This window comes from Mesoplodon densirostris, chromosome 7 (assembly GCF_025265405.1).
Source record: "Mesoplodon densirostris isolate mMesDen1 chromosome 7, mMesDen1 primary haplotype, whole genome shotgun sequence".
Classification (NCBI taxonomy): Eukaryota; Metazoa; Chordata; class Mammalia; order Artiodactyla; family Ziphiidae; genus Mesoplodon; species Mesoplodon densirostris.
The window spans coordinates 9,573,654-9,789,405 of record NC_082667.1 but is presented as its reverse complement, the minus strand read 5'-3'; the positions used below and the strand labels follow the sequence as shown (position 1 = coordinate 9,789,405).

The 215,752-nt window shown below is 48.7% G+C and overlaps 16 protein-coding genes and 11 non-coding genes across 48 annotated transcripts; 8 read left to right on the top strand and 19 right to left on the bottom strand.

Moving 5' to 3' along the window:
• Positions 1 to 1,175: 1,175 nt before the first annotated feature.
• LRRN4CL (LRRN4 C-terminal like) lies at positions 1,176 to 3,209 on the bottom strand. Its single transcript, XM_060103425.1, has 2 exons — positions 3,126 to 3,209; positions 1,176 to 2,589 (listed from the first exon to the last, which is right to left on the bottom strand). The coding sequence occupies exon 2, from the start codon at positions 2,582 to 2,584 to the stop codon at positions 1,892 to 1,894; it is 693 nt and encodes a 230-aa protein (XP_059959408.1). The 5' UTR covers positions 2,585 to 2,589; positions 3,126 to 3,209; the 3' UTR covers positions 1,176 to 1,891.
• Positions 3,210 to 3,680: 471 nt separating this feature from the next.
• Positions 3,681 to 16,054, bottom strand: BSCL2 (BSCL2 lipid droplet biogenesis associated, seipin). Of its 9 annotated transcripts, XM_060103419.1 has the most exons (14): positions 15,964 to 16,054; positions 15,626 to 15,789; positions 13,962 to 14,019; positions 13,556 to 13,778; positions 11,750 to 12,066; positions 9,837 to 9,918; positions 6,755 to 6,898; positions 5,816 to 5,950; positions 5,531 to 5,628; positions 4,957 to 5,098; positions 4,750 to 4,815; positions 4,489 to 4,579; positions 4,313 to 4,393; positions 3,681 to 4,174 (listed from the first exon to the last, which is right to left on the bottom strand). In XM_060103419.1, the coding sequence occupies exons 4-14, from the start codon at positions 13,646 to 13,648 to the stop codon at positions 4,032 to 4,034; spliced, it is 1,392 nt and encodes a 463-aa protein (XP_059959402.1). In that variant the 5' UTR covers positions 13,649 to 13,778; positions 13,962 to 14,019; positions 15,626 to 15,789; positions 15,964 to 16,054; the 3' UTR covers positions 3,681 to 4,031. The 9 variants fall into 9 exon arrangements, with proteins under 9 accessions (XP_059959402.1, XP_059959401.1, XP_059959400.1 ...); XM_060103418.1 differs by lacking the exon at positions 13,962 to 14,019; XM_060103417.1 differs by lacking the exons at positions 13,962 to 14,019; positions 15,626 to 15,789 and having other exon boundaries at positions 15,964 to 16,047.
• On the top strand, positions 13,038 to 15,669 carry GNG3 (G protein subunit gamma 3). The gene is made up of 4 exons (XM_060103426.1): positions 13,038 to 13,177; positions 14,166 to 14,379; positions 14,782 to 14,881; positions 15,157 to 15,669. The coding sequence occupies exons 3-4, from the start codon at positions 14,783 to 14,785 to the stop codon at positions 15,283 to 15,285; spliced, it is 228 nt and encodes a 75-aa protein (XP_059959409.1). The 5' UTR covers positions 13,038 to 13,177; positions 14,166 to 14,379; position 14,782; the 3' UTR covers positions 15,286 to 15,669.
• A 5,023-nt stretch (positions 16,055 to 21,077) lies between the features above and the next one.
• Positions 21,078 to 31,204, bottom strand: HNRNPUL2 (heterogeneous nuclear ribonucleoprotein U like 2). Of its 2 annotated transcripts, XM_060103299.1 has the most exons (14): positions 30,165 to 31,202; positions 27,892 to 28,027; positions 27,523 to 27,599; positions 27,193 to 27,332; positions 26,793 to 26,883; positions 26,593 to 26,705; positions 26,109 to 26,372; positions 25,812 to 25,934; positions 25,309 to 25,437; positions 24,443 to 24,611; positions 22,896 to 23,096; positions 21,763 to 21,836; positions 21,391 to 21,498; positions 21,078 to 21,271 (listed from the first exon to the last, which is right to left on the bottom strand). In XM_060103299.1, the coding sequence occupies exons 1-14, from the start codon at positions 30,703 to 30,705 to the stop codon at positions 21,191 to 21,193; spliced, it is 2,247 nt and encodes a 748-aa protein (XP_059959282.1). In that variant the 5' UTR covers positions 30,706 to 31,202; the 3' UTR covers positions 21,078 to 21,190. The 2 variants fall into 2 exon arrangements, with proteins under 2 accessions (XP_059959282.1, XP_059959283.1); XM_060103300.1 differs by lacking the exons at positions 21,078 to 21,271; positions 21,763 to 21,836 and having other exon boundaries at positions 21,405 to 21,498; positions 30,165 to 31,204.
• A 506-nt stretch (positions 31,205 to 31,710) lies between these two features.
• Positions 31,711 to 39,219, top strand: TTC9C (tetratricopeptide repeat domain 9C). Of its 3 annotated transcripts, none has more exons than XM_060103301.1 (4): positions 31,711 to 31,802; positions 32,416 to 32,708; positions 36,190 to 36,372; positions 37,315 to 39,218. In XM_060103301.1, exons 2-4 carry the CDS (start codon positions 32,471 to 32,473, stop codon positions 37,407 to 37,409), a joined length of 516 nt encoding a protein of 171 aa, XP_059959284.1. In that variant the 5' UTR covers positions 31,711 to 31,802; positions 32,416 to 32,470; the 3' UTR covers positions 37,410 to 39,218. The 3 variants fall into 3 exon arrangements, with proteins under 3 accessions (XP_059959284.1, XP_059959286.1, XP_059959285.1); XM_060103302.1 differs by lacking the exon at positions 31,711 to 31,802 and adding an exon at positions 35,791 to 35,901 and having other exon boundaries at positions 32,630 to 32,708; positions 37,315 to 39,219; XM_060103303.1 differs by lacking the exon at positions 31,711 to 31,802 and having other exon boundaries at positions 32,621 to 32,708; positions 36,204 to 36,372; positions 37,315 to 39,219.
• Positions 39,220 to 40,260: 1,041 nt separating this feature from the next.
• ZBTB3 (zinc finger and BTB domain containing 3) lies at positions 40,261 to 45,194 on the bottom strand. 2 transcript variants are annotated; one of them, XM_060105323.1, is made up of 2 exons: positions 45,115 to 45,194; positions 40,261 to 44,774 (listed from the first exon to the last, which is right to left on the bottom strand). In XM_060105323.1, exons 1-2 carry the CDS (start codon positions 45,154 to 45,156, stop codon positions 43,167 to 43,169), a joined length of 1,650 nt encoding a protein of 549 aa, XP_059961306.1. In that variant the 5' UTR covers positions 45,157 to 45,194; the 3' UTR covers positions 40,261 to 43,166. The 2 variants fall into 2 exon arrangements, with proteins under 2 accessions (XP_059961306.1, XP_059961307.1); XM_060105324.1 differs by lacking the exon at positions 45,115 to 45,194 and adding an exon at positions 44,909 to 44,919.
• Positions 45,195 to 53,073: 7,879 nt separating this feature from the next.
• POLR2G (RNA polymerase II subunit G) lies at positions 53,074 to 56,156 on the top strand. The gene is made up of 8 exons (XM_060104264.1): positions 53,074 to 53,182; positions 53,313 to 53,422; positions 54,378 to 54,537; positions 55,119 to 55,169; positions 55,272 to 55,337; positions 55,442 to 55,513; positions 55,697 to 55,730; positions 55,936 to 56,156. Exons 1-8 carry the CDS (start codon positions 53,171 to 53,173, stop codon positions 55,947 to 55,949), a joined length of 519 nt encoding a protein of 172 aa, XP_059960247.1. The 5' UTR covers positions 53,074 to 53,170; the 3' UTR covers positions 55,950 to 56,156.
• A 4,055-nt stretch (positions 56,157 to 60,211) lies between these two features.
• TAF6L (TATA-box binding protein associated factor 6 like) lies at positions 60,212 to 71,417 on the top strand. 5 transcript variants are annotated; one of them, XM_060103192.1, is made up of 12 exons: positions 60,212 to 60,330; positions 61,068 to 61,127; positions 62,666 to 62,825; positions 63,132 to 63,218; positions 63,887 to 64,037; positions 64,193 to 64,243; positions 64,809 to 64,903; positions 66,349 to 66,423; positions 66,791 to 67,011; positions 67,364 to 67,496; positions 70,329 to 70,457; positions 70,576 to 71,417. In XM_060103192.1, the coding sequence occupies exons 2-12, from the start codon at positions 61,120 to 61,122 to the stop codon at positions 71,344 to 71,346; spliced, it is 1,881 nt and encodes a 626-aa protein (XP_059959175.1). In that variant the 5' UTR covers positions 60,212 to 60,330; positions 61,068 to 61,119; the 3' UTR covers positions 71,347 to 71,417. The 5 variants fall into 5 exon arrangements, with proteins under 5 accessions (XP_059959175.1, XP_059959177.1, XP_059959176.1 ...); XM_060103194.1 differs by having other exon boundaries at positions 61,068 to 61,184; XM_060103193.1 differs by lacking the exon at positions 60,212 to 60,330 and adding an exon at positions 60,466 to 60,534.
• On the top strand, positions 71,416 to 73,678 carry TMEM179B (transmembrane protein 179B). Its single transcript, XM_060103198.1, has 5 exons — positions 71,416 to 71,571; positions 72,439 to 72,626; positions 72,710 to 72,841; positions 73,010 to 73,088; positions 73,334 to 73,678. The coding sequence occupies exons 1-5, from the start codon at positions 71,476 to 71,478 to the stop codon at positions 73,493 to 73,495; spliced, it is 657 nt and encodes a 218-aa protein (XP_059959181.1). The 5' UTR covers positions 71,416 to 71,475; the 3' UTR covers positions 73,496 to 73,678.
• Positions 73,679 to 73,781: 103 nt separating this feature from the next.
• TMEM223 (transmembrane protein 223) lies at positions 73,782 to 74,962 on the bottom strand. The gene is made up of 2 exons (XM_060103199.1): positions 74,629 to 74,962; positions 73,782 to 74,213 (listed from the first exon to the last, which is right to left on the bottom strand). The coding sequence occupies exons 1-2, from the start codon at positions 74,942 to 74,944 to the stop codon at positions 73,921 to 73,923; spliced, it is 609 nt and encodes a 202-aa protein (XP_059959182.1). The 5' UTR covers positions 74,945 to 74,962; the 3' UTR covers positions 73,782 to 73,920.
• Positions 74,963 to 75,156: 194 nt separating this feature from the next.
• On the bottom strand, positions 75,157 to 87,639 carry NXF1 (nuclear RNA export factor 1). The gene is made up of 21 exons (XM_060102956.1): positions 87,521 to 87,639; positions 84,070 to 84,253; positions 83,691 to 83,850; positions 82,797 to 82,880; positions 82,583 to 82,687; positions 82,379 to 82,459; positions 82,196 to 82,265; positions 81,742 to 81,830; positions 81,502 to 81,609; positions 81,209 to 81,318; positions 79,348 to 79,384; positions 78,821 to 78,889; positions 78,670 to 78,725; positions 78,431 to 78,538; positions 78,256 to 78,314; positions 78,035 to 78,150; positions 77,869 to 77,911; positions 76,991 to 77,063; positions 76,331 to 76,513; positions 75,775 to 75,835; positions 75,157 to 75,655 (listed from the first exon to the last, which is right to left on the bottom strand). Exons 1-21 carry the CDS (start codon positions 87,546 to 87,548, stop codon positions 75,617 to 75,619), a joined length of 1,863 nt encoding a protein of 620 aa, XP_059958939.1. The 5' UTR covers positions 87,549 to 87,639; the 3' UTR covers positions 75,157 to 75,616.
• A 1,401-nt stretch (positions 87,640 to 89,040) lies between these two features.
• Positions 89,041 to 118,230, bottom strand: STX5 (syntaxin 5). 4 transcript variants are annotated; one of them, XM_060102957.1, is made up of 11 exons: positions 118,095 to 118,230; positions 117,164 to 117,407; positions 115,863 to 115,933; positions 115,642 to 115,697; positions 115,453 to 115,523; positions 111,576 to 111,692; positions 111,441 to 111,497; positions 111,191 to 111,272; positions 110,613 to 110,719; positions 110,322 to 110,443; positions 89,041 to 89,789 (listed from the first exon to the last, which is right to left on the bottom strand). In XM_060102957.1, exons 2-11 carry the CDS (start codon positions 117,386 to 117,388, stop codon positions 89,630 to 89,632), a joined length of 1,068 nt encoding a protein of 355 aa, XP_059958940.1. In that variant the 5' UTR covers positions 117,389 to 117,407; positions 118,095 to 118,230; the 3' UTR covers positions 89,041 to 89,629. The 4 variants fall into 4 exon arrangements, with proteins under 4 accessions (XP_059958940.1, XP_059958941.1, XP_059958942.1 ...); XM_060102958.1 differs by having other exon boundaries at positions 117,164 to 117,322; XM_060102959.1 differs by having other exon boundaries at positions 117,164 to 117,255.
• A 289-nt stretch (positions 118,231 to 118,519) lies between these two features.
• TEX54 (testis expressed 54) lies at positions 118,520 to 118,967 on the bottom strand. The gene is given in 2 exon segments (XM_060104416.1): positions 118,520 to 118,783; positions 118,786 to 118,967. Coding segments are annotated over 2 exon segments (399 nt in total). The 5' UTR covers positions 118,958 to 118,967; the 3' UTR covers positions 118,520 to 118,556.
• Positions 118,968 to 119,111: 144 nt separating this feature from the next.
• WDR74 (WD repeat domain 74) lies at positions 119,112 to 126,645 on the bottom strand. 3 transcript variants are annotated; one of them, XM_060104414.1, is made up of 12 exons: positions 126,418 to 126,645; positions 124,393 to 124,544; positions 124,202 to 124,308; positions 123,994 to 124,115; positions 122,129 to 122,204; positions 121,845 to 121,991; positions 121,542 to 121,643; positions 120,364 to 120,464; positions 120,226 to 120,281; positions 119,739 to 119,884; positions 119,598 to 119,654; positions 119,112 to 119,332 (listed from the first exon to the last, which is right to left on the bottom strand). In XM_060104414.1, exons 2-12 carry the CDS (start codon positions 124,454 to 124,456, stop codon positions 119,153 to 119,155), a joined length of 1,158 nt encoding a protein of 385 aa, XP_059960397.1. In that variant the 5' UTR covers positions 124,457 to 124,544; positions 126,418 to 126,645; the 3' UTR covers positions 119,112 to 119,152. The 3 variants fall into 3 exon arrangements, with proteins under 3 accessions (XP_059960397.1, XP_059960396.1, XP_059960398.1); XM_060104413.1 differs by lacking the exon at positions 126,418 to 126,645 and adding an exon at positions 125,706 to 125,767; XM_060104415.1 differs by lacking the exons at positions 124,393 to 124,544; positions 126,418 to 126,645 and adding an exon at positions 125,675 to 125,813.
• On the bottom strand, positions 126,488 to 126,678 carry LOC132494573 (U2 spliceosomal RNA). The gene has a single exon (XR_009533146.1). It is a non-coding gene; the product is annotated as a U2 spliceosomal RNA (small nuclear RNA).
• Positions 126,679 to 132,541: 5,863 nt separating this feature from the next.
• Positions 132,542 to 132,667, bottom strand: LOC132494494 (small nucleolar RNA SNORD22). Its single transcript, XR_009533075.1, has one exon. It is a non-coding gene; the product is annotated as a small nucleolar RNA SNORD22 (small nucleolar RNA).
• Positions 132,668 to 132,930: 263 nt separating this feature from the next.
• On the bottom strand, positions 132,931 to 132,999 carry LOC132494578 (small nucleolar RNA SNORD31). The gene has a single exon (XR_009533151.1). It is a non-coding gene; the product is annotated as a small nucleolar RNA SNORD31 (small nucleolar RNA).
• Positions 133,000 to 133,249: 250 nt separating this feature from the next.
• LOC132494577 (small nucleolar RNA SNORD30) lies at positions 133,250 to 133,319 on the bottom strand. The gene has a single exon (XR_009533150.1). It is a non-coding gene; the product is annotated as a small nucleolar RNA SNORD30 (small nucleolar RNA).
• A 170-nt stretch (positions 133,320 to 133,489) lies between these two features.
• LOC132494572 (small nucleolar RNA SNORD29) lies at positions 133,490 to 133,556 on the bottom strand. Its single transcript, XR_009533145.1, has one exon. It is a non-coding gene; the product is annotated as a small nucleolar RNA SNORD29 (small nucleolar RNA).
• Positions 133,557 to 133,750: 194 nt separating this feature from the next.
• On the bottom strand, positions 133,751 to 133,877 carry LOC132494495 (small nucleolar RNA SNORD22). Its single transcript, XR_009533076.1, has one exon. It is a non-coding gene; the product is annotated as a small nucleolar RNA SNORD22 (small nucleolar RNA).
• A 553-nt stretch (positions 133,878 to 134,430) lies between these two features.
• LOC132494574 (small nucleolar RNA SNORD28) lies at positions 134,431 to 134,505 on the bottom strand. Its single transcript, XR_009533147.1, has one exon. It is a non-coding gene; the product is annotated as a small nucleolar RNA SNORD28 (small nucleolar RNA).
• Positions 134,506 to 134,835: 330 nt separating this feature from the next.
• On the bottom strand, positions 134,836 to 134,907 carry LOC132494575 (small nucleolar RNA SNORD27). Its single transcript, XR_009533148.1, has one exon. It is a non-coding gene; the product is annotated as a small nucleolar RNA SNORD27 (small nucleolar RNA).
• Positions 134,908 to 135,201: 294 nt separating this feature from the next.
• Positions 135,202 to 135,275, bottom strand: LOC132494576 (small nucleolar RNA SNORD26). The gene has a single exon (XR_009533149.1). It is a non-coding gene; the product is annotated as a small nucleolar RNA SNORD26 (small nucleolar RNA).
• A 7,221-nt stretch (positions 135,276 to 142,496) lies between these two features.
• Positions 142,497 to 142,684, top strand: LOC132494499 (U2 spliceosomal RNA). Its single transcript, XR_009533079.1, has one exon. It is a non-coding gene; the product is annotated as a U2 spliceosomal RNA (small nuclear RNA).
• An 11,706-nt stretch (positions 142,685 to 154,390) lies between these two features.
• Positions 154,391 to 154,588, top strand: LOC132494523 (U2 spliceosomal RNA). The gene has a single exon (XR_009533100.1). It is a non-coding gene; the product is annotated as a U2 spliceosomal RNA (small nuclear RNA).
• A 14,107-nt stretch (positions 154,589 to 168,695) lies between these two features.
• SLC3A2 (solute carrier family 3 member 2) lies at positions 168,696 to 174,824 on the top strand. Its single transcript, XM_060104461.1, has 9 exons — positions 168,696 to 169,266; positions 169,662 to 169,835; positions 170,422 to 170,516; positions 172,135 to 172,203; positions 172,309 to 172,367; positions 172,520 to 172,700; positions 172,813 to 172,956; positions 174,101 to 174,184; positions 174,310 to 174,824. Exons 1-9 carry the CDS (start codon positions 168,834 to 168,836, stop codon positions 174,670 to 174,672), a joined length of 1,602 nt encoding a protein of 533 aa, XP_059960444.1. The 5' UTR covers positions 168,696 to 168,833; the 3' UTR covers positions 174,673 to 174,824.
• A 17,871-nt stretch (positions 174,825 to 192,695) lies between these two features.
• On the bottom strand, positions 192,696 to 194,078 carry CHRM1 (cholinergic receptor muscarinic 1). Its single transcript, XM_060104432.1, has one exon. The coding sequence runs from the start codon at positions 194,076 to 194,078 to the stop codon at positions 192,696 to 192,698; it is 1,383 nt and encodes a 460-aa protein (XP_059960415.1).
• Between the last annotated feature and the right edge of the window lie 21,674 nt (positions 194,079 to 215,752).

Below are 215,752 nucleotides of genomic sequence, written 5' to 3'. Positions count from 1 at the left end.
GTTGGGCAACTTGTGTCGAGAAATCCTAATTCACCTCCTTACTTGTACTGAATAGCTTCAAACCATTTACAACCTCAAACTTCTCATCTGTGAAAAGGTGACACCATCTCTTAGAACGATTGTGATAGAGATTAAGTACGAATGCATGTAAAGCGCGTCTTTAATATTAAGACCGTAGGGAAGAAAAAGTACGGAAACAAAAAACAGAACAAAAAAGTGAGATAGTAGGCCCTCACTATTTGTAAATGAATAAATGCTGAGGAAATACAGAAATCAGATTAAAAAGACAAAGTATTCACGGCAATGTGGTGAGTGTATTCTCAATAACAAATGTGTTCTAAATTTATTCTAGAGTTCCAATAATAGAATAATAATTAAATTGTAGAGTACTGCCTCTCTCACCTACTTCCAGGTAAGTACCCTATGGAAATACACAAACATGTGAGGATACACAAACAAACAAGGATGTCCATAGCAGACGCTGAAGACAAATGTTCTAACAAAGAGCCAAGGCTATTGTCAGTTAAGGAGCATCCTCCAATGGGAAGTTATGCCTTTCACATAACTAAGAAGGCTGTGATTTACCAACATGGAACATTATCCATAATATATTGAATGAGGGCTTCCCTGGTGGCACAGTGGTTGAGAGTCCACCTGCCGATGCAGGGGACACTGGTTCGTGCCCCGGTCCGGGAGGATCCCTCATGCCGCGGAGCGGCTGGGCCCGTGAGCCATGGCCGCTGAGCCTGCGCGTCCGGAGCCTGTGCTCCGCAACGGGAGAGCCCACAGCAGTGAGAGGCCCGCGTACCGCAAAATAAAATAAAATAAAATAAAAATAATAATATATATATACATATATATATATATATGTATAGAGAGAGAGAATGAAAAAAAATATTTGCATTGCTTAGAGAAAAATTTGCTCTGCTACAGGCAATCACCTCTTGAGGAGGAGGGAACTTTCATTTTATCCTCTTCAGTACTGAAATTTGTATGTTACTTTTATAATTTAAAAAAAGGTTATAAGATCAGTAAAAGTGAGGAATAAACTGTGTAGCAACTTCGACTTTTCTACATCCAGTTAATTTTAAAATAAACTCGAAAGTATGTATACTACTCCAAAACATCGGTGTGTGGACAGGGAATTGAAAAGGATCATGAAAATGGAAAATGTCTTCCTTTTACATCTCCTTTAATGTTGTTACAGTGAATATACAATAAACACAAATGGGGGAGGGGGAATCCTTTGTTATTATTGTATTATTATTATTATATTTTTACTAGCAAAACCGCAAGCTTGTCCCAGACAGCAGCTTGGTCAGTCCTTCTCTTCTCCACCCCATGTCAGTCATTTATTTCCAGCCGCCTCAGACACAGGTGGATTCTAACTCGGTGCGCATCCTCACTATCTAAACAAGAAGGCAGAAGGAGAAGGAGTGGTCTCTAGCCCCAAACTCCCATCCCGCAGCAGCTTATTCTCAAAACCCCATGGAAGCCACCCATAGTGGCAGGGCCCTTTTGAGGCTGTACGACAGAAGTAGACTAACCGTAGTCAACGGGCCGAATCTGGCCAGGGCCTGACTTGTAAGGCCCAAGAGCTAAGAATGATTTTTACATTTTTAAATGGTTACATGGTTGTGTAAGAACTACATGATATCTTCGATTTTATCCCCTGGAACCACAAAGCCTAAATTATTCTGGTCCTTTAAGAAAAAATCTGCCGACCTTCTCTATTCCTAAACCTAAGTTCGGGGCAGAGTGGGAAGTCTGGAGCCTGAACCGACTCAGTGGGGGCCCAGCGCCCGGCCTTCCATCCCTCCGTCCGCCGGGGCCGCCACCTCCCCCGGAGCGGCGCCGGGCTTAGTTTGGCCGGAGAGGCCCCTGGGCGGCCTCAGAGTCCCGCACCGCTCGGGCGGCCTCGGCGGGGGCAGCCCCAGCGCTCGCGCAGGCAGAAGTGCCAGACCAGGGCGGAGCAGCTGAGCAGGGCCAGCGCCGAGCCCACGCCCACGGCCCCGTGCAGCAGCGTGAGCGGCCTTGGCAGCACGGTCAGCCGGCCGCAGGGCCCGAAGGCGGGGCCGCCCGCGCCGTCGAGGCCCTCGGCCCCGGGCGCGCTGCTCTCCCCGGCCGCGTTGGCGGCCACCACGCAGACGACGTATGCGCCCCCGGGCTTCAGGCCCTTCAGCTCCGCTCGGCGGACCGTCGAGTTGAGGGGGGGCCCCTTCTGCGGAGCCCCGGCGCCTTCCCAAAGCAGCAGCCAGTACTGGTGGACCGGGGAGAAGGGGGCGCACCAGTGCACCACGGCGCGGCCCGCCTCGGCCTCCATGCGCACTTCCCCCAGGCGTGGCGGGTCGGGCGGCTGCGCGGCGCTGGAGAGGCCGGGGCACAGGCACGTCGTCGGGCCGGCCCTCTGCAGCTCCTGGCAGGGCACCTGCAGGTGGCGGCAGCGGTCGTAGTCACAGGGGACAGCCGGCAAAGGTGTCTCATCTTGCTCTTCTTCTTCCGAGTCTCCCGCCAAGGGCTGCGCTCTGGGAACCAAGGAGAAGGTGACAGCCAGGAGCCACAGCAGGCGGGGAGAGCCCGGCATGGGGTCTGGAAGGGAAGGAGGGGGAAGGGTGAAGGCCGGCCAGCCGTCACACCTTGCAGGCTCCCCTCCCTCAACAAAAGCTCTAGAGACAGGGAAACACGAGCGGGAACTAAGAGGAGAACAGGAAGGAGGTGGAAATGAGACCATACACCCCTTTGTCATCCAACTTCTGAACAGCCTATGTGCCTGGTTTTGGGCGAAAAAGAATAACATGTCTGACCCGACAGAGAGAAGTGTGCGACCAGCAATGCGTGAAGCACGAGAAACAGTTAATGAATAAACTGAGTGCTGAGGGGAGGAGTAAATGATTTACGCAGCCTGGGGAAGGGAGGTGAAATAGTTCCCAGCTGCCACCCAGAGACACCATCTAAGTAAAATAAGTATCAATCAGTCAACGACACATGCAGAAACCCAGAAAGGAGATGGAAGTGAGAAAGGAGAAGAGATGGGACACAGAGGCCCTGGAACCCTCCCTCCCCACCTATCAAAGTCCTGGTCCCTGCCTGCCCCCCACCTCCCTGATTCACAAGCAGCACCTTACCAGTGGGTAGGCCTTGATGCAGTGAGTAGCAGGCCGAGGGTCCTAAGAGGTCCCCAGGAGCACAGGCTGTGCAGTCAGGTTTTCTCAGTGTCTTCAATTTCAATTCTGCTTTGGCTCAAGGTTTTTATACCCCTCAACTGTGATGTCACCACCTGGCCCCCCTTCCCCTGCCCCCCTCCCCGGTGAGTGCCAAGAAGAGGGCTGGTCCCTTCAGAGGGCCTGAGTCACGGGGCCAGGGGTGGGCGAAGCCACATGCAGCGGTTTCAGCTGGAGGCCAGGATGCCTGGGTTCTGAAAGAGCAGTGGAATGTGGAAAGCAGCCAGGAGCTGAGAATCCAAAGGCTGAAGTCATGTGAGGGGGTGAGGAGGGGAACACAAAGGACAGGGCCACCTGGCTGGTATCAGAGAGAAAAACAGCTGTGGACAGCATGGGGCCTGGGCTACAAAATGCTGTTTCAGTAAAAAATCATACCACATCCATGGCAGTCATTTCCTGTCTTCTGCCTCCCAATGGACTGAGAAAGGGAGGGGTACAGAGGCCAGAATGATGTATCCCAGCTTTCCAGACCCGCCCTATGCTATCCCCCTCCCCAGAGGGAGATGAGAGTCACATGGATGGAGTGGGCAGGTTTTCGCTCCTTGGACGGCCTAGGCTGATGAATGGAAACAGCTGTGCCTGAAACAGTCCAGGGTCTGGAGGTCTTCCCCATCGGTAGCCCCTGACAAGACAACCTCCTCCAATCGGGGTGGGGGATGCCTGGGGAACATCACGTTTTCAAATGGCCCTGAATCCACTTCAGAGTCAGGGAGGCAGCTGGCATGAAAAGAGTTTATTGGGGGAGCCCCGGAAAGGGAAAGGGATCGGGGGTGGGGAGGGCTGGAGTGGGGGGACTCTGCCCTATTCTCTTCAGGAACTAGAGCAAATGGGGCGCTGTCGGACAGTGCCTGTGGAGGGTTCAGAGCTGCCCACGGTCTCCGGGGCAAGGGCAGGGGCAGACACAGGCAGGTTGGCCTCCGTCAGCAGAGCTGCATCTTCCCAGGAGCCTGAACCTGGGCCAGGGGAAGGGGAAACAAAATCCCACATGGGAAATTCCAGAGCAGGGGCTCCTGCCCCCACCCAACGTGGTCTTCTCCCTAGCCACAGGCCAACCCCAGTCCACCCAGGTCCCGCTGCAGAGTGCCCCTCACCGTCACTGGCCTCGGGCTCTAGCTCCTCCTCGCCACTCAGGGGCTGTTGATCTGGTTTCTCCTCCTCAGACAGCTGGCCTTCTGCAGCCCCAGGGGGAGGGCAGAGGTCAGTCTGGAGGAGGCTGAAGGGGAGGGCTGAGAGGAGTCAGGAAGGAGGTCGGGCTGCTGCACCTTACCTGGCTCCGAGGGACCCGCACGGCTCTCACTATCCTCTGTAATGGGTGACAGCTGAGCGGACTCCTCCTGGCCTTGGGGCCCTGTGCCTCCAAAGGGGGTAGAGGACAGGGCAGGGCTAGGGCAGGTGAGCCTGGATGGCAGTGCCAACTTCACCCCATTCAGCCTTTCCCTTGACCTTCAGCTTGGTATATGAGCACCTAAAGCCTCAAACTGGATGGCGCAGGAGCCTCCTCACCCAGCCCCCAGCCATCACCTTTACCTGGCTGATGGGCAGGGATCCTCCGCTGGACTTCCTTGCGGGACCTGTCTCTGTTTCGGATGTTTACCTGTAGGGGGGAAACTCCTGAGCAGCAAGGACTGCCTTCCCTCACCGGTGATCAGGGCCCTTCAGCCCCAGCCCCCAACATGCTCCTGCCCACTCCCCAAAGAAGGATCGTGAGGGGGAGAGGAAAGGGGTCCTTTGCGACCTGCAGAGAGAGGCGGTGTCGGGGCCAGATGCCCCGCCACACCCACTGCATGTAGCTGAAGAGCACGATGACGCTGAGGAAGGTGAAGTTGCTGGCGACACCAACGAAGGCGCAGGTCATCGGGAAGTTGTACAGCAGGTACCTGAAGCAGGAAGCAGAGACAGGAGGGAAGTAGCAGCTGCCAGGGAGTACCAGCCTTCTCATTTCCCAGAAATAACTTCTAGGGTGATTCACCAGTTTGGCTAGAGCTGGGCTGCATCCCCTGCCTCCCACCCACTGAGCCGATGTGCTCAAGAGAGCAGTTCTCAACACTGACTGCACATGACCTTTCCCTGGGGTGCTTTCAAAAAGTCTGACAGCCTGTTATGACCCTAACAAATCCTGGTCTTGGGGTGGGGCTCAGGCATCAGTATTTTTTTAAAGTTCCCCAGGGACCTGATATGCTGATGTGCAGCCAGGGTTGAGAATCTGTGGCCTAAGTAAAACCCGTAAAACCCGTTGCCCCTGCTTAGGACCCTCTTCACTTAAGGACAGCCCCACGAGAGCTGCCCAGGCCGCGTCGGCGCTTCCTCACCTGAGCCCAGTGAAGTGGGCGTGGATGCGGAGGTAGGCTCCGTACAGCTGGACGCGCTTGCTGTGGATCTCGATAATGGCTCCGGTGGTCGGCACATACTGCAGGCGGGTGGGCAGTGGTGGTACCCCATCAGGCCAGGATCCTGCCGCTGTCACTCTTACCAGGCCAATGTGAGGCCCGCTTCCAGCCTCCACTGCTGTCCCTCCTGACCGAGCCCAGAAGCTCCTCAGGTAAAATCCTGGGCTCGTGGGGCGGGCTGTGTCCTAGTCCTCCTTCCCCCCTTACCGAGTTCTCCCTGTATTCTGGGTACAGCTCCACCTCCAGGACCTGCTTCTGCTCTGCAAAGCCAAACAGCAGGAGGCTAGAGAAGACCAGGGTGTCAAGCATCTGGAGCAGGTTTGAGCGGTAATGCAGCATCACCTGCCAGGGCCAGGAGGGAGAGGCTGGGGACAGGTGCCCACCCCTCCACCACCCCTGAGCAGGCTAGGAAGGCTGCTTCTTCCCCGGTCCCTGCTCCCTCACTTTCACTTCCTACCACGCCCCCAAAGCCCAAGTCTTGACCCAACCGATGCAAACACTTGAATGACATCCCTGCCCCACCCTAGCCGGCCGCGTGTCTCTATCCCCATACAACAAAGCCCACTTTTCTAAGAAACCCTCCTAGGTGAAGCCCCACACTGTCTCTGATCTACCTTCCCCCCAAATGGCTCTATAATCCAGAACAGACTGTATGTTCCAGTGTACCATCTGAAGCCTTTTCCCCCATGTGGACATTCGGGGATCTGCTTCATGATATGGTTCTGTTGATAATTAAGAATGGAGTCTAACATTTATTGAACACCATTTCCTCATTGGATCCAAACTAGTCTTGTTATGAGGGAGTTACTACTATATTCACTTATAGGACTTCATAACTAAGGGCTTAAGTAAATTGCCCCTCAGCTGGCATGTTTCTGAGCAAGGATTCGAGGCCAGGCTTGCCTGGCTCCAAAGAAGCCCCTGTTTGCAGGGTGGCTCCACTCTTCAGACTTTACCCCAAAGCTGGACATGCTCATCAGATGTTAGCGGGTGTTTGTCTGGTGTGGTAAACGGACACCGCTTGCCTATCCTGATGTGTCTGTGACTTCAGAGCTGGGATGTTTTCTCCTGAAGCCCCACCCAGATACTCTGACATGTGTCATCATTCTCCACACCCTCCTAGACAGGCCAGGAATGAACACTCACGGAGCGTGAAGAGGTGGAGATGATTCGGCCGCCTCTGGTGTAGCATGAAATGGTGACCAAGAACATGCCCAAATCTTGATTCACAGGAGACTCTGGCAGCTCAAGCTCTAAGGTAACGCGGTACGGCTGTCCATACATCAGCACCTGCCCAAGGTAGCCCCATCTCTTTAAAAGAAATTTTTTTAAATTGCGCTGCCCCTGTACCACCTCCCCCCTTCCCCTCCAAACACTCTGCCACAACCCTCCGCTCTCAAAACAGGTCTCTCAGTCTCTCTGGTCCCAAGAAAGTGCTGCCCCCTTCTGGTGGCTGGATCCCTCCCACTTCTGAGATCTTCAGTATCCTGTCTGCTCTACTGAATCAGTCTATTCGAGAAAGGCTGTGTCACATTTCTTTTCCAAAAGTGAACCGTCATGTTGCCAACTGGGCCATCTGTGACTCAGGTCTCTCTGTCCCCGTGAGGCCATCCCCCCGGACCCAGCCTACCTTCACTTACATTATTAATTAACCGAGTGCCAGAAGTGCTCACCATCTCCCTAGCCAGCTGTCACACAGTCACTGTCACTCAAGACCATCTTATGTCATTTTGGGTCCTTTATCTTGGATCTGTTGGTAGAACCCTGAGACTCACAGCAGGAAGGCTTCTTCACTGGGATTAACCTCAAAAGGTTAAAGATGTGCCACCAAACATACCCTAGTTTTTCCTGACTGTTCCTATATTCCTCTAATCCTATATTCAGCTATGCTTGTCCTATGCATGACCCCCTCAGGGTGATACATAAGGATCACAGGGGTGATGGTAAAGCTTCTCGTTTTACCCAAAGAGGGAGTGGATTAAAAAAAAAAGAAGTTGAAAAAAACTTTCCCCTAACCCTAATAGTGTACTAGCTCCAAAATCTAGATATGGCTATGAGGGTACTTTGAGCATTTTATCCATAGGGTAATAGGTGAAAAAAACACTGATCGAAGTCTTTCTTTATACAGATTCTTATTTTCGGTCTGAATTACGCCTTGACAAAAATGGATTCCATGAGATTCCTACCCCCCTGTAGAGGCCAGATGAATCTAAGCCAGTTGCTTCACTGAATTCCTTGAAACATTAAAATATGTAGTTCTCTGGGTGGGCAGGAGGGAAATTGGGAGTGACTGCTAGGTAGTGGGTATGGGCTTCTTTCTGGGGTGATGAAAATGTTCTAAAATTGATTATGGTGATGGTTGCTCAACTCTGAATATACTAAAAACGACTGAACTGTACATTTTGAATGGTGACTTGTACACTATGTGAATTATACCTCAATAAAGATTTTTATATATATATTTTTTCTTTTTAAACCAATAATTATGTAATCTTCTCCAAGGGCATCCACAAAATCTAATACCAGAATCTTGTGAATGAGTCCTGCCTTTGTTCACATCTGTCTGCCTGATGGGCAGGTTCTCCCTCTCCTCCATTCCCACACAGTATTCACCCTTCCTTAAAAGGCCCACTTTGAGCCTCACCATCTCCATAGTCTCACACCTGTCTAATTCTTCACAAATTCTTTTGAAATGCAGAATCTGCATCTTTGCTACTTAATGCAATGTATAGATTTCTGTCAATCCTGTGAGCTCCTTGAAAGCAGGACCACATCTTCTATTTCTAAACAAGGTGTTACACACAGAGTAGACCCATTATTTCATGCATTCATTCAAAAATGTTCACTAGAAGTGAATGAAATGATCAATCTGCTTTAATTATCAGGGACTTGGGCCTCACCCTTCATCCTTCCATTCCTTTCCTCATCCAGCAGCCTGGTACCCGATTGTTTCAGGCTCCTTGCAGCACCAACCATTATGATCTATAATGGGCAGCCACATAAATGCATGCAGCATCCCAGGTGCAAATGTACTGTGGCTTTGTTTCTATTCCCCTCAATATATTCCATTTATTATTATTATTATTATTAAGCTACAAAAACACATTGAACCAATGTTTTCGCAGAACATTCTATAATAATCTCCAAGTTACTTTCCTGAGTAGCAGAACTAAAATGATAATCCTCTGTCTTGCAATGCCCAACATTCCACTTCACCACTTTTTTTTTTTTGGCCACACTGTGAAGCTTGCAGGATCTTAGTCCCCCCCCCCCCCACCAGCAATTGAACCTGGACCCTCGGCAGTGAAAGTGTGGAGTCCTAACGACTGGACCGCCAGGGAATTCCCTTCCCCACTTCACCACTTTGAAATCTCCATTTGGGATCCACTCATCCCACCTGGTAAGCTTTCTGGATAGTGTTACCCTGGCAGTAAACTGGAAGATTTCACAGGATACAGGATACACGGTCTCCCAGGTTATTTGTATTGTCAACCCCAGGGGGCCCCAGACTCTACAGCTTGCACTCCTCCCTTCAGAGTGACCATTTATTTCTATCCTGTGTTTTTTATCTTTAGGTCAGTATCCTCCCAAGTATAATTTTTGAAAAATCATTTTCAAATGGTATTTAAACTCTTAATTAGTCTGATTTCTGATGACTTCTCATTACATTGCTGACAACTCAAAGAACTCTGGTGATCAGAAATGCTCTTGATCCTCCAAGGTCCTTCTGAAGTGTTCTGGGATCCTACCCTTTTTCAGAGCCTCCAGCAGCTTGCCTAATAGAGAAGGATGCATTCCCATTCTGCATTCCCCAGGGTTTCCAGGTTTGTTGAAGGCATACTGGCATTTGGCCAGTCCTCTGGCACAGTACCCTTTGTAATGGCAGGTTACACATATCTGCCAACGGTTTCATAATTTAACATACTTTCAAAACTCTTGGGTGGATTCCATCCTAGTTCTGTGAGATAGCTGATCTGTTCATTTAGGTTCACTTAGATCTAAACTACATCTTATCTAGTAGATATGGCCTGGCTGAAACAATTTAAGAAGGAGGAAAGAATAATCCACACAATTCATTTGGACTTTCATTTTTCTTTAACCTCCCTTTCCTTGAAAGCCTTCCTTTTAGTCTCTATTACTCGGTCCCTGACATCCAGGTCTTTCTCAAGCCTTCCTGTTTCAAGTCATCAAAGCTCTAATGAAACCTCTCTTCAGCTCCCATACTCACCCGATCACGTCCAGCCTTAGCCAGTGAGACATTGGCAACAGGGAAGGAGCAGAGTACGGAGGCGGAGGAATCACAGTCGGTCCTAAATGAGAATGGGGATGATACTCTGCCAAGTTATAGAGTCTGCCTGACTTGTCCACACACCTCCTTGGCCCCTAGGGCTCCCTTTCCTATCCCCCATCCCTTCTCCCAGAATGGGCACGCTTCTCTGTTATAGACAGAGATGGAGAGGAAATGCAGCCAGGAGATTCAAGACAACAGAATGAGTCTTTAGTTCTCTTCCTGCTACTTCCATTTATTTCCTTGCATTAGGGCAGACATTCTTAAATGGGAACCTATGGACACTTAGTTGAATAGTTTCGGACTTAAGTGTTTCTAAAGACTCACCTGGGGAGCTGCTAAAAATGCAAATCCCTGGGTCCCACTCCTCCAGATTCTGATTTAGGAGTTCTGGTCTGGGGTCTAGTTTGAGAAAACTCTTCCAAAGGGATCCACAGATGATCTTTAGGAGGCTCACGAACCCTTTGAATTGTAGGCAAAACTGCACATGGCCATACATATAGGTTTTTATGGCAGGAAGGGCCATAGCTTTCATAAGCTGAACCTGGGCCAGGGGCCAGGCCATCGTGCCTCTTCAAAGTTTAAGCAGGGCTTCCCTGGTGGCGCAGTGGTTAGGAGTCCGCCTGCTAATGCAGGGGACACGGGTTCGAGCCCTGGTCCGGGAGGATCCCACATGCCGCGGAGCAACTGAGCCCGTGTGCCACAACTGCTGAGCCTGCGCTCTTGAGCCCGTGAGCCACAACTACTGAAGTCCGTGTGCCACAACTACTGAGGCTTGCGTGCCTAGATCCTGTACTCCACAACAAGAGAAGCCACTGCAGTGAGAAGCCCTCGCACCGCAACGAAGAGTGGCCCCCTGCTGGCTACTAGAGAAAGCCAGCGCACAGCAACGGAAGACCCAACACAGCCAATAAATAAATAAATAAAATAAAATAAATAAGTAAAACTTTGCCTTAGAAATTACAGCTCATGACCACGGACTCAGGACAGGGGAAAAAAAAAAACAACTTTGGACCATTGATAATAGTGCCTTTGTCAGCACCTCTTGATTGGTCCTGTAGTCACTGTTAAAAGAAGGGGAGATGGGCTTCCCTGGTGGCGCAGTGGTTGAGAGTCCGCCTGCCGATGCAGGGAACACGGGTTCGTGCCCTGGTCCGGGAAGATCCCACATGCAGCGGAGCGGCTAGGCCCGTGAGCCATGGCCGCTGAGCCTGCGCGTCCGGAGCCTGTGCTCCGCAACGGGAGAGGCCGCAACAGTGAGAGGCCCGCGTACAGCAAAAAAAAAAAAAAAAAAAAGAAGAAGGGGCGAGAATTTGGCAGGGTCTGTAAAATGGGAAGGAATTGAGGCCCCAAGGCAAGAAGTAGGACTCTGGGAGTTTATGTACCCAGACACCCTGTGTTTCCATAAATTCTCTTGCAGCAGACTATCCGGGAGTGGGAAGAAGTAATGTAAAAGGCAAACTACTGCTTTCCTAATAATACCTCCTCTACTGAAGGCCAGATTAGTTCTGAGATGACCCAAGCGGCTGGGTTGGCTCAAAAGTCTACAGTGGCCCTGAGAGAGGTCTGATCCAGCCTAAATTGAACTGACCCTCATAATGACAATCTTGGAGAGGGATTTTTTTTTTTTCTTCTTTTTAACCAGGTTCCAGTAACCAGAGACAGGACTAGGACCCTAGAGCCCTACAAGCCCAGACCTGCCCCAACCTTGGGCTGTAAAAGAAATCAGTATAAGCACACTGGGCTCAAGTGTCCTCCTCCGTAAATAAGGGGGTTGACCTGAATAAGCTCCAAGGGTCCTTGCAGCAATTCTCTCACTGAATTCCTCTACTTTGATAGAAGACCCCTCTCACCTGTAGTAGAAATGCACGGGGCTGAGGTGGCTGACTGTCGGCATGTAGGAATAGTAGAAGGAGCCATAGAGGAAGACAGACACCCAGAGCAGGAGGAGGATGGTACAGAAGAGCACCCCAAACTGCAGTAGCAGCTTGCGGGCACGGCCTGCCAGGACGTGGCCCATCTCCTGGGCCCACAGTAAGGCAGGTACTGGTGGGTCATTGACCATGATGGGGAGTGCAGGGGGTCTGGCCCCGGGTTCAGGCCTTGAGTTCCTAGGTGCTCTGCCACCTGGACGCCACCCCTGGCCATGGGATGAAGCAGCTGGTCGTTCCTGGAAAAAGACAGAGAAGGGGAAAGAATAGCTCTTTTCACGGGGGAGGTGGGGACAAAAAGGACAAGCTCACCGGACTGGCTTTGAGGAACCAGAGATAGCAAGACATAGCAAAGTCTTTGTTTCATATGGCCTTTCTCCAATTGATTGCGTTTCTCAGCCAATTATCCCTTCCTTTTCTCCACTGTGCTCTCTCCACCACCTGTGCTAGAATTCCTCAGCTGAACGCATCCTCGGGTCACCTGATTCTGGGACAGCCGCCTTGACAGTCATTCATAGTAATACGTAACATACAGAGGATGAGCACCTTAAAATTCTTCCAAGGCGGTTTTACACACACGATGACACGATTCCACACTGCGAGGTGGCTGCACGGAGAGCACGCGCGACTTGCCTAAGGTCGCACAGCCGGACTCAAAGCCAGCAACCTCAGCGCAGCCACAATTCCCTACCGAGCTTCTCTCCTCCTGGAGCTGCAGTCGCTCTCAGACAAGGCCGCGCCCCACTCCGGGCAGGGCGTCCTACAGCCAACGGCCGCTCCCCGCCAGCCCCCTCTGGCTCGGCGGTGGCCGCGGCGCCCGGAGCCCCCACCCAACCGCAGCAACATGGAAACCAGCCAGCGGGCCGCCACAGAGGTGCAGACTCACCAGCCGCGAGCTGCCTGGGCAACCGCGAGAAGGCACTTCCGCCTCCCGGGGAAGTCCCTCCCCCTTTCGCCGGCCCCCTTTGTAGCACTGGGGGCGGGGCTCGTCCGGGGCGGGGCCCGGTGCAGGGGGCAGGGCCTTCCGGGCCGCCAAGTTCCTACCTCCTCGCGCCCGGCACTGTCCGTTCCTGCGGTCCGTTACCCTCCGGATACCAAAACCAAAGGGGACAGGCGCCTCCCTCCAGGCCCCAAGATATGCTCCAGATATGAGTCAGCAGGATCCCTCAGCCCGCCCCTCGAGGCCGCAATCACGGCCCTCCGCCCACACCTTCACTCTCCGCCATTTAACCCCTGAAGAGGGGGAGAGGCGGGCATCCAGCTGGCGCTGATTTTCATTGCCCACAGCTCCTTGGATCTGTGGGCTTCCAAGGCAGAGAGCATTCACCCCGAGAGCGTTGCAGTCTGCGGGTACCTGTGCATCTTGCGCGTTGCGCCAGCGGGCTGGCTGTCCCCTATTCACAAGAGCGGTAGCATTTCAGGCCCGTGTTTTGTCTCCAGCTTTTACGATGCTTGATCGACCTCCTCCGACCCTAACTAGACTTTCCCTCAGAGTCCCCACAGCGCATTATCTAGACTAGGTTTTGGCGGGTGGCACTTTCTCTCTTGTATATGTCTATCCACCCCAAATAAGATTCCTCAGAAGGATCAGTGTTGCGTACATCTTTGCGTCCATCTCACAGCACCAAGCACAACACACTGCAGACGTGGGAGGCAATCTCAAACCAATACACACACACACCCAGGAAGCCCATCTATTTCCAGAAACACCCGCCGACTCTCCCCTACCTCGTCTTTGTCCGATTCTTTGACCTGATCTCTGCATGCCTCTCTTTCCCCAGCTGCTCCTTCTTCTCTTTGGTCTGCCATTTCTTTAGACATCTTCCTGATGGACCTCGCTGTCCCTGGATCTTCCACTCGAGTCACTTGTAGCTAGAACGTTAAAGTGGTGATCTAGAAGCTGATACCTGTAGCTCATCACATTTTCCTGGATATGGGGAACGGAGGGTCCCTGGGAGAGAAATGAAGATTCAGGTGTTAAATGCTGTGTCAGAGTAGAGGGAGGAGGGATGGAGGGGGCGACTGCCCAGCTGATGTCAGATTTTCAAATGAGCAGGGTCTCACGCAGTCAGTACTGACTCCACTGCAGGGGCTGTCACAGGTCCAGACCACCCCATTTGAGGGGGGAATCTACCTGGGACTCAGCTACTTCCGGCTCCTTTGGGGAGGTCTCTAGCACAGACTCTGGATGCCTGCAATGGGGGAGGGGCGGGTAGTGAGACAGTAACATTGGGGGCGTGCACAGGGGCTGCAGGCAGCAGCCAGGCTCCCCCACTGGCCAGACAGTTGGTATGTGCCAGGATCTGAGCAGCTCCTTCTAGCATCCTTCATCTTTCAGGTAACAGCCAGTGCTGGAGCTGCAGAAACTGGGACCAGCCCTCCACTGGCCTCTGACCTGACCCTCCCCAGTGGCCTTGTATTAGCTGCTTCTGCTGCTGCGTCAGATATTCTCAGCTGCAACTCCCTGCAAGGTGGGGCACCCATCTCAGGCAGAAGGTTTTGGTGCACCCCACGATCCTTCTCCCCAGGACTGTCGCTGCCCGTGGCCTCGGGTGAGTAGCGAGCATCCTGCTTTTCTCCCTTTGGGGCTCAAGGGGGCAGGTGGGGGTTCTGTACTCTCCTCATTAGGGCGGGCCTCTTTCTAGTTGTGGTTTTCAGAGCTGGAAACACACATAACTTGAGGGCTCGGAAGCCTTAAATCATTTATATGTTTAATGATGTGTGGCCCAGGCCATGTAGGAGTTTGGGGAGCATCTCATCCCACTTCTCCATTCCCTTAGCTGAGGAAGACAGGAATGGGAAAGACCACGGAGGTTGGGGATAAGAGGGGAGTAAAATATTGGGGCATATGACCCGGCCTTGTAAAGGTTGATGAGGAGTAAGCACAGAGCGGGGCCTTCAGCTGAGATTGTGCAGGGCCCCCTATCATGCTCTGAGCTCTCTCTTTTCTCCAGGATGAAAGGGGAGACCCCTGTGAACAGCACTATGAGTATTGGGCAAGCCCGCAAGATGGTGGAACAGCTTAAGATTGAAGCCAGCTTGTGCCGGATAAAGGTGGGTGGGGCCCTGGATCCCATTAGTTGGCAGCCTGTACCGTAGGTTCCCAAACCTCAGGATAAGAGATGCTTTCTTTCATTGACTCCCTGAGATCACAGGAGTCGTCTTGGGATCTGTAAGGAGAGCTGGCCCCAGGTCTCTGTGGGTGATGAGGGAAGAGAAGACTGTCTTAAGGAGCCCTAGAGATGGCAGAAGATTATCCATTTGGGGAGGGAGGCTGCAGTCCATTTCAGGGTTTCTGGCTAACAGCTCCCCTCCTGGCTGTGCCCCAGGTGTCCAAGGCAGCAGCAGACCTGATGACTTATTGTGATGCCCACGCCTGTGAGGATCCCCTCATCACCCCTGTGCCCACTTCGGAGAACCCTTTCCGGGAGAAGAAATTCTTCTGTGCCCTCCTCTGAGCTGCCTTGTCCCTCCTCACAACTCTTCACCTTTCCCTCTCCCGGGCCCTTCCTCATTTATGTCAGGAACTGTGGTGAGCCCCCTAGGGTCCCTGCATCCCATCCGTAGCCCTTTCCCAAACCTGTGAGGTTAGCTGAAGCACAAGGCCCTCCCTCACCTATCTGCCGACCCCATTTCCTCGCCCACTGAGGCGGACCCAAAGCACCCCGTGACTCGGGGCACCCTTAGCTCCACCCACAGAAGGGCTGTCAGACTCTGCCAGCGTCCTGCCCGCTTCCCTCTGTGACCCGCTCAGACAATGGAGAGAGGGATGGGCTGGGTGCTTGCTCTCAGTCTCACCTGGAACTATTGGAAGTGTAAAGCCATTTGAAGAATAAAGTCATCCAGAGTCTCAGAGGACAGGTCCTGTGTTACCGTTCTTGGGGGATAGGGAGTGGGTGCGGCAGGTGGAAAAGCTTGCCATAACCAGGGAACAGGGCCAGTCAAAGCGGGTTCGACATTGTCTAGGATCAGAGATCCACCGGGTTAGGGTGGATGGCGGGCATGAGAGAACGTCTCAAGTGGAAGAATTAAGTTACAGACAGACACTTAGAGGCTACGGAGAGCATTCACACACACACACACACACACACACACACAAACGAGAGCAATGAAGACAAGTGAAAATGAAAACAGACCGAACGGGGTGGACTTAGGGAGGCATTCCGATGGGCAGTCGCAGACAGGAGGTACCCAGTGAGAGGGGAAGAGCTTGGTTCCAGTTCCTGGGAAGGGGCCGTTTTACTTCTAAGATGGCGACGCCCACAGCAGGTCTCCGTTCAAGATGGCCGCCGCCAGGGGGATCCGCACAAATATGGCGGCCGCATGTCACCGCGTTTCACCGTACAGGGCTTCTCAGCCGGGCCCATACTTAAAATGGCGGCCCCAGGCATCCAGAGTTCTCAATATGGTCTCTTCCGTGCTCATCAGTCTCAAAATGGCTGCTCCTTCCCTCGTCAAGTCGATACCCACTCCTACCCATCCCTACCCAACCCGGAGGCCGGAAGCCGACGTCCACCCGATCCAGGTGAAGGCACACTGGCGGCTATAGCCAAGGATCATGGGACAAGGGGGTCCCAGCAAGCACGCCAGCAGTAGGCGCCGGTCGCGTGGATCTTATGAGAGAATCTAGGTCTCTGTTATCTTGCCTAGTAGAGACTCCTTTGGAGCGGAAACAGAAGTGTGAGGACTATGCCCGGCGCCGTTCGGCTCGGGGCGCTGTTCCTTGGTCGCTTCCTCTTCTCCCTAGGAGTTGGATAAGCCCGAAGTTGCTCAGTTTGGGCTTCCTGTTAGAACTGGGGTTTGCTATTCTCCCACTTCCCATTCAGGCCCCTTCTGTCACATCCGCCAGGAGCAGTGTCCCCGCCCCTGGTGCGCCTACCACCCCTCTAGTGGTCCAGCAAGCTGCCCGGCCAGAGGTTTGTCTCATGAGCGCCTCCCGGACTCAAACTTGGCGGAGGTTTATAAAGCCCCAGAATACCTTTCCAGAAGCCGTTACCTTCCAAGGGAAAGAAAGACACATACGGAGGTGGGACCAGGGCCAAGGCAGAGAAAGTAAGTCTCAGGATGTCTGCTCCTCATGGGTTGTCAAGATTCCCCACCCCCTACCCAGTGATACATGCTTCCCGGGGCAAGCCTGGGTCATGCTTCGTCCTGGGATACACTTGCGGGTAGGGTCGGCTGCCAGAGGCTGCCTTGCAGAAGGGGGTGACCTATATTAGAGACAGCACATCGCCCCCAGCTTCCCCACACCTTCACACAGGAAGACAGCAGGGGAGGGGAACAGAGAGGAAACCGAAGGAATAAAGGGGGTTCTACCAGGAACTGAACTTAAGTTTCCTATGGACGTCTCCACGGGCTCCAGGAGTACCCAGTGAACTTGAGGCACCTTCAGGAATAGCAGCTTCCCGGCTGTCGATGAATTCCTGAGCCCTAATAGGTCCTGGAGATATTTAATTCCCTCATCCTAGAGAGGAAGAAACCAAGGAAAGTAACCTGGCTGCCCTCCTGAAGTAGGGACCTACCCCCATTGTGTTCAGGAGCCTGCTTAGTTCTTTCTTAATGCCCGTTGAAAACTCCTCTAAGGATCAAGTCTGTTTAATCACTGCATCCTGTCAGTGTCTGGCATATGGCAGGCATTCTGATATCCAACGATTGTACTAAACATGCGTAAATGGCAAGCAGGGCTTAGAAGGCACTAAAAGAATCTTTCTCTTTTCCTAAGGTATTACAGTGTTGGGCAAATTCCAGAGGGGCAACTGAAAATGCCCACATCAGCTCAGACTTGGTAAGAAGTCAGAAGTGCTCAATAAATGTAATCTTGATATTAGGTTATTTAAAAAAAAAAAAAAAGCAACCTCTGCTCAGTTTTTCTACACATTCAATTTTCATACTCATCAGATTAGGGATGAATGGCTGCAGCCCTAGCTGGGGGCAAAGGGGGGGTCTAGAGGTTACTAGAGACAAGGCATGAGCTATAAATAACCATTTAAAATGATTAGCTATAACACTGAGTAACTTTAAATATCCTAGAGAATGGGCAGACACTGAAATCAAGGATAGCCTTTGGGCCCAAAGCTGTAAGCCCCTGGGGTGGGAATCTCTATCATGTACAGAGGGAGGAGTTAGAGCAATAACTATACCTGTATCACCACTACTTCAAAACACTAGATGTCATAAGCCTGTGGGAGCCCAGCCTTAATAAGTCCTTGACCATTTATTAGAAGTTACAATCAGTATCAGTTCAGTGCTAGTAATGCAGGAGTGCTTTTGTCAATTAAAGTTACCTTCTCATTCTACATAGCCACTAGGAAAGAATCCCCATCAAACATCTTCTGTTGAATAAGTAGGCTTTTCCTCTTAAGTGGTAATTACGAATAAACTTAATCTGGCTCCTAAATGGAACCCTACATTTAACTTCAAGCATCCAACTGGTTTTAGTATAGGCCAAATACACAGAGGTCATGAGTTATAATTTATTTTCTTGTACTCCAATGGCTCAAGCTCTTAGTAAAAAATCAAGCACTTAAGTAAGCCAACAAACCCTGAGTGAAGGTATGGCTGGTTCCCAAGTGAAAGCATGGCAGAATAGGAAGGGAGAAAAGCCATCAAAGAGGAAAGCCAACCTTGGTTGGAACCCAGTACAACTTGAGGAGCAGCATCAGAAATAAATAAAGCCCCCAATGACACACTCTACCCAGTCAGTGCGGCGACAGGAGAGAGGGTGAATTCAATCCAAATGGTTATTTATTCTAAAACTGGAAGCTACGGTGCCTACATTTTTGCCATAATGTTGTAATGAGAACAGGGGAGGAAAAAGTTACAGATGTAAACAATGACACAGTTACATTTTTTTTAAATGGTAAAACCCTTTTTTACTGGCCACTTCCAAGAATGCTTTACAGGTTGTGCAATAACATTTACAGGCTCCATGTGGTGTTTGTTTTTCTCACAAGCTTTTCCATCTATAACTACAACAGACGTCTGATAAAACACTAAACAAGTCTTCTAAGGAAAACAAGGGTAGGGATCCCACCTGCTAATCCATATCTTCCCCCTTAACATTGTTTTTTCATAATAAAAAAACAGACAGAAACAAAACCCAGACATCTACTGTTGTTGCGAGTGATCTCTTGGACTAAACCGACAAGGACGTGGCAGTTTCACTCTCCACCCACCTAGAAAAAGTTTTTTAAAAAAAATGACTTTCTAGTGTCAAAAATTAACAGCAAGTACCTCCCCTCCCCCCAAAAAAACCTAAAGCGGCTAAAGCTTTGTCCCCCTGGTCCTGAGGGCCTAGCATCCCCGAACCGTGTTGTAGACTATAAAAAGATGCTATTTGCTGGAGAACTAAACGTTTGAATAGGGGTGGCAGGTTCTGCCTCAGAGTCAATTTTCTGTTATAACATAATCTTGCCCTAAGGGAATTTCTTTGGGCTCCAGTTTCTACCTCCTCCTTTTTACCTCCCTGACACTATGAGCAAAGCTTTCTCAAAAACTCCCCTTAATAATAAAAAGTTAGTGGGTTACAGAAAAATTCATGCAATCACTTCACCCACTGCCACACACAAATCCATTTGATGGCACCACAGAAAAAGCAGGTGCCCAGAGAAAGGACATCATTTTGAGCAAGCAAACGTATTGCCTACCAGCCCCCCGTTCCAGCCTCCGGGTCAGAGGTCCTCGTGGAGCAGAAGGGCGACTAGAGGGCCAGAACGAGGGCCTGTGCACCCTCCTGGGCACGGCAGTAACCGTGGGAGAGGGAGAGAGGGGTCAAATCTCAGCACAAAATTTTCAAGAGGGCTGCCCAGGTAAGGAAATGGAAGTGAAGTACCTTCTAGTAGCACAACCCAGGGCTCCCCTCGCCATGTAGTGCAGCGATGTGTGGTGGTCGCTGAGTAAGTTCTTGGCTGACACAATGCTGAGCAGAAAGGTGAACGAAAACTGAAGCTCAGTATTGAAAGAGCATTCCCATAACCCACCCATATTCTTGAACCCGCAACCTGAAGCCATCTGTCAAGAACTGGGAGGGTGCTGGTAAAGTTACAAACAATTAAGTCTCCCGACTGAAGTCTCTTGGCTAGAGGCCTCTCTGGGACACACAGGGAAGGCAGCCCAGGAGGAATCCTGTTTCAACAAGCCAGGAAGGGGTGCTCTCTTTCATGCACACGCTGCACACGCTCGCATTCATGCTCTTCCCAAGTTCCAGCAGCCCCACGGAGCTGCCTCCCACCCCCCACCCTCCCCTTTCCTATTCACTCTCTAGCTGTGTATCAAAAAAGCCAGCAGGGCCCCGGCCCTCCACACTGTAGAAAATAGCTGCTATTCTCAGCGCCTGGGCCTGGTAGCCCACACCACAGGATTCACCTATATACATATCCTGCTGCAGTGAAAAGAATCCTGCTTCGTTTCTGTGTGAGCTGAAACCCTGAGAAACGTTCCTTCTCTTGAACTATAAGAGGACAGATTCTCTAACAGAGATGATTTCAGAGACTTCCCACCTGTCTCAACCTTGGAAGACAGAGAGTAGAGACTGGCAAATCACAGTCTTCAGGCTGAGGGCTGCGACCCCAACTCTTCCCCCGGATTTTATGGAAATCCATTAACAGATAGAGAGGCTGCAAGCTGTTCTGCCCTGCAATCAGGAACAGTCCCCATGCCTCCTTGGCGTGGGGATCCTATATAACAGAACCGCCCAACTGGTAGTCTCCATGCCTCAGCCAAACAGCACAAAGGCACAGGAACGTGGAGATAGGGACACTATGGCCTCCCAGCCCACCGGACCAGATATCCCAAGAGGGAAAGGTCGGTAAAGAAAATACAAACGGTTAGTTGGTGCAAGTGATTGATAAGAGCTGATCGTTTATTTTCACTGCCCCAGTCACAAGCTCTCCCTCTGTCCCTGCTCCTGCCTGTACGGAGTGTGCCCTCACACGCCTCCCCACCCTCTGCGCACTACCTCGCCTTCACTCTCCCTTTACTCGGCTGCCAGTCCAGCTGCCTCAGAATGTCAGAAGGGTGACATTTTCAGTTCTTTTCCTGTCTGACTGCAGGGTAGAGGACAGGCAGCCCTAAGTGCTGCTTTCTGAGCAAATGTTTTTTTGATTACAAATATCTAACTAGGTTTGAAATGTTTTATAGAATAAGACAATATTCTTTTCAACAAACTTTAAAAAAAAATGTACAGTTTTGTTGTTTGTTTCCACCCCCCTCCCCACCCCTGCTTGCGCACCCTCCCCCCACCGCCCCTCCCCGGCAGCTCAGCCCCACCCCGGCAGCCCCTGTTTTCCTTGGTTGTGTTTTGGGGGGTGCTTGGCACCCCCCGAGATTCAGCTTCATGGCTGACAGGCGACCACGGCAGGGGCTTCACCGATACCCTTGGTAACCGTAGTAGTTCCTGTAGTATCGGTCTCTGTCCTGGGGATGGTGGTAGTAGTAATTCTGCCACTAGAAGAAAGGGGGAAACTCCATCACTTGGAGCCACAGCTGGCTGAGGACGGAGAGGCATGGCACTCATCCCGCTGGTCCTGCCCCCCTTCATCTCTCTATCCCCAGATGATACTTACATCCCGACTGTATTGTCTGTAATAGTCTCTGTATCTGTTGTACTCATAATCTCGCCCATAGAACCGATCGTAGTCTCCCCTGTATCGATCGTAGAAATTACGGTAACCCTGAGAAAGGAGAAAGAGAAAGAGTGGAGATGTATGGGCTTTCAGCATCACAATCCACTGCTATCCCCCGTCTTAAAGGAGACACATCTTCACTTGATATTATAAACAAGCTTAACCTTCCCAGGATAAAGTCTTCCAGAGGAACAAATTAAATGGGCAAAACCCTAAGCCCTGAGAAAACAGCCCAAACCACTCTGCTCCCCCAAGCCAATAGGAATGGCTGTCACGGCCCAGAGGGAGGAGCAGAAGGAGAGCTGCACTCACCCCTCTGTTTCCAGACTGCCCCCAGTACTGCTGCCCGTAGGCCCGGTTGTCGTAGCCTCGGCGCTGCCCGCCCACTGGAAGAGAAATGGAGAGCGCGCTCAGACAGCTGGCATGGGGTCCTGGCTCCACATCTGAGTGGAAATCAAAAAGTCGGAGCCAAAGGCAATTCTGGGGGAATAGGAGGCCTGCTTCTGCCAGGCTCACACAATGTTAATTAAAGCACCAGCCAGGATCTTTTAAAAAGTCTGAGGTGGGGGAGGGCAGAGGAATAGAGACACAAGAAAACCAAGCCACCTTGGTTTCACCTTTTGAAGTTCCCCAATTCCTGCAAAACATTTAAGATGCCAAAAGGATACATGGCAGAGTTAGAAACATGAGTAAAAACTGCCATTAGTAGAGTCACAGACTTTCAGCCCTGGAAGGGATCCTGGATATCATATAACCCAGACCCATCATTTTATACAAATGAACAAAGTCTAAATGATAAGCTCTTCCAGGGTAGGAACTGTTGGTATTCCCACTGCCCAGCACGTAGCAGGCACTCAAAAATTTTGTTGACTTACACTTATAATTACACACACACACATACACACACACGCATTTTTAATGCACAGTGAGTGCACACTGTGGCGGGGGGTGTTAACTGACAAACTAGACATTCAGGAGGGAAATTAATTTCACTAATAAGCTAACTTACTGTCTAACACCCCCCCCCCCCGATTACTGAATAATGCATTCACTTTCTGCTCTATACAGTTGGGTTGATCCAATAGACAAAGTAGCAAGGAAAAAGATAAGAATCTGATTTCACTGCACGAATTCTTCAAATAAACTACAATAGTGAATGGGGAATCCATATGTAAAAATGAAAACTAGATAAATGAACAGGCTCAAGCATTGCTTTTCAAGGAAACAAATATTTTTGTTGAAAAATAACTACCTTTTATTGAAGGATTATGGAAAAAGCACAAGAAGCTGGGAGTAAAGAACACAGGAAGAAATAAGCTCCATAAGAAGGGACTTCCTTATTGTTGGTGATCTGACTTGGTTTGCCTGCCCTTTCCCTGTGGGTCCTGCTGCACTCAGCACAGAGAACAGACTGAGGCTCGGGCTGGCAGGTCCCCAGGACTCACCGTAGCCTTGGCCTCTGCTTCGGTTCTGCCGGTTTCGCTTGTTTCGATTGTTCCGGCGGTTTGTCCGCTTCTCCGAGGGGGGCAGCAGCTTCCTTGCCTCCTCCTTGTACTTAGTGACAATGGGCTGAGCTTCCTCCTTCTCCAGCTCCCCGTATGTCACCTCATCCATATAGTCGCATTTTTCAGGCAGAGAGAAGTTGGCTGTAAGAGTAAGAGAGAAGCTTGTGGGCCTCCAAGTACGTAGACGGGTAAGATCTCATAATGAAAACCCCACTACAAGAATAGGATTTTCTAAGCCTCGTCTATTAATGCACAGAAGCGTGCTGGGTTCACTCTACGGGTTTTCCCTAAACTGTAACAGCCCCAGGCAAAGGGCTATCTGCAAACTGTAGATTTACAAGTTCTCAAATGATCCATAATAAATTAAGAGTGAACTGGGTTAAGGTTTCTTATCAGGACAGAAGCAGGCAGCCAGAGGCTAAAAGTAACTGAGAAAGTTTTGGTGTTGGTTAGATAAGAAATACACTTTTAAAGAGACTCAAGAAGAAACTGACCCCAGCCTAAAGGCACTTACTCATCTATACAAGGAAACCAGTTAACAAGAGCAGGGGTCCTCATGAAAACCCCCTGTGTGTGATGGGCCAGCACACTCGCCAGTCTCTAGACATCAAGTTCAGAGGCTGAGTCCCAGCAGAATTCCGTTCAATGAGGCTCTCCTGATTCTTAGATGAATCCAGTTAGCCCTCCGTTTTATAAAACTGAACTAAATTCCTCCAAGTGCTTGAGTACCGGTTATGGACTGGCCTAGTTCATTCTAAGTAAACTTGGAGAATCCAGCTCTTAAATGTGTAACCAGCTCCCATGCCTGGGCATTATCAGAATTCCAAGAGCCATTAGTTGACAGCTCAGGTGGGATGCCAGGCGCTGAAGGCAGCACGGGGGAAAAACCAAACTCTGAGGTGAACAGCAAAAAACTAGATCAATCAAGATAGTTAATTTTGCCTTCTAGGGAACCTTGCTGAAAGGCTTTGTAACACACATATCAAAAACCAAAACAAACAAACAACAAAAATAAAAAACAGGCCTAATGTGATACTAGAAATCAAAATATACTGATGAGATCATTCACTCCAACCACTACCATTTTAATCTGAACCACAAGCATGTCCCATCTCTAGAATATAAATTCGGTGAAGGTAGAGCTTCATTTCATTCATTCTTTCCCTATGTCTAGAACAGTACTGGACAGATAGTAGACACTCTTTAAGTATTTACTAAATGAATAACTGACTCATTGAAGCCTCTGCCTTAAGGCTATCGTCCTGTGGTCTATCACCATTTCTCTTTTTGTATTTTATCAGAATGCATCAAGGGGTTACTGCTTCACCATTCACTCTGCTCATTCATTAATCTTCAAGTGATCACACCCATTAATTTATTCCACAGATTTACACTTTACATGTGGAGAATCCTCCAGGTGCTAAGAGGCTCTAGTGAGGTGTGCATGGACCAAGGACAGGACCCCTAACTTGTAGAGTTTAGCCCACCTTTCATCTCCAGCATTATAGACTCAGGCACATCATCTCCCTCCACTTCCTTCCTCAGCTCCAGCCTCTTCTTCCAGTCCTCCTCATTAGGGACGACCACCACCACTTTCCGAGAGAAAGTCTTAAACAGCAATAGCTTCCGCCGTTGCCCAGAGTTGTACACGTTACACTAGGGACAAGAGAAGTAACAGACGTTTTAGGAATAAAAATTAAACACTAATTCAACCAACAATTACTGAGCATCTTTCACAAGTGAGGCACTAGATTAGGGGTCTGATTTACACAATCTCTTTGAATTCTTCAAAAGCTACATGATGTTATCCTGTTTTACACAACATGAAAATTGAGACTCAGAGAGGCCAGGACTTGTCCAAGGTCACAAACCTAGTAAGTGGTGGAGCCATGAATCCAAAGCTCCAACGCTCCTTCCATTGCCTCTACAATGTGTTTTACAGTCTGGGTCCATACACTCTCTGGTAAAAACACTAAGAGTTGTATCTCTGAGTTCAAAACACATTACAACCGTAACACAACCACTCAGTCATAATCAGGTAACCTGATGCTGTTACTTAATTCAGTCTTTCTCTATATATGCACCCTATTTTGACTCTGAGCAATTTTTTTTTAAGGGATTTAAAAAAAAATTATTTATTTTGGCTGTGCCGGGTCTTAGTTGCAGCATGCATGCGGGATCTAGTTCCCTGACTAGGGATTGAACCCAGGCCCCCTTCATTGGGAGCATGGAGTCTTACCCACTGGACCACCAGTGAAGTCCCTGAGCAATTTTATCAGATTAAATGGATACCAAATCTTTTATCTTTGGACCTACTGTTAAATTAGATTTCTTTTGAATGTTTGAACAATACCTGATCAAGAATGAAGTTCCTCTTTGTCCGGGAAGCAATCTGGACCAGCTTACTAAGGCACTGGGAGGCTTGCTGAACTAAAAGGTCTCGGCTTTTGGGGTCCATCTGTGGCTCCTCGAGCCCCTTCATCTAACGAGTTTGAGAGGAAGAGAAACACAAAGAGTTACACAGTAAGTCAAAGCCCAGAGTCCCTGTAAACGCCGCACCACCACGTCAGTTCACTGACATCCCTCAGTGCTGTGAATGTCGTCCACTTCCTACAGAACTCATTTCCAGTCTCAATCGGGATATACGCCAGACTTTACCAGCTTTCAGATCTGACAACACAGCAAAGGAAAAGAAAAAAATCTACCATGAACACATACTGAGAACTCATTTCTTTATTTGCGGGACCCTTGTTCTCAGACACCTGAAAGACCAACTCCACTGGGAGAAGATTATATAAGTTTCTTGGTACCTCAAGAGCTAATATCACAGCTGACTAACCCCTCCCAGCAACTCACCCTCATTTGATTGAGCACAGTCTCAGCTCCCAGGACATTGTATCTTTTCTCAGGGTTTTCTTTTGCGTATTTCAGTGCCCACTGGGTCTTTCCAGATCCAGGCAGTCCCACCATCAGAATCACCTGCAAGTACACAGAACCAGGAATGCTATAAAAAATAAGTTAGGGTCATGTTTACAAAAGCCCAGTTTAAGAACATCCTCCCCTTCCCCAAGTTGGGTAAAGTTTTCAGAAGAAAGGCGACCCACCCACCATTCCAAGCATGAGCACCAAGGTTCTGCACACTCTCCGACATACCTCACACTCCTCTATGGTCTTGGGAGGGACCGCAGTGCGCACGCGCTCCTCCACAGGCACGGCATGGATGAACACAAACTCTTCTGGCGGTGGGAAGAAGGGCTCCTCCTTCTGACCAAAATTTAATTCTACAACACAATTTTTGCAGAGGACATGGGGTAGGAGGGCCCGGTCAGCCAGGGATTCCTTGTTGATACGGAATGCCACACCAAGGTCTTCTCCATTCTTGGAAAAGGAAAGTTCTACTTCTTCAGCCTCAAAATTCTACAATGACGAAAGACAAGAGCATTTATGGGCACACAGAGCTTGAGGTTGATTAATCTTACAATTTAATCTTTTTTTCTCTACTCCAACTGCTGTACTAAACAACTATGTGAGCAATGCATCAAACGCAGAAAAGACAGCAGCTGACGGGAAGCAAATTGATCCCTAGTGCCCTCTGTTTACTCCTTGCTACAAACCTACAACTTTCAGGAGCACTTACAGCAAAGCAGCCAATGACATCATTCTCCCCAAAAGTCTGGCCAAATTCCTCAAACTGCCCATTCTCTGCCTTGAGTCCTCGTCCATCGAAACCGTAAGAGAATTCATCCTCACCTAGAATAATCAGCAAATTAGTTATCTACACTCAAACCTCCCACAGAGCAGCAAACACGAAAATGATTAAGTTTAAAATAACTTTACCAAGCTGTGGATGGGAAAAATCAACAGACCATCCAACTCGAAGGAGAGAAACCTCTGTGCAGCCTTCTTTCATTGGGAGATTCTGGGTTACCTGGCCAAGTCAGGAAAGGAAATTTCAGACACTCGAGCAAAGTCTGAGTTAGACAAGATTTTGATACAAACCGAAAACGACAACTATCACAACTCAACAACAGAAAAACAACTGTCAATGAACTTAAACCAAAGCCATGAGGGTCAATTTCTCAGTTACTGGAGCTACGGTTGTCATTCAAGTGTGGTACCTTCTTTTGCACTAATAAAATACTGGTGGGCAGTAAACTACTATGTACTGGGGCCCACTACATAGTAGTTTAACGACTAATTTAATAAATGAGTGGTCCTAATGAGCTGTACACACTACCTTGGCCTCAAAGCAGACTTTCCCCTTTGTCACTCCATAAGTACTTCTTGCCCCAGACCAAAGAGTGGGGAACTTCTCTGAGAAAAGTGGCTGCCCTCCATAGCGGTCTTTGCTCACTTGAAAATGGAGATCCGAGGTATCTGTTAAGAAAGAAGCAATCTGTTTACTCCAATGCCCAACACTTGAAGCCACCAACAGAACACAAATATACCCAGTTCTCAAGAATGGATACAAAGTTTAAATCTCTTCAAAGCTGCAGGCCATGAAGTTTTAATCTCCAAAATCACTTTTGATTGGTTTAAAACCTCAACCTGTCTGCCTTATACATACACGTGTCCAGGTTCACGAGAGTCTGATCCTCTTCCTCATCTTTTGCCTCTTCTTCCGGGGGTGGTGGAGACTTTGAACTATACATATGAGAGAAAAGCAAATACGGTGTAACCAAAGTCCTCTAATTTGAGAGGTGTCTGCATGACATCAGGTCTGTTTATCAGCAAATATAAAATTCCAGCAGACAGCTTCTTTCAACAAATGTGAAAAGGGCAACAGGAGCTTTCAGGGTAGATTTAATCTAAAACTTAGGCCTGTAAAAACCTATTCCATTTTTAATCCACCCCTCTTTCCAGACTCTCCAGTCAACATCACGTATACCAAAATCAGAGCAGACACTCCCTTCAATGAAGGGACTATTTCCCTCACCGGCTGTGGTAAGCCTCCTCTCGGAATTCATAGTAAGCTCGGCCATGTTCATCCTTCTCATCCCGCTGTCTCTTTACCCCCCGCCGCTCACCATCTGAGCCTGCTGGTTTTGACTTTTCACTATCTTGGTCATCTCCTACAAAAAGGAGGGAAAGAAAATCAGCAGTTTTCATACTGGAGTGTAGAATAAGCTCAGAACCAACAGAAACTAAAGGAGGACCTGCATATCTGTCTAGTCAGAAGAGCCAGGTTTTTCCCATTGCATGCACAGAATGTTTTATTTCCAAAGATGATCATCTTCCTGTCATTGGCTGGGATTTTATTTTATTTTATTTTTTTTTCCTTTTTTTTGCGTTATGTGGGCCTCTCACTGTTGTGGCCTCTCCCGCCGCGGAGCACAGGCTCCGGATGCGCAGGCCCAGCGGCCATGGCTCACGGGCCCAGCCGCTCCGTGGCATATGGGATCCTCCCAGACCAGGGCACGAACCCGTATCCCCTGCATCGGCAGGCGGACTCTCAACCACTGCGCCACCAGGGAGGCCCTGGGATTTTATTTTTTAAAAAAAGGGGGACATTATGGGCTAATTACAGTCAAGCAGTAGATTAAAAATTCGGCAATTTTTGCATTCTAAATTTATCTGCTTAAATCAGGTCAAACTTGCAGACTTTCCCACCAATATGACATAAAAGAAACATCCCATAAGTTTTTTAAAAACTTCATAGCTTAACTTCGATTCCTGACTATCAGATTTGGATTTAAGCTGGACACTTAATATATGTATTCCAACACTTTTCCACAGCTTCATGCTACAGAAGCCTCATTTTTTTTTTTTTTTAAAGAGTTTGCCTTTCCAGCTTTGAAACGCACAGCCATCCACAGCTTTACTTACATAGCTAATGGACTGTGGTGTATATACAGAGCTGTATTTTTATCACAGATTTTTACTGAAACTTGCAGGAGCAAACCATTAATTCACAAGAGACCCATAAATAATACTGCATCTTTACTGCACATAATTTGGGGCAGAAAAGTGTTGTCATACATTTAGCAACATTCTTCACAAGAGGAGAAAGAAACCAATTTTTCCTTGGACTGTTTTTGATTTGTAACCCTAAAGTTTTTAATAATAACTTCTTTAAAGAAGTCCTTTATCCTTTAACCTTTTTTTATCTGCTATCTGGCGGTACACGTTAAGTCAAAGGTTATGTAATGGGATTTTTGTTCCAGAACATAGGACAATCTGCAAGTTGCATGTGGCTGTTGTAGAATGGGTTCCAATTATACCATCATACCAAGCAGCAGCCTAAAAAATGTATTATAAAAGGAACTAAAGCAAGCCACTTCATACTAAGAATGGGAAGCAGCTCTAGTTTTCCCCCCTACTCTGACAAGACAGTTATGGACCAGCTCCAACCATCCAATTACTTCAAAGAGAGAAAGGTCACTAACTCCCTAGGGCAACTGTATACAGTCTCTTCCACAAGGTTACTCAATGGACCCACCAACACCCCAATCATTTCAATTCAGGAAGTCAAGGGCCCGAAATGTAAAAAGCTAGCTAAGTGTACAGCAAATATACAAATTTGCCCATCCATCCACTCAGATGAAAGATCAAAATTTAGTCCTAAGAATTCAGGCAAGGTTAAGCCTCTAGCCAAATAATGTTGATTAACATTCTAAATGCTGTAGATTAAAATTTTTTCTTCCGTAGTTAACGATTAAACTTGACACCCTCACACCACAGGCTGCTGAAGCAGGAGCTGCTGCTAAAGCAGGAGCAATGTTAGATTTCCAGATTTTCGGTGTGGCTCAAACTCTAATATTGAGCTTTCGATGGAGCGAACTTTGACGAACTGAGCTTATTGCTTAATTTTATGGCGAAAAAGTCAACAGTCGGGCCGAAGCCTCCAACAGTCGGTCTGGCTGTCCGTGTAATCAACAATTCCTCAGTGCATTCTCGGTTTAGGAAAAGATAACCAGCACCGCGGGAGGCTGCTCCAACAGGTAGCACATAAGCAGTTCGCAAGCAACATCGCTTACTTCCATCCACTACCACCAAGCAACCAAGTTAGGCAGGAACCTCCCGCCTGCAGAGAGTGGGGCCACCAGAGGTAGTCAAACCCCCCAAAAAGGTGGGTAGAGGACGAAAGCCACCTCCCCTGGGGAGTCCCACCGAATGGCGATGGGAATCGAACCCCGCGATGCAGGGCTTGGTGCTGGGTCAGGGGCGCACCCGGCAGGTTGGAGCCGGGCTCCGCTGCCAGCTCCTCACCCTGTTCCTCTGCGGCCTTGTCACCCGGCGCCTCGGATCCCGGCGTCTCGTCTCCGCTCCGATCCTCCGGCTCATCTTCCTCCCCCCTGCCGGTGCCCTGCTCTTCGCCACCGTTCACCCCACCTGACTCGGCTGTGGCCTCCTCCGCCGGTTTCTCGGAAGCATCGGGCTCGGCCGCGGCCTCCACGGCTGCCGCCTCCGGGGGCTCCGGCGGCGGCTGTGCGGCCTGGCCCGAGGCCTGGGCAGGGGGTGGCTCTTCGTCTTCGTCCTCAAGCAGCGCCTCCTCGTCCTCCTCCTCCTCCTCTTCGTCCTCCTCCTCGTCCCCGCCCGGGCCGCCGCCCGACGCGGCCACAGGCCGAGGCTCCGCCTTGCAGGCCCCGCCGGGCCCGGCCCCGCCACCGCCGGCCTCGTCCTCGAGCATCTCGGCGTCCAGCGCCTCCTGCAGCCGCTGCGCCAGATCCACCTTGAGGCCGCGCGAGTCCAGGCCGCGCCGCTGCAGCTCCGACCGCAGCTCGGTCACTTTCAGCCGCTTCACCTCCATCGCCGCCGCCGCCTCCTCCGCCTCCCGCCGCCTCCTCCCCTGCGAACAGTCGACCGAGCCCGACCGCGCAGGCGCCGCCGCCGCCCGCCTCCGCCTCACGCGCCAGCACTGAGCCCGCGCGAGCGAGCGCACGCACGTAGGCACGCAGGCAGAGGGCCGCGCGCAGCCTCCGCTACGTAGTGTTTGTTTCTCGCCCTTCCTTCCTCCCCCTTTCGGCCCTCGGAGCCCAATACAACGCAGCGGGGAGCTGCTTCCTCTCCAGCCCCCTTGGTTCCCCTGCCGCGAGCGGGCGGGCGGGTGGGCGCGCGCCGAGGACGAGGGACTTCCCTCTCTCTACCTCCCGCCCCCTCTCACCCCCTGGGCCAATCGCCGCCAGCGGCTTCACGGCGCAGTCGCACCGGAGCCGGAGACGGGAAAGGCTGGCTTCGGCTCAAGTGCCTCGTAGTACCGAGGCGTATGCGCACCCGTCTCTCCGTACTTCCAGCCGGGGCTCCGCGCAGCCGCCCGGAGCTCCCTCGCCACACGCCCCGCCCACCCCGTCACCACCCTTACTTCCGTCTGACCCGATCGCACTGTTGTCGTAGGGCTTGCTCGCTAATCTCTGTTCCCTAGTGTCTATTCGTGCAGCCACTTCTTGAGAGAGAAAAAAGCCAGAAGGAAAGCAGGGAAGCTCTTGCAACGTGAACGCCTACTGGCAATTGTCTTTCTGGTTAGTCAACGAAAGGGCTCTCTAAAACCTTGCAAGGATTGCAGTAACTAACCCTGTCCCTCTTTTTTCCGCCCCCCCTCATCCTTCAACTTCTACCCAGCAACAGACACCCTGACCTCGCCGTATTGGCCAACTTGAATCGTCATCTGCAATTCTGATTGGTCCCTCAAGATCTTTCGGATTTTTTTTTTTTCAATTGGCGAAGCTGCCAGAGGATTTCCGCCCACCCCACGGTTGGTCCACTGGGGAGGCTGGAGAGGCGGGGTCGTTTCTGCGGGATTACTTTTCCGGGGCCGCTTCTGATTGGGCGGCGTGGAGCAATGCGCGCCACCCTTTAGACACCAAGCTGTCGGGAGGCCTGACCCTGCCCTCTCCGTACTCTCCGCCGGTAAATCGAAGCCCAGTGGGGAGACTTCGGGTTCGGCCACTTGCTGGGGGCGAGGGGCTGGGCGCGGGGCATGCGAGGCTTGCAAGAGCGGCGCTGCGGCCGCGTCACCTTCGGCCTGTGTTTGGGGTGCACGGACCGCATTCACCTTGGTTCCCCAGCTCCTGGCCCGGAGGTCAACAAATGGTGGTTGAATAAGTGCGAACAAAGAGCTGGGATGGAGGCAAGCCCTCTACACCTCTTTTAGCAGTTGTCCCCGCCTACTCCCCTCCACTTCCAGGTCAGGGAGGTGTGTCCGAAGGAAAGGAGGAAGGAAATTCCTCTGGCGTTTGCACGCCGGCCACAATTTTATAGTACGGCCTTCGCTTTTTCGTGCAGTCTCCTCACCCCGGAGTCGCCGCTTTAGGAAATCAATTAATCTCTGGCTTTACTCTTCCCACGTCCTCTCCCCGATCAATCCCCTGCACTTCTAGAGATTGAAAAATAACTGCAGAGAAGAAAGGAAGGGGCTGTAGTAGAATCAAGGAAACATTCCCTGAGAGGCCTTCTGGAGAAGGAGAATTTCCTGCTTTTTTAAGTCGGCTACCAAAATCGGTTATTTCGCTCCTATCCCCAGAGCTTCGGTTGCTCTTTCACTTCCCAATTCCTCAAGAGCACTGGGCGACAAAGTTATGGAGAAGCGCCTGCAGGAGGCCCAGCTGTACAAGGAGAAAGGGAACCAATGTTACCGGGAGGGGAAGTACCGAGATGCTGTGAGTGGGTACCATCGAGCTCTGCTGCAGCTGCGGGGTCTGGATCCAAGTCTGCCCTCCCCGATACCTAATCTGGGACCCCAGGGCCCGGCCCTCACACCTGAACAAGAAAACGTACTGCGCACCACCCAGACAGACTGCTACAACAACCTAGCTGGTAAGAACAGGGCTGAAGGGTGGGTAGAGTGTCAAAGGCCGGGACATGAAAGTCTGAGAACATTGGGAAAAACACTGACGTGCTTCTCTGCCGTCATCTAGTTATTCTGCCATGAATTAAGATTTATTTTCAATCTGTAGGGTCTAATAGAGTTTCTGTAGAGCAGTGCTTCTCAGACTTGACTTGGAGAGTTTGTTAAACACAACTTCTGGAGCCCTGTCCCCACGATTCCGATTTAATGGGTCGGAGGTTTGTGTGTTGGGCGATGTGTATACCAATTTGCATTTCTAACAAACTCCCGGGTGATGCTGATAGGTTTAGGGAATTTCGCACGCTATAGAGAAAATACTGAACCTACGTCTAGAGTGTTGTTTCTTTAATATTTAAAATATAGGAAAGAAGGCACTTGCTTTAACTGGTGGTGTAAGTTATCCACCTTAGATATTTTGATTAGCTTTTCCTCATTTTCCTTCTTCTTATAAATCAGCTAGATGGTAACCTGGGTAACCAGTATCTTCCTTATCCAGCTGGCCTTGAATGAAGAGGTGGATTCCAGAGTTAGTATCGCTAGGATTAATCTGCTAAAAGAAGGGAGACTTCTTAGGTCTGTTTTATGGCAGGCAAAATAACCATAGAGCTAATTAAGTTATTTTGAAGTATATTAAGATATTCGAATGGTCCCCAGTTGAGGCCATAGAAATCATTAGGAGTAGTTTGGTTTTTTGTTTTGTTTTGTTTTTGTTTTTGTTTTTGTTTTGCGGCACGCGGGCCTCACTGTTGTGGCCTCTCCCGTTGCGGAGCACAGGCTCCGGACGCGCAGGCTCAGCGGCCATGGCTCACGGGCCCAGCCGCTCTGCGGCATGTGGGATCTTATCGGACCGGGGCACGAACCCGTGTCCCCTGCATCGGCAGGCGGACTCGCAACCACTGCGCCACCAGGGAAGCCGAGGAGTAGTTTTTATACTTTGTAATAGTTGCTTAAATGACTTTTATCTTTTTGCTTCCTACAACACTCATCAGCTGTGATTTGGTGAAAATCTAGCTTTTTTACAGTGTGTGTCCAGAGCTCCTCTTAGACTCAAGTAACAGTAATTAGAGTAGCTAATATTTCAGTTCATTCAACAATTATTTATTGGGTACTGAGGATACTGCAGTATTATTAAACAGATAAAGATCCCTGCTCTCATGGGGAGATGGACAATTAACAGAAGAGGTAACATATATTAGAAGATGATAAGTAATGCGGAAAAGAATAAAGCAGAAAATGGGGATAGGGACTGCCCTGGCGGTCCAGTGGTTAAGACTCCATGCTTCCAATGCAGGGGGTGCAGTTTCCATCCCCGGTCAGGGAACTAAGATCACACATACCGCGTGGAGTGGCCCCCCCAAAAAAAAGAAAAGAAAAGAAAATGAGGATAGTGAGTGCCATAGGCATGGAAGTGTTAGGTAGTGGTCAGGGAAGGCTCACTAAGGTGACATTTATGAAATGCCGTGTTTAAGCCCTTTATACACATATACATGTAAACCTATTTAAGTGTCACAGCAATCCTTTGAGGTAGCTTTAAGGAAACATCTAATAAGTGGTGGAGCTAAAATTAAACCTGGGAAGAGTCTTAATTGCAGAGCTTAAGCTCTTATTGCAGAATACTGTACATTATTAGAGAATAGAATACACATTGGGGAATTGACCAGAAATCAAGGAAATGAGATAGGTACTTGTAAATATCATGACTCTCCAGGTAGACTTGAAGGCAGAGACTATGGCTTATCCATCTATAGACCCTCTGCTTGGGGGTGCTTGGTAGATGCTCCATAAAGACTCACTAAAATTAAATTTCACTTATATGTGAGTGAAATTTACATGTTGGGCAGTTTATTTATAGTATCTCTCATCTTTATAAAAATTCTGTGAGGTAGTTATGATTTTCCCCATTTTACAGATAAGGAAATCAGACCATGTCACTGCCTAAAACCGTCCAATGGCATCGCATTACACTTAGGAAAATACTCAAACTCTGACCTTCCCCGGCACGGCCTGACTTGATCTGGCTCCTCCATAGACCGAATTCACAAAGCATGCGTCCACCTTCCAGCTTTGTAGGATCTCTTCTGTCAGCTAGAATGCCCTGTCCCTTGAATGACCCTTGTCATTCAGATCTTGGCCCAAAAGTCACTTTCTCAGGGAGGCCTTCTGTAATCAAACATCACTCAGACCTCATTCACTCTCTGTCCCAGCACAGTTCTGTTTTCCTCAAAGCACTAATAAATAAGTGAATTTCTTAGTGCATTCCTCCTACCTGGGAACTGGGATACAAGCTCTATTTACTCCTCAAGGTGTCTGTCTTGTTCCTCTCCTCTCCTGCTCCTAACTCCGCCTAGCACGTGGTCACTGCTCCATAACTAGTTGTCGAATGAATGAATGAAGCTACAGTGATGGGTTAGCTGACCGCTTGGAAGTACCTAAGTATTGATATAAACCATATGGCCACTTGGTGGGGATGTTGTAGAAGGGTTGGAGACATCAGCCCTGATTCTCCTTCCTTCTCAGCACCGTGATTCAATAATGCTATGTTTAATTCCTACAGTTATGAAACAGGGAATGCATTTCCCTTCTTACTTACAGAAAGGCAGAACACTGACCTGAACATTGCCTCCTAAACAGATTTGTGGTTTGAGGTCCCATTCTTTCATCCAAGGGAATAGTGAAGTAATATATTAGCATTGAGAATGGTGGTAATTTTTGAGTTAGAGAGTCCTTGGTTCAGATTTCTTACTCATTCCACCTAGAAGCTGTGGGATCTTGGACAACTTACTTGACCTTTGTGAGCCTTGATTTCTTCATCCATTAAATGGAGATGGTAACACATAGTGACTTCAGAGGGTGGATGAGAAGATTAAACAAGCACATAGCACAGCGCTTACTATTTCCTCACACAATTAATGGCAACGGTTGTTGTTAACAGAGCTTCAGTACAAGCATTGTGGTGAAATGGGAGATTCAAGACAGAGAGCCCTGGGTAGAAGAGATACAATGAAGAGTTTTAAATAATTTTTTTTTTTTTTTTTTGGCTGTGCCACGCAGCATGCAACATCCCAGTTCCCCGACCAGGAATCGAACCCGCACCCCCTGCAGTGGACATGCGAAGTCCCAACCACTGGACCACCAGGGAAGTCCCCATAAATAAATTTTAAAGTATGTTCTTATCAACTTTTATAGCTGGGCCTGACCCACACTAGGTACATGCTAGGCATTTGGTAGATAGTGAAGTAAACTGTGAGATATGTAAGGCTTATATTCACTGCTGTAACCCCAATGGCTAGAAGAACGTCTGGCATGTGGTGGACACTCAAATGTATTTGTTGGATGAGTAAATGTTGTTGACATCATCCTAGGTTTGGTACTGCCTTGAGTTGGGCAGTGGTACTTAGTGTAATAAGGTCCTCCTCCCTCTTCTCCCTTCCTTCCATTTGGCCCCATTAGCCTGTCTTCTTCAGATGGAGCCAGTAAACTACGAACGGGTGAAAGAATACAGTCAGAAAGTCCTGGAGCGACAGCCTGATAATGCCAAGGCCTTGTATCGGGCTGGAGTGGCCTTTTTCCACCTGCAGGACTATGACCAGGCTCGGCATTACCTCATGGCTGCTGTCAATAGGCAACCAAAAGGTGAGAGAAGGAGATTGAAGTAGTGAGTACAAAAAATTGTTCCACTGAGGTAGTATCTGTGGGAGAGTGTTTTATTTTATCTTTCAATTTATTGAATTTTGAAAATAGGTAATAATACATTCACATGTTCAAAATTCAAAAAGTGTAAAAAGATACATGACAAACAGGCTTTCTACTCCTGTATTCTTGCCTCCGCAGGAAAGCAATATTATATATGCTCCAGAAATCATCTTAAAATGTTGTTTTTCAAGTTTCAGTTCCGAGATGGGGACAAAAATAGGATCTGGATTCCAATGAATAAACATGATAATCCTCATTTCTACCAGTTCTCCAGCTGGGGTCTATCCTTTGCTTAACTATCCATTTATCCTTTAGCTCAGCTAACCCCAGGTATGACCTTCTTAGAAGGACAGGCCTCCTGAGAGAAAATTTGAGGCTTATTTCCAAGGGAAAAAGAATATTGTGAAGAGAATGACAGACTCATTCCTGTGTTGGTGGTTCAGCACTGAAAACTGTCTCCCATTTTGCATTCTGGCTTAGAGCGGCTACTGAAGTAAGAGGGTCCCCAAACTTAGAATAATTCAGCAAAATTTCTCTAATTGAACGGGAAAGCCATTATGAATTAATAAAGATATATGAGCTGTTGTTCACATTTCTTACCTTCAAGTACATAGATTAACTGCCAGCCATGTATAGTAGCTTTAGAGACTTGCTCTGACAAAAACTATTTCTTCAAGCTCCTTTTCATTATTAAGTTAGCATCCCTGTACAAGATTTTTTGATAATGCACATAATTAATGAATGAGATTTACTATTGCATAGAATTGTTGTGATATATGCAAATGGAAAGATTTTAGGAAATGGAAGTGTGTTCATAATCCTCTTCTGCCCAGAGGTACGATTATGGCCTGTCTCTAATTGCCTTCTTTGCCCTGTTCTAAGACGCCAGTGTCCGGCGGTACCTTCAGCTAACGCAGTCGGAACTCAGCAGCTACCATCGGAAAGAGAAGCAGCTCTACCTGGGCATGTTTGGTTAACAAAGAAGAAAGATACCCCTCCACTAGAACTTCGGTGAAGTTTAAAGACCCATCAAGGGGAAACCTGAGCCTCAGCAAGAGAAATTAACCCCATACCTCTGACCGAGGTGAACTTCTATTTTGTTTCTAGTTCTGCACGAACTCTTTATTGCTTACATGGTCTGTGTCTGTTTTTGTTTCTCCATCTGTGTATTTATACGGCTTTTAATATGTGGTATTATTAGAGATATTTGCCTTGAGAAATACAGCCAGAAAACATTCATCAGTTATGGGTGGAATTAATCATATCTTTGGCACAAATTTTAATGATAGATGTTGGTAGATGTAGTCATATACAAAGGAGAAGGCTAGCAGAGGATGAAGTAACAAGGAAGGCAGAAAGGAGTTTCTTCCTTCGTTTCCTCAGATGCCCAAAGCCAAACTTACACAGGCCACAAACTGGCAAATATATATACTGTGAAACTAGACAATTATAAATTGTCACGGCTCAGAATGAAAGATTTGAAATTAACCATCTTGATTAAAATAATTCCTTTGTCTTAATGTTCCACATACATTCAGATTCTTTTTCCCCCACAAAAGTATCTAGTTCCTCTTGTTTCTCTTGGTAATTTCTTTTTTTTTTTTTTGCGGTATGCGGGCCTCTCCCATTGCGGAGCACAGGCTCTGGACACGCAAGCTCAGCGGCCATGGCTCACAGGCCCAGCCGCTCTGCGGCATGTGGGATCTTCCCGGACCGGGTCACGAACCCGGTGTCCCCAGCATCAGCAGGCGGACTCTCAACCACTGCGCCACCAGGGAAGCCCTCTCTTGGTAATTTCTAGTCCTTGCTATTGTTCACACTCAGATCATTAATATAGTATACTTATTTATTTTCTTTATTAAACCCTTCTGTCTTAAAACTTCTGGAGTCAAGCATTTAAGTGTGTATTTTGTAATCTTTTAAAAGCTCTCATGCCAAAAAAACACTCGTAAACATTTTAATTTTTAATAGGTGCGTATCTATAGTATGCTCATTTCTCTAAAAAAACATAGGAAAGACAGTTTACCAAGTCTTCTAGAAACAATACCATAAAAGAACAGGATAAAAACATAGATCTGTTTTTACTTGTTACCGCCCCCTTGTATTTTGCAGGAGCTCACTTCCTTAAAGAGGAGGGAAACAGTGAGGAAAGGTTCTCTTCCCTTAGGGCCTTTTAAGCACCAAGGAACTTTCTGGAAGATGTTTTGGGCATGGGTGCAGGTGCAGATCTGGTGCAGTCATGGCTCAGTAGGAGGCTTCATCAACTGGGAGCTCCTTTGTCATTCTGCTAATGTCCACAATGTATGAGTTGTACAGAGTAGATAAGACCATAATAGCACTGCTTCTACCTTTATGAGTGAAGGTAATAAGCATGTGTCATTAGCCATCATACACAGACAGATTTCAGACAAAAACCCCTTAGTCTTGCCAAGTGTACACAAGCTCTTCTCCCTTTATCAGTAATGCCTCTCTCAATGAGCTAGGCTCCTCTTTGAGTCTCCCTGTACCCTTAAATAATACAGCCATCAACTTACAAACAAAAAGTTTTCATACCAAATAATCTTTTAAGTCCAAGGACAGAACTAACAAAAGTTGAATATTTTATTCCTCTTCCAAGCTTCTTAAATTTCTAAGCCTAGACTGTTGCCAAATTATGTCATCGTTGTGTGTTATGTTTGTTTGGGGTTGGTTTTGCTTTCTGATTTTCTTTTTTTCCCCTAAGACTTGATGTTACAGTAAGCTATGTTCTGCATCAATGAGGAAAAAATAAAACTGATATTTAAAAATGTATTGTAGAAATTTATTGCACTAACCCTTTTCAGCACTACTAAGAGACAAAGTGGTCAGACTTACATTTCGGTCTTTAATTTGAAGGCCAGCTCCTAACAGAGATGTTAACAAACGGGAAAGTGGACAAAGGTAGGCAGTCAGATGTGGGTCTGGAGGAGGTCTGGCCAGCCCACATCCTGAAGGAATCAGCCAGAGGTACCTCAATCTCTGTACTCAGGAGTTTGTGGAGGGGGGAGGCTGCTCACCTTACCAATCCTTAATGGTTTCCACACAGGATTTGAGGGTTTGATTGAAGAGAAAGCATTCATGGTGATGTGAGGATTCATACTGCACATAAGGGACAGTTTAGAACAGTGTTTCCCTCCAAACCAATACCCACCATCTTTACAGTTTTGCCAGAATCACATACTACCTATACTACTTTTTAGTCAATATTTTATTTAAATATGAATTTTTGGACAGAGGAATATGTTAAGTGATACCATGGGGATGTAATCAGCAAACCCCAGGCTAAAACCATAAGATGAATAAACCAATTTCTTCTATAAATTGCAAAGAAAAAGAGAGGGGAACCTATAAATTAAAAGAAGTTTAAGAGCCACCAACCAAATAAATGTGACTCTACTTTGGATTCTGATTAGAAGAAAACAACTAAAAGTTTTTATGAGACTGTGTGTGAAATAAGAAAAAATATATATATTGGTCTCTTCCCAGGTCCTGGCACAGATCTCCTAAAACCCTTGGAATTTGGATTCTGATTTGAAAAAACAACTAAAAGTTTATGAGACAATCAGGGAAATTTGAACAAGAATTATTATCAGTTTTGCTGAGTGTGATCATGGTATTTGGTCTTTTTTTAAGAGTTCTTTTAGAGGTACATGCTGAAATTGCTTACTGATGAAATTGGGGCAGGGACTTTAGAGCACTTCATATCATTTGCCAAAAAACACACAAAGAAACCCCAAAACAAAACAACCAACCAATCAACCATAAAAATAAATGTATTTTACAGTAAAAAAAAAAAAAAAAAGTATTAGTATATATTGAAGTAAACCATCTTTGGAAACACTGGCTTTGGAGAAAGTGAAATCCAATGTGAAGGGCTAAAATGGTGAGTCTTGTGAAGCTAAGAGCAAGTGAAGGCATACAATTATAAAATACCAATTAAGAAATGAAATCCTAAACTAGGAATAGGTCTCTAAAACTGGAGAGCAAAGGGTGGTTGTCTGAAAACTAAATCAGCTTGTAGCTCAAAAGCAAATAACTTCTCAGGGTTAAACTCTTAATAGCCTGGGACCTGGCCCATCCCACCATAAAAAGAGGCCGATTCTGGCTTAGTAGAAGGAATAATTATCCAACAATTAGGGTTGTCCAACAGTAGAATATGTTTCCTTTGGGAATAGTGAGTTCTCTTCCAACACTTGGCAAAAGGAGGACCCAGCGTTGGACTAGAGGTTCATGAGCTGGCCTATGGTTCGTTGAATCCATGGATGGGACTGTCAAGAGTAGTGGAAACCAGAGGAAGTTCTCTTGATCACACCTCTACAGACAGGCCTAAACTGTTCTTGGTGTCCAGCAGATAGGTAAAGTGAGGTAACTGTGACCGTAATTGTGTTGGCTGCTGCTTTAAACATCTTGCAAATTCTTGGCTGCCACCTCCAATGAAGAAAGCATTCCGTGCTGGGAACTAAAGGCAAATGCTTGCTCTTCAGGAGAATCTCACCAAGTAACACATCCTCTTTAGTTAAGTATTGCACTTGGCCGAGACAGTAACAAGGTTCCTGTGTTCCCCAGATGGTCCAGAGAAATTATATACATTATATATACATGTACACATATTTATTACGCCTTGCTTTTAGGAACTGATGTTCTGAGGCAACCGATTTCTTTGTTCCCCCCTCCTTTTTTAAAAAATTGATAGATAATTCACATACCATAAATTTCACTCTTTTCAAGGCAACTGATTCTTATAGGCATTTTGATGTGATACTCCAGGAAAAGGTGCTCCAGTCAGCTAAAATAGCTCTTACTGTATGTATGTATATCTTGCCTTGTTTCACCAAGGAGTTAAGGCAGTAATATATTTGCATAAATAAAATTAGCCATTTGAAAAATAAAAGATTATTCCAACACAAGGGAAATGAAAAGCGCAGAATTCAGTCTCAGCCATGGAAATGTTAAGCGTCAACTTTTGCTTCCTATCATACCCCAAGTAAGGAGCTTTCTTTGGCCAAATCTTTGATGCTCAGCTCTGTCTCCTTCCTATGACTCAAAAACGGCTTGCTAGTGCGAGTTCACAGGGCTGAATGTGACAAATACAAAAAGAGAGAGAAGAAATACAGAAAATTCACTCATATTTTCATCTTTTTCTAAATACCCCTTCCTGCTTTTTTTGCATTCAGTTCCTTATGTGCCAAAGAGAGAGAGTTTGTGGGGAGCCCTCTGGTCCATCCTACAAACACCACTCTTCACCACAGGCAGGGGCAGACCCTTCTCTTACATTCCTAGAATGCTTTTTCCCCCCATGCCACATCAACACCCCAAATTCCCATTTCTTTGCTATCTCTACCGTCAGTAATCACATGTGTGACCGTACCTGAGTAATTTGACCTGTCTAGGCTGTCATCACACCTTTTAAGTGAGGGAGTTAGACCAGATGAACTCTAAGATTGTCTCATCTAGAGTTTGTTGCTTTAGTTTTCCCAAGCGCCCATCATTTCCATTTCACAAGTCCTCAACCTGCCCCCACACGCCTACCACCGTGGAGCTTGGTGTTTTCTGCCTTCCAGTTTGTCATCTTCAGAGACCTCAATGCACATTTAAGACATGCAGGCAGGGCTTCCCTGGTGGCGCAGTGGTTGAGAGTCCGCCTGCCGATGCAGGGGACACGGGTTCGTGCCCCGGTCCGGGAGGATCCCACATGCGGAGCAGCTGGGCCCGTGAGCCATGGCCGCTGAGCCTGCGCGTCCGGAGCCTGTGCTCCGCAACGGGAGAGGCCACAACAGTGAGAGGCCCGCGTACCTCAAAAAAAAAAAAAAAAGACATGCAGGCAAAAATTTCAAGTCATCAATACGGTATCTGTTGTTGAAACAGTCAATCAAAGGTCTTTCTACATGGAAAGCAGAGGGAAAGGGGTAAGGCAACAAAACCAAACACTCAAAAGATCAAAAAAGAAAACAACTTCTAGTTCAAAGTTAACCATTTTCAACAGTGTTTTAAACCAGCATGGTATCTGAAGTCATAAGCCAGGGTTCAAATTCTGGCTTGCCCCTTAACTAGCTCTGTGACCCAGAACAAGTTAATGTTGATTGTTCAGTCTCAAGTTTCCTTGTCTGTGGGGAAAAAAGCGGGGAGAGGGATAATACCTCATAAAGTTGTTGAGGATTAAATGAGTATTTATGTATTTATGTCCCCAGTACAGCCCAGGACACAGGAGGAGCTCAACTACAACAATAAACCATAATTGTGTGAAATTCCCTAATTTGTACACTTTTCCTAAATAAAGTCTACACTGCCCTCTGCCTCTCTCACTTTTTTCTTCATAAACAACCTGACCCCCACCCCTACCCCAAGTACAGGTATCAGATTCCTAGGTCTGGAGGAGAGCTGTGAAAGAATCAGCAGGCGTGCAGGTTTGTGGAAGAAACCAGCCAAGACCAGTTCAGAGAGATACTTTTCACTGCTAGCTTTATGGGTCCAAATGCAGAGTGAGAAGCGATTACACCGCAGGAAAATTCCCAGTGCCCTTGGTGAGCAGTTGACTGAGATGCGATGCCCCATAAAGTCCTGCTATCTGGCTGGGAAAAGAAAAGGGTAGGAACCTACAGCCTGGGCAGAATCTTCATTCTGTCCCCAGCAGGGGAAATGAGATGCTTCCCACCTTCCGTGCTGCCCCCTAATGGTGGCAAGAGCAGGCCTAGCATCAGGGCGTGCTCTCACAGATGTTAGTTTTTGGGGCCAAGTACAAAATCTTTGGGTGGCCCTCCAGCACTGCTGTTCTGTCTGTCTGCTGTCGGGGAGCCAGGGATGGGCTGCACTCCCAGGAGGGGGCCAGCCTCTGGATCCGGTTTGCTGCGTTTGGCCAGGTCCTCATTGTGAGCCTTGCGGATGTGGCGGTACAGGTCCCCTGACTGCGTGTAGCTGCGCAGGCAGTAGCGGCACTCGTAGGGTCGCTCACGCGTGTGCACTGTGGCATGGCGCCGTAGTGTGTAAGAACATGAGAAGGTCTTCCCACATGTCTTGCAAGTGGGAACATCCTCAGTAAAAACCCCAAAGCTTCCTGGGGCTGCTTCATACTCAGGAGGCAGGTAGAGTGGCTCGTGCAGGGCGGGTGGAGCAGGCAGGGGTGAGGTCACCAGTCCTCGATGATACTGCCCTGGACCTGGCAGCAAATGGTAGGGTAGGTGAGGATCTGGCGGCAGGAAGTGGTCACTGGCCCCCACCTCCTCCAGTCCTGCTGCCCTTGGCTCTTCAAAGGCCTCTGGCTGGGGGGGCTGTTCACCATACACTGCTCCTCCAGGTGGGAACAGTCCCTCAGGACCCCGAGGCTGTTCCTCCGAGGCATCGGGCTCCTCATCGGAAATCACAATAGCTTCTACTTTCACCTGGACCAGCTCCGCTTCTGCTGGGGCTGGAGCCTGGGATGGAACTGGGGCTGGGACTGGGACTGCAGCCGAAGCTGGGGGATAGAAGCCTTGCAGTGGTCCTCCAGTTCCCCTTGGTTCCACCACCCTCAGATTCTCAGAAACCACATCAAGGGGAGCCAGTGGCTCCACTGAAACCATTGGGAGGCCCGAAGAGAAGTAGTTTGCAGGGGTGGTCTCCGTGGAGCTACTGGGGCTGGCAAGAGAGACATCAGCCACTGGTGGAGGAGGTGCCCGCAGATGCGGTGAGTCAACCTCCACGCCAGGTTGTGTAGTATCAGCCCCAGCCGGCATCGGTGGCTCATCTGGAGGACAGACGGTAGGTGAGGGAGCTGCTGAGCCTTTCCATTCCCCTTTGCCCCAGTGGCCTGATGTCTCTGCAGATGCCAACGAAGGTTGGGGGCCACGGGAAGTGCTGGACAAAAACTCCAAATTAGGGTGCTGTGAGTTGGTTTCTTCCTCCTTCTTGGTACTATCCGCCTCTGCCAGGGCCCGGGCTTGCAGCCGCCGCTTACACACCTTGACAATATCATTCATGTGCAAGTAGCTGGCAGCTGCCAGCACATCCTCCACAGGGGTATCCCCCCTCAGGACCAGCTGGCCAGCATACATGAAGTCCAGAAGCAGCCCAAAGGCTGGAGCTGTGACAATCTCGTTGTGGATACACACCAGATCCCTCTTGTCCAGTTCCCGCTCTTTGTAGAAAAGCTGGAAAAATGGGCTGCAGGAGGCCAGCACAGCCCGATGGGCCAAGAACTGGGTGCTACCCACCATCACCGTGCAGTCACAAAGGAAACCCTGGGACCGCTGCTCTCGGAGGCTCTGCAGCAGCTGCTGGCTGTGTTCTGGGAACTCCATAGCACCCCACGAAGGGAAAGGGACCCTAGGAAGGTCGCCACCAGTGGCTCCCTGGGAAAAGAGGACAGGGGGTTAAGGCAGGTGACCCTCCCATAAACCTTAACGTCACCTCTGAGCTATTACTTGCCACCCCAAAGCCTCTGGCAGCACCGTCCTGACCCCAAGACGCTCGCTTAAATTATTACCCTTCTTTCTCCCAGGTCACACCCAGTGGTCTACTTTTAGCCCCGCCCCTTCGGCCTAACCTTAGAAGCAGGCCCCGCCCCGTCGACAAAGCCCCTCCCCGGAAGTCCCGCCTCCTAAGCAGCCTCCGCTTCCTCGATGCCCACCCGGTAGCTTCCAGCACCTCCTCCAACTAGAAGTCTCGCTCCCAGGCCTTTGCGGGCGATACCTCTACGCCCCACTCCGGGAACTCCCTGAGCCTCTCTCGCATTCCAGGGGCTAAGAAGTCCGAGGGTGGGAACTAGCAGAGAAAGCTGATCTCTTCACTCACCACCGATCAGCCGCCGGGCGAGCTCCGCCCCTTCCCACCTTCTCAGTTATCATTGGCTCAAATTTGCCATCCCTCGTCACGGATTGGTTCACTCTCCACTAACGATCCCCCCAGCTCGGGGCGGCGTCTCCAAGTGGGTGCTGGTGGCCATCACTCAGGCAAGTAGGCGCCCGATTGGTTAGCGCTCCTGTCCTAAACTTTTCCTTTTCTAACCGCCTTCTTTGCCTCAGAGCCCTCTGGATTGGCTGAGCTTTTCCAGCTACCTGAGGCAGTGGGAGTGCGACGTCCTCCAGGCGGGCCGCGAGGCCCGCTACGGCGCAGAGTGTTGTGTCTTAACGGACAGCACGTCACCCTCGCTGCTGGGTGACCGGGAAAATGAGAACCTACAAGCTGGTGTGGTACCCAGGAGGCCCGAGTCTTAGACGCGGCTCTGCTGTAACCGTGGGCGATAGCTGCACCTCTCTGAACTGCGGTTGTTTCTTGTAGGTCCCTTACTCTCAAAAACTCCAAGATGCCCTGATGCCTCACTCCCTCCAGTCTGATGGTTCTGGGCTCCTGGCTCAGCAGTGGTGGTGTCAGAGAACTAGCAGCTGCGCGAATGCCGTCGTAGCGTCCCTAGCCTAAACTCTATAGCCAACTTACAATAAAGAGATGAGTGTCCTTCTCTGTCTGGAGCGTAGTGGGCAGTAGCTGGTAGGAAAGGAGGGAGTGGGCCAAGGCCCTAAAATGTCCCTGGGTGGAAGAATAAAGAGTGTGATTACTTCTGAAGAGATCTTCCAGAGTTCCTAGACAGCAGCTAGTTGTCTAGCGACAACTACTGAGCCCGCGTGCTGCAACTCCTGAGGCCGGCATGCGTAGAGCCCGTGCTCTGCAACAAGAGAAGCCACTGCAATGAGAAGCCCGTGCACCGCAACGAAGACCCAGTGCAGCCAAAAATAATTAATTAATTTTAAAAATAATTAATTAATTTAAAAAAACCCGACATAAGTAACATTTTCATTTTCTAGGAAAAATAACTCTATTTTCCCAAGTCAAAAAAATATGTAGTGAAAATAGTGGCATTGTTTTACATTTTTCCAAATTTCTTTAATGTCTGGCTTAATATAAGACAGATGGATTCTCACATCTGTTTCTGTTTTCAAACTATTATGAGATATTGTTTTGATTATATGAAAATTAAAATCTGACCTCACACAAATGAGTGGGCATGGAATTTCATTGGCCATGGTGAAGAGTTTGTATTCTATTCTGAGTATAATCGGGAGCCATTGGTGGGTTTTAAGCAGGGGAGTGTTCTGATATGATTCTTGCTTTTAAAAGCTTATCCTGCCTAGTCTGGAGAAAGGAGCATAGGGGATCAAAGTGGGAGCAGGGAGAGAGCTGTGGAAATTGTTCTGCAAGTGATGATGGTGGCTAGACAAGGGTAGTGATGGTGGAGCTGGGGAGAAGTGCTGGGTCAACAGAATCTGCTAAAATCAGGATAGGAGATGAGAGTCAAGAGCAAAAAGGAGTCAAGGATGGCTAAAATCTTTGCATGAGCAATGGTGTGGCTGACAGCCATTTTCTGAGATGGGGACAATGGGATAGGAAAATGGAGAGTTCTGCTTGGACGCTTTAGGTAGAGCTTCCCCTCAGCCAGTTAGACTTGTGAGCTTGAAGATCAGGGGAAACACTGCGGCTGGAGATACACATTGGGAGTGTCATCAGCATATGGATGGTATTTAAAGCCAGGGGACTGGAGGGAAAACCCTTGTAGGAGAGAGGGCTGTGGAGCTGCTAAGCAGTGAGGAGCATAGGCTGTTCAGGAAGCTTAAGCGATCATGTTTCTATAGGTTCAGAAGTGATCAGAATGAAGATGAACCTGAGACTGGGCACAAAGACTGTGCTTGACACACTCTGGGGTTGCCAAACATACTGGACCCAGGTTTTAAGAATTATAGTTATTGGACTTTCCTGGTGGCGCAGTGGTTGGGAGTCCAGGAAGACCCCACATGCCGCGGAGCGGCTGGGCCCGTGAGCCATGGCCACTGGGCCTGCGCGTCCGGAGCCTGTGCTCCACAACGGGAGAGGCCACAACAGTGAGAGGCCCGCGTACCGCAAAAAAAAAAAAAAAAAAAATTATAGTTATTTTGGGAATTCCCTGGCAGTCCAGTGGTTAGGACTCCACGCTTCCACTACAGGGGACACAGGTTCCATCCCTGGTCGGGGAGCTAAGATCCTATATGCCATGTGGCGCAGCCAAAAAAAAAAAAAGATTACATTTATTTTAACCTCTGTATAAATCCCTTTGGTCAACACAGGCTAGTGGCCACCGCGGCTTAATAAGCCTAGTGTGTGCTAGATTTCAGCCTCTCTCACACCCAGGCGCACCATTAAGCAGGGCACAACTTGTTGGTTTTGCTTCTCAAAACTGGAATATATAGGGCTTCCCTGGTGGCGCAGTGGTTGAGAATCTGCCTGCCAATGCAGGGGACACAGGTTTGAGCCCTGGTCTGGGAAGATTCCACATGCCGCGGAGCAACTGGGTCCGTGAGCCACAATTACTGAGCCTGCGCGTCTGGAGCCTGTGCTCCGCAACAAGAGAGGCTGCGATAGTGAGAGGCCCGCGCACCACAATGAAGAGTGGCCCCCGCTTGCCACAACTAGAGAAAGCCCTCGCACAGAAACGAAGACCCAACACAGCCATAAAAAAAAAAAAAAAAAAAAAAAAGTGTCTTCAATTTAGACAAGTCTTCTCATTAAAAAAAAAAAAAAAAAAAAAAAAAAAAAAAAACTGGAATATACATACCCCGACCCTGGGGTACACAGAGCTACAGGATGCCAGGAAACATCTTTCTAGAGCACCGTTCAGTCAGATTTTTTGATAAAAGTTTCTATCTGGGGAATAGGCATATTAAACTGGCATAGATAGACTATATGGCACATGAAAAAAAAGTATGTAAATTTTAAAGCTAAAACAGAAGAAATTTCATACTTATTGCCGTAACTTTCCCCCAAGGAAAAAGGTTGAAAAGCTTTCTTCTATGCGTTTTTGTATTAGTAGAAATTAGAAAAATACCTACCATATATTTAGTAGTTGTTAACTGCTAGCAATGTGCTAAACATATGATCTCTAATTCCATTATAGCCTTTCTTATCCCCATTAGACAGAAGAAGAGACTGAGGTTCTTGTGAGACTTGGTTAAGTAACTTGGCCAAGGTCACAAAGCTAATAAAAGGCAGAGCTGAAATTGAATCTAGGTCTATCTATCTTCAAAGTCACACCCTTAACCACTTTGTAGATTTGTCTTCCTGGAGTGTCCCCCAGGTGGTCCTCAGGGTTGTTGCACCCATGGCCAGAGGATTCAGACTCAGCTGGGGGCAGGATTATCCTAGCTGTTGGATGAACTGGTGGCACAGAAGCAGGAACCTAGAACCAGCGTGAGGGGCAGCTAGGATGGGTGATCCTTGCTCAGAGGTTGCCCTCCAGGGGCTGGACCTGCTGCTTGTGTATAAATCTTTGGGAGACAGGTGACAGACATCATCACAAGGGCTCCTCTCTACTACTCTGTAGGTTGGTAAGACCTATCCTTGCAGCAGATTGTGTTCTCCAAGGTGGCCTTAACAAGATCTTCCCTCCCACATGCTCCTTTTACAATATGACATTGATGCTCCTTCCATCCGGTAAGGTCTCTCACCTTGAGTCCGGGAGAGATTATGACCCTCAGAGAGATGTGATGCTGTGTGACTTCTGAGGCTAAGTCATAAAAAGGGATAGAGCTTCCACCTGGTCCTCTTGGGATGCTTTCTCTTAGAACCCAGCGACAGTGCTGTGAGGAACCCAGGCCACACGAAGAGGGCACCTGTAAGTGTTTCAGCCATAGCCACAACCAGGCTTCCAGCTAACAGCCAGCTTCAGTTTGCCAGCCATGTGATTGAGCCAGCTCCAAAGTGGATCCTCCAGGGCTTCCCTGGTGGTGCAGTGGTTGAGAGTCCGCCTGCCGATGCAGGGGACACGGGTTCGTGCCCCAGTCCGGGAAGATCCCACATGCCGCGGAGTGGCTGGGCCTGTGTGCCATGGCCGCTGAGCCTGCACATCCGGAGCCTGTGCTCCGCAACGGGAGAGGCTGCAACAGTGAGAGGCCCGCGTACCGCAAAAAATAAAAAAAATTTAAAAAAAGAAGTGGACCCTCCAGTGCCCAGCTGAGCTGCCCAGCTGACATTGCCTGGAGCAGGAGCACACCTTCCCCACTGAGTCTTTTGCTCCAACTGTAGATTATGAGATAAATAAATTTCTGTGGTTTTAAGCCACAAAGTTTTGGGGTGGATTATTGTGCAACAAAAGTTAAATAAAACAATCCTTCAGTAGACTTTCTTTGTACTCCGAATCTCAATACAGCTCATTGTTTTCCATTGCTATTTTCTTTCTGTTCTAGCTTGTCTCTGATTCTGAAGCTTTGGAGGCAAAGAGATCAGGGCTTGGGGAGGATTTATCAGGGCCAAACCATGCCTGGGGAGCTTGAAGAGATCATAATAGATTCAATATGAGAATGAGGTTCAGTCAACTCATATTTGTTAAACTCCATTATTTGCTAGAGATTCAATCACTGATGCAAATAGATCCCAAGCACCTGTTGTGTGCCAGGGGCTCTTCTAGGCATCAGGGATCTAGAGGAACACAACACACAGGAATCCCTGCCCTTCTTGAGGGGAAACAGGCAATATGCACATACATGAATTAATAAGATGATGCTAAATAGGGCTAAGTTCTATGAAGAAAATAAAACAAAGCAATACAATAGGAGAGTGATTGGGGTGTGGCTACTTGAGTCAGGGTAGTCATGGAAGGCCTCTTGGAAGTGGTGATATTGAGCTTATAACTGAAAAATGAGAAGGAGCTCCCCCATCCCCATCAGGTGAAAATCACAGCCAATAGCATTGTAGGCGTAGGAAATAGCAAGTGCATTGGTCTCAAGGTGGGAGAGGAGGCCAATGTGGCTGGAGTGGAGAAAGCAAGAGGAGGAGAGGCAGAAAATAGAGTTGGTTGAATCTGGCCCCTGCCTGGTTGGTCAGAGTGATGGTTTTATTCTAGTGCCCTGGGAAGCCATCGGGCCCTAAGTAGGGGATTGACATGATTTGACGTGAGTTTTGAAAAGATCACTCTTGGCAAATAAGTACATGAAAAGATGTTCAACATCCTTAGTCATTAGGGGAATGAAAATTAAAACCACAATGAGATACTATCACACTTATTAGAGTAGCAAACAAATAAATATACCCTGCCGACAATACCAAGTGCTGGTGAGGATATCAGAGCAATTGGAACTCTTATACCTACATAGACAATTATATAACATTTACACCACACAGACACAGTAGGTGTAAATAACCTCAAGAGCATTGATAATAGTAAACTATGTTAAATAGGAAGTGATGAGTTGTAAGTATTTATTGCTAATGATTCTGACTCTAATTACAATGTGTGGTTTTTTTCCCCCACACTTCCAAGCAATTCTCAAACACCAGCTGAGTGTCCTACGGTTCAACTCAATTCTGACACCATCCACACGGAGTTAGCATCAGATTCCACAGGTTAAGGGCTCAGTCCTACAAGACTGCCCTCCACTTCAGATGGCAATAGTAAGTCCCGGTTGTCATCTGTCCATCTGACTGGCTATAGATTGAAGGTTCCAAAGACCACTCCCCGCCCACCTCCTTGGGTTCAATTAATTTGCTAGAGTGGCTCACAGAACTCAAAGAAACATTTCACTTGCTAGATTACCACTTTATTATAAAAGACCCTAACTCAGGAAGAGCCACATAGAAAAGATGCCTAGGGTGTGGGATGGGGAAAGGGCGTGGAGTTTCCGTGCTCTCTCTGAGCTCACCACTCTCCCCAGTTCTCCAGGTCTTCACCAACGCCAAGCTCTCTGAACCCCATCCTTTTGGGTTTTTATGGAGATTTTCACTACAAAGGCAGGGTTGATTAATTCATTAGCCAGGTCAGGGAGTTGAGACTGAAAGTTCCAACCCACCCGTCACTTGGTTGTTTCCCCTGGTTTAGGTGCTTTCCAAAAGTCACCTCGTTAACATAAACTCGGGTGTGGTTGAAAGGGGTTTGTTATGAATATCAAGACACATTCATCATCTTATCACTTAGACAATTCCAAGGGTTTATGAGCTCTGTGACAGAAACGGGGGGGGGGGAAGACCAAATATATATACATATTTACTGTAAATCACAGTATCACACTTTTGTTTTTTTCTAACTTTTTATTATGAACAATTTCAAACACACAAAAGTAGTGGGAAAAGTGTAAGAAACCACCGTTATCCATCATCTGGCTTCAACGATTATCAATATATTGCCAAACTTGTTTCATCTACACCTCTGCCTTTGTTTTTTAGTATAATTCATTTAATTGTAAGTTGACAATTAAATTATTGTTAACATTTAAAAAATATCTAGTTATTTATTTTGGCTGTGCTGGGTCTTAGTTGCGGCATGCAGGATTTTTATTTGCAGCACGCAGACTTAGTTGAGGCATGCGGGATCTAGTTCCCCTACCAGGGATCGAACCTGGACCCCCAGCATTGGGAACGTGGAGTCTTACCCACTGGGCCACCAGGGGAGTCCCAAGACAATTAACTTTTTAATAATGGTTGTGTTTACCCACTGGCTTGCAAAATTCCTGAAATATTAACAACTGGCTTTTGTAGGGGGCTCCAGCACACCACTGTCAGCAGGTAAGGTTGCTTTTGCGGGGAGGCTGGCTTCGAATAGAGGAAAAGAGGGAGTCGGGGCTGTTGAGGCCCTGCCCTCCGTCCCACCATCTGCTTCCTTATGTGGTTGCAGGTGCAGGGGATCCCCAAGGAGTCTGAGCAGCTGACTGGTGACCTCAATCATTCTAGGAAATGGGCAGCGTCAATGGAAACTGGTGTGTGACAGCTCTAAGAAAGCATGAGGTCTCTGTTCTTGCAGGAGGGAAGGTCAGGCTTTCTTACAACATACAAAAACTTAGGCAACAGGGAGTTTGCTCAAGGTCCCAGAGACTGTCTGGGCTTTAGAAACAGCGGCTCTTGCTGAACCTTTATCATAGGTCCGCGTCTCATGGTGTTTCTGCCTTTCTTCCCATGGCCCTTTTATCAGTCAGGGCCCCAGCAGGGCACAGACTGCATGCTCACTCTGGTTAACTGAGGTGAGTTTAATAAAGGGACTATCTACAAAACTGCGAGCAGAGCTGAAGGAACAGACAAGGCTCACCAGTTCTCTAGGTCCGTGGGTGTAAGGGGGCGGGCGAGGGGGCGAGAGGGGGTTGAGAGGAGCGCAGTGACTTGAGGTTCTCTTCACACCTGGAGGGGGCGCTGCCTTCTGGGCTCTGACTTTGCGGGTTTCATCTCTAAACTACCAGAGCCAGGCAATGAATGCCTGAGTATACAAGAGTCTTGGAGTCAGGCATCCTGAATTTGAATCCCGACCCTGAGTGACCTCAACCTTCTGAGCCTGGGACCTTCTTTGTAAATGGAAGTAATAACAAAGCCTGCCTGGTGGGGTTGCTGTATGGATTAAATGAGATAAGAACAGCTACTTACTATGCTTAATATGTGAAAGCAGTCTTCAACTATTTGCTGAATGAATAGCTTCTGCTAAAGCGCTTTATTTATGCCATCTCTCATTAATTAATTAATTCCTTTTAAAAGGATTTACTGAGCATCTAGTCTACGCCGTACACTGATAATTTGTGGGACTCTGGCATTTCGACCGCTGTTGGGCTGGACAGAGGGGAGGAGCTTCACGGATTCCCCGCCCACGACAGAGAGGCTCAATGGGGTCCGTGGAGGAGGCGAGTCCCTCCCACTTCTCCGGGGCAGTCCCGGAAGCGGGCTTGGGGCAGTTGCTGTATTTCCGGTGGGTCTGGAGGCTCGCTCCCGCTGCTGCTGAAGGCCCGGCTGCTGTCCAGCCTCCTCCGGGAAGATGTTCTACCACGTGAGCAGGGCACGGGGTGGCGGCGAGGGCAGGGTCGAGAGGAGAGAAGCGGAGGACCGGGACTAGGGGCCGCTTCTTGCCTCACATTCCTGCCGCTCGTAGCCTGGTCTCCATCCCCGTTTCCCTGTAGATCTCCCTGGAGCACGAGATCCTGCTGCACCCACGCTACTTCGGCCCCAACCTGCTCAACACGGTGAAGCAAAAGCTCTTCACCGAGGTGGAGGGGACCTGCACCGGCAAGTGAGTGTCGCGCCCTCCGTGCCGCCTAAGCAGTGAGCACACGTCTCCCTATGCCTGCATCCCCTTCCCAACTCCTACACATCCTGAAAGGTTCTGCTACCTACCTTGGCGAGCCCTCTCACTCTCCCAGGAGCCCCAGGCAGTTAGATGCTTCCTGCTTTGGGTTCCCACGATTCCCTCTGCGAAGCTAGATAACGGAGCTTCCTTCCTTCAGCCAAGATTGGTCATTCATTTACTCTGCAAACATTTCTAAAGCTCCAGCTGTGTGCCAGGCTCTGTGTCAGTGAAAAAGGTAGAATGAGGTCCGCCCTTGTGGAGCTCACAGTCTCTTTTGATTCTGCTGCTTTTCTCTGTCCCAGGGACCTGGCATGGCACATCTTGGGCCTCACTAAAGGTTTGCTGAATGAATGAGTGAGCAGGAAAAAGCAGATTGAGAGTCAGGGGGAGGAAGGAAGAGGACTGAGACTTGACCATCTCTGGGCTCTGCACAGAGGAGCCTCGCACACGGTGATGTAAATGAGTGAGGATGAGCAGGGCTATAGAGTACTTGGGCCTCCAGCATCAGAGTAACTTGGGGTGTTCTTTGAACATACAGGTTCCTGAGCCTCATCTCATCCCTGCAGCATCACGACTCTCTGGGGGAAGGCCCGGGAATATGCATTTTAATAAGTTTCTCCCAGGTGATTCTGAGGCATCTCCAAGATTGATGTCTCTTGGCTCAAGGACTGCAGCCCTTTTGGACATTTATTGTGAAATTATGAGAGCGGCATTTGGCATTTTAGATGCTGATCATTGTCCTGTCTCCTCTCTTGATTATTAAGCTCTGTGGGGCAGGGGTGCCATCTACTTCCCCTTTGTGCCGCCCCTTTACCCCCAGGCTCAGTGTCTCTTGCGGCAGATGGTTTTAGAGGCTTTTCCACACACAGTGCCTTTCTCCCTCTCATCCTCCTTGCAGGTATGGCTTTGTAATTGCTGTCACCACCATCGACAATATCGGTGCTGGTGTGATCCAGCCAGGCCGAGGCTTTGTCCTTTATCCAGTTAAGTACAAGGCCATTGTTTTCCGACCCTTTAAAGGGGAGGTCGTGGATGCCGTTGTCACTCAGGTCAACAAGGTAAGACCATCAGGGGAGGTAGTGGGACGGTCACTCCCTTAGAAGATCTGGGATGGATCCCAACTCCGCTTGTTAATAGCTCTGTGTCTTTGGCCACATCACTTCTTTGTGCTTCAAGCTTCCTCACCTGTCAAATGGTATGGTAATCTTCCTCTGCCTCACTCAGGGGCATGTAAGTCATTATTGATAGTCAAAACAATAGTAGCCTCCATTGATTGAGTAGTTCCTTTGGGCCAGGTAATGTGCAAAGCCTCACAGTGACTCTGAGGTGAGTGCTTTTATCCCTGTGCTTTTTTCTCCAGGCTGAAGCTTGGAGAAGTTGTCTACTGACCAAGGTCATGTGGCCAACAGGTGTTCAAATCCCAAGTTCCGACAAGTTCTAGGCCTCAGCTGTTTACCATTACACTTCCTTAACTTAAAACGAAAGCTTGAAAAAAATAAAGAAATGAAAACAAATGCCAAACTTCAGAGTGGTTTCAAAACATGAAGAATATTATTGATGTTAGGAAGCAGATAAGGACGGGAAGCTTAGAAGACTTTGGGGGACAAAAGAAAAGCAAGGTCACCCATTTCCCTTCTAGGTTGGACTCTTCACAGAAATTGGGCCCATGTCCTGCTTCATCTCTCGACATGTAAGTCTAGGCACACTGGGTGGGTCTAAGGAGGAGACAGGTATGAGCATCTATTGAAGCATCCTTTTAAAGTACTCTTACCCAGTCTCACCTTCCTTTCAGTCCATCCCATCAGAGATGGAGTTTGATCCTAACTCCAACCCACCATGTTACAAGACAATGGATGAGGTAAGTGGGTAGGAAGAAGTCAGTGAGAGGGACAAGAGAATGAGCCACTCCGAGGGAGGGTACTGGCCTGGGGGTGTCTGAGTATACTGTTCCCTCCTCCCCAGGACATTGTGATTCAGCAGGACGATGAGATCCGCTTGAAGATTGTGGGGACCCGTGTGGACAAGAATGACATTGTGAGTCTCTTGCCTGCCTCTACCAGGAAGAGCTGATGATTTCTGCCTACCCAGAGTTCCTGGGGGTTTTGTGCTCTTCTGCTTGGAAGAAGAAATGGGTGGGCAGAAGCCCTGAGGCTGAGGGTTAGAGGATAGCTCTGTGCTTGCTCTGGCTTCATTTCCTTTTTACCTTTCCTTCTGCAGTTTGCTATCGGCTCCCTGATGGATGATTACTTGGGTGAGTGTCAGGGTCATTGCCTGGAGGAGGGGTTTGTGGGTGCAGGGGGTGGATATGGGATTTAATGCCTGAACCACAGATGACAGAAACTCTCCTGTTGTCTGCTTGGAAGACCAAGGACGTGTGCCTCTCGGGATGGGAAGTCGATGTTTAGGGCTGCCCCAAGCTCTGGGTGTAACCAATGTGCTTTTCCTGTTCTCGGCAGGGCTTGTGAGCTGAGCACCATGACCTCCTACCTTGTTTGGTCCTTATCCAGGAGGTGTGACTGTCACACTTCCCGTGTTGTTCAGAGGCCCAGTCTGGCTGCTGTGGAGGAGGCAAGGAAGGTTTCTTGTCCTCAGAAGACATCTGGCTCTTCTTGTGGCTTGGCAGCCACTCCCAGATTTCTGACTGTGTGTTCTAACCATAAAAGGTCCTTGATTCTCATGGAAGTGTCATCTCCTTCTTTCTTTGGTAAGAACAAGTCTGTTTTTTTTTTTCAGCCACACCGTGCGGCGTGTGCGATCTTAGTTGCCCGACCAGGGATTGAACCTCTGCTCCCTGTAGTGGATGCGCAGAGTCTTAACCACTGGACCGCCAGGGAAGACCCGGAACAACTCTTTTTTTAAAAAGGCTGGAGGACCAGTTGCTTGCTAGCCCCTCTTTTCTTGGCCTGATGCCTTAACTAGCTTCACCCACCAGGGGATCTGACTAACCCTTTTGCCAAGGTCTAAAGTTGACCTCACTAAAGGGAAGGCGCTAGTGTTGGGTCTTTGGCTTCCAGCAAATGATACTATCATTAGAGCCACTCTAAGCCCCAATTTATTTATTTATTTATTTATTTATTTATTTATGGCTGCGTTGGGTCTTCATTGCTGCGTGCGGGCTTTCTCTAGTTGCAGAGAACGGGGGCTACTCTTCGTTGCGGTGCGTGGGCTTCTCATTGTGGTGGCTTCTCTTGTGGAGCACGGGCTCTAGGCGCGCGGGCTTCAGTAGTTGTGGTTTGTGGGCTCTAGAGCGCAGGCTCAGTAGTTGTGGGACGCGGGCTTAGTTGCTCTGCAGCATGTGGGATCTTCCCAGACCAGGGCTCGAACCCGTGTCCCCTGCACTGGCAGGCGGATTCGTAACCACTGCGCTACCAGGGAAGTCCTAAGCCCCAGTCTAGTTTCAGAGTATTTGCCCTTTCCCCAGCCTTAAAAATAACCAAGAGTATAGCTGAGGAGAGGGAAGAGGAGACAGCAGGTAGGGAGAGGTGAATAATAGGACAGTAATGATACAGATTGTGGGGTCCCAGCCCTTCTTAGGATGGGCACATAAACTACAGCCTTTATTTGCTTATCAATTATTAAACTAAACTGAACTGAAGATATGAAAGGGCTCATAATCTCCTTAGGGTAACACAACAGAAATACACGAAGTAAGAAGATTAAGCAGACATGCTACCCTCCCTCACACTGTCTTTGCAGTACTATTTGTCTACCTTGGAATGCCTTTTTCCAACCTACCTACTTGCTACCTAGGAATCTATCAAATCTCAGTCAATTTTTTTTTTTTTTAAGCTTTCCTTGACTTCCTTGGGAAACAGCTGTGTCATAGAAAGCACAGTATTTGGGTTGATACAGAGCTGGGTTGCAGTCCTAGCTGGGTGACCTTATGTTTCCTCATTGTAAAATGATCATATAACCCTCTTTGGATGGTTGCTGCTAGTATCAGAGATTGTATGTGCAAGTGGGTGGCACAGAGCCTGGCCCATGATAGGTACTCAGCTGTTAATTATAATTATTGTTATATGGTGCATATAAAGCCGTGATTATCACCTGGGGTGATCTTGGTCCCCAGGGGACATTTGGCAATGACATTTCTTCTTGTCACAACTGGGTGGGGATGCGACTGCCTTCTAGTGAGTAGAGGCCAGGCAGGCTGCTAATATCCTACAACGTATAGGACAGCCACCCGACAACAAAGAATTATCTGGCCCCAAATGTCAACCGTGCCAAGGTCCAGACCTGTTATGAAACATCCAGAATACTGCCTTTAACCTGGTAAGGAAAAGGCATTTGAATGTGTTTCCCTTCCCCTCGCCTCACCACTCCTGGACAGAGGTAGGCCCTTCCATTCATACCTCTCTAGCATGTCATAAAACCCATTATTTCCTTATTGTCTCCCTTTCCATTTTTTTATTACATAAAATTTGTTATTTTATTGAGATAATTATAGATTCATATGCATCCCTTTGATTTTTGTATCTCCAGTTCTCAGCACTGTGCCAGTTTTCCCAAGTGTGTTGAACCCAGGAATGTTTCTGTGCTGGATTTGCAATGAATTTTGCCACGGAAACAATGTTCAAGTTGTGAAACCACTTCCCAACACTGAGTTGATTACAGAGTTGATTACATAGGTTGCAGGGATTTTGCCTAGGCCCTAAACATGTGTCTCACTGAGAGTAGAGTTCTTCCCAAGTTCTCAAATGGAATCATGCATCTGTAAATTGTGTCGGGGATACCCCAGTAGTAAAACCAGGCCAGAAGGAAGAGACTGATGGACAGAGAAGCAGCTCATGGAACTGCTGGTGAGGATGTGGGGTGTGGCACTGAGAAGGCTGGCACTGGATAGGGAAGCGAGTAAGTGGGGATGGCCTGGAGATGGTCCTGGACTCTTCTGATCTTTTAAGGTTTGGTACTAGGGGAGTCTAGAAGTTACAGCCTCTCTTTTTTTGGCCATGCAGCTTTGGGATCTTAGTTCCCTGACCAGGGATTTAACCCAGGCCCTCAGCAGTGAAAGCATAGAGTCTTAACCACTGGACCACCAGGGAATTCCCAGGAAGTTACAGCCTCTTAAAGAGGTCACGGGCTTAATAGTGACAGGAGTATGTGCCTGATAACATGCTAAATCCTTACACACATTATTGAATTTTCACAACAGTTCCATGTAACATTCTGTCACCCCACTTGAAAGATGATAAAACAGGTCGGAGGGATGAACTAAACATGCCTAAGGTCACACACACAACTAATGAATAGTGGAGCTGTTATTTAAAAAATTTTTTTAAATTGTCTAACTCTAAAATCATCATAGCTTTTCTTGCCAGGCATTGGTGGCTGGGGAGTGAGTGGGAGCCACCTTTCTCCCATCTATGGCCATGTGGGTCTTATTACTGCTTTGACTCAAGCTGGATGCAGATCAGCCCCAGACAGCTTGCATGCAGCTTTACTGCATCCTACAGGCCTGCAGGCCATCCTCTCTTCATTGTCTCACGCTGCCAAGGTTGCCAATGGCTGTCCCTACCAATAACACCTTTGCAAGAAGGTCTGCCAGCAGCCAGGAGATCTGAGCTGATCTCAGACTCAGAACCTTAGAGGAGCCCCCCCATCCTTCATGCATAGGTGGGCAGACACTCCAGTGACCAAGCACAGTCCCGAAACTACTCCAAGTATCATTCTGAATATGACTGGAAGAGACTCAGCAGGGTCACAGTCCCCTTAGGTGGTGTTGCTATGGCAACCCCAGTCCCATCCATCTGGCTTTCTCAGCTCTGGTCTCAAGGATCTTCTTTTCTAGAGGCAGCAGCATCTAACCCTGAGGGAGGAAGGGCAAGGATGTATACATTCATGCTCCCCTACAGAAAGCTCCTTTCTATAATAGCCCATTGCAAATGGTCCCATCTTGGATGAACATAAAGGAATTAAATCACTGTCTGCCCCGTGATGTGTGAGTGAAAATTCAACTACCAACTATCAATCTACATTTTTTTTCATTTAATCTACAATAACCCTGTGAGGTGGGTATTATCACTCCATTTTGTAGATGGGGAAATGCGCTTAGGTAATTTGCTCAAAAGCACTATCGGAGTTTGAATCCGTGTCGGTCTGACTCACTAAGCCCACTGCTTTTCAATTGAGAACTGTCCAAGTTCGGGAAAGCGTGTGCGTGTAAAACGGTCAAGGAAGTGTGCGAGGTAGGTGAGGGCTTATATTTGGCTTATTGGACAGAAATGGGGAGGATACGAGGTAGGGTGGCCGAATGGGTAGAGCCCTGGAGTCTAGAGCTTGCACGGGGTGTGTTTGGCCCAGTCAGAAGACCCTTTTGCCGGCAGAGAATACCTACTGAGAGCCCCATCCAACGTTCGGGAAGGGGAAGTGACAGGTGATGTGGGAGAGGTAAGCTGATCCCCACCAAGCGGGCAGCAAAACTAACGCAGACGCCAAAGTCTAAAGCATTAGTGCATTCGTATAAATGCAAGTGCTCGGAAACTCAGGAGTAGGCAAGGGAATGCGGACGCTTTCCTCGAGAACATGGTTATTAAAACGTACACCGAACCATACACACCCCGCAAAGCTCCCAAGAGCTGTTGCTTTAAGAAGCGCGAGTCTTCAGCATCACGTGACCTCTGGCGCCCTGAGCCTTTTACAGCGCCATCACAGTGGCCAATCGGGTAGCGGGAAGTCCTTTGGTGGGCGGGAACTCCTCAAGGCGCTCGTCGATTGGCTCAGGGCGGAGCCTGAGCGCCGAGAGAGGGAATTAGTGCGAGCTGGGTGAGTGGGCGCCAGCGCCGCCGCCACGACCGTCACCGTCACCGCTACCGCCGTCTCGGTAACCGCCTTCGCCGTCCCGGAGCCCTCAGGTGAGCAGGCCCTCGAAGGCCCGTCCTGCTGTGGGCCGCGCGCTCACCGGCCTGGGAGCCAGCTGCGCTGGGGGCCCGCCCCCTTCGCTGACCACGTGACCCAAGTTCGGTAACCTCTGACCTCCTCCCCCGTACCCCACCACCTCTACATCTAGCATGAAGCGAGGCTGGGTGGGAGGATGCGCATCACGGAGACCGGTAGAGGTCAGTTTTGACGCCTCGTTAACAGTATGGCTAGTGGCTGAGGATGTGGAGGAGAGGAGGTTGAAGAGCGGGAGACCTCGGTCGGAGCCCGGACTTTGTGGATTGTAATGTGGGCACGTAACGGGGAAAACTCCTCGGCGCCTTCCGTGTGGGCAGGATTTCGCGCTCCCATTTTACAGGTGGAGAAAGAAGCTTAACAATTATCCATTGGTGGGTTTCCACCGCCAAGTCTCCTGGCTGGGAATCCAGGCCTGGTTCCCCACACAGCCCGCCGCTCCTCATGATTAGAACGATAGTTGAGTTCTTGCTCCCTACCCAGGTAGTGCTCGCTGGATGATCTTGGGAAAGTCATTTAACATTTAACCTCTTTGAGCTTTGACTTCCTTGGCTGTGAAATAGACATATACTTACCTAATACCTATATCATTGTTAATGTGGACAGAATGAGGCGTAAGCCATATAAAGCACTTAGCTCCATGCCTCAGGCATAGCATGTGCTTAGAAAAATCACTGTTCTTTATTCGTTTTTTCAGCAAGTGTTTATTGAGGGCGTGTTATGTGCAGACGCAGTGCCTGACGCTGGGGATGCAAAGGTGAGCAAAAAGCCACGATGATCCTTGCTGGCATGGAGCTTACAATCTAGTGGGGAGGTAGGTGTTAATCGGAATGTTACACGAGTATATAATTACAGACTGTTAACTGCTTTGGGAGGTAAAGTACTGGCGCTCTAGGAGCTCACTGGACAAAGGGGTTGGGGGTAGAGGAGGAGAGTGTTTCAAGTCCTGGAAACAGTGTATGAACGTCCTGAAATAAGGTGTTTTTGAGGAAATGGAAAGAGGCCACGGGTATGCAGAACACGAGAGAGTGGAAAGAGGTGTTTGCAGATGTAGCCACACATGCAGGGCCTTGGAGCCATGGCACAGGTTAGTTTTTTATTCCAAAGGCAATGAGGAGCCATTGGGAGAAATGCTGCAGGGAGACCAGGTAGGGTGCCCATTGGATTTAGGGACCTGGAGGTCACTGGTGACCCACTGAGCCTTGTCAGAGAGGAGTGGTGGGGCAGTGCCTGGGTGGGTCACCGTGAAGCTGGGTGAGCGTCGCTGCCCATGGTGCTGATGCCTTAGTTTGGTCCGTGAGGGCCAACCTTCTAATTTTGGGCTGTGCTGTTGGAGTAGTCAGCAGCCGCTGTTTTCGTGCCTTCTTATCCTGCCATATCCTGTGAACGTAAGAGCAGGTTCCAGCTTTTAGGGCTCATAGCCAAACTGGGGAAGACCAGACACATGGGCAGAAAGCCCAGCTACTAAAAGCCTGACAGGCCCAGATGGCACATGGGGTAGGAAGACCTCAAAGGACAGGCTGCTTCTGCCTTAGGAAAGAAACAGGAGGGTGTGGGGGCTTGGAGTAAGGTGGGGGACAGACCAGCCCAAGCCCTGGCAGTGGGGCGCAAGGCAGGTTGGAAGACATGAGGCGGCCTTACTGGGGGGACGGGTCAGCTTGATCAGCTGTGGGGATTTGGGACCAAACACGGTATGCTGAGCCAGGGAGTTGGGACTTTCCTTTTATGAGTGGTGGAGAAGTATTGAAGACTTGAGCAAGGGACTGTCGGGGTAAAAGTAGTCTTTTCATCAGTGTTTAGTCCGTAGCGGTTCTAGCAAGGATCAGAAGGAAGAAGGCATGAAGTTTTTGTTTATAATTAGTGATTGTAACATTTTCCATTTGTGTAGTGTTCTAGACCCTGAGTTTCTCCCACCTCATTTCCTTTCATCCTCACCTCAACCCTGTGAGTTAGGGAGGGCAGGGATTATTGCCACTGTTTTACCAGGGCTCAGACTGATGAGGGTCTCAGCCAGGTTCACATCGGAGGTGGTAGAGCAGGGCTGGGACCCAGTTCTGTGCAGCCCAAGGCCAAGCAGTTTCCCAGGTTCCCTGTTCTCTGCCCTCTGGTCCAGCTCAAGTCTGTTTCTTGCTCCGAGCCTCAGGTTTCCTCACCTAGACACTCAGAGCCATCGTGACTCCTTGTTCAGGGATTCTGGAGCAAGAGCAGCAAGACTGGTTTCGAGGGCCTTGAGTCAGGTTCACAGGCTCTGAGGGAGCCTGGGCTGGCCTTTCACACCTCCCTCCCCACTCCCAGCTCCATCGGGGCCATGTCTGAGCGAGAAGAGCGGCGGTTCGTGGAGATCCCTCGGGAGTCCGTCCGGCTCATGGCAGAGAGCACAGGCCTGGAGCTGAGCGATGAGGTGGCGGCCCTGCTCGCAGAGGACGTGTGCTACCGTCTCAGAGAGGCCACCCAGGTACACTCCCCCTCTCCTTGTCCCTTCCTTTGACTACCCCCTCCCCCAGGGGTTTATTCAGCAAGTATATGTCAGGCACCTACTCCCTGCTCAGAGGGAATGCAGTGGAGGCAGTCCCCGCCCTCTCCAGAGCCCGCTTCCAGCCAGCTGGGCTTCCAGCGAACAAGGTGCTTGCTGGGCAGACCAGGCAGGTTCATAGTCACATCCTGCACATGAGAAACTGAGTCACAGGGAGGGGATGTGACGTTGGGAGTTGTTTGCCCCCTATTCCCTGTCCCTTGACTGACTCTGTTCCTCCGCTCCCAGAATAGCTCTCAATTCATGAAACACACCAAACGGCGGAAGCTGACTGTCGAGGATTTCAACAGGGCCCTCAGATGGAGCAGTGTGGAGGTGAGTGGGGTGCCGGCTGCGGAAGGCTCGGTTGGCACGAGCCCTCCTGCACGCCCAGCTCGGGGCTGGCAGTGCAGCGAGATGTGAAGACCCAGTGCACACACGAGGGAAGGTCACAGCCACCACAGCACATGTGCCGGGCCCAGCCCCCAAGGGCCAGGAGTTCAGAGAGGGAGAGGCGGCCACGGAGACCAGGAGGTTAGGGAAGGTTTCTTGGAAGAGATGGAACTTGAGCTGAACCTGAAAGGGAGGCTGGGATTAGACTAAGTCACAAGGAAAAGAGGGCATTCTGGGTGAGGGAGGAGCCTGAGCCACAAGTGTAGGGGTTAGAATGTCCTGCATAGTTGTTCCGGGGCAGTGGGTCCAGGGAAGAAGATCATGTTTAGAAGAGAGGAGGGTTTTCAAAGTTGGGCAAGTGTGAGGTGGAGGACCAGCAGCCTGTGGGTGGGGTTCTGAGTCCCTGTGGATCCGTGAGGAAGGACCACATTCTACTCCTTGACTCAGCGAATACCGGATGCTCCAGCCAAGTTCCCAGTGAAGGGCCTGGATCCCCGGGCATCCCCCCTCTTCTCAGGACCTCTGGACTTCCCGCAAACATAGCCTCCGTGCCCTGGTCAGTAGAGCACCTCTTCCCTCCCTGGATTCGGCCCAATCGTCTCTTCACTCAGGCTGTGTGTGGTTATGGGTCCCAGGAGGCACTGCCCCTGCGCCCTGCCAGGGAGGGTGAGCTCTACTTCCCCGAGGACCGAGAGGTGAACCTGGTGGAGCTGGCCCTGGCCACCAACATCCCCAAAGGCTGCGCCGAGACAGCTGTGAGAGGTGACCGCCGGGGTCATGCATGGAGTGGGGACAGGAGTTGGGTTGTCGGAGGAGTGGTGATGGGCTGGCTGGTGGATGGGGCGGAACTCAGAAGGGTGGGTGGTATTACAAGGAGCAGAACCCCAGGCTGACCCATCTCTCTCCTCTGATTCTAGTTCATGTCTCCTACCTAGATGGCAAAGGGAACCTGGCCCCTCAAGGATCAGGTAAGGGGCAGTGTGGGAGATGGGCCCTCTGCCTGGACGTTCCTCCGTTAGGAGCTGAGGGTGGTGCCTCTACACCTCTGAGTCTTCACCTGACAAGAATTTTCCGTGCCTGAGGGGTGCCTGCCCTGAATGGGCACTGCTCCCTGTCCAGAGGCCTCAGAGTTGGAGATAGTGTCCCAGACTTAAGACCGATCGTGATGCCATGTTGGATGCTAGTACAGAAGTCTGGGCAGCTTGCTGGGGTCCCTGAGGTGTCACACTTCCAGGGCCTGCTGAATGGAGCTTCACAGAGCCTGAGGCTTATGACCTTGGAACTCGGGGACTAAGCAGGAGTCTGCCCAGCAGAGGACAGGTGGGAGGCAGCGTACAGAGCTGGGTGTGGAGAGCTTGCAAGGTCAGGGTTGAGCAGGCTGCTCAGAGGGGCTGGCAACTCTGTGCTCCGCGAGTCCTGTCGGAATGGGCTCCTCGTGGGAGTGTGGGAATGGCGGTGGTTGCTGGGGGGAGGCGGGGAGGCTGGGAGAGGGCGGGGCTCCACCCTGACCACCTTCTGCCCACCCTCTGGCAGTGCCCAGCGCTGTGTCTTCACTGACTGACGACCTTCTCAAGTACTACCAGCAAGTGACTCGGGCTGTGCTGGGGGATGATCCACAGCTGATGAAGGTGAGCACGTGGGCCTGACTTGGGGCACGGAGTCCAGCTTTCGCATCCTCCTGGAATTCCTTCCGATGCCGCCTCCTGTCCTCTGAATGCCGAGCGACTGATGGGGGCAGAAGCTGCTCTGCTGGCCCTCCGCCAGCGCTGCCTCCTCCTCCTACTCTCGTAGGAGCCCTTGTTCCTTAGGGAATGGGCAGCTCAGCAGGGCCCTGTGGGGGCTCAGGTGGTCAGCCTCCCCGCACCTTAATCCAGAGCCCACCCTTGGGGGCATCTGTTGACCTGGAGCCACATGGGGCATCCACATGGTAGCTTTCACTTGCCCGGACTTGAGAGGGCAAGGAGAAGAGCAAGTGGAGGAGCCAGGTTAGGGTGCCTGGCCAGACCTTGTGCCAGCCCTGCTGCCTTAGCCTCTTGGGCTCCACAGGGCCCGCTGGACAGTGCCTGTGCCAGGCCTCTTCTGTCCAGAGTCAGACGAGGACTAGGTTGATGGTCTGCTTCACCATGTGGCCTCTCTCTGTTTGAGGGTTTTACATCTTCCACGTCTGGCTGCTGCTGCTATTTCCCTTGCAAAGTTAGGACTGTTGTTACTATACTTCTCTGCCTTAGAAACTTGGCTGCTGGTCCCCAGGCAACAGTGCAGTGGCTGGATGTGGGGCCTGGGAGCTGAGCTCCTTCCTCACTAGCTGCTGTCCGCTTTCACAGAACCTGAACTTAGGGTCTTTATCCAGAGGAGTTGGAAGGGCACAGGTGGTGGAGGTTCAGGCCTAAGATGGTTTTACTCATTTACCTACTCTCTTTTTTCTGCTTATCAAAGTAATACCAGGGGACTTCCCTGGTGGTCCAGTGGTTGAGAATCCACCTTCCAATGCAGGGGACATGGGTTCGATACCTGGTTGGGGAACTAAGGTCCCACATGCCGCGGGGCAGCTAAGCCTATGTGCTGCAACTACTGAGCTCCCACGCCACAACTAGGGAGGAGCAGTTACGCCACAACTAAGACCCAACGCAGCCAAAAAAAAAAAAAAAAGTAATACCAGCATATGTTTATAATAGAAGTACTGTAATATAAAATCATACAAAGTAGAAAGTGAAATTCTGTAGAATCACCCACTCACCTTTTTTTTTTTGTATGTATAAACTATATATAGTTTACCATCAACCAGTGGTATCATACTAAACGTTTGGTTTTAGAATAACTGCTTTACTCAGTTAAAAATATGTTGGACATTTAGGTTGTATTCAGTTTTTTATTATTACGTTACAGACAGTGCTATCTGTATGTGGGTATGTGTGAGTGTGTTTTGTAGCGGGTTAAATTTGTAGAATTGCTGAGTCACAGAGTTTGAACGTTTAAAATTTTACTACATAGGTGCTAAATTGTTCTTTAAAAAAAAAACGTCAGTTTATACTTGGGGCTGGTGGACCGTGCAGTGTGGCCCCTTCCATTTCAGGTTGCTCTCCAGGACTTGCAGACCAACTCGAAGATTGCAGCACTCCTGCCATACTTTGTTTATGTGGTCAGTGGGGTAAGTGACCAGACTGCAGGGGAGGATGTTTTGTGGGGAGGAGATGATGCAGCAGCCTGTAGGGCTCACGGCAGTAGCCATCAGAAGAGCAGGCTCGGGCTTCCCTGGTGGCGCAGTGGTTGAGAGTCCACCTGCCGATGCAGGGGACACGGGTTCGTGCCCCGGTCCGGGAAGATCCCACATGCTGTGGAGTGGCTGGGCCCGTGAGCCATGGCTGCTGAGCCTGCGCGTCCGGAGCCTGTGCTCCGCAACGGGAGAGGCCACAACAGTGAGAGGCCCGCGTACAGCAAAAAAAAAAAAAAAAAAAAAAGAAGAGCAGGCTCTTGTGCGCCCTTGTGTCCCCTAAGCACCCCTCTCCTCCCAACAGGTGAAATCTGTAAGCCACGACCTGGAGCAGCTACACCGGCTCTTGCAAGTGGCACGGAGCCTAGTTCGGAACCCACACCTCTGCCTGGGGCCCTATGTCCGCTCCCTGGTAGGCAGTGTCCTCTACTGTGTCCTGGAGCCACTGGCTGCCTCCATCAACCCGCTGAATGACCACTGGACTCTGCGGGATGGAGCTGCCCTCCTGCTCAGCCACATTTTCTGGTAGCTACTGGGCCTAGTGCTGATCAAAGGGCAGGACTGCTGCAGAGCTGAGTGGGTTGCGGTAGGAGATGGGGTGAAACTTCTGGCTTTGAGGCTCTATGTGGAGAGGTCGGGAGCCTCTTCCCTTCTATCTTCCAAGCTGGTGTGCCGTGAACCTGGGCATTCTACAAATGGGTGACGAACGTGCCAGGGGTTTGGTCCGTCAGCCCTCAGATCCTGGGCCTCTCGGCCCAGACGCCTCTTTCACTCACCCCAGTGTGCCATACAGGTGCTGTTTTCTCTGTGTGCTGGGACTTGAGTGCAGCTGGGCAGTGCTGTGCCTCATTCCCCTGACTGAATGTTGCTCCCACAGGACTCATGGGGACCTTGTAAGTGGCCTCTATCAGCAGATCCTGCTCTCCCTGCAGAAGGTCTTGGCAGATCCTGTGAGGCCTCTCTGCTCTCACTACGGGGCTGTGGTGGGGCTGCACGCCCTTGGCTGGAAGGTGAGGACCCTGGCTTTTCTCGCAGAGGTGTAAGAGCTCCCATTTGTAGTTTGAAAGTCTTTCTTGTCCAAGAACCTGTCATCTCTCTCCATTTTTTCAGGTCTTTCAGGATCCTTTCATAATTTTCCCTGAAGAGAACCTACAAATACTTTATTCCGTTTATTCCTAGATTCTTGCTATTTTTGATACTGTTGTAATGGTGTCTTCTTTTCATGGTATTAATTTCTTACTGGTGTATAGAAACACAATTGACTTGTGTATTGATTCAGCTACTTTATTAAATTATCATTTTTTTTTTTTTTTTTTTTTCCTTTTTGCGGTATGTGGGCCTCTCACTGTTGTGGCCTCTCCCGTTGCGGAGCACAGGCTCCGGATGCGCAGGCCCAGCGGCCATGGCTCACGGGCCCAGCCGCTCCGCGGCATATGGGATCCTCCCAGACCGGGGCACGAACCCATATCCCCTGCATCGGCAGGCGGACTCTTAACCACTTGCGCCACCAGGGAGGCCCTAAATTATCATTTTTAACTGTGGATTATTCTGGGTTTTTAAGGTAGATTATATCGTGCAAATAATGACAGCTTTTCTTTTTTAAACCTTACGCCTTTATTTTTTTGAATTCTCTTTTTTTTGTTGGGGGGCCACACCACACGGCTTGTGGGATCTTAGTTCCCTGACCAGGGATCGAACCTGGGCCCTTGGCAGTGAAAGTGCAGAGTCCTAACCACTGAGCCACCAGGGAATTCCCAAACCTAATGCCTTTAATTTCTTTTTATTATTTTATTGTTAGGATCACTAATATCATTTTACATATGATGATAAAATGGGCATCCTTGTCTCATTTCCAATTTTAAAAAAAGGGTTAACAGTAACCTTTCCTATTTAGGCTGATGTTTACTTTGTGTGTTTATAGATAGATACCTTCCTCAGGTTAAGGAAATTATATTCTTAGTTTTATTATTATTTTATGTTAACTTTTATCAAATGCTCTTTCTGTATCTTTTGAATTGATCCGAAGGTTTTCCTGCTTTTATCTGTTAATGTGATTAATTGTATAGTGTTTTTTTTTTTTTTTTTTGTCTGCATCACACAGCTTGTGGGATCTTAGTTCCCCAACCAGGGAATGAACCCCGGGCCCGGCAGTGAAAGCGCTGAGTCCTAACCACTGGACTGCCAGGGAATTCCCTATATAGATTTTCTAATAGTAAACCATCTTTACATTTCTAGGATAAACTCAATTTAGTCATGGTATAGTCTTTAAAAAAATGCAAAACTTTTATTGGAATATAATACATTTTTTATATACTGTTGGCTTTACTAAATTTTTATTTTATTATTTTTAAAATTATTATTTATTTTTATTTGCATTGGGTCTTTGTTGCTGTGCATGGGCTTTCTCTAGTTGTGGTGAGCAGGGGCTACTCTTTGTTTTGGTGCACGGGCTTCTCATTGAGGTGGCTTCTCTTGTTGTGGAGCACGGGCTCTAGGTGCATGGGCTTCAGTAGTTGTGGCGCACGGGCTCAGTAGTTGTGGCGCACGGGCTTAGTTGCTCCACAGCATGTGGGATCTTCCTGGACTAGGGCTCGAACCCGTGTCCCCTGCATTGGCAGGCGCTTAACCAGGGAAGCCCTTTACCAAAATTTTAAATGATTTATCTCTATTTATGAGTGAAATCAATCATTAAGTTTCTTCATGTACTGTCCTTACATGGTTTTAGTATCAGGGTTATACTGGCTTTATGGGATGAGGTAGGGATATTTTTTATACTTTATATTTTTAAACTAAATTTTATTTTATTTTATTTTATTGAAACACTCTTTTCCTTGAGTGTCCGTAGACTGTAAATTCTGGCATGGTGTTTTGTGGTTATATTTTTAACTACTATGGTTACAGAATTATTTGAGCTTTCATATTTCTTTTTTTTTTAAAAGATCTCTTTATTTCATTTATTTTTGGCTGCATTGGGTCTTAGTTGTGGCAGGTGGGATCTTTCATTGCGGCGCGCGGGCTTCTCTCTAGTTGTGGCACACGGGTTCCAGAGCGCGTGGGCTCTGTAGTTTGCGGCACATGGGCTCTAGTTGAGGCGCGCGAGCTCAGTAGTTGTGGCACAGAGGCTTAGTTGCCCCGCAGCATGTGGGATCTTAGTACCCTGACCAGGGATCAAACCCGCATCCCCTGCATTGTAAGGCGGATTCTGTATCACTGGACCACCAGGGAAGTCCCAAGCTTTCATCTTTCTTGAATCAGCATTAAGTTTTATTTTTCTAGGAACTTGTTAGTTTTATCGACATTTTCAAATTCTCAGTCTGTGGCTAACCAAAGAACTTATCCCTATAAGCCTGTCACAAACGTCACCAGTTCTGTGAAGTCTTAATTGCTTTCCCCTAAATTAAACATAGGATTTAAAATTATATAATCAGAGTCCAGGTCTCTGATCAGTTGTTTGTTTTTGCACAAGTGGTTTGAACTGAGTTCCAGGTTACATCTACGCCAGGACATTACTTGGCTGTATAGGGTAGCAGTTGGCCACTAAATTTCTCTGTTACCAGGGTGCATTACTTATACCCTCTTAGCCTTTGGCACATATGTCAGTGATAGTGGGGTCACTTTGTATTGTTTTTGTATGTCTTTGTACCCGATCTTTGTTCCCAGGGCTTAATTAAGGCTTGGGCATCCAGGAGCTTCCAAACGTTGGCTGAATATGCCAAGCAGGGAATTTAGGATTGAGCCCTAAATTCAGTACCAGAGATAAAAGTAGATCTTTCAGGGGAAATGGTACTTGGGAGACAATAAGCAAAAAAGAGGCACTCACTGCATTCTTCTCTCCCTTCCAGGCAGTAGAGCGAGTCCTGTACCCACACCTGTCCACTTACTGGACAAATTTGCAGGCTGTGCTAGATGATTATTCAGTATCGAATGCCCAGGTTAAAGCAGATGGGCACAAAGTCTATGGAGCCATTCTGGTGAGTGCCAGCCCCTTCCAGCCTCTCCTCCCTGCATGAGCACAGCAGCTGAGCTTGCTTACTTTGGAACACTTGATAGGCCCAGGTTCCTCGTATCCTAGTCCCTCTGCTCTTGCAGGTGGCCGTAGAACGACTGCTGAAGATGAAGGCCCAGGCAGCAGAGCCCAACAAGGGTGGGCCAGGCAGCAGGGGGTGCCGGCGCTCAGACGACCTGCCCTGGGACAGCCTTCTCCTGCAGGAGTCTCCCTCCGGGGGCAGCGCAGAGCCAGGCTTTGGGTCTGGTCTTCTGCTGCCGCCAGGAGGCGTGGGGCCGGAGGCTCCTTCCCCTTCGGTGACCCTGGCGGACATCTACCGGGAGCTCTACGCCTTCTTCGGTGACAGCTTGGCTACCCGCTTTGGCACGGGTCAGCCCGCGCCCACGGCCCCGCGGCCGCCTGGGGACAAGAAGGAGCCGGCGGCCGCCCCCGACTCGGTGCGGAAGATGCCGCAGCTGACCGCCAACGCCATGGTCAGCCCGCAGGGCGACGAGAGCCCCCGGGGCGGAGCCCCCCCATCGGCCTCTGCTCCCACCGCCTCTGAGAGCAGGCCGCTGCCGCGCGTGCACCGGGCGCGGGGGGCGCCCCGGCAGCAGGGCCCGGGCGCCGGCACCCGCGACGTCTTCCAGAAGAGCCGTTTCGCCCCGCGCGGTGCCCCTCACTTCCGTTTCATCATCGCCGGGCGGCAAGCAGGGAGGCGATGCCGCGGGCGCCTCTTCCAGACTGCCTTCCCCGCGCCGTACGGGCCCAGCCCGGCCTCCCGTTACGTGCAGAAGCTGCCCATGATCGGCCGCACCGGCCGCCCGGCCCGCCGCTGGGCGCTCTCGGACTACTCGCTGTACCTGCCGCTTTGAGGCGGCGCTGGCCTCTGTGAATAAATCCCGCGCCCGGAAGTGACGTCTCCGCGCTCGTGGGTCGCGCCGGACGAGGCGGGGCTTGAACGGTTGGCTCCCACGGCGGCGCTTCCTGGTGGCGAGGGAGCCATGGCTCTGCCTTGGCTGCAGCGCGTCGAGCTCGTGTTCTTTGCTACCGCCTTCTTGTGCGGAGCCGTGGCGGCCGCGGCACTGACCCGGACCCAGGTGCGGCTGCGGGACGGGGCCGGCCGTCGGGCCGGGTAAGCGGGGGCGGGCAGGCCGATCCTGACACGGAGAGTCCGCTGCTGTCCGGGCCGGGCGGGTTCTGGCGCGGTGCTTCTCTCAGCCGGTGGGCCGGTTGAGGCTGGTCGGCGGCGGAGTTGCATCGGCGGTAAACGCGCTCTGTCGATCCGTCCGCCCGGGTCATACTCTGGCCAAAGGAACGAGTCCTCAGGAGAGTCTTAACAGCATCAGCTATAGCCCGGCCTGGTGACTCCCTCTGCATAACCTCACCCTGGCTGTGAAACAAGTTGGCCCAGGGCCCCCTAAATCAGACACTATTGTGCTAAGCTATTCCAAGAGATAAAGCTTAGTGTAGTGGAGATGATCAAACTACCAAATGGTTGCAATAGAATGTGTTAAATGGCAAAACAGTGATGTAGCAGAAGCCAAAAGTTCAGGCTGAGTGTTTATCGCAGCCAGGCAATCATGTTAATAAACAGGTTCACTTAATCCCTGTAAGTAGGCGCTCTTACGCCTGTTTTACAGATCAGAAAACATCGGAGATAGCCTAAGGTCAGAGTTCTGGTTCTACTCTAGGATTTCTGCATGAGGGGAGACCAGAACTTGTGAGGCAACTCTGAAGCTCTTTGTATTTCATAACTACCGCCTATTTCCTGATCCTTCTGGCCACTCACTGCAGGTTTGATTTCCCCATTAGACTCATTAATCTACTGGCCCAGAAACAGGAACTGACAATGCACAGATAACTCCCTAGAGCGGCCCTGGTCTAGATTATCCCCAACACCTGCCATGAGCCTGCCTCCAGAGGCACTAGCCTGAAATCTAGGACTCAGCAGCTTCTTTCCACAGGGCTCCTTCAGCGGCAGCTGTCCCCTGTATGGTGTGGCTGCCCTGAATGGCTCCTCCCTGGTCTTGTCCCGACCCTCGGCCCCATCTCTCTGCTACTTTGTGGCTGGGGCCTCTGGCCTGCTGGCCCTCTACTGTCTCCTGCTTCTGCTCTTCTGGGTCTACAGCAGCTGCATCGAGGATTCCCACAGGTGACTGCCCACTCTGAGGGCCGGGGGCTGAGGTGGGAGGAGTCCCACCTCAACCACAAGGTTTATTCTCTCCCTCCTTATAGAGGCCCGATAGGGCTCCGCATTGCACTGGCCATCTCAGCTATAGCCATCTTCCTGGTCTTAGTGTCTGCCTGTATCCTTCGATTTGGCACCAGTTCCCTCTGCAAATCCATCATCTCCCTGAACATAACTAGGTAATGGGAGGGGGAGGGAAGCCTGGCTGGGGCTGACTACCTTCCCTCTGTAGAGGGGATCCTATACACCCCGTTTTATATCCCCATCAGTTCTCAAAGGGGCACTGGAGCACAGGGGTATTTAGGGTATGTCTCCCCTTTCTCACAACAGTCTCTTTGACCTCACAGCTGCTCTGATGCCCAGAAAACTCCATGGATACCCCCTGGAACCACTCTGCAGTTTTACTCGAACCTACACAATGCTGAAGTGAGGTCCTGGGATATGAAAGACTGGGTGGAGATTGAGGGATACACAGATTCACATAATGAATCATATAACACAATCTGTAGTTAAGAGTGCTCACCAGTGTACTCTGAGCTTGGCCCACCAGTGAGGGGCTGAGAGGAGCTGAAGGCTTGACAGCCTGACAGTGAACAGCTAAGAGTGGTGTGTGGGTGGAACTGGATTCGAGATGGGCCCACTCCTTACACTCCTGTTCCTGTCTCCCACAGACCTCTTCTTGGGTGAATCTGGTATTGTGGTGTGTGGTCTTGGTGCTCCAGGTCGTGCAGTGGAAGTCTGAAGCCACCCCATACCGGCCTCTGGAGAGGGGGGACCCTGTGTGGAGCTCTGAGACAGATGCTCTTGTTGGGCCACGCCTTTCCCATTCCTGAAGACTAACCAAAGAGTACTCCTGCCGCCAGACTCCATGCCCAAGTGCCTGCAGTCCTCTTGCCCCCACATGGCCCACACGGCTGGGAGCCTCAGTTTTCCATCCAGGAGGGAAACATGATTAACAGACCCCCTCTTCCTACAGCTGTTTTTGTACCAAAGTATTATATTACTTTCTTTCTTCATTTCAGTACTGAGTTCTTGGTGTAAAGCACTGTAGGTAGGGTGGATGGGAGTAAGGAGTGAAGGCAAAACGGGCATGGATCAAAACTTGGAGGCACTGACAGGTAGCTGCCCTTGGGACGACTGCTCCTTTATTTGCTGTTAATGAATTTTGGGCCTCTTGTGTGACCCTGGTTGTCACCCCATCCCTAAGGTTCAGTTTTAATTCCCCTCTGGGAGGGGTGAGTGACCTGAGGTGGTTTCTTCACAAGCTCCGGTAGGCACCCACAGTGTTATCAAAGAGTTTTGTGTTGGGGAAGTGTCCAGCTTTGTCCAAGAGGAAGTAGAATCGTCGGCCTTTGACCTTCAGAGGCAACATGGCAGGGACTTCACCCCTGTGGGCCATGCAGGATACCTGGTTCAAGGGAACTGTAAAACGGGCACCCCAGCCAAAGGGGGCATGAGTGGTGAGGGTCACTTGCTTCCCTCCAGCGTGTAGCATCACTGAGCGCACATAGCGGAAGGAAAAAAGAAGACCAGCACCAAGTACGAGAGTACCTGCAGGGAGAGCAAAGATTGGGGTTTTCCCTGGAGAGCTAAGAAGCAACCCTTACAGTGTGCCCGCGAATTAAAAAAAATTGTGATGATAGTAACATTTACTGAGCTCCTCTTACACCCCAATCATGTATTAGTCATTCCTCCCAACAGCCTTAATAGATATTCATCCCCATTTTAAAACAGGGTCCAGAGCGTAAGTACCAACTCGCTCAAGGTCAGAGAGTGAGAGGCAGACTTCAGCCTGAACCTGTACGAGGGCTTGGCGCTCGGGGACGTCCAACTCCAGTGTACCACACACCTATGAGGGTGGCCTGCCCATCCTGGAGGGTCGGGAGCCCCTTACTCTTCTTGCCCAAGCGGAGAGGATTGTGCCCGCCCTCCTCGACCCATGCCGGGAAGGCAGCCCACACCTTACCGATGGCGCCGCAGCCGACGGCAAGGCCGTAGCGCCAGAGCGCGGAGCGCAGGTCTAGGCGGCCGCGGCCTGGGGACTCGGCGTCTGGAAGCCGAGTGTAGGCCGGGGGGCGGGCCAAGGCGGCAATGGCTAGGGAAGCCCAGAAGACGCCCTGGCCAGCGCAGAACAGCCCGAGGACGGCGAAGAATTGACCCCGTTCGTGCTCGAAGAGCAGCACGGCCCGTGGCGGGGCCGCGTCATGCAGGGCCCTACGCGCGGGCAGGGACTGCAGCGTTAAATACAGCCGCGCAGGCCACCGCCGCCCGAGAGCCGCCATGGCCCTGAGCGGCGCCGCTTCCGGGGCGGGACTTCCTGCCGCTGGCCCCGCCCCGCCCCCTCGGAGTCCATCTGTCAGCCCCAGGGGAGGCGAGGTGAGCCGAGGCACCCCACCCCCACCCCCACCCCCACCCCCGGCCCCGGCCTCGGTCTCGGCCCCGCCCGCGCTTGCGAAGGGCAAGGCTAAAACAACCCAGCACACTCGACACAAAATACAATATCACTCTTTATCTTAAAAAGTAGGGAGGGGGCTGGGCTTCCCTGGTGGCGCAGTGGTTGAGTCCGTCTGTCGATGGAGAGGACACGGGTTCGTGCCCCAGTCCGGGAGGATCCCACATGCTCAGCGGCTGGGCCCGTGAGCCATGGCCGCTGAGCCTGCGTGTCCGGAGCCTCTGCTCGGCAACGCGAGAGGCCACAACCACGTAACGCAAAAAAAAAAAAAAAAAAAAGTAGGGAGGATCCTGGCGATAAGTACACAAAGCACCTAAGTCTTTCGGGTAGTTTAGTGTCAATTCTACAATAAGCTTTGGCTTCCTGGAACTGGGGAGGCTCAATCTTCCCGGAAGTCTTCCAGAAGGCAGGTAAGGAGAGGAGACATCAGTACATACAAGGGCTATTCACAGCGATCTTCTGGGGCACAGGGATCTTCTGGGGCATGGGGCATGACTGTGGATCACTTCATGAACGCCACTTCTGGGATCTCGCCTTTGGCCTTAGAAAAAAATAAAAGGTCAGTAGAGCCAGGTGGCCCATGCCCGTGTCCCAAGCCTACTTGACCCTCTTTCTTGAAGGCCTGGAAATCTCTTTTAGCCACCTATTCCCAAATCTTACCTTGAGATGAGTGAAGGCCTGGGCAGATGTGGTGTAGTCCCAGTTGTTGTCCTGAAGGCACCTGGAGTAGGACAAGAACAGGCACCTCCATTAGAACCAAAACGCAGTCACCCTGATCACTAAATGCCACTTCAACATCCATTCTATGGAAACACTCACCAACAATTACATACATTCTTTCACTCTTTATACAAATGAAAACTTGGTAAAAATCCATCTATCAATGGTCTTTTGAATACAAAGAAATATTAAATAGCTATCTATTTCTATTAAATAGCTAACAGAAATGAGACTAAGGTGAGTTTTATACTAATAGGGAAAGATGTTCATGGGATAAGTAAAGTAAGTTGCAGAACAGTATAAAAGAGGGACTTCATTTTGACTTTAAATGTTATGCTAATGTATGCATAGAGAAAATTTTTTTACGGACCATCTTTTTTTTTTTTTTCTTTAAGTAATAAAAAAAGTTCTGGCTTTAAAAATTTTAGGGGCACTCGTGATTCACCACCAGCCCTGCCCCATTTTACCCTTATTCCTACACATGCCATGTACTCACCTCTGGGACCACTCAAGGTTCATGCCAGACTGGGTAGAGAATGCCTGCACCATTTCCTGCTGCTCTGGGGAGAGGGTGGGCACTGGGCTGGAAGAAGGTGTGGGTGCAGGCATGGCAAAGGCTCTTTGGATCTCATCAGGACTGGCATTCCGCACAAACAGCTCATCATTTACGATGCATAACCTTGGGGACAAAAAGCACCTGAGACAGCTGGACAGACAGACAGATAACCTCATCCTCCCAACATCATTCCTATTCTCACTTGACACTCAGATCCTTTCAATGCTCACGAGGTCCCTTTATCATTTCCTCCCTCTCCCGGGGACTCCATGTATGGGATTATCTACCAAACACACTAGAATTATACATTCTCCCCCAACCCTCATTTATCTTCACAACACACTTAGGAAGTGAATATTGTTAAACCACTTTTCAAATGAGGAAACTTGCCCTTAGCTAGAAGTGATGGAGCCAGGATGAAAACGCCAGACAGCTGGACCCCAGAGCCAAGCTCATCACCACTATGTGACCCTCCTCTGATCACCCCCTGCATTTCTGAATGTCTGAAGATACCCAGAGGACCGACTCCACCCTCCCCAATTTTCACAGTGGTGGCCATGGATTGGGACTGGGACCCCATATGGTAAGTCAAACACTCACCCTGAACTGCTGCCAGGAACAGCGACGAACGTCCGGGTAAAGGCTCGCAAAGAGTCCCGAGATTTTCCATCCACTGCAATGATAACAATGGTGACAACCTGTCAGAGTCACTCATGTTTATTTATTGATTTATTTATTTTTATTTTATTTTTATTTTTATTTTTATTTATTTATTTTTGCTGTGTTGGGTCTTCGTTTCTGTGCGAGGGCTTTCTCTAGTTGTGGCAAGCGGGGGCCACTCTTCATCGCGGTGCGCGGGCCTCTCACCATCGTGGCCTCTCTTGTTGCGGAGCACAGGCCAGCGTCACTCATGTTTTATGTTTTCAAACAGCTTCTCAAAAATCATGGTCTTAATTGATACAAAGAACCCTAAGTGGGCCAGACAGGGATGATTATGTGTGCACAGGGGAGCACAGCGGGGAGGAGGACCAGAGGTCAGGGAGGACGGTAATAACAACAACACTGCTATCCCACTAGTAGAGTGTGTGTGTGCCAGGCCCTGTGTCAAGCATTTTATACATCACTTCATTTACTCCCCACAACACTGTGAGATGGCTATTACTAACCCCCTTCCTTTCACAAATAAAGACTCAGGCTCAGAAGTAATGTAAATTGCCCACAGACACAGAGGACCAAAGCTGGGATGGAAGCTCAGACCTGCTTGACTCCAAAGTCTGTGTCCTTCTAATCCTCAGGCTTTTCCCATATCCCAGACAGGAAAAGACAGGTGGAGAGGGTAGGCTTGGGGGGCAGAATGACAGAAGGAGGTCAGGGAAGAAGAGAGAAGAGAAGGTAGCTGGGAAGCTAAGAGTGCTGAGAATGACTAGCTGGGAAAAGGACCACTCTGCAAACTTGGGACTCCAGAGATCCCCACCCACCTTCTTTGAAGACTCCATTGACAGAAAAACACAGCAACGTGCTCTGAAAGAGAAGCAGCAGCATCAGGTACCACGTAGGCTCCCAGCCAGAGCCTGAGCCCTCCCCGCCTCTTAACTGCCCCTTCCCCAATTCCACACTTCTGCCAAGGAAGACATAGGTGCTTACTGTCTGGGCGCTTATGTCTACCACGAAGGAACTGACGTCATGCTGAGTTTTGGGCAACTCATTGAGGAAGGCCACGACGTTGAGACGTGTGTGCTTCAGCAGCCGGAACCGCAGGGCTGTGGGAGGGGGCGAAGCCAAGGTGAGCAGCTGCCACACTCAGCCCAGACTGATTCCTTCCCATCCCCTTCTCCCAACCTGTTCTGCTCACATCACACACTTACTAGGGTCTTTAAGCTTCTTCACATTCCTACTATCCTTGAAGTACTCAGCTAAGTTGCTTCTGGGGGGAACAGGAGAAAAAGGAGGCAGTGGTCAGAGCGGTGTGGATGCGCACGTGCTGGCCTGTATATGCCGAGGAACTCTGGTCCTGGGCAGGTTCTGGGATGTGACACTCACCGGGCAGGGTTCTGGGGGGTGAAAGGAATACTCAGGGAGCAGCAGGCCCCATCGTGGTAGGCATCCAGGAGCCGCTGCCGGTCTCCGGAGTCATATATCGCATAGTACCTACGAGGAAAACAAAAGGGAAAGCCTGAGCTCCACAATCTGGGGCCGCACAGGGACCGACAGCTCCCGAGAGCGAGCTGTGCTGGGGCTAGCCCGCCGCTCCCCAGCCTGAGGCGACCTGAGATACTCACTGCTGCAAGAAGTGCAGGACCAGATTCTTCAGGGTCTCTGTTCCAAAGTAGCTTCCCTGGAATCAAACAGATATTAGGACCATGTAACCAGGACACTCCTCCCAACGTGAGCACTAACTCTGTGCCCCCAACCGCGCCCCCCTCCACTCACCTTGCAGGGAGGTAACACTGTGGGGGCTTCAACGTCAAAGGAAATCGGTGGGGGTAACTCATGGCCGTCCTGCAGAAAGGAAGTGACAGCCGACAATATAAACCAGACAGAAAAGGCTGGATGAGCACTCAGATGGGAGAACTAAGAGTGAGGGGTCACAGGTCAAGTGTAAAAGAGAAATGGCAAGGGTCCATGAATCCTGATAGATGCAACTTTTGTCTACAGGTGTTTTTCTGGGAAGAATGATTATATTTTCAGCGACTGTGAAGCTGGGGAGATCCCAGCTGGGAGAAGGATGTCACATCTCATTGTTCTACCAGCCCTTCAACCCTCCCTCAAAGGTCCTCAATAAAATGGCTCGATTCCCCCCACCCCACCAGGGAAAAAAAAAAGGATTAGAGACTTTGTCAGATTCTCAAAGGGCTCCATGTCCCCAAATCAGTGATCATACAAACATGTTAGGCGAGACTTTGAGGGTCCGAGATGCTATGCTTCTCAGAAGGGAATGAAAAAAGTTAGGTACTTACCAGGCGTAATAACTTGGGAAATCGCTCTCGAACGGCGCTGTCAAGAATAGGACAGAAGTGAGTGATGCTTCAGAGCTGCCGTGCCTCCTAGGCTGCTCTAGGGGCAAATACACCAATGCCCGAGGGACAGCCCATCCCATCCTCCTTGTCCTCACTCTTTCCCAGCCTCTGAGCTCCAGGAAAAACGGCCCCAACTCCCCATCTCTCCTGAGGCACCCAGAAATGACTGCCTCGGAGGACGACTCTCTCCTCTCTGCCTGACTTTTGAGCGTGCCACAGGAGCAGCACTCCCAGCCCAGGCTTTAAGCCAGGACCTCCTTTCCCTCCCTGTCCCCCTTACCTTCCACCTACTCACCTGTGCAGCCCCCGGGAGGAGGGAATGGGGTGGGAGCCCAGGGGCTCCGCTGCCTCAACAGGTATCCGTCACTTCTGCCAGGTCTGGCCGTGGCCAAGACCAGAAAACACCACAGAAATGGCACTCGATGTTGGGGCAGGGAGATGAGCAAGGCAGGGCTCAGGAGGAGATGAGGCCAAGGAAGAAGAGAGGGGACGAAAAGGAGAAGAGAGAGAAAAGGTAGGAGAGGAAGGAGCAAAGGAGAGATGGGGGAGGTACTGGAGAGGAGAGAGAAAAAGGAAAGAGAAAGCAAAGAAAAAGCAAAAGCACTACACGGCAAAGAGTCATTTAGAAAGAAGAGGGAGAACAAAGGGAAGAAGGCACCTGACACAGCCCTTTCTTTCAGCTCCCTCTTCCCTGTGATCCAAGGAGGAAGTGGGAGACAAATTCTCGCTGTGGCGAGAGGGCAGCTGCTGTCGGCCAGGTCTCTGTCTGCTACCTGGGTTCCCATCTGAGCTGGGCGTGGGAAGTGAAGCAGCCATGGGGGCAGGAGACCTCCCTCAGAAGGGGTGAGGGCTCAGGCCCCTGCAAAGTTGGGGGGGTGAGGGTCTGTGCCCCACCTCTGTTGGCCCCCAAGTTCTCTCCTGATGGCCCCTCTGCGACTGTGCCTGTCTTAGGTTGTTCCTTCCCTGAGGAATCTTACCCGTCTCTGGCTAACCAGCCATCCTCCGGGGCCAAGCAGGGTGATGTGAGGTGAGCGAGGGGCAGCGCCCCCAGAGAGGGTCGGTTCTCTGTCTCCTTGGTAGCCTATGCCCCCGTGGCCTCCACGCCCAGCACCTGCCTTGGGATTCCCTCGCCTACTGGCGGGGCCCCGGCTCTGGTCACATGTCTTAGGGAACCCAGGTGTCTCCTCCAGGGAGGGCCCAGCTTACAGCATTGGGCGAGAGAGACCGATGGCATGGCACCAGCCACCAGGAGGCCTCAACCTCAGCGTGGGCAGGAAAGCCCAGGCAACAGCTTTGGGCAAGGAGATTGTGAGAAGAGAGCCCCTCTTGGCAACAGGGCAAGAGGGGCCGTTGCAGGACAGAGGAAGGAAGAACTTCCATCAGCAGGAAGTCCCAGGGAGGGAGGGCTTTCTCTGCCCAGGGTTACCAGGCTCTTGGCTCAAAGCAACTCCATGTATGGGGCATAATATACAAGATGTCCCCTAGTCATGGTAAAAAAGGGAGATGCTCTTCTTGAAACAAAAGGGTGGGGGGAGTGTAGAAAAGGCTGTGTTCAGCAAAGGAGGAGAAAGGCCATAGAACCAGCAAACAGGCAGACAGGTGAGAAGAAAGGAAAGGAGGCCTCGGGCAAAGCTGGGTGTCACGGACAGACAAAAGGGAGGAGCACATGATCCTCCCCAAGGACAGGTGGTTCCAGCTCAGGGCTGCACATCTCCTGCAGACGGGCACTGGTCAGGGTGCATCAGCTCAGCCTCCTAGGGGGTGAAGGTCCCCAGGAGGAGAGACAGAGGTTAAAACTGACCTGATGTAGGTGGACTGGTCTCGAAAATTATCACACAGGGTGTTTCCGATAAGCCACAGCTCTTCTAGCTTCAGCCCTTTTATCTTCTCCAAATCCCGCTCAGATTTTAGCTGCAAAGGATGGGGAGAAAAGGCAGGAAAGACATGCTGGTAAAGGGAGCCAGCTAGATTCCTCCCACCCCCAAGTCCCACCTCATCCCTTAAATGCCCTCCCTCACCTCTTGCTGCCACCAGGCAACCTCTCTCCACCCTCTGCCCACCCCATCCAAAACACAAACAGGCTCTCAATCTCACCTCATTTTCAGAAAGATTGAGGATCTTTAGATTGGGTGCTTTCTGCACAATGCTGGACAAGTCATCCAGCCTGTACAGCTTGTTATTGCTCAAGTTTAAGGACAACAGCTGTGGGGAGAGAATAATTTAGAGGAAGCACGAGCAGCAAGGGAATTTGAAACAAACCTGCCTCCCAACCCCATCCTATCTATCTATCTATCCCACCCTGTTTCCTCCCACCTAGTGGGACAAAGGCCTCACCTCAGGGATGTTCTCTTCAATGATTCGTAGGGTGGCTGACATACAGCTTCTACGATTCAGGACAACATCAATGTTCTGGGCCACCAAATCTTCAGGAAGGAAAGGGAAGTCTGAGAGGGCTTGCCCAGGCCAGCGTTCCCACCAAACCAGCCTCAAACATTCCATGCCTGACAGATCCCCCTCTGCCGCCACCCATCTAAAAATTACTGCTATCGGGCTTCCCTGGTGGCGCAGCGGTTGGGAGTCCGCCTGCCGATGCAGGGGACGCGGGTTCATGCCCCGGTCCGGGAAGATCCCACATGCCGCGGAGCGGCTGGGCCCGTGAGCCATGGCCGCTAAGCCTGCGCGTGCGGAGCCTGTGCTCCGCAACGGGAGAGGCCACAACAGTGAGAGGCCCATGTACCGCAAAAAAAAAAAAAAAAAGAAAAAAAAAAATTACTGCTATCAACTGTACCTGGGTCTGAACGGAGGCCCTTGAGGTCAAGTGCTTGTTGGGAGCCATCGTATCGTTTGCTCATGATCAGCTACAGAGGAATACAAAGGATTCAGCGGTCACTGGAGTTGCGTGTGGGCGTGGGGGGGAGGGTGAGAACCGGCAGGACTCGGGTGGAAGCCCCATCCCTTGAGGCTGCCTCACCTTTAGCTGCTCTACTTGTTCTGGCTTCAGTTCGTTCTGCACAGTGTGGGGTGGAGGAGAGGAGTTGATGATGATGGATATCTGCGGGGGAGATACGCAGGGGCACGGTGAACTCCAGGGAGGCCTAAGCCCCAGGACCAAGACCCAGTCCATGCCCTGAGCACCAATCCCCACCCCTAACCAAGGCAGGCCCTTCACACACACCCTGCGGTTCTCCCGATCCAAAATCTTGTAGTTGACAGCCTTCAACGCAGAGGCAGTACTGGCGTCCTCAACAAAAAACTGGGCCCGTGTGTTTTCATAGTGAAACTGCAAGAGGAGAGAACAGCACTGGACCTGAGAGCCCAGAGCACCCCCGTGTAGCTGGTACCTCCACCTGCTCCCTGGTCCCCAGCCACACACTTGGGCCTTGTCGTACCTCAATGGGAGAGAAAGGGATGCTGCACTTGCTCTGAATCATGCTCAGGAGCCACGACTTGTCATATTTCCTGCCATAAGGAATCTAGATGAGAGAAAGAGAAGAGAAGGGAACAAGATATAACTAATACTGAACAGCAGACCCACTCTAGTCCTCCTTTCGTATCATCTGCCAAGCTCTAAAAGACTTTCTGAAGAAACAGTCAATTAAAGGTTTTCTGGGGGGACTTCCCTGGCGGTCCAGTGGTTAAGACTCCTCGCTCCCAATGCTGGGGGGCCCAGGTTCGATCCCTGGTCAGGGAACTAGATCCAGCATGCCACATCTAAGACCCGGTGCAGCCAAATAAATATTAAAAAAAAAGTTTTCTGGGAACTCCCTGGTGGTCCGGGTTCGATCCCTGGTGGAGGAACTAAGAAGATCCCACAAGCTGCGCGGTGTGGCCAGAAAAAAGGGTTTCTACTCAAGCCAAACACGAACTCCTTAACCTCCTTTCTGTCCATTTATGCTTATTATTCCTCAAAAGATTCAAATTGTTTGACTCTAAAAGTTCCAAGACATCATTTATAACCTGCCTGCCCCTGAGAGGACTCAAGGGACCCCCAGCTCCACACTCAGCTTGAGTCAGATGGAGACACGTGGAGGGGTTATTCCACCTCCCAACCGCAGTTACCACATTTCCCTTTAGATGGCCTCCCCATCCTACCTGTCCCCTTCTCCTTTTCTGAACTTGCTCTTAGGTGTTCTAAGATATTGATTCTTAGGAGAAAGAATGGTTACCTGATTGTGGAGTTAACAGCTGAGAACACTGATTTTTTAATGTGAAAAGTAAACACCTTAGCTCTGAACCCAGCCCCCTACAGCTCCCCTGCACCATGTACTTTCCAAGATACTCACTGTAATCTTAAACCAGCTCTTTGAGGTCCCGTCCTGGCTGGTGCCAGCCCCTCCGCTCTCTGGAGGAGCCCGATCTCTCCGCAGAGGCACAGTAACATGAATTCGAGACCGCTCGTGCCAGTTATCACCCCGACGGCTGGGTCGTGCAGCATAGGGGGCGCTGTGGGGAGGGAGAGAATAAAACACTCACAAAGGTTAGGAATGTCTTCTCAAAGACTTCCCTGCACTGTTACCAGGACCACAACTAAGACTGCTCAACCATTAAGCAGGTCCTGGCATTTCTCTCTCTTCCAGGTGGGAAGAGAAATGACACGGACAGTAAGAGGGCTACATAGATGAGGGGGTCGATAAATTCAAACCAGATCAACTGGTTACTTACTATCGTACTCGGGGAACATCCTGGGCATCGCTCATTGCCACATCTCTGTCATCTTCCTCAAGGCGGGAAGACCGAACCACAGAACCTCCTCTTCCAGACCTCCGGTTCCCCTCACCATACTTCCACCGGAAAGGGCCCCGGCCTTTCTTTCTTCTTTGAGGGAAACTAACTCGATCATCGTGCTCTGGGGTTGGGAACAGAACATAAATGAGAAAATACATCACTGGTTCAGCTACCTTGCTTGGCAACCACAGCATCCGGCACCTGGCACTATCAGATGAGATACACAATCACTACAGAGACCACCTCCGTGCAAACTCTTCTGCCTGTCCAGGGAAAGAACCCTCTCCGTGGGATGGCATCATCAGGGGAAAAGGATTGGAAAACTGTGCAAAGTCTTTAGAAGAATGAAGCAGAAACTGGAACTATAGAAAGAAGCAGCAGAATGTGGAAGTGCGAGTGTCCCAAGTTTAACTGGATACAACTCACAGCCCCTGAAAGTCACCTGAAGTCTGCTTTTCTCAGCCTCCCAAATCTACTTAATCCCACTCAAAATTTTTTTTAACTTTTAATTTTATATTGGAGTATAGTTGATTAACAGTGTTGTGTTAGTTTCAGGTGTACAACAAAGTAATTCAGTTATACATATAAATGTTATCTATTCCTTTTCAAATTCTTTTCCCAATTAGGTTGTTAGAGAATACTGAGCAGAGTTCCCTGTGCTATACAGTAGGTCCTTGTTGGTTATCCATTTTAAACAGAGCAGTGTGCACACATCAATCCCAAGCTCCCTAACTATCTCTGCCCCCCCACCCTTCCCCCCTAGTAACCATAAGTTCATTCCCTAAGTCTACACTCACTGAAAATTTGATCAGTGACTTCTCACATCTTGGAAAGCCAATCACAATAATTACATCAGCTCTCAGTAAACAATACTTCCTTTGCCTGTATAGCACAGACATCAGTTACAAATATGACCAATTTAAGGGCTTCTTTTAAGTCTTGCTCTCTCTTCAAAAAACTAAAAATAGAGCTACCATATGATCCAGCAATTCCACTCCTGGTTATATATCTGGAAAAAACAAAAAATACTAACTCAAAAAGATACATGCATAAATTAGGAGGTTGGGATTAACATATACACACTACTATATATAAAACAGATAATCAACAAGGACCTACCATATAGCACAGGAAACTCTACTCAAAACTCTGTAATAACCTATATGGGAAAAGAATCTGAAAAATAGATATATGTATAACTAAATCACTTTGCTGTACACCTGAAACTAACACAACATTGTAAATCAACTATATGCTAATGTAAAATAAAAATTAAAAAAAAAGTAAAACATCAAAACTAAGAAAAAGGGAAGAATACATATAAGCTTCACTTGTTTTTTTTAATCTTTTAATTTTTATTGGAGTTTAATTGCTTTATAATGCTATGTTAGTTTCTACTGTACAGCAAAGTGAATCGGCTATATGTGTACATATATCCCCTCTTTTTTTGCATTTCCTTCCCATTTAGGTAACCACAGAGCACTGAGTAGAGTTCCCTGTGTTATATACCATATGAGCTTCACTTGTGTTCAGGGGGGGAAAATAAAGATACATGCATCCCAAAGTTCATAGCAGCACTATTTACAGTGGCCAAGATATGGAAGCAACCCAAGTGTCCATCTAATGGATAAACAAGATGGGGTATATATACACACAACAGAATACTACTCAGTCATAAAAAAGAAAGAAATCTTGCCACTGCAACACCATATATGGACTTGGAGAGTATTATGCTTAGTGAAATAAGTCAGACAGAAAAAGACAATTATTGTATGATAGCACCTACATGTGGAATCTAAAAATAAAACAAATATATTCAGCAAAACAGAAACAGTCTCACAGATACAGATAACAAACTAGTGGTTACCACTGGGGAGATGGGAGTGGGGAGGGGCAAGATAGGTTATGGGATTAAGAGATACAAACTACTAAATATACAATGGATAAGCAACAAGGATATATTGTACAGCATGGGCAGTGACAGCCATTACTTTGTAATAACTTTTAATGGAATCGAATTTATCAAATACTGAATCACTATGTCATACACCTGAAACTAACATAATATTGTAAATCAACCTTACTAAAAAAAACTAAATAAATAAAATTCTTGTTCTTAAACTGCCACTCTGAAGTGAATGTGGAAGTGTGAGTGACCCAAGTGTAACTGGACACAACTCAGACTCCCTGAAAGTCACCTGAAATCAGCTGTCAGCCCACCCAAATCTACTTAATCCCAAGGTGACCTCTCTCACATCTTGGAAAACCAATCACAATGATTACATTAGCTTTCAGTAAACAATACCTCTTTTGCCTATACAGTACAAACATCAGTTACAAATATGACCAATTTAAGAGCTTCTTTTGAAAGTCTTATTCTCAAACTGCCACTCTGAAGTTTAGGGAGTGGGCTCTTTGTTTCCTTGGTCAGAAATGACTCTTAACTCAGGAGACAACCCCTAAATTCAGGTTCTAGTGGCAGCTAGGGTGTTTCACCAAGGGCCCTCAAATGTTCTCCAGGAATATGATCCTCTGAATCCTGGTGGGTAGGAATGGCTTCTTAAAAAAGACGAATGATTCCCCCAAAAGGTCTGTCTAATGCGTAATACTCTGCAAACAATGAACCTCAAGAAATGACCCTAGGGAAAAAATAATGAATAGAAAGCGCAGCTAACGTTCATTGAGGGCGTTCTCCAATGCCAGGCACCATGCTCCAGGCACTTGCCACGAACAATCTCGTTTTAACGCACACACGGAGACAAACTCAGGAGATAGGTACTGTTTCTATCCTCATTAAAGGGGTGGAAAATCAGGCCTGAGTGTATAACTCACTCAAGATTGGCATAGCCAACTCAGGATTGAAACCTCGGCTGTCGTGTGCTCTTAACCACTACTCTGGACTAAAACCCAATGTAGTGTTCGGACTAGAACATCGAGTTAGTGTGTAGGTCTAAAATATTAAGCCAAAGCCGCGGCGGGGCGGTGGGGGGGGGGCGGGCAAGACCGACTGGACGCGCGGTAGAAAATAGGGCACCGGCAGCCCAAGAGCAGGGCACCGACTCACATTAAAGAGTCTGGCAGCCAAATTGAACTGACAGGTATCAACCACCCACAAAGTTCAAAGGAATCTCGTCACCCCGCTGCCGAGCCACCGGCTTCGAGCCGCAGGTGCTCGCAACGCCAGGATTCCGGAGTTAACAAGCCGGGCACCCACCCTCAAGTTCAGCCAGGCCCCCGGGCTGCCTCGCCCCGGACCCGCGCCGCGCATCGCCGCTCCCCGCGGACGCCGGGCCCCCCGCGGCCTCATGCCCCGGCGCTGCGGCCTAGGCCGGTGCTGCCCAGCTGAGCCCAGACCGTCCCGCTCCCCAACCCAAGGGCCGGCACTGACCGTTGTACGACTTCCCCTCGTCCGCCATAGCACAACGAGAAAGGGAGGGCTCCGTCGCGGGCCGCAACCCAGCCCAACGTCCGAAAGCCCAGGCGCTCCTGGCCGAACTGCTCCTGTGCCGGGTGCCACCGTATTTATAGGGCGAGCACGTCACAGAGCGCCGACGTCGTACAATCATAGGCGGAGCTGCTGGGACATGCGCACACGTAACCGACGAGCAGACGCGCCGGGGGCGGGACTTGGCGCTGCACGCCCCGCCCAGGACCTGAGCTCGCGAAGCCGAGTTACCGCGAGTTCGCCCCGCCCCCTACTTTCATCCGTCCGCCGCTGGGCGTTACAGCCCAGGATTCCAAGAGGAACAGGGAAGAGGAGCCACAAGAAGGGCTGCCGAGGAATGGGAGACCAAGGGCCTTGGAGTGGGAGTGACCCAGCCAGGGCTTAAGTCTCAGCTCAGCCCAGCCCTTTGCCATCTGCATATCTATGCCTCGCTTTCCTCGCCTATAAAAAGAAATAGAAAACTAGAAGGTAAGCTCCAGGAGAGCAGGGACTTGACTAATTCATGGCTTTTTTCTCCAGCACCTGGCTCAGTACCATACCTAGCACGTAGCGGGAACTCAACAAATATTTATGAAATAAGCTTCCTATCTATGTGTTCCCCCAAGAAGAGTTGCAGAGTCAAATGAGAAAAACTGCATTTGTCAGGCTTTGGTCGTCTTCACAGCCCACCCCACCCACCACCGATGTGCTGTGCTAAACCCACATCGTGGGTCAACTGGGCAGTGAAGGTGCAAGCAAGACCACCCCCTGAACACAGGCCAAGGGGAGAGGAAATATTAAAACACCAGGCCTAGGAAAGACCTGGGCTCTCCTAGACAAATCCCCCCCAAAGTGCTATGGCCAGCCCAGTGTATGGTGATTGTCCTCGCTATAGCTTGAGCTTCCTTTGGGCGTGTGAAATGGGGGAACTCCAGTGACCTCATCAGCATGATGTGGTCGTGGGTGCTGCTCAGGACTGACAAGCATATTGACCTCCCTGGAGGGTAGGTGTTCCAGGCAGGTCTCTACTTCATTCTCGTGTGACTAGCTTGGATTTGGTGAGGGGCTTCGAGGGGACCACGAGCCTCAGCTGGAGCTGCGAACAAACACTTCTCTTCACCTTTCACTCCTGGCAGCAGGCAGAACTCCTGCTTCATCCAGCCCAAGGAAAACGTGGGGCCAGCTGGTTGGAGGATCCAGATGAAACAGGTCCAAATACTTCTGGAGACGGTCCTGGAAGTTGCCACCCACCAGAGACCCACTCTGGGATCCTGCTCCCCCCTTTGAAGGGAAGTTTCCATGCTAAGTAAGTGCTGCTGCACTTGGATATCCCCTGCTGGAGACAGCTGTGTGCATGGAGCCCAAAGCCTGGCCCCTTGGGGCCATCAGCCCAACCCTTGCAGTTATAATATTGGGCAGTGGGCTCACTCCACTTGCTGCCTAGGCCTTTTGACGCTCCCACCCAAAAATGACGACATGGCTAGTGAGGCTGACAGTCTTGTTGTAATTGGGAGAAAACAGGCTGCAGCACATTTGGCAGATTGAGAGTCACCTGCAGCCAAAGTTGGGGTTATGCAGGCAGCCGAGGGGCTCAGGGCCCCCTGCCTCAATGGTGAAGAGAGGAAGAAGAGGTCAAATTCTAACCCAGATGGGAAAGTTGGTCCCTGGGCCAGTTTCACTTCCTTTCCTCACTCTCAGGAGGGTGGGGAAGGACATCACCTCCCCTTGCTGCCAAAGTTTCTTTTGCGACAGGCTGGGGAGGGTTTATAAAAAATCTCCTAGTGGAGACAACCTGCGTGATGAGCCCCCCAGTTGGCCTCTGCTCCCTTCCAGCCACTTCACAGCAGAGTCCAAATCCAGAACCGTGTGTTTCATGGGTTGGAGGGTGGTGAGGGGAGGACAGGGTAGCCAGAGGAAAGGAGTGGGGGATTGGGGGCAGTGGCCATTCTTAGCAGTTCGAAGGAAACAGGGCCTTTCTCCCAAGCACCCTGCACAGGCTCAGTGGCAGCTCTGGCCACCTGCCCTCCCAGGAGGATTCCAAACCCCCACGGAGTGCCTCAGAGCGGAGGGGGTTCAGGCAAGGAAGACCACAAAGATGATGAAGAAGACAATGAGGATGAGGAAGATTTTGACCATAAGCCACCGGTTGGAGGTGACCGACTGGAAGTACTTGAGGATCTCCGAGTGGGCGGCCTCAACATCCAGCTGGGCTCCCAGCACGTTCTCGTCAATCCTGGGGATAGGGCCGGGAGGAGGGGAAAGAGAATGACACTGGATTAAAAAGAATGCTGTTGAAGTGTATTTTCTGCATGTTTATATATTTGTATTGATATACAGAAAAAGCTCTGGCAGGGTAATATAAACAAGTCTTGGCTGTGGTTTGAAAATCAACTCTGCAACTTATTAGCTTATGACCCTAAGCCAATCATTTAACCTCAAGTCTCATTTTCCTCAACTGCAAAGGAAGGAAAAATGAGGATAACACAAATCGTAAGTTTGTTGTCAGTCTTAAATGAGTTATATAAAGTGCCCAACCCATACTAAGAGGATCCAAAATGTTAGTTATATTTTTTTGCTCATTGGTATTTATTAATTTTTGTCTACTAAACAGTATTGCATTTGTAATAAGGGGGAAAAGTTCACAGACCATTATGGTAAGGAAACCCTGGTTCTGAGTGAGAAAGGAAGAAAAACTTGATGACGTGGACAGAAAGTCAAGGGATAAGAAAAGCCCTATATTAGGAGAACATGTCTCTCAGGATATAGAGAAGTTCTCAGAAGAATGGCAGTCTCTTGAGACACTGTTGAGTAAAATCAAACATATCCCAGCTAATCTGAATATGCAGTCCTAAAAACCAAATATAAACCCTGGTCTTTGCAAAGGGAGTCGCTGGGAGCAGGCACCTGTGGGAGCTGTGAGGTCATAGAAGTTGGTGGAGCCTGGTAATCAAATAGGTAAGTGAGAGGAAAGGCTGGGCTAGTGGCTGCAAGCCCAAGGTCCTGGTAAGGTGGTCATGAGGACGGCGAGCTAATCTCTGTCCAAATACAGGAGCCTGGATTGTACATGGCTCCCTGTTTATGTCAGGGAGGCTAACTAAAGTATCAGGTTTCCTAGCTTTTGGCTATAACTACATTTTTCAGTGTGGATGCGTTTGTCATCTCATACCCAATTAAGCTCATTCATATTGGCAATTATAATGGCTTTGCTTAACAAAAATGGAAAAACAATGACTGCAATCTGGCATATAAAAGATTTTAAACGGGAGTCTGTGAATGAAATCTAATACAAGGAAAGAAATTACTATTATCCTATAGTAATTTTAAGACAGAAAACTTCTTTAAGGAAGAATGTCAGCTAATAAATATAGAAGGAGTGAGCAAATTAGAAAATTACCATTTTGCAACACACACTCTCACAAACGAATCAGGCAAGGACCATCAGGGGGCTAAGGAACTGGAAATTCACAGGGACTCAAAGCATCACTCCACACATGACTCAGTCTGATGGTCACCACCCTGAACAAGTGGCCAAACTTGGTATCACCAATAAAAGAGATAACCTCATCAAGTGCCTACTGCTATGATCACGTGCATAGCCGGCCAAATGCATGGAACTTAAATTTAATCATAGGGAAAACAGTGGACAAATAAACATGCAGGACCTCGTACAAGACACTGGCCTCTTCAAAAAATAAGTATCACACACACAAAAAAAACAAAAGGCAGGCTAAAGAGACACAACAATTAAATGAAATGTATGAATGTTGCCTGAATCTTGAAGGAAAAAAGCTAAAAACTTTTTTTTTTAGAACAATTGGGGAAATTTGAATATGGACTGAGTACTGGATTGTGTTGGAGAATTGTTCATTTTCTTAGGCTTGATAATGGTATTGTGGCTGCTCAGGGGAATACCTATTTTTGGCAGATGCTTGCTGAAGTATCTGGGGATAAAATGTCATGATGTTTGCACCTACTTTTAAATGATTCAGAAAAAAAAAAGGTGAGAGGAAGCAAATGTGATAAAATGTCAACAGTTGGTGAATCCAGGTGAAAGGAATATAGGTGTTCCTTATGCTATCCTCCCAACTTTTCTATAGTTTGAAAATTTTTAATTTACAAGTTGGAGGGAAAAGGAAAATGACTGAGTGACACTAGATCAGCAGTTTTTCTACCTTAGAAAAAAATAAGAATCACCTATTGAGCAACTCAAAAACGCAGATTCTTCTTCTTTTTCTTTTTTTCTGACAAGCCAAGTGACTTGTGGGATCTTAATTCCCCGACCAGGGATCGAACCTGAGCCCACAGCAGTGAAAGCGTGGAGTCCTAACCACGGGATTGCCAGGGAATTCCCTGGCGGTCCCGTGGTTAAGACTCAGCATTTTCATTGCTGTGAGCTGGGGTTTGATCCCTGGTTGGGGAACTAAGATCCCACATGCCACAAGGAGTGGGCAGAAAAAAAAAAAAAGCAAATTCTTAGGTTTCACATTCAGAGATTCTAGGGTGGGGCCCAGGAAACTACAGACTGAGAACTTTGGACTAAATCAGTGGTTTCTCAAGAGGGTGCTCAAATCCAGATCCACTGGCATTTGCAGGAAGCAAACACAAGAATATCTGGGTCTATTTTAAAAATATCATCCTTTCAAAATTTCAATTTCTTTTTCATATCATTGCCCACAAATTTTCTCTCCTTTGTTATTTCCCTTTTATGTTTCAATCTACTGCCAGATTGCTTCTGAGCCACTCAACTGAAATTGCTGGCACTGATCCAATTAATCCAAGCCCCCCCGATCCAAGTAATGCTTGAGGATCCTTAATTCACACTTCCTTTCTCAGGGGTACCAAGAAATAATGACCCTTTTCTCCCTAAAATCCTCTCCACCTCAGCTTCACATCTCTTTGCTTCTTTCTCTCATCTCCCTAAAACTTCCTCCTCAGTCTCTTGGACAGATTCTTCCCTTCACCACATATGCCTGGAATCCATGGGGAGCTGTCCTGTCCTTATTCTCACTTTACCCCTTGTCCCTGGGTAGTCTCATCTACCTCCATGGTCTCACCAAGAAGCTGCTGACTCCCAGTCCTTATCTCTAGCTTAGCCCTCTCTTCTGAGCATTAAGACCATGCATCTCATGCCTCTCAGCTGTCCCAGAACAAACCTCATTCTCCTCACCCAGCACCCGTCTGCGGCCTCTTGCGTTCTCTCCCTATCCCCAGACCCAGGAGGATTAGCTCACAGGAGCAACGACAAATGTTTGTTAAACCAATGAACAAATGAGTACCAACACCGAAAAATACTTATGACACTTTTTCAAGGAAGACTAGAATGTAAAGTTGTATACATACTATAACTCTAACTTTTTTTAAAAAATAAAAGGCTTTCAGTTTTGTTGGCATGCGGGATTTTAGTTCCCTGTCCAGGGACGGAACCCATGCCCCCTGCAGTGGAAGTGTGGAGTCCTAACCACTGGACCGCCAGGGAATTCCCTAACTCTATTTAAAACACATATGCAGGGGCTTCCCTGGTGGCGCAGTGGTTAAGAATCTACCTGCCAATGCAGGGGACACGGGTTCGAGCCCTGGTCCGGGAAGATCCCACATGCCGCAGAGCAACTAAGCCCATGCGCCACAGCTGCTGAGCCTGTGCTCTAGAGCCTGCGAGCCACAACTACTGAGCCTGTGAGCCACAACTACTGGAGCCTGTGCACCTAGAGCCCGTGTTCCGCAGCAAGAGAAGCCACCGCGATGAGAAGCCTGCACACCACAGCGAAGAGTAGCCCCCACTCGCCACAACTAGAGAAAGCCTGCACGCAGCAACAAAGACCCAACGCAGCCAAAAAAATAAATAGTAATAATAATAATAATAAATAAATTCTTAAAAAAACACATATGCATTGGGGAAAGAACACAAAGCTTTTATTGATACAAATCTGTTTCTTTGAATCTATAATATTCTAATATTCAAAATACACTGTAGGGCTTCCCTGGTGGCACAGTGGTTAAGAACCCGCCTGCCAATACAGGGGACACGAGTTCGAGCCCTGGTCCGGGAAGATCCCACATGCCGCAGAGCAACTAAGCCATGCGCCACAACTACTGAACCTGCGCTCTAGACCCCACAAGCCACAACCACTGAGCCCGCATGCCACAGCTACTGAAGCCCACACATCTACAGCCCGTGCTCCACAACAAGAGAAGCCACCACAATGAGAAGCCCATGAACCACAATGAAGAGTAGCCCCCGCTCGCAGCAACTAGAGCACACACAGCAACAAAGACCCAATGCAACCAAAAAAACAAAAACAAAAACAAAAACATTGTAGCCTGAGGAGCTCCAGTGTTTATGGCCTAACTCAGCAATTCAACTGAATTCCCTAGGTCTCAGCTGAACCAGATAAGAATCAGTCAATTCTCCTGGTTCTAGGATCAAGACTGCTGTCTTCACAGTACCGTTAAATTGCCCAATTAAATATGTGAGGCTGCTTAATGCATTGGTGTTGGGAAATCTGCTTTATACAAATGCAGGTGTTCACGCAGTTTCACTTGATCAACAACCAAGAGTACAAGCGCTCTGCTTGCTCGGTGCTGTGGGGAATAAAGAACATCCAGGCCTGGACATTGCCTGAAGGCATCAGAGCAAGTGGGCGGGAATGTATGAACCTGTGGATTCCTCAAAACTCCCACACCTTGATTCTCCTTGATTCTCTCCACTAATGGCCTTTCTTCTTACCGAACTGAGAACATGGAAGTAGTCTGAAGAATTGGGCAAGGTAAAAAAAACAGGTTCCTGGCCTCACACTTGGAGATTCTGATTCCACAGATGTGAGTGCAGTGGACTGCCAGGAACCTTCATTTTTTTTTTTTTCCAGGAGAAAAAATATTTTTAAATTAGGTATAGCTGATTTAAGATACTATAGTAGGGCTTCCCTGGTGGCGCAGTGGTTGGGAGTCTGCCTGCTAATGCAGGGGACACGGGTTCGAGCCCTGGTCTGGGAGGATCCCACATGCCGCGGAGCGACTAGGCCCGTGAGCCACAACTACTGAGCCTGCGCGTCTGGAGCCTGTGCTCCTGCAACAAGAGAGGCCGCAATAGTGAGAGGCCTGCGCACCGCGATGAAGAGTGGCCCCCACTTGCCACAACTAGAGAAAGCCCTCGCACAGAAATGAAGACCCAACACAGCAAAAATAAATTAATTAATTAATAAATTAATAAACTCCTACCAACAACATCTTCTTAAAAAAAAAAAAAGATACTATAGTAATTTCAAGTATAAAACATGGTGATTCAAAATTTTTATAGATTATACTCCATTTAAAGTTATTATAGGGCTTCCCTGGTGGTGCAGTGGTTGGGAGTCCGCCTGCCAATGCAGGGTACACGAGTTCGTGCCCCGGTCCGGGAGGATCCCGCGTGTTGCGGAGCGGCTGGGCCCGTGAGCCGTGGCCGCTGGGCCTGTGCGTCCGGAGCCTGTGCTCCCCAGTGGGAGAGGCCACGGCGGTGAGAGGCCCGTGGACCGCAAAAAAAAAAAAAAAGTTATTATAAAATGTTGGCTATATCCCCTGTGCTGTAAAATATTTACATTCTTGTAGCTTATTTATTTTATATAAAGTTTTTATCTCTTAAACCCCTCACCCTATCTTGCCCCTCTCCCTTCCCTCTCCCCATCAGTAACCACTAGTTTGTTCCCTATATCTGTGAATTTGTTTCTGTTTTGTTACATTCATTCATTTTTTTCTTTCCATTTTTTTAATTGACATACTGTTGATTTACAATATTGTTTTAGATGTACAACATAGTGATTCACAATTTTTAAAAGTTATACTCCAATTACAGTTATAAAATATTGGCTATATTGTCTGAACTGTACAATATATCCTGGTAGCTTATTTTATACACAGTAGTCTGTACCTCTTAATCCCCCACCCACATGTTGCCCCTCCCCCTTCACTCTCCCCACTGGTAACCAGTAGTTTGTTCTTTATATCTGAGTCTGTCTCTTTTTTGTCATATTCAGTAGTTTGTCTTATTTTTTAGATTCCACATATAAGTGATATTATACAATATTTGTCTTTGACTTATTTCACTAAGCATAATACACTCCAAGCCTATTCACTGTTGCAAGAGTTGCTGCAGATGGCAAGAGTTCATTCTTTTTATGGCTCAGCAGTATTCCATTGTATACATATACGCCATCTTCCTTATCCATTCACCTGTTGATGGACACCTAGGACGTTTCCATATCTTGGCTATTCTACTATTCTAAATAGTGGTGCTGTGAACATTGGGGTGAATGTATCTTTTCAAATTAGTGTTTTCATTTTCTTTGGATATATACCCAGGAGTGAAGTGGAACTGCTGGACCATATGGTCGTTCTAATATTTTTACTTTTTTGAGGAAACTCCATACTGTTTCCCACAGTGGCTGCACCAATTTACATTCCCACCAACAGTGCACAAGGGTTCCCTTTTCTCCATATCCTTACCACCATTTGTTATTTGTGGTCTTTTTGATGATAGCCAGTCTGACAGGTGTGAGATGATATCTTATTGTGGTTTTGACTTGCATGTCTCTAATGATTAACAATGTGGAGCAGCTTTTCATGTGCCTGTTGGCCATCTGTATGTCTTCTTTGGAAAATGTCTATTCAGGTCTTCTGCCTTTTTTTTTTTTTTTTGGCCGTGCTGTTCGGCTTACAGGATCCCAGTTCCCTGACCAGGGATCGAACCTGTGCCTCCTGAATTGCGAGCACAGAGTCTTAACCACTGGACCTCCAGGGAAGTCCCTCTACTCACTTTTTGATCGGGTTGTTTGATTTTTTCATGTTGAGTTGTATGAGCTATTTATACATTTTGTAAATTAACCCATCAGTCATATCATTTGCAAATATCTTCTATTTTGGTAAGCTATCTTTTTGTTTTGTCGATGGTTTCCTTTGCTCTGCAACCTTGATTTGGTCCCATTTGTTTATTTTTGGTTTTGTGTCCTTTGCTTTAGGAGACGGATGCAAGAAATATTGCTATGATTTATGTCAAAGAGTGTTCTGCCTCTGTTTTCTTCTAGGAATTTTATGGTTTCTGGTCTCACATTTAGGGGCTTTAATCCATTTTTACTTTTTTTTTTTTTTTTTTTTTTAATGCACCATGTGGCTTGTGGGATCTTAGTTCCCTGACCCGGGCCCCTGGCAGTGGAAGCGCAGAGTCCTAACCACTGGACCACCAGGGAATTCCCACACTTTGAGTTTACTTTTGTATATGGTGTGAGAAAATGCTCCAAATTCATTCTTTCACATGTAACTGTCTGGTTTTCCCAGCACCACTTACTGAAGAGACTGTCTCTTCCCCATTGCATATTGATGCTTCCTGTGTCATAGATTAATTGACCATAAGTGCGTGGGTTTATTTCTGGGCTTTCTATTCTGTTTCATTGATGTGTCTGTTTCTGTTTCAGTACCATAGTGTTTTGATTACTGTAGCTTTGGTACAGTCTGAAGACAGGGAGCATGACAACTCAAGCTCTGTTCATCTTTCTCAAAATTGTTTTGGATATTGCAAGTCTTTTGTGTCTCCACAAAAGACTAAATGCCATTACTTCACAGGTGAATTATATCAAACATTTAGAGAAGAGCTAACACCCATCCTTCTCAAACTCATCCAAAAAATTGCAGAGGAAGGAACACTCCCAAACTCATTCTATGAGGCCACCATCACCCTGATACCAAAACCAGACAAAGATACTACAAAAAAAGAAAATTACACACCAATATCACTCATGAATATAGATGCAAAAATGCTCAACAAAATACTAGCAAGTAGAATCCAACAACACATTAAAAGGATCATACACCATGATCAAGTGGGATTTATCCCAGGGATGCAAGGATTCTTCAATACACGCAAATCAATCAATGTGATACACCATATTAACAAATTGAAGAATAAAAACCATATGATCATCTCAATAGATGCAGAAAAAGCTTCTGACAAAATTCAACACCCATTTATGATAAAAACTCTCCAGAAAGTGGGCATAGAGGGAACCTACCTCAACATAATAAAGGCCATATACGACAAACCCACAGCAAACATCATTCTCAATGGTGAAAAACTGAAAGCATTTCCTCTAAGATCAGGAACAAGACAAGGATGTCCACTCTCACCACTATTATTCAACATAGTTTTGGAAGCCCTAGCCATGGCAATCAGAGAAGAAAAAGAAATAAAAAGGAACACAAATTGGAAAAGAAGAAATAAAACTGTCACTGTTTGCAGATGACATGATACTATACATAGAGAATCCTAAAGATGCCACCAGAAAACTACTAGAGCTAATCAATGAATTTAGTAAAGTTTCAGGATACAAAGTTAATGCACAGAAATCTCTTGCATTCCTATACACTAATGATGAAAAATCTTAAAGAGAAATTAAGGAAACACTCCCATTTACCATTGCAAGAAAAAGAATAAAATACCTAGGAATAAACCTACCTACGGAGACAAAAGACCTGTAGGCAGAAAACTATAAGACACTGATGAAAGAAATTAAAGATGATACCAACAGATGGAGAGATATGCCATGTTCTTGGATTGGAAGAATCAATATTGTGAAAATGACTATACTACCCAAAGCAACCTACAGATTCAGTGCAATCCCTTTCAAATTACCAATGGCATTTTTTACGGAACTAGAACAAAAAATCTTAAAATTTGTATGGAGACACAAAAGACCCCAGATAGCCAAAGCAGTCTTGAGGGAAAAAAACGGAGCTGGAGGAATCAGACTCCCTGACTTCAGACTATACTACAAAGCTACAGTAATCAAGACAATATGGGGGCTTCCCTGGTGGCACAGTGGTTGAGAGTCCGCCTGCTGATGCAGGGGATACGGGTTCGTGCCCTGGTCTGGGAAGATCCCACATGCCATGGAGCAGCTAGGCCCGTGAGCCATGGCCGCTGAGCCTGCATGTCCGGAGCCTGTGCTCTGCAACGGGAGAGGCCACAACAGTGAGAGGCCCAAGTACCGCAAAAAAAAAAAAAAGGAAAAAAAAGAAAAAAAAAAAGACAATATGGTACTGGCACAAAAACAGAAACATAGATCAATGGAACAAGACAGAAAGCCCAGAGATAAACCCACACACCTATGGTCAACTAATCTATGACAAAGGAGGCACGGATATACAATGGAGAAAAGACAGTCTCTTCAATAAGTGGTGCTGGGAAAACTGGACAGCTACATATAAAAGAATGAAATTAGAACACTCCCTAACACCATACTCAAAATGGATTAGAGAGCTAAATGTAAAACTGGACATTATAAAACTCTTAGAGGAAAACATAGGAAGAACACTCTTTGACATAATGCACAGCAAGATCTTTTTTGATCCACCTCCTAGAATAATGGAAATAAAAACAAAAATAAACAAATGGGACCTAATGAAATTTCAAAGCTTTTGCACAGCAAAGGAAACCATAAACAAGACGAAAAGAGAACACTCAGAATGGGGAAAATATTTGCAAACGAATCAATGGACAAAGGATTATCTCCAAAATGTATCAACAGCTCATGCAGCTCAACATTAAAAAAACAAACAACCCAATCCAAAAATGGGCAGAGGCCTACATAGACATTTCTCCAAAGAAGACATACAGATGGCCAAGAAGCACATGAAAAGCTGCTTAACATCACTAATTATCACAGAAAGGCAAATCAAAACTACAATGAGGTATCACCTCACACCAGTTAGAATGGGCATCATCAGAAAATCTACAAACAACAAATGCTGGAGAGGGTGTGGAGAAAAGGGAACCCTCTTGTACTGTTGGTGGGAATGTAAATTGATACAGCCACTATGGAGAACAGTATGGAGGTTCCTTAAAAAACTAAAAACAGAATTACCATATGATCCAGCAATCCCACTACTGGGCCTATACCCAGAGAAAACCGTAATTCAAAAAGACACATGCACCCCAATGTTCATTGCAGCACTATTTACAATAGCCAGGTCATGGAAGCAACCTAAATGTCCACCGACAGACGAATGGATAAAGAAGATGTGGTACATATATACAGTGGAATATTACTCGGCCATAAAAAGGAACGAAACTGGGTCTTTTGTTGAAACGTGGATGGATCTAGAGACTGTCATACAGAGTGAAGTAAGTCAGAAAGAGAAAAACAAATATCGTATATTAATGCATATATGTGGAACCTAGAAAAATGGTACAGATGAACCAGTTTGCAGGGCAGAAATTGAGACACAGATGTAGAGAACAAATGTATGGACACCAAGGGGGGAAAACGGCGGGGGGGTGGGGGTGTGTGATGAATTGGGAGATTGGGATTGACATGTATACACTGATGTGTATAAAATTGATGACTAATAAGAACATGCTGTATAAAAAAATAAAATTCAAAAAACAAAAGACTAGGGCTTCCCTGGTGGCGCAGTGGTTGAGAGTCCGCCTGCCAATGCAGGGGACACAGGTTCGTGCCCCTGTCTGGGAAGATCCCACACGCTGCAGAGCGGTTGGGCCCGTGAGCCATGGCTGCTGAGCCTGTGCGTCCGGAGCCTGTGCTCCGCAACGGGAGAGGCCACAACAGTGAGAGGCCCGTGTACCACAAAAAAAAAAAGACTAAATGCCATTAGTATTTTGATAGGGATTGCACTGAATCTGTAGATTGCCTTGGGTAGTATGGTCATTTTAATAATATTAATTCTTCAAATCCAAGAACATGGAATATTGTTCCATCTGTTTGTGTCCTCTTCAATTTCTTTCACCAGTGTCTTATAGTTTTCCAAGTACAGGTCTTTTACTGCCTTAGATTTATTCCTTTTCTTTTTGATGCGATTGTAAATGAGTTTCCTTAATTTCTCTTTCTGATAGTTTGTTGTTGGTGTATAGAAATTCAACAGATTTCTGTGTATTAATTTTGTATCCTGCAACTTTACTGAATTTATTGATGAGTTCTAGTAGCTTTTTGGTGGCATCTTCTGGGTTTTCTATGTAACATGTCGTTTGCAGTGACAGTTTTACTTCTTCCTTTACAATCTGGATTCCTTTCTTTTTCTTCTGATTGCTGTGGATACAACTTCCAATACTATGCTGAATAAAAGCGGTGAGAGTGGGTGTCCTTGTTCCTGATCTCGAGGATATGCTTTCAGCTTTCCACTGCTGAGTATGATGTTAGCTGTGGGCTTATCATATATGATTTATTATGTTGAGGCATGTTCCGCCCACTTTGTGAAGAGTTTTTATCATAAATGGATGTTGAATTTTGTCAAAAGCTTTATCTGCACCTATTGAAATGATCTATAATTTTTATTCTTCAATTTGTTAAATGTGGTATATCACACTGATTTGTGGATTGAAACATCCTTGCATCCCTGGAATAAGCTCCCAGTTGATCATGGTGTGTATTTTTAATGTATTGGTGCATTCAGTCTGCTAATATTTTGTTGAGGATTTTTGTATCTATGTTCATCAGTGATACTGGCCTGTAATTTTATTTTTTGTGATATCTTTGGTTTGGTATCAGGGTGATGCTGGCTTCATAGAATGAGTTTATAATCACTCCTTCCTCCGCAATTTTTTTGAATAGTTTGAGAAGAATAGGTGTTAACTCTTCTCTAAACATTTGGTAGAATTCACCTGTGAAGTGATCTGGTCCTGGACTTTTGTTGGAAGTTTTTTTAAATTACTGATTCATTACCAGTAATTGGTCTGTTCATATTTTCTATTTCTTCCTAATTCATCTTGGGAGATTATACGTTTCTAGGAATTTGTTCTCTGCTTCTGGGTTGTCCATTTTATTGGCATATAGTTTTCATAGAAATCTCCTTTGATCCTTTGTATTTCTGTAGTATCATTTGTAACTTCTCCTTTTTCTGATTTTATCGCCTTAGGCCCTCTCTCTTTTCTTCTTCTTTTTTTTTTTTTTTTTGCGGTACGTGGGCCTCTCACTGCTGTGGCCTCTCATGCCGCGGAGGGACGCGCAGGCTCAGCAGCCATGGCTCACGGGCCCAGCCGCTCTGCGGCATGTGGGATCTTCCCGGACTGGGGCACAAACCCGTGTCCCCTGCATCGGCAAACAGACTCTGAAACGCTGCGCCACCAGGGAAGCCCTCTCTTTTCTTCTTGATAAGTTTGGCTAAAGCTTTATCAATCTTGTTTATCTCTTCTTACTTTCATTGATCTTTTCAATTTTTTTTAGTCTCTATTTCATTTATTTCTGCCCTAATCTTTATTACTTCTTTCCTCTACTAACTTTGGGTTTGTTTGTTCTTCGTTTTCTAGTTCCTTTAGGTGTAAGGGTAGGTTGTTTTGAGATTTTTATTTCCTGAGGCAGGCTTCTATTGCTATAAACTTCCCTCTTAGAACTGCCGTTGCTGCATCCACAGATTTTGGATTATTGTTTTCATTTGGTCTCCAGATAATTTTTATTTCTTTTTTCATTTCTTCAGTGATCCATTCGTTGTTTAGCAGCATATTGTTCAGCCTCCACTTGTTAGTTTTTTTTGCAGTTTGCTTCTTGTATTTGATTTCTACTCTCATAGCACTGTGGCTGGAAAAGATGCTTGATATGATTTCAATTTTCTTAAATTTACTAACACTTGGTTTGTGGCCTAGCATGTAATATATCCTGGAGAATGTTCCATATGCACTTGAAAAGAATTTGTATTCTTCTGCTTTTGGAGGAATGTTCTCCATATAAACCCATTTGGCCTTATGTGTCACTTAAGGCCAGTGTTTCCTTATTGACTTCTTGTCTGATGTGTCCATTAATATAAGTGAGATATTAAGGTTCCCTACTATTATTGTGTTAGTGTCAATTTCTTCCTTTATGTCTGTTAATATTTGCTTTATATATTCAGGTGTTCCTATGTCTGGATGCATGTATGTTTACAATTGTTTTATCTTCTTACTGGATTGATCCCTTGATCATTATGTAATGTCCTTCTTTGTCTCTCGTTACAGTCTTTGTTTTAAAGTCTGTTTTGTATGATATAAGTATTGCTACCCAGGTTTCTTTTGATTTCCATCTGCATGGAACACCTTTTTCCATCCCCTCACTTTCAGTCTGTGTGTGTGTCTTTAGATCTGAAGTGAGTCATATATAGGCAGCATATATATGGGTCTTGTTTTTGTATCCATTCAGGCACTCTATGTCTTTTGATTGGGGCACTTAGTCCATTTACATTTAAAGTAATTATTGATAGGTATGTACTTATTGCCATTTCGTTAGTTGTTTGGGGGTTGTTTTTGTAATTCTTTTTGTTCCTTTCTTCTTTTGTTCTCTTCCCTTATGATGTGATAACTATCTTTGGTGTTATGTTTGAATTCTTTTCTCTTTTTTGTATATCTATTATAGATTTTTGGTTTATGGTTACCATGAGGTTTATATATAGCAATCTCTCTATATATATATACGTGGTTATTTTAAGTTGCTGATCTCTTAAGTTCAAATGTATTTTTACTCCCCTCCCCCCCAGTTAGTTTTTGACATCATATTTTACAACTTTTTGTTTTGTGTACCCCTTACTTACTTATTGTAGATATGGGTGATTTTACTGTCTTTTTTTGTGTGTGTGTGGTACGTGGGCCTCTCACTGCTGTGGCTTCTCATGCTGCGGAGCACAGGCTCCAGATGTGCAGGCCCAGTGGCCATGGCCCACGGGCCCAGCCGCTCCGTGGCATGTGGGATCTTCCCGGACCGGGTCACGAACCCGTGTCCCCTGCGTCGGCAGGCGGACCCTCAACCACTGCGCCACCAGGGAAGCCTTTTCTAGTGTATTTTTCATTTCAGTTATTTTCATCCATTTGGTTCTTCCCTACATCTTCTATCTTCTCTCTGTTAATCTTCTCGCTATGTTCATCCATTCTTCTCCCAAGTTCCTTGATCATCTTTATGATCATGACCTTCAACTCTTTTTTTTTTTTTTTTTTTTTTTTTTTGGTACGTGGGCCTCTCACTGTTGTGGCCTCTCCCGTTGTGGAGCACAGGCTCCGGACGCGCAGGCTCAGCAGCCATGGCTCACGGGCCCAGCCACTCCGCGGCATGTGGGATCTTCCCAGAGCGAGGCACGAACCCATGTCCCCTGCATCGGCAGGCGGACTCTCAACCACTGCGCCACCAGGGAAGCCCAGACCTTCAACTCTTTATCAGGTAGTTTGCCTATCTCCACTTCACTTAGTTCTTCTTCTGGGGTCTTAACTTGTTCCTTTGATTGGAACATGCTCCTCTGTTGCTTCATTTTGCCCAATTTGCTGTTTTTATTTCTGTGTACCTGGTAGGTTCGTTATGTTTCCTGACCTTAGAGAAATGGCCTTTCGTAGGAGATGTCCTATGTATCCCAGCAGTTCACTTCCCTCTGGTCACAACAGCTATATGCTCTAGGGCTGCCCCATATTGTGTGGGCCCTTCTGCTGTGGTGGGGCTGACTAGGTGTAGGTGGCCCAGTAGGCGTGGCTGGCCCCTGGTCTGGTTAGTTGCCAGGCTCTGCCTTGTGCAGTGGCTGCCAGCCACTGGTTGGCAAGATCTTCATTTTTTTTTTTTTTTTTTGCTGTACGCGGGCCTCTCACTGCTGTGGCCTCTCCCGTTGCAGAGCACAGGCTCCGGACACACAGGCCCCGCGGCCATGGCTCGCGGGCCCAGCCGCTCCGCGGCACGTGGGATCCTCCGGAATCGGGGCACGAACCCGCGTCCCCTGCATCGGCAGGCGGACTCCCAACCACTGCGCCACCAGGGAGGCCCTTCATTTTTTATAAGCTCTATAGGGGGTTCCTATGAACATCCAGGTTTGGCAACCAATGGTTAAAAGGATGTTTGTTTATTTATTTAACTACTAGGTGCTGAGTCCCAGGCATTTACACAGTGCCATGAGTTCCGCTGTCTTGGTCCCTCCCCCCAGCATCTGCTTTCCCAGCTCTCACCAGCTCGTCTCAAAGCCAAGTCCTCTACTTATCCACTGGATCCCACTTCCTCTCACCTTCTCAAGGACATAACTTTAAGATTCTTCCCCCTGCCTGCTATATTATCAATTTTTATTTCTCTGCTGGATCATTCCCATTAGAATACAAACATATGGGGCTTCCCTGGTGGCACAGTAGTTGAGAATCTGCCTGCCAATGCTGGGGACATGGGTTCAATCCCTAGTCTGGGAAGATTCCACGTGCCGTGGAGCAACTAAGCCCATGTGCCACAACTACTGAGCCGGTGCTCTACAGCCTGTGTGCCACAGCTACTTAGCCGCATATCACAACTACTGAAGCCCATGCGCCTAGAGCCCGTGCTCCGCAACGAGAAGCCACCACAATGAGAAGCCTGCACACCACAACGAAGAGTAGCCTCTGCTCACCGCAACTAGAGAAAGCCCGTGCACAGCAACGAAGACCCAATGCGGCCAAAAATAAATAAATTTATTTTTAAAAAAAAGAATACAAACATACTTTTATTTTCTCCCATTCTTTAAAAAAACAAAACAAAAACCTCTTGTCTTCCACTGGACAAATTGGGAACAATCTGAACATTGAAAATAATCACTATCCTAACTAATTGTAATATAAAACATAAATAAAAACCTTAAGCCCACAATGATACTCAAAAACAAGAAAGAATTAAAACAAAACAAAAAACCTCCTTGGTCACTACTATGGCACCTACTTCATAACTATTTACTCTGGAAATACAGGAAAATAATTAAGGTTTATCCAGCCTGATTAAGATGAACTTCAGCTCATGCAGTTAATAAAGGAAAGCTCTTCTTTACAGAAAAAACACACCCAAATTAGATTAATTGATTCAGACCAGACAAGCATCATAACTGGCTACTAGAAGCATTAGGTTAAAGGTTTTTTGGGAAGAGGGTATCCCATAAATCACTTGCTGACTGCAAAGAAGAAAATGTACTTTTAAAAGGAGAGATTAAAAAATAATAATAATAAAATAAATAAATAAATAAATAAAAGGAGAGATTATCTGTTACCACCTTAATCAAGTGATCAAATTTGTTCTAGATAATACAGGGTCAATCTGACATTAAATGCCTCCTAATGAGATGTAATTTGTTGAGATATATATACATCTCAACAAAATAAATATATAGTTATAGTTGATTTTTTGGGGGCTGTGCCACGTGGCTTGTGGGATTTTAGTTCTCCAACGAGGGATCAAACCCAGGCCCTTGGCAGTGAAAGTGCTGAGTCCTAACCACTGGACCACCAGGGAATTCCTATAGTTGATTATATATATGCATACATATATATTCCTAGAAGAAGAAAACAGAAAGAGGCAGAAAAAAAATCTTGAAGAAATAATGGTCAAATATTCCCTAAACTTCGTGAAAGACATAAATTTACATATTCAAGAAGCTCAGAGAACCCCAAGCAGCATAAATTCAAAGAAGGGGCTTCCCTGGTGGCGCAGTGGTTAAGAATACTCCTGTCAAGCAGGGGACACGGGTTCGAGCCCTGGACCGGGAAGATCCTACATGCCGTGGAACAACTAAGCCCGTGTGCCACAACTACTGAGCCTGAGCTCTAGAGCCCGCAAGCCACAACTACTAAAGCCTGTGCTCATAGAGCCCCTGCTCCACAACAAGAGAAGCCAGGACAATGAGAAGCCTGCACACCGCAACGAAGAGTAGCCTGCACTCGCCACAACTAGAGAAAGCCCGCACATAGCAACAAAGACCCAACACAGCCCCAAATAAGTAAGTAAGTAAATAAATAAATTCAAAGGAGACCACATCTAAGTACATAAACCATCAACTGTGAAAATCCAAATATAAGAAAAGAAGTGTTAAAAAGCAGCCAGGGACTCTCCTGGTGGCTCAGTGGTTAAGAATCCACCTGCCAACGCAGGGGACATGGGTTTGAGCCCTGGTCCAGGAAGATCCCACATGCTGCAGAGCAACTAAGCCTGTGCACCACAACTACTGAGCCTGCACTCTAGAGTCCACGAGCCACAACTACTGAAGCCCGCGTGCCTAGAGCCCATGCTATGCAACAACAGAAGCCACCACAGTGAGAAGCTGGCACACCACAGCGAAGAGCAACCCCTGTTCGCCACAACTAGAGAAAGCCCGCGCGGCAACGAAGACCCAGCGCAGCCAAAAATAAATAAATAAATTTATTTTTTAAAAAAAGAAAAGTAAAAGAGGGCTTCCCAGGTGGCGCAGCAGTAAAGAATCCGCCTGCCAATGCAGGGCACACAGGTTTGAGCCCTGGTCCAGGAAGATCCCACATGCTACGGAGCAACTAAGCCCATGCACCACAACTATTGAGCCTGCGCTCTAGAGCCCGCAAGCCACAACTTATGAAGCCCATGTGCCACAACTACTGAAGCCCACACGCCTAGAGCCCATGCTCCACAACAAGAGAAGCCACTGCAATGAGAAGCCCGTGCACTGCAACAAAGAGTAGCCCCTGCTCTCAGCAACTAGAGAAAACCTGTGTGCAGCAGTGAAGACCCAATGCAGCCAAAAGTTAAATAAATGAATAAATAAATTTATTTTTTAAAAAAGTAAAAGCATTTGTCATCAGCAGAACTGCACTACAAAAAGTACTATGGAAAAATTTCCAGGTTAAAGGGAAGTGATGGATATTCGGGAAGAAATGAAGAGCACTGGAAACAGTAAATATACGAGTAAGTATAAAAGACTATTTTTTCCTCTTAATTTCTGTAAGGTAAAAATTATATGATTATATGTGGAGTTTATAAAGTATGTAGATGCAACAAATATGACAACTATAGCATAAAAGATGGAAGAGAGGGTTGCAAAGTTTTCACATTTTATATGAAGCTGACTGTGAAAAGTTAATGATGCATATTGTAATCCCTAGAGCAACCACTGGAAAAAAAAAAAAAGCAATTACATATAGCTAAAATAACAACAGACAAATTCAAATGGAATTAAAAAATTTTTTTCAACTGTTCAAAAGACAGGAAAGAAGGAAGAGAGGAACAAAAAACAGAAGGGAAAAACAGAAAAAAAAAACTAAAATGGTAGACCTAAATCCAACCTTAGCAAAAATTATTAACTATTAATGAACTAAACACTCCAATTAAATTCTCAGCTCTCATCTTGCTTAGCCTATAAGCAAAATTTGTCACAGCTGATTATTCTTTCCCTGAATCATTTTCTTCTCCTGGCTCCTAGGACACCACATTCATTTATTTTTCTTCCTACCTCACAAGCTGTGCTCCTGTTCAGTGCCCTCCCTCAGAACTGAGAACTGAGTCCAGAAATAGCCCTGGGACTCAGTGCTTGATCCTCCTCTTTCTTAGAACTCCTTTGGCCTAGTTTCAAAGTCCAATTCTGCCCACTCTTGGCCCAGACCTGTCTCCTCAACTCCTTATATCTACTGGCCTGTTCACTATCTCCACCCAGATGTCTAACAAACAACTGTCCACCTCGTCAGACATGTCCAACACAACTTATTTTGCCCCAAATCTACTCTACCCTGAGTAACCAGCCCTATTTCAAGTGAAGAGCATGAATCCCTTTGATTGCTCACATCAAAAGCCTGGAGTTATCATAAACTCCTCTTTTTCTCTCACACCCTGCATTCAGTTCATCAAGTAATTGATCCTATTGGTTCTACCTCCAAAATACACCCAGAGTGCAACTACTACTCATACAACCTTGGTCCCGGCTACCATCACCTCTTGCCTAGATTACTGAACAGGCCTCTGCATCCATCTCCCTGCTTCTACCCTAGGTCTTTACAATCTGTTCTGAGTACAGCAACCAAATGATTCTTTTAAAATAGAAGTCAGAGGGAATTCCCTAGCAGTTCAGTGGTTAGGACTTGGCGCTTTCACTGCGGTGGCCCAGTTCAATCCCTGGTCAAGGAACTAAGATCCCACAAGCCACGCAGTGCGGCCCCAAAAATAAATAAAACCGAAGTCAGATAGTATAACCGTTCATCAAAACCCTGCAGTGGCTCCCCATGTCACTCAGAGTAAACGCTAAATCCTCACACTGGCTTTATTTATATTTTTTTTTAATTTTTTTTTTTTTTTTGCGGTACGCGGGCCTCTCACTGTTGTGGCCTCTCCCGCTGCGGAGCACAGGCTCCGGACGCGCAGGCTCAGCGGCCATGGCGCACGGGCCCAGCCGCTCCGTGGCATGTGGGATCCTCCCGGACCGGGGCACGAACCCGTGTGCCCTGCATTGGCAGGCAGATTCTTAACCACTGCGCCACCAGGGAAGCCCCTCTCACACTGGCTTTAAAAGGCCCCACATGATCTGGTCTCCATTTCCCCTCTAACCTCACCCGGTACTACTCTCCTTCTCACCTGTCCCCAGATGCAGTGGCTTCTTTGCTGTCCTTTAACTCATCATATTCTTGCCTGAAGGCCTTTACACTCGTTCTTCCCTCTGCCTGGTACTCTTCTCCATATATCCACATGGCAAACTCCCTTACCTTCCCCTTGCTTGGATAGACGCCATCTTCTTAATAGGGCCTCTCTTAATAACCATCCTAGAACTCCTGATTAGTTTACCCTACTCTACTTTTATTTATGCATTTATCACTGGGCAAAAACATATACTGGACCACTTACTTATTATGTATATTTTAACTTATCTGTCTCCCCTACTGCAATGTATATTCCACAAGGGGAGGATTCTTTGTCTCTTTCATTCTCGACTGTATCTCCATAACTGAATGAATGAACGCTAAGTGCCAAAGAGGAGGAGATAAAATGCCTCGTGCAGTAGCAGGGGGCACCAGGGGAGCAGAGAGGCCTTCCCGTGCGTGGGCTCTGCCTACCTCCCTCCAGTCTTATCCTGTACCTTTCTCTTCCTGTTCATTGCTTTCCAGCTGCACTGGCCTTCTTGATTCTTTTTTTTTTTAATTTAAAAAAAAATTAATTTATTTATTTGGTTGTGTTGGGTCTTCCTTGCTGCACACAGGCTTTCTCTAGTTGCACTGAGCAGGGGCTATTCTTCGTTGCAGTGCGCAGGATTCTCATTGCAGTGGTTTCTCTTGTTATGGAGCTTGGGCTTTAGGTGCGTGGGCTTCAGTAGTTGTGGCTCGCGGGCTCTAGAGCGCAGGCTCAGTAGTTGTGGTGCAGGTGCTTAATTGCTCCGCGGCCTGTGGGATCTTCCTGGACCAGGGATCGAACCCGTGTCCCCTGCATTGGCAGGCGGATTCTTAACCACTGTGCCACCAGGGAAGTCCCTTGATTCTTTAATACAGCAAGACTGTCCCATCATAGGGCCTTGCTCTAGCTGTCCACACTGCCTAGACAACTCTTACCCTCTCCTTTGAACGGTTGGATCCCTCTTCTTTGCATGGTTGGATCCTTCTTGTAGTTCATGTCTCTGCTTAAATATCAAGTCTTCAGAGCAGGCTTCCCTGCCACCCAATCTGATATACCTCCTCCATGACTTTCTGAACACCTCATCCTACTTTAATTCTCAGTATAGCCCTTATGAGTACCTGAAAATTTCTTCTCAATTCTTTTTAACAGTTGTCCTCACCCACACTATTAAATTCCATACTACAAAGTAAGCTCCACAAAATAGACTTAACTGTGCTATTCATCACCATATCCCCAGCACCGACGACAGTACTTGACAAGGAACAGGTGCTCAATTAACACTTATTGAGTGGATGGAGGCAGGTGAACTTGACCCTATGGGTGGACAGGATTCACTCTTCTCTTCCAAAGGGCATCAAGCTGTCCCTGGGGACCTTTAGGATGCCAATCCACAGGGAAGAGAAGGCTCCTGTTTTTGAAGTTAAGGGGAGAAAGAATCTCACCTCTGAATGGTTTCTTCCTGTTCCTTAACCATGTGTGCCAACTGCTGGAAGATGGAGCCCAGCTCAACAATTGTGGACTCAATATTCTGCATGGTGTCTGCCCGGCTCTGGATGTAGGAATCCTTCAGAGGAGAGACAGCATACATGAGCACTGGGAGCTTCTGCAGGGGAGGGCCTGCCTCTTCAGGACCCTCCAGTTTGCCATTCCACCCATGGCACATTCCAAACACTTGCTTGTGACCACAGAGGAAAACAGAGGAGCAACTCCTCCCAAGCTCAGAGCGTGGATACCTGCTCATCAATGAGCTGCAGTTGCTGGCTGGTCCTAGAGTCCATCATGTCAATGGCCACGTCCCCAGAGGCTCGAGACTCTGCCCCCAAAACCACAGCACCGCCCCCTGGGGGAAGAAAGAAGACATGGCACTTCTTAGTGGTTAAAAGGTTCAAAGCCCACATGCTCTGGATTTGAATCCCAGCTCTGGCACTTACTAGCCTTGTGACCCTGGACAAGTCATTTAACCTCTCTGAGCCTCAGTTTCCTCACCTGTAAAATGGGGGATAATAATAGTTGCTTTCTCAAAAGGTGGTTGTGAAAATTAAATGACAGAATGGGAATACAACGAGTAAGTGCAAAAAAAATTAGAAACTGTCATTCTTCTGAACATGATTGAGTTCACCCCCAACACTGAGAATGCTGGAGACTAGGTGTGGATCATAAATCCCAGCAATCAGGTCTGACCTCTGAGAGACAAAGCCTAGCAACCTCCTTGGCCCTCCATTCTCCTACCCAACCCCTGCCTTTGGAAGATACCAGAACCAGAGTAACTAAGCCTTATCCCTCAGGGCTCCCTGTATTGCCTGTGACTTACCTAGGTGGTTGGGGGCAAGGGGCAGGGCTGACACGGGTGCCCGGGAGAACTGCTCCCGCCGGCTCCTCTGCTGCTTCAGGTTCTAGGGTTGGGGAAGAAATGCAAAGGTCCTGAGGCCGCTGGAAAGTGGGCACATTGAAGAGATTCCTCCTGTGACCCTGTTGCCCTTGCCCTTCCACTTGTCCCCTTCCCACTTCCCTCTGGGGCCCTCACCCCTGATTCCTATCCCTCCTACACAGATTCTTCTCACCTCTGTCCTCACTTCTAAAACTGATTTGAAGTCATTGGACATGGAGGCCAGTTTTGACTGAAAGAAAAGGAGAGAAGGTCAGCCAGAGAAGACAACGCCTTCCTCCCTTCTGCCTCCCCCTCTCCCGGGTCCCACCTGCAGGGAGACCACGATGGTGTTGGAATGGGTTTGCAGGTGCCGGCCGCTCTGGCTGCCCTTGGCTCTCACGAAATCTTGAAGCTGGGCGATTTGTTTGTTAAGGCTATTGATGTCCTGGTGAAAGAGCCAACAGAAAAACTGAGTATCAACCATGGGGTCCTCAGCCAGCATCTCTCCCACATGGACATCTCTGGCAGGGATGGCAGGGTGGACATGACTAGCAGGGGTGATGGTATCTTGGACAGACCAGAAGGGCCTGCTGGGATAGTCCAAGCTCTGGAGTTTGCTCAGGCTCAGTGCCTGCGGGGTAGAGCCAGAAAGAGGTGAAATATGGCCCCGTCCATTCGTAAAGACCTGAGGTGTTTACTCCCCCCACCCTGCTGTCCTACCCCCACTGTGAGGCCATGCTCGTGGCCATAGAACCCTTCAAAAGGCCAAAATCTCAGACCCAGAGCATGCTGAGCAACAAAGCATCTGTGCTGTACTCAGGAGACGGGAAGAGTCAAAGGCACCATGGCTTCCCAGAAGCATCAACGAAATGCTTTTTACATACAGAATTCGTTTTAAAAATTACTATTGCAAAAGAGTGAAAGATGTGACTTGTCTAACATTATACACGATGAATTAGTAGCACAGCCAGGCTTTCTACACCAGGCCAATGGATTATCTGCTTCCCAATCCTGCCTGCCAAGGGGCTCGTGAGACAAGGGAGATGAAGGAGGCGGCTGGGAGTGGCAGAGAAAGCTTGCCACCCCAGGACAGCAAAGTCCAGGGAAGGACCAGAAAAAGAAGAGGAGGAGGAAGAGGTCAAAAATAGTGAGCTCAAGATACAGGCTAGGAAAAAAACTAGATTAGGGACTTCCCTGGTGGCACAGTGGTTAAGAATCCACCTGCCAATGCAGGGGATGCGGGTTCGAGCCCTGGTCCGGAAGAACCCACATGCCGCGGAGCAACTAAGCCCGTGAGCCTCAACTACTGAGCCTGCGCTCTAGAGCCCTCGAGCCACAACTACTGAAGCCCGCGCTCCTAGAGCCCGTGCTCTACAACAAGAGAAGCCACCGCAATGAGAAGCCCACGCACTGCAACGAAGAGTAGCCCCCACTCGCCGCAACTAGAGAAAGCCCGCGCGCAGCAACAAAGACCCAACGCAGCCAAAATATAAATAAATAAATAAAAATCTTTAAAAACCAAAAAAACTAGATTAGGCAACTTCTAGAGTCCCTCCAATAGCACCCCAGTTAGTAGCCCTCCAATCAGTATCCTAGCTCCAAAGATTCTCTCGAGACCCCTGGACGATTTCTGCTGCTCACTGCTCTGTCCCTTTCGAGTTAATGGAGCCTGCTCACAGCCATGTGTCCAAAACTGCATTCCAGGCTTTTCCGCCATAAAATATCCTCCCCCAATAGCTTAGAAAATGGCACCACTCCCCACTTAGTTGCTAGAAGCTAGAAGCTTCTAAGTCACATACTGACATCTCCTTAACCCAACCTATATGCCATAGCACAACCATAACCTACACTGAGCATTTACTACATACTCAGCACTTTATGAACAGAACAGCAGTCTCGGGTTTGATTACTGTGCGCACTTACTGTGCTAAGCAGCTTATGACTTTCTCTTAACATAGAAAACAACTCTTAATTTCCCCCCCAGAGCTATTCCCCCTTCCTTCTTTGCCACTTTGGTAAATGGCACCACCGCTCACCAGGTGCTCAAACAAAAACCTTAAGAAGTCATCCTCAATTCCTCTCTCTTCCCTTAAGCCATAAGGAACCCACAAAGAACCCAGCTGATTCCAACATATACTCTGAATGTGTCCACTCATCTCCTTCTCTAACAAAGCCACCCTAGTCCAAACTGTCCTCTCTCTAAAAATTGCCCAGAGCCTCCTAAGTGATCTTCCTTTTAGAATTTGCCCCCTACAATCCACTTTCTACACAACAACCAGAGTGATCTTCTAAACCAAAAACAGTGCACGTCATTCCCCTGCTTCAAAATCTTCCAAGGGCTTCCCACTAAATTTAGTACACAATCCAAATTCCTTACCTGGCTTACACGGGCCATGTGGTCTCGCCCCCCTCACTCCTCTGACCTCACCCCCCCACAGGCCTCCTTCTCACTGGCTGTGCTGCAGCCATACTGGCCTGTTTCACAACCTTTCCCATCAAGGTTGCCCAGGCCTCGGGGCCTTTCCCTTTGCTATTCCCACTTTCTGGAATGTGCCCCCGTCAGATCTTTGGATGACCAACTTTCTCCTTACCATTCAGGTCTCCATGTCCCTTCCTCAACCAAACCATCCTAGATCACCCCATGTAAAGTAGGCCCCTACCCTGAGGAACTCACTCACATCATTTCTTTAATAGGATGTGCCACTACTTGAAACTGTCTTTTCTGTTTGCTTGTATAGTGTCTAGTTCACCCATTCAGCAAGGAAGTTCCCAAGGGCAGGGACCGCATTTGTCTTGTTCACCACTGAATCCCCAGAACCAGGCAGCCAAAGTCACTCAATAATGTGAGTGATTGAAAAAATAAACTAATAAATCCTCATAACAACCCTGTGAGGTGGGTACTGTTATTATCCCCTTTTTATTTATAAGGGAACTGAAGCTCAGAGTAGTTAGGTAGCTAACCCAAGGTCACACTATAATTGGTGAGCCTGGGATTTGAAGTCTGTCTAAATCCAGTCAGTGGTTCTTAAATGCCTACGCAATAATGCCCCAGTAATTAACGGAACCCTCTCTTTTCTACTCAGCACAGCATCTCCTGAATGTGTCTGCCCTTTGGCCTCTGCCATAATCATCTTCATACTGGAGGACTACACAAGCCTCCCCCCTAGCCTCTCTGACCGTTCATGCTCCAGGGTGTTCCTTTTTCCCCTATGGTCATTCAATTTCTCATTTTATTCTTATTACATTGTTCCAGGAAAGAAACAAATAACACTGCTAGAACTGCTATACTAGGGTCTTGCAGACAGAACTGGAATCCAGGTTCTAATCGTCTTTGCAGCCCACACACTTCAGAGTGATTCCACACTCCTCAGCAAGCCCCCATGGCGATCTTCACAGACAGCTACCAGTCTACCTTTTCAGCCTCATTTGCTGCCAATCACTCATTCGATCAACAAATACTGAGTACCTAATACATGCCAGACACTGTTACAGGCATTTAGGATACATCCACGAACAAACAGAAGGAAAAATCTCTGCTCTTATGGCATTAGCACTTTTTTTTTCTTTTTTTGAGGAAGATGAGGTAAGTGGGAGGAAACAAACAATAAACAGTTAATTATAGAGACCATTAGAATGTAACAAGTGCTATAAAAAAGAAAACAGAGCAAGATAAGGGAGATCAGAGTTGGGTGCTGGGGTATTAAACAGCATGGTGACAGTAGGCTTCCCTGAGCAGGTGATATCTGAGCAAAAACTTGAACTTTCCCTTTTATAAGACATGCCTCTGCACACACTGTTTCCTTTGTCTGGCACGTTCTTCCACTGCTTCTCCACAAGCCTTGAAACCAGCTCAGATGTCACATCCTCAATAAAATCTTTCCCAGTGTCCCCAGACTATCTCATTCAGCTTTTTCATAAGATCTTTTCTGTACCACTTGCCTCCTATTCATTGTTAAGTGTGAGTTTATGGGGCTGGATACCTCTTCTAGACAATAAGCCCTTGAAGGCAGGTATCTTGCCTCGTAATGTTTGTGTGGCAAGTGCCCAGCACAGTGCTTTGTACACAGTAGATGATCACTGACCCAGTGGATGAGTGGGATGTTTGGGGCTGGCTCTAGAAACTTTTCTCTGGGACCCTAGAGCAAGGAAAATGATGGAAGTGATCCAATTGAAATGCTGGGCTCTCCCGATTGCTAGTCACTCACCTGTTTGATAATATAAGTTAGCTCCTCAATTTCCACTGCTTTATCATCAAAGAGGGACTTGCGCTTTGCCACTGCAGAGACAAACAAGAAGCCACGAAAGGTGAGGTCGAAGACCAGGCTCAGGGAGTATGGTTCCTCCGCCCTCCCGGGTTCACTGCCCCAGTTCTGAAAGGCCCCGAGAACACTCACAGATTGTCAGCTTCTCCAGCTTGGCAAATGTGTTGCTGAGGTCTTTCCCAATGCGCCTGCAAACGAGCATTAATGGGAACACTGTGGGAAGGGAAGGAGAGGGCCTTTCCCACATTAGCACCAGCACAACCAATCCCAGTCCTCACGGCCAAGGTCCCCACAGGCAAGGCTACCTCTCCTCAGACACTGGTCATCCCATCACATAACTTCTCTCAACTCACTTGGCCATGAGGGTGAATTCACTGCGCTGCCGGACAGCACGCAGAGTTGGCTTGTTTGTCTGGATTCCATTCTGAAAAGCAACGTCAAGAGGTAAAACTTTAGTTTTCCCTCCCCAGTTCCAGCTTTCACTGTTCCTCAGGTGTGTCTACTAAACCCACCTTCTAACACTAGTGGCATCCTCCACCAGACGGTCCATACAGGTAGACCTGGGTTCAAATCTAGGTGCCACCTCTTACTACATGGGGGGTTTGGGGCAAGTTGCTTAAACCATTCTGAATCTCTACTTCCTCTTCTGTAAAATGAAGACAATCCACACACCTCTTGTTCTTGCTAAGATTAAAAAACCTAAGGGTTGGGGCTTCCCTGGTGGCGCAGTGGTTGAGAGTCCGCCTGCCGATGCAGGGGACACGGGTTCGTGCTCCGGTCCGGGAAGATCCCACATGCCGCGGAGCGGCTGGGCCCATGAACCATGGCCGCTGAGCCTGCGCGTCCGGAGCCTGTGCTCCGCAACGGGAGAGGCCACAACAGTGAGAGGCCTGCGTACCGCAAAAAAAGAAACAAACAAAAAAAACCTAAGGGTTGTAAATTATTTTAGCCAAATACCAGGTCCATTCTAAGCACTAAATAAATGGTAACTAGTATTACCATTCTATTCCTCCAATCCGGGAATCAGAGAGAATAAATGTAAAACTCTTGGAGATTGTACAGAAGAGCAACTAACAAGAGCTGACCAGTAAAAATATTTTAAATTACATTTATTCAGGTTCTACTTGGATTCAGAAAGTCTGGACCAAAACAAATCTAATTTTTAAAAAAGCACTCCAAAGTGCTTTTGATTAAAACTATTTATTTAGAAACCTTCCTTCATTTTACAGATACAAAACCTGAGATCCAACTAGATTAACTTCTGTGTTGTCACAGAGCAAACTTGGTAAAATTATACTGGAACTAGAATTCAAAGTGCTTGTCTCTGAGCTAAAAGCTCTTTCGAGAACCTGTTCCTTGTCCAAACCAAATATACTTGCAGTCACCTCTTGCCCTGAGATGTTCCTTCCAGAATAGCAACGCTACACTCAGGGAACTCCTGGTTTAAAAAAAAAAAAAAAAGCCTAGATCCTTGCCTCTACATTAGCTAGCCCACCTCTTCTCTGTTGCTTGGTAGATCCTACCACCCTCCCCAAGCTGGACCAGTTCTCCATCGGGCTCCCCCCAAGAATTACTTCAGCCAACGGTGCTGGAGCACCGACTCTCCCAGGTCTGAGTATGAGTCACTCTTGCTTTTCCCACTCCAGGTCCTTACCTGACGGCTCTGCAGGGACTTGCAGGCAGACAGGAACTCCTGGGTCCGATCCCGGCAGGACATGGTGTCGGGATGGGGAGGGACCAGGGTCACTGGGGGGGGCAGAGGGGCGATGTCGCTGCTGCTACTGCCAGCAGTTGCAGGGGACAGGACCTGTGTCTTTGAGAGACCCAGGTAGACACCCTGATCCGTGTTCTTAGACCCGTAGCGTTTCCGCGGGATCATTGAGACGCATAACCTTGGACTGTGGTGGAGGGGAGAGTGTCATTCCCCAGGCAGCCTCCTTCCCCACAAATCCCCCCCAACCAGCAGATCCTCGGGGTCCCTTTGCACTTGGCACGGACTTCCGCGCCCGAAGCCACACGCAGATCCTGGGGCCGACCCGCAGCGGGTAGGACCCCGCTTCTTCTCTGTCCCAAGCCGTCCCGTTCCTCAGACTCCTCTTCCAACTTGGTTCTGGCGGCCAGAGCGCGGGCCGGGGCCCTGAAGTAGAGGCAGGGCCAGAGCCAGGTCCTGTGGCTCCGAAGCTCCAGCCCGGCCCGTGCAACTGCCCTAGGCCCTAACTGGGCCCTCTCGTATCCACGGGTTCCTCCGACTCGTCAGGGAGAAACGGTGACGGACCTCCAGAGAGGGACACACTTCGGTGGGCGGAGGGGGAAAATCTCTAGGTGTTTATTTGAAGCAGGAAGTACCACCCTCGCCTCACCTAAGTCCCACCGTCTGGAGGACTGCAACCACTGATTAGCTAAGGCCGACGTCTTTCTCAACAGGGGCTTTCCTGATTGGACGGCGACGTATTCGCTCACTTCGAGCCGGGCCGGCAGGACTTGCCCGCTTGCCCCTGGCTCCCTTCCCCCCAGCCCGCGCCGTCCCCGGAAAGAGCTGCCCAGAGCAGACACTGCGGTCAGACTCCTCTTAGAGCGTGTCCTACCTCCTCTTTGCCGCCTGGCGCCGCCGCCGCTACCGCCACTGCCACAATCTCCCGGGTCGTCACCGCCTTCTCCCCGAGAACCGAAGCCGCCGAAACCCGACCAAAGACTAGAAGCCGCCACGTCACCCACACATAACCCCACCCCCGGTGACGAGCGGGCGGTGCCACGCCTTTTCAAGCCCGGCGACCCGGGAGCCACGCCCCTCCACCCAAACGCTAATGCAACTCCGCTCTCCCATTGGCTAGGCCGCAACCGTGGCCCCGCCCCCAAGGAACGAGAGCCTGGGGCCCAAGGGGCTGGGCCAGCCTCGGGGGAGGAGCCTTAAAGAGCCCGCAGCCCTGGTGGTGCACGCGCCCTGTGCGCGCAAAGCGAGCCTTGGAGGCACAAGCCCTCAGGCAGCTACAAGTTAGAAACTTTATTCTCTGGAGGGAGGCTGGGACGGACTGAGAACAGGGCTGGGGTCACCCCTTCTCGGGCTCCTCCTGGATCCCCTCCCGGTTGCACTCCTGGAACGTACACGCCTGCTTTGGATTCTGGACTGATTGCCTCTTGTTTGACCGCGAGGAGCCCCGACGGTTGAACTGGGAGAGCCGCCGCCACAGCACAGTCATCAGAAGGCTTTCGTGCGTCCTGAGAGTCCGGTTTTTCGCCGAGTCTGCATCGACCCCTTCTTTGCCTGCGAGGATGCGAGGCCGCTGAGCTCTACCCTCCCCAGTCCAACCTCCAGGTGGTCCATCCCGCACTCCCGGCTCCCTGAGCACCCTTGTGTGTCTCCGGTCCCACCTTCCTGAACTTCCTCTGACCCGGCCTCCTTGGCCTGCTCATCCGAAGTCTGAAAGTCCTTGCCTTGGCAGCAGCCCATGGCCCCACGCGCGGCCCCCGCACTCGGTTCCACCCACGCCAGCCCGCCGACTCCCGGCCCTGCTTTTGTGACGTCAGATACCCCCCATCACCCCAGCTCAGGGAGCAGCCGCCACTCTTTCCTTTCTGCCAACACAAAAGGATCAGGGTCGTGGTACGTATTAAGCTGTTTATTTACAACGTGAGCACAAGCTCTTCAGGAGCTGGTGGACCCAGGCCTCTTCTTCTTTCTCTGTCTGGTTTGGAGGGCGCCTTGGGACTGCTCCAAATCGGGGAGTTTCCGCTTGGCAGCTGCCTCCAAGGAAGCCCAGAGTTCATCTGTCTCCGTGTCTTCTGAGGGCACCTTGTTGGGCTCTTGAGGCTCTTGGGGTTCATCCTGGTGAGTGGGAGAAGAGCTTAGGAGTCAGACCCACAGGGAAGGGGAATAATTCCTCCAGGCACCACTCCTTTTATTTCCTGCTCCTGGAAACCATGTCCATCCATGCGCCTATTTCACCCTTGGCAGTAACTCTTTTAGGACTACACTTGGCAGATGGATGGACAGTCCCAGGTCTGAGTTCCAGCTGCTTCCCTTTCCTCTTCACAGGGAAGTCCTCACACCTGTGCCCTTAGCGCCCACATTCCCAGACCCAACTGCTTACCTCCCAGTTATCCCTGCCTGACAGCAGGAGGCAGTTCAGTTGAGATTTAAGATAAACCTGCAAAAGATGAGGGACCTTAAGGGGCCAAGCCTGCAAAAATAGAAACATGAATCCGGGGCACAGGAGGCAGCAGGCTCTCACCTTATGGTCCAGGCCCCGTGGATTCCGGATCCTGTGTACCCTCAAGACTCTGTCCAAGCCACAGGAGGCTAGAAGGGGCTTTGAAGGGTGGCACTGCAAGCCTCGGACGCTGCCCGCCAGCCCCTTCAGACAGACCAGTAGGCGCCCTAGAGAAGGCGGTAGGAATCAGTGCTAGCTGGCCAGCCAACAACCATTTACTGAGTGTTTACTGTTCATATCACTTTATGTTTCAACATTTAATCCTCGTTTAACATAACGCTGAGATGGCAATTACCATTAATATCTCCATTTTTCAGGTGAAGGAACTAAGGCACAGGGAATTCACAAAGTAATCTAAGGTCACACAGCTTTTGGCAGAACCAGGATTTGACCCCGGGCAATCTGGCACCTGAAAGAGGGCTCAGCAGCTCCACTGCACCTTGTCAGAGGGAATCCTGCCCTTCCTCCCCACCCCTTCCCCTCCCGCAAGGCTCCCTAGTCCACTCACCCTGCCGAAGGTCAATTTCTGCCAGCTGCCCATGAGTGTTCCCCACAATCACCGAACTGAGGAGATCAGACGCACATGGGGTGAGCAGGGGCCCCCTGGAGTCCTTCCCAAGCCCCACTTTGCCCTCTAAACACTCACTTGCCCCCAGGAGTGAGGGTCATGGCTGTCAGTGGGTACTCTCCGTAGGTGGCCTCGAGGACCGGCCTGCGCTGGGGGGAGGCTGGATCATAGACACGGACCTGGAGGAAGACAGGCATCACCAACAGTACCCGCACTCCACATACCCCCTCTGGCTCCTCCACATCTTCATCCCCTCCTCATACACTGCTTTGTTTATAACCCACTCTTTCAGAGAAACTCTCATTTGAAATGCACCCCTCTTCTCTGTGTGTTGGGGGGTAGAGGAGAGACAGCTGCTAAGGAGCATGAACATACAGGGCTGAGGAGAGAGGCCCCCCAGCCTGGAGGTGGCAGCATTCCCATGGTCTGCATGAATGAGCGTTCCATCCCCCCGTACTCCCCTCTTGGGATGGAAAAGCAAGTCAGTCCAACTGTCAGAGTTGCTGAATTTCAAGCAGAGGAAGACGTTAAGTCTCAACAGGAAGGAGAGAGGAAGCCCTCATATGTGTTCTGAGCAGAGGCGTATCACCAATAGCAGACTTCAATATGCAGGAGCAAATACAGCCACCCAGGCCTGCCTGGGTCTTAGAACTTCACATAAGACCAGCTGGGAATTCCCTGGCAGTCAGTGGTTAGGACTCCATGCTTCCACTGTAGGGGGCACGGGTTTGATCCCTTGTCGGGGAATTAAGATCCCGCATGCAGTGCAGGGCAGTCAAAAAAAAAGAGAGAGAGAGACCCATTGAAAAGATCCCCACGTGGACCTTTCCCGTAAAGCTGAGGAGCTGAGGCCAGTTAGTAGAGGGTCAGGCTTGGGTCCGAAAGCAAATCAGAGGCTGCATCAGGACCAGAACTCAGTTCTCTTGATACCCAGCCCACGTCTTCTCATGACACCTGAACCATGTGATTCTACTATGAAGGGGACACTCCCTTCTTTTCTCTTCCAGGTGGGAAGAAAAGGAAGAATCACAGTTCAGGGAACTCCTTCCTAGAATGTAGTATGAGAAGGTCACCGGCTCAGCCATTGGGCTGGAACAGACGGGGGAAGTCGTCCCTCTTCTGGGAGCTCAGGGATGAAGAAGGATGGCTAGCAGGGCGGCTGTGCCGAATGGTGGGGACCGAGCCTGCACAGCAAGGCTGTTTCTCCAGGAGGCTGCTTAAGCCCAGAAAGAGACAGGGGTGGGGTGGTGCCTCACCTGGTGGTACCCTGTACAGGTGACGAGCTTCTGTGACTCAGGGAGGAACTGTATGTCCTGGTCCCAGATGGGAACCCGCAGGTCGAGCCAATCATTCCGTACCTGGTAGGGTGGGTAGATGAGGGACAGGGTTGTGGAGGGCTCAGTGTGCCCCTTCCTCCTGCCTTCTACCATTATCCCCTAAAGCCCAGCTGGTCTCTAACATAGTCAGTGGCCTCAGACTCCCTGGACCTCGGAACCAGCCCCTCCCTGCCCCCCATCACCTCCCCAACCCCCATCACCTCCTCACCCCCCATCACTCACGTTCTTGGCCCTGAACACAGGCTCCTCAGAGCCCTGCAGGTCCCACACCTTCAGAGCATTCTCCTTCCCACCTGTGGCAACCATGTGGGGGCGTGCTGGGTCTTGGCGCATCCTACACACCCCAGGGCCCACCCTCAGTTCCAAGAGCTGAAAAGAATGGAAGATGAGAGGGGAGATGAGAGTCGGTTCCAGATCCTTACTCCTCCTCCCACAAAGCCTTCATCTGGCTCCTACCCTGGGCCCCACCTCCCCCAACCATCAGGATCAGGACAGGAGAGCCTCACAGGGTCAGAGGATGCCTCCTTGTCATTGTCATGCCACACTCGAAGAATCCCAGAATCCACACATGTGATGAGGGTGCTGCCGGCAAAGGGAGGATAGAGTTAGGGTTAAAAAAAGGAGTGGGGTTGTTCTCTGGCCCCAGTCGACCCACCCCCAAATTCATATGAACTAGACTCCCTCCTACCAGCCCTGTTCCTTTTTTAAAAAAATATTTATTTATTTGGTTGCCCCGGGTCTTAGTTGCAGCAGGCGGGCTCCTTAGTTGCAGTTTGCAGGCTCCTTAGTTGGGGCATGTGAACTCCCAGTTGCGGCATGCACGTGGGATCTAGCTCCCCGACCAGGGATTGAACCCTGGCCTCCTGCACACAGGCCTGAACGTCCTGTGAGCGTCAAGTCCTATCCACTGTGCCACCAGGGAGGTCCCATACCAGTCCTGTTCCTAAGGAAGCCTCTAGGTTACTCGGGTCTGGGCGGGGCTTAATGGCTGTTATTTAATTTCCTCAACAAGGTAAGGGTTTACCAGTCTCATAAGTGAGGAAACCGAAGCTCTGAGAAATTAAAAGATTTGCCACTCAGCTATAAATGTCAGAACCAGAGCTGGAAATCAAGTCTGATACTCCAAAACAGAGAGCCTTTGCTATTCCACAGCTACGTCTGGGGCACCTGGCCCTGCTAGTCTTTCTGAACCTTGAGTCAGTCACCAGAGGTCAGGATCAGTAGCTATGAAAGGATTGAAATGGGACTGTTCTGGATTTAGTGTTCGGCCAAAATCAAACACCAGCTGCTTCTCTCAAGTTCCCTGTTCTGGGTTCCAATCTCTTCCTCAAAGTATGCGTCCCATGAAGACCAAGCAAGTCTCTCCCCAGTATCTGTACGGTTCAAGCCTATACTCTTTCTCATATTTGCCCACCCTTCTCAACTCGGTTCAGGCTCTAGGCTTGCCTGGGCTGTGGCAACAGTCTCCCAACTGCCCTCTCTCCAATCCATCCTCCACATTCCTGCAGGCTCATAGCTCTGACCACAGCATTTCCTGCTCAAAAACCAGTAACTCCCCACCACCTACAGAAGTGCAGATCTCTCGGCCTGGCACTTAAAGCCCTTTACCTTTAGTCCCAACTTACCCTGCCTATCTCATATTAAAATGCTTCCTCACAAATAATAGGAAAAAAAAAAAAAAAGGAAAAACATTGCCTCAGCTTCAACCCTCAAATGCTATTTATCTTCCTTGTGATGTACCCTGTAGCCTAACACCAATCCTTGGCTCTGCTCAGCAGGAGCTTCTTTCTAGAATGCCCTTATTCCTTTCTCCACATTTCAAAATTTTACCCATGCTTCAAGGGCCAGTTCCAACTTCTCACCCCCACAAAGCCTTCTACACCTCACCTGTCGGAATTAACATCACCAAACCTACACAGTCTGCTCACAGCCTCTCCATTCATCTTCGGAAGGAAGCTAGGCCTGCAACCTAGCACTTTCCTATCTTTTACTTTGGGAGCTTCACGACCTTGTTGGTGGTTGTTAGCCCCCACTGAAAAACATACTCGAAACTATTAAATGACGGGCTCAGGGTCATCCAAAAGGTTATGGAGCCTAAAGAAACCCCCTGGAGGATGCAAACTCTATGAAGGCAGGTACTGTGTCTAGTTGACCTGAAGCCCTTGCATTTCGCCCAATGCCTATATACAACCCAGTAGATGTTCAGTTAATGTTTGTTATAAGAATGAATAAATTTCGGCAGGAATAAGGCTCCTGTCACGCAGACCTGGCCCGTGTCACCTCAAGATTGATCGCCATTATTCGGCCGTCCTACGGGAACCTCAAAGCTCTCCATACGACCTGAGCGTTTCAGCAAGGGACTCGGTCTTACCCGTCGACTTGGGCGAGGCCTCGGAATATGCCCTCCCCTCCGGGGCAGTGCCTCTGACCCTGGAACCTGCCCTCCTCGGTGCTGAAGTGCTTCACTGTCCCATCCGCACAGCCCACCAGGATCTGCGGGCAGAGGAGGGCAGGATGGCGAGAAGAGGGAGGCGGCCGTGCCCCAGGGCCCCCCTCTCCGGCTGCCAGCGGCCGCTCACCTGAGTCTCGCCGCCCGCGCCCCAACACAGGGCGCTCACCGCCTCCTCGCGCCGCTGCTGTCCCGACGGCGTGAAGTTGGCCGCTTGTTTGCGCTGAAGGTTCACACCTGTGGAACACGGACGTTAGTCGCGCCCGCGTCCCCAAACGGCGACCCCCCCCCCCGGTTCCCGAAGCTCGGCCCGCCACCCACCTTTCAGGATGCCGGTGTCGGTGCCGACCCACACATGATTCCAGCGTGCTGCCGCAGCAGCCATAGCTGAGTCCCGGAGCCTACGGCTCGCACTTCCGGCGCAGCAGCTGCGTCACCAGCGCGCGCGGAATCCGATCCAGTGGATGCGGTTTCTGGGAGTTAAACCGGAAGAGTTAAAGAAACAAAAGATCCCCTTTCCGCGCCAGTTGGTTTCGCTTTTACGACAATGAAACCTGGAGATGGTTAGTTGTGGAGATCTGAACAGTAACTATGACCATTTCACACTTCGAGTGAAACATATCCTAATTGAACCGCGATGCCGGGTCTAGGCAGCCGTAGTCCGTTTCCCTACCCCAAAGCATCATGTAGTATTTCCTGCACCAGACACCATTTCAGAAATGATTGAAACGCTAGTGAAGCGGAGGGCTTCAGCTTCGAGTATGAAAAGACAAAAAGGGGACTTCTGTGGTGGCGCAGTAATAAACAACGGCCTGCCAATGCAGGGACACAGGTTTGAACCCTACTCCGGGAAAATTCCCACCGGCTATGGAGCAACTAAGCCCGTGTGCCCCAACCAATGAGCCTGCGCTCTAGAGCCCGCGTGCCACCATTACTGAAGTCCGCCGCCTAAAGCCTATGCTCAGCAGCAGAAGAAACCTGCGCAATGCGAAGGCCGCGCACCACAACGAAGAGTAGTTGCCGCTCACAGCAACCGGTGAAAGCCGGCGTGCAGCAATGAAGACCCAAAGCAGCGTAAAAGAAAAATAATTAAAGAAGGAAAACACAACACAAGTTTGGGAAAACGAAAGAGACAATCTTACGTATATCCTTTTGGAAAAGTAAGGGGGGGCATTACTCTTTCTCATGTTGAGGTTTGGTGATCTTTAAAATCAACTCAGTGAAAAAGCTGCAGAATTAACATTTCTCCTCAGAATAAAGTGCAATTTTTAAAATATCCTAACGACCCCCTTTCTAGAGTTACGTACGGAGAACGGCTGTTTCCTGAAATCAAAGTCTTTCAGAAATTTTGCTGTTAAAAACTACGGTATGAATAAAGCACCCCACTCTCGCCCAGTAGGTTTGACTCCTTAAGAGATAAGCAAGCTTTATTTTCGACTCCGGTGCAGAACTGGTGTGGAGTTCGGAAGGTAACACTCCACCATTCCTCCACCATTTCTCTTGGCGTTGCATTACCGAGAGAACAACACTCTCACTCTAGCTCAGTCCAGACCAAAAGTTGGTGCTCTAGTTCCTCCACTTCGTACGGAACTTGCAAGAGTACTTCCTATTCTTTCTGATTTTCTAAAAAGTACCTTAATTTTTGATTGCATTGCATCTCCACTCCTGCACGCGGACGGCGCACGAGAATTACTCCTTGTGGTGATGGTGGTGCGCGGCTTTCTCATTACTAGAGTTTCTCTTGCTATTTGAGCACGAACTACAGGCGACGGAATTCAACAGTTGCGACGTTGAAACAAAGTCTCTGTGGTCTGTGGGCAGATCTGCGCGGATTAAGATTCAAACCCGCGTCAGCTCCGGTACCACGTGGATTTGTATTACGGGAGTGACAGAAACGCTGAAAACACAGTTTAAAGAAGAACCGCAGTTCTCGTGGTTTAGGGGGGATCTACACGGGTTTCTTGCGATTCACTTCATGGCATGGAAAACAATTTTTACTGAAGTCTTCGGAGTCCTCAAAAAACAAACAAACAAAAAAGTAAAACGCAAGCACCCCAGAACTATCAGAACTCTCCTCGTTGATGTTCTCGTATTTCTTGGGAGACCTGAGCGCTTCCGCCAGAGGAACTTCACACAGTATTACTAAGTTTATGTTTCCCCCGTTAGCTAGTAAACATACGGAAAGAATCACATAACCCCAGTATAAAAACAGAGTGGGGGTAGCTAGTACACAGAGCTACTAAACACATACGGTAGTAAAAAAAGTCCTGCTGTATAAAGGGATTTCATTAACCACTTGATAAAATAAGAGAACCACAAAACTTCAACGTTTGTAGGAATAATTACCGTTTCGTGAACAGCGAGGTACGTGAATTACTGTACTCTTTTTTTTGATGACCAAAATGTTCCCCCGAAGGGGGGATGCACCGTTCCTGGAAGTACTGCAATACCAGGTCGATGCGTGGAGTGGACGGAGCAAGCTCCTATTCCATCTCCTAATTCCAAAAATCCATTTAATATATTGTCCTCGGATAGAGGACGTATCAGATATTAAACTGATAAGAACAGATACTACACTTGATCTTAGCCAAAAGGCCGAGAAGCGATACTGGCAAATTTCACTGCCGGCCAGCCTTAGTCTTGCTATAGCTTTAACGGTTGTGGTGACTTTTATGGCTTAACCATTAGACTTTTCTTAATGTGTAGTCTTGCTTAAAACCAATTCTTCATTATTTTTGCTTCATAATAATAACTAAAATTTTGGAAGTAGACCTTAAATAAGGTTTTTACTGCTTCGCCTTCCTGCTCAAGCTCTTGTGTTTTGCATAAACCCGCCCCTCTGCTCTTTCACTTTCTGGGGATTGGTCAACATAACTAGACGCGATATCAATGGCCGCGTCGTCCCTTTGCTCAGAGACTGTGGCGTCCGTCTCCAGCCTTAAGGCTTTTAGGCGCTCCCTGGGGGCGGCAGGGCGGTGGTGTTCGTTAGTCTGTGGAAGAAGATGCAGGGCGGGGCCCTTCTCCCGGACATTTACTTGGAAAGGCCGCGGTTCCCGAGCACAGACTTCAGAGCTCAAAGAACCGAGTTGGAATCCGTGCTTGCCAGTTCCTGATTGGATGACTCGAGGCATGTTGCTTAGGCTCCCGTCTTCTCCTCTTTTAAATGGAGGAATTAATAACCCGCACTTAAGCGGTGGTTGTGAGAACTGAGGACACGCTGCTCTCGGCCCAGAGGGGACAGTGGAAGTTGGCTTATAGCCTGTGTTCCTCTCTCATCCTGGGGCTCCCGGCTCCCTTCTGCCCCTCCCGCCTCCTCGGCTTGTAACATCCACCCCCACCCCACTTACATCTTGCCCTTTGTACCATCCATCACCCACGGTCGGCCCCACAGCGGAGAAAAGATGGCCTGAGAAAGACGTTTTGGAGCCGCCTGATTCATAAACCCAGGAACCTGCGGTGGGAGTAGGGGTGAGGCAACGTAGGTCAAATTTAAAAGAAGCGGTACTTTAGAGGCTCACAGCAAAGCCCAGCTGTATGAAAGGGATTAATGTCAGACTATGGCTGAGAACGGGACTTGAAATCCTGTTTTCTTGGAAACTGTGTTAATCTGAACGTGGAACGTTCTGTTCGAAACCTCCTTAACTAAGCTCTACAGCTGTTTCTGTGTCAAAGTGACCGGCCTGGCTGAGATCCTTCAGGCAAGAGTGGAATGTTCTATTCTCACTGATATGATTTCAACTAGCAAAGTCTGATAATCTATGATTTTAGAGAATATGGTTTCTTATAATGTGTCCCTGTGAATAAACAGAAGCAGTTTCTACAAGCTCCCAAAATAAATCCAGAATCTCCAGGGAGGGGCCAAATTAAGGGGAAGTGGTAGGCAGAATAATGCCCCTACATGCCCATGTCCTAATTTGTAGACCTCTCATTATGTTACCTTACATGGCAGGCAAAGTGTACTTTGCAGGTATGATTAAGAGTTTTGAGAAGGAGAGATCATTCTGGATTATCTGGTGGGCTCCATGTATGTAATCACAAAGATCACAGAGGGAGACAGGAGACTCAGTGTCAGAGTGATGATTTGATGAGCCATCACTGGCTTTGAAGATGGAAGGGAGTCATCAGTCAAGGAATGGGGCTGGCCTCTAGAAGCTAGAAAAGGCAGGAAAACATTCTCCCTTGGAGCCTCCAGAAAGAAATGCAACCCTGTTAACACACCTTGATTTTAGCCCATTGAGACCCATTTAGGACTTCTGACCTCCAAAACTGTAAGATAATATATTTTTTTTGTTTTAAGCCACCAAGTTTGTGGTAACTTGTTACAGCAGCAATAAAAACAAAACAAAACAAACAAACAAAAAACTAATACAGAAGCAAACGCAGAATTCAGTTTCTTTCAATCCCAACCTTCTCTAAATTCTGTAAGACCCAGCCTGGGGCAGGCCACAACCCCCTGATGGAGCAGGCTTCAGTCTGTCCAGGCAGGCTGCAGCCAAGCATCCTGAGCGCACAGATCTCTTGGCGGGCTTTTCCCTGTCGGGTCTCAGCTGTCAGGTCCTCCTCTGAAGCAAAGGCAAGTGGGGAGAGCTCTGTCACTCTCATCTACTGTGACCCCCGCCTCTTGCTGCGTGGGTACGGGAGGCTGATAGTGAGGAATCCACAGGAACTTGGAGATCTATTTATTCACTGGGAGGCCATTTGTCCATTTGTTTATACTCTTTGAGCAGATACCCTACAATGATGAGCAAAATCAGACATGGACCTTGCCTTCATGATGTTTAAGGTTTACTGGGGAAAAGTGAGAGAAGGCTCCTGTGATCCTCCAGGCAAGAGATGAAAGTGGCTTAGGGGGTGGGGATGGGGTGGCTGTGGTGGCAGAGATGGAGAGAAGTGGAAGAAGTCACAAAGAGTCACTGGCTTTGATAACAAACAAAGCAAGGCCAAGGGAATATTCTTTCCATGTGGGTACATTTAAATTTTGTAAGTTAATGTTTTATTTTCATGAAAATGGTATAAATTGTCAAGTGGTGTTAAAAGTTTTATAACAACAACTCTCCCCAATTTACAACCCCCTTTTAACTCTTTTTTTTTTTTTTTGGCCGCACCTACAGTGGAAGCTCGGAGTCTTAACTACTGGACCGCCAGGGAAGTCCCCCGTATTTATAAATTAATTGAACAATTTTATACTTGTTTTTGGTGTTCTTGAGAGGAAGATGTCATAAACTAAAAAACAACATAATATGAAGCAGGTTGAAGAAATGCTTAGTCAGTCTGAAGAGGTGTTTAATTTTTATTACATCACCCAACCCTTCTGAGAACCTGTTGAAGCTTTTCCCAAATAAATGCATAGTTGCCTTATACAATTTTGCATACAATTTCCGAGGAGATTCTTAGAGCCCCCTAAAGCCTGTTCACTAATCTACAAGTTAACAACCACAGCCCAAAAAAGATAGGAGGACCTGTCAGAAGGCATCCAAACACCTAAAAAGAGGCCACATCAAATGGAAAAACAGGATCTGGAGGTCCTGGAAGGCCCTGTGGGCAGGCCCGTCCAAGGGCTGTCAGAGAGATAGCCTCAGCTCCAGGACTTAAGACTGGCTCCTCTGGGCCTACATCCCCTTGTGGCAACTCTGGGTTGGAGTCGGGCCAGAAAAGAGGGACCAGCTGTCCTCTTGACCACCAACCCTACCCTCTTTGCTGATTTGTATTAGCTCCCTGGCTCCTAGGAATTCGAAATTTCTACTCCTATTTACACTCTCTGCTGAAATGATCTTATCCAATGCCCTGGCTTTCCCTCCCATCCGTCACCTGGTGATGACTGATTCCCAGCCTGACTAGTCTATGGTTTCATGCACGATTCCAGGTGCTTTATATGTATTAACAACACTAATAGAATAAGTAGTACCATCATCTTCCCTCTTATACAGATAGAGGAACTGAGGCACAGCAGGTTAGGTGATGTAATTTTTTTTTAAAGATTTTTTTGACGTGGACTTCCGTGGTGGCGCAGTGGTTAAGAGTCCACCTGCCAATGCAGGGGACACAGGTTCGAGCCCTGGTCCGGGAAGATCCCATGTCGCGGAGCAACTAAGCCCATGAGCCACAACTACTGAGCCTGAGCTCTAGAGTCCGAAACACAACTACGGAGCCCGCGTGCCACAACTACTGAAGCCCGCGCACCACAAGGAAGAGTAGACCCCGCTCGCCGCAACTAGAGAAGGCCTGTGTGCAGCAATTAAGACCCAACGCAGCCAAAAATAAATAAATAAATTTTAAAAAAGAAAGATTTTTTTTTTTTTTTTTTTTTTCGGTATGCGGGCCTCTCACTGCTGTGGCCTCCCCCGTTGCGGAGCACAGGTTCCGGACGCGCAGGCTCCGGACGCGCAGGCTCCGGACGCGCAGGCTCAGCGGCCATGGCTCACGGGCCCAGCCGCTCCGCGGCACATGGGATCCTCCCAGACCGGGGCACGAACCCGCATCCCCTGCATCGGCAGGCGGACTCTCAACCACTTGCGCCACCAGGGAGGCCCGAAAGATTTTTTTTGATGTGGACCATTTTTTAAAGTCTTTATTGAATTTGTTATAATATTGCTTGTTTTATGTTTTGGTTTTTTGGCCGCGAGGCATGTGAGATTATAGCTCCCCAACCAGGGATCAAGTTTTTTTTTTTTTTGGCTGCGTTGGGTTTTCGTTTCTGCACACTGGCTTTCTCTAGTTGCGGCGAGCAGGGGCTACTCTTCGTTGCCGTGTGTGGGCTTCTCATCGTGGTGGCTTCTCTTGTTGCAGAGCACGGGCTGTAGGCTCACGGGCTTAGTTGCTCCGCGGCATGTGGGATCTTCCCAGACCAGGTCTCGAACCCGTGTCCCCTGCATTGGCAGGATTCTTAAACCACTGAGCCACCAGGGAAGCCCGACTTCTATTCTTTGTCGGCATTTATCATCTCAGGGTGCCTGAAAACTCAGCACTATTGACATTTTGTTTGGGGAGTTGGGGCGCTGTCCTATGCATTGTAAGGTGTTTAGCAGCATCCTTGGCCTCTACCCACTAGATAGCAGTAGTATAGCCTACCCACCACCCCCCACAAAAAATTGTGACAACTAGAAGTGTCTCCAGACATTTTTTAATGTTCCCCAGGGGGCAAAATCACCCCTGGTTGAGAACCACTCTGCTATTTCAAATAATCTTGTTTGTTGGCTCTCGTTCTGCCTCCTCCTCTTCCTCTAGAATGTAACCAAACATGAGTCGGCAAAGGCAAGAGCAGGGCCTCGGCTCTCCCAGTAAGTACACTGCGAGGTTTGGGATGGAGCAGCATGTTGGCACTGTTGACACTGAGGTGGGGAGACTGGAGAGGAAGACATGGAATCAAGGTCTGAACGTCTGACTGGGTATCAGGTGAGGGGCAGGTTGGCGAAGTCCAGGCTAGAAGTATCAGACTGGAAGGACTGAGAGATCCCATTTTGGAGCTCTCCCCCATTTCTCCAGATTGTCCTAGTCTCATTTCTTTCATCTCTTAGCTTAAGTAACTGGGCCTTAATTTGAATTCCTTATTTGCCACATGGTGAAAATATTGCTTGAGGAAGGCTTCATTATGCAGCAAACACCTCTCATGGTGCTCTCTTCCCTCGGGTTTACAGGTCAGCACTGCAGGCTCTCTTACGGCTTGCAGTGCCTCGTTCTGGGTTTGTCCTCTGCTGTTCCTCCCACCTTTAAATACAGGTGCTTCCCCAGGCTTCCTGGGTGTGCCTTCTCTTACTTGGACCAACCCTTTCATTACTGTGTTGACCATTCTTATTACTGTATGGCTACCATTTAATTAGCAAAAATGCATTTTCTTTCAGTTAAATTGCCTTTCACCCAAACCCAGCAAACTTTCATACAGAACTCCTCAGCTAAGTACAGAGAGAAGGGAAAACTCCTTAAAGGTGTAAGGAGGCTCCCTGAATGGTTCCCTGGGTTAGACAATTCAGCATTAGGCAAACTGCCAAGCTTAAACAGGGTAAAGCCAGGAACAGTCTTTCTGGGATTATCTCCTTCTGTCCAGCCAGACCCACTCAAACACAGGAACCAGTGAAGGTTTAAAAAAACAAAGTTTTATTTAGAAAGGCTAAAATGATTGTATGCTAATTTGAACAGGTAGGTTGTATAAGAAAATTCCATTTTTGATATCCTTCAAGAGTTGGACTCCTGTAGAGAAAAAAAAAAAGTTGAGTTTTCTTACCATATGGAAAAGTATATATCATATGGGTTTAGAAGGGCTATCCTTTAAACCAGCTAACATTAAAAGGACTGCTTCCAGATACTTTTCTATTTATCATGGTTAGTCTATTAAATATGTAACATAAGTACGTGAATAGATACTTACCATTATGTGTGCTTTGTTCTTTCTTCAGACCTGAAGAAAAAAAAAAAACACAACCCATTTTCAACCAGTAATTTATTCCCTCCTTTGCCTTGTTTAGAAATTCTTATGATCCCTCAGACAGTTCCTTCTGGAACAAGCTTTCCTCTTCTCCCCCAGCCAGCCCCAGTGGGTTCACCTTTACAGGCTCTGGGACTAGGACAGGAGGTAAGACACGTGAATATTTCTTCACTGGGAAATTTTAACTTGACCCACTTTGTGTTTACATTTACTCACCTCTTAACTTCAGACTGGAGTTGTACAGAAATATGGCTCACTCCTTTCCCCTGCAAAAGAATGATTGGGAACTAAGTCTCTGAACCACCCCAGACAAAAGGCACATCTATGTAGGTCTCAACAGACATTTTTATAGAAACCACCACCTAGTCCACAAAGCTTCCTATTGGCTATAAAGCCCACCCAACTTCCCACTATTGTCACCTTTCACTCCAAGGCAAACTCACAGCTCAGAAAATACCTTTCAGTCATAGTGATCAGACTGGGGCGGTACTGAACTCATCACTGGTGAGTGGAAATCTGTCACATGTGGTTCACAAATGGCTAAAGACAAACTTTGGATTAAATAAATAATGTCTGCACAGCTATCCAAAGTGCCACAAAAAACCCTGGCAAATTCTATATAGCAGCCACAGATGACAGATTTACCTCAATTCATTCTCAGGCTCCAGACAAGGAGATGGACCTAAAACAAAAACAAGACTGAATCAGTAAGCTTACTTCCTGCATTAAAAGTTGTTCCCACCTAAGCTATGGTTCCTAGAAAATCAGACTTCCGAGTCTCAACAGCAAATTGTCAGCCGAACGAGATTCCATGTAAGTCATCATACAGACATGCCGAAAAAGGCATTTTTTCCTACTCAATATACTGTATGCACCAACACATATGAAAAACACTCACCTTTGAGCAAACAAGCAGGGAACTGGCAATGGTACCTAGGGAAGGACAAAGCTGTGAGTGATACAAGTTCCTTACAGAGTATCCCACTGCTGTCTTCTCCAGTTTCTCAGGTGTTCAGATCTTTTCATTGTTTAAGTCATAGTGAGCTAGTTTGATTCATCACAGAAACTGCTTACTTGGTGATATATGCCATACAGACATTAATCAACTAACCTTTCAACTCGGGAGGCTTTCCAGGAGTATACAGGAACAAGCTGCTCCTGAGAAGATCATGTAATTAGCAAAATAGCCAGAATTATTCTAGCTAGGGTTAATGGATAAACCAAGAAAAGCTAAGCAAATGATATCCGCAGGCATTTGCTGCACCTCAGACACTTCCTTATGGAACAAGTTTTCATCCCCTCTCCCAGTTAGCCCCAGTGGGTTCACCATTATTGGCTCTGGGGCTAGAACAGGGGTAAGACAGAATGCTTGCCCTCCTCACTGGCACTGGAAACAAGCTACAACCAGAAAGGTTACAAGTACTCACCATTCTCAACTCTTTCCAGGAGTTTGACCCTGAGCAGATCAAGAGGCATCTAGGAAATCAAGAAAGATAAAATAAGGGACTTCCCTGGTGGTCCAGTGTTGAGTATCCGCCTTCCAATGCAGGGGAAAATGGTTTGATCCCTGGTAGGGGAACTGAGATCCCACATGCTGCGGGGCAACTAAGCCCAGTGCTCTAGAGCCTGTGTGCCACAACTAAGACCCAACACAGCCAAATAAAGAAGTAAATATTTTAAAAAAACAAAGATAAAAGATCAAGAAACATCACTATAAGGAGCAAAAGAAACCAAAAAGTTACATGGATCAATCAGGGCTTTGACAACAACCCCCCCGCAGAGAGTTATCAAGGCTCACATATAACCTAATTTACAACATTGGGAAAAGTAACTTACTGTAAGACAGATGCATACATCACCATGAGGACAACCTGCAAAAGGGGAGCAAATGGTTATTTCAAAATACTAGGGTGAAATAAAATTTCTTCATTAACAGAAACTGCCATCAGAACTCTAACATGCTATTAAATGTCGTACCTCACAAAGAATCAGCATTATCATTCAAATCATCTGACAGTGACATGTGGGTGAGGGAAGAGCACACCATCACAAGAACCAACTGTGCCGCTTGCTGGGCTGCCATCTCCCTCCCCAGGAAAATCATTCCAAGAGGAACAAGCTGGAAGGAGCAAAAAGGCAACACTGCTCCACTGACCATTTGCTCCCCTGGTTGTGGGGAACACCAGACAGACTGCACCCTAACCCCCCATTTGCAAAATTACCTGCATTCACCCTGGGAGGCAGCTGAATTCCTTAGGATTGGTGATGAGATGCTGGAGACAGAAAAGGGAGGCATCATATGTACCTAAGAATAGCCATTCAAGACCCTTGAGTATTTGGGGCCCACTTCTCAGTAGTAAGATGACATCACTTTTGAGTTCAGGCATATGCTTGTCATTTTACGTTCATCATGGAGTGGCCAGCACAATCTGAAGCAGCGAGTCCCATCCAGATTCTGTGCCCTTACCCATAATTGCATAAAGCATCATATACCCACCTGGAGCATCGCCATAATGCTCGATCCACATACGGACAGGTCTTGTCCCATCCTCCCACCCGTAAGGTCTTTTGATTTAAACCACATCTGGAAAAACAAAAAAAACAAAAAAAACAAAGAACACCCTTCACTTTTATGTCTCGTAGCCGAACTGTCCCACGTCAGTCCCTTAACACCTCAGGGCTAAAGAGCCCAAAAACTGGCCACAAACAGTGCTACTCAGAATTTTTGTTTTCTCCACTAATTCATCAGAAAGAGAGAGTTCAACTTTTGAGATCATCCCCGTAGCACATCCCGGTGGACTTCCGTATATCCAACAATGAAACCAAAAAAATAAAGGTGGTAAAGGCACGCCACGAGCACTTACTGTAACGAGAACTCTTCGCTATCCTTTAGTGTTCGACGCGCGCCCGAACCCTGAAGACAAGAGAACATCAGGTCAGCACTAGGCTATCTCGTAAACGCTTTGTCTTCCGGAGCTAAGACTGCGTCGGCCGTGCAAGGCCTGTCTCCTCAGAGTTTCTTATCCTCACGGAGCTCAGTACAGGTCTGTGAAAAGACTCTCATCACAGAGAGGCCCGTCGGCACCGCCCCCTATCGCCATGTTGTCCTTCACAAAGCCCCTGTCGCTTCAAGGCCTCAATGCCATGGCCATGTTTTTGTCTCCCCTGCCCCACGAACCCAATACATGCAACTGAGAGAGGCCAAGGCGCGGGCACGTTCTCGTGGTCATTTTTTTTTTTAAACTGCCACCAAAGACACACACTTACCAAAATCTGTGGAAAAATGAGATCGAAAGCCTACCGCGAGACACTTAAATAGCATCTCGCAGAGGTCCACGGGATTTGGGGGCGGGACTATGACAGGCGCAAGCGCAGAAAGAGAGGGCGTGCGAGCCTGGTGGCTCGTGGGTAAAGATTTCCAGAGGAAGCCCGGGTCGGGTGGGAGGGGGAGGCTGTGCGTTTCCTGACGCGGCGGCGCGAAAACGGTGCGCATGCGCCTTAGGGAGTGTGCAGGCGCGTCTAACGTGCCGCGGCGGGGACTCTACTGCGGCAACCTGTGGGACTGAGGCGACGAGTTCCCGGTTTCCCCCGGATCCTGGACTGACGCCCTGTCTCGGTCACAGCTGCCTACCCCCTCTCCCTTCCCTGAGAACCCCCTCTTGCGCACACACACCCTAAACCCGCGTGCAGGGTCTGACACGATGGGCCGCGAACCTCATGCACCCTCGGTCTGCGTCGTCTCGGTTCCACGCCCGCCGCCCAGCGAGCATTCTGGGTCTGGTCCTCAGGGTCCCAGCATAGGGGGCGATTCAGGTACTACTGGGCCCCGGGCCGAGCTCGAGTGGAGGGCCCTTGCATGGAGCCGTTTCGGGAAAGCCAATCAGGCCGTAGGTGCTTTTGAAATTTTATAACAGTCTTAGGATGTTTCCTCTAACTGGCCACCTCTGTCCTGCTGTCCAGTCCGATTTTACTAGGAGCTTGGCTTGCAGTAGGGCTAATATTAGCTGACATTTGAAGTGCCGTTTTAAGCACATTACGTGAATTGATTATATTTCAGTTCTCCAGGTCCCCAAAGAGGTTGGTACAGTACGTGCATTTTATAGATGAGGGAATCTAGGTGTAAAGACCTCTTACAGAGCAGCCTACAACTCCCGCCTGATTGGCAAGGCAGTTCCAGTCACCTGTATACACTTGTTATTGAGGCCAACCAGCATCAATTTATTAATCGTTTGTGGTGAACACCTAGGGTACATGTGCGTTTAAAAAAAATTTTATACATGTACATTTTTTAGTCATTTATTAAGCTCTTACTGTGTGCTCTCATGTATGACCTCACCTAATACTACAACCCTAGGAGGGGATACTAGGTAATGTATGAGGAGCCTGAGGTCCAGAGAGGTTAATTAACTTGCTCAGTGTTATCCAGCTAAGAAATATCAGAGCCCACGTTCAAATCCAGACAGTCTGATTCCAGAGCCTGCACTTTTTATTTTTTATTTTTGGCTGCGTCGGTCTTTGTTGCTGCGCGTGGGCTTTCCTCTGATTGCGGCAAGCGGGCTTCTCATTGCGGTGGCTTCCCTTGTTGAGGAGCACAGGCTCTAGGCACATGGGCTCAGTAGTTGTGGCTCGCAGGCTCTAGAGCGCAGGCTCAGTAGTTGTAGCGCACAGGCTTAGTTGTTCCGTGGCATGTGGGATCTTCCCGGGCCAGGGCTCGAACCCATGTCCCTTGGGTTGGCAGACAGATTCTTAACCACTGCGCCACCAGGGAAGCCCGAGAGCCTGCACTTTTGATCACTCTGCTTTACTGCTGTCCTCACGCTCTACTGTGGGAATTTGGGGGGCAAACAAATACACAGCAAACAAATGGCATAATCCCTGGATACTGTTTCTCAATTTTTTTCATTGTTGCCTTCCCCTCTCCAGGAGTCTTAAAAAGACATTTTCCCCTCTAATCCCAACCATGAAGTTGTAATAACACTGATACACTGTATGTCTGTTTATGTTCCACGGACCTTTGGAGGGGCCAGAAACCTTTTTTTTTTTTCTTTTTTTTAATATCTAGGGTTTTTTGCCCTCTCCCTGCTCTGCAGGAGTCCATTTTCACTCCTTTGGGGGCAGTGTTGTCCTCATGCATGTCCCAGCATAACACAAGTGACAAAACAAGTACTGAAAGAATTCCAGTATGAACAAAGTTATTATAGATGGAATAAATTCATTTATTCAATAACTATTAAGTGCTTGTGCAAGTACATGATTGGAAAGTTGTAACAAAATTTATAGAAAATGGAACAGATAAGTTATGGAAAATTCAGAAGGTCCAGAGTAGGCCGATAGGTCTAGGGAGGTCTGTGGGCATGGGAACTGGGGAATGCTTTATGGAGTGCCTGGGCCTTGAAGGTTAGATAAACAGAACCAGGGAGGGAATTCAAGTTAAAGAAACAATTTGAGCAACAGGATTGGAGCTGGAAAAGGAAGTGTATGAATATAGTTCATGAAAGATGGGCTGAAGGGGAATCAATATAAAATTGGAAAAGATTTCCTGGGGAAGACCGGATGAGGAGGGCCTGTAATGCAAAGCTAAATAATTTGAACTATAGATAGAAATAAACAGTGAAAGTTTTGAGTAGGGAGGTGATTAGAAATTGAGGGATAAGATGAGACAAGGACATTAATTAGATTGTCACAGTAGTTTAAGCAGCAGGTAAGTGGATTCTGTACTAACAAGTGTAATGAAAGGGAAATAGGAGAGGATTTACGTCAGAAGTCTTCAACTCATACCTACAGGAATACAGGTAATGCAGTCAGCTGTAGGAACCGGGTGGGGACTCTGGCGATCTAGATAGCTCTGTCTTAGCTCCAGCAGATTGTTGCCTTCCTAGAATATTGTTCTCTGAAAAATCTGATCAAGAGAATCCAGAAATCCAGAACTGTTTATTAATTTGCCCATTGAAAAACTTGGCATCGGGACTTCCCTGGCGGTCCAGTGGTTAAGACTCTGCACTTCCAATGCAGGGGGCGTGGGTTCAGTCCCTAGTTGGGGAACTAAGATGCCACATGCCATGTGGTGCAGCCAAAAAAAACCCAAAAAACAAAAAAAGATAATAAAATGTTGGCATCTAACTTAAAAATTTTAAGCATTTTCTATGAGCCAATCAAAATATGCCTGTGCACCAAGAGTGTGAATTGTCAGTATCTTTTGTAGTGGTATAGAATCCACTAGAAAGGGGGGAATGTCAAAAACTGGATATTCTTTTTGGAAGCTGTAAGTGGGTTGAGAGGCTTAAGCACCAAAAAAAAAAAAAAAAATGTTCTTGGCAGTTGGAGATCACGGGCACGACTTTCGCTTAACGTTTAGTCTACCAATATTATTTATCTGTTGAGCATCTACAAGGCACAGGAGATATAACAGGGAACAAAGCAGACAGTCCCCTTATGCTCCCTTGGAGCTTATATTCTGGTGGAAAACACAGAAAAATAATATGTCAAGTGCAGTTAAATGCTGTGGTGAAAATTGGACTTCCCTGATGGTCCAGTGGTTAAAACTCAGCACTTCCACTGCACGGGGCATAGGTTCGATCCCTGCTTGGGGAAATAAGATCCTGCATGCCGTGAGGTGCGGCCAAAAACAAAAAACAAAACAAAACAAAACAAACAAAGCTATGGTGAAAATTAAGTAGGGAAGGAGAGAGGGAGTGCTGGGGCAGAGGGGGAGGAATTGTCATTTCACTCAGAGAGGGCCTCTCTGAGAAGGGACATTTGTGCAGAACTCTGAAAGAAATGGAGGAGAGAGCCGAGCCGTGTGAGGTAGAATGCTCCAAGTAGGACTGCAGCGCTGGACTGTGCTTACTGATTTATCGGTTGTGGTTAGGATTTTTAAAACACAACTGGGGAGGTATTATATACGTCAAGGTGAAGTTTGGTGGAAATAATGCAAGTTTCATTACCCATGAAATAAGTGAATGCTGGACATTTTTTCCCTTGAATAATAAGGTTAAAAGAGGATGTTGCACAAGTGAAGAATGTAGTCAAATTAAGTGAAATGTGTGCATGTGTGTGTAAATATATTTGCTAGAATGGTGCAAGAAGGCTGGAGTGTCAAGTAATGGGAAATGAGATAAACAAGGTGAAACAATTGGTGGAGGGTGTTAACATCTTTTGTGTGCTTTCCATGACACTTCCCGGCACTGTACTAAGTGCTTTGTATATATTACCTCAATTCAAAAAATAGTAGTTTTTATGATTACCATCCCCTTTTTACAGATAAGAAAACTGAGTTTTCTATAAGTTACTTATCCAAGGATACATATCTAGTGTGGCAGAGCTGTTATTCAAATCCAGTCTCTACTTTTGACCCTGTTAAGAAAAATTATCCAAAACTTGGAAATAGGCAAAAGTTATAACTAGGTGTCCTTTTGACGTAAAGCAGGCCCACCTAGCTTGGGGATTGTCTGGTTTTCCAGGGAGTGTGTACCTTTGTTTGATGTCCTTTTTACTATTGCTTTGGGTATTTTACAATTTGATACGTTTGCCTTGTAAGACATTAGGTGATTTTATATCTATGTATTAGAATGCAAACTCATATCATTCTTGCCTGGACTCTTGACTGATGATACTCTTTTTCTAGAATTCTCTATTGAACCAGTTTTAAATCTTATTCATCCTCTTATTAATTAATAGGTTGAATAAAATCTTTGACATGTGTTTACTTTATATTTTTATGAGTCATGTTTTCATTTTTAAAAATTATACTTTAACAACCCCTGTGGTACACTGTCTTTTGTTGATCCATTTATTTATTTATTCAAAAAATATTTATTGAGAGTCAGAATTTAAACTCAGGAGGTCTGACTCCCGAATTGGAGCTTTAGACGGTGTGCTAGTGTGGTTCTAACACCATGCCTCCCTCTGGCTAGCATCGTATCTGGCTTCCCCTTTCCAGCAAATGTCTTTTACCTTTAAAGAGCTGTCTACACCTGCATTACCTGGGAGCCTGTTAGAAATGCTAAGCTCAGGTCTTTTCACAGACCAAATGAATTAGCATTTGCATTTACACAAGATCCCCAGGTGATCTGTATGCAAGCTAAAGTTTAAGAAACACTTGTTCACACAGTGCTGCCCACTTCTTTCTCAAGACACTTTTCAGTCATCGTACTTGATCTCTCAGCAGCACCTTACCCTATTGACCCATTTCCTATTTCTTTTTTTTTATATTTATTTATTAAACAACCCATACATTGTTAGTATAAACATCGTGCAAGGTTAAAACACATTCAAACATCAAGATCCACATTCAGGGCTTCCCTGGTGGCACAGTGGTTGAGAGTCCGCCTGCCGATGCAGGGGACGTGGGTTCATTCCCCGGTCTGGGAGGGTCCCACGTGCCGCGGAGCGGCTGGGTCCGTGAGCCATGGCCGCTGGGCCTGAGTGTCCGGAGTCTGTGCTCTGCAGTGAGAGAGGCCACGGCAGTGAGAGGCCGGATAAGTTCTAGAGGCTGGAAGTCTGGGGTCAAGGTGCCAGCATGGTTGGGCTCTGGTGAGAGCTCTCTTCTTGGCTTGCAGATGGTTGCTTTCTTGTTTTGTCCTCACATAGCCGAGAAAGAGAAAGAGAAAGAGGAAGAGGAAGAGGAGTAAGAGAGAGAGAGAGAGAGAGAGAGCTCCTATTTCTTAAAACACTGTTTCCATAGTGCTTGGGACACTGCCCTCTCCTAGCGTTCCTCTTATGTTTCTGCTAATTTCTTCCTGATCCTTTGAGGTACATCTTCTGGCCCATTCCTCAAACATTAATGTTCTTCCAGTTATGTATTAGGCCCAGCTTCTTTTTTTTTTTTTTTTTTTGCAGTACGTGGGCCTCTCACTGTTGCGGCCCCTCCCACTGCAGAGCACAGGCTCTGGACGCACAGGCTCAGCGGCCATGGCTCACGGGTCCAGCCGCTCTGCGGCATGTGGGATCCTCCTGGACCGGGGCACGAACCCGCGTCCCCTGCATTGGCAGGCAGACTCCCAAGCACTGCGCCACCAGGGAGACCCCTAGGTCCAGCTTTTTACTTACTCTGCCTGGGCCACCTTATCCACTCCCATGATGTTAATGACCACCGTTATGCCTATAGCTCCAGCCCACGATCTTTCTCCTGAGCTTCAGAGCTGTGCATCCAGTTGCCTTCTGGATGAACATTGTCACTTGGATGGTCTACAAACTTCTTAACTTTTCCAAAATGAATTCAACCTGCTTCTCCTATTCACTCAACTGTCCAAGCTCCCCCACTACCACTACCCTAATTGAGGCCTTTGACCCCAAGGTTTTTACAACAGGCTTAATCTGACTCCCTGACCCTGGTTTCCTTTCTTTAGTCCATTCTCCATCTTGAAGTTGGAGTGATCTTTCTAAATAAAAAATTTGGCCCAGTCTCATGTCTCAGTTCATAACTCTTCAGTGCCCCTCCATAGTCTTTAGGTTACCGTCCAGATCATCATTATGGCCATTGAGACCCCTTTGCCCCTTTCCTTACTGCCACTCCCTCCCCAAGACAGATCTGCTCTGCCTGCCCACCATAAACTCCCTGAGTTTAGAGATCATGTCTGTGTAAATCATCATTGTATCCCTATTGCCTAGCAGAGTAGAGGACACAAAGTAGGACTCAATATATACCAATTTATCCCTATAAATTTTTGAATGATCTTTTTCTAGCCCCAATTCATTGATAACCCTTCTTATCAAATGAGGTGTTTAGAGAGGTCTGGTGATTTTGCCCAGAGAGCAACCCTGCCCCCACCTGGCAGCAAGAGGCACTGCCTCACTTAATGGACGAGGAGGTATGCAAATAACTAGTTCTTTGCCAGGAACTGGGAGATAAGACAGTAACTTAAGTTATTTGATAACAGAATTTCCTGGTCTCTGGGGAAGATGAGGATGTTGATGATTGTAAAGACATGCTTATAAGCTGTGTTTGTGGACCTGAGTGAGGAAAGTTTGGGACAGGAAGAGATGATGGGGAGTTAATACAGATAGTATCAATTCTAGGCCTTTTGGCTAAGTTGAAGTGTGGTATCTGTTCTTATCAGTTTAGTATCTATGTCCTTTACCTGAGGACAACGTATTACATTGAGTTTTGGAACAAGGAGATAGAATAGGAGCTTGTTTTGTCAGCTCCATGCATCAACCTGGCATTGCAGTACTTCTAGGAATAGTGTACCCCTTTGGGGATATTTAGTCGTTAAACAAGAGATTTGTTAGCTATAACTTTGGTGAAATTATGTGTCCCTTAGAAAGAATAAGTATGATAAACTATGGCAACTAGATTCATTAGTAAAGGATTTGGTTATGGACTTGTAAGAGGTACTATAAACCATACGAAGTAGTCCAGAACTAGGCTAACAAGCATATCTGTTAATTCAACAACCAGTAATTACTTTATGTAATGGCAGAATATAGCAGTGGTCACCAAACTTTTTTGATTGCTCCCTATCAGTTAAGAAAAAAACTAGAGGGAATTCCCTGGAAGTCCAGTGGTTGGGACTACTGTGCTTTCGCTGCTGAGGGCCTGGGTTCAATCTCTGCTCCAGCAGCTAGGATCCCGCAAGCTGCTCAGCGCAGCCAAAAAAAAAACCCCCCAAAACAAAAAAAACTAGAACACCCTAATATATGAAGATTTTTTAGGGTAAATTATATTTTATATACATTATCAATTATTTGAAAAGGTAGAAAATTTTTCAAAGGATGAAATATAAATAGAAGTTCACATGTTTTCTTTATAAATCATTGTATTGGCTAAGAGGATGCCTGAAATTAGAATCCTGGGTTCATCTTATGCTTTCTGATGAAGGCCAAGTCATTTTGTCTGTTTGGTAGTTTAGTGCTTCTTTCATGGTGGATTCTTTTTGGTGGACATTAATGTGTGATGCAGAAATCTTCAGCTTTGTGCACTCTCCCATATGTCCATCACCATTCTCTGCCCCAGACCTCATTGCCTTTGATCTTCTAGTCCTTTTCCTTCCAGTCCTCTAATCAGATGGCCAGGCCATTGGCCATTGACCTAGAATGTGTATATATTCTCACCTTGGGCTATTTCTCCTTCTACACAAGGTGGATCATCAGGTGTATAGCTGGCAGATTTTCTGTCTCCACTGTCTTTCAAGACCACTTCTGAATGTGACTGTCATCCATTTTCAGTTGGCACTCATAAGTTAACCCATCTGTAAATCATGCTTGGGCTTTTACTTCCTCCCTTAGCAGGTTATACAAGACATTCCTTATGACTATGGGTTCTTTTGCACAAGGGGTGGGGGTGCTTTTAGATGTATGGTGGATAGCAAGAGGTCTGGGCTACCTGCTCATGCAGTTTGCTTGTGTCCTCTGGTTCTGCTTAGTCTTGATTCTGAAGGTACCATTTCTATCTTTTGAAAGACTGCTGCTGGTCTGGTCTGACTGTTCGACTTAACAGGTCCAACTTATAATGGCAGCAGTTCTGACATAACTCATAACTCATAATGGGAGCAAGTCTGACAACCGACTCATAATGAGAGCATTTCATGGTTACTTAGTGTTTCCTTATGAAGTATTCCAATAACAGCTAAGAGTTTTTTCTCAAAAGGCATGTATTTCTCTGTTGTGGACAGCCTGGCCTTGCTCTAGAATTTCAAGCCCCTGCTTTGCCCATTGGGGCTTGCCATAGGCTCCACACTGCATGTTTTTCCACCCTCTCAGGTCTCTTGGATGTTATGGCCTAAGTGGCAGGGCTTTGTGCGTTGCAGCTTAGACCTGCTGCAGAGCCCTTTCCTACTCTGGGTTGCACTCAAAGTTGGCAACTTATCATGTCATCTGGTGTATAGGTGGGAGATTTATTTCTAGGAGTGGATAAGATAGGCACCATCCACACATCCTTTCTGTCTTTTATGGTGGCACTAATCTCTGTCCCTCTCCCCTTACTCCGTAGGATATGGTAATTTCTTTTTATTTACTATCATGGCTGAAGAGTGGGGGAGTTTCGGAGATTTCTACATTGCCTTTCCCACTATGATAGCTCTTCTCTCTTGGGCTAAGGACCCAAAGTAGAGGTTATACCAATTCATGAGTATATTAGTTCCACTAAACACTTGGGGACTGAAGAAATTACCTCTTCTGATGGGAATCATGATGATGCTTTGGGTCTCTAGGTATCAGTGTCAGCTCAGATCCTGTGTCTAAAATGCTGAAAATATTTGCACATTCTCCTTTTCCAAATGTATAGTCACCTGAATAGATGATGAGTTCCCTTTGGGGAAGAACTGGGAGAGTCATAGTTTCATGATCCTTCCCCTAGGGACTTGGTTATTTCTTCGGTAACTGAGTTTTGGATGTGAAAATTGGCTCAGATCCAGGAAATAAGGAAGAGATTTTGGCACCATTTATTTATTTATTTTATTTAAAAATTTTTATTTTATTTATTTATTTACACAGCAGGTTCTTATAGTTATCTATTTTATACATATTAGTGTATATAAGTCAATCTCAATCTCCCAATTCATCCAACCACCACCACTCCCCCCGCCACTTTCCCCCCTTGGTGTCCATATGTTTGTTCTCTACATCTGTGTCTCAATTTCTGCCCTGCAAACCGGTTCATCTGTACCATTTTTCTAGGTTCCACATATATGCGTCAATATATGATATTTATTTTTCTCTTTCTAACTTACTTCACTCTGTATGACAGTCTCTAGATCCATCCACATCTCTACAAATGACCCAATTTTGTTCCTTTTTATGGCTGAGTAATATTCCATTGTATATATGTACCACATCTTTATCCATTCGTCTGTTGATGGGCATTTAGGTTGCTTCCATGACCTGGCTATTGTAAATAGTGCTGCAGTGAACATTGGGGTGCATGTGTCTTTTTGAATTATGGTTTTCTCTGGGTATAGGCCCAGTAGTGGGATTGCTGGGTCATATGGTAGTTCTATTTTTAGTTTTTTAAGGAACCTCCATACTGTTCTCCATAGTGGCTGTATCAATTTACATTCCCACCAACAGTACAAGAGGGTTCCAATTTCTCCACACCCTCTCCAGCATTTGTTGTTTGTAGATTTTCTGATGATGCCCATTCTAACTGGTGTGAGGTGATACCTCATTGTAGTTTTGATTTGTCTTTCTCTAATAATTAGTGATGTTGAGCAGCTTTTCATGTGCTTTTTGGCCATCTGTATGTCTTCTTTGGAGGAATGTCTGTGTAGGTCTTCTGCCCATTTTTGGATTGTGTTGTTGGTTTTTTTAATGTTGAGCTGCATGAGCTGTTTATATATTTTGGAGAGTAATCCTTTGTCCATTGATTTGTTTGCAAATATTTTCTCCCATTCTGAGGGTTGTCTTTTTGTCTTGTTTGTAGTTTCCTTTGCTTTGCAAAAGCTTTTAAGTTTCATTAGGTCCCATTTGTTTATTTTTGTTTTTATTTCCATTACTCTAGGAGGTGGATCAGAAAAAATCTTGCTGGGATTTATGTCAAACAGTGTTCTTTCTATGTTTTCCTCTAAGAGTTTTATAGTGTCTAGTCTCCAGTCCATTAGGTCTCTAATCCATTTTGAGTTTATTTTTGTTTATGGTGTTAGGGAGTGTTCTAATTTCATTCTTTTACATGTAGTTGTCCAGTTTTCCCAGCACCACTTATTGAAGAGACTGTCTTTTCTCCAGTGTATATCCTTGCCTCCTTTGTCATAGATTAGTTGACCATAGGTGTGTGGGTTTATCTCTGGGCTTTCTATACTGTTCCATTGATCGATATTTATGTTTTTGTGCCAGTACCATACTGTCTTGATTATTGTAGCTTTGTATTATAGTCTGAAGTCAGGGAGTCTGATTCCTCCAGCTCCATTTTTTCCCCTCAAGACTGCTTTAGCTATTTGGGGTCTTTCGTGTCTCCATACAAATTTTAAGATTTTTTTGTTCTAGTTCTGTAAAAAAAAAAACCGCCACTGGTAATTTGATAGGGATTGCATTGAATCTGTAGATTGCTTTGGGTAGTATAGTCATTTTCACAATACTGATTCTTCCAATCCAAGAACATGGTATATCTCTCCACCTGTTTGTGTCATCTTTGATTTCTTTCATCGGTGTCTTAAAGTTTTCTGAGTACAGGTCTTTTACCTCCTTAGTAGGTTTATTCCTAGGTATTTTATTGTTTTTGTTGCAATGATGAATGGGATTGTTTCCTTAATTTCTCTTTCTGATTTTTCGTTGTTAGTGTAAAGGAATGCAAGAGATTTCTGTGCATTAATTTTGTATCCTGCAACTTTATCAAATTCATTGATTAGCTCTAGTAGTTTTCTGGTGGCATCTTTAGGATTCTCTATGTATAGTATCATGTTATGTGCAAACAGTGAGAGTTTTACTTCTTCTTTTCCAATTTGTATTCTTTTTATTTCTTTTTCTTCTCTGATTGCCGTGGCTAGGACTTCCAAAACTATGTTGAATAATAGTGGTGAGAGTGGACATCCTTGTCTTGTTCCTGATCTTAGAGGAAATGCTTTCAGTTTTTCAGCATTGAGAATGATGTTTGCTGTGGGTTTGTCGTATATGGCCTTTATTATGTTGAGGTAGGTTCCCTCTATGCCCACTTTCTGTAGAGTTTTTTTGTGTGTGTGTGTGGTACGCGGGCCTCTCACCGTTGCGGCCTCTCCCGTTGCGGAGCACGGGCTCCAGACGCGCAGGCTCAGCAGCCATGGCTCACGGGCCTAGCTGCTCCGTGGCATGTGGGATCTTCCCGGACCGGGGCATGAACCCATGTTCCCTGCATTGGCAGGCAGACTCTCAACCACTGTGCCACCAGGGAAGCCCTGGAGGGTTTTTATCATAAATGGGTATTGAATTTTGTCAAAAGCTTTTTCTGCATCTATTGAGATGATCATATGGTTTTTCTCCTTCAGTTTGTTAATATGGTGTATCACAGTGATTGATTTGCGTATATTGAAGAATCCTTGCATTCCTGGGATAAACCCCACTTGATCATGGTGTATGATCCTTTTTTTTTTTTTTTTTTTTTTTTTTGCGGTACGCAGTCCTCTCACCGTTGTGGCCTCTCCCGTTGCAGAGCACAGGCTCTGGATGCGCAGGCTCCGTGGCCATGGCTCACAGGCCCATCTGCTCCGCGGCATGTGGGATCCTCCCGGACCGGGGCACGAACCCGTGTCCCCTGCATCGGCAGGCGGACTCTCAACCACTGCGCCACCAGGGAAGCCCTGTATGATCCTTTTAATGTGTTGTTGGATTCTGTTTGCTAGTATTTTGTTGAGGATTTTTGCATCTACATTCATCAGTGATATTGGTTTATAATTTTCTTTTTTTTGTGGTATCTTTGTCTGGTTTTGGTATCAGGGTGATGGTGGCCTCATAGAATGAGTTTGGGAGTGTTCCTTCCTCTGCAATTTTTTGGACGAGTTTGAGAAGGATGGGTGTTAGCTCTTCTCTAAATGTTTGATAGAATTCACCTGTGAAGCCATCTGGTCCTGGACTTTTGTTTGTTGGAAGATTTTTAACCACAGTTTCAATTTCATTACTTGTGATTGGTCTGTTCATATTTTCTATTTCTTCCTGCTTCAGTCTTGGAAGGTTATACCTTTTTAAGAATTTGTCCATTTCTTCCAGGTTGTTCATTTTATTGGCATAGAGTTGCTTGTACTAGTCTCTTAGGATGCTTTGTATTTCTGCGGTGTCCGTTTTAACTTCTCCTTTTTCATTTCTAATTTTATTGATTTGAGTCCTCTCCCTCTTTTTCTTGATGAGTCTGGCTAATGGTTTATCAATTTTGTTTATCTTCTCAAAGAACCAGCTTTTAGTTTTATTCATCTTTGCTGTTTTCTTTGTTTCTATTTCATTTATTTCTGGTCTGATCTTTATGATTTCTTTCCTTCTTCTAACTTTGGGATTTGTTTGTTCTTCTTTCTCTAGTTCCTTTAGGTGTAAGGTTAGATTGTTTATTTGAGATTTTTCTTGTTTCTTGAGGTAGTCTTGTATTGCTATAAACATCCTCTTAGAACTGCTTTTGCTGCATCCCGTAGGTTTTGAATTGTTGTGTTTTCATAGTCATTTGTCTCTAGGTATTTTTTGATTTCCTCTTTGATTTCTTCAGTGATCTCTTGGTTGTTTAGTAACATACTGTTTAGCATCCATGTGTTTGTGTTTTTTACGTTTTTTTCCCCTGTAATTGATTTCTAATCTCATAGTGTTGTGGTCAGAAAAGATGCTTGATATGATTTCAGTTTTCTTAAATTTACCGAGGCTTGATTTGTGACCCAAGATGTGATCTATCCTGGAGAATGTTCCATGTGCACTTGAGAAGAAAGTGTAATCTGCTGTTTTTGGATGGAATGTCCTATAAATATCAATTAAATCTCTCTGGTCTATTGTGTCATTTAAAGCTTGTGTTTTCTTATTAATTTTCTGTCTGGAATCTGTCCATTGGTGTAAGTGAGGCGTTAAAGTCCTCCACTATTATTGTGTTACTGTTGATTTCCTCTTTTATGGCTGTTAGCAGTTGCCTTACGTATTGAGGTGCTCCTATATTGGGTGCATATATATTTATAATTGTTATATCTTCTTCTTGGATTGGTCCGTTGATCATTATGTAGTGTCCTTCCTTGTCTCTTGTAACCTTCTTTATTTTATTTTTATTTTTTTGAACTTGTACATGTCATCTTAGAGTACATCCTTGCCTCAGCTTACAATGAAGATTTTTTTTTAAATTTTATTTATTTATTTATTTATTTATGGCTGTGTTGACTCTTCGTTTCTGTGCGAGGGCTTTCTCTAGTTGCGGCAAGTGGGGGCCACTCCTCATCGCGGTGCGCAGGCCTCTGACTATTGCGGCCTTTCTTGTTGCGGAGCACAGGCTCCAGACGCGCAGGCTCAGTAATTGTGGCTCACGGGGCTAGTTGCTCCGCGGCATGTGGGATCTTCCCAGACCAGGGCTCGAACCCGTGTCCCCTGCATTGGCAGGCAGATTCTCAACCACTGCGCCACCAGGGAAGCCCAACATTCTTTATTTTAAAGTCTATTTTATCTTATATGAGAATTGCTACTCCAGCTTTCTTTTGATTTCCATTTGCATGGGATATCTTTTTCCATCCCCTCACTTTCAGTCTGTATGTGTCCCTAGGTCTGAAGTGGGTCTCCTGTAGACAGCATATATATGGGTCTTGTTTTTGTATCCATTCAGCAAGCCTGTGTGTTTTGGTTGGAGCATTTAATCCATTCACATTTAAGGTAATTATTGATATGTGTGTTCCTATTACCATTTTCTTAAGTGTTATGGGTTTGTTTTTGTAGGTCCTTTTCTTCTCTTGTGTTTTCCACTTAGAGAAGTTCCTTTAGCATTTGTTGTAGAGCTGGTTTGGTGGTGCTGAATTCTCTTAGCTTTTGCTTGTCTGTAAAGCTTTTGATTTCTCCATCGAATCTGAATGAGATCCTTGCCCGGTAGAGTAATCTTGGCTGTAGGTTCTTCCCTTTCGTCACTTTAAATATATCATGCCACTACCTTCTGTCTTGTAGAGTTTCTGCTGAGAAATCAGCTGTTAACATTATGGGAGTTCCCTTGTATGTTATTTGTCATTTTTTCCTTGTTGCTTTCAATAATTTTTCTTTGTCCTTAATTTTTGTCAGTTTGATTACTGTGTGTCTTGGTGTGTTTCTCCTTGGGTTTCTCCTGCCTGGGACTCTCTGCACTTCCTGGAGTTGGATGGCTCTTTCCTTTCCCATGTTAGGGAAGTTTTCAACTATAATCTCTTCAAATATTTTCTCGGGTCCTTTCTCTCTCTCTTCTCCTCCTGGGGCCCCTATAATGCAAATGTTGTTGCATTTAATGTTGTCCCAGAGGTCTCTTAGGCCATCTTCATTTCTTTTCATTCTTTTTTCTTTATTCTGTTCCGCGGCAGTGAATTCCACCATTCTGTCTTCCAGGTCACTTATCCGTTCTTCTGCCTTAGTTATTCTGCTATTGATTCCCTCTAGTATATTTTTCATTTCAGTTATTGTATTGTTCATCTTTTTTTGTTTGTTCTTTCATTCGTCTAGGTGTTTGTTCTTTAATTCTTCTAGGTCTTCTTTAAACATTTCTTGCATCTTCTTGATCTTTGCCTCCATTCTTTTTCCGAGGTCCTGGATCATCTTCACTATCATTCTGAATTGTTTTTCTGGAAGGTTGCCTATCTCCACTTCATTTAGTTGTTTTTCTGGGGTTTTATATTGTTCCTTCATCTGGTACAGAGTCCTCTGCCTTTTCATTTTGTCTATCTCTCTGTGAATGTGGTTTTCCTTCCACAGGCTGCAGAACTGTAGTTCTTCTTACTGGTGGATGAGGCTAAGAGGGTTGTGCAAGCTTCCTCTTGGCTACTATTTATTGTGGTGACTGTATTTAGCCTTCTGCTCCTTTCTTTTTTCTTTCTTCAGGTTGTAGATGTTCAGCAGCATTCTTAGCTTCCTTGGCTTCCCATCTATTTTCCCCCTAGGGATACCATTGTTTATTATATCTACAACTGTCTCTTATGGGTGAAGGCCCCAAGGCTAACCCTCCAATCTTGCCATTCTTATGGTAATTACAGCTTTCTGACTTCTGGCAGTTAAGCAGTGCTTCTGTTAAACCTCTTCTGTTAAACCTCTTCTGTTTTACTTGATGGGGGTGGGCAGGGAGTACCATCCCCATACATCTCATCTTAAGTAGCTCAGCTCTGTGACTTCCTCTCCTCCACCATAGAGGAGAACCACCCCTGAACTTCTTAGTGATGCTGATACCCCTCTCAATAGGTGGCCTTGGTGAATATTGTGTCCTCTGGGCCCTTTCTTGGAATACAATTCTCTGGTGGGTCTTCTGGCCTCACCTAATATATCCATTCTGGCATGCCTGCTTTCTTCAGCCTCTGTATTCCTTCCTCTATGACCTACTAGGGCAAGTCAGGCATATCTATTTCACTCAGCATAGGCCTTTGCTTTTTCAAAGCTTCTACGAGCCACCATAGCAATGATTTTGCCCCACCCACTGGAATCCTTGCTAGGGGTTGAGTCCTGGGTCCCAAGAAAGTTCCCTGAAATCCTTGGATTCTTAACCAGTGATCATATCCCTGGTTCCCAAGTGCTTAATGGGATTGATACTTGGAGTTGGAGTAACCCCCACATTGAGTCTTTGGCCTGGGAAAGACAAAGTAGAAATCTTTGAAACTGCTCGGTCCCCACTCCAGCGACTTCCTTCCTTCCCATTCTCTCTTCAACCCATTGCACTCAGGGTTCTGTCCTGGAGCCACTTGTTTTCTCACTCTGCCTAGACCAATTTATCCATTACCGTGACTTCATTAACTATACATATTCCACCATCTCCCAAACTTCATCTCAATCCAGGATCTCCTGAGCTGCAGACCCTTGCATCTGACTGCCAGACATGTTCACTAGGATAGTTCATCAACATCTGGCTCAACTTGTCCAAAACTGAATTCATCATCTTTCCCCACAAATCTGTTCCTTCTCCAGTGTGCCCTCTTTTACTCAGTTGTCCAAGACAGACATTATCCCCACTGCCTCCATACTGTAAATGCCCTCCAGCTGAAGACTATCAGGAACATCCTTGTATCAGAGCAGGTTGGATTTATTACTTGTTACAGGAGGAAGAACACACACCATGGGGGGGAGGGTGTTAGAAACACTTACAGGATTTGGGCTGGTGTTAGATGATTTGGGTGAGGGTTTAAGTTTGTGGGGCTTGGGCTTCCCTGGTGGCGCAGTGGTTGAGAGTCTGCCTGCCGATGTAGGGGACACGGGTTCGTGCCCCGGTCCGGGAAGATCCCACATGCCGCGGAGCGGCTGGGCCCGTGAGCCATGGCCACTGAGCCTGCACGTCCGGAGCCTGTGCTCCGCAACGGGAGAGGCCACAACAGTGAGAGGCCCGCGTCCCGCAAAAATAAAAAACAAAAAACCTCGTGGGGCTTTACTCTGGGTGTTTTCAGGAAGTGGGATCATTTTATCATTGGATATCTTAATAAGTCTTATCTAGAAAGAGGGAAGACTACAATGAGGCTAAATCTGTAATTGGTAAAGTAGCAGCAGTCACTCATATTAGTCAGGATAGAGAGATGTTTGGACTTTTGTGATTTGGACAGTGTTCACGTTTTCATTTGTGTTTAGACGTGATTATGTGAATGATCTTGTTCTGGTTTTTTCTTCATCCACCATGACCACAGAGTAGCCTTGTCTGATGTTATGTTCAACGTGAGAACACCAAGACCTAGCAGTGAGGGCCAGGCCAGCTTCTGGACATTAGCAGCTACTTTTCTCTTTCTCAGTACCCTAGTTCAAGCCCTTCACCCCTGAATTTCTGCTAGAGATTCCTAACCAGGTTCCCTGGCTCTGACTCTACCCCCTTCTAATCCACATGATAGCCAGAGTGATCTTTCCAAATAAAAAAGCTGATCTCAGCTCAAAATCCTCCTCCTTTGCTCTTAAAGTCTGTTCCTACTGTTACCGGGCCCTTTCCAGACTCTTGGACAGCAATACTGTAGAAATGAATATCGCTTCTACAAGACTCTCAGGCAAGCAAAGCTTTTTATTAAAAGAGATAGCTTGTGCACAAGGGAGAAGGCAGGAAAAAAAAAAAAAAAAGAGCCAGCTCCCTGAGTAGAAGGGGTGAGTTGCTTTTATAACAAAAGGGAGGGTTTGTCTCATGATGACTGATAATTTCCAGAAATCATCAAAGCTCTTTGATCAGCAGCAGGTGGCTCCAGGTTGGCTGTCAGGAATAGGGAGTGCTTCTGGGAGGGGAAAGAAATGCATGAGAATTTTCTGCAAGAAAGCACAGGAACAGATAAGATTAAAATTTATAGTTGAGCTTCTTCTCTTGTGACAGCTAGGTTAGTGTAACAGAGATAAAGTTAATCTTTTATTCATGAGAGCCTGGTTTTTGTCTCTGGGACTCAGGCCCCCAGGGCCTTTGTTCTTTTAGCTTGAAGGCCTGTTTTGCCCAAGGCCGTTCCTCGGTTCTTTTCCGAAATGGCTGTACTCTTGTCTTCCTGTCTCACTACCAACAGAGCCAGCAAGGCCCAGTTTCCCTTTTCAGTTTCAATGACACCACTCCTTCCCTCCCCGTTGCTCTACCTGACCCCTTTCTGGCATATATTCCCTGAGGTCAGAAATCTTGTCTTAATAATTTATTACTTTATCCCCATCATGTATAACAAGGCATGTCACTAGAATTCATTGATTACCTGCTCCGTGCTATGAAGTAAGCTCCTGAAGAGGTTGTTAGAAGAAATACTTTTGAACTATAAACAGGTTCCTCTAACAGGAATCTTTCTGGGAGGATGGCAGCTGCTCCAGGGAATTGGTCTGCCCTCTCCTGGCAGCAAGAGGCACTGCCTCTACTAGTAGAGGAGTAGGAATAAGCAAATGAGCGGTGCTCTGCAAGGGGCAGGATAGGATGTTCACCTGTAGGGCAAAAATTCAATCTGAGAACAGAATTTCCTTATTTCCTGAACCGTGTAGGAGTGTGACAGTGGGAAGCTCTCCCAGGGAAGGATTAGACTGGTTTTTGGAAGAGCCAAATATGTGGGATTTTAAAAGAAACAACTTTAAGGCTGCTTCTGCGGCCTTGCGTGAAAGTTTGGGAAGCAAAACCTGATGAGAACTTTTCTCTTTTTTAATTGAAGTGTAGTTGATTTACAGTGTTGTGTCAGTTTCAGGTGTACAGCACAGTGATTCAGCTACATGTATACACACACACACACCCCTATATATATACACACACACATATATCACACACACACACACATATGCGTAGATACATTCTTTTCAGATTTTTTCCCTTATAGGTTATTACAAAATATTGAATATAGTTCCCTGTGCTATATGGTAGGTCCTGGTGTTAGGGACCAGGTGTTGGTTAGGGAATCTTAATTATAGGTTGTTTCTTTGGTTTTTGGCCCAAGATCAAGGTTAGTATTTGTTCTTATCATTTAACATCTCATAAATCCTCTACCTGAGGATACTTTATTTATTTTATTTTATTTTAAAAAATAATTTATTTTATTTTTGGCTGCTTTGGGTGTTCGTTGCTGTGCGCGGGCTTTCTCTAGTTGCGGCGAGCGAGGGCTACTCCTCATTGTGGTGCATGGGCTCCTCGTTGCAGTGTCTTCTCTTGTTGTGGAGCATGGGCTCTAGGCACCTGGGCTTCAGTAGTTGTGGCTCGTGGGCTCTAGAGTGCAGGCTCAGTAGGTAAGGCACATGGGCTTAGTTGCTCTGTGGCATGTGGGATCTTCCCAAACCAGGGCTTGAACCCATGTCCCCTGCGTTGGCAGGCAGATTCTTAACCAATACACCACCAGGGAAGCCCTGAGGATACTTTATTAAGTGGAATTTTGGAACAGGGAGATGAACCAGAGGCTTGCTCCATCCATTCCACAAATCAGTCTGATGTCTCAGTTCCTCCATGAATGGTGTGGTTCTCCCTTTTGGGATAGATGTCAAAGTGCAGACTGTTGGACTTCCCTGGTGGCACAGTGGTTAAGAATACGCCTGCCGGTGCAAGGGACACGGGTTTGAGCCCTGGTCCAGGAAGATCCCACATGCCACAGAGCAGCTAAGCCCGTGCACCGCAACTCTGAGCCTGCGCTCTAGAGCCCGCGAGCCACAACTACTGAGCCCGTGTGCAACAACTGTTGAAACCCACATGCCTAGAGACCCGTGCTTTGCAACAAGAGAAGGCACTGCAATGAGAAGCCCACGCACTGCGAAGCCCACGCACTGCAACAAAGAGTAGCCCCCGCTTGCCACAGATAGAGAAAGGCCGCGCAGCAACGAAGACCCAACGCAGCCATAAACAAACAAACAAACAAACAAACAAACAAATTTATTTATTTGTTTATTAAAAAGAAAATGCAGACTGCTGGTGTTCTATGTATCATTTAGTTTTTGGAAAAAATTTTAAGGTGAAACCTGCTATTTCCCCTTTTTCTTTAACATTATAGTTTTGATGCATTTTTTTCTGTCTTTTTGTGCCCTAGCTCTTTAAGATTTAGTTGTAGTACTCTAGTTAGACATTTTCTACAAATTATTTTGTCCCCTAGTGATAAACCCTTTTTCAGATTTCCAAGTTTTTACTGCTTAACCAGTGCTGCAGTGAAATCCTTTGTATATTGCTTTGTGCATGTGGATGAGAGTTTCTCTGGGTTATGAATCCAGGAATGACAGTTCTGGGTAATAGCTATGAGTATTTTCAATTCTACAGGCTTTTGCAAATTGTTCATCTAGAGAGATTGTACCAGTTAATGTTGTCACTTATACAATTTCATGTTCTTGTCATCACTTGGTTCAGTCAGATGTTTTAATACTGCCAATCTGATGGACATAAAATTATATTCTGTTGTGATTTTAATTTGCATTTTCTTGATTACTACTAAGGTTATGTAATGTGTCAAGAGTTCACTGGCCATTCTTTTGTGTATCCAGATTTGTGAAATGACTGTTCGTAGTCTGTAAATTTTTTTTTTTTTCCTACCAGGTTGTTGGCCTTTTCCTTACTGGTTTTCAGTGATTTATATGTTTTATGAAAGACTCTGTTGTTTTATTAGTTTCAGATACTATGTCTTCTCCCATCTGTGGCTTGTCTTTTCAGTTTGTTATGGTCTTGTGATGCACAGATTTTTCTTGCAGAATTTATCAGTTCTTTTCTTAATGTTTTGTGCTTTTGTGTCTTGTTTAAGAACCCCTTCCTTACCTTGAAGTCAGAAAGATATTCTAATTTTTTTTCTAAAAATTTTAAATATTTGCTTTTCATACTTAGGTCTTTTAATCACTTGGAATATATTATTGTGTTTACTTTTAAATAGTGACCTAATTTAATTTTTTTCAGCACCATTTGGTGAATAGCTATTCCTTCCTCCAGTGGTTGTAATATTATCTCTGCATATATTAAGGTTTCAAATATGCATGAGTTTCTTTTAGATTTCATATTCTGTTCTGTTGGTCCGTTTGTCCATCCCTGTGGCTATAGCATGCTATTATTATTACTTTAGCATGCTATTATTATTACTTAAGAATATAACATGCTTGGTATATGGTAGGATTTGTCTTCAAAAATATTACTTAAAAAAATATCTTTACTGTTTTTGGCCCTTTTCTCTTACATGTGTTATAGAATCATAAAGTTCCCAAGAACAGATATTCATATTTGTATTGGAATTGAAGTGGATAGACAGATTGTTTGGGGATGTCAGTGAAAAAATTAACCAATAGTCGATCTAAGAAAGAACTGGAAAATTTTATTTAAGCCAACCTGAGGATTATAACCCAGGAGACAGTCTTTCAGAAAGCTCTGAGGACTATTCCTCTGTTAGAGGTCAAAGCACAGTTTTATAAGTTTTTGAGACAAAGGGTCATATATCAAAGTAACATAGTCCAACAAGGCGAGTTGTGAGTTATTGTGACCCCTTACAGAATTGAGAAAGGAATGTTATCTTCTAAGGAGTTACCTTCCTGGTGCCAGGAGGAAATTGCTTTGTTTGTTTGTTTTTTGTTTCTTTTTGCAAGTAGGCATTGCTGTGTGTTCTAAGGGGATCTAGTTAATGCATAATGCAGATGCACAATGCACACTAAAAGGGCAGGGTAGTGGCTCAAACTGCAATGAAAAATTTTATGTTAAATTTTTCTTATCTTGACTTAATTTTATTTCATCAGGGAGCATTAATTTCTTTATGACATCAAATCTTTCTATTCATGAATATGTGACATTTCTCCTTTTGGTCTTTACACTTGCTATTCCCTCACCTAGAAAACTTTCATTTAGAAAGCTCCCTTGTTCCTTTACCTCCTTGGGTCTTTGCTCAAATGTCACCTCATCAGAGATGATTTCCTTGAATAAAGTAGTCTCCTTCTCACCCTCCTCTATCTTTTCAAAGCACTTGTAATCATTTGACATATTATGTATGTTTGAGTATTTTTTAATTGTCTTTATTTCACTCAGTGGAATTAAGCTTCATGAAAGCAGGGTCTCTTTCCTCGCTACCACCCCAGCTCATAGAAAAGTGCCTGGCACATAGTAGGTACTCAGTGTTCTTTGTGTGAATGTGTTTCTGTAGGATATTATCTTTTCCTTCATAAAGAAGTTATCTATTTACTGTTAGATTTTATCTTAGCTCTTAGTTTTCATTGCTAGTGTATATGGCAACTTAAAAAAAAAAAAAGACATTTTCTAGTTGTTTGCTACTGGTTTACAGAACAGAATTGTTTTGTTTTGTTTTGTTTTGTTTTTCTTTTTGCGGTATGCGGGCCTTTCACTGTTGTGGCCTCTCCCGTTGCGGAGCACAGGCTCCGGACGCGCAGGCCCAGCGGCCATGGCTCACGGGCCCAGCCGCTCCGCGGCATATGGGATCCTCCCAGACCGGGGCACGAACCCGTATCCCCTGCATCGGCAGGCGGACTCTCAACCACTGCGCCACCAGGGAGGCCCCAGAATTGTTTTTGTATATTATTTTATGTCTAGTATTTTATTGAACTCTTATTCTAATAATTTGTCTAGATTCAGTTTGATTTTTCTGTACAGAATTTTATTTTCTATAAGTAAGAAAAACATTTAGGTATCAGTTTTATTCCCCAAATCAAATTTTAGTTACCTATACCAGTGTTTTGTAAATTTTTTTTTTTTTTTTTTTTTTGTGGTATGCAGGCCTCTCACTGTTGTGGCCTCTCCCGTTGTGGAGCGCAGGCTCCAGACGCGCAGGCTCAGTGGCCATGGCTCACGGGCCTAGCCGTTCCGCGGCATGTGAGATCTTCCCGGAACGGGACACGAACCCGTGTTCCCTGCATCGGCAGGTGGACTCTCAACTGCTGCGCCACCAGGGAAGCCCTAAATTATTGATATTACTATTTTAAAGAAACTTGCTATATGGTAATTCAATTCTAATGCTGCTTTCTAAGTTGAGGATGAAAAAGGACTCCCCTTTCCAAACTTGCTATAAGATCCATTTTTCTTAGACTTTTGAGTTTTAATTTTCTCTCTAGTCAGCACCTTTAATAGTACAATTTTTTTTTCTTTTTTTCTTTTTTTTTTTTTTTTTTGTGGTACGTGGGCCTCTCACTGTTGTGGCCTCTCCCGTTGCGGAGCACAGGCTCCGGACGTGCAGGCTCAGTGGCCATGGCTCACGGGCCCAGCCGCTCCGCGGCATGTGGGATCTTCCCGGACTGGGGCACGAACCCACGTCCCCTGCATCGGCAGGCAGACTCAACCACTGCACCACCAGGGAAGCCCAATAGTACAAATTTTTGTTTGAGATCATTTACTCTTTTCATGGAAGTGTGATAACCAGAATCTAGATTTCTGCTATTTAAAAATAACTCTCTAAATGTCTACATTTCCGTAGATATTTTGTACCTTTTCTGTTGAGTGAAATGAGTAAGAAAAAAGCTTCCTTAAATAACATTTCCAGATTTGAGTGCAAGGGTCTGTGAAAAGAATCTGCTTTAATGGCCTGTTTACTGCTAACTACCATGATGTTTTCTGCACAGAGTACTTCTGACACAATGTGTGGGTTTTCCACCAAGCAATTCTCCAGTGCTGTGGGGACACCAACTGGATGTCCTACAATTTCATTCAGTTCTAGAACTACCTGGGGTTGCACAGACCCCACAGGTTAAGTAAGGGCTCAGTCTCACAGACTGTCCCCCACTTCACATAACAATCTCAAGTAGTGGATCCGCAAGTTACCCACACTTCTGAGTTGGCTAAAGATTGGGGGTTCCCACAACCCCCTCCTCAGGTTTGAATTTGCAATAACAGCTCATAGAACTCAGGGAAATACTTTACATACTATTATCAGTTCATTATAAAGGATATTATAAAGGATACAAATGAACAGCCAGATGAAGAGGTATGTAGGGTGAGGTTCCAAGCGCAGGGTCTTATGACCCTGTGAACTTGAGGTGTGACATCTGCTTGGCAAATGGATGTGTTCATCAGCCTGGAAGCTCTCCAAACCCTGTTGATTAGGATTTGTATGGAGTTTCCATTATATAGGCATGGTCACTGGCCATTGGTGATTACTCAGCCTTCAGCTCCTCTCCCCTCTGGAGGCCGAGGGGTGGCACTGAAAGTTCCAAACTCCCAATTACTCAGGTTCTTCTGGCAACAAGTCTTCATCCTGGAACCCACCCACCCCCGCCCAGGTCACCTTGTTAACATACAAAATGACACTCTTTACTCTAGAGATTCCAAAGGTTTTAGAAGCTCTTGTGCCAGGAAAGAGGGATGAAGACCAAATTCCTTCCTTCCTTCCTTCCTTCTGTTGGCCGCACTGTATATGGGTTCTTAGTTCCCTGACGAGGGGATTGAACCTGTGCTCCCTGAAGGGGAAGTGCGGAGTCATAACCACTGGACCACCCGGGAAGTCCCAAATACATATTTCTTATATCGCAATATCACAGCCTGGTATTGCAGCACCTCTGGGAACATGTGTTATTGGGGACTTACAATGGTTCAAAAGAAGCTGTGAAAATCAGACTGTGGTAATCACTGATTGTAAGGAAAAAGTTTATTTCCTTTTTCAGATTGGTTACATTCTAGTTAGCATTTCATTAGTGTAACAGTTTCTATTTTGAAATAGAAAAGAGGGTTTCTCTTCTTAGTGATGTATTTTAATTTTTTTAAATTTGTCTTTAGTTTATCTGTAGTCCAAATTATTTTACAGAGTTGTTGAAATTAACCACTTTAGGTCCAGAGTGAGTGGTTATTTCAAATTTTAGTTTCTATTATATTCCATACTTGTCCCTAAATGTCTACTTCTCAACACTATATACCCCCTTTTCACCTTACTGAATATAAAAAAAATTTTTTAAATGTAGTCAGGCATCTATTTCCCTGCATGGAGCCCTAAGAGGATTTTTCCTATAATTGACCCAAAAAGGAACATAGGTAGGAGCAGGGGCAGATGTGGGCGGAGCTATTCAAATACCGAGTCACTTGCCTTGAGGGAATGAAGGAAGAGTTTATGTTCAGGAAGTGCGTATTGAAATCTAAGATCCCAATGTCTCATTATGTGTCTTTAGGATTGTATTTTTGGAAAGCTCTGGTAACATTTAGCCATTTTGAATGCCTGTGAAAATCAAAAGGGCTTGAGAGCTTCATTTATTTATTAATACATTTGCTTATGCAAATATATTAATACATTGTCTTATATTAAATACAAATGTATTTATTTGTATGAATACATTTATAAGACAGGATTTGAAATACTAAATGCAGGAGCAAGAACTGGCACATTTTAAGTCTAGATGGGGACTTGGAACCATTTCCAACTTGTTTAGAGAATTGTGTGCTAGCAGGCAGCAGAAGTTTCTGTTTTTCTTTAAGTGGAGATACTGTAATTATATGAATCAGGTTACAGAGTTTATACCAGCATCTAGCTGGACAGGGAGGATAGGGAGATGTAAGAGCTAAGAAAATTGCCCAAGTGCTTCTGGCCTAGAAAACTGGAAGAATGCCAGTGTCACTCACTGAACTGTGATACTGAGCAGGGGGGTTGAGGAGGAGAGGCTATAGGGGATTGTGGGAATGGCAAGATAAGATTAATTTTGAATAAGTAGAAATATAGAACTAACTAAAGATGAACAAAGATTTGGGGGTCAGTTAGTAGATTTGAGAATAAATGGGGTCCTTGAGGGACTGAGGACATGTACAGCGTTTTCCTATTACCAGTTTATTATAAAGGATACAACTCAGGAACAGGCAAATGGAAGAATGCACAGGGCAAGGAGTGGGGTGTTTGTGCCACCTCACCCGCACCCTGATGTGTTCACCAACTCGGAAACTGTGAACCCTGTCATTTAGGGGTTTTTAATGGAGGTTTCATTATGCAGGTATGAGTGATTAAGTCATTGCCATTGGTGATTAACCCAATCTCTAGCCCCTCTCCCCTTCCCAGAGGTTGGGGGGTGTGACTGAAAGCTCCAACCTTCCAATCATGCCTTTATGATAACCAACTCCCATCCTCAAGCTTTCTAGAAGTCCACCAAGAGTGGCCTCATTAAAACAAAAGACATTCCTATCACCCACGAGATTCTAAGGGATTTAGGAGCTCTCTGTTAGGAACTAGGGACAAAGATCGAATATATATATGTGTTTTAATTGTGTTACAGTTATCCACGTGGAAAAAAAATGAGATAGCCTCTCTACCTTATGCCATAAGTAAACATAAACTAAAGATTGATTAAGGATTGCAATGTCAAAAATAAAACCTTCCTTTTTTGTGTGTAGAAAATATAGGTGAGTATTTTTCAGGCCTTGAAGTAAGGAAAGATTTAAAAAATAGGACATTAAAGTCCATCGACAGATGAATGGATAAAGAAGATATGGCACATATATACAATAGAATATTACTCAGCCATAAAAAGAAACGAAATTGAGTTATTTGTAGTGAGGTGGCTGGACCTAGAATCTGTCATACAGAGTGAAGTAAGTCAGAAAGAGAAAAACAAATACCGTATGCTAACACATATATATGGAATTTAAAAAAAAAATGGTTCTGAAGAACCTAGGGGGAGGACAGGAGTAAAGACGCAGACGTAGAGAATGGACTTGAGGACACGGGGAGGGGGAAGGGTAAGCTGGGACGAAGTGAGGGTGTGGCATTGATATATATACACTACCAAGTGTAATATAGCTAGTGGGAAGCAGCCTCATAGCACAGGGAGATCAGCTCGGTGCTTTGTGACCACCTAGAGGGGTGGGGTAGGGAGGGTGGGAGGGAGATGCAAGAGGGAGGGGATATGGGGATATAAGTATACATGTAGCTGATTCACTTGGTTATACAGCAGAAACACAACAATGTAAAGCAATTATACTCCAATAAAGATGTTTTTAAAAAAAAGGACACTAAAACCCCCCAAAACCAGAGTATACAGGAAAAGACTGATATATATATATATTTAAAAAAAAAATTTTTTTTTGGCTGCACTGCGTATCTTGTGGGGTCTTAGTTCCTTGACTAGGGATCACACTCACACCGTCAGCAGTGAAAGTGCAGAGTCCTAACCACTGGACTGCCAGGGAATTCCCAAGACTGATATACATGTATATATTTAATAATATATAAATATATAACTGATATATATATATATTTAATATATACATATATTTATTAAATAATACAGGCCTTTTATTTATTTGCTTTTTAAATATTTTATTTATTTATTTATTTGGCTGCTCCGGGTCTTAGTTGTGGCATGTGGGATCTTTTATTTGTGGCATGCGGGATCTTTTAGTTGCAGCATGCAGGATCTTTAGTTGCGGCATGTGGGATCTTTAGTTGTGGCATGTGGGATCTTTTAGTTGCGGCATGCGGGATCTTTAGTTGTGGCACGCAGGATCTAGTTCACTGAGCAGGGATCGAACCTGGGCCCCCTGCATTGGGAGTGTGGAGTCTTAACCACTGGATCACCAGGTAAGTCCCGAGACTGATATATATATTTTTTAATTTTTTATTTTATTTTATTGATTTATTTTTGGCTGTGTTGGGTCTTCATTGCTACACATAGGCTTTCTCTGGTTGCAGCAAGTGGGGGCTACTCTTCGTTGCGGTGCAGGGGCTTCTCATTGCAGTGGCCTCTCGTTGTGGAGCATGGGCTCTAGGCACGTGGGCTTCAGAAGTTGTGGCTCGTGGGCTCAGTAGTTGTGGCTCGCAGGCTCTAGAGCACAGGCTCAGTAGTTGTGGCACACGGGCTTATTTGCTTCGTGGCATGTGGGATCTTCTGGGACCAGGGCTTGAACCTGTGTCCCCTGCATTGGCAGGCGGATTACCGAGACTGATATATTTTTGATGGATAACTTTTGTTCATCAAAGGACACCTGAGGGACTTCCGTGGTGGCGCAGTGGTTAAGAATCTGCCTGCCATGCAGGGGATACGGTTTGAGCCCTGGTCCCGGAAGATCCCACATGCACCGCAACGAAGACCCAACGCAGCCAATAAATAAATAAATAAATAAATTTATTTTAAAAAAAAAAAGACACCTGAGTGCCCATATCTTGATTTCTAATACCATTCTCCAATAAAAGGGACCAGGGCTCCTTGGAGAAATGGCTGATTCTAGGGCTGGGGCCCTAGAGAATTTACAAGATGAACCTGGAGCATCTTGCAGTGCCAGAAAGCAGAGAAGTGCTACAAAAAAGGGGGGGTGGGGAAGGGGGAATGTATGAAAAGGACACAGTGGCCAGACTGAAAGAGCTCACAGTGGCCAAAGCTGGAATAATTTGAGCAGCAAAGCAATATGGTGTTGGATTCTAACCCAAAGTATAAAATAAGTATCCAAGAATACATACATATGTTGACTTATACTGATATACATAAATGAATAGATAAATAAATAAATGAGGGAAAATAGATAAATCTTCCATATAGAAAAATCCAAGATAATTTATGAAGATACTCCCAGCTCTGGGAGGCAGAGCTTAACTTCATACCTCTTGAGTGTGGCTACACTTAGTGTCTTTCTTCCAAAGAATGTGATGGTAGAAAGTTTTGAGGAGCACTGGAGATGGGGAAAATGACAATACCCACCAGTATTGTGTGACTAGGACTGCAGAAGGAGTTGACGTTGGAGTACTTTGGTGATCATTTAAGGAATCATTTAATCTCTTATTACCAATTAGCCTTTTGATGAGATCAGTATTCTGTCTCTGATCAGTTGAATATCTTTTTTTTTTTTAAGTTGAGATTTATTTTTTTTTAAAGTTGAGTTTGTTTTTTTGTTTGTTTTTTGGCTGCGTTGGGTCTTTGTTGCTGCGTGTGGGCTTTCTCTAGTTGCGGCGGGCGGGGGCTACTCTTTGTTGCGGTGCACGGGCTTCTCATTGTGGTGGCTTCTCTTGTTGCGGAGCACGGGCTGTAGGAGCGCGGGCTTCAGTAGTTGTGGCTCGTGGGCTCTAGAGCGCAGGCTCAGTAGTTGTGGCGCCAGGCTTAGTTGCTCCACGGCATGTGGGATCTTCCTGGACCAGGGCTGGAACCCGCGTCCCCTGCATTGTCAGGCAGATTCTTTTTTTTTTTTTTTTTTTTTTTTTTTTTTTTTGCGGTATGCGGGCCTCTCACTGTTGTGGCCTCCCCCGTTGCGGAGCACAGGCTCCGGACGCGCAGGCTCCGGACGCGCAGGCTCAGCGGCCATGGCTCACGGGCCCAGCCGCTCCGCGGCATATGGGATCCTCCCAGACCGGGGCACGAACCCGTATCCCCTGCATCGGCAGGCGGACTCTCAACCACTTGCGCCACCAGGGAGGCCCTGTCAGGCAGATTCTTAACCACTGCGCCACCAGTGGTTAAGAAACTGATCAGGGAAGTCCTGATCAATTGAATATATGATGTCATCTATCCAAGGGTAATATGTTAAAAGTACTTCTCTAACTCTTCCATAACTTGATCTGCTGTATCTCTGGTGTTTCTCTTTTAATACTTGGTTGCATTAGAGAGAATGGCTTGCTGCAGTGTTGTTCATTTGTCCATTGTGAGTATGAGATACTTTTCAGATGTTTTCATTTCTCTTCTTCTAAGAGAAGGCTTTGGTTGCGTTTCCTTTACTCTTTCTGGCTTTTATCCCCCCTCACGCTCCTCACCCTTCACTAAGCTCTGACAGTTCTCTTCAGCAGCCAGTGTCCCTTCTGCAGGATTTGGAGTAAAGTAATACTTCAGCATCGCTTCTTCTAATAACAGCTGCCAAGTGGGCCCCTTTGGCTGGGGTAAGCCTCCTTCTCTGCTTTCATCTCAGCTGTACTTTGGCTTCCAAATTCTTGGTTCCTTAACTTCAGCCGTCATCCATTTTTCAAATGGCTAAACTTAAGGCTGATGGGTAGTTTAGAGGCAGAGCCTGAATGCTTTTTTTCTGGGTTTTTTGGAATTATGCCTTCAGCTTTGGCAGTGTTGCTGTGTCTGTTGGACAGTCTCCTAAGTTTCGAACTATCCTCCCATCTTTGCTCTGTCTTTGGAATTCTCTTTTTTACACACTGAGGGGAAAAAACTTCCATATCTTTTGGCTAAGATCAAGTAATCCTTGCTTGTTGGGAAACAGGTGACATGAATTTTTTTCAGCAGGGGATTAGAAAGGAACTTTCTCTGTACACTTGGCCCTCTGAACTTCAGGGCCCCACCCCCATCTTCTGAGTGAGTGTAAAGCCCTGAAGACTTGTGGCCTCATTATTTGTCCTTATTGGCCTCTGGACTCTTGAACTGCTTTTTTCTTTGCTTTGTCCCAGCCTTCTCTTGAAGGCTAAATTCTTCTTGAACACATTATATACTTTGAATTCTGTAGTAAATACTAAGATTTATATTTAGCAACATACGTTGTAGGATCTGAGGATCTCTAGTCACCTTCAGCCCTCTTTCTCTGCAGTCTTGCCCTGTTGCTTTTCTGTCTTCTCCTTCACCCAGATTTATTCTTTGTTTTATTTGGTTGAACAGTTACAAGTTTTGGTTTGTTTTCCTACATAAACAGCTTCATCTTGATACCATACAGTGTTGTTTCAATTCCTTTTCACTTTTATCCCTTTACCTTCACATGCTACTTTTGTTTTTGCATTTTATTTTTTTAATTAAAAATTTTTAATACAATTTTAAAGGTTACTTTCCATTTTGGTTATTACAAAATATTGGCTATATTCCCCATGTTGTATAGTACATCCTGGAGCCTATCTTATGCCCAGTAGTTTGTATCTCCTGCTCCCTCACCCCTATATTGCCCCTCCCCGCCACTGGTAACCACGTTTGTTTTCTATATCTGTCAGTCTGCTTCTTTTTTGTTGTATAATATTTACTAGTTTGTTATATATTTTAGATTCCACATATAAGTGATATCATACAGTATTTTTCTTTTTCTGACTTATTTCACGTAGCATAATGCCCTCCAAGTTCCATCCACGTTGCTGCAAATGGCAAAATTTCCTTCTTTCTTATGGCTGAGTAGTATTCCATTATGTGTGTATATATGTATATGTGTGTATATACGTATATATCACATCTTCTTTATCCATTTATCTGTTGATGACACTTAGGTTGCTTCCATATCTTTGCAATTGTAAATAATGCTGCTATGAACAATGAGGTGCACATTTCTTTTCAAATACATGCTACTTCTGTTGAATTGTTTCTAAGAAGGGAGCACTTTGGGTTTGATTGATAATAGTTCATCCACTCGTTTACCAAACACTTATAAAGTGCCTACTATGTGCTACCCCTGAGCAGGCACGTCCATCAACAAATAGCACAAGGCCCCTGCCACTTGTCTTGAAGTGCCGACACTCAGACAAGGAAATGTAATGAACAAATGAGACATGAATTGTAGAAGAGATAGGTGCACGGTGGATGGAAAGTAATCCTTTTGGGGGAGTTGAGAAAAGCTATCATTTGAGCTAGGTCTGGAAGGAATTGGGGCTTATGAGGCAGAGTGGCAGAACACAGGGAATGGCACGTACAAAGACGCAGAGGCCTGACAAAGCTGGGTGTGTTGTGGGACTGACAGGTGTTTGAAGGCTGATGTTGCTGGAGGGTGGTCCCTGTGGCAGGTGTGGTGGGTGATAAACTTGGGGAGGTTAAGTTGTTAGCTTATTTACCGCATGCAGGAGGGATTTATTTCATCTTTCTGGAGCCATGGGGGGCTGTGAGTGAGATACTATGTGTATGTATGGGGGTGTTATGTTGGACTATCTCAAGGAGAGTGTCTGACCCCACAGTTCTTAACTTTGAGCTTTCATGCTGGTGATAAAGTCTTTTCACAGCCTTGCCACTTACTGGCATGCCCAGGGCACCCTGGACTTCTTATCATCATTGAGCACAGGTCTGAACTCCAACCTCTGCCCGCTTGCCTGGGGTGAGGGATGGGGATGGGGATGGGCTCTGGTATGAAGAAGGCAAGGGGAATGGCACGGGATGAGCCTGTTCACTCTCTTGGCTCTCCTTTGGTACCTTTTCTATTTCTTCAGATCTTGGCTTCTGCTTTCTTCCAAATACACAGCTATCTTGGCTTCCAGCCCAGGTGGGAGAGGGAGAAAGAAGTTATTTCCTTCAGCGCCTCTCTGAAAATAACCCAGCTGGCACTGCTCAGGAACAAGAAGTTCCTGAGAGTGTTGGCACCTCATGGTGTTGATGTCTGGCAGTCCCTACCGTGAATTGTCTCACTCTCAATCCAAGGACCTCTGTGGGGAGAAGTTGGGTGGTTTTCAAGGCCTCTGCAGTACCAGCTGCCTCCAAGGCCTAGCATAGTGAAGGGGTAAGGGAGGTAAGGGAACCATGGCACCCTGGGGAGATTGGGCTAATGTGTGGGAGGCCCTGCAAGGTGGGGGAGATTCTGGCCATGGCAATCTTCTGATCTGGTGTAAGGAAAAGGTGGGTGCCTCTAACTGAGGCCCAGCCCCAGAATGTTGTCAGCCCCGAGGTTGTCCATCTGTCTCTTCTGGATGTCAGATTCCTAGCTGCCCGACATCATGGGGCCAGAAAGTGGGGGTGGGGTAGGGTAAGATGGGGAGTGTCAGCAACTGTCCTGTCCAAACAGATTTATCATAAAATATCATGGGGAAGACTAGATTAGGGTTGATTCACTAAAGTTAATAAAGCACAGTACTGTAGTGGGCACTCAGTAAATAGTTGCCGCATGATTAATTAATTGAACTAAATTCAAGATATCTTGAAAGAGTGGGAGTAGCCCTGCGGGGAATCGGAGGTCTAGCGCCAAGTCCCAGAGGCCTGAGAAGACAAGGTCTGGTGGGGGAAAGGGCTGAGTTGAGTTTGATTGGCTCTGAGAGGACAAGTGGCCATGCAAAGTTGGGAAGACCAGGCGGTGGCCTGAGCCCTGGGCCAGGGGCAAATGGAGGGTGGTGTCCAGGGAAGTCACAAACCTTCGGAGTGGGCAAAGAAGGGTCTCGGGACCCCCCCGCAGTGCTGGATATCCCCTTTACTCCCACTTTCCGGCAGCGCGAGGGACCAGCGGGGGCCTGAGGCGGGACAAAGCACAGACCCCCGCCCACCTAAAGGTGGCTCCGTGCTCAGCCTTCTTTGTGTCCGAACCTTAGGGCTAGACTGTTCGAGGTGAGGAATTGGACCACACGGCCGTCGGAAGCGAGTTCCCAACATTATTCCCTCGGCCGCCGCCCACCCTTTCAGTCCCTGGAAGAGCAATCCAGGATGTTCCACTTTAAGGGGCGGGCCGGGGCGGGGCTTCCGTGCCCAGTCCCAGAGACCGCGCCCGCCCGGCCGCAGACGCGGTCGCGGAAGCTGAGCGGAGTCACGGAAACCTGGGAGAGTGTTCAGGGGCCGGGAGGTCCGGGCAGCTGTCCAGCCACCAGCTGACCGCAGGCTGCGTCGTGTTGCCGGTTTCGCAGGCACCATGAGCCAGGACGCCGAGGTGGACATGAAGGAAGTGGAGCTGAACGAGCTGGAACCCGAGAAGCAGCCGATGAACGCGGCGTCGGGGGCGGCTGTGGCTGTGGCCGTGGCGGGCGGCACCGAGAAGAATGGTCTGGTGAAAATCAAGGTGGCCGACGACGAGGCGGACGCGGCGGCCGCGGCCAAGTTCACAGGCCTGTCTAAAGAGGAGCTGCTGAAGGTGGCAGGCAGGCCCGGCTGGGTACGCACCCGCTGGGCGCTGCTGCTGCTCTTCTGGCTCGGCTGGCTGGGCATGCTGGCGGGCGCCGTGGTCATCATCGTTCGGGCGCCGCGCTGCCGCGAGCTGCCCGCAATGAGCTGGTGGCACAAGGGCGCCCTCTACCGCATTGGCGACCTTCAGGCCTTCCAGGGCCGCGACGCAGGCGACCTAGTGGGTGAGTCCGGGGCTCCCCCACCCCCACCCCCACCCCGCGCTCCCCCGGTTTAACTGGTCACCGGCTTCGACCCCTGTGCCCAGATTGACCCAGCTGGTTCTCCACCCTTCCTGGTACTGGTGACCGCCCCCGGGGACGTAGCCCCTCCTTCTTTCTTCGAAGGAAACCGCCCCCCACTCCCTCTTTCCTGAGGGTGGCTGACTCAGCATCCTCCCTTTCCCCTCCCGGCGCCAGTAGCCTATCGCTGCAGGTTTCTGAAGCAATGTGCTAGTCTCCTTACAACAGCTTCTCTCGTGATCCAGCCAAACCGCCCCCCCCAACTTCGTCTCGGGGAGAATAGGGGCGATCAGGGGCCTCAGGGAGGCGTCACTTTAAACTCTGCTTCTCCATTTCAGGCCTGAAGGGGCGGCTTGATTACTTGAGCACCCTGAAGGTAAAAGGTTTTGTGTTGGGCCCAATTCACGAGAACCAGAAGGATGACCTCACAGGGACCAACTTGGAACAGATCGACCCCACTTTTGGCTCCAAGGAAGATTTTGACAGTCTCCTGCAATCGGCCAAGAAAAAGAGTGGGTGTCCTAGAGCTGGGAAGGGCTTGGCTAGGAAGGGCTTGGCCTTCTGGCCAGAGGAAAGGCCGGATAGCTTTATTGTCTGGTTTATTGCTGAGTGGCTCAGAGTTTTCCTAGGGCGGGTACAGGGGAGGTTTGTTAGGCTTCAGCCTAAAATAGACTTGTCAGGTGGTTCAGAGACTTTCTATACTTGGATGTGCAGTTATTTAACTTCTGGGCTTCAGTGCCCTTATTTGCAAAATGTAGGTTTTTGCTAAATCAGTGGTTTTAAAACTTGTAAAAGAGTGGGTCCTTTTGAAAAAAAACCCAAGTAACGTCTTTTCTTACATTGAACAGGGTTTGCTTTGGGGGTGAGGGGCCCAGGGCCTCATAAGCTCAGCCTTCTCTGTTACACTACCTTCCCCCCGCCTCCCGCCCTGCCACTTGCTCATATCTCTGTTTCAATGGAATGAGTTTTGCCAGGGTTCAAATCTAAGTTTTTGTACCAATATGTAGGAAATACTCTGCCGACTTATATTTGTTGATTTCCTCCTTTCCCCTCCCCCCAGAGTCTTTCTATCAACTGCCTCCTCCTCCATTGTTCTAGGCATCCGGGTCATCCTAGACCTCACTCCCAACTACAAGGGCCAGCACTTGTGGTTCCACTCCACTCAGATTGACACTGTGGCCACCAAAGTGAAGGTGAGTGTGTTGGTGCTTGTGGCATGTGGGAGCGGGATGCTGGGGCTGTTTGGTCCTTTCATAGCAAGTTCTATAAACGTAGCCCGGTGCCAGCCAAGGGGCCCCTTGCTCCTTGGAGCCAAGCAGGCATGCTCCTCCCACAGGCAGAAGGATAGGCAAGCATTGCACCCTTATTTTTGTTTGTTCCTTTTCTGACCACTCATTTTCCTTGTTTCCCTGACTCTGAGGGTGACAGTGCCAGGAAGGGAATTTCTCAGATGTGAATTTTCTTCCTTTTGGGAGAGGAAGCCCTATCTCTATGGGAATTCTGTCCTGTCTGGTTTCCCTTTTCTTATTTGATGTGTTTCGGAGTGGAGCCCAGTCTGAAATTGTAAGCATTGGGGTCTTCCTATGTGTCTGGAAGTATGCTGAGTACTTTATATACCTTCTTTAATCCCCTGTATAACCAAACAAGGTCCCTGTCAGTATCCCTAATCTGTAAATGAGGAAGCTGAGGTTCACAGGTCTTTAATGTGCCCTGGGATTTGATGTTCCAACTAGTCTTATCTCTCTAACCTGCCTACTCTGAAGGCCTAGGCTCAAACTCTGTACCCTGCAGGCTGGGAGTGGGGCTTTGAATGTCATCCCAGCCCCTAATGCCTGGGTTCTAGGAAACTGACCAGTTCAGAAAGGGTAGAACAAAAATGGAGGCAGACTCTGACACTTTGCTGGCAGCTGTGATTCTGAGGTAGAATTCTGTAGTCCCAGTTGACTGATTTCAGTTGACTCTTGGGGTCATTCGGTTCACTCCTTGCTACTTGCTGGAAGACCCTTTAAAAGTTACTGAGAAGGGAATGTTTTCAGATGGTGTGGCATGAGGTGTGGTAGCCTCAGATGAAGATGGAGACTAGAGGAGAGAACACATGGATCAGAGAGAGAAAGAGGAAGAGAGAGGCAGCAGGAGTGGGGTTCTATGTCATGTGCCCCATGAATGCCAGGGCTTCAGGCCTGGGCCTGTTCTGCAGAGCTGGCTTCTCTTTTCAAATCTTTGGCTAAACTGCCCTGGGGCTGTGCTTTGAATTTCACTTTTTTATCTTTGGTCTTGGCTCTGACTAGCTCTTTTACTGACACCCTCCGCAGGCTCCAGGAAACTGGGAGAGGAGTAAGTATACTCTTCTTGGGATCTTGGTTAGCATTTTAGGTCCCATCTCTGCTGCTCTCTGATTGTGGCCTTGGGCACGCCTCCTTGCTTCTCTGACATTGTTTCCTTATCTGTAAAATGAGTATACCAGCATTCCATACATGCTAAGTGTTAAATGAAGTTACATGTATGAACATGAACACACTTTCCTCATAGGTCTTTTCTGTAGGGGTCAAAGGTAAAGCTTTGTGATTCACCATGAGGAGGAGTAGAGAAGTAGAGCGCTGTATCACTAAGAAGATCAATGATAGGTTAGAATGGAAGGGAACTAAAGGCTACCTACAGGTTTATAATAGAGGCAAGAAAGTGAGACCGTTCAAGGCAAGTGACTCTCCAGAGGCCACGGGAGAGTGCGTGGTAGGCAAGATTTAGTGTGGGCTGAGCCTTTGCATCAGAGCGTTGATATCTTTCCTCTGTTCTTTTGCCTCCCTCCTATAGGAAGCTCTGAGGTTTTGGCTGCAGGCTGGTGTGGATGGGTTCCAGGTCCGGGATGTGGGGAATCTGACAGTGAGTACCCTTTCCATGCGAGAAGCAGAGCCTGGGTGAGAACAGAAGCACCCGCCAGGGCCTGACAGTGTTCCCTGCTTCTTGCCTCTGCTCTTTTCCTTCTAGGATGCGTCTTCATTCTTGGCTGAGTGGTGGAACATCACTAAGAGCTTCAGTGAAGACAGGTGGGTCCCAGACCCCGGCTTCCCTAACTCAGCTCCTTTGTGGGAACCCCTCAGTGGAGTACTAGCCCCAGGAAGCAGAGTGTTCCTAGTCCAAAACACCTTCTTCCTTTCTTGTCCGGTACTAACCTTGACTCCTGCTCTGCTCTGTGCAGGCTCTTGATTGCAGGCACAGACTCCTCCGACCTTCAGCAGATCCTCAGCCTGCTCGAATCCACCGAGGACCTGTTGTTGACCAGCTCTTACCTGTCAACCTCCAGTTTCACTGGGAAGCATACAAATTTCCTGGTCACCCAGTATTTGGACGCCTTTGGCAGCCGCTGGTGCAGCTGGAGTGTGAGTACCACCGTGGTAGGAGAGGGAGCAGGTGGCCTTTTGGAAAAAAGGAGTGTTGGCGGGTGGAGGCAGAGGCGGGCCTTGGGGCTCACCAGTGCTTCCATTCCTGCAGTTGTCTCAGTCGGGGCTCCTGACTTCCTTCGTGCCACCTCAGCTCCTCCGACTCTACCAGCTGATGCTCTTCACCCTGCCAGGGACCCCAGTTTTCAGCTACGGAGACGAGATTGGCCTAGAGGAAGCTGCCCTTCCTGGACAGGTACCGCTTGCTGCCTGCCCAGCACAGTGGGGGAGGCTGCATTCGTCCGTCACGGTGGTTCTGTGGCTGGCGGTGGACAGGCAAGGGCCTTGGGGAGGAGCCTGCGCTGGATTGCTAGTCAGCCAGCTGGTCAGTCGCTGTGCGGCCTTGGCAGGTTATTTCACTTCTCTGACTCTTGGTCATCTCTGCCGTGATACTACCTTTTTTATAGGGTAGTTAGGACTGAATGAGGGCGTATTTTAAAATGCAGTACCTGGCTCCTGGTAGGAGGTCAGCATGGTAGCCATCCCTCGGTAATTCGTTCGTTCACTGGACAGCGGGTGCTCTGCGTTAGGCTGTGCTCTCCAGGGACTCAGAGTTGCGTGGGGGAACCAGATGAGTAAGAGAAGTACACGCAGCGAGTGCCTTGGTGGGGTAAGACCATGAAGGCACCCGGTTAGCTTTAGCCACAGGGTTGGAGGTTGACACCTAAGCTGATTATTTATTTATTTATTTATTTATTTATTTTTGCGGTCCATGGGCCTCTCACTGTTGTGGCCTCTCCCGTTGCGGAGCACAGGCTCCAGACACGCAGGCTCAGCGGCCATGGCTCACGGGCCCAGCCGCTCCGCGGCATGTGGGATCTTCCCGGACTGGGGCACGAACCTGCGTCCCCTGCATCGGCAGGCGGACTCTCAACCACTGCGCCACCAGGGAAGCCCTAAGCTGATATTTATAGAACCTGTCATTCACTCATTCCACAAAGCTTTATGCAGTAATTCCTACATGCTAGGCATGGAGGAAACAAAAATACAGCGGTGCGCCAAAGAGCTGGAGGTGGTGAAATTAGATAGTAAGCACATATTGATAAAGATGCCAGGTGCTGCTATGTGCAAGAAAGCAGGGTAAGGGGCCTAGAGAGTAGGGGACGTGGGCGGTTTTATATCAAATGGCCACAGGAAACCTGATGGAGGCACCTGAGCAGGGATCAGAGGGCAGTGAGGGGCTAGCTTGTGGCTGTCTGGGAGAAGCGCCCTCTAGGCTAGGGGACAGTGTGTGTGAGGCCCTGAGGTAGGGGAGGTTATACTTCTGTGGGGCTGGAAGCGGGACGAGGAGTTGGAGAGCGGCCCAGGTCTTTCCAAGCCCTGTTTCCCCTGCCTTTTAGCCTGTGAAGGCCCCGGTCATGCTGTGGGATGAATCCAGCTTTCCCAACACTTCAGGACCTGTAAACACCACCATGACTGTGAAGGTAAGGGTTTCAGATGGGCAGGGCCTGATCAGCAAGGGGTGAGGGCAGGTGGCCGGGGGAAGCTCACGCCCCGGGGAGCCCTTCACCCCTTCTGCTGTATCTTTATCACTTTATACCGTGTGCAGGGCCAGAGCGAAGACCCTGGCTCCCTCCTCTCCCTGTTCCGATGGCTGAGTGATCAGCGGGGCAAAGAGCGCTCCCTGCTGCACGGAGACTTCCACGCGCTCTCCTTGGGGCCTGATCTCTTCGCCTACATACGCCAGTGGGACCAGAATGAGCGCTTCCTTGTAGTGCTCAACTTCGGGGATGTGGGCCAGCCCGCCAGGCTGGGGGCCTCCGGCCTGCCTGCCGGCACCAGCCTGCCAGCCAGTGTGGATCTGCTGCTCAGTACCCAGCCGGGCCGCAAGGAGGGTGCCCCTCTTGAGCTGGAGCACCTGAACCTGGAGCCCCACGAGGGGCTGCTGCTCCGCTTCCCCTACCTGGCCTGACCTGGGCCCACTACCCTTCCCCTCCCCTCCCCAGGCCCTTTGAGTTCTGGTTTCTCTCTCTCTCTCTTCTTTTTTTTTTTTTTTTTAACTGTTACAGATGAACCCCCAAATAGGGTGTTTTCTGGTTTCAAATAAAAGTCACCCCTACCTGGTATGGCCTCGCCTTCCCTGTACCCGCTGTCAACAGCAGGAAATTCTCTCCCCTTCGTCCCCTCTCCCCCACTGGACCCCACCAAGTGATCAGGACCAGAGAGGAAGGGGCCTGTCGAGGTCACAACAGCAAGGTGGTGTCAGGACGAACTAGCACCCCGCCTCCCACCCAGCCCGGAGGTCTCGGCTCCGGCTGACTTTCCTTTACCTCCTCAGCAGTGGTCTCCAGCCAAGCGTGGTCACTTTGCCTGTTTTGCAGACTTCACCTTTCTGGGAGAAAAAGTGGGAGCGGGGTGGCCTGTTTTCTAAAAGTTACTTCTAAAAGATGCTGCACATTCTTCTTTCAACAAGAATTTATTGTGTGCTCAGCATGTGCCAGGAGCTGTTCTAGTCCTGGGTACAAAGATCCCTGTCTCCTTGGGGCTTACATTCTCGTGAGGAGATGGAGAAGAAAGATGTATAAAATTAAGCGTATGGTGGACACGGTGGTAGTGTTCAAGAGGAAAAAGTAGAGCAGGGAAAGAGGTAGGTGTGTGGCATAGGGGGAGTTCGGCGTGAGGGCTAGAGGAGGCCTCACCAAGGAGGTGACATTTGAATAAAATGTCTGAAAGAAAGGAGGGAGTTAACTTGCTAGATGTCTGGGAAGGAGCTTTCCAGGGCCCTGGGTGGGAGCACATCTGACTCTTGTGAGGAATGAGGTGGGGGCGAGGTGGAGAGGCCCAGGGATGAGGTCTGGTTGGCAAGGGGTGGGCAGGTGGTGAAGGGTATAGTAAGGCACATAGTAGGGGGGTGGCGGGGGGGGGACGAACAGTTGGCAAACTGCACCGTTGGAAGGCACGGTCCCCAAAAGACTGCCCTCATTTCAGACACCAGCTGCAAGTTCTGGGTCCCCATGACCATCAGTGGGTTATTTGCTAGAGAGGCTCACAGAATGCAGGAAAGCACTAAGATTATGGTTTTATTATAGAGAAAGGATACACATTCAAAAACCAAGGACGGAAGCACAGGACCCATCTGGGATTGGGAGGGGTCCCAGCGTGAAGCGTCTGATGGTCCTTTCCCAGTGGAGTGGAGTCCTGTCACAGACCTCCTGACTATAACCCACAGATTGTGGCCAAGCAGGGAAGCTTGCCTAAACCTTTGGTGTCCAGAGTTTTTCTTGAGGCTTAATCACATCTGCCCACGTGGCTGATGTTTATTCTCCAGCCCCTCCCGGAGGTTCGGGCTAATAGCTTTAGTCTCCAGCCCCTCCAGATGCCCCGTGTCCCAACGTCCTCAGCATAAATCACATCATTAGGGACTTCCCTGGTGGCAGTAGTTAAGAATCCGCCTGCCAATGCAGGGGACGTGGGTTTGAGCCCTGGTGCGGGAAGATCCCGCGTGCCGCGGAGCGGCTAAGCCCATGCGCCACAACTACTGAGCCTGCGCTCTAGAGCCCGAGTGCCTACAGCCCGTGCTCCGCAACAAGAGAAGCTACTGCAATGAGAAGCCCGCGCGCTGCGATGAAGAGTAACCCACACTCACCGCAACTAGAGAAAGCCCGCGTGCAGCAACAAAGACCTGACGCAGCCAAAATAAATAAATTTATATAAAAAAATAATAAATCACATCATTAGACTGTCTGATGTCTGAAGGCCCCAGACTAACAAAGACACTCTTACCAGGCAGGACATTCCAGGCACCTATATATCACCTCCCAGTAACTGAGGGCAAAGGCCAGACTTTGGTGGTGGTAAGAAGTGTTGGGAACCTGCATTTATTTTGCAGGTAGAGCCACAGGATTTGCAGTCATAATGATTTTTAGGTTGGCCTCACAGCCTCAGGTTGAGCTTGGCCCTCTTACGGAAAAGAACACTCGTTCCTGTAGGATGGGGCTTCGGTCGGGACTGGGTGTCTGAAGGGTGTCTTGATGTAAGGGACAGATCAAAAGGATTAGAGGCCCCAAATTAAGGTCCAGTCCTTGTCTGCTGACCCTTGGCCTGAGGGCTGTGAGGGAAGGCGTGCATAGGGCATGTACTCTGAGACTTCTGTTCCTGAGAAGACACACCCTGCAGACTGCCAGTTGGACCTGAGCTCTCTTCTGCCTAGAATTTGCCTTCCCCTCCTCACGGCCCCTCCCCCTTCTGGCCCACGTCTAATCTGGGCCTCTCCTCTTCCTGAGGCTCCCCACCGCTTCCCTCCTTGGTCCTTTCCCAGGGTCCCAGCTCCAGCCCTCCCTTTCCCCCTCTCCCTCGGCCTCCTGGCCTCCCCTCTGATCCACAGTTTGTATCATGGGGTCACTACAGATGGAGCCTCATCATGATTGTGTATTTTGCAACTTACTGTGGGCTTAACCCTTAAAAAAAATTGTGGTAAAATATACATAGCATAAAATTTACCATTTTAACCATTTTTAGGCACACAGTTCAGTGGCGTAAAGTACTTCACAGTGTTGTGCAACCATCGCCACCATCCATCTGCAGAACTTTTTCATCGCACCAAACTGAGACTGTCCATTAAACAATAACTCTCCCCATATTCTTTGTTTTTAATAAAATGAATAAACAAAAAATTAAATGAAGACATTCAAATTTCCAGTGGTGCTGAGTAATCCTGGTAATACTCTGACCTCTGTGCTGTGGAGGAACAAGTGAGAACATGAACTTGCAGGCCCTCTGAGATCTGCAAGAACTGTACCATTACGTATTTCTCCCTGACTGCCCACGTTAAGGACAGAAGGAAAGAGAGCCAGATGCAGTCATAGGAGCTGTCTCGTCAGCCCTGCAGCTACCCTGTGACGAAGGAATTCTCACCCTTATTATCACAGATGAGGAAAGTGGCCAGAATGCCTCTCCCCAGGGCAGTCAGAGCTGACAGCAAGACTCCCCTGAAATGGAGGCAGAGGGCCAAGGGCAGGTGGCTTCCACAGAAAGGCACCTCTGCTGTTCATTCACTCAACAAACAGTTTTTGAGTTACTGCTCTGTTCCTGGTACCATCCTCATTTCTGGATTCAGGGTGAACAAGAATACGGTTTCTAGTCTCCAAAGGACCACATGCTTGGCCTCCTAAGCACTGGAGCCATCTCTTAAGGGTTAAGCACACCTGTGTTTAAATGAGATAATCGGTTAAATAAGATTTCACTTTTTAATTTTTCCTTTTTCAGTCATTGTGATACATCTATGAGGATTGTGGGGACCTTGTTTATAGGGTAAGGGACCTCTGCTCTTGGACACAGCAGTGGAGCTGCCATGTAGACCCAGGCCTTAACCCCATAGTCAAGCCCCCGTGCCACCAGACTCGGTCTCTCCCCAGGGCCTCTAGCCAGTTACCTGCGGGTCGGGGAGGGAACTGACATTTTCCATTCGTCTCAGTACCAATCAATGTGCTATGCCTTGGGGCATAAAGGGGACTAAAAGACTGCCACTGTTCTGGGCCTCACTGATTGGAGTGGAAGCAGATGTGCAAATAATCACAGTTCTGAGGTAAAGGCTGTGGGGCAGCTGTAAACTGGGCCCTGTGGAGTGCAGACAAAGTGTTTAACCAAGGAGAGATCGGGGAAAGCCTCTTGGAGCCTTCATTTGAGTTGAGACTGAGGCACAAGCAGGCAATCGTGCGATGCACGTAGAGGACAGGGCCACCCAGCTAGAGGGGACATTATGTCTAGCCACTCAGTTGAGACACCATGGTGAGTGTGGTTTTGGACCACACTAGCTTGGGAGAGTGGTGACAGCCAACCGGAGGCTGAAGCACCAAGGCCTTTAACAGCCATGCTCAAATTAGCTATACTTTGCCTGTTTGTAGATTAGTGGTTCCCACCCTGGTTATGCAGAATCCTCTGGAAAAGTCTCTCCCATTTAACATTCACTGAATTGGAATCTCCAAGGGAGTGAGCCTGGGAGTCTATTTTTAATTAACTTTCTTAAATGATTCCCACAGCAGTTTGGGAATCACGAGCGCAACGTTTGCCTTGCTTAGTTATGCCCAAGGATGATGATTAGAAAGAAAAGTCCTGGTTTTTCTCCTGAATATTCTGTTTCAGAAGGTCTGGGATAAAACACGAGAGTCTATAAGAAGCTCAGATAAGAATGAGAAAGGAGGGCTTCCCTGGTGGCGCAGTGGTTGAGAGTCCGCCTGCCGATGCAGGGGACACGGGTTCGTGCCCCGGTCCGGGAAGATCCCACATGCCGCGGAGCGGCTGGGCCCGTGAGCCACGGCCGCTGAGCCTGTGTGTCCGGAGCCTGTGCTCCGCAACAGGAGAGGCCACAACAGTGAGAAGTCCGCGTACCGCAAAAAAAAAAAAAAAAAAAAAAGAATGAGAAAGGAAACCCCTGAGATGTGCTGGGTAGGGAGTGACATGTTCAGGACTGAGTTCTGGGAAGCTCACTCTGGCTCGGCTGCTGGAAGAAGCTGAGAGTGGTCAGGACTGGGTGCCGTTTAGGAGGCTGGTGGAAGCACTGGAAGAGAGAGGCAGAGGCTGTGGGGTTGCAGAGGAGGGGATGGCTTGGACAGATGTTTCGGGAGACGAAGCTCCAGGATTTCGTGATAGTCTAGGAGGGATAGACTTGATGTGAGGGGAGGTTGCTGTGTGGTGACTCCTGAGTTTCTAGCTTAGGGTCTACAGCTCAGCAGAGTGGTAGAGGTGGGGGTACCTACGGTAGGTGTGAATGATGTGATGGTGAGTGTGCAGGGTGAGAAGGGCAGAAAGGAGAGGCTGGAGCCCTGAGAACTGGCAACATTCACGGGACAGTGGAAGAGGAACCCGCGGAGGAGGAGGAAGAGGAGAGAACAGAGCCCTGGGGTGGGGGGATGGGAAGGCAGGAGAAAGAGGCCAGGTCAGGGTCAGAGCAGAGCTGTCCCTGGTGGCCTGCAGTTTGGTGACAAGGAGATCATCGGTGGTCTTCTCCAGAGCCCTTCCAGGGGAGGGTGCAGAAACGGATTTTTCTAATGTTAAGGGTGGGAGGTATTGGTAAAAGTTTCGAGATAGTATCTGTCAGAGTTCCTGGTTTTCTTAAGCAGCAAACGAACCCACTGAAAGGCCAACCGGACCTGCCAGGAGGAGGCAGGACCAGATTTGGAAAATGGGCAGGAAGCGGGCGCCAAGCAGCAGGAAGTACAATTGTCTTCTAACTGGAACTGCCTGGGAGGCTGCCACTGGGGACATGCTGCCAATGCGTGTGCGGTTGGGCACAGAGTCACCAGACGCGGGCGTTGCTGAAGGGCAGAACGTGCTCCACCTGCAGTGGTCCTGAGTCCGGGATGCAGGGGGATCACCTTCTCCTTCTCACAAAGGGCTCCGTCTGGTTGACAAGTCACCCACGTGGTACTGTGTCTGCACTGAAGGGCCGCCCTCTTCTAGTTCACATAAGGGTGCTGGTGAGCCTGGAGGAGGGGGGGGTGCCTAGCTATAGAAGAGTCAAGGATGCTTTTAAGGTTTTCGGCCTGAGGAGCTAGAAAATTGGATTTGCCACTTACTGAGGTGGGGAAGATGGCCGGAGAAATGGGATTTAAAAGGGAACTGGCAGCTCAGTTTGGGCCCTGATGCTTTTGAGATCTAGCAGACATCTAAATGGAAGCGTCAGGATGTTCGTCGGACGTGCTGCTCTGGTGTTCATGGCGTTCTGGGCTGGAGAGGGGGATTTGGGCGTCATGCGCACGGCTGGCATTTAAAGCCACGAAACGACAGGAGATGACCAGGGGAGTGAGTGTAGGAAGGGAAGAGAAGAGGACCAAGGACTGAGGGCCAAGCCCTTCAGAGGGGAGAGAGGAGGAGGAGCCAGCGGCAGAGGCTGAGAAAGAGGGCCAGTGAGGTAGGCAGGAGAATGTGGCCTCGGGACAAAGCAAGGAGGAAACGTCAAATGCTTCCGGGGACCAAGTAAGGGGACAGAGCCTTGGCCACGGTGTTGATCAGGGTGAGGTCTTTGGTGACCTTGACAAGAGCAGTTTTGGTTGAGGTTAGGGCAAAAGCCAACTGGAAGGGGTTTAGAAGGATCAGAGGAGGGAATTTGGAGTCAGTGACTAGACAGTGTAGCTGTTAAGGAAGATAGAAATGAGGCACTAGCTGGAGGAAGAAGAGGGCCAAAGGCTTTTAAAAATTATTTCACTATTTAATTTCTTTTTAACATCTTTATTGGAGTATAACTGCTTTACAATGGTGTGTTAGTTTCTGCTTTATAACAAAGTGAATCAGTTATACATATACATATGTTCCCATATCTCTTCCCTCTTGCCTCCCTCCCTCCCACCCTCCCTATCCCACCCTTCCAGGCAGTCACAAAGCACGAGCTGATCTCCCTGTGCTATGTGGCTGCTTCCCACTAGCTATCTATTTTACGTTTGGTAGTGTATATATGTCCATGCCACTCTCTCACTTTGTCCCATCTTACCCTTCCCCCTCCCCATATCCTCAAGTCCATTCTCTAGTAGGTCTGTATCTTTACTCCCGTCTTGCCCCTAGGTTCTTCATGACCATTTTTGTTTGTTTGTTTCTTAGATTCCATATATATGTGTTAGCATATGATATTTGTTTTTCTCTTTCTGACTTACTTCACTCTGTATGACACACTCTAGGTCCATCCACCTCACTACAAATAACTCAATTTCATTTCTTTTTATGGCTGAGTAATATTCCATTGTATATATGTGCCATATCTTCTTTATCCATTCATCTGTTGATGGACACTTAGGTTGCTTCCATGTCCTGGCTATTGTAAATAGAGCTGCAATGAACATTGTGGTACATGACTCTTTTTGGATTATGGTTTTCTCAGGGCATATGCCCAGTAGTGGGATTGCTGGGTTGTATGGTAGTTCTGTTTTTAGTTTTCTAAGGAACCTCCATACTGTTCTCCATAGTGGTTGTATCAATTTACATTCCCACCAACAGTGCAAGAGAGTTCCCTTTTCTCCACACCCTCTCCAGCATTTACTGTTTGTAGATTTTTTGATGATGGCCATTCTGACTGGTGTGGGATGATATCTCATTGTAGTTTTGATTTGCATTTCTCTAATGATTAATGATGTTGAGCATTCTTTCATGTGTTTGTTGGCAATCTGTATATCTTCTTTAGAGAAATGTCTATTTAGGTCTCTGCCCATTTTTGGATTGGGTTGTTTGTTTTTTTGATATTGAGCTGCATGAGCTGCTTGTAAATTTTGGAGATTAATCCTTTGTCAGTTGCTTCATTAGCAAATATTTTCTCCCATTCTGAGGGTTGTCTTTTGGTCTTGTCTGTGGTTTCCTTTGCTGTGCAAAAGCTTTGAAGTTTCATTAGGTCCCATTTGTTTATTTTTGGTTTTATTTCCATTTCTCTAGGAGGTGGGTACAAAAGGACCTGCTGTGATTTATGTCATAGAATGTTCTATGTTTTCCTCTAAGAGTTTTATAGTGTCTGGCCTTACATTTAGGTCTTTAATCCATTTTGAGTTTATTTTTGTGTATGGTGTTAGGGAGTGTTGTAATTTCATTCTTTTACATGTAGCTGTCCAGTTTTCCCAGCACCACTTATCGAAGAGGCTGTCTTTTCTCCATTGTATACTCTTGCCTCCTTTATCAAAGATAAGGTAACCATATGTGCTTAATTTTTACTTTATCTTTTAATTGAGATATAATTGACATAAAACATACCAATTTGATATTTTTTGTATATATTGGGTAGTGATCATCACAATTAGTCTAGTTAACATCTCTCATCATACATAGTTAAGAGTTTTTTTTTTTCTTGTGATGAGAACTTTTTTTTTTTTTTTGCGGTACGCGGGCCTCTCACTGTCGTGGCCTCTCCCGTTGCGGAGCACAGGCTCCGGACGCGCTGGCTCAGCGGCCGTGGCTCACGGGAGCGGCATGTGGGATCTTCGCGGACTGGGGCACGAACCCGCGTCCCCTGCATCGGCAGGCGGACTCTCAACCACTGCGCCACCAGGGAAGCCCAATGATGGGAACTTTTAAGATGTAGTTTCTTAGCAACTTTCAAATATGCAACACAAGGCTTTTTATTTATTTATTTAAGATGGGTGCAATCACAGCATATGTGCTTCAGTGGAGAGGGGAAAATGCTGGAGAGAGGAGCCTTGCTGGATGGATGCCTTTGAGGTCCGGAGAGCGGGTGGGATCTAGTGTGGGGATGGGGTGGGGCTGGCCTTTACTGGGAGCTGGTCACAGAGAAGGTGGAGTAGCGAGAGTTTAGAATTGGTGGGTAGATGGGGGAGGGGTGGGGTGGGGTGGGGTGGAATTTGTGGAATTCCACCGCACATTGCTTTTGTTTTCTCAGCCAAACAGGAAACATGGTCAATAGCTGAGAGTTCAGATTGGGGCCTCCTAAGTGTTGGAGATTTGAGGAGGGGGAGGAAGTATGAATAAATATCCAGGACATAATTCACAGTGTCTGTTTGGGACTAAGTACATCATCTACTTGTTGGAAATGCAGAATCTCAGGCCCACGCCGACCTCTTTTTTTGTTTTTGGCTACACCATTCAGCTTGTGGGATCTCAGTTACCTGGCCAGGGATTGAGCCCAGGCCACGGCAGTGAAAGCCTGGGATCCTAACCACTACACCATCAGACAACTCCCCTACCCCAGACCTCTTGAATCGGAATCTGAATCTGCATTTTAGTGCCAGATGACTCATGCACACTGGAGTTGGACCAGCCCTGACGGAGTGGAATGCCACCGTCTGAGGGAAATGTAGATGGATTGCCAGGCAGTGTGAACAGTCTGCTTCAGATCTGACTTTGTTTCTCTTGGTGCTAACTAGTGGAATTTCAGCACTTGGCCTTGAAAACTCCAGGCCCCTTAACATGGTGGCCAAAAAAAAAAAAAGAAAAGAAAAAAAAAATCTCAGTATGATAAGGAGAAGATGTTCCTCCGTCTTCTTCTGAAGCAGCAGAAATAAAAGTAGATTCTTTCCTGAATCATAAGACCAACCTTGCAAATGTTAATTCTAATAAGGGAGTCTTGTCAAACAATGAAATTTAAGAGGCTGTTGCTTTGTCCTGTGAAAGTAACCTTTAACTTTTAAAAAGCTTGTAATTCTGATTGCTTGTCTTCCTTAATGATGTGTTGCCCTGGCAATAATATTTAAATTCACATCTCTGTTTTGTAAAAGGTATAAATACCTGTGAGTTTTTTGTGAAGCCAGAAGGGGGGCAGTGGCACGTGCCTATTCTCCCACGTGTGGGAGGTAGAATAATTGCTGCAGTGACTGCAAGATTTCTTAAACAGAGTTTGTGTGTTAGCTCATTTAAGTGAACACAAAGGAGGCAAGGTCACTTGTGAGCACGGAGGGTAGGGAAAGAGGAGAGGAGAATGAGGAGAGAAGGGGAAAGCTGAGAACACCTTTGGGAATAAGGCAAGGGAGCTGACTGAGGACAAGTACCGGGGTGGTTAGATGGCACCATGAAGCCCATTGGCTGAGGTCAGGAACCCTGCATTGATTCTGGTGCCAATCTGCAAGGTGGCAGGACTTTTTTCCCAGCAGTGCTTGACTGCCCCTGTGTAGGACAAGGGAAGATGGATGGCTGGTGGCGTTGGTCCAGGGTGGTGAGTTTGCAGTGGAAAGCCAGGGGCTGGGGGATCGTGGATATTTGATGAAAGAGGGCCCGGTTCAAGGAAAAGCCATGGCAGGGGAGAGGGTTGAAGGACTGGGACAAAAAGGACAGGGCCTGGCGGGGGCGGGGGCGGGGAGCAGGAGTTAGGACGCTGGAGGGTAAGCTCTGGAAGAGGGGGCAGCTGAGGACTGGGTGTGGCTGACGAGAAGTGGAGAGTGAGGTCCCTGGGGCTGAGGAGGTCATGCCAACAGCACTGATAAGATGAGTGAGTCACCCAGGTGAGGTGGCCGTCAGGGTTAAGAGGAGGAGAGCATGGCTTTGAAGGTCATCTGGGGGATGGACTCCTGCTCTATCCAGATGAAACATCTTAACCTCAGTTTCCTCATTTGTGATATAGTCTGAACTGGTTTTACACAACACTTCTGACACCACGCGCGTGTGTTTGTGTGTGTTTATGTGTTGTTTTTTCCCCCTCACTCCAACCAATTCTCTGGACACTAACTGGGAGTCCTACAATTCAATTCAACTCTGACACTAGCTACCAGGAGTTAGCACAGATACCACGAGTTAAGGGCTTGTTCCCCCAAGACTTGTCCCCATTTGAGGTGCCAGTTGCAGGTCCCAGGTTGTCACGGGCACTATAAATTCAGAGTGTTCCCACAACTCCCTCCTCAGGTCCAGTTATTCTTTAGGACAACTAGAGACAACCAGGACAGCTCAACTCAGGAAAGTGCTTTACTTAGTACTACCAGTTTATTAGAGAGGATACAACTCAGGAACAGCCAAACAGAAGAGATGCACGGGGCAAGGTATGGGGGAGGGAAGGTGTGCGGAGCTTCTATGCCCTCCCTGTGTGAGTCACCCTCCAGCACCTTGCTGTGTACACCGACCTGGAAGCTCTCTGAACTCTGCTGTTCAGCGGCTTTTACGGAGGTTCCATTGCATAGGCGTGATTGAAGACATCATTGCCCATTAGTGATCAACTCAGTCTCCCCGGAGGTCAGTGATGTGGCTGAAAATTCCAACCCTCTATTCACATAGTGGATTCCTCTGGTAACCAGCCCCCATCCTGAAGCTATCTAGCTCCCCGCCCCTCGAATGCCCTCATTAACACAAACTCAGGAAAGGTTGAAATGGGCTCATTGTGAATAAGCAAAGACACTCCTCTCACCTCTATCACTCAGGAAATTCCAAGGGTTTTAGAAGCTCTGTGTCAGGAACTGGGGACAAAGACCAAATACATATTCCTTCCCTGGTGGTCCAGTGATTAAGAATCCGCCTTCCAATGCAGGGGACACGGGTTCAATTCAATAAGAGGGACTTCCCTGGTGGTCCAGTGGTTAAGAATCTGCCTTCCAGTGCAGGGGATGCGGGTTTGATCCCCGGTTGGGGGACTAAGATCCCACATGTCGCGGAGCAACTAAGCCTGCGCGTCACAACTAGAGAAGCCCACGTGCCGCAACAAAGACCCAGAGCAGCCAAAAAAAAAAAAAAAAGATTCAAAAAGAGAGTTTGTTCACATGTCAGAGGGGAAGAATGCTAATAGGAGTCAGAGAAACCTATGGGCTTCCTGTCTGGTTCCCAGTTGTCTAAGGCAAAATATCATAATAAGCAAAAATATAATATACTAATGATCATGTATTGTCTACTGTGTCACAGACAATGTGTCCAGTACTTTACTGATCCTGAGGGCTGTGGTGTAATGTGTGTCCCCCTGCCTCGCACCCCCCTCCCCCGCCCCCCGCCAGTTGGCTTGGGCAGAGGCAGAGGAGCATGAGAAAGGGAAAGTGAAATGCTTTCACCCACTGCAGACGTGGGGAGAAAGCCAGTGCTTTCTGAGTGTTTCATACGTGACAGGCCCAGCATGATTATACATCTTTTACAGATGAGGAGGGGATTGGAATAATAAAGCGATTTGTCCAAGTTCACAAACTCTGGCTCCCAAACTCTTGCGTTGTAATTTCCTGAGTGATAGGGGTGCTAGGAGCATCTTTTTTTTTTTTTGGTACGCGGGCCTCTCACTGTTGTGGCCTCTCCCGTTGCGGAGCACGGCTCACAGGCCCAGCCGCTCCGCGGCACGTGGGATCTTCCCGGACCGGGGCACGAACCGGTGTCCCCTGCATCGGCAGATGGACTCTCAACCACTGCGCCACCAGGGAAGCCCTAGGAGCATCTTTTGTTCTAGTATTTGGTTTTCGATCCTGGTTCCTGACACAGAACTCCTAAATCCCTTAGAGCTTCCTGGGTGATAAGGAGGAATGTCTTTTGTTCTATTGAGGTGACTCTAGACAAGTCCTGGCTGGCTCTAGGAAGGGGCCTGCTCAACAGAAAGACCAAGCCGTGATTAGATGCTTGGAACTTTCAGCCCCACGCCTCATCCTCCAGGGAGGGGAGAGGGGCTAGAGATTGAGTTAATTAACAATCGATCACACCTACATGGTGAAGCCTCCATAAAAATCCCTAAAATTTGGGGTTTAGAGAGCTTCTGGGTTGGTGAACACATCCATGTGCTGGGAGGGTGGTGCATCCCAACTCCACAGATACAGATGCTCCCACACTTGGGACCCTTTGGACCTCGCCCTTTGTAACTCTTCATCTGGCTGTTCATCTGTATCCTTTATCATATCCTTTATTATATAACTGGTAAATGTAAGTGTTTCCCTGAGTTCTGTGAACAGCACAGCAAATTATTAAACCTGAAGTGGGGTCATGGAACCTCCGATTTATAGCCAAAGCAGAGAGAAGTGTGGGTAACCTTGGGACTCACTAATTGGGACTGGCGTTTGAAGCGTGGGCTGTCTTGTGGGACTGAGTCCTTAACATGTAGGATCTGATGTAAATTTCAGGTAGATATTTTCGGAATTGAATAGTAGGACACCCCTGGCTCATGTTGGAGAATTGGTTGGCGTGGGAAAAAAAACCCCACATATTTAGTGTCAGAAGGTTTGTGAGTAGAGTGTAAAGGAAACAGAACTTTTTCCTTTTTAGGGTGAGAATACTCCAAGCAGAGGAGTAAACACATGGAATGAGCTTGAGGCCTGTGTGAGGACCAGGAGAATTTCAGAGGCTGGGAGTAGGGTCTGTGTGGTGAGGTGTCCAGACAGAAGAGGCTGAAGAAGGAAGCAGGTCTTAATGTGAAGGTTGTTGGAGGCTAAGGAGCTTGCTTTTTAATCTCAAGCTGTTGGGACTTCCTTGGTGGCATAGTGGTTAAGAATCCACCTGCTAATGGAGGGGACATGGGTTTGAGCTCTGGTCCGGGAAGATCCCATATGCCACAGAGCAACTAAGCCTGTGCGCCACAACTACTGAGCCTGCGCTCTAGAGCCTGTGAGCCACAACTAGTGAGCCCGTGTGCCACAACTACTGAAGCCCACATGCCTAGAGCCCGTGCTCCGCAACAAGAGAAGCCACCACAATGAGAAGCACGCACAACACAACAAAGAGTAGCCCCTGCTGGCCGCAACTAGAGGAAGCCCATGCGCAGCAATGAAGACCCAACGAAGCCAAAAAACAAACAAACAAACAAACAAAATCTCAAGCTGTTATTGGCTAGCTGTGAGCAAGGAATAGACAGCGTCAGATCTGTGTGTTGCCAAAAGCCCTTTGGCTGAAGCATGGCGAATGGATGGGGGTGGGACCGACTTAGGCAGGGGTAGGCAAACTATGGCCTGTGGGTCTGTATCCCCTGTGAGCTAAGAATGGATTTTGCATTTTTAAATAGTTGAAAAGCAAATCAAAAGAATAGTAGCATTTTGTGTCATAGGAAAACGACATGAAATTCAAATCTCAGTGAAATTCACATCAAGTTTTACTGGAACACAGCCATGTTCATTTACTTATGTGTTGTTCATGGCTGCTTTTGACCCTAATGGCAGAGTTGTGACAGAGACTGTAGAATGTACAAGTACCTAAAACAATATGCTTCAGTTTGCCTCTTGGCTCACAGACCCTCAAATACTTACTATCTGGCCTTTTATGGAAAAAATTTGCTCACCCCTGAATTAAGTGATTATTAGCATTTCAGGCAAGAGGCCTGCATTAGGATAGTGACAGAGGGGAGCGGGGGGATGGAGAAAACTGAATGAATTTGGGAAATATTCAGATTTCTGGGTTGAACACTGCATGAATGGTGGTGCTAGTCAGGCCAGAAATACCAAGATGAGGAGTGGAACTGGGGGGCAGAAGAAGTACGGGGCCAGGAGAGAAGAGTGAGAACCGTTTTCAGGCTGACTTTGTGTGAGAGTCTGATTCCTGGAGTTACAGTTTGTGTGTGTCACCAAAGATGCTGAGAACAAAAGCATCACCTCAAACTCTTTAGAGGCTGGAGGCCGGCGTGGGGCACCTGGCATTCAAAAGGCTTTTGTGCCGTAAAGGTGAGCAGGGGACTTCCCTGGTGGTGCAGTGGTTAAGAATCCGCCTGCCAGTGCAGGGGACACGGGTTCAAGCCCTGGTCCGGGGAGATCCCACATGCCACGGAGCAACTAAGACCGGGCGCCACAACTACTGAGCCTGCGCTCTAGAGCCCGAGGGCCACAACGACTGAGCCCGCACGCCACAACTACTGAAGTCCATGCGCCTAGAGCCCATGCTCCACAACAAGAGAAGCCACCACAATGAGACGCCTGTGCACTGCAACGAAGAGTAGCCCCCGCTCTCCACAACTAGAGAAAACCCGTGCGTAGCAACGAAGACCCCATGCAGCCAAAAATAATTTAAAAAAAAAAAAAAAAGGTGAGCAGCTACCTGGGAGAATTTACAGTTTGGCCAGCACCAGTTCTGGGAGAGGCCCAGGAGAATATGGCGCTGTCCGTAGATACCAGTCTCTTCTCATCCATCTCCTAGTTGTCTGGGGAGGTTGACATACTGGACAGAGGTAGGGCCTGCCTCAGAGTAGTATCAGCCAAGTGAGCTGATCCTTCGGGGACCTAGGGCTCCTGTTGAGGTGTGGAGGTAGGCGCTGAGATGGCCAAGACCATCTACTCTCTCATTTGGCCTGTTTTCCTTCCTGTTCTCTGGGAAGCCGTCCAGGTCGGTTCTTAAGTGCCTCCTTTCTTGGCAGGGCTATTCCCTTGACTGCCTGCAGATGGCGCTAAAGCGACACGATGGGAATGGAGGGGTGGGGGCCGGCGGGAGGAGAAATACTCCTAAGTCGCCCGCTTCTCTAGGTCTGCTCCAGCCTGCTGGCCAGAGGAGGTGGCATTCACAAAACCACCCCATTCTTTCCCTACTTCCTGCTCTGGCACAAAACGCCCTTGTTTCTGGGGCAGATAAGTATTCCCTCAAGGCGGGAGGGGGTGCAGTGTTTGGGGTGGACGATGCCATGTCCAGCCATCCTCTCCTGTCGGGCTCCAGCCATCTCCTCCAACTTCTGGCCGCTGGCTCTGCAGGAATCTTGCTTCAGAGGCTTTCGGGGCACAGACGCCATCTCTGGGAAGCCTTCTTGGATTGCACACTCTCCCCCACCCCTATTCCTTTCTCCAAGCCCTGTATCTTCTCCCTGGGCTGGGGTGATGGGACTCTGGACTCTTTTAGAAGCCCAGGCTGGAGGAGAAGGGAAAGGTGTGGACCTGAAAATGGACTTGGTGTCTGGCCTTCACCTGCGAGCAGCCTGGTTCTATGGTAAAAGCCACTGAGGTGCTTTTCCTACAGTCTCTCTCATCCTCTTAAGGCTCCTGGAGGGCTCCTTCCCCTTTCAGAGCTGAGGACCCTGAAAGTAAGAGACATGCCTGAAGGGAGGGGGCACGGGCCTGTGCCTGGGACAAGGGACACGTGACCTGCTAGCCCCATTCCTCACCCGAACACCAGCTTTGACCGCCCCCCCCGCAACTCCTGGCCTCCAGTAGAGGTCAAGCCAGTCTGATTCCAACACCCCCGCTCTCCCAATACTGCTTGGCTCCCTCAGTCTCCCCTGCAACCACTCATCCGTGTCCCAGGACCAATGCCTTCAACACAGGGCAGGGCATTTAACATGAAAGGGGGCTCAGGGCTAAGCGGTGGCCAGGGAGGGACCCTCTCAAGGTCTTGATCTGACAACCCAGGAAGCTGTGCTGTGGGAGAGGGGGATGGGCTTTGTGTCCTACAGTCATTCTCCACAGTGCTGTGTACCTGGCAGCCCTGGGCTGGGCTGTCCTGTCCACCTCTCGAGTGGATTACCCCCGCCCATAGCGTCGGAAGCTTCCTTCTCAAAGGGTTCTGGGAGTCCTGACAGCTGTGTGTGGGGTGAATCTTCACTCTCTCTCTCCGTAAGGGTTTAGCCCCACCTGGGACCTCATTCCTCTAGGCCAGCATTTCTCAAACTTTAGCCTGCATCACAGTCACCTGGACGGCTTGCTGAAACAGATGGCTCGGATCCACCCCTAGAGTTTCTGATTCAGTAGATCTGGGGTGACCCTGAGAACTTATACATCTAATGATCTCCCAGGTGATACTGATGCTACTGGACAGGAGCACTGTGCACTGAAGGATTAACTCAGCAGGTCTGAGTTGTCCAAACACCGCACATTCCAAAGAAAGGTTTGGCCCTTGCCTGGCTCCTGGGAGACAGCCCCTAAACCCTTGGAATATCTTGCCTGGTAAGAGTGTCTTTGCTTATCTGGGGGCCATGGGCCTCTCGGTATCAGTTTAGCCTCTGGAGGGGCTGGAGACTAATAAGGTCAGCTATGTGGGTGGTCAGGAGCCTCCATTAAACACTGGACAGCAAGACTTGGCTCAGCCTTGCTGGTTGGCAATACTTCATGCAGCTGGAAACTGTGTTTCCTGGTTGGTGACTCGTTGCTGCTGGGAGAGTTCAGTGCTGTCCCCACAACTCCACTGGGAGGGGACAGTAGAAGCTTGCAGCTGGTCTCTCCTGGACTCTGCCTGTGCACCTTCATCCTTTGGTGACTCTAATTTGCATCTTTCACTGTAGTAAAATATAACCACTCAGCAACTTTGCTTCCGGGAGACAGGTCTGCCCACCGCAGCCCTACTCACCTGAGCCGGGGACCCTAGGTGCTGGGCCCACAGGTTTCAACAGATCCAGCCACTCTGTGCTGCCCCTCCTGAGACCACTCTCAGGGCAGTGACCCATTTCTTACGGTGCTTGGACCCTGCCTGCCCCATCCTGCCCTGGTTTAAGACCAGGTCCTCGAGGGAATTCCCTGGTGGTCCAGTGGTTAGGACTCCTCGCTTCCACTGCAGGGGGCATGAGTTCCATCCCTGTGGGGAACTAAGATCCCACAAGCTTCGAGGTGCGGCCAAATTAAAAAAAAAAAAAAAAAAAAAAAGAGCCAACACAGGGAAGACGGCCCCTTAGCGCCCGCTGGTTATGTGGCTTTATTCACAGACTCAGCACTTGCTGAGGTCAGGAGGAAAGAACATTTGGGACCAGGCTGGGCCTGGAGATAAGGGCGCCTGGGAGGCCATGCACGGGTCGGATTGGGGAGCTCACAGGAGAGAACCTGTTGGCTGGGCCAGGCCGGTGTGGGGTGGGGCCGGAGGCAGGCAGCATGCGGGAGGCCTGGCTAGATCTGATGGAACAGATCTATCCAGGTGGTGTCTGTGAGCCAGGGAGGGAGGGACTGAGGGTTTCTCTGGGGCAGGGGGTATAGGTGTGGGGCTGGACAGCAGGTACCCCTGCCCCTCACTCCCAGGGACATGACACAGTGGGACAGTCGGGACACCTGGCACCTGGTCCTGCTGCTGCCTAGGGACTTGGGCGGGGTGACTAACCATGCTGGTCCCCTCTGGTGTCATTGTCCTGCTGATGCTTGGACATTTGCCTTGGGGGTGACCCACCTAGGGACACTCTGGGGACATGTGTAGAGAGGCTGGATAATCCCGGAGAGTGTGCCTAGGGCCCAGCAGAGTGGGCTGTGCCTGGGGAGGGAGGGGGTCCCCGGGGAGGGCGGGGGATGCTCCCTTTGAGCCAGGCTTCTCTCTCAGTGGTCGGTGTCAGTTCCCTGCTGGCAGGGGGTGCTGTCTCCCGCTCAGTCCAGGCCAGCCCCCGGGCCAAGGATGACTGCACGGTTAAACCTCCTCTCTCCTGGCCCGCACTGCTGGCCCTGGACGGACTTCCTGTCTAAACACAAACAAGGAAGCCAAAGCCCGGATCCTCCTCCTGGGCTTTCTTCCTGGTGAAGGGCCCATTCCCACCCAGCAGGGAACAGAAAAACCAGTTCCCCGGGTGCCCCTCCCTGCCTGGGAACAGCAAAATTTGGAAAGTTGGCAGGGTCTCCCTGGGCTGTGCAGGAAGGTGACCTAGGGGCCTGGGAAGGCTGGTGGGGCCTGAGCAGGGCCCTGGGTCTGAGGTCACAGCGCCTGCCCGCTTTCCACCGGGGCCTGGGGTGGAGGGACGCAGGCGAGGGGCCATCAGCATTGGCGGGAGGGGGTGCGGTGCACAGAGCCGGGGCGCTTGGGGATCTTGCGCCAGCGACGCTTGTCCCAGCGGCAGAGCAGCAGCAGGCGGAAGGTGTCCCGGAAGGCTTTGTTGCAGAGCGCATAGCACATGGGGTTGATGGTGCTGTTGACGTAGCACAGCCAGTAGCCCAGCTCCCACAGGGTCTCGGGAACACAGTCCTTGCAGAAGGTGGACACCAGCACCATGATGTTGTACGGTGTCCAGGTGAGGATGAAGGCCAGCAGGATGGCGCTCAGGGTCCGAGCCGCCTTCTTCTCCTTGACCAGCGAGAAGGTCTTCCGCTTGGCCAGCTGCTCCTTCCCACGGGGCTTTTGGCCCTTGCCCGCTCGCTCACGCCCCTTCCGGGTCGGCCTCTTGACCGTATTCGGGGAGCTCCGGGGCGGCTGCTTGGCGGGGGCCTGCGCCCCGGGGTCCACCATGGGCATCTTGATCACCACCTCAGAGCCGGGCTCCTCACCCTCCGAGGACGTGAGGGACTCCATGGAGGCTTCATCCTCCTCCTCCTCCTCTTTCCAGCTGTAGGCCTGGAGTAGCCGGGGGGCCCGGCAGCAGCGGCAGCAGCGCCCTGGAGGGGTCTCCGGGGAGCCCTCAGCCCCTGGCTGGGACCTCTCTGAGCTGCTGCTGCTGCCGCCCCCCTTCCCCGGCGTCTCGGAGCCCTGCAGGGCTGCCAGCTCCCGGGCCCGGTTCTCTGTCTCCCGGTAGATGCGCCAGTAGAGCGTGCACATGACCGTGACAGGGAGGTAGAAGGCAGCCATGGCTGTGCCAAAGGTGATGATGGGCTGGGAGAGGAACTGGATGTAGCACTGCCCGGCCAGCACCGTCCGCTCCCCTACCAGGTACTGCCAGAAGAGGATGGCTGGGGCCCAGAGGACGAAAGAAACCAGCCAGGCCAGGCCGATCATCAGGGCCGCCCGGCGGGGTGTGCGCTTGGCGCGGTAGCTCAGGGGCCGGGTCACGGAGAAGTAGCGGTCAAAGCTGATGAGCAGCAGGTTCATGACTGAGGCGTTGCTGGCCACGTAGTCCAGGGCCAGCCAGAGGTCGCAGGCCAGTGTGCCCAGAGCCCAGTGGCCCATGAGCAGATACGTGGTGTAGAGGTTCATGGAGAAGGTGCCAATGATGAGGTCGGCACAGGCCAGGCTCAGCAGGAAGTAGTTGTTGACCGTCTTGAGCTCCGTGTTGACCTTGAAGGAGATGAGTACCAGCAGGTTGCCGGTCACTGTGGCCAGTGACAGGAGGCCCGTGGTGATCCCAATGAAGGCCACTTGCCAGGGACCCTTTCCTGGTGCCAGGACGGTGATGTTGGGGCTGACGGCGGGTGGGGCTGAGGTATTCATGGTGGCTGGGCGGGGTCGATGGGGGGCAGCCCCTTCCTCTAGTCACAGTACAGGCCTTCCTTGGGGGCGATCATCACCTGAAAAGAGAGGACACGGGCTTGGGTTGGGCTGCTGGACGTCTCCCAGAGTCCAGAGTGGAAGGTGCTGGGAACAAAGCCTCCGCCCTCTCAGAGCTGCAGGCCAGAGAGCGTCACAGCGCCCTTACTGGTGCCCACACCCGGTCACTTAGAATGCACTTTCCCAGCCTTGAATGGATTTGCCAGCAGCACAGGGGGAGGGGGATGGTTTTGGAATCCAGAGATCTGAGTCCTCGTTCCCACTTCACCATTCAGACTCGGAGCCTCAATTTTCTCATCGGGAAATCGCTACTAATGCTTGTCTTGCTCATGTGGCAGGAGCGGGGAGACTCGCTTTGTATACAGGACTGCCAAATTTTCAAAGCATTTCACTCAATTTTATTAAAGCTCTCATTTACTGAGTAGTTACTACATGCCAGAAGCAGTGCTAAGCACTTAACTGAATCACCTAATTTAATTGTGGAACAGTTGTAGGAGGAGGTCTCTTATGGTCCCCATTTCACTGAGGCAACCGTGGTTCCGAGCAACCCAAGACCTGGCCGTGGTGACACAGGCGGTGAGTGTGAGCAGAACCCACTTCCCTCGCTCACTCTCGGAGCACGTGAAGATCCGGTGGGATTCTTCCATCAAATAAGGAGAGAAGGGAAGGCAGGGGAGGGCTCCAGAGAAGACAGGGGAAAGAGACGAGAGCAGAGAGAGGGGGGCTGTGTGTGTGCGCCTGAGTGTGTGTGCTTGTGCGCGGTTTGGGGCTGGATCGGACCCTCTGTGGGGGCAGCAGGGGACGTTGTGCTGGGCCCGGACACTTGTCGGTGGTTGACAAGCAAGAGTAAAAGCAGGCAGCAGGGGCAAGGGCCTCAGCTGCCAGACAAGCGGGGGTCTGGCCCCAGATGAGGCGTGGGAGGACTCCTCTACCACCCCACTCGGTTCCTGGGCCCCAGCTGAGTGGAGGGCAGCAAGGGGAACCAGAAGATGCCCCAGACTTTTCCTGAAGCTGGAGTCCAGCTCAGACGCTAAGGGTGGGAAGAGAGAAAAGCCACAGCTCTTAGTGACTACTGGCCGGGCAGAGGCCTCCACCGCTCAGCCACGGCCTTGCTGCTGTATGTTTCGGCTGCTTCCTTCCTGTTCTGGGCTTCAGGCATCCATCTGTTTGTTGAAGAGATTGGGGTCTCCTCCTACCTGCAGCTGTGGCTTCAGGGGCTGTATTGTTGAAAAAATTTCAAGGGAGAGACGTTGGGCAGGGGCCCAGCAAGCCCTGGTGTTTCTTGGGACCTGGTCTGCGACAGAGAGACTAGAGTCTGTGAGGGGGTCGCCGCATGATGGATGCCTCGGTGGTGTGTGACTTGGGTGTACTGTCAGTGTGTGTGACAGCGACTCTCAGCGTGAATTCAGAGTGTGACAGAACAAGCAAGAAAAGCTGTGGCTGTCACTGCTTGTGTGTCTGGGACAATTTGCACGTGAAGGGGCACAGGTGACATCCCGGTTGAAGGACCCAGACTCTGGAGTCAGACTGTCCGCATTTGAATCCAGGCTACACCACGTACTGGGTGTGTGGTCTCCGCTAGCGATGTAACTGCTATGTGCCTCGGTTTCCTCAACTGACAAACGGGGATAATGTTAGTCTCTAGCTAATACATCGAGGAATTATTGCGAGGCTTAAAGCGTCAATAGATGTAAAGTACTTAGAACAGCCCTGGTCCATGGTAAGCACTAAGTTCCCATTGACTCTTAGCACGGGTAGTAACGAGGGCTCCCTCCTGCCTAGAAGTGTCTGCTTCTTTGATTAAAAATTTCTAATACTATGGGGAATTCCCTGGCGGTCCAGTGGTTAGGGCTCTGAACTTCCACTGTAGGGGACATGGGTTCGATCCCTGGTCGGGGAACTAAGATCCTGCAAGCCGAGTGGCACAGCCAGAAGAAAAAAAAAAATCTCATACTGGAAAAAAAAAATCAATACTGGGACAACAGCAACTAATAATAACGGTCATTGCTGTTATTTAGCGTCCCTGAGGGCCAGTCGCCGCTCAGAGTACTTATGTGCCGATTCTCACTTAACCTTAATGGGGAACCTATGACCTAGGGGTTGTTTTTCTCTCCATCTTACAGATGAAGAAACCGAGGCTGAGAAAAGCATGAGAATATGCACAAGATCACACAGCTAAGGTAGGAACCAGGATTGGAGCCCAAGCAGTATGTTCCAATGAAACTTTATTTATAAAAACTGATGGTCGGCCTGGGGGCCATAGTTTGCCAATTTGAGCTAAGAAATATTACATTAAAATATGATTTATCTTGCTTACTGAGTTTTGTTGCATCCTCTTCCCTTAACCAAAGTCAGGCGCTGGGCGGGAGGCTGAGATCAGACTGCGGGCGCTGGGGCTTTTCCCCATGAGGCCGCTGGTGGAAACCACCTTTGACAAGGTGACTCTGAACAACTCTTGTCCCTTTGATCTTCTGGACTCAGTGCTGTTTGTGCCCATTGCAGAAATCGAGCAACTGAGGCCCAGAGAAAACAGGGAAGAAGGCATTGTGTAGCTCAAGGTCTCCTGACTCCTAGACTGGGTGCTGCCTCACCCCCCAACCCCTGGGTGCCCTGGAGCAGCTCTGTAGCCCCCAGTGGCTTCCTGGGCCAAGATGTGCAAAGGCTGGGTCAGAAGAGGAGATTGAGGGCGTGAGAGGCTGTACCCTCCACAGCTGTAGGGGCCTCCTGTCTGTCTGGGCATGTTGTGGCCAAGCGTTCTGCCATTGTACTTGGCCCTTATGCCACAGCAGGGCTAGGACTAGGGCAGGGGGAGTGAGGCACTTGCCTTGGGTGCAAAATTTAAGGAGATGCCCCAAACTCAGCCAGTCAAGAAAATAACATTTTAATGCAATATTTAAAGAATAGAAATCAATGCAAAACATCCATCATGAACACAATTTTAAGCCAAGACAGGATCTAACCCCGCACTTGCACAAACACCCCTATCACCCATACCTCGCGCTAATCCTGGCCCTGGTTCTGACAAAACTTGATTTACAAAAGCAGACCACCTGTGGGCTGTAGTTTGCTATTTGATTTTTTAAAATATTACATTACAATATTATTTATCTTGACTAGTGAGGTATTTTTGTGAGCCCCCCACCTTGAAATTTTGCTCCAAGGCGAGTACCTCACTTGCCTCACCCTAATTCCTGCATTGCGGGCCACAGCCCTAGGTTTGAATCTCCAAGCTGTCCCTTCCTAGCTGTGCGATCATCGGCAACGACTTAACCTTTCCTTCCCTGCAGCCCTGCATCCCTGAGCTGTTGGGGATAATAGTATCCAAAGTGCCTGGCACTGAAATGACACTCAGTCAGAGGCCTCTGTTATTATTCCCATCCCCTCATTCCGATCCACTGCTCAGCGAACTCTCACCTGCCCCTCTTCCCCTCCAGACCCCAGGCACAGCCCCTCTCTGGTCCCCAGACTGCTCATTTGTACAGTGGAGGAGTTGGACCAGGCTGACATCTGGGGAGATTTTATAGGCTCCTGAAACCAAGATCTCAAGATGGCTCGAGAGCATCAAGATCTCAAAATAGCTTGAAAAATAGCCAAGAATACCCTCATCTGTGAAATGGACCACGTCCCAGAGGTGAGGCTGCAGAGGCTGAAGCCTCCCTTGGCTTCTCTCAGCCCGGGACCTGCAGGCTCCAATGCCTGCACTCTCTCCGCTTGGTGGACCCTCTCTGCCCCACCTATGGGCTCCCATCGGGGACAGCTCGGGGAAGGAGAAAGGCAGAAGTTCTGGGGAACTGGACCCTGGTTCTTGCCACCCCCTGGACCTTCTGAGCCCCTGAGATTCAGCCCAAGAACAGGGCTGTCAATGACTCTGCCCTTCCTCCACCATCAGAAGTGGGAGTCCTCCCCCAAACCCCTCTTGGACAGTAGTTTGCTCCAGAGAAGGTTCCTGCTCTGGTCCTTGCTGTGTGACCTTGGGTGAGTCTCCTGAACTCCTTACTGGGGACAGTCCTCTGCCTCTTCAAGGCTACTGAAGGGTCAGCAAGTTGATGGCTGAGAAGGAACATGGCTTCCAGTGATTGTGGCTGATTCCCCTGCGGGGACGAGCTCTGGGCTGAAAGTCAGCGTACCAGGGTTCAGCCGCAGCTCCAGAATTTCTACGAAGGAGGGACTTAGGGTTAGCCATCTGGTTGAAAGGGGGGCTGGAAGCTGTATTTGCATAGCATATTCTGTGAAAACATCCATGGGGTTGGGGGAGTTGGTAAATGAGGATTGCAGGGCCTGGGCGGGAGACTCCTCAAGGAAGTCCTTGCACTGCCTCTGCTTCAAGCCCCATCTCTGCTCTTGTCTTGCTGTGTGACCTTGGGCAAGTGATTGTCCTGACCCGGTCACCCTCCTGTAGGATGAGTGTTTGTATGTGAGGGTGTGTGCATTGCTGAGTGAGAATAAGAAATGATGAGGGTGAGTCTTTGTGAGGATGGGTTGGGACTCATCCTCTGAGGGTGTCTGGGGTACAGGAAGGTGGAAAGGAAGCAGGAAGTGCTTTTCTGCCCAGGGCTGTGGCTTCCTGATGAAGGTTGTTGGGAGATTTTAATAATATTATTAATATTCTCACAGCAACTAATATTTGCAGACTGCTTACTATAACCAGACATGGCTCTAAGCATTACATACATGATTTAATTGACCTGTTAGAAACCCTTGGGAAGTAGGTTCTATTATCTTCAATTTGCAAAAGGGGCAATGAGGTTTTCAGATCTTAAGAACCTGACAGCTCATCAGTGATGCAGTCAGGGTTTGGACCCAGGTAGTCTGCCTCTGGGGCTAACCTCTTGGGCCCCTACTCTAAACTGCTGTGGGGATTGGGGGGTGCAAAGCCTCCTTGCCCACTTTGACTAGCTAGATTGGCCAAACCCTAGTTTGAATCAGTCAATAGGGAGGAATCAGTCCCTCCTTTAGAATCTGGGCTGTGTGTGTGTATGTGTGTGACAGTGTCTGTCATCTCTCTGGGTGATGTATGATCACAGTGCTATGGGAAGGGGGTGGTCCAGCTGTAGCTCTTTGCTTGGCACACATCAGTTGCTCAGTAAATGTCTGTGGAATAAATCCATGAATGTGTACACGGAATTCTGATTGGCTTCAGGACTTCGCGCATGAGGATGAGCCTGCAGTGGCGGGGGTGAGGGGATGGCGGTTTGAACTGGCTGCAGAGTGTGGTCTCTCTGCTCTGTCCAGTTCCTGCATCCCTTCACCTGCCAGGTACCTGTCCCCTCGGCGAGGCCCTACCTGGCTTGAGAGCAAAATACCCAAGAACATCCTTATCTGTAAAATGGACCAAGGAAACCCTGCCTCACCTGCTGCAGGGAAGTCGAGTGAGGTAACAGGACAGGCATGGGCATGGGATGGCGCCTGTCAGCGTTGGGGAGGAAAACATCAGCCTGGGCTCAAAGAGTTAAGGGATGAGCTCAGAGCCTCTAGCAGAGCAGGCCAGACTGTTGACCGCCAGCGTCCTGGACCAATCCCCGGGGGCCGGGCATCTGGTTGGTGAGAGGAAGGGGGAGGGGAGAGATTGCTGGGGAGAGGGATTCCTGAACACTAGGGCTTCCTGAATCTTACCACTGGCCAAGGAGAGCAGAAGGGGAGGCAGAGAATGAGGGGGTGCTGGGGAAGAGATTCAGGAGGGGGGGAGTGAAGCCATCTTGTGATTCTGGACGTGGAAGTCGGCAGAACTCTCCCTGGCTGGAGAGCACGGACAATATTGGGGAGAAGGAGGTACGAGGTGAGGGCTGTGGGGCTGGGCACCTGGGACCGCACACGTGCATCGAGGGTGCTCCTCTGGCCAGGCCTCCGGACCTGTCCCTTCTGCTGGGGCCTTAACCCTGAAGCCAGCCTGTCAGAGGTGGCTCTCTCCCCCGGGGTTAATTTTTCTCTGAAGGTAGCACCATTAAAGGTGCATAAAACTTCCACCTCTGATGTCTGGCCTTGGAAAGGAAGGGGTGAACTGATACAATTTATCACCTTTTCAGGCTCAACAGTCACCACTGGGAGTGCCAACTAGCCCTGCGGAGGGCAGCAGCCATCAGTTAAATTTTCATAAACGCATGGCTGAACCGGAAGAGGAGCATCAGCCTTAGAATCAGTGCCACATACTCTCACTGTTGATGGACCTTAACCAGTTGCGCAACTTTAGCCAGACCACGTCGGAGCCTGGCAGTTAGCAGGCTGGGCCCTAGACCTCCCTCTGCCAGGTGGCATCACAAGTGCCCTGCCCCTCGTTCTACACGCCGCATGCCCCATGCTCTTCACTCCTTGCGCTCCCCTCCCCATTTCCTTTCTTGTCTCTCCCTCCCTCCCTCCCTCCTCCATCTTTCTAGGCATCACCATGGCATCACAGCAGAACGGAAACCTAGGGAGATATTCACCCACCTCTCCCCCGCCCGCCCAGGAGCCCAAGCTCCCGTTCACAGAGCTCGCTGCTTCCCCCACCCTGGCATCCTGCTCAGGGAGGTAGGAGTTCAGCGCCGTGCTGAGGGTGAGAAGAATGGGGTCCAAGCCCCAGCTGTACCCCTAAATGTCCCTTCTGTGACCATGAGCATGTCCCTTCCCCTTCCTCAGCCTCAGTCTCTCCATCTGTACAATGAGGAGGCTCCTTTTTAGTCTGATGTGACCTCTACCTACTCCCTTCTTGACACTCTTTGCACTTGGGAATCTAGTTCTCAGACCTCCAGGCCCCAGCCAAAGAGCCAAGAGTCACATCTTCTGCAGCCCCATTTCGTCATTTCCTCCCCTGCCTTCTGTAATGCAGTGGCGATCATGGCTTGCCTAGTGGCTGAGGTCAAGGGGCAGAGAACTAACTCGCACCTGACAGCTCAGTGAGCAGCTGATTTCTCAGGGGCAGGAGACTGTCCGGCTGCTTCCGGTCAGTTGGGCAGGAGACCCTGTGTCAGTCCACAGGTATGTTTTGTGGGAAGCAGTGAACCCCTGTCCACTGGCACCGATAACCCCCAGGCAGCATTTGTCTGAGTGACCCAACGAACGCCGCACAAGCCCTCCCCAGCTGCCAGCTCAGGAGCTGGCACTCTGCAAGAATCAGAGCTCCTGGCCTCCAGCCCATCCCCACATTGTACTCTGGGGGTCCTAGGATGGGTACCTGGCATGGGTGCCCAGTAGTAACTATGCATTACCTGGACTTAGGGTCGAGACCGGCCCTGCGGGAGCCCAAGGTGCTATGGACATAGGGAGGGCCCTCTGGGTGGTTGCACACATCAGGACCATGTTCCCTGGCTGGCATGGCCATCCATGTGCCCATATCCCCCAAGAGCCTGGGAGCTCTTGACCTGGTCTCCTGCTGGCTTCTGGCCCGGCACCCACCTTGGTATCCTGCTTGTCCATCGGGCCAGCAGCCTGGTTCAGTCCATCTTGGAGGGGTTGAAGGTGGATGGGGGTGGTGGGATTCAGGGTTCCCTGAGGGAGGAGAGGAGGAGGTTCTGGGACTGGCACCCCAGTTTGGGGGGGTCAACTTCCCACAGGATCCTGGTGGCAAGGGCTACCCCCTGGCCCCCTGCCCTCCCCACTCTGTCCCTGGGATTTGGGGGTTCTGCCTGCTATGTGGCAACCTAATCCCTTCTGGGCTCCAGGTCCAGTTTCCTAAGGGGGTTTCCATCTCCTTTCCCAGCTGAATCCCAGAAAAACATTAGATGTATCCACTCGAAGCCAGGAGATGGGGTACTTGGAGCAGCCAGTGTCCAAAGCTACAGAGCCCCCTTGGCCTCTAGAGCCCTCCCTGGCCCCCTCCTCTGTCTAGGGTCCATCCCCATTTCCTTCTGGTTCTGGTCCCTGCCTTGCTCAAGGACCCTGCTTCTCCTGCCCCCACCTCAGTGGAGCCCCTCCCAAATGTACTCACCATGGGGCTGGAGAGAGGTCTGAAGGTTCCTCAGCTCCACTGCCTCTCCGGGGGCCGACGGTGTCTCCAGGGACCCAAACACCTGGCTCCTGGGGGGAGCTGCGCCCTGTGCTGGCAGCCGGCGAAGCACAGCTAGTGATTGGCATGTCCCACCCCCTGGCACGCCAGCCTGGGTGGGGGGGAGGGAGGAAGAGAAAGAGAGGGAGGGAGAAAAGAGAGGAAAGGAAGGGAGGGGGAGCTGGAGGGAAGCCTCAGGCAGCGTCCGGGGTTGGACTGGGTCCTGGAGCGTGGCCCCCTTCTCCACTAGGGCACCAAATTCGAGCCCTGAGAGGGAGGGTGTAGGACATGAGGAAGATGAGCCCAGGAAGGGTAAAAGTCCAGAACGGGAGAGAAGGCAGATACAGGGAGACAAACACCCACACCCAATGCACACAGACTCGGCGGCACACACACACACACACACACACACACACACACACACACACGTACACCCTCACAAAGGCATACTGTTTCCCGGGATCCTTCCCCCACCCAACCTTAGAGACCCCAACCCGCGTGCACCATGCCCCACCATACACACCCCGGCATTCGCATGCCTGTTTCCCTCCACATACGCCCTGCCCCCTGCACATGCCCACGCGCTCGCCCGCCCAGCCCCACACCCTGCTCTTCCTCCCTACTGTGAAGGAGCTAGATTCCTTCTGTTTGGATATGACACATTGGGCCTCACGTGAGAGGCTCCAACTTGGAACAGACCCAGAGGGCTGGCTCACCCGCCCGGGGCCGGACGGATGAGCCCGCGTGCCGGGCGGTGCGCTGATTTCTGTCCCTGCCACACAGCTGGGTGTGAGGGCACACGGGTGTCTGGTTTGCGGGGACGAGTGGGGGGCCGTATGCCTGCTCCACGCGTTGCTGAGTGCCCCGCACATGTGTGTCCCTGAGTCGCATGTCATCACGCAGCCGGTGTAAATGCAGGTGTCGCCCTGTGGGTCTGGAGCCAGGACGTGTGTGTGTCTGTATTCGGTGTGTGTCTGAGTGTTGCCCAACTGTGGAACTTGCTAATTCTGACAAGGGAGGCAGCCTCTACCACCCTGCCTGTTCCACCCCCAGCTTCCACTTGGAAGACAGACAGGCAGACAGACAGCTCTCCTCCCAGCTTGTCAAACTCTGTCTCCCCTGACTCCCACTCGGGGCTCACAGGTGTGCACCTGGCAAGTGATGAGCCTGCCCTTCCTCTCTACATCCCTTAGCCCAACTCCTCGGCCAGCACCCCTCTCCCCCAGTCCAGTTTGGATCTCTCCGGATTTCTTCTCAGAGATAGAATCCCTGGGGGCCTTTAGTTATAGAGACCTGGGTCCTGCCCCACCCTCACCTGGCCCTTGAGACCTCCTGGGGAGCTGACGGTGGAGCAGACATGGGGAGGCTGCCGCTGGGCTGCTGGGCCTTTGCTTCACTGGGCCATGCTGAAGCCCTGGGATGGAAGGTAGGAAGGACCAGGATCAACTGTTACCCCACGATGTAGATGAGAAAACCGAAGAGCAGAGGCGTGTTTAAAACGTGGTTGACATGTGTCTGCACTCAGGTCCCTGGCTCTGAGCCCACGGCTCTAGAGTGGATCAGGCAGTTGGGACCTGCCCCACCACTTGCCCCCTGCCCTTTCCCCCACCCAGCACCCCTTCTTAATCCTGATGCCTGAGGGTAAACTGGGGCTTCCTCAGGCTGGAGCCCAGTTGCCAAGGGAGTCCGGTGGAGCAGAAACTGGAGTCCCTGGGGCGTGGCCAGCAGCCATTATGCCAGTGGTGGGCACACGTGGCAGGTACATGTGGGGGCATCTCTGCTTCTCGAAGCCAGCTGAGGCAAGAGCAAGCGCCCAGTACCCTTCCCTTCTGAAGTCCAGGAGACGCTGCCGCTTGGAGAGGAATCTGAGCAACCCCCTCCCACCCCGGAGTCAGCTGGCGGGTCAGGGGTGGGTCAGAGCTCGGCCAGTCCCTGCCCGTGGCGCGGACTCCCGCTGCCCCTGCTGGGTTGTGCTCGGTTTGCGGCTGCGGCTTGTGCGCGCGGTGAGGCTGCGTGTACTTGTGCGCGTACACGTGGCTGAGTGTGTGGGTGTTAGGCCTCCACGCTCAACATCCATTTCCGAGTCTGAATCAGGCTCTCTCCTTGCCCCCTCCCCCCAGTCTCCTTGGTCTCCCTTCTCTTCTCCCACCGCCTCTGCACACGTCCCTTTAGAAATAAAAACACTTATTTTGTAGGCGGGAGAGGAGAGTGTCCAGCTTTCCCTTGCCTCCTCCTGAGCGCCCCTCTTGTCCCAAGAGGTTTTTTGCGCTTTAAGTCCGTGCAGCCGCGGAGGCAGGGGGATGACGCCCCCCGCCTCACCCCTGATTGCATGGCTGTTGAAGGCCCAGGCTTGGCTGGGTCCCCTTACCAGATGGGGAAACTGAGGCAGGAAGGGAGAAGGGAGGTAGGGCCGGGAGAAGCTCTCCCACCCGGCTCTCTCACCGCCCCCGCACCCGCGCCGGATTTAGCCGCAGGGAGGCTGGGAACATTGTCTTTATTTTAAGCCACCGAGTGCTGCACGAACGCGGCTGCTCCCGACAAAGGGCTCGGCTAAGCAGCGGCAGGCGGCGCACGTGGGGGTCCAGCCGCGCCCCCGCGCGCCCCCCAGCCGCCCTCGCGCGGCCCGGCCTGACCCCAGCCAGTTCTCTTTTCTCTCCGGCCGCGTGGGACCCCGGTTGGTACAGGACCCCTGGGCATCGGCTCCTGTCGGCTGCTGTTTTTGGTCGCTGGGCGGAGGGGGTCACTCCTCCAGGCCACCGAGGGAACACGGGGTCGCCCCGCGTGGCTGGACCCCTCTCTCAGCTTCCTCACGTGGGGGAAAAGAGAAGCTGCCTTGGGTGCGAATCCAGGTTTGCCTCTTCCCAGTGGAACCGCTCAGAGCAAGTTGGTGCCCCTCTCTACGACTGTTTTATTAGTGACGGCACTTAGAACTACTTTCCTGACAGCGCTGTTTGATCATTAGCTGCAGGTTAAACTTGGCACTGGCGTTTGCTACAAGTGAAAACCATTATCATCGTTATTCATAACTCGTATTGAGCACTTACTACGTGCCAGGCGCTGCTAAGGGCTCTTAATTCATTAACTAGTTTGTTTCTCACAACAGCTCTCTGGGGGAGGTTCTATTATTATTCCCATTTTACAGATGAATAGATGTATAAGCGGCGCGCATCCCCCGGGGGTTTCGTGTGGGGTGCGGTCAGTGTGCCTGGGGGCATCCTGGGACTGGGGTCGGGGTGGGAGCGTGGAGGCTGCAGTTTCAGGGATGCCAGAAACCTGTGACAGCATTTTTAAAAGGTCGGGGATCCCGTCTGAATGCCGCGCGGGGGTGGGGAAAGGAAGTGAGCGCGCTCATGCTGCGCGCTCGCAGCCCCTCAATTTAACCCTCCCCCTCGGCTTGAACTCACTTTAGGACCTCAAACCCAGATAAACTTGCCGCTTCTCAGTGCTGCTTCCTCTGTTCTGGGAGAAGGAGGCGGGAGTGGGCTATCCTCTTGGCCCCCACCAGACCTATGAAGCTGAGCTGGTTGGTCCACAGTGCCCTCTGGAATGGGCCTGGGTTGGTGGTCTCACTTGCGATGGGAAGTGACCTCCATTCCGACCCCAGGAGGGAGGCAGCCCGTTGTCCTCAGGGCACCCTTCCTTGATCCGCCCCCATCCCGCCCCCCACCTCCCAGCCCCCATTGCTTTAGGCCCTCAGTGTCGTTACCCTCTCGGTCTCATCTTCCCGACGGCGGGGATTCCGGGAGGGACTAATTCCCAGATTTAAAAGGAGAAACTAAAATCCAGGGCGGGGCTGCGGATAGAGCAGGCCTAGAAAGGGACCCCCGCAGTCCCTGCTGCCCGAAGGCCGGGACGAAAGTGGCCACAACAAAGGCATCATCTTGAACAGGAAATCGGAGTTTTCCGAGTCTAGTTCCGAAGTTAAGCCTCTTAGAAACAATCTCCCCTTCCCCTCCCGGGAGCTTCACCTCCCCGGCCTGGCTCTGTGCTGGGAGCCTCGGGGCACGTGGAGAGCCCTCAAGAGCCCCGCTCCACCAGCCCCGAAGCCTCGAGGTCAGCTTCCGAAGAAAGGATGGGTTCGGGCGGCCCGGAGAGAGGCTCCTCGCGCGGCCTGAACCTGCGGGGTCTGCCTAGTCCTTATGGTGGGTGGGGCTGAGTTAACAGGACGCCCGGGGTCGGACGGTGGTTGGTGATCGCTGAGAACCGAGGCAAAGCATCCTGGACGAATCTCTGGATCCCAGCCGGACTGGGCCGCGGGGAGGAACTGTGTTCCCACAGGGCGCCGGTTAGCATTCTTTGTCCTGCCTATGAGGACAGGACCTCGGAGTCCAGGTCACTTGCTGCCGCCTAGGAGTTGGACGCAATGTGGACGTGCGGCCCGGATGGAGGAAAGGCGCACTTTTCCTCGCACTGTGGAGGCCCGTGCTTCTCGCTCAAATCTCAATGTCCAAAAACAGCTCGAAAAATCTGATTAACAGAGTCGACTTTGCTACGCTTGGTCAGTGGACATTGGGCACCCATGTTTCCCGCCACATGGTATAGGGGCCCTGGCCCAGCACTAGGACGACATGAGGCTGCTGGAGAGAAATCGTATGGAGCTTTGGGCGGAAACTTCAGGCGGGATCCCGGCCCTGAGGTCCGGATGCCCAAGGCTTCTCCCAAACTCTCTGTAGCTGAGTCCGCGCGCCCAGGGAGTGACAGGGGAAGGCAGACCGATTTCGGGGTCCCCTGCCCCCAACCCAGCTAAATTTGCTTCTTTTCTTGATAACACCCCTCCCTCCGACTCCCGTGGGCGTGTACGCTTTGTCTTCGAGTTCCCCACCGAGGCGGAGACCGAAGCTCGAAGCCCACGGAGGCGAGGAGTGGGACGGAGCCAGGCGAGTGGAGACGACGTCGGCTCACTCTCCCACCAACCTCTCGGCGATAGCCTAGCCCCCGCGCGGGCGCAGCACGTCCGTCGGTGGGCAGGAGGCTGCCTCTCACCCTTCCCGCCTGCCGCATTGCGGACCACCCAGGCTCGACTCGGGGTCCTCCCCTCAGGGCCGGCTGCCCGGGACGCTCGAGCGGTACCCACCACGCTCCTCACCTCCCGCAGCGCCCCCTAGCGGCCCGCCCAGCTCTGTGCCCGGGAAAGGGGCAGCGAGAGGCCGGGGTGCCAGGGGCTGGCGTGTGCCTGGTGCTGAGCGCCCCTTTTCCTTCGCAGGGAGAGAAATGATAGTACATATTCATCCTTCATGGCCTACAGTGCGGGCCTTTCGTTGGCAGGGGTGGGTAAAGGATGGTGCAGATCCAGCTCTAGGAAGAAATAGGAGCTGGCTTCCTTGCAGCGCTTGCTACTGGCTACCGCATTCGTAAACGCTTTCAGGAACTTTCTCATTTAATCCTCGTAACAACTCCATGCTATAGGCGCAGTTATGATCTCCATTTGACAGAAAACTGAGGCCCAGAGAGGTTAGGTTAACCCATTCTGCCCTCCTGGCTCCTCCAGAGTTTGCAGGTTTTGCAGTCTAACTAGATGAGAACTCTTTAGGCCATTTATAAGGCAGAGGAGGATTGCCGGAACTTGCTAAGCCGGTGTCTCTCCCAGTCATTCATTCTGTTGTCCCATTTATTTAACAAACACATAGTCCCAACTGTGTGTGGGCACCGTTCTCAGTGTTTTACATGTTTTCACTAATTTAATTTTCATAGCAACCCGAGGAAGTAGGTAGAATTATTACCCCCATTTTATAGATGAGGAAACTGAGGCACTGAGAGGTTCTGTAATCTGTCAAGGTCAAATGGCTAGTAAGTCCCAGAGTTAGGCAGTTGATTCCCGATCATTGCTTTTGCCCCTATCCTAAAGATCCCCCAAATGTCAATGTCGGTGTACCCACATCTCTCCTTTCCTCCTCACCCATATCCCTGGACTGTGGGGCAACCAGGCTTTCTGCCAGGGTCTAACACGACCCTGGTTCCATGGCCCCCCTTCCCCGCCCCCTTGGCGCCTCCTGCCAGCCCCAGCGCCAAAGGAGGCCTGACCAAGGCAGGGATTGATGAGTTTGAGTGGACCTCGGAGGCCGCCTGTTTACGCCACCGCCGGCACACGCTGTGATTAACGGTGCACAATCGAGTTAGGGCCCGTAGCTCCAGGGCTGAGGCCAGGGTGGGGGAGGGGCCTGCTGGCTGGAGCTGCCTTTCCCTCGGGCACATCGGTGGTTTGCTTGAAGCTGGAGTCCCCTGGGGAGATGGAGAAAGGGATGTGCCCAGCCAGCAGGGGTAGGGAGCACACAGCCCTCAGCGGTGGGGGACCAAACTTCCCCACCCTTCTTGCCCTTCCCACAGAGGACCAGAGACTCAGAAAGGGAGGGATTGGGTGCATATCAGAGGAAGGAAGCCCTTGTCTAAAGGGAGACCTCCCAACAGAAAATGGCGGCAGTGCAGGGAGGGAGGGAGGAAGCCGGGCTGGGTCTGGGTTTTGGATGGTGGGAAGCAGCCTTGCTTGGGCCGCAAGCTGCCTCACTTCTGGGGTGAGTATTCATCTTTGTGTTTTTCTCCCAGGGATGTGAACCTCTTCCTTGAGCACATGCTCAGCCTGCTCTAGCTTTCCTGCTGCCAACAGCCAGTGGGCTGACTCTGAAAACCACCTGGGGTGGGGGGAAGACAGGAATAAAAGCCCACTCCAGTTCAGCCCTCCTCCTGGGGATCTTTTGCTCCCTTGCCCTACATTCCAGGGATAGGCCTCCAGAGCTGTCAACCAGCAGTCCCTGTTTAAAAACCACACAGTGCAGCCTATAACATACCCTACTTCCTCCAGATTGATAATGCAGCCCCATCCTGAGGGAACAGTGTGGAATCAATGCCCAGCACTGTGTTCAACACTGGGGAGGGAACAGGAGAAACCAGAACCCAGAAGCCGTGGGGTTGGTGAATGAGCTGAGGAGATAAAATGATCCTGAGAAAGGTACCAGGACAGATCAGAGTCCATGAACTTCCTAAGAATAGGAAAAAAGGTGAAGAAAGGTAGAGGGATGGTCAGTGGGAGCTGGCCCTAGTGGGGCGAGTGTAGGCCTGGCTGGGGAGGATGATCTGGTTCCAGAGTTGTCAGGGTACCAGACTGAGTCAGGTTGGGGGCCCAAACTAGACCTTGTGGGAGAGAAATAGTCATGGCCCCTCTCCCAGCCTCAGTCTACCTATCCATAAATGGAACTGAGGGCAAAGGCAAAGAGGGACTCGATGCACTAGATGGTCCCAGAGGACCTTCCCAGCTCGGATGTTCTTTGAAAATGGGACGCCTGGGGTTTTACTCAGCGCTGCCTCTCCTGGTCATGAAACCTTGGGCAGAGTACTCTCCTCCTCTGAGCTTTGGTTTCCTGGAAGTCAAATGGGAGGCTAGTCTACTGTTCCTCAAAGTCTATGTTGCAGGACATTAGTAGGTGTAAGTTATAAGAAAAAAGACTTCCATGATAAAATAGAAAATTAATTAGGCTTTCTTTACTGTAGGAACCTATCAGAACCTTTAAGTGGCAAATGTACACTAAATATCTCTGAGAGGCAGAGAGAACATGCAGTTTTCCAAACGTACTTCACCACAGAACCATTTTTCTGTAGAGCATATTTTAGGACTGGCATCTGAGGAACATACTTGACTCACTCTGGACTAGCTTATCTAGAAACCCTCCAGCCCCAGTATGTGATCATTTTAGGCATTCCCTCCATCTTTCAGTCCCCTGGACTCCTGGCCCTTTGAGGACTTGTTGCCTTGCCCCAGCCTTTCTTGGACACTTCCGTCTCTGGGCCCTTGCTCTACTCACCTTAGTGTGGCCTTCTTTGTGCGTGGCCTCCTGTGACTTTCCCTGGCTCAGCCCTGGAGAGCTCAAACTCCATCCAGCTGCCTCTTCTCTCATCTTTTCTGGTCCCCAGAGGCCTGAGGGGTGCTGTCTGGGCCCTCCTGGCAGGGTTCAATGTGATGGCTTCCCATGGCCCCAAGTTGTGTTTTCCTGGTTCCCAATCCCATGCCCCAGCCTCAAGTTTCCCACACCCAGCCTCCAGCCTCTAGTTCTCAGTCAAGAGACCTTATTCCCCAGCCTCCTATGAGGCCTCTGGCCCCAAGTCTCCTGGTTCCCAGCCTCAGACCCCTGCACCTTGAACCTCAGCTCCCGGCCCTAGTCCCACTTCCCACCCATGGCTCCCAGCCTTCCTCTCTAAAGCCATGTCTGAGATTTTGGGTTCTAAGGAGTTGAAGTTGAGGCAGGACTTTCTGTCTCCTTAGCTGCATTTCTTGAGTCTTTGGGCCCAAGCCAGGGTCAAAGGAGAGCCAGGGCCCAGAGGAGAGGCAGGATGGGAGGTGAACCCTACAAGCATTTAAAGAAATTACCCTCCTCGCCCCATCATAAGCCTGGTTCAAGATGAGGGAACGCCTTGGAGGCAAAAATATAGATTATGAACTAGAACATTCTAGTGAGGCAAGTGGCAAGGGGTGGGGGGATGGTGGGAAGGTCAATGCAGAGGGATGAGGGTAGTAAGCCTAACTCAGCAGGTGGTCCGGGGATGAGACTGGGGATAAGGACCAGTCACAGGGTGTAAAGATCCATTTTCCAGATGTGGGAGCTGATGCCCTGTGACTTGTGGTAGGCTATATAGCCATTCAGTGGCTAGTGACTAACCCCAAATTGTCTCCTTGTCTTGAGATCTCAATTTGCAGTTTCCAAAGTGCTTTCTCTTCATCATTTCCTCCTTCTAGAAATATTTTCTGTACAGAGCCTCTGAGGACCCCCCCACCCCATTTTTTCTCCTGCTACATCCCTGGCTGTTGTTCCTCAAACTCCTTTGCTGATCTTCCTCATCCTCCCACTGCCTAAACTTTGGAGTATCTGGGCTCAGTCCTTGGACCTTCACACGTACTTCACAGGTGACTCATGCCACCCACACATTGATAACTTACACATTTATGTCTCCAGCCCAGCCTCTCCTCTGAACACCAGACTCGTATATCCAGTATTTCCTCATCTGTAAAATGGGGATAATAATAGCTCAACGTCACAGGGTTGTTATGAGGATTAAATGAGTTAAGACATATAAAGCGTTGGAAGAGTGCCTGCCTCCGATTAGTACTACTGCTGGAGCTATGATTATTGTTATCGCTGTCATTGTTGCTGCCTGCCAGCTCCACTTGGATATCTAGAATCATCTCAGACATGACTCATCCCTAACCTAAAACTGCTCTATCTTCAGCCTTGCTTATCTCAGTAGATGGCAACCCTGTCCTTCCAGTAGCTCAAGCCTCAAACCTGCAGTCATTCTTGACTTTACTCTTTCTCTCACATCCTGAATCTAATTCATTAGAAAATCCTGTTGTCCCTTCCTTAAATATATCCAGGGTGCAGCCACTGTGGTCTCGGCCAGTGTCATCTGTCACCTGGATAACTGCCTCCACACTGGTCTTCCTGCTTCTACTCTGACTCATTGTACAGTCTGTCCTCAACGTAGCATTCAGAAGGTTCCCTTTGACATATAAGTCAAACCATATCCCTCCACCATTTGAGATGCTCTATCAAGTTATCTTTTTCAGAGTAAAGCTCCAGGCCTTATAAGTACCTGCAAGGCCCCTGTGTGATCAGCTTCTTCTCCCTCCTTGATCTAATTTCCTTCCACTGCTTCCTTGCCACTCTGCTCCAGCCACATGGGCCTTGTTATTCCCAGAAGATGCCAAGCACTTTCCTTACTAGATGACTTTGCACTACTGTTACCTTTGCCTGGTCATAGTGAACAAACCATCAAGTTTCTGCAAGATAAAGATGATAATGAGATCATACAAAGGGCTAGGGCTTGGGGCAGTGGGCATAGAGAGAGGAACCCAGAGACCTTGGCAGGGGCCAGATCATGAATGTCCCTGAATGTCTCCCGAGCAGTGGGCAGCCAAGGAAGGTGGTGTGTGCAGGGCAGGGCTGGACTCCCCTCAGGTGCAAAATCTCAGGGGTGCCAAAACACTCAGTAATCAAAATATGTAATATTTTAATGTAATATTTAAAAGAATCAAAATTAATGCCAAAAATTCTACGATGAACAAAATGTCAAACTTGAAAAAAAATTATTTATTTATTTTTGGCTGCATCGGGTCTTTGTTGCTGCACGCGGGCTTTCTCTAGTTGCGGCGAGCGGGGGCTACTCTTTGTTACGGTGTGCGGGCTTCTCATTGCGGTGGCTTCTCTTGTTGCGGAGCCCGGGCTCTAGGCGCATGGGCTTCAGTAGTTGTGGCACGCAGGCTCAGTAGTTGTGGATCACTGGCTCTAGAGTGCAGGCTCAGTAGTTGTGGCACACAGGCTTAGTTGCTCCACAGCATGTGGGATCTTTCCGGACCAGGGCTCGAACCCGTGTCCCCTGCATTGGCAGGCAGATTCTTAACCATTGTGTCACCAGGGAAGTCCCAAAATGGCAAACTTTGAAGGGAAGACAGGGGCAGGGTGAGGCAGGAGAGGTGAGTCCAAGTGCCTTCCATCCTAGTCCCAGCCCTGGACTCAAAATCCTTCTGGGAGGATGAACTGGACATGGATACCACTGGGAAGGCCCTGGGAGAAAAAGAGGTGCAGAGACCTGGCCCAGGGACTGGACAGGACTTTCCTGGCTTGTAAAATGCGGGTAGCAGGTCTTGTCCCGCAGGAACCCCGTAGGATTAGTGAGATAATGGAGAGAAACCCTGCGTTGGTGGTGGTGCAGGTTGGGTTGGGAGGCAGGTAAAGGCCAGAGAGGGGTGGGGCATGGCACAGGGGCGGGGCTGCGTGGGGGAAGGGGCACTCACCTGGCTCACTCAGGTGAGGACGGTCCCGAACCAGTCATCCGGCCAGGAAGGGAGGAGTGCAGCAGGTGAAAGTCCTGAGAGGTGGGACCAGGTGATGAGGCCTCAAGCTCGAACCCGGGCCAGGTCTCAGGGGCAGCGCCAAGGCCGAGAGCCGGGCCAGGCTCAGAGACGCAGCTGAGGCTCTGAAGGCTGGGTTGGTAGGATGAGGGGGCGGGGCCAGAAGCCAGGGTCGGGGCAGGGCCAAGGCTAAGCGTCTGTAGAATCAGAGACCAGGACCAGTGGGATTCTGGCGGGTACCTGCGGTTTCGATGCGCGGTTGCACATTTGCGCCAGCAGCTTCAGAGCCAGGTACAGGTCGCACAGGCCCTCCTCCGCCCCTCCCTGGGGCTGGGGCAATAGGTGCCTGTCTGTGGATGCGGCAGGAGGCAGGCTTCCTGGGCCAGTGTAGAATCCCATTAGCTCAGGAAGGAGCCAGAGCAGGACTTGGGTAGGCAGCTGAGCATGGATTAACTGTTAGCTTTCCGGGCTGGGCAGCCACAGCTTGCGTCCACCCGCTCCTGTCTCTCTGCAGCCGCTGCCAGAGCCCCTCATCACCTCCACCCCCAGCCCAGAACGGGTACAAGGACCAGGAATCCTGGGTTCTCTTCTGGACTGCAGATCATGCCATCCTCCATCCGTCTTTCACGTGGTCTTCCCAGTGCCATCAGTACTGGTTCCTGCCATCCCGGGAGAGGCAGGCAGAGGCTGAGGAGGAGGAAGGTCCTGAGGGATGGAGGGATGAGACCAGATCTCAGTGACTCCTCTTGCTGTGTTTTGCCTTCTTGGGCCTCATCAGTGCTAACCCAAGGCTCACTGGAGGCGGAGAAGCAGAGGAGAAGAGCCTGGAGTCCAGCAGGAAAGCTTGGATTAGTTGGGAGGCTGAACTTCCTGGACAAGAGCCCAGGTGTAAGTGGCACACTGCTCCAGCAGCCGGGATCCGGCCTGGAGGGCTGAGACTAGCCTGCTTCAGCATTCTTCTCCCCTTTCTTCTTTTCTCCTTTGTTTCCAGATGTTAGCATCTGCCTCAGGGAGGGGGAAGAGTTTCACAGCCTCCTGATTGGCTGCGTTCATTTTAGTCCCTTCTCTGCTTCCAGGAAAGACTGAATAGGGAGGTGGGGGAGCAAGATGCATAAAGGTTTTCAGTGTAACTAAAAGAAAGCCGTGAAGGGAGCAGAGAAAACTGGCGAGAAACGTGGGAGCAGTGTGTGTGTGTGTGTGTGTGCGCGTGTGTGTGTGCGTGCGTGTGTGTGTGCGCGCGCGCGTGTGTGTGTGTGTACACATACATGAATTCTGCTGTCAAGTCAACTGAGTTCAAGTGGGGGCTCTATTGTTTCTTAGCTGTGTCTCACGACCTTCCTCAGCCTAAGGATAATATTACTACTTACCTTGTAGCTTATCAAGCATTGTGGCACATATAATGACATATAGTGTCATATAGGATAGTTTTCCTGCCCTAAAAATCCCCCGTGTCCCTCCTATTCATCCTTCCCTCCCTCTGAGCCTTGAGCAACCACTGATGTTTTTACTGTCTTCATAGATTTCACTTTTTTTTTTTTGCGGTACGCGGGCCTCTCACTTCTGTGGTCTCTCCCGTTGCGGAGCACAGGCTCCGGATGCACGGGCTCAGCGGCCATGGCTCACGGGCCCAGCTGCTCTGCGGCATGTGAGATCTTCCCGGACCGGGGCACGAACCCGCGTCCCCCGCAGCGGCAGGCAGACTCTTAACCACTGCGCCACCAGGGGAGCCCCAGATTTCACATTTTTGATGCTACTGTAAATGGTATTCTTTTTAAAATTTCAAATTCCAGTTGTTTATTGCTAGTATATAGAAATACAATTCTTTTTTTAAAAAATGAATTTGTTTATTTATGTTTGGCTGCGTTGGATCTTTGCTGCTGAGCACAGGCTTTTCTCTAGTTGTAGCGAGCGGGAGCTACTCTGTTTCGGTGCGCCGGCTTCTCATTGCGGTGGCTTCTCTCTCTCTCTCTTTTTTATTTAAAATAAATTTATTTATTTTATTTATTTATGTTTGGGTGTGTTGGGTCCTCGTTGCTGCGTGCAGGCTTTTCTCTAGTTGCGGTGAGCGGGGGCTACTCTTTGTTGCGATGCGCGGACTTCTCATTGCGGTGGCTTCTCTTATTGTGGAGCACAGGCTCTAGGAGCGCGGGCTTCAGTAGTTGTGGCACGCGAGCTCATAAGTTGTGGCTTGCAGGCTGTAGAGCGCAGGCTCGGTAGTTGTGGCACACGGGCTTGGCTGCTCCCCGGCATGTGGGATCTTCCAGGGCCAAGGCTTGAACCCGTGTCCCCTGCATTGGCAGGCGGATTCTTAACCACTGCGCCACCAGGGAAGTCCTAGAGATACAATTCTTTAAAAATATTGATCTGATAGCCCACAACCTTGCTAAATTTGTTTTCATTGTGGTAGCATTTGTGTAGATTCCATTGGATTTTCTACATAGACGATCGCTGCATGAGTTTTTGGACAGAGAGTTAGCTGAAGTGGAGCAGCCTCTGTGGGAACAGTGCATAGCTACTTTTTTTTTTTTCTTTTTTTTTTTGCGGTACGCAGGCCTCTCACTGCTGTGGCCTCTTCCGTTGCGGAGCACAGGCTCTGGACACGCAGACTCAGCAGCCACGGCTCACGGGCCCAGCCGCTCCGCGGCATATGGGATCCTCCCGGACCGGGGCACGAATCCGTGTCCCCAGCATCAGCAGGCGGACTCTCAACCACTGTGCCACCAGGGAAGCCCAACATAGCTACTTTTAGTGAAACGGTAGGGTGCGTCTGGCTAGGAGTGGGGGCCCCAGGGGAAGTATTCTCTGGAACTACAGGTCCAGTAGAGG

Excerpts from the sequence above, each read along its gene's own strand:
- ZBTB3 (XM_060105323.1), bottom strand. The coding sequence starts at position 45,156 with ATGCGAGAGAGGCTCAGGGAGTTCCCGGAGTGGGGCGTAGAG. Across the intron at positions 44,775-45,114 it reads TCCCGGAGTGGGGCGTAGAG|GGAGCCACTGGTGGCGACCT; the intron begins GTATCGCCCGCA and ends CTCTTTTCCCAG.
- STX5 (XM_060102957.1), bottom strand. The coding sequence starts at position 117,388 with ATGATCCCGCGGAAACGCTACGGGTCTAAGAACACGGATCAGGGTGTC. Across the intron at positions 115,524-115,641 it reads GCTGGAGAAGCTGACAATCT|TGGCAAAGCGCAAGTCCCTC; the intron begins GTGAGTGTTCTC and ends TTGTCTCTGCAG. Across the intron at positions 111,693-115,452 it reads TAACTTATATTATCAAACAG|GACATCAATAGCCTTAACAA; the intron begins GTGAGTGACTAG and ends CTCTTTCACCAG.
- WDR74 (XM_060104415.1), bottom strand. The coding sequence starts at position 125,798 with ATGAGAAAGCCGCGCACCACCATCACCACAAGGAGTAATTCTCGTGCG. Across the intron at positions 121,992-122,128 it reads AGGAGGCATCCTCTGACCCT|CTCTTGGAACTGAGGGTGGG; the intron begins GTGAGGCTCTCC and ends CATTCTTTTCAG. Across the intron at positions 119,655-119,738 it reads CACGGGGCCTGGACCATAAG|GTTTATCTTAAATCTCAACT; the intron begins GTGAGAGCCTGC and ends CATCTTTTGCAG.
- TMEM179B (XM_060103198.1), top strand. The coding sequence starts at position 71,476 with ATGGCTCTGCCTTGGCTGCAGCGCGTCGAGCTCGTGTTCTTTGCTACC. Across the intron at positions 72,842-73,009 it reads ATCTCCCTGAACATAACTAG|CTGCTCTGATGCCCAGAAAA; the intron begins GTAATGGGAGGG and ends TTGACCTCACAG. Across the intron at positions 73,089-73,333 it reads CGAACCTACACAATGCTGAA|ACCTCTTCTTGGGTGAATCT; the intron begins GTGAGGTCCTGG and ends TGTCTCCCACAG.
- BSCL2 (XM_060103419.1), bottom strand. The coding sequence starts at position 13,648 with ATGTCTAAAGAAATGGCAGACCAAAGAGAAGAAGGAGCAGCTGGGGAA. Across the intron at positions 9,919-11,749 it reads CCCGTGCATTTCTACTACAG|GACCGACTGTGATTCCTCCG; the intron begins GTGAGAGGGGTC and ends ATTCTCATTTAG. Across the intron at positions 4,175-4,312 it reads AGAGCCCGAGGCCAGTGACG|GTTCAGGCTCCTGGGAAGAT; the intron begins GTGAGGGGCACT and ends CCCCTGGCCCAG.
- TTC9C (XM_060103301.1), top strand. The coding sequence starts at position 32,471 with ATGGAGAAGCGCCTGCAGGAGGCCCAGCTGTACAAGGAGAAAGGGAAC. Across the intron at positions 32,709-36,189 it reads CTGCTACAACAACCTAGCTG|CCTGTCTTCTTCAGATGGAG; the intron begins GTAAGAACAGGG and ends TGGCCCCATTAG. Across the intron at positions 36,373-37,314 it reads TGTCAATAGGCAACCAAAAG|ACGCCAGTGTCCGGCGGTAC; the intron begins GTGAGAGAAGGA and ends CCCTGTTCTAAG.
- POLR2G (XM_060104264.1), top strand. Across the intron at positions 55,170-55,271 it reads CCTGCTTCATCTCTCGACAT|TCCATCCCATCAGAGATGGA; the intron begins GTAAGTCTAGGC and ends CCTTCCTTTCAG. Across the intron at positions 55,514-55,696 it reads GTGTGGACAAGAATGACATT|TTTGCTATCGGCTCCCTGAT; the intron begins GTGAGTCTCTTG and ends TTCCTTCTGCAG.
- SLC3A2 (XM_060104461.1), top strand. The coding sequence starts at position 168,834 with ATGAGCCAGGACGCCGAGGTGGACATGAAGGAAGTGGAGCTGAACGAG. Across the intron at positions 170,517-172,134 it reads CTGTGGCCACCAAAGTGAAG|GAAGCTCTGAGGTTTTGGCT; the intron begins GTGAGTGTGTTG and ends TCCCTCCTATAG. Across the intron at positions 172,368-172,519 it reads AAGAGCTTCAGTGAAGACAG|GCTCTTGATTGCAGGCACAG; the intron begins GTGGGTCCCAGA and ends TGCTCTGTGCAG.
- TAF6L (XM_060103192.1), top strand. Across the intron at positions 62,826-63,131 it reads GTCTCAGAGAGGCCACCCAG|AATAGCTCTCAATTCATGAA; the intron begins GTACACTCCCCC and ends CTCCGCTCCCAG. Across the intron at positions 64,244-64,808 it reads CCTGGCCCCTCAAGGATCAG|TGCCCAGCGCTGTGTCTTCA; the intron begins GTAAGGGGCAGT and ends ACCCTCTGGCAG.
- CHRM1 (XM_060104432.1), bottom strand. The coding sequence starts at position 194,078 with ATGAATACCTCAGCCCCACCCGCCGTCAGCCCCAACATCACCGTCCTG.
- NXF1 (XM_060102956.1), bottom strand. The coding sequence starts at position 87,548 with ATGGCGGACGAGGGGAAGTCGTACAACG. Across the intron at positions 78,539-78,669 it reads GTCCTGCACTTCTTGCAGCA|GTACTATGCGATATATGACT; the intron begins GTGAGTATCTCA and ends TTTTCCTCGTAG. Across the intron at positions 78,151-78,255 it reads GAAGAAGCTTAAAGACCCTA|CCCTGCGGTTCCGGCTGCTG; the intron begins GTAAGTGTGTGA and ends CCCCTCCCACAG.
- GNG3 (XM_060103426.1), top strand. The coding sequence starts at position 14,783 with ATGAAAGGGGAGACCCCTGTGAACAGCACTATGAGTATTGGGCAAGCC. Across the intron at positions 14,882-15,156 it reads CCAGCTTGTGCCGGATAAAG|GTGTCCAAGGCAGCAGCAGA; the intron begins GTGGGTGGGGCC and ends GCTGTGCCCCAG.
- TMEM223 (XM_060103199.1), bottom strand. The coding sequence starts at position 74,944 with ATGGCGGCTCTCGGGCGGCGGTGGCCTGCGCGGCTGTATTTAACGCTG. Across the intron at positions 74,214-74,628 it reads CGTCGGCTGCGGCGCCATCG|GTACTCTCGTACTTGGTGCT; the intron begins GTAAGGTGTGGG and ends CTCTCCCTGCAG.
- HNRNPUL2 (XM_060103299.1), bottom strand. The coding sequence starts at position 30,705 with ATGGAGGTGAAGCGGCTGAAAGTGACCGAGCTGCGGTCGGAGCTGCAG. Across the intron at positions 26,706-26,792 it reads TTTTTCCCATCCACAGCTTG|GTGAGGATGAATTCTCTTAC; the intron begins GTAAAGTTATTT and ends TGATTATTCTAG. Across the intron at positions 23,097-24,442 it reads TATAATGCTGGAGATGAAAG|CCAACTTCTCTCTGCCTGAA; the intron begins GTGGGCTAAACT and ends TTACTCTTACAG.
- LRRN4CL (XM_060103425.1), bottom strand. The coding sequence starts at position 2,584 with ATGCCGGGCTCTCCCCGCCTGCTGTGGCTCCTGGCTGTCACCTTCTCC.